Consider the following 288,358-nt stretch of genomic DNA (forward strand, 5'->3'; position numbering starts at 1 on the left):
TTAGAGATGAACCGCCATATGTATCATCAAAGTTTTTTGCATTTCCTAAATAGCGAACTTTAAGGAATAAATAGCGATTCTTTACCATTCCTAGTTTGCGATGACCTATTTGCTAATTACAAATTACCCATTCATTTCCATGCAGCAGGAGGCCCATAGGAATGAAGGTGCAATTTGCGATTAGCAATTACCTCATCGCAAATTACGAATTTTTCCGACGGTGCAGGGGTGTCTCAAGAACACCCTGCTGCACCCCTGAAAAAGAAATTTGGGGTCATATGGCGCACATAAATTTTGAAAACATTCCTTTACCTCAAAAACGATTTTCAACTCATAATTTGAAAACACTGCACATGGGGAAATGACTTAAAATGTCCTTAAGACACATAAAAGCATGTTTTGATTGCCTTTGCAGCATGTTTCAGTCACCTTTAACATGCCTATGTAACGGAAACATTCAAAATCTAAATTTGCCATGCACAGGTGGGAGCATATTTACAAGCAATTTGCTCCACAGACAAACTTCTTACATTGAAATGGGAAAAATAACATCAGAGACTCTCAATTACCTTATAAAGAAGCAGACACCATTATGTCCTTCTCATCAATATTAAAACCATTGCTTTTTCTCAAAAACGATTTACAAGTCATAATTTGAAAACACTCCACAGCTCCTATGCACATAAAAGCCCTGTCAGTACTAATACTTCACATTTTCTCCAATTACAATTTCTCAAAGAAACAAAATCTATTTGTGAAACACTTGAGACAAAGCAACATTTGAAAAACACAACTTTCTTCATAATTTTCTCCTTAAAGCACACTATTTTCTATCTAAATTAAAGAAATCTTTTCTCACCTTAGCAAATACTTTGAGTTTCAAAACAGTCTCAGAAACTGGAGAAGTGTGGCTCAGGGGTTAGAGGCGGCAGAATCGGAAGCTGAGATCGGTCCTGGACCAGGGTTCAATTCCCCGCCTCGGTGGGTCTTGGGCTCAAAAATTCCACGGACTTGATAATTCTCGTTCCGGTGCCTACTCGACTCACGGGTTCACACTCTGCGACTCTGGGCAATAGCTTGCTTAATCTCCACTATGGCCCCTCGTGGCGGGATGCCTGGCTTTCACCTTGTGGATACCCTGCTGGGGTTATCTCACAGGGGAATACCAGGACGGGTTCCCAAGGCAAGCGCCTTGATGCCTTCGGGTGATACGTGCGCTATATAAATCGCAATACATACACCAATTTGTCTTCAGCAGAGCAAAAGGTATGCACTCCAGAGTCTGCAGCTATCAAAAGCACAGAAATGCTGTAATTCCTCACACATATCTCTCATGTCACCCAATCAAAACTCTTCCCTCACTTTTTTTCAAAGCAAAACCCTTCCCCCCTCTGCCCCCTCTCTGCTTTTTCTGCATAGCAACCACCTCTTGCAAGACCTCTCACACAACAATGTTGCAATTGAACTCTGAACTCTCAGTGCACCTGCATATCCAGAGCATTCTTTCATTTAATGATTTTTTCTTCGCCACTCAAAATACATCTTTCAACGAACTCATCCATGCACACTAACTTTCTGTTTTCAGCAATCAAAATCCACCAATCACTCTTACTGCTTCATTAACACAGAAACTCCTCAGTTTTTTTCATTTTACACTCTCATTTTTTCAACTGCCATTTCATTGCCACACTTCATCTGACTGCAGCAGAACCTTCTCTCACCATGTTTTCTGTCTGGATTGTTGGACATAGTTACATCTATTGGGCTCAAAGGTACGCTGAAAACAGGAATTTACCTAACCTCAATTTACAAGATGTGGAAATTAAGTGGTTTGGCCACAGAGGATTAAAATGTCACCAATTGATACCATTGGTGAAAACCTTTATGCATTTGCCAAAACCTGACCTGTTAATTGTGCACTGTGGAGGTAATGATTTGGGCACTTTGACTGGGGTAGGTCTGGAAATGCTTTTAAAGGACACCTTTGAGCAATTGATGGCACTTTTTCCTCAGACTGCCTTGGTATATTCAAATATATGCCAAAGACAGAAATGGAGGTGGTCGAACCAATTTTGTCCACAAATTGAGAAATCGAGGAAGCATGTAAACAAATCTGTTTCAGCTTACATGAGAGACCATGGAATGGGCTCCCTGTACAACAATAACTTGCGTTACTACATGCAAGATATCTACAGAGGAGATGGAGTTCACTTCTCAGATGAGGGCAACAGAGTTTTCACTCTGAATTTAAGACTGTGCATTGGTACCTACTTATAAGTACCTAAATGTACCATAAACCCAAAAGCTCTTCTCAGAGCTACCCTACATCTGATCACTCACAATTATTATTTTACTCTAACTTTTTTCACTAATTTTCAAGAAAGTACGCTCCCCAGAACGCTTCCCGGTTCGCGAACCGGGCGCACTCCACGCAAAAAAACTAAAAAAACGGTATATTTTTTTTTTGCCCTGCGAGACCCTTTCAAAGCCTCCACATCAAACCTAGGGGGTCAGGGACGATCTACTATGCCCCCTTATGGTCATTTGCCCCTTCGCTTTGGCCTCCTCTTGTCTCTCGATCCTACCGAGAGACAAGATGGCGGCCGCTACGGACTGTTTGGAATGTTGACAGACGCCGGAGAACCAATCAGCTTCGCTTCACAAAGCTCCGTTGCGCGAAAAGTACGCGTCCTGGAGCGCTGCCCGGTCCGCTGTTACAGATATATATCTTTTTTTGAACGTTAATTTCTCAAAATCCACTGGAGCACATATATTGAGACCTAGCAAAGGCACATCGGGCTACCAGTCCCTACAATTTTGCCAAGTTTCGTGCAAATCCATTCAGCCGTTCGATTATTATTATTTTTTTTTTTTTGCCCCGCGGGGCCCTTTTAAAACCTCCACATCAAACCTAGGGGGTCAGCGACAATGTACTATGCCCCCTTATGGTCATTTGCCCCTTCGCTTTGGCCTCCTCTTGTCTCTCGATCCTACCGAGAGACAAGATGGCGGCCGCTACGGACTGTTTGGAATGTTGACAGACGCCGGAGAACCAATCAGCTTCGCTTCACAAAGCTCCGTTGCGCGAAAAGTACGCGTCCTGGAGCGCTGCCCGGTCCGCTGTTACAGATATATATCTTTTTTTAAACGTTAATTTCTCAAAATCCACTGGAGCACATATATTGAGACCTACAAAAGGCACATCGGGCTACCAGTCCCTACAATTTTGCCAAGTTTCGTGCAAATCCATTCAGCCGTTCGGGCTAAAAGTGAGGCCAACCGCCCTATGGAAATTAACATGGGAAAAACGCGTTTTGGGACCCCCCTTTTTTCTCGGCCCCCCCTTGACGAACCCCCCCAAAATTTTCAGGGGCTGCTCAGAAACAAAATGTGCCATTTTCCTGAAAATTTCAGCCAATTCCGTCCACAAACGCCAAACTTATTAGACATAGAATTTTCAAAAATCCCATAGAGAAAAAAATCCTAACTATATATACCTACTGGCGACCGCCAGTAGGTAATATATATATATATATATATATATATATATATATATATATATATATATATATATATATATATATATATATATATATATATATATATATATATATATATATATATATATATATATATATATATATATATATATATATATATTATATATTATATATTGTATAAAATTATATTATATATTATATTATATATATATATATTATATTATATTATAAATTATACATTAGACAATAAATATTGAAAAGAAAAACTTGTTTGACAACATTTAAATCCTTAAAACAACGATTATGAAAATATGTGAAAAATAATTTCCTTTCGAACATGCATATGCCATGTTACCAAAATTAATTCAATTTATTGAAAATAAATGCTCAATAACCTATTTGTGAGTCTACACGCCTGCCGCTGGCGTGTGTAAGCAGAGCGATTTTGTCTCCCAGCAGCACACATCCAGAACCTGTCAATATCTCCTCCCCCGTGACGTACGGGGGTACGCAGCTCGATGGTGGAGCAGCAGCATACAGACCGAACCTGTGATTATCTGTACCCCTATGACGTAGGGGGTACACAGCTCGATGGGAGTCCACTCCTTGATAGAACACCGGCGATCAGCTTGCTATAAGGCACATGCGTGCGTGCTCTTATGCGCGTTCTAGCAAGCAAATCGCCTGCAAAGTAGCATTTCTGAGAGCCCCAAAATGTCTCGGCCGAGGACAGAGCATGCGCTGGATCAGGCCGTGACCTAAAAAAGAGTCAATGGTTGCTACCGTATTACCCCCTGGAGGCCTTTGTTAGCCAACAGCCATTTTCCTTTTGACAATGTGTGAACTAGGGGCGCAAGTCTTATATAGGCAACAGCAAGGGCCTCTGGGGGGGTCAGGGAAAATGGGTAGCATGCTTCCTAGTCTGAGTTCTTAAGGGAGCTTAATGGAAGAATACCAAAGAGGTCAGGTATAAGAACCACGATAAACGAAATATGTGTAGTACCTCAATCTTTACCTTGATAAAAAGTTGAAGAAACCATATCCTGATAGTCCCCGAACCAAAGAATTCCAAGGAAAAACCAACAGTCCAGGCCAGACCAGCCTCTGTCGGCCAATGACGGGCGCAAACAGGTCCGCCCTTCGACCCGGGCTTTGCCCTCGCATGTCCTGCGCTGCGGGAGACCTGGCACTGAAATATGCACCCCCTGGCACTGTTACTTCACCCGCGTTGGTGGCGGTGCTGTGGTAACACTGTTCACTGGGGGATGGAGTCCCTTCTCATCCCACTCACCGACAACATGTCTCAATCATATCTATTAGTTTGTCACTTCTTCTGTAGTTTCACTTCTCCTCATGTAAGTGTTTGCTTCACGGGACTCGGGGTAGGAACACGTGGCCCTTGTTTTTAAACCAACATTTATCATCTGGGGATTACTATGAATATCGAGTGTTACATTAACATTCTGTGGGCCCCAAGGGAAGTAAGGTCGCAGACCAGGGGGGCCCCAGGGGAAGTAAGGTCGCAGACCAGTCTTCCCTTGGGGAATTCGCGCATAGACCGGAAGGACAAGGTGTGGGGGTGGGATTAGAGGGGCAAGGGGAAGGGGTGTGATCTTGGAGGGCTTAAAAGGTGTTAGGAGAAGAGAATCAGCCTCTTCTGAAGCACCACCAGGGGGACTTAAGAAAACTTTGTGGTCAGTAGGTGGGTGGTTGGGGCAGGGGCCAATTTGTCGATCGGCGGAGAGAGGTTTTTGTTTTACGGCTGCGGTTTTAGGGTAGTGCAGGAAAGTTTATCGGGGTTATGGGCTCTGGTGCCCGGCAAGGGTCAGCTGCTGTTTGCAGTGCGGAGCCGAGCGGGAGGTGGGAGAGGCTGTGGGCAGCATGCTCATCGGGCGGGTGAAGGGCCGGCCGGCAGGCATGTGCGGGCCAGTGTAGGTGCTGCTGTGGTTCGGCGCACTCGGTACTGTGGCTGTGGCAAGTTGGGGTGGGCACCCCTGTTGTGGCGTCCGGCAGGAGTTTGGGGCGGGGGGTTGCAGACCCTGTTTACTTTTGCCGCTTACGCGTTGTTCGCTTCCTTTGCTTGTGGGCGGGGGGAAGGCTTTGTGACGCGCGTGGGTCGGCCTTGTGCGGGGAGGCAGCCCCCTTGTCGGGTGGGGCTCGTGATTGTGATGCGTTATGATTGGATGGGCACGGGGGGAAGGGGAGGGGGGAGCGCGCGGGTGGCGGCGTCTGTCTGCGGGCCCTGGCGCCTTCGCCCGGTAATGTTTCGAGCTGGCTTCCCTAGAGAGGAGTGGGGGTATGTGGAGCAGGTTCCATCCATGACATAATTTTAACGATGTGAGTAAGTATATTTCCTAGTCAATTAAAGAATCATAATTATAGTGTTGCATGGAGTGCTCAGTAACAACAATAAACCACCAAGACCTATGTTAAAAAAAACAGTATATTTTTATTACATATAATGTATTCAATAAAGTGTACTATAAAAGGCTATCATAGCAATACATAAAAAATTACATTTAATTCCCTGTCCTAGGAATTCCTTGATCTAATCTTCAGGGGGCCTTTGCTATTCACAAATAAAATTTTAACGATGACATGAGGTTCGGCTGGAACACACTTGGGCCAGCGGGGGGCGCTGCTGCTGCACATATTTGACATAGAAGGGCCTCCTATTGGGGGCCTGCACCCCCTATGGGGGGAGGGGCGGAGTAGCACGTGTCAGGAGTCGGTGCAGGGGAGGGCCTAGGGGGCTTAAATGCAGTCTCTTCCCCTGCATACAGTGGATACGTAGAGGTAGTGGTTGAATTATGCCAGTTATGGCGAATGACACCTCCGGAGTGTGGCTATGCTAGTTTTTGCAGGGGCCTTGTTTTCGGGGTGCTGCGTGGGAGGGCCGTGGTAGGCGGTCGGGGATACAGGTGATGTTTGGGGCACTGTGAGTAGGGGTGAGGGACCGCCATGCACGGCGCGAGGCTCGGTGGTGCTCGGGCCTCACCTGGTAGGAGCGACCAGGTGGGGGGGGGAACCAGGACCGGTATTGTTCCGGCAGACAGGGATGCCAGTGGGGCGCACACGGGCCTCCAGACGCTGGCCAGAAGCAGTAGGGGGGTCCGCGGCGGCCTGCCCCTCCATCGTGGGATCGCGCAGCTCAAGCATTGCAGCATTATGGAATTTTTTGGGAATTATGACCACAGTGTGTGACAGTTGACATGCGGCATGGAAGTCTGCTGATGAGTGAGGGTTTGCGGACATGGATGTGGAGGTATGCCGTGAGAATAGGGAGTGGGTTGGTGGAGTGCAAGATGCAGTGCAAATGAGGGGGCGGGTGAGTGGGGTTGCCGGGGGGGGGTTCCAGTAATTAGTTTGTTTTGTGTTGCTCCAGGAGACAGGTACGGTTACAGGCGAGTGCGGGGGACGACGACAGCGGGAACATAAGCGACTGAACAGGAGAAGGAGGTCCTGGATGGACTCTCAGGTATGGGTCTATGGATGGGGCAAAGGGGGGAGTTGCACGGACAGGGGTCTATGGCTGGTTGGCCGGGGTGCATTGGGAGGTGGTGGATGGAAGGGGATGCAGGTGCTGCTACGGCAGGCTGCTGGTGTACTGTTTAGGGTCAAGGGACGGGTAGGCATGAGACTGGACTGGGGACTGACAGAGCACACCGGTTGCTGGATTGGAATGTTAGGTAACAGTGTTTGTTGATTCAGCGTGGTTGAAATTCTTTGCCAGGGGTCCCGGGGCATTCACAGAGCGAGAGGAGCGCTTGGGGGCCTGAGGTGCCGACTGCCCCACAAACAGTAATGGGTGGAATAAGCAGCATGGGGGCGTACGCGCACTGTTCTGGGCATGCTGATATTGGGTGCCATCAGGCAGGGTTGACTTGCACAGTAGAGAATTAGACAATCCACTGACATGCAGGGGATCGAAGGGGCTAGGAAGCCCATCTCTGTTGTTCGAGGCCATGGGTCCAGGGTGCTCAGTGCCGTAGGGAGAAAGCCGGGAGTCCGGCGCAGATGCAGGATTTGTTCTGGGGGGTGGGTTTGCATAGGTACAGGGATGCTGGAGTGGGAGTCTGTGGCTGCGATGGGGGCCCACCCCTGGGGGCCGTGGACATGGATGGCTGACACAAATGCTGTGGATACTGAAGACTGGTATAAGAGTGGAAGGGCTTGAGGTTTGCGCTGTAGGTGGGACGGGTTTTTCCTGATATGCTGTCCCCATTTATCAAAGTACAGTTTTATATAGCGGTTGCTGGACCCGTGGGTATCCGGGCGCTCTGCACACAGGCTGTGACAAACTGGGGTGGCCGGGGGTGTGAAGCGGGTTGGGTTTTTTGGGGGGCCTGGGGTGCAGGTGGCTTTATAGCATGTCTGGTTTGGTAGTGCTACACATGGGAGCTTTTTTTTTTTTTAGGCTGGGTGTCCGGCTGGGGAATTTTTCATGGGCGCACAGAGTGCGAGACCGAATGCTGCATCGAGAGTGTACGCGACAGGGTAGGTATAGGGATGGTTTTTGGGATGTGTGGTGCGGGGGACCTGCCCGCGGGGCAGTGGCGGGAAGACTCTGGCTCTGTGGTATTCTCATGAGTTACAGGGGACCTGGAAGTGCATTAGTTTCTCCCTGGAGGCGGGTTTACAGTGGTCAATGTTGAGCAGCAGATGAATGGGTGACCGGCATTGTGGCTGGCGTGCTTTGGGGTACATACTGGGGGCATCTGATTCTCAAGCAGGGCGACTTTGGTGCTTTGAGGCGCTTTGTGAGGATGGTTTGGCTGGGTGCCTGGAATGGGGGTGGGTTTAGGGGTTACGGTTGGAGGGCAGTCTTCACGGGCACCAAGATTATTGGCTTAAGATTGAAGGCATAGGACTGGGGGTGTTGTTTTCCGAAGGAGGAAGGTGGGTTTTCAGTTCTGCAGGCCGTTATAGGCTTCACACGCAGGGGTACTGCCTATGGAGGAGCACGGTTTGGGCGTTATGGGGGTTGTTGCAGCATTGACAGACGGAGGGCCCTGGGGGGGGAGGGAGGGAGCAGCTGCAGGATTAAGGGCTGCAGGTGTCCGACAAGGTGTTTCTGTGATGACGTGGCGCCTGGACACTTGTCGACCGGGGCTAAGGGAAGAAGGATACACTTCATGCAGGACCAATCAATCAATCAATCAATGCATTTGTATAGCGCGCTACTCACCCGGAGGGTCTCAAGGCGCTTGGGGGGGGGGGGGTCCGCTACTGCTCGAACAGCCAGGTCTTGAGTTGCTTCCTGAAGGAGAGGTGGTCTTGGGTCAGGCGGAGGTGGATGGGGAGGGAGTCCCACGTCTTGGCGCCAGGTAGGAGAAGGATCTTCCTCCCGTTGTGGCTCTTCGGATGCGGGGAGCGGCGGTGAGGGCGTGGCTGGTCGATCGTAGCTAGCGGGTTGGAGTGTAGAAGGTCAGGCGGTCATTGAGGTATCTGGGCCTTGGTTGTGGAGAGATTTGTGTGCGTGGGTGAGGAGTCGGAACGTGATTCCCTTGCTGACGGGGAGCCAGTGCAGGTCTCTCAGGTGTCCGGAGTATTGGCTGTGTCGGGGGATGTCCAGGATGAGTCGTGCTGAGGTGTTCTGAATGCGCTGGAGTCTTTTCTGAAGTTTGGCTGAGGTTCCGGCGTAGAGGGAGTTCCCGTAGTCCAGTCGGCTGGTGGCGAGCGCCTGGGTGACCGTCTTCCTGGTTTCGGTGGGGATCCACCGGAAGATCTTCCGTAGCATGCGTAGGATGTTGAAGCATGACGAGGAGACGGCGTTGACTTGTCTGGTCATCGAGAGGGAGGAGTCCAGGATGAAGCCCAGGTTGCGTGCGTGGTCCGTTGGTTTGGGTGCGCGGCCCAGGGCAAGGGGCCACCAGTAGTCGTCCCAGGTAGAGGGTGATAATCCCAGGATGAGGACTTCCGTCTTATCTGAGTTCAGTTTCAGGCGGCTGTTCATCATCCACTTGGCTACGTCTTTCATCCCTTCATGTAGGTTGGTTCTGGCGGTTGCTGAGGGAGAGGATCAGCTGGGTGTCGTCGGCGTAGGAGATGATGTTGAGGTTGTGTTGGCGTGCGATTGCCGCGAGGGGGCTCGTGTAGGTGTTGAACAGCGTGGGGCTGAGCGATGATCCTTGTGGTACGCCGCAGATGACTTCGGTGGCCTCTGATCTGAACGGGGGGAGGTGGACTCTCTGGGTTCTTCCGGCGAGGAAGGAGATGATCCACTCCAGTGCCTTCTCCTGGATTCCGATGTTGCTGAGGCGCTGCACTAGGGTGCGGTGGCAGACCGTGTCGAACGCCGCAGAGAGGTCCAGGAGGATGAGTGCCGCTTTTTCCCCGTTGTCGAGCAGGGCTCGGATGTCGTCTGTGGCTGCGATGAGGGCGGTCTCGGTGCTGTGGTTGGCTCTGAAACCGGACTGCGAGTGGTCAAGGGATCCATTTGTCTCGAGGAAGGCGGCCACCTGTCTGTTGACGGTCTTCTCGATGACTTTGGCAGGAAAAGGAAGGAGCGAGACGGGGCGGTAGTTTTTGAGGTCGGTGGGGTCCGCTGATGGTTTCTTCAGTAGGGCACTAAGTTTGGCGTGCTTCCAGCTCTCTGGGAAGGTGGCGGTGTCGAAGGAGGTGTTGATGATGTCCCGGAGATGGGGTGCGATGATGGAGTCGGCCTTGTTGAAGACGTGGTGAGGGCAGGGGTCGGTTGGTGATCCGGAGTGGATGGAGTTCATTGTGCGGATGGTGTCTTCGGTGTTGATCGGGGTCCAGGCGCGGAGGCTGGTGGTGGGGGGGCGTTGGTGTGGTCGTAGGGTGCGTCGGCTGTATGCTGAAACTGTTGTGTATATCTGCGATCTTGCTGTGGAAGAACGAGGCGAGCGAGTTGCAGAGGTCTTGCGATGGGCTGATGTTGTTGTTTCCGGCGCTAGGGTTTGAGAGCTCTTTGACGATGTTGAAGAGTTTCTTGCTGTTCTGGGCGTTGTGGTCTAGTCATTCCTTGAATGCGGTTTTCTTGGTGGTGTGGATCAGCTGGTGGTGTTTTCGAGTGGCGAGCTTGAGGGTGGTCATGTTGTCTGGTGTCGGGTCTCTGCGCCAGGCTTTCTCGAGGGCTCGGCAGTTCTTCTTAGAGCTCTTGAGTTCGTCGGTGAACCAGGATGCTTTCTTGTTGCCGGGTCTGACAGGGGGGGTCTTCAGTGGAGCGAGGTCATCTGCGCAGTTGCTGATCCACCTTGGGAGGTTGTTGGCGGCTTGGTTGGGGTTCGCTGAGCTGGCGGGAGGGTTCTGGCTCAGGGATGTGGTGAGCTGGTCGGCTGTGATCTTGTTCCAGCTTCTGCGGGGAACCTGTTGCGGGTGGTGATGGAGTGTGGTCCTTCTGAAGTTGAAGTGGACGCAGCTGTGGTCTGTCCAGTGGAGTCCGGTGGCGTGGCTGAAGGAGATGTCCTTGCTGGAGGAGAAGACGGGGTCAAGTGTGTGGCCGGCGTAGTGGGTGGGGGTGGTCACCAGTTGCTTGAGTCCGAGGTTGGCGAGGTTGTCCAGCAGGGTGGTGGTGTTGCGGTCGCTGTGGTTCTCCAGGTGGAAGTTGAGGTCCCCTAGGAGGATGTAGTCAGCGGAGGGGAGGGCGTGCGGGCTGATGAAGTCGGCGATGTCTTCGCTGAGTTGTGTGCGTGGTCCCGGGGGTCTGTAGATGAGGGTGCCTCTGAGGGTGGTCTTGGGGTCGGTGTGTATCTGGAAGTGCAGGTGTTCGGCGGCTGTGAGGGTGTCGTCGGAGTTGGTTGTGATGCGGATGGTGTTCTTGTGGACTATGGCGATGCCACCTCCTGTCTGGTTGACGCGGTCCCTCCGGGTGATCTTGTAACCGTCCGGGATGGCGAAGGCGATGTTGGGCGCTGAGGAGGCGTTCATCCAGGTTTCCGTGAGGAAGGCGACGTCTAGGGATGTGAAGTCAAGGAGGTTCCATAGTTCGACGGCGTGTCTGTGGACGGAGAGGGTGTTGAGCAGGATGGTTGCTGCTGGTGCTCGGCTTGACGGGTGCGGTGCAGTTCCGGATGCAGGAGAACTTGCAGTATTGGCAGGTGAAGGGTCCGTGGGTGCGTCCTGGGGTGGCTCGGTGGCAGCCGGGGGTCCTACCGGTGTTGAGTGCATTGAGGGTGGCTGCGTCGTAGGTCCGGCGGTGGACTGGCATCTGTGGGGGCCAGGGGTTCTGGCACTGGGCGCGGTCCAGGCGCGGACGGGAGCAGACGGGCTTGCCTTTGGAGCGCCTTCGGCGCGCCCACTGCGCGTGCATGCTGCGCGTACGTGGCATAAATGGAGAGTGGGGGGGTGGAGCGAGGGAGGAGCAGCTGGGAGGCGGGAGCGGGGTGGCAAGTGGGGAGGGGAGCGGTGATGCTAGAGGGGACGGGGGTGGGGCCGCGGGGGAGCAGCGGCAGGGAGCGGGGAGCGGGGTGGTACAGCGGGAGAGAAAACGGCAGTGGGGTCACACAAAAGCAATCAGGGGCACAACAGAGGACGAGAGATGGACAAATACTGGCACAATACAGTTACTGGCAATCCTACAAGTACTGGTACAACGAGACAGAGGGCGAGAGAAATACAAGAGCTGGCACAATACAGAGGGCGAGAGAAATACAAGAGCTGGCACAATAGAGTTACTGGCAAACTACTACTATTACGGGCACAACGAGAACAGGGGCAACAGTGAGGCAGATACTTAACGGGCAGCGGCAGCAGCAAACGGAGACCGGGCACACTGAGGGTGGGCCACGCGGCGGGTGGAGCGACCGGCACTGACCAGGTCAGGTCAGGTCACAGCTCCCCGCCTCGCGGACCCCACCTTAAGTAGCCAGTGGGAGGGAGGAGCAGCTGGGAGGCGGGAGCGGGTGGCGAGTGGGGAGGGGAGCGGTGATGCTGGAGGGGACGGGGGTGGGGCCACGGGGAGCAGCGGCAGGAAGCGGGGTGGTGCAGCAGGACTGATTATTCTTTTCTACTACAGGAGTTGGGAGTGGAGCAGGACCCCAGGCGGTCGCCTGGCGGGAGTGGCCCCCTTTCTCCTGGGCATGGACCGTCAGAAGAGGCGAACTAGCCAGTTGCACAAGGGCTGTACAATGATGAAGGAATCTGGGGGATGTATTTGTTTTTTTTTTTATCTGGACGTTTGACACTGTGTTATGTGAAATAAGGAGTCGCCCCAATCCGAGGTTTCAGGTGGGAGAAAGACGTATGCTGGGATATCGTGGGTATGGCTTTACACGATGATGCATGGAGGGGGACATGGTGCAAGGAAGCAGATACTGGTGGCAATGAGGTCGCTGTGATGACTTGGGGCCTCGCAGCAGAATGAGTCGAAGGGGGGGAGCTATTGACTGATGAAGGTACAGGTAAGGGGAGTGGGATTGCGCTGGGAAGGGGGCCACCTGCATGGACAGGGTCGGCCCCTTCCATAAAAGTTACTGGTGCCTTTGGGTGCAGGCCCTGGTGGTGGATGGTCGTTCACAGTGAGGGAGGCTCTTGTCATAGGCAACATTTTGGCCTAACTATTTCTGAGCGGTTTACACGGGATGAAGGCAGAAGGGGGGCTGGTCGTTCAAAGAGAGGGGGGCAAGTGCCACAAACAAAATTTTGATCACATCAATCTTATCTGTCTACAATGGTGGCGAGCAAGAGGGTGGATGGTCGTCCATCGTGAAGGGGACATTTGGCACTGATAAGGTTTTGGGCCCCAACATCCTGTCTATCTCCATTGAAGGCAAGCAAATGGGTGGATGGTTGTTCACCGATGAAGGGGCGCTTGTCAAAAAAGCAAAGTTTGGGCCCAGAATTTTCCGTTCTACTGGTTGCATGCAAAAAGGTGGATGGTCGTTCACCGCAAAGGGGGCGCTTGGCACAGGATAGAATTTGGCCCAAGGATCCTGTCTGTTTACACAGGATGCAACCAAGAGGGTGGATGGATCTTTCACCTAGGTGGGGGTGCTTGTCGCAAGCAGTTTTGGTCCCGCAAAAAATCTTCTGTTACGCTGAATACAAGCAAAGGGTGGATGGTCATTCACAGTGAAGGGGGCACCTGTCACAAATGAAGTTTCGGTCACATTGAATCCTATAGGTTCACAGTGGAGGCGGGCAAAAAAGGTGGATGGTCATTCATCGGAAAGGGGGTACTTGGCACCAACAAGGTTTTGGCCCGGGAACCCTATGTCTATGCTGGATGCCTGTAAAAGGGTGGATGGTCATTCACCAGCCAAGGAGGCACTTGTTGCAAGCAAAGTTTGGCCCAAAATGACTCTTATCTGTGTGCTTGGGATGCAGGCAGAGGTGGTGGATTGGTCGTTCACCACGGGGGGGCAACTTTCGCAGACGAGGAGTGGCTTGCAATAAGTGATTTGTTCACGCAGTGGGGGGGGGTCGTTCAACGCAATGCAATGACCCGGCCATGGTTTGGCCCGACGCAATGTGCTCTGTAAATTTGAGCACAGGCACAGGTGGTGGGTGGTCGTTCACCAAACAGGGGGGGGCCCTGCTGTCACTGACACGGTTTGGACCAACAAAGGTTTGGTTACACAGGCTACAAGCAAAGTGGCATGGTCTTTCACTGAGGAGGGGGCACTTTTCCCGGACATGGGATTGCCTTGTATATGTTACTTGTTTGCGCACGACGCATGGGGAAGTGGTGGCTGGTCAGCCACTGGATGCCACAAGGTGGCAGATGCATTCACTGCACAGGAACTTGGGGTTTCAAGTGGTGCTGGGAACATTAGCACCTTTCGCGACTGACGGTTGTCCCATCAACAGTGAATTATATAGCACATACATTTGGGTGGTGGATTGGTCGTCCACCGGGTGGCGCGGGGTCGGCAGACAGGAGGCGAAAGGTGCCTGGGAGCAGGGGGTGAGGCAGTGAACCGCCCTACGGGGGTTCCCTGGTTGGCGGTACTTTGGAGGGGTGGTGAGTCAGATACGGGCGATCCACCCCTCGAGGGGGAGAACGGTACACGGGTGACTGATAGCGGGGCGCGGGAGGCAATGAAGGAAATTCAACAGAGGATGCTCGGAGGGCAAGTGAAGGTGAGAATGGGGTGTGGAAGGAGGTCACCGAGTGAATGGGGAAGAATCAAACAGGTGAGATGGTTTTGAGAAGGAGGAATGGAGAATGAGTCGCTATGGGGTGGAGAAAGTACATTTATTGCATTTATGTACTATGTAATAAAGTCTAAAGGAGTGCCACCTGGTCCTAATAAAATGGCCTTTTACGCTTCAAGTAACAGCGTGGAGTGTGGTTCTTGCACGATTACCTGTTGGGACCAGTGCTTTAAAAGGAAAGATAGAAGTGCCGGCACTCACCGAATTGCTGGGCTGTGTCTTGTGGGTCTGGTAGGGGCATGTCTGGGGGTGTGTCAGTGAGGAAGGCATTTAACCTTAACATAGTATTTTCCACTTCCATGTAAAGCGCACAAGTGCCGTTGGCCAAGTTTAGCTCAAAAGTGCAGGGTGTAGTTGGTATGTTTTTGCAGCTTTATATAGCGCTAACCTGGTCAAAGGACATTATTGCGCTTTACACGAGAAGCAGAAGCTTTACATGAAATCATACTTTCTTGTTTTTATAGCACGCGAGATTAGGGGCCATATGTATCAAGCTAATTAGCATTCGCAAAGGCCGAAATTCTGCGAATTTCGGCCTTTGCGAATGATAATTTGACAAATGGTATGTATCAAACATGTTTGATGCAAAATAAGGAATAGCAAAATTTGCAATTCCTTATTTTGCGATTGCACTTAAGGAATCGCAAATTTTGCGATTCCTTAAATGCAATGTATCAAACAAAAAATATTCAAAAAATGCCATTAAGGATTCGCAAATTACCACCAACTTCTAGTTGGTGGTAATTTGCGAATTCTTTTCAAAAATCTTTTTTCCAAAAAACAAAAGGTGCCATATGATGCCCATACATGCCCTTAGGGCATGTATGTGAGCCATATGCCCCCAAATGTCTTTTTCAGGGGTGCAGCAGGGTGTTCTTGAGACACCCCTGCACCCTTGAAAAAATTCCTAATTTGGGATTAGCTAATTGCTAATCGCAAATTGCCCCTTCATTCCTATGGGCCTCCTGGCCCATAGAAATGATTGGGTAATTTGCGATTAGCAATTTGCTAATCGCAAATTAGGAATGGTAAGGAATCGCTATTAAATAGCGATTTTGTACATACATACCGTTTTGCGAATTCCAAATAGCGATTCCTTAAAATTCACTATTTGGAATTCGCAAAAAGGAAGTATGATACATATGGCCCTAAGTGATTTGCCAAGAATCATAGGATGTTGTGCCAACGCTGGGATTAGACCTCCCCGTGCCATAAAAACAAAATAGTATCCTTTCATGTAGAACGTGTGTTTCTCATATAATGCACTTAAATGCCTCGGATTGTGTTGTCGTTATATAAAACTTCAAAAATATGCCCTTCCACACTCACATATGAGTCAAACTGCTAAAACGTGCAGCACAAAAAAGTGTTATTATTCACATAGACGAAACCTAATGCATTTACCAATGCTTTTTATTGGCATTCACCCTCTGAATTCCAGTACCACTATACTGTTCCAGCTGCCTCGGTCGTTTTTGGGAGGTGGGGCGGGGGGGGGATTATTATGACCTGACCTGGCACTCAAATGCTCCCCTCCACCGACCGCCCCCTTACCCCCCTCCACTTCTGGTATGTGAAGCAAGAGACTCTAGCTTCTTAGGAACGTAACTGAGAACAAGACTTGCGCAACACAGCGTACTTCTGTTACATTTCCAGAGCATTTCATCTCAGTTCTTCTCTGGTAGCACTACAAAAATATTTGGTTTCACAACCCCAGACTACGTCAGTTGATCGTGTCCAGGTGTGCAGACCCACAAATCCCATGGGGAAAGATTTGTGCTGACAAAGCTCAAATAACACATAGTTTCTGCTTTCCCAGCAAAAACAAATCAATCTTGTGTTTTTTTAGCTACATAACTCAAGGGCTTGCTTAAAAAAACGCCAAGCCTATATAAATCACTGACCATAAGCAACAGAGGAGCACTTCGGTTAAAACAGTTCTAACTCTGGAAGAAACTTGTTTGTCTGGATCATGGTGAGTCACATTTAAATCTTTTTTCTCGCTATCTAAAAAGTAGATCTGTGACCTTAATGAGATTTTACTACGGCTCTATTCGTATCGTACCATGTTATAAGTATTAACCATGTTAAATATAGTACCAGCATGTTATGTTACTCTTTTTTGTTTGTTGCCCCTAAGTGCGGCAGCGAAAATCATTGGTTATACTCTGTCTACAGAGGCAGAATTCAATCATTGGCAAAATAGGAATTCCAGCTGCAATTAAGGAGACAAAATAAAGCATCCTTACGTTAAGTAACAAGGAGTAAACAGCACATAAGTGCACATTCGGCATAAGTGTTCTGTAATGTACTTACGTTTCAATTACTTTGCATGTGGATGTTTGGTATATGCAGATATCTGATAGGAAAGGTCCTCTCCTTAATATCCTGCGGTAGAATATATTGAATAAATGCGTATTTTTTTTAAACAACGCATTGAGAAAAGCCATTTAAGAAAAATAAGAAAGACAACCAGTATGAGGTGACTCAGTCACAAACTCATAAGCCATTTCAGTGGCATTTAAAATAGGCTACTACTAGCTGGAAGGAAAGGGAAAATATCCCTTGTTATGAAAGTGTAGGTTACAAAACACGCTCTTTTCTAGGTCTGACTAGAGACGGATTTAGCTAACTGGCCTCAGTTTGCATGCCATTCATAATGTATTTCACCTCACAGTACACAGAGAGGAGGGGGCTGGGCAGCCATCTTCATTATTAACTGTTTTCTTCACAGTCAGTTGCATTTTCTCATTAACTCAGCCATTATTTGTCTAGTTTGTCAGCAAGCGGGAGACATGGGGTTTTGCATGCTTAGTATCAGCTTTCACATGGAGAAGAACAGGCACCAAGAGGCAAACTAATGCTCTCCTGTGATGCTTGTTGCACACCCAACTCTGGGCCCTATTGCTGAGGGACATGTTTACTGCAATGACTGGTGCTGTCCCACCATGAGATGTCCTGTGTCTTTTGTTTGTAATTCAGGCTTCTTCTCTGTCCACACGTCTTTGTTATCATTTCACCTCAGCTCACGTTGGTCTAGGAACAACTACTATCTCACAATGGCCAGTACATAAGTAATACCTTCCTCATCATTACCAGCACCTTGAGTAGTACTACTCTTACAACCAAACATCTCCATTACCATGATTACCCTTACCACCACTACTTCCATTGCACAACCACTACCACCATTGCCACACCACCACCACTATCACCACCACCATCACTACCACCAGCATCATGACTAACATTATCTGCTACTACTGCTACCACCACCATTATTACCAACAAAACTCCCACCTCAAGTTTCACCACTGCTATCACCATCATGGTTACCATATCCATCACTTTCTCCATCATCACAACTACTACTGCCATCAAGTATACTCCCAGCACCATCAATACTACAACCACCACCACGTTCATGTGACTTTGTGTGTGTAATAATATTATGGGCCATATTTATCATGTTGCGGGGTGCAAAAGCGATGCAACCCCTAAGATGTAATGTATCAAGCCATGCAAGGCCCCCTGCTGTGGCCCTGAGTGGCTTGAAAAATCCAGAGTAACGCAATGCAGCGCTAATTGCTGCATTGCGTTACTTTGCCCCAGGTAAACGTTCCATGGGTGGTGCGCGGGTGTTCCTACGCAACACCCATGGATTTTGATGCAGTGCCGGAATTACCATTACCAGTAGATCTGGGAATGCGCCAAAATGCTACGCTTTCCCAGAGGAGCCATAAGAAGGAAAAATATGTTCATATCTCCTCGTTTTTCCTCTTTCTATGAGTGGTGCATTTTGAAGCACACATAGAGGAAAGGGCCTCAGGGTATTGTTTTTGTACAAAAAAGTGTTCTTTCTTGCACAAAAGCAATCCTGCTTGCAATGCAGGCACCCTTGCCCCGTGGTGCAAGATAGAGTGCCTGTGTTGACTCTAGGCAGCACAATGCGCTCCAGTGCTGGGAAAAGGAAGGAATGCGCTGTATTGTGAGAAATAGAGTGCATTCCTGCCCTTTCCCTGTAACGCAGCACAGCACGGTGCAGGCATTACATTTTGATGAATATGGCCTTGTGTGTTTGACTTTGCTATGTCATAAAAAGTCTAATATGAGCATTCAAATGACACATTTATATATGTAGTAACTCTTCTGCGAAGCTCTCTATATTCAAAAACCTTTATTCCATAAATCTGGCCAGTGATACAATGCTAGAACCCACTTATGGGTCCACAGGGCATGTGGGAGTTGAGGATTTTTACTCCTGATGTCCCGTGCCCCAACTTACTATGGATCACAAGCAACTATGCCACGTCCCCTTCAGCACTTGAGTAATATTTATTTATTGTATGGTTAATTATAAACTGTTACAATTTCAGCAAAAACGCAGTCAAGTTAAAAGCATCCAATCAAATAAAAAGCTTGGATATTCGATGACATAACTTGAATCTGAGGAACAGCGTAGTCCAAGAAGTTCAACGCTCCCTCGTGGGGGAGGTGAGGGGGGGTGAAAGGGGGAACATGGGCTAACAACACAACATGTGGGCAGCAGCAGCAATAAACTATGATTGTCTGGCTAAATACTTACTTTTGTGATAAAAGAAGTATTTTATATACCCTAACAACATTCATAAGCAATTACACAGTCCCCTCTGAGGTCGGGGCTCTAGTGTCTCTTTAGGCAGTTCCCTGGGTCCCACTCCCTCGTCGCTCCAAGCAATTCTTGCTCTAAAGCCATGGTTATGCCTAATTGACTATAGGCAGCATCCAGGGTAAGCTCCACTAGTTGTTTGAGTCTCAAGAAACCACTCTGAATCTATTTTAAAGTAAACCTCAGCACTAAGTAGCAAGCAAGTTCCCATGGCCCGCCTTGCCTGAAATCAGTCTCACTCGCACATACACGTCCACATCCAGAGTATCTCAGCATGACCCATCCATGGGCACCTGGTGCATTAGCAGCTGAATCAGGTGAATTCACTGCAAGGGGCTTAGGGGGACTGTCCTCAGCAGGTGCAGAATTCGTCACACACAGCTGAGTGACCGAAGCGTCTGGAGGTTCCTTGTGGCTCCTCCTTGCAGGGTAAGTGTCTGGCCCGTCCCACAGTTGGACCTCACTTCTCTAGCGGGCGGTGTTGATCAGGTTGCATGTCTTGTTGTGACTCCAAAGTTGAGAGCCCACTCTTACAGGTCACAGAAGTGACTATAGTTCATACCTGGATGTCAGCCACAGTGATATGTGTATCAAAGGTCATCCCCAATTCCTTCCTGAGATGAGCACAGGCACCTTCCTGGTGAATTGTCACTGAATCAAAGAGCACCCTTTGAAGTTTACATGGAAAGTCTGTCTCTTCCCTCTCCAGTGTGTATACCACCCAGCTTACAGGAATGCAGCAATATACAAATATATGTGGGGGGATTCCTCTACCTCCTCTCCTTGTTTTTCACCATTGAGGCCAGTGTCTCCAGAAATGGAACCCAGAATATTCTATGTATTGTACCATTCACAGGCACAGATACTACGGGCACATGTATACACCATACACACACTGCACAGCTCTGTATCCGACATGTACTGTACCACTCATAGGCACACATACACCCAGCACTTACATTTATCATGCAGCACTGCACAGTACTGCATTATCCCTGTATTGTATGCCCCCCCCCAGGAGTTTGCAGGTTTAGGTGCCAAAGTTTGAGGCCGAAGCAAGCTAAATTTGCAACAAAAAAACTCAAAATGCATGGTGGGTTTGCAGTGGCCAAAAAATGTGCCTGCCACAGAAATACTGCAAGGCCTTTCTCTGTCATTACTGCCCGGTGGCAGCCCATGCAGGTAAGCGTGGTGGGGTGGGGCGGGGCGGGCGGGGGTGAGGGGTGTAAGTGACAGACAACGGAATAGGGAAAATAAATAAATAAATAAATAAAACCACTTACCTTGCACTCACTGCATTGCCGGCGATGCGGCAAGTGCAAGGTAAGAGGTTTTATTTATATATGTTATTTTCCCTACTCTGTTGTTTTTCATGTCCACCCCCTCCTTGCCCTGGCTGCAACTGTTGCTGGAGACTGTGCTGTGTCACAAACTGTAACCTTTCAGAGTCTCCAGCAGCACACCACATTGAATCGGAGGATGTCTGATGCCAAAGAGAGTAGATTACAATATGAAACGTTCTCCTTTTGTCATCAGACAACCTGCTTTCCTTGATGTGTGCAGGGCAGCAGGGGCTGTGCAGCACTTAACACCAAACCGATGTAGGTCAAGGATGAGTTGAGCACAGCTGAACTTTAGAATGAATGAGCCTGCAGGCCTCACTTCAGTGACAGGTTAAAAAGCACCTGCTTACTCCTACAGATGACTAAATACTGTGCTGCCCCCACTGCATTTGTGCTGCTTAACTACTGGTGAAGGCAGTGACCTTCCACCACTATAAGGGTAGTGCTTTGGGTGCCTCTCTCGGTCCAAAAAGACAGCACAAAAAGGTGAGACAGGCTTATGTCATGGCGCACGTGCATAAACCATGTTTGCCTATGGCAACAAAAATCAGCATTAGGGATCCAGACATCAGCACAATTGGGGCAGTCGGGGATCGGTGCACGTCCATTATCATGCAAATGAATTTTTCATCCCACCAAAGCTCTTGCATTATATTTATTTGTAGTGTTTTCAGGCGTACAGACTCAGGATGTTAGTGAGCTGTACAGTAGGGTGTAGCATGGTGCGAGTGTTCATGCAGGAAATGCAGTGAAAGAGCCACGTATAACATTAATTCTCCTCTTCCTAACATTTTTGATAAATATCTAACTTTTCATTTTCAGAAATACCTTTTGGGATTTTCTCTTCTTTTAATTATCTCAGATTTGGGATGCGATGCAGCTTGCTACGGTGAATATGTGCAGCCTGGTGTTCAAGGTAGGAACTAAACACCTTATCTTACTAATTAACATATATTTGTTTTAAAATGGTGGACTTCCAACATAAACATTAATCAAACGTTGTGGTAAGCTGTCCTTTTAGCACAATCTTGCAACATCCTACCTGGACACCCTTCAGTAGATGCTGCCAGCTTTCAGAACCTCATTTTAACTTTTGCGTGTTCACTTTCTTGGAAATTACATCTTGCAGTTGTAAGATAAAATATTTGCTTGACTGCCAAATGTTGTTGCTTTTTAAGGCTGGCTTAAGACAGCTTAACATAGAGAAGGGTTTGGGTCAGAGCCATAAGACATTGAGAGTAGTGGATGTCAGTCGTGATCAATGCCATTTTATGGATTCTTCATTTCCAGCAGCACTGTTTAACACACTGCGTATCGCCGCTGATGGAGAGCAGTCAATCTGCTGGTCAGGCGCTGCAGGAAAACGAGCTGTGAATGGCTTAGGTGGCCTTATTTTTAGGTCGAGCCTAGAGTCAGCGCACAAGCGCTACTCTGGTGAAGATATGCTGTAGTTCAGTAGGTGAGGGAAGCCCCGCCCATATTTTTCATTGACTTGTGCCTTTGTCTTTCGTAAATGCTGCCGTCAGATTCGTTTATAGGCTTGTTAGTCCCTCCTTATCACAGCCATGTCATCATTGGTATCCTCCCATGGCTACTGGCCCCTTTACTTTGAGTGTTACATGGTACATGTTATTTAGACTATGAGCACTATTTTCTTTAATGAGGTTATCGTACTGCCCTCTCTACTTCCCCCTCCCTCCCGTTGTCTGTGCCTCCTCACCCCCTCCCCTGCCTGTACTCCCGCTGTCCATGCCTTCTCGCCCCCTTCTTCCCCCACCTGCATTCCCCTTGTCTGTACCTCCTCCCCTCACCCTTCCCCTCTCCTGTTGTCTGTGCCTTCTCCCGCCTCACTTCCGTTGTTCAGGCCTCCCCGACCTTCCTCCCGTTGTCCATGATGACTACAGTTTGTAATCCAAAAGGTCTCGCGTAAATGCGAGTCCTATTGCATTGCAAATGCTTGTTAGAATATATATATTACCAGTGACTACTCCCCATCCTCTCCCCTTGTTTAATACAACTGCTGCATATATAAAGCGCTGCAATGCCTGCTTGGGGGTCGAGTGAATGCTTTATAAAACTGGGACGGTGGCGAGCGGGAGAGTGCTCCTTCACAGCTATGACCGGTAGCAAGTTTGGGAGCCACCGCACCCTATTTCATTGAGCATCCCTCGCTAAGATAACAACAGAGTGTGGGGAATCCCAGCACCTGGTCTTGAGCACAGCCGACAATGTCGAGGCCCTCGCTGCCTGACTGACTGACTCCAAGATTGCGGCCTCCATGGGGACTGACATAGGGCTGACAAGCAGCGGTCCGTGTTCTCTGTCTGCACCTCAGGGTCATGTGATTGTGGGAGAGGCCCCTGCGTGCAGGCGCAGACCCTCAGGACAGGCTGAAAATGGCGGCGCAGAAGAGAGGTGGGTGAGGAGGAGGTCCCGGACGAGGAGTGGGCAGCAAGGGCTGCGAGAGCAGGAGGGTCGAACGGCCCAGACGGGAGTCATCGAGTGAGTGAAAGGTTGCAGTGACGGGCAAAGAGTGGGATGAGGGCTCCCAGTGATGGGTACATGGGTGCCCGGTCACCTGTCTAACAGGTTGAGCGGTACATAGGGCATCTCATTTCATCAACGGGGCCTGGAGTCACTTTGTGAGGGTGTCAGTAACCCGGTGAGGGATTATGGTAAGAGGCTCACATGGGGTGTCAGGGGGTTACCTTTCACCCATCATGGGGTCATTGTCATGGGCACAGAGGGGTGTGGTGCGTACTGGGGCATCACATGTTGTTAACAAGGCGTGGGGTCACTGGGTGAGGGTATCACAGAGCCAATGAGGGATTATGGTGTAGGGCACACATGGGGTGTTAAGGGGTCACCTGTCATCAGTAATGGGGTCACTGTCATGGGCACAGAGGGATGTGGGGGGTACTGGGGCATCACATGTCGTTAACAAGGTGAGTGGTCACTGGGTTAGGGTATAACAGACCCAGTGAGGGTCTATGGTGCGGGCAAAGACGGGATGTCAAGGGGTCACCTGTCATCAGTAATGGGGTCACTGTCATGGGCACAGAGGTATGTGGGGGTTACTAGGGCATCACATGTCATTAATGAGGCATGGGGTCACTGGGTGAGGGTATCACAGACCCTGGTGCGAAACAAACATGGGGTGTCAAGGGGTTCACCTGTCACCATGCATGGGGGTCTCTGTCACAGAGGGGTGTCAAGGGGGTTACCTGTCGTAGGCAGTGAATTGGGGTCATTGAATGAAGGGTGACGGGTATAGAGGGGATGTGAGAGGGATGGGGCCACTGTTCACTAACTGGCTCCCATGGGGTGTGAGGTGGGCATTGGGTCACAGGGTCAGACACTGAGCGGTAAGGCAGAGCATGGCTTCTGTACAGACTGGCTGCTAGTAGGAGTCACCTCCTCTAACAGGACTTTAAAAGCATGGCTAATCCCCCGGGAGGGTATCTAGGTGCTAAGAACCTGTCCTTGTCAATCTGGGGGGTGTATAGCTTCAAGCTGGAGCAATGTTGAGGTGTAGAAAGGCATCACGCACTGGGCTGTAGGGCTTAGCCACTGGCTGGACTGGGCAGGGTCTCTGCAGATAGACTGGGGAGGGGGTCTCTGAGGCTCTTCGGCACAGCGAAGCCAGGGGATAGAATTATATCTGACCACCGAGGGGACATTGCAGAGGCCTGCGGAGCTGTCAGGGTGGACTATGAGGGCTTGTGTCATGCATGCTCCTGACGGTCTGTTCGAGGCATCAGACTCAGCCTGTTCTGGGTATAAGTTTAGTTTGGGTAGTGAGGGATGATGTTCAGCTGAACTGGTGGGAATTAGGTACGACAGGACAGAGTTGATTCAGGCCAGTGGCCTGTTTTGTTTGCACTTCTTTGATGTATTTGTTTCAGGCATCAGTAAAATGGAATCTATCAGCAAGAATTATACTGCACCATCAGTCAACTTTGTGGGGAACAGCTCGTTTATACACTGGTTGAGTCATTCTGTTGAAGGAGTCTGTGAATTGAAACACAACTGGGTGTATGTTTGTGCTAACCTAAGGGTTAATTCATGTTTTAAAACTTTTAGATAGTTTTAACTTGAGTAATCTAAACATTACTTTGAGTCATCTAAAATAAGTCTAAATATTAGGCAGATGAAAAAAACTTCAAGAATGATTAAGTCATGGACCTTAATTGCTCCAGATTGATCTCCACCAGCTAGCGGGCAGGAGAAATTTAATTTAACCGTAATCCCAAGTTAAGAAATGTCTTGTGTGGGGTCCATAACTTTTCAGGGCCATTGTTGTTAGCTGTGTCAATAGATGCGTAATCAGGCCACTGACACATTTGGGATGTTTCTCTGGGTTGTAGTTTGCCTGTGGTGGATGGTATGGCCACAGAAGGTTAGGAGGAGATAGGTTCAAGCCTTCCTCTGGGCAGTTTGATTTGTGCTGCACTGAAGATACATTTCAGAGCATGGAATTGTTGGCCGTTTATAATATTAGTGTATATCTGACTGCCTTTAAGTTTTAGGTGGGATGTGGTCGCTGGCGGTTCAAGGTACATCAGGGCATATGGGGGTAAAGGCTTGCTTTTTGGGGGTTTCATTCAGGTCAAAATAGATTGTGAAACAGTGCTCAGTAGTAGGGTATTCTAGATTGACTTTTGATTCACACTAGCCTTTAGGGCTGATGGAGCCTGCACTATTGTGGGCAGCTTCTGGCTAGTCTGTGGGTAAGTGATGCCATGTTCAGACTGATAACGGAGGGATGGTGGACTGTGGTGGGATGAATTTGTGTGTCGGAAAGACATAGTGATGAAAATTGTTGAGGTAGATTCATGGTGGGCAGTGGGTGTCAATTTTTTTCTAGAGGAGAATGAAATCAAGCATTACATGACTCCACTAAACTAGTGGAAAATCAAGTGGCCTCTTGAAACTTATCTCAAAAGTGTAAATACAGTTTAGTTAGGGGTTCTGGAGCGAGGGAACTATTTGTCTGATTAGTAGGCAGATGTGGATGCATGCTGGACTGAGGCGGGGGCGTAGTGGCTGACTAGAGTTTTGCAGTCCTTTTTTTTCCTTCTCTCTAAAGGGAGAGGTAGAGAAGATTCTTAAGTGGAGAAGATTCAAGCTTTACTTTTCACTACTAGATTCAGGCTGGACTGTAGCTGGAGTAATCCATGCTGGTTATGAAGTTGATGAATCACGTTGATCTGAAGGGTAAGGGTAGGAGTTTGTATTGACTGTTCTAGGAGTTATCATCCTGTCTTCCAATGTTGGGTAGATTAGGCCCCAATGGGTGGATAAATTCACAGTGGACTTTGGTAGCATGATGGTTCTGCTGAGGCAGTATTTTCAGAGTGGAGAGGAGGGAGGGTAAACTGAAGCTGGACTAAGGGTGGCAGATTGAGACTGGTAAATGGATTTATTAAAACATGAGTGTCTGGGTCAATTAAGAGTGATCTGAAGTTGTGTATTAATTTTGAATTTGGATTCAGTCAGATTCCTTGAGTTAGAGTCTGGTTGGACTGAGGCGTGAGTTATTTTAGCCCTTGTATCGGGTATGTTCAGGGAGGGAAGAGGGACTTAAATGTTCGGTTTTCGCTTTAATGCAGGTGAATTTGGTCAGACTAATGTTGCACTATGTAGATTCTGGTTTTGATAAGAAATAGATTTAGAGCTGTCCGGGAGATGAAAGACAAATCCTCATCTGGAAGAGTTTGATTCTCGATGGTTCGAGAGAAAATTGTTGCTTGACTCGGGATAGATTTTGGCCTGACATACAGTAGATTACAATTAGACTGAGGGCATATTTATGTTGGATGAGAAGTTACAGATTTGAGCAGTCCAAAAAAACCAGGATGGATCCTGAAATACATTTTGGGTGGTTTTGTGTTTGAGTGGCTTGTTCAGGGTGTATTGGTCGGGGGAGCAGATGACAGGGTGGGGTTGAAAAGAAAGACACAGAACTTGATATAGAAAATGCTTAGATATTCACCTCGAAGCAAATATAAGAATAAGAATCAGATTCCTCAAGCTAGAATAACTACTATAAGACTAAAAGGCACTAATTGCACTATTTTCCTTTGTTTTGATGATCCAAAATGTTTTAAATTGAAAGTTTAATAATTAACTTGTATTTATTCATGAATTTTAAGTCACAAGTGTTCACGTGTTTTAGCGGTTAACCCCCTCTTTTTATGATTTAAACTAAATCAAATAAAGTAATTTACAGTTATAATCAATAAAATCAGATTCTCATAGGATGCGGGTAGCAAGGTTAGACTGAAGTATTGCAGATTTATGCTGGATGTTGTGGGTGTCAACAGTTGGCTGGACTGTTTGAATAGTTATATAGAGAGGACAAATTCAGGGCAGATGGATGTGTACGTTATCGCTGATGTAGAGATGAGGTTAATTAGGGCTTGAATCTTGGGTGTTCTGAATACAAACTTGTCTGGACAGGCACGTCTAGGCTGAACAGGAACAGGTGTGACTTTGGGGGGCATATTCATTGAGTCTATGCTAGAACTGTCGATTAACATTGGACAGTAATGGGTTGGTTCAGGATGGTGTGTTGGCTTGGACTGAGGCTGGACTGTGAGGGCATATATAGAGAAAAGAAGTATTCCATCAGATAGTCATACTGCGGGCCAGTAGAATATATTTAGAGTAAGGAGGACCCACTTGCTGAATACCACCACCACCAATACCACCAATGCTTCCACCACCACTACCACCAGTACCACCACTACCAATACCAATATCACCACCTCGGCACCTCTTGCTCGCTAGTAATAGAAGGGGCACTGTACGAGGCCCGAGTTGCAGCCTAAACCATCTCTCGCTCCCTCCCTCCATGCCTGCCATAAAGCACAGTCTGCCCTGCACGAGGAGGTGAAGCCAGGGCCCTCCTACAGCTGGAGTGTTTTTTATTAGGCCAAAGATAGCAATGACAATACCACATGCCACACTGCACACTCAAATCATGGAGTTGGCAGGAACTAGTCCACCCAACCTCCTGCTCTTCCTCCTGAGCCGCAACAGTATAATCACAGAGCAACAGGTGTTGCAGCGCCTTGTTAGTGTTTTTTGCTCAGATCATATGTAATTCTCACTTCCCACTTTGGGTCTGTGTAATTCACAACACTTACCCATCTTCTTCACTGCACCATTTATCACAACTTTGAAGACGTCACAGGCCGGTCTCTTCCTGTGATGTTTACAATCTAACAAGCGGTCAAGAAGGCCCTTTATTGCAATGCTATAGGTCTCGCATTTGCGAGAGTTTAAGTTATTAGTATTGCAAATGACAATGCCTTTTATTTATGTTTTAAAACCCAAAACATAAGTAAAAGGTATTGTCATTTACAATGCCAATAGCTCAAACCCACGTGAATTCAAGACCAATTGCATTGCAAATGTTTGTTCCTATAGGTATTCACATAGTGGTAACACTTACTTAACGCATCACATACGTTATCACAGGTGTGCCTTTGGGAAGGTTACCTTCTGTCAGCCACACAGCAATGCAGTAATTGTGGACTTTCAGTTTTCGCTTCTTTTTCATTTATATAATAAAAACTGATAACTTTTTAGTGAGGGAATATCTTTTTATTCAGGAAGTTACTATGGTTCTATTGTTAATGAGACAATCTCCTGATATTATGAAGTTTTGCTTTCATGAAAGCTCTTCAGAGAAGCTAAACATTGATAAAGACTCCTAATACTGCAGAGCAGGTCTAAATGGTAAAGTACACTGCTGCTTACCCACTTCAGTAAGTGACAACAAAGATGGACTTAGCACCCAGAAAAAGCATGACAGAACCTATCTCAGTTGTAGGCCTTCAGTAAGAATACCTTAAAGAAGGCCCAAAACATTCTGATAAATGTTGTCCTTTCATTTTTTATTTTGTCATTTTTATTTTAACAGTTAAATATTGATCAATTTTTGCTTAGAATAATAATCTGCATTTGGTATTTTTGTTTAGCAATTAGCATCATCCAAGCTGTTCCCTCATTTGCATGAGGGTGCGGCCACTGTCAGTGTACCCCCTGATAGAAGGCCTCCCTAGGGGAAAGGGATTCCTATGGACCCCCAGAAATCTCCTTGCAGGTGGGTGCAGTCACTCACTGCACATACTTGAGAGATAATTGAGTAATGTCTGGTGCTAGTTTTAAATCATAAAAACGCTTGGAGTGTTAATGTGCATAAAGAAGAGCGTTGCTTGTATAATATAGGTGACAGAATTTTTATTTCATATAAAATAGCCCAGCTGTTTATTGTGGCTATTGAAGAGATATATTTCTAACCATAGCTGACAAGCTATAATTCCGATAAAGTAACAAAGTGACTTTAATTGCCCCATGCAAACGACTATCCATAGTCTGCATTGGAACTCAATATTTCATAATTCTAAGGTTGCTAAAATGGACTTTGGTATTACTAACAATTATAAAGTGTGTTAAAAATGCAGTTTATAAGATTCCCTGTATCTTCAGAGGTGAAACATGCAGTGATCTTCAAGTCACAAATTCCAGATCGAGGTCTTCTGGGCTAAATAAATTAAGCAGTATTAACAGAGATCAGCCATTACTATTACCCAAATTAAAGTGGTTACTATCAACCCATTACATGGGATAATAGTAGCACATGTTATTTACAGAGCCTAGAATCAAGAGAATTGTGGTTTGAAGCACTATATAAAAAGTAATTGTGGCCTATAGAGTTAGGCATTATTCATGTAACTAGACACATAAAATGCCATACCTCACATTCCCACACAACACACAAAGATCTACTTATCTCAAAGAAAGAGCTTGAGAAAGTCAGCAAACAGTTTGAAGTCTTGGTTTATCTCTTAGCAATTTATGAAGTAAAAAGTTCTGCCTATAGTCATCTGGTGGACAGTTCTACCAAAAGATAAATTGTGAGGATCAAAATAAGCTCTGTTTGGCCACCAACACTTAGTACCAGCCTAGAAACTACTCAAACAAAATAGAATTTTAAATTTTCAGTGAACCACACCATGCGCTGGAGAGGGAAAACAAAGCCCCATATAGCCCTTGCAGGCTGCTCCTCCTCCCAACATTCAAACAAACCTGCATGTGCAAGCACCGCTGCATCTGTGGTTATGTCGGCACACTGCACAAGGACACTGAGGGGTTAATTTTCTGGGGCTTGGCCACAGTCTGGTTCCATATTACTAGTAGCTGTTGGAATCTTAATCCACCCAGTCCCCACTCACTATGAGTTCTGCATTACCATCAAGTTCATAATGTGGTAACATGGGGAGCTTGAAGGTTGCAGATTAACATCTTGTTGCCAGCCAAGGTTTTTACCAGTCTATTGTCTATAAAATTTGTACTTCTAGGTTGCTTTTTGCGCGTTGGCATGTGGGTGTGTTTATGTACACACACTTATATGGGAATCATTATGTTTGTGTAAAAGGATCATAGAAGATATTATGCCATTTCGGGACTTTTATCTCTTTGTGTAAGACTTCTCTAAAGAAGAGCATTGTGCATCCAGACTGACAACAAATAGGATCGAGTATGTCTTCACTGATGAAGGGTTTCAGGGTTTCACGGCTGTGTATCCACTTTCCTATCCAAGACCGCCAGATTACCTCCAACCGCCCCATATCATATAAAACTCCTTAAGGCAGCCCGTACAGCTGTAAACTGCCCTTTCTGCTTCCATATATGAGCCCATGCCTGGAATCCATTGTTGTTTTGTTGGCAGCTCTTGCCTACCCTAATGCATAGCAATGTCCTTCTTCGCCAGCATGAAGCCTAATTTACAGAGCAGCATTGAGGGAGTCCACATCTAGGATTTTTTCTTGTTCCCTGAAAATGGCAGCCCAGTACTGAGCAACCACAAGACATTCCCAAAGGGTATGTAGAAATGTGCCCTCCCCCACCTCAAATCACAAGCAATATGGGCCCGAAATCATGCCCATTTCGTATGAATGGCTTCCATTGTAGTAGGTCCTTTATAGGATTTTTAGCTGGAATAGTCTGAGCTTGGGCTCAATCGCTACTTCTCGGGCTGCATGAGGTCCACCTCCCACATCTTCCGTGGGGCACAAGTCTCTCTACTAGGTTGCTCTAAGTTTCACCAGGGTGTCAAGCTCGCTGTTCAATATGGTCGATATATGGGGGAAACCACAAAAAATGTTGAGAATGAATATAGAACACACTGGATTCTAAATAGTCTACCCAGCCGGATAGACAATTTTAATGCACATAAATAAGTCATCTGTCCGAGGACAATTGCAATATCCAGTCGGATACAGTCCTGTATCAAAAAAAATACACAAAGGTGTGACAAGGTGATAGGTGACAATTTAAACACATAAATCAAAAAAGGAGAACAAAACAAAATATAAAACAGTCAGGCGAAACAGAAAGGAGGTTTGCCCATAGGTATACATAATGCGACAAGCTAAATAAGTAACCACAGACGTAACACATTGAGGATGCAATTATTCGTGTGTACGCTGTTTTTGGAGGTCGACAACGTTTCGATCCCTATCTATAGATAACTGGGATCATCATCAGGACATGAATTACTGTAGGCCTGAGATATCACTATTGCATGCAAACCAACATTATTGAAGAAATGGGGGAAAAAAAGAATGGGGGAAGAAGAGAAGAAACATGGAAGAATTAACACTTGATAATTATTGTTGCACGGTTTTTAGTCATACTTTTCATATCCACACTCAACTGAGAGAATTGGAAAAATTCCAAAAAGAATCCAAATTAAATTACTGACTTGATGTACACACTTGTGTGGGGGGGGCGAGAGGGAGTCGGAAACGGGTGTGGCTATTTGCAAGTGAGTGAGCCAGGGAGCAGCAGCCCAGTATGGGGAGAATGCACTATGTGCAAGGGGGAGAGTTACAGTGTGTGATCTAACCACGGGGGGCATTGGGCACTACCAGTAGTACATAGGAACCCATGCGGTGTCTGGGGTCATAACATGCTGGACTCACATAAACCAAAGGATGCACAGTTGAACAATGAATTACACGAGTAGGATGCAGTGAGACCGGACGGACAAGCCGAGAACTAATATAAGGAGACACAAGGTCATAGTGAATTAAACAAGTGATAACCGCAAATTTACCTATTATTGTGAGGCACACTGACAAGGTATTCCGTTAATCGGAGTGAAATAACTGTAGCGGTCCCTAAGGTTGGCAGGGTTCTGGGGAATTAAAAATGATCATAAATTTGTGGACGGAACCAACGTGCGGTGAATAAGAGGGCAAGAGTAAGGAATAATACCTGATGAGGAATTTACGGGTCCTGGGGGGTTGCCGGTGACCTGAGGAGGCAAAAAACGGGGAATGTAGCAGCTTCCATAGTGAGGCAAACCTAGTATCACAGAATACAGAACCAACCACATACCTTGAATTAGACAATTGTTGGACGGCGCCAGTGGGCAGGGGATCGGGGCACTTGAATGGTGCCACGTAACAAAGGAATCGGCAGCAGGGATCGGTAAATACCATTATCCAGCTGTTCTGCGGATCATAGTAGCCTGTGCACGGTGGCTACGGATAGACTAAAGGACGTGGGGAATAGAGGGCCTATAAACCCACATATCTAAAAGGAATAGGAAGTGTTCTCGTAATGGAAGCTCCGTAGTGGCAAGTCAGGGGCCATCTTGGGTGTGGGTCGCGGTAAGGAAGGTGTGGATTACCATGCGGGGACAAGGCAACATGGATGGCTAGTGGATAGTAAATCAAAGGGATTTCTACAGTGGAGTCATGGCTGGTACTGGAAGTGTATTAGAATTGGGAAATCTTATGTAGCAAGTCGGCGGCCATCTTGGGTGTGGGTCGCACACAAGACAATGAAGTTAACACAGTGATACCTGTTGTTGCCAGTCGTAGGCTAGCAGTGGTGCGGGTCACAGTAGAGAATTTAAGACTACACAGTTACAACAACTTGGCAATTAGTGAATTATGCAAAATGTTTACAGTGAGGTTGCTAGCTAGTAGGAAACTTAGTGCATAAAACCAGATGTCATAACCCAATGGAGACAATTAATACCAACTATACATTGTCCGGGAAGGCACCAGTCATGGTTTTTCGTGGTTTTACAAAAGGGTAGTTCAGTCCTCGGTCCTGTTGAGGCCATGTTTCAATCTCTGAGTGCGCAGAGTCCACTTTAGCTCCTCTTTGTTCAATAGGCTCGCAATATCAGCGCCCCTTGGGGGTGGGTTGATCAGGTTAATGATTGTTCATTTGATGTCATTCTCATCATGTCCATGATTTGAGAAATGTTCAACCAGGGGTGCGTTCGGCGTTTTGCAGCGGACACGGCTTCGGTGTTGGCATATCCTAGTTTGTGCTTTCTGGGTTGTTTGACCTATGTAAATTTTCTTGCATGGACATTGTATCACATAAATTACATTGCAAGAAATACAATTTATGAAGCTATTTGACTTGATATGTACATCATTAAAGGTGAAATCTTGTCCCTCAATGACAAACTCACACACACTACAATTACCACACTTTTTATGTCCCATCAAAGGAGCAAAACCCCAAAGTTCAGTCAAAGTGGGTGGTGATTTGGTAATGGGGAGAGCTGCCCTGACCAGATGGTCCTTTATATTGCGTTTTTTTTTTTTAAAGCAAACAACGGGTGGTCAATGGTCAGAGTACCTGCATTAAGTACAGTCCAATGTTTTAGGATAGATTTACGTATGGCATTTGATACTGGTGAAAAGGTGGTAACACATACCATGCGTTTCTGATCGGTCTTGGATTTAGGAGTGAGTATTACTTCCCGCGGGCAGTACCACGCTCTTTTGCGAACATTCCTTACCTGTCGCTTGGGGTAGCTACGGGCATGTAGCTTAGATGAAAGTATGGATGCCTCCTGAAAGTAATCTTTCTTCTGGTAACAATTCCTCCTCAGTTGTAAGAATTGTGAGTAAGGAAGTGAGTCACAGAGTGCCCGGGGGTGATTGCTGTCGTATTTTAGTAATGTGTTTCTTTCTGTGGGTTTGCGGTATAACTTAGTGAAAAGTCTGTTGTTGTCATGGTAAATGGTGAGGTCCAAGAACGCTATGGATGATCTGTTGTGAGTAAGTGTGAAAACTGAGGCCCTGGCAGTTGTTATTAAGCCAATGAAGGAACTGGGAAAGGCTGTTTTCTGTGGAATGCCAAATTAAAAAAAATATCATCAATGTAGCGCTTCCACATAGAAATGCCAGCAAAAAATGGCTTATTATGGGTGAGAATTCTAGAAGTTTCCAGATGGTCCATATACAGAATCGCTTAGTTTGGAGCAAAAACTGCGTCCATTGAGGTGCCCTTTACCTGCTGATAAAATTCAGTTCCGAAGGAAAATACATTTCTGGTAAGACATACTTCAATAACTGTAGTATGAAAATTGTAGGGACATTATGTCGACGTGGTCTGCTGTCTAGTACTTTCTCAAAGACCAACATTGCTTCCACCTGTGGTATATTGGTGTAGAGCGATTCTACGTCTAATGTACACAAGATGTCAGATTCAGTTTCAAAAGGATGGTGCTCCACCAGATTTATCATGGGCATGCTGTCCTTCACGTAACATGCCGTGGGTGGTACAAAGTCTTTTATGAAATACTTTACAAATTGACCGAGAGGCTCCAAAATGGAGCTGCACCCTGAGACTATAGGGCGTCCAGGAGGTGTGGTTTCATTTTTATGGATTTTTGGTAGAGTATAAATGACTGGGGTACGGGGGGACTCGGTGTTAATCAATCACATGGTAGAAGGTGCACTACACTGTTCTGATTTAACTTAAGTCCATAAGGTTTAAACAGGTGGGGTGCTCTCCCAGGTGGCGTCACCGTCCGATGACGCTGTAAAGTACAATAAGGTTGTGTGCACGCATGGCCGTGAGTGCATCCCTGGTTGGAGGCACACCTTAGGGTTCCAAAATAAATTTAGACTCCAATAAAGTTCATGACATTGTTTTGTCAATTTATTCCATGAGAAGGTTGTTTGATATTAACATCATATCAAGGTGATGCGATCTTCAGAAGGCATAGTATATACAGGTAAATGAGTTCCACTCCCTATGCATTTCGGGCGGGGCCCTTTGTCAAGGGATATCTACAAAGAATGAAGGAGATTGAGTAGCCTGTTGGGGTAACGTAAGAAATAGGTGTATCATTCCTAAATAATATGTGTAGTTACTGGAAGCTATTAAGTGCCTAAGTGAGCATGCTACTATGCTACTAACATGCTACGTGGTTATTCTGATGTGCAACAAACATGCTGCGTGATGAACGTGGTGGCATATCAATGTATACAAGCAGTGGATAAAGCAACGATAGTATTGCGCAGTAGATGTGGCTAAATAGCGACAAGGTGCTTGTGTCAATCAGTGATTTAATGAGTAAAAATACTGAAATGCAGTGTGCAAAGTGACGCCAATCTACTCGAGACAGGCGGTGATCTCACGAGTGAAAAAGCTGCCATGCAGAGCGCGGTGGTAGCGCGATATCAACACTCCGTGTGGGGACTTAAATATAACAAGCTGGTGTGCTTATCGGTATTGCGTGTTGAGAAACGCCTATAAAATTCACGGCGTGGACCCTGAAAGACCAATGTTTACGTCGGTCTGTGAAAACGGTAAAAAACAACAATTAATGTCACGAAGTGAAATAATGGAGCGAAACTCCCGTTAACAAACGAACGTGATGTTCTCGCCTCACTTACTCGGGCTAGTGGAAACTGTTCGATTAACTCCAAGGGACCGTCTTCAATCAGTATATCACCCCGGTGAAAACCGCCGGCGGGCGACTGCTTACTAATATACGAATAAACGTCCAGGTGATAGGCTTTGGTGATGTATGCTAAAGATAGATGATGGACTAACGTGTGGTCTGTTAGACTAAAAGTAAAAGAAGGACAATGAAGAGAATACATACACACAAAAAAATACACGTAATGTGATGAACTGTAGAAAATGTTTCGAGCATTCACTTATAAATGTAGGCACTGAATCAAAACTACTCTGTTACTGTATGCTAGTATGTGAGGGGATAAAACTGTAAACATAAACAGGAAATGCACATAATGTAGTAAACTGGATCAAAATTAGACTGCTGCTATATGTTGATATATAGAGGGATGACCAAGGAGCATGTGTAAACATACAGTATTGTAGCATCAATACGGGAACATATTATTATGAATTCAACAAAAGGTATATAGATAACCAACAAACTGCATTACAGATAGCAAGTAAATTCAGTCCGGTCATTAAGACCATGTGGCTTCATTGACTGCAATCGATAAATCCATGACATTTCTCTCTGTAGGAGAAATTTACAATTGTCTCTACCTTCCACCTTCTGGATAATTTCCAATACAAGGAACTTGAGTTGGGCCACGTTGTGCTTTTGTTCAATGAAATGGGCGGCTACACTGGACTTATCATTTCTAGTGCGGATGTTGGATTTGTGTTCGTTAATACGCACTTTGATTTTGCGTTCAGTTTTCCCCACATATGTTTTGCCGCATGGGCATTTCAAAAGGTAAATGAGGTTGGTGGAGTCACAGGTTGCATCTAATTGAAGTTTAATAGTGTTGCCTTTCATGGGGTGCGTGATGGAATTACCTTTAATAATGCAATTACAGTTGTTGCAGTTTAAGCAAGGGCGAGTTCCTTTTTGAGTAGTTGTTGTAGCACAAGGTTTGGTCAATATTTCTTTAAGGTTTTTGTCTCGCGTGTACGCAAAGATTGGAGGAGCTTTGAAAATCTCATTAAAGTCAGATTCGACTTGTAGGATTGACCAGTGTTTTAGTATGATTTTTTTGTACATCGTGCTTGAAGTGGAGAATTTTGATACTAGCACCGTTTTATTTTCCAGAGTTTTAATAGTGGGCTTCAAGGTCTCTGCTCTCGCAGTGGATTACACGCGGTTCATGGTTTCAGTAAGGAGTGTTTCTGGGTAACCTCTTGCGGTGAACTGTTTACTCATTTCCTTAAGACGTAGTTTTGCTGAGACAAAAACCTTAAAGAAATATTGACCAAACCTTGTGCTACTACAACTACTCAAAAAGGAACTCACCCTTGCTTAAACTGCAACAACTGTAATTGCATTGTTAAAGGTAATTCCATCACGCGCCCCATGAAAGGCAACACTATTAAACTTCAAGTAGATGCAACCTGTGACTCCACCAACCTCATTTACCTTTTGAAATGCCCATGCGGCAAAACATATGTGGGGAAAACTGAACGCAAAATCAAAGTGCGTATTAACGAACACAAATCCAACATCCGCACTAGAAATGATAAGTCCAGTGTAGCCGCCCATTTCATTGAACAAAAGCACAACGTGGCCCAATTCAAGTTCCTTTTATTGGAAATTATCCAGAAGGTGGAAGGTAGAGACAATTGTAAATTTCTCCTACAGAGAGAAATGTCATGGATTTATCGATTACAGTCAATGAAGCCACATGGTCTTAATGACCGGACTGAATTTACTTGCTATCTGTAATGCAGTTTGTTGGTTATCTATATACCTATTGTTGAATTCATAATAATATGTTCCCGTATTGATGCTACAATACTGTATGTTTACACATGCTCCTTGGTCATCCCTCTATATATCAACATATAGCAGCAGTCTAATTTTGATCCAGTTTACTACATTATGTGCATTTCCTGTTTATATTTACAGTTTTATCCCCTCACATACTAGCATACAGTAACAGAGTAGTTTTGATTCAGTGCCTACATTATAAGTGAATGCTCGAAACATTTTCTACAGTTCATCACATTACGTGTATTTTTTGTGTGTATGTATTCTCTTCATTGTCCTTCTTTTACTTTTAGTCTAACAGACCACATGTTAGTCCATCATCTATCTTTAGCATACATCACCAAAGCCTATCACCTGCACGTTTATTCGTATATTAGTAAGCAGTCGCCTGCCGGCGGTTTTCACCGGGGTGATACACTGATTGAAGACGGTCCCTTGGAGTTAATCGTACAGTTTCCACTAGCCCGAGTAAGTGAGGCGAGAACATCACGTTCGTTTGTTAACAGGAGTTTCGCTCCATTATTTCACTTCGTGACATTAATTGTTGTTTTTAACCGTTTTCTCAGACCAACGTAAACATTGGTATTTCATGTTCCACGGCGTGAGTTTTATAGGCGTTTCTCAACACGCAATACCGATAAGCACACCAGCTTGTTATATTTAAGTCCCCACACGGAGTGTTGATATCGCGCTACCACCGCGCTCTGCATGGCAGCTTTTTTACTCGTGAGATCACCGCCTGTCTCGAGTAGATTGGCGTCACTTTGCACACTGCATTTCAGTATTTTTACTCATTAAATCACTGATTGGCACAAGCACCTTGTCGCTATTTAGCCACATCTACTGCGCAATACTATCGTTGCTTTATCCACTGCTTGTATACATTGATATGCCACCACGTTCATCACGCAGCATGTTTGTTGCACATCAGAATAACCACGTAGCATGTTAGTAGCATAGTAGCATGCTCACTTAGGCACTTAGTAGCTTCCAGTAACTACACATATTATTTAGGAATGATACACCTATTTCTTACGTTACCCTAACAGGCTACTCAATCTTCTTCATTCTTTGTAGATACCCCTTGACAAAGGGCCCTGCTCGAAATGCATAGGGAGTGGAACTCATTTACCTGTATATACTATGCCTTCTGAAGATCGCATCACCTTGATATGATGTTAATATCAAACAACCTTCTCATGGAATAAATTGACAAAACAATGTCATGAACTTTATTGGAGTCTAAATTTATTTTGGAACCCTAAGGTGTGCCTCCAACCAGGGATGCACTCACGTCCATGCGTGCACACAACCTTATTGGACTCGGTGTTAAGAAATATAAATTCCTTTTGGCTAAGGAAACCTTGGTCTTTACCGTCCGTGGGTATTTGTAGCATCAGTCTCTGGAGTTCAGTCGTGGGATTTGTGGGAAGCCTACAATAATGATCTGTGTTGGTGAGTTGGCGTAAGATTTCACATTTGTAGTGTCAATTTCCTGTAGGACAATTCCTCCGGCTTTGTCGGCTGGCTTAATTATAAGTGAGTTGTTGTTCTTTAATGTATCAGTGGCTTTTTCTCCTCGAGTGAGATGTGTGGAATAAAGCGTCTGGTATTCTCAAGGGAGGATACGTCTTTAAGTATCATTTTTTCAAATGTGACCACCTCACTCAGGATCATATTGGCACTTGGGAAGAAGGTGGAGGGTGGACAAAATGGTGTGTTGCCGGAGACCATGGGGGAGGGGTTTTGTTAGAAAAATGCATGCAGACATATGCGTCTGAAGAAACGGAGCAGTTCAGTTTGGAGCTTAAGAAAATTGGGTTTGACAGTGGGCACAAAGGACAATCCCTTGCTTAGTAAGGATAGTTCAGAGGAGGAAAGAATATGTTTAGAAAGTTTGAAAATGGGAATTGTTGAGGCATGTTGGAATTCCTTACCACTGGTAAAATCGCCGGTGTGTTTGACGTTTGCCTGGAGGATTGTACCATTGTCGCTTGCCATGACCTCGATTCTGATTCTGATTCACTCCTCGGCCTCTGCCTAAAAAGTTTGGTTCAAATGACTGGTCGATGGGCCAGGGGCTTCCCCCTGGTCAGAACTATCTGAGGATTCAGTAGAGGTATCGGAAAAACCCATTAAGTTGTTGCTACTGTTGAATCCATCCCAAGGCCTGGTATTTTGAGGATTTGAGTAGGTGCGGTTGCTATAGTAGTCTTTCTGTAAGTAAGGGTAAGTTCTTTCTACCACGTATGAATTAATATCCTTCTTGACTTTGACTGATGTTTTACTCTGTTCCAGCCTATAGAACTCTTCAATTGTTTTTTCTGCCTGTTCAAGTAGTGTTTTGCCCTCGGTAACTGAGCTTGTCTCTCTTATTTATTTCTCAATGTCAAGTATTTCTTGCTCTAGGATTTTCAAAGCTTCTGTGGCTGTATCAATGCCTAAGACCATCCAGTGTCTAGAACAAGTTGAACCTATACAGCTGAAGCTGTTAATATATTTGGGATTATCAGTGAAAACTCTAGTGATGTTGCGCACCTGGAGGCCCACAGGTATCACGTTTGCTTCTAAATAATCAGTGAGCATAAGTATCATGAGTTGTAATCTGACAATCTTTTTCTTGTTTTTTTCTAATTGTTCACTAAGTGGTATAGTGGCTATACCTCCAGTTTCTGTGGAATCTGTGAAAAGTGAAGGACCTTCAAGTATTTTTTTGATGTATTCATCAGTGTAGAGGGGTGCAAGATCTGACATAATACTTAGTGGGGAAAAGAAAGGTAACAGGAGGTACCCACTGGAAACCAGGTGAAAGGAGTTAGCCAACCCATGCAATCCTGTGATTGCGCTCAATATGCTTATTTAGAGACAAGGGAACCCTAAAAGGTAGGCAAGGACCTAGGGTAACCATTTTTTATATTAAACAGGTGTCCTTGTTAAAAAAAACTAATTGAGAATTAATATAGAACACACTGGATTCTATATAGTCTGCCCAGTCGGATAGACAATTATAATGCAAAAAAAAAAGTTATCTGTCCGACAACAGTTGCAATTTCCAGTCGGATACAGTCCTGTATCCAAAACAATCACACAGGTGTGACAAGGTGATAGGTGACAATTTAAACACATAAATCAAAAAAGGAGAACAAAACAAAATATGAAACAGTCAGGTTCTGTGCCACTCACTACCTGGTCATCCTGCAACAACATGAAACCACTGCACCCTTCATTACCACTATCAACTCCTTTACCACCCTGACTTTCTTCCACTCCCAGAGATGCCATACTTTGCTACTCTTCACAGGTTCCATCTCTCCTCATTGACCAAAACCACATGCTTCTGATGGACATCTCAGAAGAAGATTCTCCATGTAGTGGGATCCATGTCAGGTGTCGCCATTAGACCACGTATATTGTGAAGGCTACTGGTTCATCTCCTGTTGTTTCCCAATTGTGTGTATGGTGTTCAGCTAGTGCTTGGATGTTAACGTTGCTACAGTTAGACAAAAAAATCCCCAACTGGTTCCCCCTTCCCACATCTTCAATATGTGAGCTCACAATTACCCACTTCTCCAACTTCAGAAAGGTCTGTCGCCCACCTATTTCCCTCCCTGCTGCCAGTTTTAGTCTACACCGATGACTTGGACCAACAAGTATAGAAAAAACAACAAACAACAAGACGAATTCAAGCAACACGATTGGGGGATAGCCTCGGACCTTCTCCAAATGAAGGATACAGACTCTAGAGAAGTCTTTCGCATTCCTACTGTAGTCACTGCTATCAAATCAATATTGAGCATTGTACATAAATACACTCCACCTTGAAGCAAAGCGAGAGAGGAAGAGTCTGTCCTCAGTAAAACACTGTGCTGTAAAACAGGAAAATAACTTTCCACATAGAATTAACATCTGAAGCTGATACCATCAATGGAAAATACCTATCATAAATTGTTATTGGAAGTTACTGTGACAAAACATAACCATCCTATAGCAAAGTATAACAATATTTTCTAGGAAAATGATTCCCTGATACAGCAACTGTAAAAATCACAACTTGCACTGGCTTTGATATTGCATCCCATGTACACTATGGTAGAGCAACAGTTATTGAAGATTATTACATGACTGGACCATTGCCTTGTAAAAGTACTAAGCCATAGAATGGGTCCACCCGGATTTCGAGTATGTGTCCTCCAAATACATCAAAACTATACATTTTACATTTCGAGAAAATAACTTGCTTCACAAGTTATCATACCAAACAGTTATTTAAGCATGGGAGGAATTTGCGAATCGGCGATACGCAAATTCGCGCAAATTTGTAATTGCGATTCGCAAAAATCCACCAAATTCCGCGAGCTTGCGAATTTTGCGGGTTCATGAGTTCTATTTACTAGTTCGGGAACGAGAACTTGCGCATGCGGTCGCAACGGTCGCGAACATGTTGTTTCCACTGAACCAGCCTGCTAGCGAAGCCTTTTTCCTGTTTTGGGTCGCAATGATGTGTTCGCGTTCGCAATTTCCTGTTTCAGGTCGCAATGACGTGTTCGCGATCGCGGCATCGCTCGACCAGCTTCCAAAATCTCACTGCGCACGCAAACAGGGAGGAAAACTCATCAGCGAACGCAGAATCATGGTAAGTCAATGCCGCGCAAGGGAGATTGTATTTTTGAAGCGCGAACAAGAAAAACAAGTCCGCCAACTCGCAAATTGCGGATTTTTGGGCAATTTCGCGCATTTCGCGGATCAAAAAATTGCCAAAAATTTGCAAATTCCGCAAGCGGAATACATTTTCCACCCATACTTACAGTTATTGTCACCTGTACTTCCCGTGCTGAAGAATACTGGGTTCATCCTTTGCCGTCCACACTTCCCCAGAACTCACTGTTCACAAATTGAGGATTTTCATCAAATCACATCCCCTCTGTAAATAGAACTCAGATATATCCAGGTGGTATTGAATATCTGTGTACCACACACCACACAGTTGATGATTCTGAGTAAATGTTTAAAATGATGCTCATGTTATCAACCACTGCAAGTGTATTCACAGACCTTCACAAGAGAATACAGTTTGTAAGATCCACAAGGGTTAGGTTGTAAGTGACAATTTCAGTGGTAGTAAGGCAAGGATAGTCAATGCAATTTCTACTGTGATCTTCAAAAATATTATATATGAAGTTTGTGATGAGCACAATAGGAGTATGCATTTATGTACAATTAGGTGTCATGCAAGAATTCCAAGGTTATACAAAACCCTGATCAGGTTCTTGTAGTAGTTGTGTGAGGAGCTCATTCCAAAGTCAAATAACTAGTGGCAGGGGTGTTACATGGGTGGCATGGGTTTCTAGTACATGCAAGAGAAATAAGCCTCCCTGTCCTCCAGCTGTATAGTGAAAGACAGCCATAATTTGAGTGCAGTAGACCCATCATACACAAGTGCTCAAGTGCAACTGCACCTGATAGCCCAATGATAGCTGCACTCCTGGTATAAGCTACTGTAGATCATTGCAGAGGCACACAAGGAGGTAAGGCTGTCTTGGGATCTCAGTAGTGGACACAAATATCAGCAGGCTTTGTGGTATACCCGTGAGTGCTACTGGGCTGGGGATGCTGCTTCTCTGGAATAAGCATGTGAGATGCATAGGCAAAGCAGTATTTTTGTCTTCTGAGTTCAAACTTAAGTTATACTTATTTGGAATGAGGTGCATTTGTAGACCTAGATCCAAGTGTCAGCATTTCATTATTGGAGGACACTGCTATTCAGGAATGAGATGCAATGGCAGGACTGAACATGTTTTTTCATGAACAACAAAACTAAGGGTGCTGCCAAATAGCCAGAATTGAGGTGCATCACTTGGAATTTAGTTAGATTGTAGCAAAGATGAAATATTAAATGTTTTTTCAGGTCAAGGATGAGGTACTCTGTTAGAGGTTTACACAAATCTTATCAGTGGGATGGGATATGTTGGTGCTGGTTTGGACAGAGGTCGGTTGACAGAGCTCTAGACAGATCAAGTTCTCGAAAAGCAGCAAGTGGTGAACTATGCTGCAGTAACAAAATGAGGTACATTTGCAAGGGCTACGTGTGGATTTCAGCACTGTTATAAAAGGGGAATGATAGAGCTGTGTAACAAACGAGGATACAAAATGATCAGACTTTCAACCTAAACATGCTGGTACACTAGTATAATTAAAGTACTTTGTTGCACTCCTCATATCTATAGCATCTTTCACTTGTTTTTCTTGACAGAGTCCATTTGCTTTCTCTTTGTATGATGGGACAAGTCAGATGTGCAAAGAGACGGAGGAGCTAAAGATAGAAAAGGATGAGGAAAGGAGGAGGGAGAACATGTTGGAATGTTCCAGTTTTAATGTTGCATGTTGCCTTATTAAAAACCGCTACTTGTTGTTTACTCTCTGGGAGCTATCTCATAGAAGATAAGTTAAAGTGCTGGGAGAGTCACCAAGAGTGGCTGACCTCAAGATTTCAATGAAGATCTTTATATTCTTAGAATACCACAAACAATAAAACAAGAATGTGAGCAATGTTTAAATACATTTTCCAGTGAGGTAACATTCTGTCTCTAAATCATGGTTCTATTGAGGCCTTCCTTCAAAGGAATACAGCAGGTTAAAGTTTGCAAAGGCAACATTCCTCCCGTCTTCTTTTCCTACCTTGCAGGGTATTGTTGAAGTTGCAACACATAAACCACAAGTACAGGAATATTGTAGACAGCTTTCAAGACCTCACACCATTATCTGCGATTCTGTAACATACATTTCCCTTTTGGTGATGATTTATGGACTGCTTGATTTGGGGACCATCTCAACAGGGGGAAATATGGGTTAGTAAATCCAGAATCCTTACTCAGAGGACATCTGTCCTTCTAAAATGTAAATGTAAATGTATACTTGTAAAGCGCACTGTTACTCCATCTCGGAGTGTCCTGGCGCTGTATACCGCTGGGGAACCCGTCCTGGCTTTCCCTGTGAGATGGTCCCTCCTGGGCACCCCCAAGGTGAAGCCAGGCATCCCCGGCGCTGATAGGGCCATTGTGGAGATTAAGCAAGCTATTGCCCAGATTTGCATAGTGGGACCCATGGTTAGCTTAGGCACCTAGTCGAGAATTATCGAGTCTGCGGACATTGACCCAAGACCCTGCCATGACGGGAATTGAACCCTGGTCCCAGGCCGACCTCTGCTTCAGGGTCTGCCGCTTCTAACCTGTGTATTTACAACAAGGGGTGGTGAGGGACAGAGTCTCTGAATTAAGCAGAATACTCTCACCCAGTCAAGAGATCAGGGCTAGATCCAACACCGTTTTTTAGCTCATTGCACCATCCCAGTTTCAGAACCTGGCTGTATGCAAATTAGTCTGTCCCTGGCCCAGTGCATCATGGGAACAGGGCAGACCAGACTACAAAAGCCAATTCTTACACTGGGAAGGAAACAAGCTTCCGGGGACCGGTTTCTGGCATTACAGCCGTCTTCGGCCCGGCTTGCTTGAATCCTGATGGTGCAATGAGCAAGGGACTCATGTCTGAGTATACCCTTCCACGCTTAGGGTGGACACAAATATTTACAACAAGGGGTGGTGAGGGACAGAGTCTCTGAATTAAGCAGAATACTCTCACCCAGTCAAGAGATCAGGGCTAGATCCAACACCGTTTTTTAGCTCATTGCACCATCCCAGTTTCAGAACCTGGCTGTATGCAAATTAGTCTGTCCCTGGCCCAGTGCATCATGGGAACAGGGCAGACCAGACTACAAAAGCCAATTCTTACACTGGGAAGGAAACAAGCGTCCGGGGACCGGTTTCTGGCATTACAGCCGTCTTCGGCCCGGCTTGCTTGAATCCTGATGGTGCAATGAGCAAGGGACTCATGTCTGAGTATACCCTTCCACGCTTAGGGTGGACAAAAATATTTACAACAAGGGGTGGTGAGGGACAGAGTCTCTGAATTAATCAGAATACTCTCACCCAGTCAAGAGATCAGGGCTAGATCCAATACCGTTTTTTAGCTCATTGCACCATCCCAGTTTCAGAACCTGGCTGTATGCAAATTAGTCTGTCCCTGGCCCAGTGCATCATGGGAACAGGGCAGACCAGACTACAAAAGCCAATTCTTACACTGGGAAGGAAACAAGCTTCCGGGGACCGGTTTCTGGCATTACAGCCGTCTTCGGCCCGGCTTGCTTGAATCCTGATGGTGCAATGAGCAAGGGACTCATGTCTGAGTATACCTTTCCACGCTTAGGGTGGACAAAAATATTTACAACAAGGGGTGGTGAGGGACAGAGTCTCTGAATTAAGCAGAATACTCTCACCCAGTCAAGAGATCAGGGCTAGATCCAACACCGTTTTTTAGCTCATTGCACCATCCCAGTTTCAGAACCTGGCTGTATGCAAATTAGTCTGTCCCTGGCCCAGTGCATCATGGGAACAGGGCAGACCAGACTACAAAAGCCAATTCTTACACTGGGAAGGAAACAAGCTTCCGGGGACCGGTTTCTGGCATTACAGCCGTCTTCGGCCCGGCTTGCTTGAATCCTGATGGTGCAATGAGCAAGGGACTCATGTCTGAGTACACCCTTCCACGCTTAGGGTGGACAAAAATATTTACAACAAGGGGTGGTGAGGGACAGAGTCTCTGAATTAAGCAGAATACTCTCACCCAGTCAAGAGATCAGGGCTAGATCCAACACCGTTTTTTAGCTCATTGCACCATCCCAGTTTCAGAACCTGGCTGTATGCAAATTAGTCTGTCCCTGGCCCAGTGCATCATGGGAACAGGGCAGACCAGACTACAAAAGCCAATTCTTACACTGGGAAGGAAACAAGCTTCCGGGGACCGGTTTCTGGCATTACAGCCGTCTTCGGCCCGGCTTGCTTGAATCCTGATGGTGCAATGAGCAAGGGACTCATGTCTGAGTATACCCTTCCACGCTTAGGGTGGACAAAAATATTTACAACAAGGGGTGGTGAGGGACAGAGTCTCTGAATTAAGCAGAATACTCTCACCCAGTCAAGAGATCAGGGCTAGATCCAACACCGTTTTTTAGCTCATTGCACCATCCCAGTTTCAGAACCTGGCTGCATGCAAATTAGTCTGTCCCTGGCCCAGTGCATCATGGGAACAGGGCAGACCAGACTACAAAAGCCAATTCTTACACTGGGAAGGAAACAAGCTTCCGGGGACCGGTTTCTGGCATTACAGCCGTCTTCGGCCCGGCTTGCTTGAATCCTGATGGTGCAATGAGCAAGGGACTCATGTCTGAGTATACCCTTCCACGCTTAGGGTGGACAAAAATATTTACAACAAGGGGTGGTGAGGGACAGAGTCTCTGAATTAAGCAGAATACTCTCACCCAGTCAAGAGATCAGGGCTAGATCCAACACCGTTTTTTAGCTCATTGCACCATCCCAGTTTCAGAACCTGGCTGTATGCAAATTAGTCTGTCCCTGGCCCAGTGCATCATGGGAACAGGGCAGACCAGACTACAAAAGCCAATTCTTACACTGGGAAGGAAACAAGCTTCCGGGGACCGGTTTCTGGCATTACAGCCGTCTTCGGCCCGGCTTGCTTGAATCCTGATGGTGCAATGAGCAAGGGACTCATGTCTGAGTATACCCTTCCACGCTTAGGGTGGACAAAAATATTTACAACAAGGGGTGGTGAGGGACAGAGTCTCTGAATTAAGCAGAATACTCTCACCCAGTCAAGAGATCAGGGCTAGATCCAACACCGTTTTTTTCTAACCTGTGAGCCACACTTCTCTCTGGACTTGTTTGATAAACTCCTGTCGACATAGATCAGTTAGGTGGAATGAGCATGTTTTGCTGCATTTTATCGTATATATGATCACTCCTTTGTGATATTAGAGTTCTACTGTTGCATAGACATAATCAGCTTGAATATTTCCTGTTGGTGTTGCCTATGGTAACTGGAGTAAACATTCCACAGTTTTCTTTACAGGCCTCAGACTCCTTAATTTCTTTATATGGCTTACTAGATCTCAGCATCATAGTTGGTGATCTAATTCATGTCTGCTTGAGCAATGTACAGAATGTGCAGTCTGCCTGAGCCGAAGAAGTGGGTAAGAGGTAGGTTTCCCTAGCAAGTGTCTTCCTTAAAGCCCATCCTTGAGAGCCAAATTTAGAAAGACTTTTTGTGGTTGCAAAGGAATTTCCGACACGTAAAATTGGTTAACTGACCCATTTCAAATCACAAATCTGAAGGGGCATTTAAAGAGTGTACCTTCCTAAATGCAATTCAGAATGGCATGTGTCAATAGTTTGGGATCATAATTGTGGGTCGCAACCCATTAACAATTACTGACTTTTTAATTCATTCTTAAAGGGGAAACTGTCCCTTTGGACAATTTCTGCTTTGGGAACTGTGTCTGGAGACCTTAGGCTGAGCAGACAGTGGCTGTGTTGCCCCATGGTCTTGGTATTTACTGTGTGCACTAAATACCACCCCCCACTATAACCATCTTGTAATCATGGCATAAAATGAATATGGATATCAGATCGAGGGTTAGGATGATTAGCAATTATTCACGAGGCAATCAGAGTGTTTTAATCTTACTCTGCATTTTAGAACATTCAGAAACCTTTACAAGATAGTCAGGTTTGATGCATCTCCATTAGAAACCAGAAATCATGAGTGCTCAAATCTCTATAAGAGATTTTAACAAAAGAGGAAATCACTGGCAAAGAAAGGGCACTTATTTGGGGCCCCTCAAAACAGCTTTTTCATTAATATCTTTCCCCCGGTGGGTCCCGATAAAGACCCTGATATTGCAGTCACCACTGAGTCACCAATATTGGTAGCTACTTTTTTAAAAGACCTTGCGAACGCCTTATAAATTGAATTGGACACTGAAGCGTCCAGAAAATCAGAAAGGTTTTTCTTAAATATCTTAAATATCTAATATTCCAGCAACTTAGTGCCTTTCTACTCAAAACTCAAGCCTTGGATCCCACCCAATATGGCTTCAGAGAAGGGCATAGTACAGAGTCCCCTCTCATAAAAGCCACTGAAGAGATTAGGGAAGCCGTGGATCGGAGTGGCAAGGCCGCCCTAATCATGCTGGATCTGTCTGCAGCCTTTGATACAGTCCATCATGACCTGTTGATGGATCGTTTGAAGGCATGCGGGATCCAGGCAAAAGCATGGGAGCTTTTGAAGTCCTTTCTAACAGACAGATCACAAATTATGTCTGTGGGTGAATACTTCCCCAAACCTTTTTCTCTGGCCTGTGGAGTCCCGCAGGGGTCATCTCTAAGCCCTACACTTTTTAATGTGCATGTTTCGTCGTTGGCCCCCCTCATTAGCTCCTTTGGTTTTGGTATCACCTCCAATGCAGATGACACTCAAATTGTGGTGTCTCTGCTACCAGGACAGGAAGTGGGAATAGGCAAATGCTTCCAAGAATGTATGGAAGCAGTCTGGAGGTGGATTTTGCAAAACTACCTGAAGCTTAATTCAGGCAAAACGGAGGTCATCCTATTTGGAAACAATGACAATTTCCGCACCACAAACTGGTGGCCGGACTCTATGGGCACTCTTCCTACTCCCACCAAAAAAGTTAAAACTTAGGAGTAATAGTGGACGATAGGCTTAACGTTGGTGACCAAGTAAATGCAGTGGCATCAGTCACTGCGTACGTTCTCATAACGATCAAGGAAATACTGCAGTATCTACCATCTGATAGCCGGCGAACAGTGGTTACAGCACTTGGCCTTTCAACGCTGGATTACTGTAATAGTCTCTACTTAAACATTCAAGATCGTTTTCTGAATAAACTCCAAATATTGCAAAATGCAGCCGCCAGATTGCTTACTGGCACGTCCAAATTTACATCATTTTCCAGAGAAATCAAAAGACTGCACTGGCTCCCTGTGAGGAATCGGGTCCGTTTTAAATCCCTCTGCACGGTTTACAAGGCCCTTCAAGCAACAGGACTTGACCATCTGAAACGACTGTTTCTATGGTATACACCCAAAAGAACTCTTCACTCGCTTGGAGCCAAATTGGTGGCAGTACCACCCACAAAAAAAGGCAACGTGGGGTGGGAGAAACTTTGTTGCCTGTGCGGCAAAAGCCTGGAACGACCTCCCTTTCCACTTGAGGAATGCCACCGATCTCTTGGCATTTAGGAAGGGATTAAAAACCTGGCTCTTTGACAGATAAAATTGTGTCCATAACGTTCATTGCTCAAAGGACAAGTAACTAGCGCCAGGACGCCCTTGGGTAAATGCTGTGCTTTAGAAATATCTAAAACATAACATAACATTACATCTTTCATTGTTGTTAGCCCGAACAATATATCAATGATAGGGAATATAACCCCCACAGAATCTAAACATGTAACAGTCTTTGGGCCAGATGTATGACCATTTTTGCATATGCAAACGGGTTTGCGAACCCGCTTGCCCATGAAAAAATAGCATAGGGAATGTACAAACCCAATTTTGCAAGTTGCAATTGCTTGCGACTCGCAAAATAGGGTTTTGCGACTCGCTATTATCAAGGTCAGTTCCCTTCCTAATAGCGAGAGCAACCCTATGTAAGAATGTTTTGCGGGTGCAAAACACTGGCAAATTACCACCCTTTTCAAGAGGGTGGTAATGCACTCGCTTCCCCTTTGCAAATGCAGGGAAAAATATTTTTAAGGGCAGGCAGTGGTGGTAATGCACTCACAAAAGGGAAGGGGTCCCCAGGGGGCCCCTTCCCCTTTGCAAATACAGGGGAAAATATTTTTAAGGGCAGGCAGTGGTCCCAGGGACCACTGCCTGCCCTTAAAAAATGAAACGAAAAGGTTTCAAATGTTTTTTTTTTTTAAATGCATCCCGTTTTCCTTTAGGGAAAACAGGCCGCATTAAAAAAAACTGCTTTATTTAAAAGCAGTCCCAGACATGGTGGACTGCTGAGCCCAGCAAGCCACCATACCAGGGAGGGCCTTTCATTACCAATGGGGTCGCAAATTGCAAGGGGCTCATTAATATTCATGAGCCTCTCAATTTGCAACCCCATTGGGAATCGCTAACAGTGTGAAATACACTGTTGTACATTGGAAATAGCGCCTCACAATTTGAGAGGCGCTATTTTCTTGGTCATACATCTGGCCCTAACCCCCAAATTCATCAAAGTCATGCTTTGCGAGTCCTTAATAGCGAATTTTAAGGATTCGCTATTAAAGACTCGCAAAACGGGATGCATGTAGAAATCGCAAAATTTTTAGCGATTTCTACTGATTCCTTATTTGCGATTCGCTAATCGCAAATAAGGAATGGCTTTCCCATTCATTCCTATGGGCTTAAAGGCCCATAGGAATGAATAGGGAGTCATTCCTTATTTGCGATTAGCAATTAGCGAATCGCAAATAAGGAACCAATTTCAAGGGTGCCAGGGTGTCCAAAGGACACCCTGTTGCACCCCTGAAATGGTAATGTTCATTGGTGTTGCGCACACACATGTCCCAAGAACATGTGTGTGTGTAACATACAACTTAGAAAAATGCACTAAATTGCAATTTTCCAAGTTTTTGCTATTTACCACGTAGTTAGACTTCACGGTAAATAGCGGCCCCAGATTGCGAATTCGCAATTTTGAAATGGTTCATGCATTGCATTTAAGGAATTGCAATTTGCGATTCCTTAAATGCAATCACAATTTGAGAACTCGCAATTATTTGCGAATTCTTAAATTGCGAGTGCATGAACCCTTGATGCATCTCAAATGCCACTTGTGCGGGCGCAAACGGCCGAATTTTGCGATTCGCACCGTTTGCGCTCGCAAAAATGCTTGATGCATCTACCTGTTGGTGTTTTAAAACACATGTACTGGTATTTTTATATGCAATATTAAGTTGTATCTTGAGGTAAAAAAAACAAACACTTAAACCTTCTTTTGCTGCTATGCCTTCATTTCAGAGCAGTACTGTTATACCCTGCACAAGCTCATGAAACAACTTCAACAAAATATTGTAGTTGACAAGGCTTTAGGACAGAGACATGTGTTGCACTTACAGTAGGAAAACATTGTATCATTCAGCTGGCCTTAAAAGACTCCCTGGACCAAAGAGAAAACAGAAGTAATGAATAATCAATTGCTGGCTGATAACAGCAGGCTCAGTAGGAAACAATGGGCCACACATGCAACATTTTGGAATTGCGATATCCTAATTGCAATTCTTACTGAATCGCAATTAGGGAATTGCAATTCCTAATGTAAGAAAACCTACGTATATTAGGTAGCAATTTTCAATGGGTTGCAAATTGACCCTCCGAATGAATATGATTGAGGTAGGTTTCAGTTTGAGACCCATTAGGAATGACAGCCATCACAGTTGCCTGGTGGGGAAAGGGGGTGCGTTTAAAAAGAAAAAAATGAAACTTTGAGGTTTCATTTCTTAAGGGACCACTGCCTGCTCTTAAAAATTCTGGTCAAGTTTAAAGGGGATGGGGTCTAATTTGCGAATGGGTAAATACCTCCTTCAAGGAGTCAGTAAAGTATTAATGTTTTTCAACTCAACTAGGTCGCAAAACATTAATACAGCCCATTCTAATTCGGTATATGACGAGGACATCCAAAACACGGCGCTTCCAAATACAGATCATAAACACAAATAGTGATTCAGTAATGCGTTCATGGATTGTAATTGGTGCTTGGAGCATATATAAAATCATTTTTGCGGTCTGTAACTGCCTGATTGCCCTTTTACCTACCGCAAAGTGTTTTGCACATGTGGCCCAATGTTTCCAAATATCAAGCTCTTACAACACTTATACAAATAAAAGAATGTCACTTTTACAATTCTTTCCAGTGTAGTACCCAGCCAAAAGGCCGCCTGTGGGTAAGAGCAAATTTATGATAAAAAACAGTAAAGCCTTCCGCAACAAACCACAACGCAAGCTAAAATCCATATTCAGACCTTTCAACAAACACAATAAACAGATTGCACAAAGTGTGCTAAATTTGGATAGGTCAGAGCACAGCTTGACTAGTACTTAACTTATCAGCAAGAAAAGTCTATCATGTTATGGCCCTTTTTATTGTGTTGTGTGTATTTCTTCTTTGTTGTTACTTCCTGAGCTAGGGAGCAGGATTGAGGGAAATGTAGTATGCTGCAAATATAATACTTTAAACAGTTCTGGCAAAAAGACTGCATAATAAAGGCTTCTGTCTCATAATAAAATTGTACAGCACCATTGCAAATTGATCGAAAGGCATGCAAAAATTGTCCAGATGAGGTACAATATATAGAATACAGCACATGATCTCTCAAACAGTTATCCAAACACTGAGCATATTAGGCACCCAAACTTGTGAAATTTTCCAACCTCTCCGCATCCATCAGGACCACCCCAGCACTGCTCAAATTTAGAAGAGAGTTGAAGACCGACCTCTTTGACGAATACTGATATCAGAATGTATTACCCATCCACAACTCAGCATTCCCCTTTTCTATTGCATACTCACTTTAAGCTTGCCTTTGACAATGTGCAGCACTCTGCTGCCTTTTGGTTATGTTAGGGCTGTTGATATATACATACATAAACGGGAAGAGTTATCCGAGGCATATCCAAAAAGGTTTGCAGTGAAAATTAGAAGAGAGATCAGATTGCATACATGCATGTCTGTCTGTGGAACCTCAGCACTCATATTGTTTCTGTAATATAACCAGCTGCATGGAAAAATATTTTGTCACATCATTCTCTCCAATACATTTTGATTTACTTATTTAGGAGAAGAATGCTAAAACGCTTGTTGCAGTGCCAGAAGTACTGTGAATTTGTAAACCATTCTTTCTGTAAACAGTTTTATATTATAGTTAATGCTTTCATACAACTTACATAACCTTTAATGCAAACCTAATAATTGGCTCATTTTTATATGTAGCATACGAGAACATTATCAGATTTTATTTTGTCCAACCATTTCAAATGTGTACTGCTTTCCAAACATTTAGAGCAAACAACACAAACCTATCACCAAAGTAAAATAGAAGCTAGGTTGCATAAACTGAGTTGACCTTGTAATTTTTAACTAGAGACTTGATAAATGCCAAAATATATACCTGAAAACCTGCATGGTTTCTATCAAATGTGTTATGAATTTTTTTTTTAAATCGTCAGAAACAGTTATGAAATTGTGTACTAATCCTCTTCACTTTAAAGACGGAAGGCCGGATGTACAAAGTTCTTTCGCAGCCGCAAACGGCCTGATTTGAAGAATCAGGCTGTTTGTGACCCCAAAAAAGCTTTTTACACTGTAGGCAAATTACGATTCTGTAAAACTTGTTACCCAATCACAATTTGTGTTTGCTACCAAATACCGATTTGGTATTTGAAAGGGGCATCCTATCTCAAATGAGGAATAACAATGGTATGTATTATTTTTTTGTGACCAAATTCCAGTCACAAAACAGTAATACTTTACCACCAATTTGAAACTGGTGGTAACCCATTTGCAAAGGGGAAGGGGGACCCCTTCACCTTTGAGGATGTTTACAAATGAAACTCCAAAGTTTCATTTTTTTCTTTTTAAATGCATCAGGCTGCACTTAATCAAAAAGATTGCTTTATTCAAAAGCAATAACAGACATGGCCTGCTGACCTCAGCAGGCCACCATCACTGTGATGGCTGCAATTCCTAATGGGTTGCAAATTGCGACCTACCTCATTAATATGTATGAGTTAGGTCTATTTACGAACCACTGGGAATCGCTAGTGAAACTCAAAACAGTTTCATCCAATAGGAATATCTATTTCCTAATTGTGATTCAGAGAGAATAGCAACATAGAAAATTGGTATTCCTAATGTTTGTCAGCTTGGCCCACAAATAGCAAAACAAGCCTTTTCAAAGTGAACTCACCATAAGCATTTCCTTCAGGTTTTCACACTGTTTTGATTATTAAACAAATGATCACAATTGTCCTCTTCATGGGTGGCTCTCCTTATTCTCCCCAGGTACTGATGCAGCGTCATGCGTATCACACCTTGCACATCCCAGTGTTTATTACTCATACAGCCCCATTACCAGTTGCCCAGCAAAGTAACCCCCAACTGAAGTAAAAAGGCACCTGCAACCCTGCAGTCCCCTCCCCTTTCTCCTCACAGGCAAATATAGAGCACCCGACCATTTACCATTTACTTCAAGTAGTAAATGTCTGTGGATGTGGGGTTATTGTTTTCCTCAAGACAAGGGAAAACATACAGAATTTGGCCTAGTGTACTTGGGTTTACATGTTACATAGAGTCAATCAGTAGTAATTGTGCATTATCCTTTGTAGTACTGTTATGGACCACTGGTGTACCAGGGATACCATACTAGTGCTCTCCAAAGTGAGTAGCCATGTTACTCCCCTTAGACACATGACTCCCTTAGGATAGTGAGAGAAAGCATTCAATCGTTATTCTAGAAGATATAAAGGGTTAGAAACTCAGAATATGACACAGTAAAAAACATTCAACAGCTTCAGTGTACAATCAATGCTTGGGTTTATATAAAGAATATAATTTTATTAATAGGAAAATAAAACAGAGCTTTTAAAACTAAGCTCTACAACAAAAACATGTAATAGCATTTTATATTTTATAAAGCTTGGGTTTGGTGAAACCTGGGATCTCTAGGATCGCTCTGGAGTCTGAATCCGAGCAGAGGCTAAACTCTTGCTAAGGGGTCTAAAATATGCACAAGGGACACAAATGGTAGAACTCTAGCCGATTTTGTTATATGGGCACTACTCTGTTACAAAGAAGCGTTGAAATGTAAATATAGTTTTTTTTCCGAATGAAAGGTGACACCCAGAAATGCAAGGTCACACAACTCACCACTCAAACAAATAGGATCCCACTCAACAAAATGTTTTTAGGTGGCCACAGAGCTCCCAGTTGGTGATGTTATAGTGACCCACTGACCAGTCAATTTCCAGTGAATTAGAGTCCAATGGTCAGTTTAGGAACAACTTAGTTACTATGCTTATTGATGTGGACAGATAATAGGAGGCTAGCTCCAACTACAGTGTCCCGAGGGTGCTTTAAAATATAGAGGCCTATTTTTTTGCAGTCTACCAATCATGCTCAAGATTTTCTGGTAGCAGGGGCGATCACAGAATTGTGAGCACACCCTGTGATCACTGGTGACACCTGTACCAATAGTGATCTTGTCAGTTTAGGGTTAGACTTAACTCAATCTGGCAATGTCTCAGGAAAAGTGATGGCCAGAAAGATGGTTCAGATCGCTTTGGAGCAGAAAACAAGAACACAAGGGTGAACAAGGTTAAGGAACGCACGTGAAACTAGGGCAACAGATATCCAAAATATTACAGACTCATTTCAGTTTTTGAATTGAGTGTAGATGGGTGCTAGAATCAAAACAAGCCTTCAAGGGCACACCAGTAGTTCCTGGGTTAGCAACAACTTCAAACACCCTGTAGTAAATTCACCTTTTCTGCTTGGTTACCCCACGTTTTGTCTCCTTTTTCTGGGCACTAATTTGTCCTCTGGTAGAATTCTGTTCACTGTGCCACACTGCTTTTCAGTGCCGTGATGAATCTGTTTGGCACAAAAACATTATTGGTAAAACTGTTTTCATACAATAGGTCTAGTTACATTTATTTCAAGACCATTGTAGATGGCACAAAAAAGCACCAATAGCATGGGGGTTAAATACCATATGTGTGCTCTATATCTATAGCATCCACATAGATGACGAAACTATATGGCTGCAAGGAACACCATTGTGCTCTTTCTGAGCAGCAGTATAAAAGCACTGCAGCCAGGCAGCAAGAAAAGGTGGGGTTTTCAAGCAGTAAAACCTATTTATATCACTGACAATACCACCTGATCACTGCATATCTCAATATACCCTAGGACTGCATTGATTCCACTTTCCAAATTATATGATGCTTTTTGAAAAATACAGCAGTGTCAGATGTACAGGCACTGAGCAATCCAAATGTTACTATCTGAGAAAGGCGGAAGCTGCAACGTTGTATTGGAGAAATATTTGTATTTTTTGGGTGAGTTTATCTGTTTGAGTCATTTCTATCTTTGTTATTTCATTTCTTTCTGACTCAGTATATCCTTTAGTTTCTAGATTTTTGCTTTGGCTGGCTGCTGTTTTCTTCTGTAAATATACATATAATCATTTTTCACTATGTAGGTTCACCTACATTTTCCATAGGGCAGGCTTAAGTGGGTGTGACTAAATATTTAATTCTATATCTCCATTTGGGAACATGGTAGCAAAGCCATTCAGCTATACTTCCTATTTGAATTTCAAAATCAGATTTAATGGTAACATCTGAGTTTTGGTACCTTGAGGGGAAAAGTAGCTTTAGAAAAATGTACTGTGGGATGCCTGAGCCATAGTTGGTTTAAAACCAGGTGTGCCAATCAGCACAACTCCAGAGCTGGAATATACATCTTTGTAGGTAGAGTTAATGATCCTGGCTCGAAAGACAACGGCCTTCCTCAGAATCCAGAAAGGAGAGAGTTGTGCTAACTACCTTCCATTTAGCATGAATGAGTAGACTGGGAGTGAACCAGAACAGAAGGCAGAACAAAGGACAACCTTAGGATATCTTCTTTTAACTTGAAGCTACCAGGCATAACTTCTGCCATTCATTCCCAGAGCTTTCCTTGACAGCTAGGCTCCAGGCAGGAGCATGGCTATGCCATATTGAAACTGGGCCTTCTGGGAACATTACAGTACGACAAATAGGAAGGTCTGCAAAGGGAGGAGGGGACTGCAAGAAAAGAGACTGTGTGGCAGAATTTCTCCAATCACAAACTTGTGCACAGTATTAATCTGGCACATCAACTATAACTTCCTCAGAACATTCCTGACCTTGGGAGACTCTACCTGAAGAATAATGTCCATCTGGAAGAAGGCTCCTCACTCCTGCTGGAAGAAAATGACTATCATACGACTCAAAAATTATAGTCTCCTCCTGTCACCCATGGACTCGAACTGCTGTCCAGGAGTCAAGTGGTTGGCCTCCTGTTTGCCTGCTTCAGGGACTAAAAAAAAGTGGTTGGCCTCCTGTTTGCCTGCTACAGGGACCCCCCAAAAAACGACTTCTAACTACAGGAGTGCTCAGCTGACAATAGAAGAATGGACATTGTAGGAGCCCTGGGTAGAGAGAGGCCGAGTACCTACCAGCCAGCCTGGAGAAGCAGGGGGTACTGCACTGCCCAGAAGGATTTTCCCAGAAATTAGAGAATAATGGAACTTTGTCATTTTTATCTATCCCCAGACTGTATCAATATGCTGAGACCTGCCTATGAGAGTTGCATTTTAGGTGGGCAAAAACAACAGGTTAACCCTAATTTTAGTTTTTGCTGTGTTGAAACCATGTATAGTGGGACTTCATGGTAAGAGTGTCTATTCACACAGAGCCCTGCTTCCAACCTTGCTTTGATGAGGATTTTAATTTCCAAAAAAGTGACTCATTCTAAAGGTAAACCCTTTGACTGGTGTGAGAATGCAAATCAGTTTGGCCAGCAAATCATACTCTGTGGCCATGAAACCTAGGTTTGTCTTTCTTACAGGCACCAAAATGAATGGCTGTGGCGTGAACTCATGGATACACAAAGTGTTACATTTATTTTATGATCTACTGGCAGCAGATCATTTGAGGTGGGCAATATAGACTAATAATACTGTGACCAGTTCTGGTAGTGCTGTCCTTTAGAACCCAGCTGCTTGCTCTATAAAATACAGGTCCAGTCATCCATCTCAGAATGCAAGGCAAGCCTCAAGCAGCAGGGAAGTTCTCTGGTAGCAGCAGATCAGTCCTCTGGGGAGCTAGGCAGTCCTTCTTCTGTAATGCCCACAGGGCCAGTAGTGTTCTGATTAGTCGCTCAGAAAGTCCAATAGTCACACCTGATGCCAGCCCTTGAAGTGGTGGTATTCCTTATACTACCACCACATCTGATTCTGGAAAGCTTTCCCCTTCCCCTATCAAAGCTCCAAGACATCTAGGGTGACAAAAGGCTAGTGTCAGGTTGCTTTGTGTATGCTGGAGGCAAGCCTTTTGAAGTGTAAGTGAGGCAGGGGACAGCTTTGCACCAACCATCCTGTCATGATGGCCCATCCAGTCCACACCTATGCCCCTTTTGTGTCACTGTCAATTAACAGCGGTAGGCAAACGCCGCTTTTTAATGTTTTAATGTTTTAACCTTTGATGCTTTGAACTCTTGAAGCTTTACTAATCTATGTTGCACTAGCACTTTTGCACCCATCGATACCCGGACACGCTCCTCAGGTTCTTTTTTAAAATATACGGCATTTGTTAGAAATCTCCCTTTTAAGTCTTATGAACTGATGTAAGTGTGAATTTCACTTACCAACTTGCACCAGGACCTAAGCCCCATTCCAGCGCGGCATGTGCCGTTTGTTGTGGAGGGCTGGGTCGAACTGGAAAGACTTCTGCCTACTTCTGGGCCAAAAGGGGCAGTCACTCGCCTGCATGCCAATTCACTGCTGCATCTACATAAACAGGATGCAGTAGCGGCAAGCCCGTCTGCCCCCCAGGCCATAAAAAAATGTAAATCCAGTACTTGTATAGTGCACGAATCACCCCCCAAGGGGTATCTTGGCACGGGGGGCCGTTGGGAATATTAAGCGAGCTATTGCCAAGAGTCGCATGATGCTTGGCAGACCCCTGCCGCCAGAGCTGGGGATCGAACCATGATCCCCAGTGTCCAGCATCAGTCGCCCTTGCCGGGGCGCCACACCATGCCATAACCCCTTTTTGTCAGCCACCAGATTCAGGGGAAACGTTTATTCATTCTACAGCCAGTCTTCTGAATCTCAATAGAATTACCTCAAGACCTCTCTGCTATCAGTTCGACCTATCTAAGGAACCAGCTTACAAAGTAGAAACGGCCTTTGTCACTGAAACCTGGTCAAATAGTACCATGGATCTTGACCTGTCCCTAGCTATACCTCAAGGATTTACAATCATTAAAAATGACAAATCTGACAAACGGGGAGGAGGCATAGCGATTATAGTCAATAACTCTTTAACCATAAAAGGGTCCCCGTCAGGTAGCAGCGCTGATTGTGAACTCATTTCATTGAGAATCACCTTAAGTCCTAATTACACTTTTAATGGCACTTTGCTGTACAGATCCCCCCCCCCCGGCGCAAAAAGCAAATTTGAGGAAATTATCAGTCTAATAATAGAATCAAGTTTGGGCTCAGAAGACTACTGCGTACTAGGTGATTTTAACTACCACCTGGAAAATCCGGAAGATCATAACACAGCATCATTTATAGAGTGGATGTCCATCTCCGCGTTGAAACAGAAGGTGATGCACCCTACACACGAAGCTGGGCACACTCTGGATGGAATATTTACATCCAATCCCCATCTACTAGTACAAGAGGGTCTCCCAATTCCTTGGTCAGACCACAGGGCTATCCTATTCACAGTAACCACCACACATCATTTGCCGAGCTGGCATATTCCATATAAGATAATCAAAGTACGCAACTGGAGGATCATAGGCCCCCAGCAGATACAATCTACTCTAGCAGTCTCTAAACCTGATCTAAATTCAGATGCAAACTTGGCAACAGATAGTTTTACTAATTGGGTTCAATCAGGAGAAAAACTCACTAACACCGGAAAAAAATGCACTAGCAAGTGCACAAAGAAATCGGAGCCCTGGTTCTGTGACGCCTTGTGTAAACAGAAACAACGCTGTAGAAGAGCTGAGAGACGCTGGAGAAGCCATTCACATCAGACGTGATTTCGATTAAGAGACTGTCTTTGTCTATTGGTGGGAAATCTCACAGGTACCACTAGCTAGAGTGAGGAGACTGCACTAATAAAGGTCCTTTCTCTCCTTCCCAGAATGATTACGCACGGGGCACAGATGGTTTAATCTCGACTTTGAAGCTTGCTGTTCTAATCAAGTTACAGCAGGTGAGTGGTAGGCAGCAATGGGTATCTCTCGTGACCAAGATGAGTCACAGACGGGTCACTAATGCCATTACCTGCTTTTTCATAGAACTGCAACTTGTGGGAATCAGACCCTTGACCTTCTTTATAGACAAGTGATCCGGTCACTTCTTCTGCCCGGGAGCACCCTCCTTGGGCACCCAGAGGTGAGTCCTGGAATGTTTTTCTTGCCAAACCAAACATTTTGATTATTACATAAATCCATACCTGACTTTAAATAAATCTTGTTCAACAGGCTGCTCACTCGGCCCCACCCTTTCCCCGCCCCACAGTCCTGATGAAGACCCGCAGTGACCCATGAATAGGGCCGTACTAGGGTTGAAACATCGACGAAAAACATTTGGATCATCTTTATGGCATTCTGTGACATAGCTAACGGACGTGACCCACAGTAGCAACTATACAACGAGAATTTGACTGACCAAACACCCCCTTCCCCTCTCCCCAATGTATATGAAGTCACGAATGTACCACTGCACAATACATCACTGAGCACTTGAATCTCACTTTTTTCACAAATTGATGCGCTTTTTTCAGCAGTATATTCAAATTGTTTTCAAATGCAAATAGGGTATTAATGAATGCAAATAATTTATATAAAATATTTTGATATACCCGACATGGTTTGGATTTAATTAATTTTTTGGGCTTTTGGCTTGTTTTGATTGTCCCAATTGAACAGAATTGAAGTGCTGAGTTAATTCAGTAATTTGTGGAAGTAATTTGTTTGAACCCGACAGAACCATTGTTTACATACTTTAGTATTGCCCAGGCTCTGAGGGATACTGGGTTACCCCATTGTAGCTTAATAACCCAATCCAAAGTTATCACTTATTGAGTGTAATAAGGTAACCAAGTGTTAGTCGATGGGAGAGAGATGGGCCTTGCAACAGTGATAACAACTTTATGAGTTTTCACTGGTAGGACATAAAAAGCTCAAACACACATCCTACATGTTAAATACAATGCACCCTGCTTTATGAACCTTTTGTGCCTACCTTAACCATAGGAGTGACTTAAATGTACTAGATGCCAATAGGTCTGGCTTTAAGGGAATCTTGTACTGTAAGATGAAATGCTACTATCTGATTGGGAATGGATATGCATTTTGTTAAACCCAGCAACAACAGAATAATATTGGTTTAGGATAAAATGTCAAATGACACTTGCACTGTCAAACCAGACCTAAAAATCCATGTAGATTAATGACTAGCCTTCTCCCATCTGTTCTGCTGCCAGAAAAAACACCATAAAATGACATGGTAATATCTTTACAATCCCAAGTGTCTTGTAAAGTTCAAGCTCAGACAGCTGGATATATAAACAAAATGATCACAGCTGTGTGGAGGGCAAACATTTTTTGTGGAAGCACACAACTTCCGCCCAATCAAAGTATGTACTAGTGACAGTGCTGTCAAGCCAGACCGTAAAAAGGAACGTTTAGGCCTGGCAAATGGTTTATTTTGCCAAGTTCAGGCCTCTGACATGGTTTAAAGGTCTACTTTATTGGGTGACACAATAAGTGCTGCATGGCCACTAGTAGCTTTTCAGTTACAGACCCTGAGTACATGTGGTACCAGTTTAATAGGGTCATAAACATAAATGAAATTTGCTAATTAGGTGTGGGGCAATTTTACTATGTTTAAAGGAAGAGCTCAAGCCATTTTCCACTGGTTAGCAGTGATAAAGTGCACAGAGTACTAAAGCCAAAAAACAAACCAGCAACACAGGAGGAGAGAAGGCAAAGGTTTTTAGGAATACGACACCAAGGCTGACCAGTCTAACAGTAACGGTCAAGCCCCACTCAAGTTTTGCAAACCTGTTTCTCATCAACAACACTTTTTCTAGTTTGCTGGTACTTGTGTGTGATGTGCAGAGAAGCTGACCCATGCTCCTGTTCACTTTCTCTGTAAAAAGCAATAGCATGCTATCAGCTGCAGTTTCTTTATTTGGGTGTGGGGGCATCGTCCCCGTTTGTTTGCCCCATATTAAATCATGTTAGCTGACTGTTTTCATTTTGTTTTTTTAGCCACAGTGTGCACTGCATGACCCGGGCAAAGATATCCTTTAAAGGGATTGAGGCTGGTGTACATGGGGGCTGATTGACAGGTCAGCTTCTGGGCCTCTTTGGGATGAAGTGGTATGTCTAGTTAGACGGGTGCCTTGCTCTGCCCATCCGACATGCGCACTTCAAACCTTGCCTACACGCACAATGGATGGAACCCGGGGGATTGTTGCCATAGCCCCCAAATCTCCTTTGGAGCACTGGCAGTGCCTGACCTTGTCAATCCTCATGCTTCTCTGACGCTGTTTTCTAACATAAACAGCAACTGAGCAGCGTCTAGATTGTCCAGGAGTCGCGTGGGGTGGGGCTGGGGCTGACCTGGTGGTCTCACTCACAAGCCTAGTTCAGTGCATGCCTGGAGGTGCTGAGTAAAACCACCCTCTGCTTATGAGGAGTTTTGAGAACAGTGGACAGAAATAGTTGGATCTGATAATTCTGTTTACATCATCCTGTTGGACAACAAACATATCACGCCAGTAATGGAGCAAATGTTGCATTATATAAGTGTGAAGATGTACACAGTCCAGTTCTTAGGGATAAGGATTTAACCTGGATTATGGTTGGTAAAGACTTTGTATGTGACGGGTCAGGTGGAAAATGTGGGTGTGGCTTCCTCACTATAATCACTGGTGGCGGCCAGCCCATAGATCTTCCCCACTACCATGGTATACCCCTATACTGGGTCTCAATGGCCCTCCCTTCTTCCTTCACAAGGGCGTGCTTCGCAGTAAGGCTTGTTGGGGCTGTGTCTAAAAAGGCAGCAGTCCTCCTCCCCCATGGCCCTACAAATCCAAAAGGCCTCGCACTCATTCCGGCCTGGACGATTCAGCAGCTGTCATTTTGCCATCTTTGCTTAGCTGCTTCAGTGTCTGGGGCCCAAGGTGTTACCAGTGAAGCTTAATGCATACTGGCTGACCTTTACCCTGCTGTGCCTCCAGGCGGGTTGAGAAACCCACTGAGCCTTGTGAATCTCTAATACTGCAACAGTTTCTGAAGACAGAATCAGCTGCAGTTCATATCACAAGCTCCAGGGCTGGCGAATACTTTAGCCATTTTCTCTCTAATAAAAAACATTTTTCAGGTGCTCTGCTATGGCAGTCTAGGGATACATGATGTGATTGTATTTCTTATTAAAGAATATCGTGCAACTGTCAAACAGATTATAAAGCCTCATTTTGGTTTAATCCATGTAAAACATGAATGCAATGTGTGTGCCAATGGTGTTAATGTTTCATGTGTAGCGAATGGTCGGCCACAGGGCCAGATGTATTCAAGATTTTCAGGAGACCATCACGAGTTATCTGTAAACACATTAGGTCTGTATCTATGTAGTGTGCCACCTTCATAACAACCACATTTTGTTGAAACACTAATATCGTATGTCATAATGCTAACTAGAAAAACAAGCATTGAAAATGCAATAAGTCTCGCCTTTGATTAAGTTAAAGCCATTTGCTTTGCTAATGGTATTGTATAGCATAGCAAATGGCTTTAACTTAATGAAAAGCGAGACCTTTTGCATTTTAATGCTTGTTTCATATCCAGTATATGATTATACCAGGAAAATTATGTACCACACAAACGTAATGTTCTAACACCACCGGGAGTTTATGTGCCTCTACATCTTTACCTTCAGTGGAGCATAAATATGCATTTAGTCCACACTACAAATAATGCACTTGATGCCATTGTCAGCTCCTATATGACATACCTTCTGTGACAACGTGCATGGCTTATGTAAAATGTGTTAATATTCACCCAATTGTGTGATCACATATGCAATTTCATTTGATCTTTGTTGTTAAAACTTTCCTAAAAACCAGAGAAAACTATTTAGAATAATGTATGTGCTCTGTTGTAACAAGGATGGGATGGCACACGTCACGCACAAGCGTGAAAACCCACTCATCACTTGCAAGAACCAGAAGGATCAGAAGTAAAGGTTATTGGAGGAACACCAGAGCAGGCGATTCTCTCATGAATGTGAGGGTGAGAATGTCGTGGCGGTGGTGTCTGTCTACATCTGCCCGGGTCACATTCGAAACTAATCACAAGTTACCTATGATGTTTTTTAAGAAAAGAGAGTCCAGTACAGCAAAAGTCGTATTATTATACTAATTTATATGCAGCAGTGTAGCCAATCTGTGTCCCGGTTTATAGTTTCATCCCTTAAAAAGACCGCCCACCATATGTTCTATTTAGTTTTACAACATAGAGAACGGACTACATTGTAATCTCTTGCGGACATCATGAAATGGCAGCATTTATAAATAAAAAACAAGGGTTGCAGGGGAAGAAGGTGCATGTATGAGATGAACTTTGAATATAAATGAACACTTGACTTTAAATATTTAATGAAAACAGACATTGTTTCTGCCCCATCTTTGAGTATGCCAAAATGCTACTCTGATCGAAAGCAATTCCAAAATATACAACTTTAATTCTGTTATAACTTTGATTATTAACTGTCACTAAACAGTTGTAAATGAGAAAATCTTTACAGCAATAGAAGTGCAGCATCATGTTATCAGCACTTTTGATTTTTAACCAACGTTCATGAAAAGAAAAGACGGGCACGCTAGACAGACACTGACTGGAAATCTATACATGCAATGGGCGGTAAAATAAAATGTCAGATGTCATAGAAGTAAAGGGTGTCGTATTTTAATCGAGCAATTCAATAACACCCTCGCATGCGAGTCGCAGGGGCATATTTGAATGTTTTGTGACCAGAATGCAGTAGCAAAACATTAATGTTTTACTGACTCCATGAAGGAGGCGGTAACCCATTTGCAAACAAGTAGTGGTCTCCAAGGAACCCCTTCCCCTTTGTGAATGTGAGCGCCAAAGTTTTTAGGTCGAGCCTAGCGCAGCGCGCATGTGCTGCTCTAGGAGATGACCTCTTGGAATCGGTCTGCACTTTTCTGAAACATGTGCGTGTGGCTTTTTTTTGCAGTAATTGTATTGGCTTTTGCGTTTGTCATTCAGAAAAGAAAGCACGCATTTGGCCATGAGCTGGTACATGTCCCACCTTTTTCTCAAAATGTTGACTCCTACGCATCCACCTTGTGGGAGCAAGCAGCGGCGCGCAGAGCCATCTGTTTCTAATTAGCGTGGCCGCACTTATTTACATTTGCCTGTCTCGCGGTCACTTTCACTTTTGCACTGTGCTTGTTTCTTTCAGTTGCTCCACTTCAACCTCTGTTGCGGTATGTTATTTGTCTTTGCGTGTTGTGCAAACCTTTACCAAGCCTCGGCGATACTTTTCTTTAAGGCCAAGTTGTCAAGGAGGTAGTTTACACTGTTGCGGTAGCACATCATTTGGCTGCCACTTTTATTAGTCTCAAAAGAATGAATTTGGACGACAAAGGACAAAATAAAATACAAGCCATCGCAGTCCAAAGTCCTGTCTACATCCATCAATGTAATATCGTCGGGACATCTTTGCCTGCGGTGCGTGCATTCTTTGTGTCGGCTCCGAAGCAGCCCTTTCTCGTTTTGCAGAAGAATAACAAATCTTTTGCAATTGACCACACGCTGTTAAAAACAGACGAGTTCTGCGTAGACTGCTAAGCACCGTGTGTTGCAGACTGCAATCACACAGCGCCAGTTATGCGATTCCTCAGGTGCGCCTACAGTGACTGCTGAATCATTGTGGACAGAATGCGATTCTTCACATGAGTGTAGAAATGCGGGGCATCCTTGATTAAAATATGTTTTCAGCAAGCATATAGTCACAGGCCCTGAAAGGGATCCTGATTGATGAAAAGTTGAGTGATTGTCAAGATCAAGTTCGTACTTCAGAATGTTATTTTCTGTGTCTTTTGTCTCTGCTGATTATTACTAACTCTTGCAAATTCTAGAATTCTCTGTTGAAGCATACTCTAGTTTTTCTCTCCCTCTCTTTCAATGGCATGTCCCTTCCTCTTTCTCCCTCTTCCTCATTCAGAAAGCAAGTTCAAAATCTGGTGGGCCATCTCCACCTTTCATCTTTCTCAGGTTAATAATTGGTGTACTGTTAAACAGGGTAATAATCACATTTGTTTTATTTATATATATTTGAATGGTGCAGAAGGTGCAATGGCTCTGGGCCAAAAAGTTGTCAGAACTCCTCTAAACACCTAATGTTGCTATATTTTACTACTAAACGGGCAGTCAAATTGCAGTTACCTTGCAGTTGAAAGAGGCTTTATTTAGATGGTGCAGCAGGTGTAGTGACACTGATGCCCAAAGTGTAGGAGCCCCTCTTACCACCAACTATTGCAATATTTTACTACTAACCAGGCAGTCACAAGTGCTCTACAACATAGCTTAAACACATTAACAAAGCCAATAGCTCTGGCAAAAGACATAGAAGGTCCCAAAGGCGAGACTTTTTGGCTATGCCAATGCTTGTTTAAGAGCTGGAAGTGGTCTCACTGACCTCTGCCTACTCTTAAAAAAATGAAAAGGAATCTTTTCATATTTCTTTTTTTAATGCATCTCATTTTCCTTCAATGAAAATGGGCTGAATTAAATAAAAATGCTTTATTTAAAAAGCAATCACAGACGTGGTGGTCTGCTGACCCCACCATTCTTCACATTACAGGCCATTCCCAATGGGTCACAACCTGCCTCATGAAAATCGATGAGACAGGTCAATTGCAACCCCATTAGGAATCGCAAACAGTGTCTGAGACACTGTTGTTCAGCGCAATTTGTGAGTTCCTAATTACGAGTCGCAGAAAGTTGCAAATACAAACTTACAAAATGTTTTCTTTGTACGTGTGCCCACAAACATGTAAACAAAATATAAATGTATTATTTAAAAATTGCACAACACTAGAGCACTGTTACACTGAAGAGTGTGGCAGAGGCGTACTATGCAAAAGAAAGTCACAAGCAGTTAACATCTGGGTGTAGATTTCGTGACACCTGATCAGGTCTTTCTGCTGAATCAGTATTAGAGAAGGAAACAACAGCAGCCACTGAATTATACAGCACCCCACGCAGCCCAAATCACAGCCATTGGCTCAAAAGAGTGCTCTGTGTAGCACCTAGAGTAACTGCAGTCGTAAAACAGTACACAGCACAGCACCAAGAGCAGGCAATGCATTAAATCAGCTCCCAATATAATGCAAAGACCAACTACTGTGTTAAAACAGCACTCAATTCAGCGCCAGTAGCAGCCCCAGGCTTAATTCGGTACCCCCAATATAGCACCAAGAGCAAACAGCCAGTGTACGAAAACAGGGCCAGATACAGTGCTGGGATCAGTTGTCATACTTAAAAAGCGCCAAGGAATGTCACTGCTAAAAATCAAAATAAGAAAATAAAAGTAACCAGTGAATTTAAATAGCACAATGCAGCACCTCGACTGGCCTCTTCCAGTTCATCCCCTGAATTAGACGTACAGTGCCTAGTAGGGTTCCGCACTGCCTTTTAATATTTATTCCTTGCTATCTCATTGTGTCCAGTCCGACAAATCACAATAACTTGTATTTCCTCAGTAGATTTCATTTGTAAAGGAATGTATATAAATTCGATAATCTGTGAGGTACTCAGCATTGTTATCTCAAAGTCTGTTATGAAGTTCTCTGATTATACTGAATAAGCAGCTACCTACATCATTATCATATGAAATCTCTTCATTGATATCATAACTACAATTTCAGACTTGCCTTATTAACCTTCTTACTTTTTCAAATGTGCTTGAAAATGCACCATTTGCCCACCATTTTTTCAAAATTTACTTGGTGGTAGAACCCCCAAGAGTCCCCATATGACAAGCAGGCTTGCTCACTATGCTCGCTCGTCGCATTTCACACGTCCCAAACTTTTCCACCCACCACTTTCAAATGTCACCAGCCACCACTGCATGCCATATTATACTAGCATTACTGAACTTATGCACTCATACACATTTGCAGCATCATACATATCAAAGTTTCAGTTGGACTCATAAATGCCACAAGGAAAAGAATATTTGTACCTAGATAGCTGGAGGAGAATCTTTCATGTAAGTATTTAAATAGACTCTTTCCCCCAGATCATGGTTTAGTGGTATAAGTCTTGATTTTCTCATCCAAAGAGCAATATGGAATGCTATCTCTTCTTGATGTATGAAATAGCTGGAGTAGCTCTTAAATCCAGATTATGTTCTTGCTTACTCCTTGATATTGGGAATCTGGCAGGCTCTTGACTTCAGAGCAAGCTCCATCCATCAAGCTGACATCCTGGGAATCAGTACCTTCTCCTGGCCTACTGACAGGTGCAGTCAAGCTCCTAAACAGGCAGGTAGGTATCTTTCTTTTTGAAGTCACAACAGCATGGTGACATGCAAGACCACACCTGAGGCCTAATTTAGAGTAGGGTAGATGACCCATCCTCTGGTGAGGTCAATGGAGGGTATTGTCTCCACACTCCTGGAAGAGGACCATCCACCATATTTATTAGTCCCCAGCATACAATAATAATAATAATAACAACATTTATAAAGCAAGACAGCTACTTCAAACAGAGGTGTCCCGGCGCTATAACGGGCAGACATGAGAGGTGCAAAACCAAAAGTTCTAGCCATGGCTAAAAAGCCAGGTCTTCAAGGTGTTTCTGAATACAAGTTCAGATTGAATCAGGCTCATATTAGTCGGCAGGGAATTCTACAGACTGACCGCCACCACCGTGAAGGATCTGCCCCTAAAGCGTGACTTAGCATAGGGAGGTTCACAGATCAAGTTCTGAGAGCTGGACCTCAATGATCATTTTTTCTGGTAGAGGCATAACCTGTTTTTACGGCAGCTAGGACATCTGCCATGCAGCGCCCAAAAGGCCATGGTCAAGGCCTTGAACTTGATCCTTTTGGCAACTGGCAGCCAGTGGAGCTGTCTTATATGAGGAGAAATGTGGTGCCTATACGGAACTCGCCTAATTAATATCGCAGACGTATTTTGTACCATCTGTAATCTCTTAATCAGATAGGCGGGTAATCCCAAGTATAGACAATTTGCATAGTCCAGCCAAGATGTCACTGTGGCATGGACAATGACTCTACAACACTCCTCCGGTAGTAAATGTAGAAATATCCTAAAGCTTCTCAACTTACCGAAGCATGAGGTGGCAACATGCCATACTTGTGTTACGAATGAAAGATCCGCTTCCCATTTTACGCCCACGTGTTTTGCCGTGATTGCTGGTATAGGTGACAGGCCCATTTCCGCTGGCCACCAAACTCCGACTGCCGAAGGAGATGCCTTGCCAAAGAACAACACCTCTGTCTTCTCTGCATTAAGCTTAAGTTTGTTGTTGTTGTTTATCCAGCAGGAGATGTCCTTCAAACATCCCTTAAACCTAGTGAAGGAGTCAGCAGAATGATCCTTGAAGGAAAACACCAGCTGGGTGTCCTCTGTGTATGATATTGCCTTCACTTCCCAATTTGCTATGAGCGAAAACATGGGGGCCAGATAGGTATTGAAGAGCAGCAGGCTCATGGCCGAACCCTGTGGTACCCCACACCACAGTGGCTTAGGTTCCGACTGAAAGGGCTGGAGGGCGACCCTCTGCATACGGATTTTTAAGATAGGACTTCAGCCAGATGAGGACCATTCCTCCCAGAGCCATCGGTTTGAGTCCATCTAACAAAATTTGGTGATCCACAGTGTCGAATGCTGCGGACAGGTGCAAAAGCACAAGCATTGCTGATGCTCCTGCATCCACAGTCATTCTTACTGACTCTGCCACCTCCAACCACCTCCAACAGCGCAGTCTCAGTACTAAAAGCAGACCAAAACCCGTACTGCGTGTCATGCAAAATGTCATGCCCTTCAATAAAATTAGCCAGCTGGCTCTGTACCATCTTTTCCGACATCTTTGCTGGTGCTGGCAGTAGTGAGATCGGGCGATAGTTGTTAAGCTCTCCCGGATCCACATTGGGCTTTTTCATAAGGGGTAATAACAACGCATGTCTCCATACATCAGGGAAAATGCCCATGGATAGTGAGGTGTTCCATATATGATTCAGAGTGGGATTCATCAGGTGAGCCAGAGCCCTGCACAATTTAGGGGGGCACGGATCCTCTGGAGACCCTGGATTACTTCTCAGGATCCCTGCCAGGGATTCCTGTTGGGAGATAGAGAGAAATGTCAAGAAAGTATCTTCGGTATTTCGGATTCCCACTCCTTCTGTTTTACCTGTCTCTATCACCGTTGTGAGGGTGCTATAGACTTTCAAGATTTTACTATCAAAAAAATCTGATAGCTTTATACACAATGAGGGGGGTGGCTGTATCGTGCTTTCAAGCTCCGCTGGCTTGATAAAGGAGCTGACTATCCTAAAGATTTCCTTGCCTCAAGGATCTTGTTCTCTTCTGTCCATCTGTTGCTATGGTCGTGACTCCATTGAAAGTGGTAAAGCTTTGTTAATGTTTTATGCCAAGCAAATCTATGGATGGGTTAAGCTGACACATTCTAGAATCCATCCACTCAGAGGATAGCTCACAGTCTGAAGAAAACTGCCAATGGACACAATAGATAGATTCCACTGCACACCCTTAGGAATCTCCCTTTGAGTTGCCTCCTTCATTTTTTATGAGGCACAGTGCTCTTTTAAAAGGGGAAGTAATAAGTGAGCAAAGAGAGGAAGTATTATGCTTCTAGTCAACTTTATTTTGCTATCTCAGTATGCAATGTGGTAGCAAAATTCTCTCCACACTGCAGTCATAACTAGAGGACAATAATGAATGTACTTCTCATTAGTAGTTTTTTGTTAGCCATGTTGGACGGCCCCCTCAAATTTTGTTCTGCTTTTTCAAGAACAAACTCCCAAAAGTAGTAATTCAATATTGAGAAAAAATAAAACCTTTGAGCTAGATGTGCAGGGAGTTTTCTGCCTGTGGATGGGAGTCACTGAGTGGTTTCCCTGCCCTCATGTTGCACTTAGACGTCTAGTGGAAGGAAATTTAGTGATGGTCACACTGCTCTAAAAAGTGCAAGGCCACAATTCTATGGTAGACAACCTCACAGGTCCGAACTTTCCAACAGCGAGCGAGATGTGGTTCTTCTGGCATCAGGAAACCAGTGTTTCCCCCAACTAGGGCAGGTGAGCTATGCATTTCGTGGGGCCGGTGCACTGACATTTCCCAACAGTGCTCCGGCTCCACCAAACTCTAAACAACGTCCATGGGCACAGACTGGAGAGACAATGGCAGGCACGTTGATGTTCAACTCCTGGGCCTGTGTCTCTGTGTTCAAATGCAGTGGTGGCTCCTCCATAGGGTCGTGGGGGCATCGCCTCATTGCTTTCTCACTGCTTTCTCGCCTATCGCTAGTGTGACCAGTTCAAGTTGGAGAGACCATAATACGTATTGACGTGAGGCTTGATACTGGATCCATGAGGCCCCCCTCCAGACCTGATCCTTGATACTGTTCCAAGATGGCTCCCGTTTCCGTCCACCTTCCTGAGCTTACACCGCTCTAGTGTTCTGCTCAATCAGCCGCCCCTCCCAGGTACAGGTGCTAGTAATTATCCAATTCACTCCAGTATATAACCGCATGCTCCTCTCCTTCCTCTCACCACGGAAGCCGCAGATGAGGGAGGATGCGAGGACTGCTCATGAACTAGTAAGTACGGCATAGCCGCGTTAGGGAGCCTTATGCCTAGACTTTCAACACCTGCTACCATGACCTTACTCTAAACCATGGCATGCCCCACTTTTACTTTACCAACAGATGGAAGTTCCATGTACCCCTTTTCCAGACCGGCTCATGGGGCACTGACTCCTAATTATTCCAGTATGTATTTAGTCCTTAGTCTTTCATTTTACAGCTCACCATGGACTTGTACAGAACTTCACGACATAGAGAGTGTGTTTTATGTTAAGTGTTGGTTTTGTCTTGTAGTGTTTTTCCTTCCACCTACAGGTCACAGCACCTAAGTGTATTTTTACGGGCAATCGCAAAGTCACCATATATGTCACCATGTCTTTCCTTCCACAGGTGATATATGAACGCGCACTGGGACGCGCAGTAAATATTTACGTGCTCTTACTTTATCTTTGCAGGCCCACGACTCAGAAATACTGACAGGGCTATAACTGTTCAAAATTGAATGCCATATTGCAGTTGTATTATAATTTATATTCTATTCACTTGTATATACACATAGCACACATTGTTGCCAACCTTAGTGAGTGACAGAGGGATCTGACCCCGTCCTGACGAAGAGGCAGTCAGCCTCGAAACATGTTGACAACACCAGGAGAACTAGCCCATTGTTAAGCTAGATTGTCTCTGACACACTATTTTTAACGATACCAGCCTATGGTTGATAAAGAATTTTTTGCTTTCATCAGGCCAGGTATTTTTTTAAATCTCACTTTTCCATATCACTCCTGACCCTACTCACACTCACTCATTACACTTCACATAGCACTTACAATATCTAAGTGCTCCAGCATAGTCGCTAGTCATAGCACACCCCGTCCCGCAGCCGGGCGGGAAGACCCCGATGATGAAGCATGACACCAAGGGCCCTTTTGTTGTGTGAGGGGTATTTTAACAAATACTGTGTATGCCTGCTAGTATTGGCTGTACGTTGGTGAAGCTTGTCGAAGGGGCTACCTCCACTATGGGGTATTTGGTGTAGCTGTCAACCAGGACTACAGTCCGGTCATCAGGAAAACTTCCAAAGTCTAGGCTGACCCACGTCCATGGTGACAGCGCTGGCTCTTCAGTGATGACTGGAGCAGGGGCTTCTGAACTGCTGATTGTTGGACCTGGCCCTCTTGGCAGGGTCATCACTAAACTATTTGCCTTTCTCCAATACTCTCTCTGACCTGTTTTTGTTGGTTTAATGATTCTGGGCACTTTTCCACTGCTGACCAGTGCTAAAGTGCATATGCTCTCCCCAATGTAAAGTGTAACTGTGATTGATGTTCCTGATTGGTTCATTGGATTTACTGTCAGTCCCCGGTAAAGTGCACCAGGAGTGCCAGAGCTTGTAAATGCCAATACTGCTAGTGGGCCTGCAGCGCTGATTGCGCCACCCACATAAGCAGCCTTTTAAAATGTGTCTAGGGTCTGCCACTGCAGAACCTGCATGCAGTCTGGTACTGTCATGCTGGCTGGGCAAGTGCACACACTTGCCCGCCCCTAAACCTTCCCTTAACTTCATATTAGTCACCCCTATGGTAGGCCCAAGGGCAGGGTGCATTGTAAGTGTAAGGTAGGACATGCTCTGATGTGTGTGGCATGTCCTAATAGTGAATTACAGCCAAATTAGTGTTTCACTATTGTAAGGCTACCTGTTCTCTTTAGGCCAGATGGGCTGCTGGAATTATTACACTCTATAATCCCAGCAGGCTCAGGGAACATGGTAGAAAAAAAAGTTTTTGTATGCCTGAACTCAGAATAATAAAATACTTCTTTTAGTAAAGTTTATTTTAATATCCTGTGTTTGCAAATGCTACTTTTAAAAAGTTAGCATTTGCTTGCCTAACCATTTCAGCACGCCTCTGCTTGGATGTGGATATGACTGTCTGGGTTACGTGAGTGACAGGGCTGGGGGATGACAGGTGGTGAATGCAAGGATTACACCTTAGTGGGAGGGGGGAGTGCCCCTGGACTCTGAATAGGGCTGTGCTCTGCCACCACAATGCTGGCTCCGTCCCCTGGGGAGCGACTGATGACTCAGCCGGCAACTGGCCCAGGAAGGGCGAAGCACTGTCATCAAGGTACTCCTGGCTGCCCCTGTCCACACAATGCTGGCTCCACCTCCTGTGGAGCGTCTGATGTGCCTGCCCCTCACACTGAAAGCAGAAGCCAGAGTACACCCAACAAGGACTCAGAGACTGAAAGGAGTTATGCAAAGGCCCCCCTGGCCTGTGAGAACAAAGTAAATGCTGTATAAAAGTAGGAGCCCTGCTCCTTGTAAATCAGAATCCTGTTTCCCTCAACGAACCTCAGCCCAACTAGAGGGAGAAGAAGACGCTGGAAGGACTGGCCTGCTGCTTGCCTTGCTGAGGAAGGAGAGGAGAAGACTTATTGAAAAGACTTTGCTGACTTGTGCTTGAAACTTTTCTCCAAGGGCTTGTTTGAGCTTGCCCCCTGACCTGAACCCCAGGACTAGTGGGTTCTTGGTGCTTTTGCTAGTCTTGAACCTCGAGCCGTGTGTGCCTCCTGCCGAAGGAATACTGCGCCCCTCATCGCCCCCTCCTAGGGCTGTGGCACTCGGGAGCTTGCCTGCCTTTTCACCCGTGAGAGCCTCGCTCCGTTCGGAGTCGCTCTCTGCCCCCGGGTCAGGCTGCCTGCTCCTCTGCCCCTGCCTGTCATTAGGAGCGCGCTGAAGCGGGATCTACGCCGGGACCCGCAGCCCACACGGACTGTGCCCTGCTGTCCCCGCTTCATTGTCCCAGAGCGTTTACAGGCCGCACCGCCCCCCCTTGTGGAGACTCCCGTACCGTCGTACTGGGGATCGAGGGCCGCGCCCGCCTGTGTGACCGCACCCGCTGATGTGAAAGATCCAACGGCACCCCTGAACTGAATGAGTCGCACTGCCGTGCACGACTCGTCCCAAACCCCGAAGGAATCAAGGCACTCTTGAAGATTCTACACCGGGCTAGGGGCCCGCAACGTTTTATTTCCCCTATGCGCTCCAGCCACTCCTGCAACCGTGAGTACACTGTACGTTTCAGCCCTAGTACGCCTGCCTCCCAGTTACCCGCCTCCCTACCTGCAGTGCACCAAGGAGGTACGGGTCGACCCGCTGAGAGCCGACCGTGAGGTGTATACTGCCGTGAGAGGCCCGGTGCCGCACCCTGTACGAGTCGAATGCGTGCTCACACTAGATGCGTGAGACGCGGTAGGGTGTCGCCGTTTTGACAAGGAGAAACATACGGGAGCGCTGCAAGAGCTGGACAGAATTCCTAATGGTCCCCACGGATTGGCAAAGTGCCTAGCCCACTCAAGAAGTGCTTTAGCAGTAACAGAGACTAAGTAGAAACAAGTGAAGAGAACTGAATCTCTATTTTTGAACTGTAACTAAGAGAAGCTTGCCCAATTACAATCTTGTGGCCTATCCTAACCTAAAAAAAGTTATTGGTCTTGTGATAAGTCTTGTCTGCATATATATATATTTTTACATAAAGGAACGTATTTTTATATATTCACAGCCTGGTGTCCATTTGTGGGGGGATTGGTATATTTTACTGTGTGTGTTATTACAAATGCTTAACTCAGTTACGCCTGAAGAATAGCCCTGGCTGCTCACCCCACGCACCTAGAGGGTGAGCAAGGGTAATTCTAAGGGGTCATCCTTCGCCCTGACTTAGAGGAGAGGGTCCCTGCATGTCACAAGTGCATACTTGCGCCAACCAGAGACCCCCAATTCTAACACTGATGATCTGGCAGGATCTGCAATTGCAAACTATGGCATCCACACAAGATTGGGGAACCACACTTTCTCCCTAATTCGGGACTTCATCCTCTTCGTACCTTGGTGTCCCTCATGGGGGAGGACGGTCGCCTGTTCTTGTAAGCTTTTCGGGATCACGGTCCGTGACCCTCTCAGGATGATTCCGCATTCGGCAACGCTCAGCTCTCGGTGGACTCTCCAGACCTGCCCTAGTCGGGCCCTTTCTTCTTTGTTCCAGCCCTCATCGTTATTGAGGAATCCTTCCCACGATCCCTTTGTCAGGGCTTGGACTGCTCGGCTGAGCACCGGATCGGTGTCAGTGTTCTCCTTGAGTTCGTTGAGTGACATGGCCCGGGGGCACGACGCCTGAGCGATCATGTTGATGAATTCTTCAGTTTTTTCAATGTGCGCCACGTCTGGTTCATTCACGGGTGCCGGATGACGGGATAGGAAGTCTGCTGGGTTCTTGGCTCCAGGGCGGTACACCAGGTCCATCTGATACTGTTGAATTTGTATAGCCCACCGTTTTATCCGCGGGGCGGATGCGGGGCAGTTCCCTTGAACAGAGGGAGTAGTGGTTGATGATCAGTCACCACCCGGAAGGGGTGTCCACTCACATATAGGTGAAAGTGGTTGCAGGCCCACTACACCGCCAATGCTTCTCTTTCAATCTGTGAGTAGCGAGACTCAACAGAGGTTAGAGCTTTGCTCGCAAACGCGAGAGGGGTCCATATACCTGGCTGCGTTTCCTGGGTGAGCAGCGCCCCTAGTCCAACGGGGCTGGCATCTACCAGTATCTCAGTGGCTTTGGCAGTGTCGAAATACGCCATCGTGGTGCTTTCCAGTAGCGCTGTTTTTACTTGGGTGAAGGCTGGTTCTTCGGCAGCTGTCCATCTACAGATAGTTTCCTTTTTGGTAAGATTCCGTAGCGGCTCTGCAATGGTGGCCAGGTTCGGGATGAATCTTGCACAGTACGTCGCCATCCCTAAGAAGCTTCTGACTTCAGATGCACTTGTCGGAGCGGGAGCACCTTGGATGGCCTGTGATTTTCGGGGGGTCCACTTTAATACCTTCGGAGCTGAACACGTATCCAAAGAACCCGATTGACCTCTGGAAGAATTGGCACTTCTCTTTGTGTAGAGTTACAACGTGCTCGGCCAACCTTTGTAGCGTGTCCCTCAGCCTTCGATGATGTTCTTCGACTGTGCGGGAATGGATCAGAATGTCATCACTGACATTGAGGACGCCTTGAAGCCCTGACAAGATTTCCTTCACGGCGTTCTGGAAAATCTCGGCTGCAGACGATATTCCAAAGTTGAGCCGTTTGTACCGGCGGAGTCCGAGATGGGTGGAGAATGTCGGTATGTATCTGCTTTCCTCCGCTAGCCTTAGTTGATGGTATCCGGCCTTGAGGTCGAGTTTGGAGAACCATTGCCATCCGTTTAGGTCAGCCAGGATGTCATCAACAGTGGGTGTAAGATGTCCCTCCCGTTCGATTGCTCGATTGGGCATCCTCATGTCGATGCAAATTCTGATTTGGCTAGGTTGTTTCGGTTTCTCGGCTGTGACCATGGGCGACACCCACGGGGTGGGGCCTGATACCTTTTAAATGATGCCTTGGAGTTCCAATTTCTGTTGCTCCTGTTCCACTAGGGGCCTCAGATGAAATGGGATCCGCCGGTGTCGCAGTGCCAATGTGAAGTTTTATCGGCTCTTTCTTGAAGGTCCCGAGTCCCTGAAACAACTGTGGAAATAGATCCAAGATGTCCTCCGCCTGGAGGGTCTTCACTGCGTTTGGGAACGCTATTAGATGGAGGTCCTCCGCAGTGTGACTGCCAACCAGCAGGTCTGCCTCTTTTTCCACGACGTGGAAGGTTGTGGTCACTTCTTTGCCTTCAGCTTTGACTTGAACCACCATTTTCCCTCGGAGAGGGAGGGGCTTCTGGCTTCCATAGGTGAGAATTCGAACTCTCGATGGAGTGAGCTGCGTTCTGGGGTTTAGACTTTTGTAGTGCTGGATACCCATTACATTGATCGTCTCTCCGGTGTCTATCACTCCGGTCACTGGGGACCCGTCTATTTCGATACTGCACTTTGGTTGCCGCCTTCGCCTTCGCTTGAGGTCACTTGCGAAGGATACGAAATAACATTCTTCATCCTCGTCTGTCGAGGAATCATCCAACCGTGGTTGGTTGTGAGATGGCGCCTTGGTCGTGTGGGACGTTGTCGGTTCTTCCAACGATAGGTGACTGACAGCGCTGTTTACTGATCTTTTTCCCGCCGCGGCCTTCCCTTTGAATCCTCCTCGGCATATGCTGGCGAAGTGGTTTGGAATTCCGCACTTGGAGCAAGTCTTGCCCCGAGCTGGGCATCCGTCCTGGCAGGGCTCTTCCCTCCCACAGTACCCACACGGGGCACGTCGTGCGGGTTTAGCAGACCACCTCCCGCGTCCGCTTCGAGTAGGTGTGCAGACGGTGTCCACTCGCTCAGTCTTCACTTGCGCCGGCGAATCTGCGTGTGGGTTAAGTGCGGCCTCCATTGCTGTCGCCCTCACGTCGGACAACTCATGCGAGCGTGCGAGTAGCAGGATTTCCTCCAGGGTGATGCGTGGTTGCCGGAGTATGAGCGTCCTCAGCAGCTTGCTCCTACAGCCTTGGATGAGCTATGCTGTGACTTCCTTTGTCTGGTCGTCTTCGTTGCACGTGCTCACCAACTCCCTGAGCCTTGCCCGGAAGGCGTCCATGGTTTCTCCTTCCCTCTGTCTTGACTGCCGGAATTTGAAACGCTCATAGTGAGGGTTGAGTTGGGGGTCGAAATGAGCGTTTAGCGCCTTCACAGCGGCATCATAATCGTCTTGCGCTCCGGTGTCTGGTAGGTGTGCAAATAGTTTGTAGATTTCATCACCTCCAAAGTGCAGCAATAACAACCTTTTGACCGCCTTGTCAGTTTCACGAGTGACGATGAAATAGTTGTTCAGTCTCCCAATCCATAATGCCCATCTTGGCGTTGCAGTTGATGGCTCTATCAACTCGCTGAACGGTGGTAATGCCTGAATCTGGGAGTGGGCTGGAGGTGGGGGCGGTTGCGCCAGGTGCACCACCTGTGGTTGCTGCACTGCGGCTGGTTTGACATGCTGGTCGTTTGGAGGTCAGACCTTGATGCACTTGCCAAGGCGTTTTGAGGGTTATTGCGCCTTGCCTTTCAACCCCGGGCGTTCTGCCGCTCAGGCTGCTGCTGGCGTGTGCAGCCTTCTGTGGCGAGGCTCTGCAGCTTCAGGGGGCTGTCAGTTCTTGCCTTTGCCTGTGCTTGTTTCAATGCAGGCTTTTGGATTGGCTTTGCATTTGCCAATGCTTGTTTGCTATCGACTGGCTGCACACGGGCTTCCTACGTGTGTCCCTGCAGTTTGGGGCTATTTCATGAGGCAGTTGCGTGGTAGCTGTCTTGCAGGCACGTGGGGAGCGTAAGTGCGCTGCTCCCGTGTTCCTGGCGTTGCGTTGGGGCCTGTTACCAGAGCGCATGCGCGCACTTGATATTCATCGCGGGCCTTGCCACGCTGTCTGGGCGCCTGCAGGGTTTGCCGGTGAGTCTTGGGCGTCCGCACGCTTGTCGGCAGCGGCGCTCACCTCTTTTGTTTTCCGGTCCGCTCCGTTGTTCGGGACTCCAGGGGGGGGGGCACACACGCGGGGATGCGCGCGGCTTGAGTCCTCTCCGTGATACCCTGCGGCTTCTGTGCTTCCCTCGGCGGCACTTATCTCTCCGTGTGGTGGGGATTTAGGATGATCCCACCCTCGTCGCCAGTGTTGGGGGCCAGATCTCGAGGGGGCAAGCTGCAATTAGAGAGGTGTTATTATGCGGGGAGCAAAGAATGTACAACCACGCCAGTGCTGTGCTACTTGGGACCCGAAGCCACGAGCGACCTCGGCCCATTTATTTAAGCTCTCTGGCCACGCCTGGCCAGAGAGTGCTACATAGTATGTGGGTGCTTCCTGCAATCTGGCCGAGGGCAGAAACACTAGACCGCTACACAATCCACATGAAGTTAGCATAGCTACTGTACTGTGCACTGACTGCACACAGAACTAGCATGGCTACAGTGCACTGTGCACACTGATGGGCAGTGCACCACTCACACTTCTATGATTAGTACTATGCACCGCACACAGTGCTAGGATGGGTACTGTACAGTGCACACGTAGCCAGCATGAGTACTGTGCACTGTATACAGAGCTCAATGGATACATACTATGCAGTGCACACATGGGTACTGTGCACTGGACATAGTGCTAGGATGGCTACGGCCCACTGCAAATCCTGCTAGCATGGGTTCTGTGCACTGCACATAGTGTTAGCATGGGTACTGTGCTTGGATGTGTACTGTACATCGTGCTTGGATGGGAAAAGTCCTCTGTGTGCATTGCTAAGATGGGTACTGTGCACCACGCACACAGTGCTTGGAAGGGTATTGTGCACTACACACAGTGCTAGGACCGTTACTGTGCATTAGACGTAGTGCTTGTTTGCGCAGTGGTAACTCGGCACGCTTTATTCTCGACATTTGTAAAGGAATGCCTCATCGTGATTCATGCAACACGCAGTCCATTGAACAGCACTATCGGTGTATACTGAGCAATTAATACATCTGTTGTGGCAAATACATATTAGGTTGCTCTGTGGGTCCATTATTCTTCATTACACGTCATGCTATATAGTGTCTATTTTAAGAGACCGCCTGCTTATTTTGTTATGTGGTTCTCTACTATTCTCTTTTTTGACTCATTCCTCTTCGGACTGACACGTTAATCTAGTAGCATATGCCTGGCTGTTGAATCTGAAATTTTAATACATAAACAAATAACAAATAGAACCCATAATTTTCTTTGCACTCCGCTTGCAAAGCTTTCCATAACGTGTCTCCCGTCTCCATCTGAAGACTTACTATGCACAATAAATCCATTCTCGGACAATAGACTGTTGAAGTTTTGGTCAGAATTCATATGTTACCTTGTTAAATTGCTGTATATTAGTGCTCCCTTAACTGCTGAGATTTTTACGGTGAGGGTGAAGCTTTTTCTTATGTTAGTACATGCTCAACTTTCAATCATTTATTGCAATGAGAAATATTAAAATGTATAATCCCTCACATTTCTTGACAAACCAATTTCTTGGTGCCCCCTGCATGAGCACTCACTGGCTGGCCCCAATTAACACCATCTGATTTGCCGGCATTCCTCTGCACCTGATCAGACACCGAAAAGGGGAATACATTGCATTTAATTAATGCTTCTCAGTGACACTGATCGGAGGCTATGTTTAAGGACACGGTGGGAGAGCGCACCATGTTTGTTTTTTCCATCTTTGGTGGTGGTGCTGCCGTGATGGGATTATAATGGGGGGGCGACCGGTGTGGGAACAGCTGTGCCCCTAATTTTAGTTTAATTCATCATCACAGACTTTAATTTCAAGTGAGCCGTCATGTGCTGCAATTAAACAATACTATAGAATGTAGCTTGGGCAATGGACGCATGTACCAGAGCTTGTTTTTTAAAGTTATCCGTTTTAAATTTCCTCTGCTCCAGTGAAAGTTAAAAGGTAAAATAAACTCATTGATTCTATTCTCTTAAATCACCGGCTCATGATTTCCCAACGGTGCAGGAAGGAAAAGCCTGTATCACGTGACCTTGGAAAGGGGCTACCGGCCTCCCCTGGTAGAGAACAAGCTTGAGGGCTATTGGGAGCCCTCTGTAAGACTATTGTTGTGCAGGGACTTTGTCCCTTTCTCTTAACTATGCATTTCCGAACCAGAAAGGACCACTGCTCCCTCCACAGATCAAATTCCAAACATGGACCTGCAAGGGCCCCTGTGCTCTTCCAACTTGTTTAACGTGATTATTGAGAAACAGTACGTTCCGCGTCTTCTATGTCATTTGATCACTTACCCCACCCAGGGCTTTAAGTGGGATGAAAAAACTGGGGGGTCTCTCAAAGGGGCATGGCCATATAATTAAGGGCGTGGCTTAAAACACATAGGCTAAAAATCTATGCTTAGCATAGTGTGCCGCCCGACTTGTATTTCGCTGTTTCTGTCATTGCATCCAGATATATGATACAACAAGTAACATCATACCTACAACACGTCAAGGCCATTGGATTGTCAATGGTTGTTAGTTGCATAAGATATATAAGCAGCAGCTATGGCTTGTATGTAATATTAAAGCTTCCACTGAAAGCCCTGGTGACACCACGACGATGTTGCTGCTACTGAGTTTAATAAAGAAGGGTAATCCTGAGAGAAAATTACTCTCCTTAAAGGATTTCCCTTCCCCTATAACGATCGCCTGGCATGACATCATGCTGTAACTTCTCGACTAGTGAGAACTGAGCAGTGTGAGCAGCGCATATCGATGTGCCTGCTGTCACTGCAGCCCGCCTGTGCCAGGGCACAAAACAGAGCCTGATAGAGACCCGTTTCGATGCCCCATTTAAACAAGCTTTGGCATTCGGGACCTTATAAGTGTTTAGCCATGCAACTCTTGATGTTGTTGCACCAAGGATATTGTGCTGGATAACTAAACACTTATAAGGTCCCAAAGGCGAGACCTATTGGCTATGCCAATGCTTGTTGCTAGTAGCATCTCGTAATTACATGATGTGGCGTAATAGCATTATCTCAGGATTTTGTTGTGTAGCAAGAGTAATGCAAATTTACTGATATACACAAGATTACTTCAGTGTAATGTACATTTTGCACAGAGAATCCACTATCTCCAGTTGCTGAGATGTATCTGCATTCTTCCAAATGTTCTATTTCTTTTCTTTGTCTCACTGAGGTGCACATTAGCAACAGCTGCTTGAAATGTACAGTGGAAGCAGATTTGGTTTATGAATGTTGTTCCATATAAATAATTATTTCCAAATGTCGCGAAAACACATGCATGCAAGAAAAGAACAGAATGCCATTAAAAGCATACAACAATCCAAATGTGTATGAATGCTAGTGCACCATAGCAGACAAAATCAGAGGACCGGCTATTCGCTAACTGGATGGCAGAATTGACTGAATATTGATTCCTGCTTTGTTTTCTAGGCTGCTTCATAGAAGGCAAGTTGCGTCCATTCGGTTCAACAACTAGAACGAAGAATTGCATGAGTTGCTCCTGTTCCTCATCAGGCTCAAAATGCTGTTCCCTGTAAGTGTTATGAAAAACAAGACCAAAAAAATGCAGAGAAACATGTATGCATGTATTTCATGATGTCCAGAAGGAATGCTGTCGCTGCTTCCTAGGGCTAGATTGAATGTTTCTAGCGCGCGACATTAGGTGAGTGGATGAGTCCCCATGTGTTCCTCTAAGGCAGTCAGGCAGAAGTGTTTATACCGGAGGAGGGAGGGGCGGCACCCCCTGGGGGCATGAATTGACCTTAGAGGGGAACCAAGCACTGTTCAAGAGGAGCACCATTCTAAAAGGAGTGATGGGCTGTTAGGTAAAAAGTAGAATGTCAGTGAGGCACTCTATGTCAGAAGCATCGTTTGTCACTTATGACCTGGGGCTAGGAGTAGGTTTCAAAGGGGCGGAGGGGGTAGGGGGGGGATCGGCAAGGGGCAAGGCGCACCCCTGTTTCGGATCACACTGTGGATGATGCTTTCACACTTTAGGGAGACCAGGCAATTCTTTAGAACATTTGAAGAGCACTGTTTTTAAGTGCGTGGTATCGATGGGAACGAAGGAATCAGAAAAGAGAGTTCCCACAATAGATTTCCCCCCCAAAAAATATATCTTTCTGAAACTGTAGGAGTGAGTTCATTTAATTAAATGAGGAAAAAGTTCATCAGTCTTCTTGAATGGATGGTTAAAGGAAGGGATGACCTGAAGAGTCAGATGGCTGCTACTTAGTACCTGTGAACAGAGAATCTCTAGCCCTGAGCTGGCAGATGATGCAAGGCTAATGCATGTTATGTTGTGTTGTGTTATCCGATTTGTAAAGCGTGTGATCACCCGAAGGTGTCCTGGCGCTAATAATCTAAGAGGGGAAGGTATCAGAACAAAGACTAGTGAAACAGATGTGTTCTTAAAAATCTGCGGAATTTAAGACATTGTGGCTCAGGGAGGACGGAGTGTGGAAGGGCATTCCAGGCCTGGCTGTAATCACAGGAAAGGATTGTCCACCAGCCGGGGTTCCGCCAAACCTGGGAACTGACACAAGGTAAACAGTAGAGCAGCACAGGGCTTAGGAAGAAATATATCTCGGAAAGAGAGAGGGGATATAATTATAGAAACATTGCACAGCCAGTAGGGTTAGTTTAAAGGTAATCCTGGCGACGTCCAGGAGGAAGCCAGTGAAGACCCCCTTCTGGATTGTGATGCATGGGTTATTGTTCTGAACTAAGTGACCATCAAACTATGACCTGCTGCACCCATTGTAGGTGCTAGATAAGTGTAACTTGGAGGCAGAAACAGAATGAGTTGCAGTAATTGATTGATTCAAAAAATGATGTATGCCCCTATCACCAAGGCTTGACTTTTCAGGTAAAGAAAGGTTGTTATGGACTTTGTGTGTCCAGTGGGTGCACCGCCTTTGAACTACAGCCCCTCCTTGGGCGTAGATACTTAATAGGCATATTATGGTTAAATAGAACTCCCAGAATGATCACCCTAGGAATATCTTCGAGAGAGACAGGAAAGGGCAGAGGAGTCTGAAGAGGCTGGAAAGTAAAACTCGAGACACATCCAACCTACCTGCTTGACGCCGCAACGCCGCTACAGCCAGGAGCTTTCCTCTGGGGTCACGCAGGCACCTGGAAACAAGCCGCCACCGCCGAGAGTCATTTGCAATCAGACCACACGCGCCGCCGCTCCGGGACTTCAACTCCCGGCAGCCTACGCGGCGGCGCGCTTTCCAACGACGCGAGGGCGCCAGGAGGCGCACAAAAGCGCCTCAGACACCGGCGGAGCGGGGGAGACACATCCAACCTACCTGCTTGACGCCGCAACGCCGCTACAGCCAGGAGCTTTCCTCTGGGGTTACGCAGGCACCTGGAAACAAGCCGCCACCGCCGAGAGTCATTTGCAATCAGACCACACGCGCCGCCGCTCCGGGACTTCAACTCCCGGCAGCCTACGCGGCGGCGCGCTTTCCAACGACGCGAGGGCGCCAGGAGGCGCACAAAAGCGCCTCAGACACCCGCTTCGCGGGACGCCCGGACGAAGCCCGGACAAAGGGCGGGCTGTCTGAGGCCGTCCAAGGTTGGCCACGGTTGGGTTGGGCCAGGGATTTTGCCTTTTGCCTTTTGTTTCTATTCTTCTTCATCGCACAAGGCATATTAGGCCTGCCAAGCTCCAGGTAATCATAAACCTCATTACTTGTGTGTATTATATAACTTTGCCTTAAGCGCATTCCTGCTGTCAAATGCCTGTAAAAAAGTTACCCACAGTCTCTAATACAATGGAGAACTATCTTGTTCAAGTTGTGACAAAAATCAATACCGATAGAAGGACTTCTCTGGGATTAGAATCACCTATACAATCACCACTGGTAGATATTGAGAATGAGGATTCATTCGCTTTGCTAAATAACAGCCTCCTGGGCGGGGCACACGCCTCCCTCCAGGACTCAAATTGCATTCAGCCCAGTGGCATTGTAGCTAATATTGAAGTAAATAGTGACACTGACGCACTGACAGCGCTTTCCGCAAACAGCGAGTCTATCATTTCTACCGCTCCCCCCATCCCCGCACCTAGGGTTTCTGGGGGCAAAAGGAAAGCCATTCAAAAGCGAGGAGGCTTAAGATCTTCCAAAAACAAAGCTGCGACGCCACCAAGGAAATCTACAGATGATGAGGAGGAGGATTTGACTGGGGAAACTTATGTGACTCTTTCCGATGATCTATTACAAAAACTTTGCTGTCTGATGGATACAAACATCAAAGGGATGGTAAAACCCCTGATTAGTAAAATCGATAAATTAACTGCTGAGGTAAGCAAACTGGAAGGTCTATTGGGAAAAACTCTGGGGGAAGTGAGAAAACTACCAGAAGTCATTACAACATGTGTCCAGCCTCTGATGAGTGAAATTCAATCTAACAACTCCAATGGACCGACTCCTGTTGTTGCACCAAATCCCCCGTTGCCTTTAATGGCAAATTTATTTGATAGGCCTCCCGGAGACGTACCATCTGCCTTACCTCATGGGGAACCTAATTCCTTGAAAGGATCATCAGAGCTCGTCGTGGAAGCCTCACCATTAGTTCTTGTTCTTGCAAACGTACCCAAACTAGCTCCCGGTGATGTTGAATCAACTGCATCATTACTAAACAAATCGTTATCATGGCTAACTAATAACATGGCCATAACACCCTGGGGCAAGGAGCAACTAGCGGAAGAACTGGTGAATGCAAGAAGGGTCGAGTGGATTGGGAATAGGGCAAAAAAAATTAAGGGGGACTGTGTTGTACTTAACTTCTCTGACCCCGAGGTCTTGCCAAATATCTTGCCCAATCTCCACCCGCCTCAGAAAAGATTCACCCCTATTGTCCCATTGACTTTAGATTTCTTCTACCCCAGGAAAGGTAGAGGCCCTAATTGCAGCACTCTTAGAACAAAATGGAACGTTGTAACCAAGAGGGGCAGCAAGAACTCTGATCTTGCTGAGTGGGGTCTAGGAGTGGAAAATAGATTTGCTGCTCTTTCCAACCTAGACGCTTGTGATTGACTACCATCCACTCCCACTACCTTGTTGCAAGTTCCCACGGCTGCAAGCCCTACAGTGGTGTCGAGTTGTCCTACACTATTACAAAATGTGACAGATACTATTGTACCTAGAGCTGGTTTAGCTATCGTAAATACTAATGAAACTGGTAATGTTGATTTAATGCCAATAGGGTCAGTTCATTGTATTTGTTCTACAATGGCAAATGCCACCGGGAATTTATTGTCTTGGAACATCGCGGGGCTTTGTTCTAAAATGGATTGTGGTGAATGGTTCGGTTTTGTCAGCCAGTATGACGTCTGCATTTTTCAAGAAACCTGGGTTGTTGATCCTGTATTCGCACTCGGTTACTTGAATTTTTACCTCCCGGCCACCAAGGGTCCAAAAGGGCGACCGATGGGGGGACTTACTATATGGGTGCGCCAGGCTCTTATGATTGATGTGAGAAACATTGAGCTTTACCAAAAAGATATTCAGCTCATTCGACTAAAGGGTAACCCATCTACCTCCATAGATATTTATAATATATATGCTAGAGGAGGTAATGTAAGAAAATCTGAGGTCCTTTTGTCTTTGTACAAACTACTAGAAACTCACTCATCAGGGAATAACATACTAATAGCTGGCGACCTAAATCGCACTTTTGAACCTCTAGACATTGGCGATGTACAATTGGGCATGGAGGAAGACACGCTATGGGATATTCCCGCTCTCAATACAGTTCCAATAACCCGCTGGACTGAGGATATTCTCGGCCTAAACGCTATGTGTCTCGAACATGGGTTAAGGGCCTTGAACGGTCGGACAAAGTCTGACAGAGTACCAGCTATGACATTCAACAATGGAAGAAATAAGAGCCGTATTGACTACGTTATATGTAGCATGCCCCTATGGCCAAAGGTCACTGACATGGTTGTTTTGGAAAGGTTAGAGAGCGATCATAACCCTTTATGCGTCCTTCATAATTGGTGGATGTCTGATGTCGTTTTAAGTACTTGTGCTGAACCACTTCCGCCATTGACTATACCCACAAATGATATGCGTAGGCTGAGGTGGACCAGTGTTAGAACTGACCCGCTGGTCTTAGAAAAAATAAATATGGCAACTGATAAGGCTATAGTGGCCCTTGAGGGAGAGGTTGGGCAATCTCCTACCCAAAATACGGTTACTCAGGTCCATAATGACCTTTTCAAAGAAATAAAATGCCATTTCTTAAAACCGGCTATTAATAAAAAGCCTGGGAATCATAGGCCAGCCAAATGGTATAACCAAGATTGCAAGGGGGCCAGGGCCCGCTTATGTGCCGCGATTAAGAATAAAAACAAGGAGGCCACCAGGACAGCTAGGAAACAATATAAATCTTCCATAGCTAAAGCAAAAAAAGATTGGGACGAAGCCCACTGGAATTTGTTACAGAGTGCCAGTGACCAAAATCATTCCAGGTTATTCTGGCACATAGTCAAATGGGGTCATGACAGGATCGAAGACGCCACCACAAACAACGTCCCCCAGGATGCCTGGGTAAAATTTTTTAGCGAACAATATGCCTCAAGTGACCTGTCTACAGGTAGCGTATGTCAACTCTTTTCCATGACAGAAGCTGACACCTTTACGCAGCACGAAATATCGATGGCACTTAAAACTGTCCATCATGGTCGTGCCCCCGGCATTGACGGTGTACCAGCAGACGTTTTTTTAAACGATACTGCAAGATGGTCTAAATACATTCATCTGTTAATTAATCATATTGCCAGAGGTGCAGATATTCCTGTAACATGGAGGGGTGCTGTTATCATCCCGATATACAAGAAAGGTGACCGTGCTCTGCCTAGTAATTACCGCCCAATTAGCTTGATCGACACTGTTCAAAAAATAGTGGGGCGAGTAATCATTAATAGGCTGCTTGATTGGGTTGAGGATAATAACATCTTATCCCCCTTTCAGGCCGGCTTTCGCAGGGCAACCAGCACTGTGGACCAAGTCTTCCGTTTCCAGCTGATTCAGTGGAGGACCGTGGTGCTAGGTGGAGGCAGCCTGTATGCAGCATTTGTTGACTTGCGGGCTGCCTTCGACCTGGTACCAAGGTCAAAACTGTGGGAAGTTCTTGTGACCCTTGGGGTCCCCGGGGAATTGTTGTCCTTAATCATGCGTTTACACGAGGGCAATTATGCTAATATTCGCTGGGACGGGTATGGTAATGACACCGCCGAATTTCCAGTTGAGCGTGGGGTTAGGCAGGGTTGCTCGATGGCGCCTACTTTGTTCACCCTTTTTATTAATGGTGTGGTTTCTTCTATGCAATCTCAGGCAGTGGATGCTCCCTTTCTTGCAGGTGAAAAAGTTCCAATTTTAATGTTCGCCGATGATACCTTAATTTTATCAAAAACACCAGCTGGGTTGCAAAAAGCATTGGCAATATTTGATGATTTCTGTGTAGCTCACGGATTGGAGGTAAACGGGTCCAAGACAAAACTTATGGCCTTCAATCCCCACAGAAATTTTAAATCTAAAATTTCGCTGAGTGGTCGCACCTTGGAGGTTGTAAAATCCTTCACCTACCTAGGGATCCATATTTCTAACGATAATAGGTGGCAGTCACATCTTAATATTGCTATATTAAGGCACAAGCAACTGGCTGGCACAATTATCAAGGAGCAAAGGAAATCGCTCACTAAGCCCATCAAACCACCACTGATAATCTATGAGGCAAAAGCAATAGGGTCTGCCTTGTATGGTGCGGAGTTATGGGGGCACGAAAACCTCCAGGAGCTCCAAACCTCAGAAAATAAATTTTATAGGAATTTGATAGGCGTCCCTCAGAGCAGCCCGCAATTGCCACTAAGATATGAATTAGGTAGGAGAGCGATCTCTGATAAGGCCAAACTACGCCCGATTTTATACTGGCGTAGGCTTTGGACCACGCCAGAGCTCTCTCACTACGCGAATGGGTTTAAAGATGTTGTCACAAGTGACTGCTACAACAAAATTAAATGGTTTAAATCACTGAAGATTGCCTTGTTCGATTTAGGACTTAATGCTCTTTGGATTGATCCAGCTGGGGCCTCATTCCCTTCCAAGTCCACCATAAAAAGCATCTACTGGGAACATGTTGTCAATAAGAGTATGCTTAGTTTAAATAGTGGGTCTATGACCACTAGCTACTTAGAGACCAAGTTGTACCCAATTTATGAAATGTATTGGGACTACATATTAAAACCCATGGACAGGAAACTGCTTTTCCAACTGAGGGTAGGCTCTCTACCTCTCTCTAATTTAACATCTAAATGGAAAGCAGGGGGTGTATCAATCTGTCCTGTCTGTGGGGTAGGTAATGAGACGCTTGGTCATTTTTTGTTCTCTTGTTCAATGTATTCTGCTCCTAGGCGAGCTTGGTTGGCTCCAATGTGCAGGAACCTAGGTACAAAAAACAGCATGGTAGCATTGCGGATTTTAAGATCTACATCTGCTAACTGGATTATAATTGCTACTGCAAAGTACCTGGGGTGGGCTTGGACTATAAGACAGAGAATGATGAGAGGATAACAATCTATTGTGTTGTTTACAGGAACTGCTAGATACATGTCTATTCTCTGTAATAATTCATCATAAATCCAGAGACTGCTAGACTTCTGTTTATTCTCTGGAAAAATTGATTAGTTGGTCAGTGACTGCTAGACTTGTATCTATTTTATCTTTCATTGTAATATATTTAATTTTAACGTATCATCGGTTGAAACTTTATGACATGAATATTCTTATAAATTGTTTATTCGTGATTATCATTCTGGCACTTTTTTATATCAAACCTGCTTTCGACATTTTTAACTATGCACTGGGTTTTTAAATATTAATCGTGTGCTTAAGTCTAATTTGACTATGTAAATTTAATTGTTTTTTTAATATATGTATGTTTGTCTGCTTTTATGAGTAATACTCGAAATAAAGCACTTTTGAATTGAAAACTCGCTATTAGTCCAAAGAAGGTATGTTGAGTCGGGTAAACTTTTGCTGCAGTTAGCTATTTTTCATCCAAACGCATCCCTGCTTAAAGCAAGTGAGTACATGCAAAGGACCCAAGCATGGGGAATATTTTGATGAAAAGGTACACATCATCAGCATAGAATTCACTCAAAATGGGAAATTTAGCTGGGAAGCCCAATAGGATCGCTACAGAAATGCTAAAAACTGCTGTGAGAAAGGTGAGCACTGGAAGAGAGACACCCAAGGAGCCTGTTATGAGGGCCCATTAAAAAGAAGCAAAACTAGGAAATTATGGAGCAGGTAGTGTTTGCCCAGGAAGCCTGTTTGTCCAGCAGTATGTCTGGTCCTCAATCAAAAAGGCAGCCAAGAGTTCAAGTATAATAAATGGGACACACGTTGCTTTATCCAACTTCTTCAAAGCATCTTTGCAAAACTCCTCGCGGCTGTTATTGTTCAATAGCCTGTTTGAAACAGAGTCAACAAATTTACTCTGGGTATACAATATTCTGATTACTGATACGAGCTAAAACTATTTACGGGGTTTCAAAATTCATACGGCTCAGAGCTATAAGAGTAACAAGGGTCTGAAATAAACTATAGGGAAAAATTACTTAGAAAGGAATCCAATCCACATGTATCCCTTTCCTCAATTTTGCCTCCCATCCCAAGGGGGTTGAGAAGGAATGTAAAAGGGTAAGGGACACATTTGCTGTATTTTGTTCACTTTTAAAGACTAAGTGGCATATCTACAAGTTCCTATCACCACCGGAGCGTTACTTTTTTGATGCTCCTGTGGCGTAGCGCCATTTCTCTTATTTACAAGGTAGTGCTAAGACACTTAATGCAGCTGAACAAAACCTTGTAAATATGCCCCTTTCTGCGGCAGTCCTCTGCGGCAAGGGCGGGGGGTGCAGTTGGTGCTGTAGTGGGCATTCCACCGCAACACCCATTGCTTTTTGATGCTGCCCCAGATTTGCAAGGCTGAGGTAGCGCCAAAAACTAACACCAGGTAATACCTGGCCTATGAATGGCAATACTAGGGGAAATTATTAATTCCTCCTAGTGTTTTTTGCACTTTCTATGTGTGCTGTTGTTTATGTGCAGGAAGGCATTCTTCCTGCACATAAACAATTGCCCCTGCAGTGCAGGCACCCTTGCCAAATGGTGGCACAGTGCCTGAGTTTTCTCTAGGCAACTTTTTTTTTGCTCCATGCTAGGGGAACATAGGTTTGCGCAATATTCCTGTGACTACTGCGCATCCCTGCGCTTAAGAAATGTCAGAGTGAGGCATTGCCAAATTTGGCGTAGCACGGCGGTCTGACATTTTTTGCAAATATGACCCTAACAATCCTAACTTAATGGATCCATGTGACAGCCTGTTTTTATCATCCTGACACACCCGTTTCATTTTCTTGGGTGGGAGACCTGCGTTACGAGTCTCCTGACAAGTGGTTTAAATGATTACAGCGTGATGCTCAGCAACAGAGTGGCACATTTTCTTGGGACGATTGAGATCTATCCAAAGAAGTACTCCTTTTAACATGGGTGGATACCCCTCTCATGACGAGGGAATGACACTTAGAATGGTACGTGTCAGCTGATTACAGTTTTGGAGCACAATTCTTTTTATCTGAAACAGTGTGGGCTGTCTGCCTACTGGGCCCCCTCAGTTCTCCTGGTTGTATGTGAAGCTTATATGAGAATAATATGATACATGTGGGCCCCACCTGCATGTGTGTTGCCCCTTAGGCTGTAAAGTGGTTTACAGGAATTAGTGGAAGTTACCGTTTACTGTCTCTCCTTTCCTTGCAATCCCCCCTATACTGCAAGCTGCTCGTTAGATGTGGCCTTCCACTAGAATTCTTTGTAAAGCACATTTGTCTTGTTTGAAGGAAGGGAAACAAGAATCTTTTTGTTGACTGGGTCTGAGCCAAACCTGTCTGTTACCTTGCTAGTGCATCATCTCCAGAAAGAAATAGCCACAAGGCAATGCCTATTTTGACTCAACATCTCTTACAGTGAAAGGGACTGCCTGCCTCACCACTTATCCTGTTGTTAGCCAAAATTGAGAATAGTCATCTGAAAGACGGGACTCAATTTCAGAATGCCATTTTTCCATGAAACTGGTTGCCACGGAGCAAATGCATGCTGAAAAAAATGTGTTGTAAATTTATTAGTAGAAAAAGGTTTGGGGCTGGATTTAAATATGAGTGTACTGTTGGATTTGAGACAACTACACACCTGTGGAGGTAGAGCCAACGTTTAAAGTTCATAATCTTGCTGTGTTTGTTATTTTATGTTATGCAGATTTGTAAAGCACTCTGTCACCCAGGGGGGTATTCTGGCACTGGGCAGGTGTAAGTCTGGGCACACCTAAAGCCGAGTGTGACTAATTGAAAAGGCCAGACTTTCAGCTTCTTGCCGAATTCAAGAAGTGAGGAAGAGGCTCTTCTTTGCACAGGCAGGTCATTCCATGCTTTAGGAGTTATGTAGTAGAAGGCTCGACCACCAGATGTGGGTTTCCGTGTGCATGGGATATGTGCAAAAAGGAGCCAGGACTAACAGAAGTGTCTGGAATGTTTTTGAAAGCAGATGCAATTCCGATGTAAAAGGTGTTCCCATAGTCCAGTCTGCTTGTGACCAGAGTGTATATCATGGTTTTACAGATGCTCATTGGGAGCCATTTTAAAATCTTCAGAGTATGGGGGCATGAGGTATGGATCAGCACGTCAAAAATGCTGTGCTTGCCACAAAAGGGAACATTAAACAGTTGCCCAATCAGAGCAGCGCTGCCCCCCTAAGTTGTGACCAAAGCCAACATGTTTGGTCCTGCAGTCACTCATGGAGAACCTCTCCTCCAACAGATGGTAGTGTAAGGCACAGTTTGCCAGTTACCTTCATTGCTATACTTCGTCTGCGGTATACAATGACACTGTGGTCCACTGTGCTGCATTGCAACACTTCTCCTACCACAAATCATTGTGTGAGTCCCGTTGTGTTTGCCTCCTGCATTTGTGCCTATTCTTCTGCACCCAAGGACCATATGAGTCGCATGTTACATACTGCTTTGTAGTACATCTTGTATGACTGATGCCGTGTGACTTCATAAACTGCACACCTGACTCTGCCATTGAAGACTTTGGTACCTCAATAGCAATAAAAGGCACATTTCTTTTTACAGATTAATTATAGAGGTAAAAATGCAACCTGAACTAGACACTCCGTCAAAGTCAAAAGTCAAAATGTATTGTCATTTCAGATACAACCCATAGACAGTTAAACATTTACATATATAATACTCGTAGATAGACAACAATACATTCTGCATCAATTTTACAATAAAACAAAAGGATCAGGCTTCAGTTAAATACAAACATTGAATGGAGTAAAAGTCTAGGACTGGTAAAAATGTAAATACTATTTGATTTTTGGTAGAGAAAAAAACCCAATCTTTATTGATGTTCGCACAGTTCACACTGCTTGGGCCAACAACCCAGAGGCAGGCAGCAACTTAATGCAATAGACGTATAATACGTTGGTACACAGCCGTTCTGCCGACAACTTATACTGTCCGGCGGCAAATTATGTCAAATACGTCATACATAATATCTACTCTGTGTGATTGACAATGTGTCCAAAGATCCTTAGAAATTTGTAACTTGTGTAACTAAACCCACACCCCACCCCCTATATCTAACCCGCTGCATATCCTGTCCTGTTGCCAATGCGCTTGGTTGTCTCTCTGAAATGACAGGTCACCACCGGTACGCCTTATACCTACTTCACACATCCCGTGCTTGAACCACATAACACTCGTCCCTGTCACAATAGCTCACCCCACCACTCCCACATCCATAGCCCATACAGACACATCCATCCTCCCAGTCATTCAATGGTCACTCAGGTCTGATCCCCCTCGTCCCAACCATCCCACCAAGGGTTCCCAGATATCAACGGGTCTGGACCTTTGTGGCATAAGTTCCCAATAAGAAGTTAATTGATCCTTGCAATAAACAGCCGAGCTTATCCAACCTGCAACTGTCAGCGGGGCCACCCTCTTCCAGTATAGTGCAATCTGTCTCTTGGCAAATAACAGCAATAGTGCTACCAATTTGTGTGAGCTGCAAGGTATGCCCATAACGAAACCCAGCAGTGCCATCATAGGGTCCACTGGTAACTCAAGTTCAACAATGTGCCCGATATGCCGCAGCACTTCCACCCAGTAGTGGCCTCTAGTTCCCCACATCTCCAACACTTAGCGTCAGTTTGAAGTCCCATCCGGAACAGCTGTTTAGGCGTACAATAGGTTCTATGCAGATAATTGAAATGTATTAATCTCAACCTGTAGTTAGGTGAAAGATTTTCAAGCTGTGAGCAGCAAAACAACCATTGTTTATCAGTGATAACTATATTGGCCTCCTTCTCCCAGTCTGCCTTTGACGAACTAATTATCACCGGTGCCGTATCCTGAGTAACACCATAAATACGCGTTATAAACTTACGGGGTGATTCTTTAGATAATAGATCCTCAAGCGCAGGCAATGTGGGCGGCGCCGCTGGAAAATCCGGGTATCGAGCTTTACATGCCGATCTCAACTGATAGTACAATGATAGGTCAGAAGCAGTGGGGTCATCAGGCTTACACATCTTCTGCAACGATAAAAATGAGTCATCCGGGTACCTGTCGCCTGCGGTGTCTAGCCCTCGCTTATGTGCTCTGTCCGTCACACCCCTATCTGTTAATGGGCCCAAAAGTGGGTTCCCCCCTAGCGGCATCGATGGTGCGAAGAGCTCCGCAATGCCTGCACGATTAGCTAATTTCGACCACGCCCATCTCACAGCCTCAACCGTGTTAATATATGTTGGGGATCTTTTATATGGGTGATATACAGTTGCATTAAGTAGGGTAGGTGCAGCCACATCCATTTCAATATCCACGTGCGGTTGGAATGGAATCGGGTGATGCCAATAATGTAAGTACTGAGCCTTCTGCGCTATAGGCGTATATTTGGAAGTCAGGAGCAGCAAGTCCCCCCTGATTAAACGAAAGCATCAAGAGATTCCAGGACACCCTCAGCTGCCTCCCCACCCAGACCAGTTCCAAAATTGCAGTCCTCAGACATTAAAAAAATTGACCGGTAAGGGGAAGTGGAATGTTGACAAATAGATACAAGAATTAAGGTAAAATGACCATCTTTGTTATAGCTATTCGACCTGTTAAGGAGAGCGGCAACGTTTTCCACCTCTGTGTCTTGACTTCCAGCCAGTCCATTGCTTTGCCATAGTTGGCAAGCCATATTTCTTGTATGGACCTGCTAAACCAAACGCCCAGATATTTGACCTCGTCCGTCAACCACTTTACAGGGAATTCAGTTACGCATTGTTTAGTATCATCAGTCAACGGCAGCATCACTGATTTTGCCCAGTTGATCTGGATGCCCGTCAGGCCGCCATACCGCACAAACTCTCTCATAAGGGGGTCGTTTTTGACGGGGTTAATCATATAAATGGTCATATCATCTGCATACATAGAGATAAGCAGACCTCTCGAGGTGAAGCCTATGCTACGTTGTGTGTGATGCTTTCTTAAACGGGCTGCCAGAGGTTCCGTAGCAATGGCAAACAGAAGCGGCGACAGAGGGCACCCCTGCCTAGTGCCTCTTGTAATGTTAATTGGTCCCGGAATCTGTCCATTGACCTTCACTCTTGCCTTAGGGGCAGTGAACAATAACCTGATTTGTTGTATAAATAGTGTGCTAAATCCCATGCGCGTGAATAAGGCAAATAAAAATCTCCACTCCAGAGAGTCGAAAGCCTTGGTGGCATCCAACAATGCCGCAGCCGCCCTCACCCGGGGGTCCAGGTAGTGCAATAGACCGAACAATACTCTCAGATTGTGAGAAGTCGACCACCCCGGAACAAATCCAGACTGGTCCGACAACGCAATTTGGGGTAACATAGGCTTCAGTCTATCTGCCAATAGTTTCGCATATATCTTTGCATCTAAGTTAATTAACGAGAGGGGGCGGTAAGACTCGGGGCAAGACGGATCTTTATTTGGCTTCATGAGGGTTATAATCATGGCCTCCCGTAACGTGGGCGGCAGAATCCCCGTTTCCATAGCTTCGAGATACACCCAATGCAGCCTGGGCGCAACTATATCAATGTATTCTTTATAAAAGGCTGCTGTAAGCCCATCCGAGCATGGGGCCTTCTCAGCCGGCCTAGCCGCTATAACTACCCTAACATCCTCCAGAGTAATCGGGAGAGCAATATACTGTCTCGCCCCATCATTAAACCATGCCAAGCCGATCGTGTCCAAATAGTCCGTTATATCCGTCTCACCGGGAGTGATCTGAGATGTGTAAAGTGCTCTGTAAAATTCTGTCATGGTGTTAAGTATGTCCAAAGGCGTTCTAGCTGTCCCTCCGTCCTTATCTTGTAACTCAGTGATGTAGTCCGCCCCTCTGGGTGCGCGTAGTAGGGATGCTAGCATTTTCCCTCCACGTTCACCTTCCCCATACCGCCTAGCCTGGGCATATTTGTGAAGAAAGGCAGTCTCTCTCTCTGCCTCCTTCTGATACTGCGTAAGCGTGGCCCGGAACTCAGCCTGTGCGGAGGATGAAGGGAGCTCAGCAATTACTTTTTCCAACCTCGCAAGTTCCTTCTCCAAACGCTCAAGAGTGTCCCTAATTGACCTGAGCACACCTGTCTTGAGAGCCATACAGCTGCCTCTTGTCACAACTTTGAAAGCTTCCCATAGTGTGCCTGGAGAGTCAACCGACCCCTCATTAATTTCAAAATATTCTATTAATTTCTCGCGGAGTTCTTCCCGAAATACCTGGTCAAGCAACGCCCGCGAGGGGAACCTCCAGCTCAAAGGCTGTACATATGATGGAGGTATAGATAGCTTTACTCTCACTGGTGCATGATCAGAGAGCGATCTCGGAAGATGATCTGCCTCTACCACCCGGGAATGCATGTCCCTTGACAACAGCCAATAATCAATTCTCGACCATGCATTTCTATGTGCCGTAACACATGTACCCACCCACGTCCCCGGATGCAGGGCTCTCCATGAATCTATTAAACCAGCTTCCATCATAATGTCACTTAAGACCTCCGCTGCCTTAGGATGATGTTCACGGAGCACTCCCTGTCTATCAACTGAAGGGGATAAAACAACGTTAAAATCACCGCCCCACAATATCTCCGCACTACCACACATTTGAACCGTATGCCAAACATTCTGGAAAAAGGAAGGACAATCTAAGTTCGGGCCGTAAACATTCACTATCACCACCTGGACGTCACACAGTGTACCCATTAACAATATAAATCTACCTTCCGTGTCAATTATCTTGGTATGGGTGTTCCATTGTAAGCCTCTACGCATTAATATAGCCACTCCCCTAGCATAATTTGAATAGGGCGCTTCCACTACTTCTCCCCACCTACTATGTCTAAGAATATGTGTATTGGCACTTGCCCAATGTGTTTCCTGTAAAAGGCAAATATCCACCTGCTTATGCAACAAATAGGAATTCACCAACCTTGCTTTCCTGCGGTCATTCCAGCCCCGCACGTTCCAAGACAGACATGTGAAGGACTTCACAGGGAATCACCAACTGAAATACAACTCACAGCACATATTCTCACTTCTGCGAACAAACACCCTCTGAGTCTGAAAGGCAAACCAAATAAGCTCCTGATGGAGTACGTGTAATCCAGATCAGCACATCAGGTGGCCCATGCAGCTCTATATCAGAAATCATTGGCGGTTGAATCCACAAACAGAACAGATATATGCTAAGCGTCATCTTCTGAATTACAGCATCCCCCTCCCCAACAGTTCCCTAGAATTACCCACCTGTACGTACCCTCCCAACCCACCCACATCAACCCCCCCAATCAGGTTGTGTTGTCTCTCCCCCCACCGCCATACCCCAACATAAAACATAAACAAAATCCGGACAACAGGATTCATCCCAGAGGGTACGCAGGGTGGCCGCCATACCTCCCTGTACTTGTGACAGGGTGGCCGAGCAGCCAACGCCACACCTACATCTCCAGGACCACCCATTACAAGGCAAGCAAATGATCACAGTGTAAAAACCAGGCTCAGTAGCATACAGGGATCACCAAGAGGCGGACCCCAACACATACTCCACCGCATTGAAGTGAATAAAACTGTTACATTCGCGCCTTCAGCAGACAGTTATATCTCTATTTGACATAAACATACACATATCATTCAATATCACTTAGCCGTGCAGCGGACTCCTGCTCCTCCGGTGTCGTCTGCTGTCTCTGTTCTTTGGCCAGTTGCTTGGCATAGTTCAGTGCTGCCTTTGCATCAACAGAGAAGGTAGGCCTGCCAGGGCCCTGAACACGCAATGTAGCTGGGTATATCAAGGCATATTTCGTTCCTGTTTGCTGAAAAATCTTCTTTGCCGGTATGAACTCCCAACGGGCAGCCTGTACCTGCAGGGTGAAATCCGGATACAGCGCTATGTCGTTACCCCGATACTCTATCTTGTCTTTTTCTCTTGCAAGGCCTAGTATCGTGTCCCGATCCCTATAATTCAGCACTCTAGCTAAAATCGGTCTGGGTGGAGCGCCCGGCTTGGGTCTGGGTCCTAGGGATCTGTGGGCTCTTTTGATCAGAACCATCGGAGACAAGCCATCACCAAACAGGTCCTTCATCATTGTCTCAATGTAGTGCTCCATATTTGGAATGTCCGTGGATTCAGCAACTCCCGTTATGCGTACGTTATTACGTCTCGATCTCGCTTCTAAATCCTCATTCTTCTGCTGGATCAGAGCCAGCACTTTATCCATCCCTCTCACTTTTTTTTCGAGATCAGTTTGTCCTTCTTCTGTCTCAGTGACACGTGTTTACAGCACACCAACTCTGCCCTCCTGCTTATCCATCCGTCGCGTAATACTGTCCATGCGAGCAGCCAGTGTGTCCATCTTGGAGTCAATGCCCTGCAGGCTAGTCTTTAGTTCCTGAAACATGGATCTGCTATCCGCAGCCGGCAGCTGACTTGCGCCGTCATCCGCCACATCCCGATCCACGTTGTCTGGTTCAGGCGGCTTAGGTGTCTTCTTATCGAAATTTATTTTGAGCTGACGTGTCTCTGGCTTCCCCATCACTGCACCCAAGCAACTGCACACCCAAACAGCCCGGTCCCACAGCGAACCGCTAATGTCTCACAAGCTAGCAGCACTACAGTGGCGCTGCGCAGATATCCCAGAGCGGGTCCACGCCTACAAGGTCAGCAGTTTCCACTTGGTGCGCACCAGCAGAGAAGGTTATTTTCCTCCCCAACGCTAGAATGACTAACGGTGACAAGGCAACCCAGAAAGCAATACTGGGGCGCAGTTCTCTGGCAGCATAAAGGCACCTCCACCGCAGACAAATTGAGGGCCCAACACTATATGTAGGCGGGGGGGGGGAGGTGAACAGACAGCAACTCTTTGCACCCACCGTCTTGCACATTCATAGGAGGCACTGCCTGCATAAGCTTCTCTCCACTGCTGTGGTAGTGTTAGCGTTTAGCCAGCGCAGTTCCACACGCACTATCTGATACTAAACAGCCGCCGTAGATCATCCCATGGAGACACAGGACACCAACAGGACCGTGTACGCGTCATGCCGTGCACTTCTGACCTTCGCTTCACAGGTCCTGAATGCCACTCAAAGGTACAGACCCCACCACCAGTAGATGCCAAAAGCGTGGGCATCGTGTTAGCAGGGATCTTATGGCATGGGAAGCAAGAGTGCGGCGGGCTCGAGGCAACCCTTGCAGCAGCAGGCTAGCTCTCCACCTGCAGTTTGTAAAATTAAGCCGCCACACCCTGCCTCCCAGCACTCAGCAATACGGACACCTCGTGGACTCAACAGCGCCTTAGTGACTGGGATTTTACTCGTCCTCACTTAGTCCTCCTCAACTGTTCCGGCCGCACCAGCCCCTTATGAAGTTTCAAGTGACCTGGTCTCACGAGAACATAAAATGGCGGACTGCAGCAGTGTCTCCAATCGACAAAGTGCCAAGCAATGCACACTTCACATCAGCCCCACGTGCAACTAAATCATAGCGCGTGCCCAGGTGCTTGAAGAAATCAAAAAATCAGCCCCCGCATTAACAGATGTGTCCACACAGCTGTCCCTCAGCAGACCTCGGGTGCCAGCAGACTCGCGTACTTATCCCGGCAGCCCACAGCTATGCCGATCGGCAGCTCCGCAGTTGCAGCCTCGCCCTCCTCACTGTGTTCCTGCAGCCTATCTCCTAGGGCGGTCACCTGCGGCACCGCCCTTCACCCGTCAGATGAGCGCCGCACTTTCCACCGCCAGGTCGCAGCTCACTTTGTCCTCGAGGCACCTGCCACTCGCGTTCCCGGTCTCACTCTGGCAGGTAGGCCGCACCTCCGCTCCAGCAATCTCGCGGCCGCCGCGCCGCGGCCGTCAGCGCTCTGCCCCCAATAACTTCAACAGGTCAGAGCAGAGTATATAGGCGAGCTCTGGCTTTAAGTAGATCCGAGACACAGCGTGTGTTGGTCGGATAAATGACAGATTTTGTGCTCGGCCGGCAGAGCTGCGAAGTTAGGCAGCCATTCCGCTCAGCAGCCAAGCCACGCCCCATTTTTAGTAGAGACTTAATCATTGGTAAAGTGCATCATTACAGGACAATATATCCATAAGTTAAGCTTTCACAATGATGGTAAAATACAGTCATGCCATTATACAAGCAATATTTTCTAATCACAATCCTTTTGCGTCTCTAAATTGATTAAGTTTGTTGGGCCTGGGCGACTAATATTTTCCTTATGTACCAGATTGATTGAAGGTACTTTGCAACAGAAAAGGCTATATGTATTCCAGTTTCGTATTTGCATAGTCTTAGGGCAATTCTGTAATGGCGGACTCCCAAAACTCTGCAGAGGGGGAGTATCCAGCATTTCCTTTGCTTCATCTATGCTGGGTAAAAGAATATAAGGTATTCCTCTGTTTCAATAGCATCATTGTAGTCAAGACATTGTTTGGAATTATGTGGGGGCACTCTCCAGGTGCCAGTAAAACTAGCTGTGGACAGTGCCCCTAATCTAAACTTTAAGAAAACGGACCGAGAAAATTAAATGGGGGATTAATATAATCCAAAGAGACTTCAAATTTGGGCTCTTGTTTGGTTTCCAAGAATTGAGATGTCAATATGCTCTGCCTTCCAGGTTGGTGCATTTTACCGCATTCAGATGCCCAAAAGCGGTGGTTGACTATTTTGAATGAAAAAGGGGTCATGGTTCTAGTGTGATCCCACAGGCTGCTAAACCCTAGATCGGTCAGACATGTTTTAATACAGTTTAACCATGATAATCTAGTAGCGCTTAACAATTTAATATGTCCCTGAGGTAAATCCCGAAGGTTTCCAGCTGTTCTGTTTACTTTAGCCGGAGCCAGTAAAGGATACGCTTTAATTTGATCTGGGCTCCTGTAGGCTTCAGATTGAGATTTATTCTTATTGGGACAATTGAAGTACTTTGTGGTAGTCTGAGAATGGATCTCATGAAATCGTTTTCGGCCACCTCCAATGAGTCAACATTTATGTTGCCCCATAGTTTACAGGCATAGGTAGCAACTGCTACTGCCTGTGCCCTGTTGATCTCAATTACCAAGGGAAATCTGGCAAAAATATGTTGTATCATTAAATATAGAAATGGCATCCAATTTGTGTATCAACAACAATGTACTCTTGGATATTTGGGATACCCAGGTATTCGAATTTGACAACCAAAACCCTAGACAGTGGAATTTGCTTACACTCTCTAGGCTTGCACTGCCCAAAGAAAGGGAACTAATACAATGTTTATGGGGTTAATTGTCATAAATGTTATCTTGCTTAAGTTCACACTTAGACTCTGAAGTAAACAGAATAAATGAAACTTTTTAAATAAAATGTGTTTCCATTTGAGGTTTTACACTAAGAGGGTGTCGTCAGCTAACAGAAGCACAGGGGTTTTAAAGCCACCCAAAGCAGGAGAGTCATTTTCACATTGCAACAAAAATTCAGAACAGCTGTTAATATAGTAAAGAGTTGGGGCAAAGATACAACCTTGTTTCACCTCCTTTTCCACAGGTATAAGCTTAGTAAATTCTCTGTTTGGGCGCGGCATATTTGTGCAAATTTCCTATTATGAAGACGTACAATGACATTAAGTAATGGGAGTGGAAGCCCCATTTCCGTCAAAATCTCCCAAAGTTTATCCCTGGGAATCCTCTCAAAGGCAGCCTTTAGGTCTGCAAAAGCTAAATAAAGTCTACCATTTCTGACGTTTGCAATTTTTCATCCAATCATCAAGAAACGGAAAACCTGATCAATTGTGTCAGTTTACAGTCTGGAACTAGCTTGAAATTGAGTTCAAATGTTTTTATTCTCTACCCATTAAATTAATGTATCCAACATCTGTTTACAGAATATTCTTTGAATATTGTTAGTTAATGTTATATAGTGTGATAGTTAGTTGGATCAAACCTGGCACCCTTCTTGTAATTTTGAATTATCTCTGACCCTTCCCATGATGGGGGGGACAAGAGCTCCAGTTGCAATAGCATTGCTAATAACATTAATATAAGGGGCTCAAACAATGGGTTCTGATCATAACAAATCGCCATGTATCTTATCCAATCCAGACGCCTTTCCGGTTTCTGCGCTATAATACCTCTAAGTTTGTCTCACAGGGAGAACGTCACTGTTGGAAAGAGTTCTTTATCTGCGAAATCTGGTTCTGTTCTTATGGATACCTGAGACATTGTATTATTTTCATCACTATGAAGTGATGGAAAAGTTTCTTCTTCATCTTCGTCATAGACACTGTAGAGTGATCAGAAATGAATGGGCAAGATATTAGTCTCTGATTACATCTTTTGCATGTGGCCTCTGGTGCATATGAAGCGCCAGAAAACAGTCTGATTTCTAGTTTGGGATGCACAGGGATGTTTCCCATGCCAGTTCTGCTCTGTTAAGGGCCTTCTTATAAGTTGCCCTAGCAAGGCGTAGATCAGGTTGCCTCCAGGATTTGATTGATACTATCAGTGTATATTTGTCCGATCTACAGTCAGCATTAAACCATGGACACCCTCCTAGTTTATTAGTCCTTATAGGACCTACATTGTTGAAAAAAAGTTGTTATTTAGGTTTGTGAAGCATTTTGTGTGAATGTTAATGATTGATTCATGTTGCGGATCAGCTTTCCTTTTCTTGTTGTATTCAAACCATCTTTTCAGCGACACGCACGCTTTTGGGGGAAGAATTTATGTTTCACCTTTGGAATTAATCCTGCGTGTCATTTATTAGTATTATTGTTCTGTTTTTGCCACTCACTCATATTTTTTATTAGTATTGTTGCTTTATTACTACATTCTTCTAGGTGTTTTTCTTTTATTTTGCTGGCTCATTTTATTGTTTCATTGTTATTTAAAGGGTATTTTGTGCTGTTTATTTAACTATGGCTAATTTACATTTACAGCAAATCACTCAACCCCCTCCTTTTTTGAGTAAACCTGGAAGCCCTGAAATAATTTGGAAGGAGTGGTTTGCTTTGTTTGAAAATCACCTTATTGCTATAGATGCTGTGGCTTATTCCTCTGAACGCAAATTTGCAATCCTTTTTGGTTGTCTTGGTCAGGCGGCACAACGTATTTTTAAAAGTATTCCGCCTATTCCTCCACCACCTGCACAAAGTGGTGACCGTCATTGGAACGTATACCTTGAGGCGGTGGCTCGCTTGAAGAAACAGTTTGCTGAAGAGCCGAACATTATGTTAGAGAGACATAATTTTTACGCTAGGAAACACAGAGAGGATGAAAAGGTTGAAGAATACATTTCTGCTTTTAGAGTTTTGGCAACCACATGTGATTTTGGTCCTTTATGCGATAATTACATCAGGGATTAATTTGTCTTCTACTGTTCTTCCCGGAAGATCAAAGAGAGGATTTTAGGTTGCAAAACCCTTCTCTGAACGAAGTAATCAATCTCTCCTTGAGCATTGAGCGTTCTACGCTTATGAGTAAAGTGATGGCTGATGCTTCAAAAGGTGGAGTCAATTCAGTTAACGTTGTTGAATTATGTCAAGACAGTTCTGTGTGCTCCGTGAACGTTAAAAACAAGAATGTGAAATTTGTGCAGAAGAAACAATCTAATTTTTGTTATAGATGCGGGTCAAAGAACCATATTGGGAACTTCCAGGGGTGTCCTGCCATCAACAGGCATTGTGTCATTTGTAAAAAGATGGGTCATTTCCAAGGTGTTTTTAGAAATGTGAAGAAGGCACCTACGGTTAACTATGTGGATTCTGATGTTGATTATTGTGCCAATGCTTTTAATAACATTGTCGTCACATTAGATTATAATGGTGAAATTAGTGACATAAAGGGTCCATTATGTTCTGCAATAATTGATGGTATTCCTTTACAGGTAATGGCAGACTCAGGTTCTCCATTCACTATTTTGGGAGATTCTACCTTCTATGACTTATGGGAAAAGAAGGTGGATTTGTTGCCTTCGGGCGTAAACCCGAGAGCCTTTGGGGAAAAAGACATCGTGGGTTTGGTCCAATGCTTGGGTAGAGAAACTGTAACCAAGATTTATGTTGCTGAAAAAGGCAAAAATATAGTTGACTGGAAGGATCTTGCCCGTATGGGTCTATATTTGGTTACCGGGGATGACAATCCAATTAATGTTGGGGATCTTCCTGTGTCTAGTGTGGAGTGCATGCCCAACTCTCAAACCTTTGATTTGAAACAGATTATGGAGGAGTTAAACCAGTTTTCAGTGACAAAGTGGGGAGTGTAGAGAGTTTTGAACATAGGATTAGGTTGGTCGCAGGAGCACAGCCTGTAGCTCATAAAGTATGATCTGTTCCCTTGAGTGTGCGCGCAGAGTTGGAAAGTTCTTTAAAAGAATTGTGTGAGCAGGGGATCATTCAGCCAGTGGATTCTTCTCAGTGGGTGGCTCCAATCGTTGTCGCTCGCAAGAAGAATGGCGAAATTAGGCTCTGCACGGATTTACACGGTTTAAACAAGAATATTATTTTCGATTGCCACCCCCTACCGAAGATCCATGAACTGCTCGCTAATCTTGGGGGTGCTAAGTGGTTCTCACTGATCGATTTAAAATCGGCTTATCATCAGGTCGCATTGTCAAAAGAATCTCAGGAGTTAACTACTTTTATCACTCCGTTTGTGGCGTATACATTTTTGCGTCTTCCCTTTGGTTTAGCTTTGGCTGGAAGTGTCTTCCAGAAGCTCATGGATTCTCTTTTTCGTGAGGTGGTTGGGGTTCAGGCATACCTGGATGACATTTTGATTTATGCTAAGTCTTTGGAAGAGCATAATGCGATCTTGAGACGTGTTCTCACCATCCTAATGTCTAACAAAATGACTGTCCGTGGTGACAAATGCAACTTTGCCGTTAGGGAGCTAGATTATCTGGGTCATACCGTATCCCATGAGGGGATTAAACCCAAGTTCTCAGTGATTAGAGCCATCAAAGATGCCAAACCTCTGTCCGATAACGATTCTCTCAGGTCTTTCCTCGGTCTGGCAGAATATTACGCTAGATTTGTACCTTCCTATTCTCAATTAGTTGAACCCCTTCGCAGTTTATTGAGGAAAGGTTGCAACTTCGCTTGGTCCCCTGATTTGGATAGAGTTTTTGGTGAGGCTAAGAAATTGATTGTATCCGCTAAAGCCCTTCATGCTTTTAGGGGTGATTTTCTTTCCGTCATAACAGTCGAAGCTAGTATTACGGGCTTGGGCGCAGTGTTAACTCAGCGGGTAGGAGGCAACGAGCAGACAGTGGCTTTTGCTTCGCGTTAACTTAAGACATTCAAGACCAGGTATAGTACCATTGAGAGGGAGGTGTTGGCCTGCGTATGGGCAGTCCAGAAGTTTTGAACGTATATTTGGGGTCAGAAATTTGAACTGGTTACCGACCATAAGCCCCTTATCTATATTTTTGATAAGGTCAATTCTTCATGTATGTCGGCTAGATTGATGAGGTTGGTTTCTAAGTTACAGGAATTCCATTTTGATGTCAAGCACTTTAGTGGTGGTAAAAATTTTAGGGCCGACTGTCTTTCGAGGCTTTCCATGGTGAAGGATGATGATGAAGATATCTCTGCTGAAGATATTGAATGTGTTACCATGGTGGATGCAGTTTGTGAGTTAAGTCCTGTTTTATCTGAGAGTGATTGGAAGTCAGCAAGCGAGGGTGATCCTGTGCTTCAAAAGGTTTTTCACTATTCAACTCGTTGGTGGCCGGAACCTAGGTGTTTGGAGGGGGAGCTACGTATGTTTGCGCAGGTTTCTGATGAGCTCTCGGTTGAGAATAATGTTGTTCGTAGATGCAACAAGTTTATTACCCCGTTCAAGTTACGCCCTATGATCATTAGCGAAGCTCACAAAGGTCATTTAGGGATTACCAAGACCATTATGAGGATCAAGGTACACTACTGGTGGCCCTCCTTGGATGAACAGGTCAGGAAATTGATTGATTCTTGTCCAGAATGCCTTGTCTCTGATAAGCATTGGCATACAATGAAAGTTCCCTTATCCCCATCTGAATTTCCGCATGCAGCTTGGGAAAAAATTGGTATAGATTTTTTCGGGCCGTATTCAGTTTTAGGCCAGGAGTGCAGGTATGTTATTTTATTGGTCGATTATTATTCAAAGTAGATGTATCATGAATTTGTTAAAACACCCGATTCTGATTCTACGATTTCATTCTTGAAAAGAATTTTTGATGTGGAAGGTACACCTAAGGTGCTTGTTAGCGATAATGGCACACATTTCGTTTCCGATAAGATGAGGAAGTTCCTTAGCGATTTGGACATTAAACAACTTAAGGTTGCCTTATATTCCCTATCATCTAATGGTTTGGTTGAAAGGGGGAATAAAGTGATTAAGGAGGGCATACAAACGGTTTTGGCTTGCAAAATGAATGTGAATAATTTCATCAGGGAAAAGGTGTGGCATTATAACACTTCTCCACACTGTACTGCAGGGGTCTCTCTTTTTACTTTATTGAGGAACAGAGGTTCTCATTCTAATTTGTTTCCTTCTTGGCTTCAGGATTTGTCTGGGAACAAGGAAATTGATCTGGGCGCTATTCGCAAAAGAGTGGATGCCAAGCGAATGCAAATGAAAAAGAGTTTTGATTCAAAATGTAATTCTGTTCCTGTTGATATTTTTGTGGGGTACTGGGTTTTGATTAAGAAGCCTGATAGGGTTAAAAAGGGGGAGTCTAAGTTCTTTCAACCTTTAAAGGTACTTAAAGTTAGTAAAGGGGCTGCATTTATTGATGGGAAGGGTTGGTGGAAAAAACGTCATCTTGTAAAAATTTCTCATCATCAGGCGGGCATCATTAGAGACAAAAGGTGTGAGCCTGTTGAGGATCTTGATTGAAGCCATTGGTTGAATGTTCCTGTTAATATGAACCAAACTGTTGATGCTCATGTTCAACCTCTCAATGCTTCCGCTTCACAGTTTGTTTCTTCTCACGGCAGAACCATCAGAGCCCCTAAGAGGTTTCATGGTTTTGTCAGATATTGAGGTTTGATGGATTTGTCGGATATTGATCATTTGTATTTTATGTTTCTTTTCTTTTTCTATTTGCTGTTGTAAGGGGGGAAGGTGGAGTAGTGGGAACTAGCTCGTGCTCATCGTGCGGTGTGTCGCGCGATGTGCACGCGTTTAATGTCCTCTTGTGTTGTTGGTCAAATATGCCATCCACGCGCGATGTGGCCGTTCAGTGGTTGCCTTCAACATGTGGTCAGTCACCGTTGGGGTTTGCCTCTGGACAGTAGCATCGCGCATCGGGTGGAGTTTGCCTATGAGAATAAAACCTTCTTAATACGACCCTACGTTTCTGTGGATTCTTCAATGCTACAGGCCTCCCTCAACACTGTGAAATGAATGTTCCACCTTCCTTAGCGCCAGGAGGCTCACTTGCAGGCTGTTATCCAGAGGGGGCAGGGTCTCTTGGACACACCGAAAAGCGCTTGTGTCAGCCCTCTATGTGGGAGTGTCTGGCTGAATCTACTGGGGTGCTTGATCCCCTTGAACCTTACTCACCACTGTGACTGCATCATCCACCTTCCTTAATGCCAGGAGGCTCACTTGCAGGCTGTTGACCAGAGGTGGCAGGGCCTTCTCCGACAAGCAGAGAAGCCCTTGTGCAATCCCGCTCTGCTGGAGTTTCTCGCGGAAACTGCTGGGTGCCTAACCCCCTTGGACCTAATTTACCACTGTTGACTGCATCCTCCAACTCCCTTAGCTGAAAAGTGCTTTTGCAATCCTGCTCCGCAGGAGCTTCTGGATGAAACTACTTGAGTGCTTGACCCCCTTGAACCTCCTTCACCATTGGAGACTGCATTATCCACCTCCCATTGCACCAGGAGGCTCCCTTGCAGGCTGGTGTCAGGAGGGCGTGCAGAAAGCATGTGTTCAATCCTGCTCCACAGAAGTATGTCATTGAAACTCCTAGGTTGCTTGACCCCCTGAGCCCCCCCTTACCACTGTGGACTGCAGCATCCACTTCCCTTAGTGCTAGGAGGCTCACTTGCAGGCTGTAGTCCAGAGTGGGCGGGACCTCCTCCAATGTGCTGAAAAGCGCTTGTGCAATTCTGCTCTGCAGAAGATTCTGGCTGAAACTACTGGAGTGCTTGACCCCCTTGAACTTCCCTCGTCACTGTGATCTGCATCATCCACCTCCCTTAGCACCAGTAGCCTCGCTTGAGGCTGTTGTCCAGAGGGGGTTGGGCCTCCTTGGCTTGATGAAATGTACTTGTGCAAAGCCGCTCTGCAGGAGTTTGTTGCAGAAACTCCTGGGGTGCTTGACCCACTGTGGACTGCATCATCCACTTCCCTTAGCTCCAGGAGGTTCACTTGCAGGCTGTTCTCCAGCGTGGACGCGGCCTCCGCTGACACTCTGAAAAGCTCTTGTTCAATCCTGTTCCATGGGTTCCCCAGGCAAAGCCTGGGCCAAGGGCGGGCCTAGCCTGCACCCATCAGCATCTGGGGGAGCCAGGTGGGGCCACAGACTTTTGGCTTTTGGGTTCGGCCATTGAACAGCTGAAGTTTGCCCTCTAGTAAGACTCTCTAACTCATACTAAATATATCAGTTAGATTTTTTTCTGGATTGGCGAGACTTGTTTCTCATTGCAGCTCACTTACGGTTTCCTGTGATGACCCTCCCTGCATCATCTAGCAATGACCCCTTTTGTTGGGCCTTATAGTGGCTGAGTACTGCAAGTGCACAGGATAACTGCTTGGTTCTCTAGGGGCTTATTGATGGTATAGTGTAAGTTTGGCCCGAGCCAGGAAGCGGCAACTGCCCAAAAAATCAGCACCCTTGATGGATACATATAAAAGGTGATGGGCACTCTTGAGAAGTGAATATTGCTTGTGGAGAAAGGTTTATCATCAGTTTTGTCTCAATATGATTTGGACACTTCTTCTGCATGCGTTGCAGCTCAATCGTTATCTTCTCAGGAGAAGAATAAAATCATTGTCTGGAAAAAGGCCATAAAGACACCTAAGAACCTTAAAAAGGCCACACCTACTGCTCTGGATCATTTAAAACCTAGCTCTTATCTTCATCAAGAGGGTATTGAGGATCTACTCCGACAATTTTGACAAACAACTCCAAAATGTCTGGGTACTTGATCGTCTGGGGCAAATTGAGGCTAAGTTGCCTGTAAAGGACTTTGGGCAGGCTGAAAGAAAGGAGGAAGAGACTAGGAGGGGTGCCTATGTTTATCCTAATGATAATGATGGTGATGATGCCTTGAAACCCTCTAGTTCTGTTTGACACATAGGTTGGGCGATCTGCACCGGAGCAGAGATCTCCTTTCCCGGTTAATGGGTCTAGTAAGGCTCTCCAGCCTGATTCTACAGTTTCGTCCTCATCGGTCCCTAGAGAATTTGTACCATTGATTGCTCCAGCAAAGGATATGCTCGTCCCAGGCTCTGCCCTACAGGAAATCCCGCTAATCTAGCTAAGGTTGCTGGGTTGGCCCGGGGGGCTCCTCTAGAAGTGATCTATCCCTAGCAGCTTGCCTATGCAAGGAACTCCATTGTTTTCTCCCCAGTGGCTCGACAAGAAGAGAATCCCAAAAACGTTGGTGTCTCTGGATAGGGCGATGACTCGAAGTTTGTATGAGTGAGTAAAGGAAAGAGATGGTCCCCCTCAAGGAGCGAGTTTTTCAATTGGGAGTAAGTCCCTGGTTGCTGCTGACCAGCTCTGAGGTTGTTGAACCCAGTGTTTGAGTTGAATATAATGGAATTTTTCAGAAGAATGGAGCTTTGGTTCATTCCTCAATGGTCAACAACCTCCCGTTTTTAAAAAGATCTGATATCCTAAGGCAATCCCCCTCCCTCCAAGCTTTAAATGACCCCTCTTGGTGAGCCGGTTGAAACGCGAGATTGAAGTGAATTGGGGTATAGGGAGACGGGAAGGTGGTCAGGGGCAGCGATCTGTTAAGGTCGTTCTACACCTGTAAAATGGTGGTCATGGGGATGCTAAGGTATACATTTAATGGCCGATTCTGTTTTGGTTTCCAGAGGCGATCCCAGATTGCCCTAACCACTATTTGTCGGTCCATATGTAGCCAGAGTTTTTCAGATTCATGTAGGGACCAATCTGTAATCACCCGAAGTTGCGCCGCTCTAACCCAAGAAGTCTGGAAGTGTCAATCTAACCCCCCCTCTCGCACTCTTTAGCAGGCGATAGGATAGACGTGCCCTCTGCCCCTGCCAAACAAATTTAGTGATCATCAATTTTAGGTCTACAAGGAGAGCCCTTTCCACCAGTATCTGTACACCCTGAAAGAGATAAAGTAACCTGGGAAGCACATTGATTTTAAGGGCATTAATGAGTCCTATCCAGGAGGTATAGGAAGTTCTCCACCTGGTCATATCTGCTTTGATCTGTCGCAACAGGGGAGGATAGATCGCCCCATAAAGGTTTGATAGCTTAGTGTTAGTTTAACACCCAGAAAAGTAATATCTTTATACCTGTCTTGGAAAGGGGACACCTCCATCACAGCATCCATGGTTTCCCTGGGTGGTGTCAGATTGAGGAGGAAGGACTTTGATAAGTTTACTTTAAATCCCGAAGCCTTCTCAAAGGGGATGAGTTCCCTCTGGATGGCCATGAGAGAGGATGATGGCTTTGTGAATGGGAGAAGCATGTCATCTGCAAAGAGGGCAATCTTGTTTGTCCTGCCCAAAGAGCACCCCACCCATGTCTGGATTAACCCTAATTCCTTCCCTGAAGGGTTCAATACTGAGGGCAAAAAGGTGGGGGGAAAGCGGGCACCCCTGTCTGGTTCCCCGCGAGAGTCCAAAGGAGTCCACGGCCACCCCATTCACCAGCATCCGCGACAGCAGAGAGGTGTAGTTCACCCGCACCATGCCTATAAAGGTCTAGTTGAATCCAAATTTCCTCAATGATCGTGTTAGGAAGGCCCAATCAACTCAGTCAAAAGCCTACTCTGCATCCAGTGAGGGAAGAGCTGCGGGAATACCTTTTTTCTGCAATTTTTCGATGATGTGTACCACCTTCCTCAGGTTGTCATGTGTTTGCACCCCGTTAATGAACCCTGCCTGGTCTGCCTAGATAAGATACAGCATGACATTTTCTAAACACATGACCAGAATTTTAGAGTATAATTTGTCGTCTAGGTTCAGGAGCGCTACTGCGATATCGTTATATATGGACACCAAATTGGGCACCAATTCGGGAGCAAAAGTATGATAGAAGTGAGCGTTTAGCCCATCAGGACCTGGAGCTTTTTGTAGTTTGAGTCTATTGCTATCTGTACCTCCTCACTGGAAATGGGTCTACTTAGGTCCTCATTTGTGGAAGCTGGGATCTGTGGTAATTTGAGCGCTTCTAAGTACGTCCCTTTGTCACTGACACCCAAAGGGTCTGCAGTGCCTAGGGAACAGTAGAAGTCTCCAAAGGCTCTGGCCTCCCCCTCCTCACTTCTATGAGATATCCCTTTTTTATCCACAATCTGTAAGACATATTCGTTTTCCTGCTTCGCCTTAAGCTGTCTCGCCAAGTGGGAACCCACCTTATTCCCCCCTTTATAGCCTCAGGCTTGTAATCGCAAGATCATTTTATCCATTCCATTGATGTAAATAGCGTGTAACTTCCCTTTTAGTTGTGTAACTTTTCTTAGATTCTGGACCGAGGAGATGGACTTATGGGCCTGTTCAGCATTTAGTAGCTCCCCTTCTATAAGCAATCTCTCCCCCTTACATTGGTTTTTTAAAGTAGTTGCTAGTTCAATGCACTTTCCCCGTAATATTGCCTTAAAAGCATCCCAATTGTTGGCCAGAGAAGTTAGTGCTGGGTCACTAAAATCGAAGAATTCTGAAATTCCTTTTCTTAGCTCGTCCCTAAGAAGACGATCCCTGCATAGAAAGTCGGGGAAGTATCATCGGGCAGGTCTAGCATGGGGGGGCAATCTAGAACGAACTCTAGAGGGGTGTGATCCGAGAGACAAATCGGGTAGAACTGTCAACTTGAGAGCACATGAAGCAGGGACTGGCTAATGAATACATGATCAATTCTAGAGTAAGTCCTATGAGAGTTAGAGAAAAAGGAAAAGTCCTGTGTCGTAGGCTGAAGACCCATCCAAGCTTCCTTAAGACCCAAGCCCTGTAATGTTGTTTTAAGTGGTTTGCTAAATACCCCCCAGTTGCTCTATGTGTGTGAGTAGTATCTAGGGACGGACCCCAAACAGAGTTAAAATCCCCCATCAACAGAATATCTCCCGTGGCGAATCCCTCCAGCGTGGCTAGAAATGCTTTTAGGAAATCTTGTTGCCCCACATTGGGCGCATATGCCTTTGCAATAGCACCAGACCTACCTCTCAGCTTATCCCTGACCATCAGGAATCTCCCTGCCTTGTCTGACTTGGAATCTTGAAGGAAAAATGGATCAGAGGAGTGAAAGATGATAGCCACCCCATTGTGTTTTGTGTGTGTGGAGGAACAAACAATCTGTGGGAAAGCCCTATGTTTCAGTCGCTGTTCATCTTTTCTTGGAAGCTGGGTTTCTTGCAGAGCAGCAATTTTTACATGATGATCTAACAGAAACTTTCATATGCTATGCATCTTGTTGGGGGTGTTAAGGCTTCTCACATTCCAAGATAAACAATTAAGCAACATGATTCAGAATGAGAATGACACAGCTGCTTGTCAAAGTTTGCCTATGAAGACTGTATCCTTCCCCCCACCTCAAGCGCGATCCCGGCCAAAACCACATAGATCGATTGGACAGGTCTGTGATATTAAAACATGTTTAACAACAACAGATATGAACTTGAACTTTGAGCTCCGAGGCAGTCCGTCTCAGAAGAGAACCTCAATTTGAGCATCCCTTGGGGCGAACCATTACCGCCGGCCAGGCCCATCTTCAGGCTAATTAGGATGATTTTAGAATTAGCTATTGCCCGATGTCAGTTTAAAAGTCTAAAATACTATGAGACATTTCTTATCCCCTTACTTCTCAAACAACCCTCCACGTCTCTGTGGAGGCTGAATGAATCAGTATCTACTTCAGACAGAGCCTAGTCACCTTTACAACTCACCACCAAAGTTTTTCACTAGACTGTTTGTAAATTTCAAAATGTTACCAGACCAAAGAGACTCTTCCCGCATCATCTCAACGTCTTCTTGGCGCTTCTTTTCTGCTGAAGCCATGGACCCCCACCACGTCCGTCCATTTGTGCTGTCGATCCTGTGTCTTCTGTTACTTTTGTTTGCTTTTGGGTGGGGACCTCAATGCTCAGGATGGAGGTTGCTTTCTCGAGTTCTGTGTAGTGTAGACTCTTGTTGTCGAGCATAAAAGCCAGGACAAAGGGGTATGTCATTGGTATTTTATTTTGCGCTCCCTCAGGACTTCTGTGACCGGCTGAAACTGCTGACAACGGGCAAGTGTAGCTTGGGCCACATCTTGGAACAGGCAGCAGGAAACATTCTGGAGTTGTATATTTTCAAGAGCACATGCTTTCTGGTGGAATAGTTCTTTGATTTTGAAGGAGCTGAATTTCGCCAATACATCCCTAGGTTTCCTCTAATCTCCCGGTGGCCGTGGCCCTACTCTAAGGACCCTCACTATCCTCACCTCTGGGCCCTTCTCTCCCAGCACTGTTGCGAACAACCCCACCATGAAGGACTCCAGGTCAGGGCCCTCGCAGCCTTCTTCCAGGCCCCTCACCCGAATGTTGTCACAACGAGAACGGTTCTCGAGGTCCTCGCATTTGAGTATTGTGGCATTGAGTTGGTCACGTAGGTTATCGGTGCCTTCTGAAAGAGGCTGTACACAGTCAACCAGTTCCTGGCACTTCGCCTCCAAGTCTAAGGTACGGGCCCCAATCAAATTCACTTCTGCCTGTAGGGCCACAAACGTTACTCCCATATCTACCTTAAAAGCATCAAACGAGGCCCCCATGTCCCTTAGCCATGCCACTAGGTCTTGTCTTGTCAGCGCCATGGCGGCGCCATTTTTGGACCTCCCTTCTTTAGCCACCACCAAGGTGGCTGGGGTGAAGTAGTTAGAGACCTTAGTGATGTATGTGAGGTGCAGAGATCTTGCTGAACAACGCTGATGTCTAGGGCCCCTAACTCACGACATTTGAGCATCCCGTATCTCATCTGTGCTCTGCAGTCTGGCGCTGGACGGCTCTTGGGACTTTTGGGTGGGCTGCCTAGGTAGGGACAGGCGGGGACACACCAGAAATCTGTCCTGCAGCCCAGACACGAGGCTGCAAGCCTAATCCTGAAACCGCCCGACCGATGTTTATCTTAAAGTCAGGCAGTCCAGTCCCAGGGCATCTTCAATCATTGTGAGCAAAGCAGGGTGACCTCCCCACTCCCCCAGAGGTATTGTGCGGGCTAGTGCAGCCCCTGGGGTCCCCTTCCCTAAATTATGGGCCTCCTCTGCCCACCTTGGGGGCCATACAGGGAAGGCTGGATTGACCTGTGGGCTGCGGCTGTCTCAAAGCATGTCAAAACAGCCGTTCGGGATTGTACAGTGCTTTCTGCTCCTGTGCGCCTGTCACGATCCCTGTCTGAGCCTCTCGGCGTTTGCAAATTTCCCCAACGGCCTCAGCTGCACCAGGAATCGCCACTGCTGGATTTTGCTGCAGCCGCTATCTTAGCTAATTGCTTGAAGCACTGGCGCTTCCCAACAGAGACTTGCAGGCGACCTCAGGCGACAATTCCTCCAGAATGGGGGACCCCCGGCATCTGGGTGTCCCGGTAGGTAGCTTCTGTGGGGGACAAGATGACTCTGGACGGGCTATAGTTACTGGGCCTGGCACGGAGCCATCACGTCTGTTCGGCCATGATGGCTGGCCACGCCCTGAATATTTATCTTTTAATATGCTCCTTATATCATTGTTTAAAGGCACCAAGGTTCATCCAAAGCTGTTCTAAGACGAATGCATAGGGCAGAGATTTTACATACCTTAGCCAAGGGGTAGTGCAAGCATTATTGGTTTCCAACAGATCAACCGATTAGGTCCGTAAACATTCCAACTCTTCAACCCCCATACCCTTATCCAATATAGCAGAGGTCTTAATTTGGTGACAAAAGCCATTTAATTTAAAGATAGATCGAGATATAATAGAAGTGGGGCATCATTTGGTAGACCGCAAAAGACCGTCAGAAATCAATTTCAGATTTAATTAACAGTTGTACATTCCCTAGTCCCCAAAATGCTGCACCATATAATGCCAAGCTCAGCCCAATTTGCCGGGTAGACCTTCAATGCAGGTGAAACCACCCTTACTATTCTGGCTCTAAACATTTTTGATACCATATTGTCATTATGCTTTAGTGTCAATTGACTTTCAGTGATTTGAGGATACCACAATAGTGTATCGGTGAGGTTTACCCCGAGATAATCAACATTTCAGACCCTTTCTATTATTGCTCCTTCTACTGTAAAGAAATCCCCCAACACACAGTGAGAATTTATGGCTATGTATTTTGTTTTGTGAACATTTATCTCAAGCAAATAGTTGCAAACATAGCCAGTAGATTTTGCAGGCCCATGGATGATTGGGGGATTATTAGGATATCAGCTGCAAACATCAATGCAGAAATTGTCTGTCCTGCTATCTGTGGTGTGTCATTCTGGCACTTTGCTAGATACTCCAATACTTCATTAATATACAGACTGAATGGAGTAGGAATAAGAATGCAACCTTGCCACACTCCTCTCCTAACAGGGATCCTAATTGTTAGCTCACTGTGAGCACTCCATCTCCCTTGTGCATAAGTATTTGAGTGTGCCTGCATTAAGAGAATTAAGAGTGGGTGCAGTATACCATAGTCATTAAGTACATCCAAAAGTACGCCCCACAATACCAAGTCAAAGGCTGCTCTCATGTCGACAAAAGCAATAAAGAACTGATTTTTTAAACAAGAGATATTTCCAGCATAGGATTTGGAACTTTAAGACCTGGTTAATAGTACTAATTTTCCATGTAAAGCCGGTTTGTAAATCAGTCAGGACATGCTGTTTGTCTATGCAATGCTGCAATTTAGATTGGAGACCTGATTACATACATTTTTTTGCAAGTTGTCAATTAGGCCATAGTTGGCTGTGTCTTCTTTTCTCCCTTTCACATACATGGGAACAAGTTCTCCTCCTTTACATAGGCAGGGAATTTTTGCTCTTTTGTCAATAGCATTTGTCAATATGTTGAAAAATGTAACCCAGATCCAGGGTTCAGATAAGTTGAGGTCTATAGGCATTTTGGCTGGGTTAGGGGCTTTCTCTATCTTAGCAGTTGTTAAAGCTTCACGTGTTTCCTGTAGAGGAAAAACTAGAGACTTAAACTTAGGATGCAGTGTCGGATAATCTGTGGGATGTCCTGCCCCAATGTTTGATATGTTGGTCCCTCCATTATATTCAGCATACAACTCAGTAAAGTGACTCTCCCATGCTTGTTGGCTGACATACATTTCCACAAGAGTGTTTGATTTTAAGCTCCTGTGACAAGTTAAATGCCAAAAAACCTGTGTACCATTTCTTCTAAGGATGTCTTGTATATCCAGGCAATTTTACATTTTTCCAGGCTCTTTTTAATTTGTGTTTATGTACATTTACAAGTTTGCAACGTTATAATCTACACCAATTGCATCTTTGTCTTTCTGCATGCTTTTGTATAGCATAATGGTGTCTAGTCTTTTATAGTCCCTTTAATATAGTCAGTAGTAAATCGCTTTGTGGTAGCTCAAAAAAGTCATCATGACCTAAAGGTTTTGGGATTCCTCCTGTGTTTATGTTTTCATCTGGCTCTAGAGATGCAATTGTATGTAAATATTCCATTAATGTTTTACAATTCTTCACTATGTTTGGCAATTTAATACTTCTATGATTTTTTATCATTTGCAATGGGAGTACTAAATCAGAGCATGCACTACCAGTGAGCCCCATATGCTTGCCTAAATCTAGGACATGATAATCGTTATCAGCCCACTCTATCACTTTCATATCTATCATCAAAGCCAGAGATGAAGGTTTGACAGTAGGTTTTAGACTGCTGCTTTAAGGCTACACCTGGTAGGGTTGAAAAATTGTTTCGCAGACAAACTCTGTAGATTGCACAAAAGGTGCTGCAATCCACAGGTAGCATTTAACTTCCAGGACCTGGATGCATTTTCTACACCCTATACTAGGAACTTCTTTTATTTTGTTTAAGAGGTTTTTTTTTATTGAAGTTTTACATGAAATAATATAAAACAATATAAAATACAAGATATAAGTGAAAAATATAGTATATACAGAGAGTAGTAAACAAAGTATAACTAAGTAGATTAATAACATAATGAAAAAGTTTTAAAATGAAAGAGAAGAAAGGAAGAAGAGAAAAAGAAGACAGAGAAGAGGGGAAAGGTGAAAATAGAGGAAAAAGGAAAAGAGGGGAAAGGGAAGGAAAACTTAAAAAATTCATGCAAAAAGAAAATGTCTAAGGGAGGGAGAGAAGGAAAGCTAGAAAGCAGGAGTAGAAGTAGAAAGATACGTAGTAAAAGGTAACCATAGAAGGTCAGATTGAACTTTTTGAGAAAGGGAAACAGAAGAAACAGTAGAAATCCTATGTTCATCACAAACAAAATTCCACCAAGTTACTAAAGATATTTTAGAGGTATCTTTCCATGAAGATAAAATGACTTTAAAAGCAAGTGCAAAAAAAAGGTCAAATAACAGGGGAATAGGGGATGTGACAACAATATCAGGAGATGAAGAGCCTAAAAAACATTTTGTAATGACAATGGAAGAGCACATTGAAAAACTTTCATGCAAATATTCCAAACCGATTTCCAAAACGAGAGAACATTAGAACATTCATTTAGTTGATGAACCAGTGTACCCATAACAGTAGAACAGGACCAGCACATTGGAGATGAAGATGGGGAAAATCTAGAAATACAAACGGGAGTAATAACGGCTCTATTATAAATAAAATACAAGGATTGTGTAATACGAGCAGTAACAGAAACTTTAAACAGTTTAGATCACAGACTATCCCAATTTGCAATAGAAAGAGAAACAGATAAATCAGCTTCCCAGGCAGTTTCAATGTGGGATTTGGGTCTTTCCGCAACAAAAGACAACAATAACTTATATACAAGAGCAGCTTTAGGTCTATGTGTAGGAAAAAGCGAAAATAAAGGAGAGGAAGGGGTGAGGGAGGGTGTATCAACAGGTAGGACAAGAGTAGTTTGGTGAGATTGTAGAGCAGTGAAAATAATGGTATATTGTGTGAGGCTAGAATCAGGCAAATGATATTGAGCTTGTAGGATATGAAAAGGGAGAACAGAACCAAGGTGTACCAGCTGGTGTACATAGAGGATACCCTTCTCTTTCCAGCATTTAAAGTAGAAAGATTTACCTTTATATTTAAGGAATTTAATAAACCATAAGGAGGAGTATAGAAAACATTGGAGCGGTGTAAAACCAGTAGAAAAGGTAGTGAATAACAGGTTTCAGGAATATTTTAATATAGGGTTAGCAGATAAAAAGTGCTGTTGGACATAAAAATAACATCCTGAAAGGAAAAATCTTTAAGGAATGAGCGCTCAAAAACAATGCAAGTGGGAGGGGGAGTATCACCAAAGTCATAAGCTAATGAAAAGGATTGTTTGAGTAAAAAAGCAGAGTGATACAATTTGAAATTAGGAAAACGCACCCCACCTTCTCCCTTAGGGCGTACGAGTTTGGAGAGGGCAATACGAGGATGTTTCTTGTTCCACAAGAATTTTGAACAGGTAGAATTGAGTTGGGAAAAATAGGAAAGGGGAATTTTAACAGGAAGCATAGAAAGTGTGTATAGAACATGAGGTGCAAATATCATTTTTATGGTGTCCAACCTGCCCCACCATGATAAAAACTAGAGGCGACCAAGTAAGTAAGAGTGACTGAAGTTTGGATATTAAAGCATTAAATGTAAGGTTAATAGTGGTATGTAAGGAGGAGGAAAACCAGATTCCAAGATATTTAATTTTAGAAGGACACCAAGCAAATTCAGTATTAGCAAACATGAATTGGTATCAAATAGAATTTAGTGGAAGGACTTCTGTTTTAGAAAGATTCAATTTATAACCAGAAATGCTGGAATATAATCGTACTTCATCCAAAAAAGGAAGAAGAGAGTCAGTGGGGTTGGACATATAGAGTAATATATCGTCTGTATATGCAGAAATTTTCGTTTCCATAGAGCTATGCTGAAAACCCTTAATCCGTGTGTTAACACGGATACGTTCTAAAAAAGGTTCAAGGCAAAGGATAAAAAGTAAGGGGGAAAGAGGGCAACCCTGTCGAGTACCTCTAGACAAAGAAAAATATTTGGAAAAATGATTATTAACAAAAATACTAGCTCTGGGACATGAGTATAATAAATTAACAAAGGAAATAAAAGAGGGCCCAAAACCAAACCATTGGAGAGTTGTAAACATAAACTGCCAATTGATACGGTCAAAGGCCTTCTCGGCATCCAAAGAAAGAGCGGCAAGGGGAGATTTATATTTTTTGGCATAAGAGATGATATTGGCAAACATTCTTGCATTATCTGATGCCAATCTACCTTTGACAAATCCCAATTGATTGGTTTTAATTAATAAAGGAATTATATTTTCAAGACGGGTTGCAAGAATTTTTGCGAACATTTTACAATCATAATTTATTAAAGATATGGGATGATAATTTTTGCAGTAGGAGTGATCTTTGTCAGGTTTAGGAATGATAATAATCAATGCATCCATAAAGGATCCAGAAGCTTTGGCATCTGAAATGAAAGAATTAAAAAGCATCAGGAGCTTAGGCACAAAAATGGGAGTAAAAGTGGTATAAAACTCAGCGGTAAGGCCATCAGGTCCTGGGGCCTTGGACTTTTTTAGTGATATTATAGCATGAATTATCTCTTGAGAAGAGATATCTTCTTCTAGTGCATTGAATTCGTCTGGCAGGGAGGGTGGAGAAGGAAGACCAGAAAAGAAAGTATCTAAATTCTGAGTGGAGGGAGAGGTGTCATCAGAGTAGAGAGATTGGTAATAATGATGAAAAACATCAGCAATATCTGCATCTGAGGATACCATTTTATTAGAAGATTCGTTCATGATAGGACCAATGGTTTTACGTTCTGATTTAATCTTCAGATAATTAGCTAACCTTCGACCGGCTTTGTTTTGACCTCCATGGTATTTGGATTTAATTTTAAGTAGAATATTACAGGCCTCAGTCATTGCCAATTTATTAAGATCTGATTTGGCTTTAATAAATTGATGGAGGGCAGAAGAAGATTAAGAGGTAAAATAACTATGTTCCAAATCTTTAAGGTGACGTAGTTGATCTTCATATTTGTTCCTTGTCATTTTCTTTTTGATAGAGACATAGGAGATAGTAAATGCACGAAAAGAAGCCTTGAAGGCATCCCAATTATTAGGAATAGTATTATCTATAGGATTGTTAATAGTAAAATATTTGTTAATATACGTAGTAGCCTCTTTAACAAAAACAGGGTCAGAATATAGAAAATTGTTCAATTTCCAGCAACTAAATTAGGAGGAAGTAAGGGAAAGATCTAATGCAGCATGAACTGGGGCATGATCAGAAATAAAAATGGAGCCGATAGCAGAAGCTTGAATGGACGGTAACAAGGATTTACTAACTAGAATATAATCAATTCTAGACCTCGTGTGGTGTGCATTGAAATAAAAGGTGTATTCAAGCAAATCAGGGTTACAAGTCTTCCAAACATCATACATAGGTCGAGAGGTGATGGCAGATTGAAAGGCCTTGTGCGTTTTATCTGGGTTAAATTTACATTTTGATAACCTGTCAAAAAAGGGATCTAACCATTGATTAAAATCACCAGCAACGATAACATTGGGACAATCAAGTGATGAAAGTAAAATTTTGATATCATTCCAAAATTGAGGATCAGGTTTAACCGGGCCATAAATATTCAATAAGATTAAAGTTTTGTTATGAACCACTATCTTTGCCATCACCCAACGGCCGACTTCATCAGACTGAGTTGATAAAATTTGTACAGATAAAGATTTATGAAACAATATGGCAACACCACCTTTTTTGTTGGACGTAGAGGAGTGAACAACCTGACCAACCCATTGTTTCTTTAACTTAAGAGATTCAACTTCAGTACAATGCGTTTCTTGAAGGAAAACAATATGAGAGTTAAGTTTGGAAAGATGAGACAGTACCTTTTGACGTTTAATTGGATTCCCGATACCACGGACATTCCACGTAACAAATTTACACATAATGGGGGGTAAGGAAGGTAGTACACGGAGGGATGAGAAACACTTCAGGAGAACAACTGAAAGAAAAAACAAACCACGTAAGTAAAAAATACACAGAAAATGTTACAAAGGATATCAAAGCATTCAAAAAAGCCAGGTAACAGCCAAATAAGAGCATCATTGCAAAACAGGAAAAAATATATTTGGGAAAAGACCAACTAATAAAGATACAATCCATATTAGGTGAAGAACAAATAATGAAAGTGAGAATATTAGGGAAGGAAGAGAGGAGAGGGAAGTAGAAAAGATGGGAGGAAGAAGAAAAAAAGGAAAGGAAGACAAAGGAAGAGTACAGATCAAGGCAAAAATTGCATGAAAAACATATTATGTAAGATGAACATATATGAAAAGCGGAAAAGGGAAGAGAGAGGGGGGACAGGATGAGGAAAGGAAAACAAACAAACAGATCAGAGCATAACAGCCAGATCTGAAAGAGACAAAGAAAACAACGAAGAGGAGGCATAGTGGCGTGAAGCAAGGCGGAGCACCAAAAGACAACTGAGAAATGCGACAAAGAGAGCCAGAAAAGAAACTAAGTGTAGAAAAGAGAAACAAGAAAAAGATAGACCATTAGAACAAAGTCAAAGACAGGAAGCTAAAAGTTGTATGAGCAGAGGATGAGGCAACAAAATTAAGAGAAGAACTCTAAGCAAGACAAGTAGATGAATACAAGGAGAAACAGATGAAAGGGGAAATCAATTATTAGTGTCCATTCCAGTAGTAGAGAAGGACTGAAGAAAGAGTCTGAGTTTTCCCGGATCATCAAAGGAACGGGACTGTCCATCATGAGTGATCTTGCAGTGACATGGATGAAGTATGCCATATTGAATATTGAGATGACGCATCTGAGGACGTAGAGCAAGGAATTCTTTCCGACGAGCGTTGGTTGCATTGGAGACGTCCTGGGATATGAAGATGTTGTGACCCGACCAGATGAGACGGCGTTTGAGTTTAACAGCCTTCAGAACAGTCATAAGTTCAGTGAATTCTAAAAAGAGCATGATGATACCACGAGGTTTAGCTGGATTAAGAGCGAGACGACCCAATTGGTGAGCTCTTTGTATGTTGAGAGGAGATCCAGCAGTAGGAAGATTAAGAAGCTCAGGAAGAAATTTCTGGAGGAACAAGACCATATTAGGACCCTCAACATTTTCTGGAAGGCCAAAAAGGCGCAGGTTATTGCGACGATTTCGATTTTCCAAGTCCTCAGTGTGAAGTTTCAGATTGTGAATTTCCTGTTCAAGCATAGGAATCTTAGTAGAAGCATCTTGTAAATCACTGATACGTTGTTCCAGCTCCACAACTTTATTCTCCATTACTATCCATCTATCTTCTATTTGTTTTAGCTTTTCATTTGTGGCCATCATGAAGGGTTGAAGGCCTCGCACCTCATCCAAAATAGAATCTAGTACAGGATTATGTGCGGATTGAATAGGCGACGGAGGATCATTCTTGGGCCTCTTTGGTGTAATCCCTTTGGTAGAGGACCTAACAGAGTGGGGGTCCGTAGCCATATTTAGAAATAAGATAGGGACCAGCAAAATATGAGCAAAATATGTTCCTCAGAAGAAATAAATATTATGTTCAGTCAATGAGGACAATGAAACACGTAGGCATAAAAACTTAAGAATCCCAGAGTAGCAACTAGCTGCAGACAGATAAATATGGGAGAGTGAACTCAGCGGCCAGTAAAGGCAGCCTCCAACATCCCTTGTACAGCGAGAAACAAAAACTATGACTACTCAGAGAAGATTTGAAAATAGTGCAGCCCAAATCGTTGCGCATAAATCAGGTCATCCACAGGCATCATAAAATTAGAAGGAGATCGTGAAGAAAAGGAATGTCCACAAAAGGGGTGATCACATATCCCAAAAAAAAACCCAATGCACTCAAATGCCAGCAAATAGTGACAAGCAGTCACAGAAGTCAGCACAATTCATTCTGGAGGTGCGCTGCATGCGTACATAGAAATGAAGAACATGTGAGGAGGCAAAATAATAGGCAGCGCGCATATAAAAGGCTGCTTCCTACATTGCCTGAGAAGCACAGCAGTTAGATATTATGGCACATGCTGGCAGCAAAACAAGTAGCAGAAAAAAGAAAACAAAAATAGATACCGGCATCTAAGAAAGGAAATCGCGACGGCCCAAAATGGCGACCGTTCACGATGTCAGGAGATAAAACGGAGCTGTCCGGAAGATAATCAAGGTGAGAAAGTGTCCAGAAATGAGCCCCGACAGTCACGGCATCCTCCGGTGAGATTTCCCCGCGTTGCAAGTCCTGACGTGAGGGAAATGCGGCTCAAAAGTAGATGAGAGCTCCGCAATCGAGCGGAGCTTAGACGGGATCCGCCATGTTGCGACGGCGCCGAGCCCACGCCCCCTATACTAGGAACCTCTAGGCATGTTAAATGTGTTAATTGGCATAAGCCAATTTAACCATAATTAAAAGGGGGGCACAGGTACCTTACTCTTGGTTTGCAGGGGTAAAGTGCACAGTGATAGAATCCCAGCAAAACAAATAAGAAAAAAATTAGGGGTAAATCACACAAAAGATGGTTATTTCCTACAATGATCAAATACAACTACTGCATGGTGTTAATAGATAACCCTCCAGAGTCAGACCCAAAAGACAACATTACCAGCTTAGAGGGTAAGACTGTCCAATTACACTAAATTCTATGAATGCTGAAAACAATATGTTAATTATGTTGCTTTTCCTGAAAGATACATGTTGTTACCTGGAATAAAAATGTAATGTGAGGACATACCATTCATGCAAGAAATCCAGCAGAGGACTGAGAAGAAAATGTTTCTCAGTTTTGGTTTTACCTGTCTCACACAGCATTTTCTGCTTGAACTATTCTCCTGCAAGCAAAAGTACCACAGAATCTTTCATTCATGAATTCTCAGCAACATTCACCAATATTGCTTACTGCAAAATTCACTAATTTCATGAGATTTATTCAGTAAATTGGCATCAAGAATAATGGCAAAATGTCTGACTGAAATGTCTTCACATCTAAGGTGTGAGAAAAAGCATGTTGATCAGTATCTACATGACTGGCTAGTGAAGGTTAGCTTGTTCCAATGTCTCTAAAGCATCATAAAGCTAGTGATGCTACTCCTCAATTGGGACTCACAATGATCATGGACACATTTTCTCTCATACTATCAAAACAGAAATTGTTTTTGGGGACAGAGATGACTATGGTAACAGTTAGGGCAGTACCATTTTCAAAGAGAGACCAGCCATTCCAGGAACAGGTTCCCCGTTAGCAAAAATCACTGTCTGACAGTGAGAACAATAAAAAAAATAGTTGGGAGTGATGGCATCATGTATTCTTTTGATACCTTATGCATGAATGTACTTGCATCTTGACAGAAATATAAGCTAATACAGCATACCCCTCATCAGTTAAATATAGTCCCAGACAGTAAGCCAAATAATGGACAAATGTCTATCACGATTATTTAAGTCAATTCCAATAATCCTATAATTCCAAGGGTCTCCAATAATGCACAGGATACTTCACAGGACTTCCGTAGACATCATTCATTTTATTGATTTTCATTATTTGCTTTCTGTCTGGGACTATATTTAACTGATGAGGGGTGTGCTATATTGGCTTATATTTCTGTCATTGTGGGGCATGATTATTTCGACGTGCCAATAGCACTTTTGGGTGGTGGGTGTTTCAAGCTAGCTAAGCACCCCACTGTACTTACATCAATTTGTTTACTAGTCACGCCATTTGACTGAGAATTTGTACAGTATTGAATTATTTTGATGTGTGGTATCTCCCTTTTCAGGGAACACTACTACCCTTGTTTGTGATTGTACTTGCATCTTGTACAAGTGTGGCTAATGTGATGTGATTGGGTTCTTATATAGCGCACTACCACTCCAAGGAGTATCTTGGCGCTTCAACTCCTAGTTGTCAGATATATGCTGAGAGATCATGATGGTGAAAGATCAAAACACAGAGAGGGTCATAGCAACGCTTTATAACCTGATTCCGACAGAGGGTATATCCAGTTTTTTTTAGGCTTTCCTAAAGCTGAGTTCAGTTGTACTTTGACGCAGGGACAAGGGAAGATTATTCCAGGCTTTCGACCCGATGACTGCAATGGATTTCCCTCCCTTGGTCGTTAGCCTAAATCTGGGGACGTGAAGTAGATTAGTTGTGGATCACCTAAGGGTTCGTTTCGGCTGGTAGGGTTTAAAATACTTCCTCAGGTACAGCGGGCCTTGTTGGTTGTAGGCTCTGTACGTGATGGTGAGTACCTTAAAAAGAATGCGCTTATGCACCGGAAGCCAGTGCAGTGTATCCAGTGCTGCCGATGCCGAGGACTTTCTGGGCAGTTTCAGGACAAGCCTGGCGGCTGCATGCTGGACCATTTGCAGTCTGTGCAGGACCGATTTATTCAGCCCTGCATACAGACTGTTACAATAGTCCAGCCTGGAAGTTATGAGTGCTACAGCCACTGTCCGCCTAGCGCTCAAAGGGAGAAAATCGAAGCATTTTCTAAGGCTTTTAATAGTTCTAAAACAAGCCCCTGCTACTTCTTTGGCTTGTAGATTGAAAGACAAAGTGTTGTCGAACTTGATACCCAAGTTACGAACAGCATTAATTATCTTGGGAGGGGCTTCCACCATTTCCGGCCACCAGTCCTGTGGTGAGAAACAGTTATTGAGGCCAAAAGGGACAATCTCCGTTTTTGCTGAATTACATTTTAAGTGATTTTGAGTCATCCACTCAAATGTTGCTGATAGGCACTCTTTCAGCGTTTGTTCGGCATTAGTTTGGCTCTTATCGAGGGTCAGCACCAGTTGGGTGTCATCAGCATAGGCAATTGTACTGATGTTAAATGTGGAAATCAGTTCCAACAGGGGTACCATATAAAGGTTGAAAAGGGTTGGGCTCAAGCTTGAGCCCTGCGGTACCCCAGAGGTCAGGAACTTTTCCTCAGAATGAAAATTGCCTAGCATGACAACCTGCCGCCTCTGCTCCAGATAGTTCTTAAGCCATTCGAACACAGTTCCTACTATGCCAGCATTGGTCAGGCGATGTAAAAGGATAGCATGGGACACCGTGTCGAAGGCTGCAGATAGATCTAATAGGATCAGGACAGCCATTTTGCCCTGATCCAAGGCAGCACGAATGGTTTCAGCTGATGATAGTAGAGCTGACTCGGTAGAATGGTGAGCCCTGAAACCAGCTTGACACGGATGTAATATATTATTACTTTCCATGTGTGCCATCAGTTGTTTATTTACAAGGGATGCAGTGATTTTACAAACTACAGGGATGAGGGAAATGGGGCGCAAGTTGGATAATGTCGAGGGGTCAGGTATTGATTTCTTCTGTAGCGGCCTGACAGCGGCCAACTTCCATTGTGGAGGAATAGCCCCTGATTGCGGGGACGCATTAATGATGGAGTTGATGCAGGGATTAACCTCCTGTATTATGGTTGTCAGAAGCGTGGGGGGGCAGGGATCAAAGGGGAACCAGATTTTGTGGCCAATATCCTCTGATGTGATTCTTCCAAACTAATATGGCTAAAAGTTGTCCACCTTGGATGGACTGAATTTATGCCGGATTTGGCCTCAGAGTCTTTTAAGTCCGGTTGAGGGAAATCTTTAGTCAGGGTGTCAATTTTGAGGGCAAAGTAATTGGCAATGTCATTACATAGGATCTGGGACGGTGGTATTTCTCGTGATAAGGCTTTAGGTTTAGTGAAACTGTTGACTATTTTAAAAATGTCCTTATATTTATTTTTTGACGCTTCAATGCAGGAGGTAAAATAGGTTTTCTTTGCGTTTCTAATCATTGCATGATAAAGTCTCCTGGCGTTCTTATAGTCCTCTTTCGCTCCACTCTCATATGTCTGGCGCCATTTACGTTTCAAGTGTCTAACACCGACTAGATGCTCTTTAAGTCTGTCGGAGAACCAGGGGGCAGACAGTCTCTTTTTATTCACAGTGCCTTTAGTACCTGGGTTCCTGATCTTATTTCCAATAGTGGCCATCCATCCCTCAAACTTCTGATTGTCTTCTAGAGTATCCCCATATAAGGTGGGTTTGCTCTCTTTGGTCCAATTGTCAAGGTCAGGATGTACCAAGATTTTTCCCCAGCAAGGGAGATTTATCCCTTTCTTTACCGCTACCTTTGTGTTTGTTCTATTTCCCTTAAGGGGGATAGAAAATTCAATAAAATGATGGTCCGTCCAGATTTGAGGCTTCGGGGGTTTAACTAGTATCTGAGTTAAATTCGAACATATGCAATCAAGAGTGTGCCCTGCATTATGTGTAGCAGCGAGCATTTGAAGTTTTAGCCCTATAACCTGTAATGTTTCTTCAAAGCTCGAAGCATAGCAGTCAGTGGAATCATCAAGGTGGAGATTAAAATCTCCCAGCAGGGTGAAATTAGCGTATCTGAGAGTCAGGTCGCCTAACACCTCCCCCACGTTTTCAAGAAACTGGATAGGATGTCCAGGAGGGCGGTACACCAGTATCCCTGCAAAAGTAAAGGTGTCCAGCACTTGTATGCCGAAACTTAGGCTCTCAGCGCCTCTTATATCAGGCGGTTCTTTCATAACACATTTTATAGAATCCCTCTAAATAATAGCTAAGCCGCCCCCACGCTGTTCTATCGAACTTGCCTGCATATGGAAAAACCCGAGGGAAGGGCGTGAACTATGTCAGGGTTTGACCACTCACGGAGCCAGGTTTCAGTAATGAAAAGGCAGTCCAAATCATTTTCCGTGATGAGGTCAAGTATATGTGAGGAGTTATTGACCATTGATCGTGCATTAATTAAGCCACATCTTAGATTGATTGTTAGGGCTTTCTTCCTCAGTGGTAATGTGGTAGGGTTCTAATATATGTTTACATACATGGCAACAGATAGGACCCACCCATTTATCTACATTAAGAGAGTGCGTGCATCTGGTATATGCATGATTATTGAGCTCTAAGATATCCTGTTTGGATAGATGTGTCACCTGAGTGTCCTGGCTGGCCCCTAGCCCGTTCTCCAGCCCGTCCTCGGCGCGGACGAGTGCAGACGGGCTAGACTCAGGCTCGACTCCGGCACGACGAGGGCGCGCCGCTGTTCCCCTCCGCTGCGCGAAGCGCCGGCCATCTCCTTTTGTAGTCCCTTCTGGCGCGCTATGCCACAGGGAGTTGTAGTTTTCAGGGCAAAGTCGTGAGGGGGCTGCAAGCGCGTCTCCGGCCACAGCACCTAGTCGTCTGTGAGGCACGGAGGGGAGCGTGAAAGCAATGCGGTAGGTGTACGTGTCAGGGGCTCAGTACATTTTTAAAAATCGTCGCAAAGTAACACAGAATAAAATAAACAATTTTAAAATACTAGCTAGCTATCACCCGGCTCGGCCAATGTGCTCACATTCACTAATCTAGATTTCGGCACAGAATTAGCGTTTCACCAAGCAAACAACTCTGGTAGCAATGGAGTCTCGCGAGGGATAGAATCTCCCTCCTTTTGTAGTCCCTTCTGGCGCGCTATGCCACAGGGAGTTGTAGTTTTCAGGGCAAAGTCGTGAGGGGGGCAGCAAGCACGTCTCTGGCCACAGCACCTAGTCGTCTGTGAGGCACGGAGGGGAGCGCGAAAGCAATGCGGTAGGTGTAAGTGTCAGGGGCTCAGTAAATTTTTTAAAATCGCCGCAAAGTAACACAGAATAAAATAAACAATTTAAAAATACTAGCTAGCTATCACCCGGCTCGGCCAAGGTGCTCACATTTACTAATCTAGATTTTGGCACAGAATTAGCGTTTCACCAAGCAAACAACTCTGGTAGCAATGGAGTCTGACGAAACAATACTCAGGTATTGAGTAGTGATGGATGGAAATCACAGAGTTTCACTACATGGGATTCAGCTGAGTTACATAAAAAGATTCCTCAGTGTTCCACCATCAGTTAGAAAACATGCAGCTGCGCTGGCTGGCTCTGCAATATAGAACCAGTAGTGTGAGCAATGTGGAAAAATCATGCAAGAGGCACCATGCTTTGCACAAGAGCGTGCGGCCATTCAAGCTGATTTTGCTGCTGCTCCAGAAGAAAATCTACTTAAGTGACAGCAAATCTGCTCGAGGGGCAGCCCTGTGACCCTGAATGCTCGCGACTGCCTTTGACTGCCTGCATTATAAAATATCCCTAGGGGTCGCCAAATCTCACTTGTGCTCACCAGCTCTTATTTTCTGAGAAAAAATCCACCACTTAGCAATTGGTGGACTTTGCCCTGAACAGCAGGATAAAGAGTAGCGCAGAGTAACCAAAATTCCACCAATTGAAACATTCAACCTGCCCCTAGCCTTGAGGGAGAGGAAAGATCTAGTGGTTGTCACAATAAAGGTGCAAAGAGGGCTACAATGGTGGACATGGAAGAACATAAGAGGAAGAACTTCGAACAATCAGTTCCCACACTAACTGCCAAAAGCTAACATGGCAGGAGGAAGGGCAGTGAGCAATCTGCACTTAGATAGACTATCCACCAGAAAGATCATTACTGAAGGTAAGCAACTTATTCTTTTGATAGATACTTCTAGCAGATTCTTCACCTTTAGAATAGAAGCTACAGTAGTACCTCCCAAAGGTAGAGGTCTGAGAAGTGGACTCAGATAAGGAAGTCTTACAGGACCAAGCTGACAAAATGGTCCTTCCTTTGGCCGTGACTGTCAAAGCAATAATGTTTTGTGAATGTCTGTACTCATGCCCACACTCATGCCCATACTCTAGACTGGCAGCTATCTAGAACCGACATCCCCCTTACAAAGGTAGTTGTAGAGGCCTTGACCCCAGTGAAATAAGTCCACAGGCCTACTGAAGCGTGCAGATTTAAATGCAGGTGACTAGCCACCTGGACCGAGTCCTCTTTTGTATTGCCTTGCTTTTCTTGTCTTCGAGTGAACCCCACAAAAATCAGTTAATTCAGGTAACAGTCTCTTGCACAGTCAATGTAGAAATGCTAAGCTCTCAGAGGTACAAGATGGAGGAGCCTCTCCTTTTCTTTCGAACTGTGCAGTGGAGCAGAAATGATGGCAGGGTGATTAATTGACTAGCATGGATGGGTAGTACTAGCTTAGGCAGGACGGCAGGCAAAAGGCCTCAGCACCAATTTGTCTGGAAAAAAGTGGTGTCTGAAGCTTACATGGCAAGTGCCTGTAGTTCACTTGGTACAAAGAAGTGATGGCGATTAGCAACACTCTATTGATCATTAAAAGACATAGTAACCCACTGTGCATAGGCTCACATGCTTGCACAAAACAAAAGTCAGAACTAGATTATGCCTCACTAAGGCATGATAAAAAAATAATTTCGTTCGAGCATATGCAGCAGGCTCTTTAGAAAACAGATCAGAGCCGGTGATTTCAAGAGAGAATGTAGATAAAGAAAATATAAAAGGCCAGCAAATAACCCCTAATTTTGCCCACTGCAAGGCCATTCTGGGCCATTAAAAAAAAACAATTTAATTCATGAGAATATAGCCTGCAAAGAATCTAGATTACGTGCCCCACACCAGGGGACAAATGTTTCCCTTCCCCTTGCACGAATGAGCTTCATAAATAGACGTTTGGCTACAAAAATGACATCTACCACTACAGTAGGCAAATTAAAAAAAATCAAGTGTATCCACTCAATAGCCATGCATTGAGGTGCAGGTTGTGGAGATTCGGGTGCAGGGTCCTCCCCTGTTGCTGAGACAGTATGTTCTCCTTAAAGGGTGGATCGATCGACATGTAAATGTGAAGGCTCATGAGCTCTGGGTACCACACCCGACCGGCAGATTCCACTGCTATTGAGATGACTTGGGCATTGTCTTTTCCTGTGCTGTCTTTCTCAGAACTCAGGGCAGGAGAAGCAGTGGCGGGAACGTGTACAGGAGACAGGTTATAGTGATGGCCATCACAGACAGAATTCTTCTCTCAATTACCTTTGTGGATGAAACTCTAGTGTGCAGATGCTGCACTGCACATTCTCAATGGTGGTTGTTAGAAATGGGATTTCCGGTTGGCTAAGGCTTGCGCCAAAGCCAGACAGAAACCACCACTGTAGTCAGGGCAAGGGAGTTACACGCTAAAGATAACCCCTGCTCACCCTCTAGGCAACGTGACACAAGAAGTAAGGCTTATCCCGGAGGCAATGTAAGTAAATTATTTGGGCACGCACCCCCAGCAACAACACCCCAGGCCCCCCACAAAAGGAACTCCACACAAGGTTATATATAAAATAGCCTTTGTATTATACCAAACACATTAGATAGGAAACAGCCAAAGAAGATTGCACAAGGTTCCTAAATGGAGCAGCTGCCCACTAAGTGCTGGGCAGCTGGAGAACTGAGCCGGGCACCAGCGTGCCTCCTGGCTCTCTTCTGGGGGTCTCACACAAGCAATAGGCCCAAAATAACGTGAGAGTCTGGGAGCCTCGTGGGCTCTAATCAAAATGCCCCCTGGAGCCTCGTGGGCTCGATGGAACTGCTGCCCACTGGGGGAGCGGCCAGCTGCCAACCGGGGTCGCTCTACCCTCAGGGATGCCCCCGGAATATAGAAGCCTCTCTGACTCGAAACAAATGCCCCCGCTTCATTGGAATCCCTCGTATACTCTGAGGAAATGCTGGCCACACGTTGGAGTCCCTCTTCTGGGGACTCGGAAAGATAATGGCCTTGGAGCCTCGTGGGCTCGGACAGAACTGTGCCCCTTGATGTCAGAACAGCCCGCTATCAAGTGGGGCCGCTTGAGGTAGAGGTACCGGCAGGGTGCGACCTCACTCCTCCTCCCCCCAGTCGACTTCTACTCACCGGCTTCCTTCCGGGGGGGGGGATCTTCTCTCCACACTCTGGTCTCGTGGAGATGGCGCGCTGGGGGGAGACACAAGCAGGGCTCACACCGCCGATGCAGGGGGACAAACTCAGCAAAATCACGGGGTGGCACCCGCTAGGATAAGCAAGGTCCCGGGGAATACCCATGCCGGGGAAACCCTCGTAAAGTGATTGCAGCTCCATGCTGCTGGGGGAATTCAGAAGCTCTGCCCCTGTCAGGATGCAACGAAAGCACCCCAGGCACTACAAAATGCCCAGAGTCTCAAGTCCAGGACAAGTTCCTTTTAGAATGCAGGCAGGAGGGCAAAGGCTAGTCCCAGGGGCCAGCTCACAGGGCCCTCCAGGCAGGGAGGCAGTCCCAGTGGCGGTCCTCCTGGCGCCCAGCAGCAGCAGGCCCCCTTCAAGTCAGGATCAGCAAGAGAGAACCTCTTCTAAGGGGTTAGAGCCCCTTTTTATACACCAAATTCCTTTGTCTGTGTCTGCAGGGTGGGGGAAAACCAGTCGCAGCTGGTTTTGGAGCGCTCTGTTGTGCTCCACCACTCTTCCCATTCACTAGTAAGGCTAGGGTCTTCAGTCGCACCACAGAGGGCGGAGCCAGCTTTGTGTGGTGATAGCCCAGCCCTGTTCAGGTCCCAGGTGCACCCCTCCCTCACATTAACATGCGGATCTCCCATTCACCACCGGGGCAGACCCATCCTGACTCCTGGAGCCAGGCTCACCAGCCAGCTCCAGCCAATTCCATGCCAGACAGCCAATTCACATAAATTATACAGACATGCAAACTTCTAGAAGTGGCACTTCCATACTAGACACAGTAACGCCGAACACATCATCGCGCAGCATTTAATCACACGAGTCCGCACATACCAAACTCGCACCCGCACTCCCCACACATCAGGAACTACCAGGGACACATACATTACCCGTGCATTCCTATGGGAGGGCAGGCCAACCTCACCACACGTACACACTTTTACCCTGGGACACAGTGGTAAAGTGCGCAGAAGCCAAAAATCACTAACACCAGGTCAGAATTAAAAGCAAAAGGTTTAGGGGTGAACCTGCCAGAAGGGCCAAGTCCAGCAGTGATCGAAGATGCCCTGCCCCACCTGGGGGTGGAAATGCCATTCATGGTCCACCATCAGATGTCTAGTAAGCTCCTCTGCCCTGGCATTCACTGACCCCTCTATGTGGTTGGCCACCAAAAAGATTTTCTGCTGGTTAGGTCACCTCAAGCCGCACAGAGCCTCCTGGCAATGGTCCAAGGCCTCTAAAGCACCTTGTTTGTATGATATGGGCCTGCCAATTGTTTGGTTGATGCTTGAGTATCACCTCATGAGGTCCTGAACCATCTCTGGTGAAATCTTGACGCTGTTAGGGAGACCGTCGTGCTAAAGACATTGAAACTGTAGGCTCCATTGCAGAGACCACATCTTCCTTCTGGCTTAAGATAAGCAAGGATGCATGATGACAGTAGCTCAAGAAACCCTAGAACTTTCTTCACCAAGACCCAGAACAAAGCTGGAAATGTTTACATCATATCCGGAATGCCCTGGCCTCATTGCAGCAGTGGAAAGGCCTTACACACCACTGTATCCAGTATAACACTTATGAAGGGAATTGTTTGCATAGATCTCAGGTGAGACTGCAGCTCACTGATGCACAACCCGAAGGAGATCAAGAGCCCAGTTGTTGTCATCAGTATATGAACGACTGTAGTGAACCCACCTAGAACACTTAGACTTTCAGGTATGGAAATACATGTATCCCTGACCTCTGAAGGTACGGCCTGACCACCGCCTCTGCAAGGGGCATTCACATTCAAGCTAGCCCGGATGGGGGGGTTGATCGTTCTCTTCCCTTTGTCCTTCGCTCTGAAATTCAATGCCCCCAGCACTCCGAAATGAGATGAACTATACTCAGTTTCATAAGTCTTTAAAAACCTGGCTATTCAACAGATAAACTGTGTTGCTTTGTTCTTTTCCTCTGAGCACAGATTTATCCTTTGCGCTGGGAAACCCTTTTTGGGTAGCTGTTGCACACTATGAATTTAAAAACTAAACTAAGCTAAACTAAACACCTGGATGGACAAGGTAAGGCCAAAGGTCAGCACAGTAAGTTTGTTGTCATTCTGACCACACCATGAACCACATTTAAGCTTGTGGGACTGTAGGGCAGGTATGAAAATACACGTCCTGCAATTACGGGGACACCATCCAGGCCCTTGGATCCAGAGCAGAGAGTACCTGAGCCAGAGTAAGAATTTTGAATTTGTCCTTCAAAGGAAAGGTATTCAATGGCCAGCAGTTGAGTATTGGCCTGAGGCCTCCGTCCTTATTCTGCATGGTGAAGTAGAGTCAATAGCACCCTTGCTCCTCTTGGAATCTGAAAACCACTTAAATGTGCCTTTGGCCTGCAGGAGATTGACATTTGGCATCAAAATAGGGACATGATATGCCACAAATCGCTCTGTTGAAGGTGGAATAAAAGGTAGAAATAAAAAAATCTGTAAGCCCATCGTTCTGATGTGATGGATTTCCATATGAGGTTCATACCCTGAAAGAGGAAGGGCCCTAATTAGGGACTGCTGCAACAGGGGAGAAAGAGTTGGAGAATTGCTGTCTCTCATGAATAGGCCATGTTACACTACATGCTTTTACAACGCATGTCATTACAACACGTTCATTACAACAACTGTGTTGTTACATTACAGACCATTACAACACAAATTATTATAAAGACTTGCTGTGGGGTGGGGGTGGGGCGGTGCTGGATTATGGAATAGTATTATTTACTATTCCAACTCCAGTCTGTGCCGTTGTAACAGCTTGCATTGTAATGGCATGCAAATGTGTAAATATCTTTGTAAACGATGTTTACCGTCTGTCGTGGAGTGAATGTCCTCAGGTGTCACTAGTCAGTAAAGTGGCTTTGGCTTTCAGAATAAGTAATTGTAGTTTAGCACTTCTGTTGCTTTTCACACTTCTACTTCAAAAAAAGGCTTTTTTCCCATTGGTGGACCACGTGGCGTGTGCCTCTTAGTCTCTTGTGAGGTATCTAGACCACTGGCATTTTGCAAGTCTTAATAGAGTCCTTCATCAGTTTAATGAGGGGGCGCATGTAGTCCACCTTGGCATCATTATCAATGTTGTGAGAGGCATTAAGCAAGCCCTAGTACTGGCTTCAGGTGAGAGGTTGAGGCCAAGAGTCTGGCTGTTATTTCATAGCGTGACAGAGGCCTGACGACTGCTGACGTCAGTTTTCCGGATCAGAGACCAGAGCCGGCAGAGTCAGCATCATCAAAGACATAGAAGGAGCTGGTTTGGACTGTAGGGCTGGAGTCAATGTCCAGAACATCCTCGTTGTGCCATAGGCAAGGGGCTTTAGAAAGCAGTCCAGTGAGAAATGGGTGGGAAAAGTTCAACAGGGGACTTTTGTGTCTCCTTTGGGCCCAAAGGTATGTCAGTGGGACCAGGTAGCATATGGAAATTTGTAGCATGTCATCCTTGATAATTGCTACTTGCAGCAGGTTCCACTGCAGCCTGGGAAATTTGAGGCATGCCCGGGCCAAATGTGTGACCGGTTCAGAGTCCAAAGACACTTGATCCTTTGAGTGACACCCAAGCGCATTCTCGCCAGACTGCGTGGGACTATAGGGATGAGTTTGGCTTCATTTTCTTGTATATTTTTGACTTTGACTTAGTGGAAGACTTTGAGCAGGAAGGGGGCTACAAACAGAACCAACCCCGAGATGTCAACCGAGCATGGCCCTGTGAGTTGAAGCAGGAGCTGGACTTCTGTTTTAAACACAACATCTTCTTATGCTCGATGACATTAAACTTCACCTTTGTCTGCCTGTTGCCTTCAGCTGCAGATTGGAACACTTATTGCACAACTTCAAGTGGTGAACAGAGCCAAGCAGTGCAGAGAAGACATTGCTTGACTCCAGTTGTTTTCAGTAAAGACATCGTACCTGGCACACTGCCTGTGCAGAATTTGAAATCTTTGGATCACCAACAAATTTGGGTGGCAAGCTCCAGATTTACATTGATGGGCACAGAAAAAAGGAACTGATATCATTGCGGAATGAGGGTACTTATATACACCTGCACTCCTTCAATTCCAGGGAGGTATGGAGTCAGTGCAGTGCCATATTGTGCCATACCGACTAGTGGGGAGCAGTGCTTGTAAAAATCACTGAATCCAGTGTGGCACCTGGGAATATTCTTGGTGAGGAATCTGTGCTCACAACTACCCATCAAAAACCTATGTGGGCCTCACACTTCACACCCTCATTCGAAGGAGAAAATAAGGTGTATAATCAATGCACATCATGTGAATCTAGAGTCGTTTGACCAACAAGATACTGCGCTGTTCCTAGTGGAAGTGAGTGTATGGGTCACACAGGTGTTATGGAGCTGTAGGGTCTCAGTGGAGTCCTACAGTTGGGCATCCATTTTGGTTGGATATAATGGCCTCACACACCCTTGCAGGTGTCATGCTTCATCATTGGCAATGCTCCTCGTTGGGTCAGCGGTGCAATACCCAACGGGCGGCACCTCAAAGAGGGGCTCTTTGGTGGAGATCTTCAATCCAACAGCCGTTTAGGTGAAGTGTGGATGTGGGGCCAGTGTGGTATAGACGCATTAGTGATTTAAAATGGGGCTAGGGGTACCACGATCAGGTTTATTCTGGGGGTTCCCTTCTCAAAATAAAATAAAAATACTAGCCTGTACTCGATGGGAAATTATGTTCCCTTATTCAAGACTCGACTAGTTTGTGCAGGAATTGGTCGACATGTTTCTAGCAAACGTACAGTGACAAGCGATTCGTCATGACCTATGTCAGAAGATTATTCTAATAGGGAAACTGTCTACACTAAGTGTTCTCCTTAGTTACGTACTCATGTTTAACCATAAAGTGAAAACAATGTTATACCTGTTTTGCGCTGTATCTGCCTGTGTTGGGAGACAAACGAAAGCAATTCACAACAGATATCAAGAATCACAAAACCAACGGTGACTTCATACACTCAAAGTGGCATGCTAGTGTGGGTGTAGGCTAGCATGTGAGTTAAAAACGAGGGGAAGTATGGTCCCCGGTGAGCGCGGAGGTGAACATGCCCCTGTGGAAAAATACAGTTCAAAATACAGTTTAAAAAATCTTCAACAGCAGCATTCTTATAGTGTTTAGGGAGCGTCTCACTCCCCTAAATGGTCAGGAATATGCACAACAACAGTACCCGGAGGGTAGTACATCGGGTAACGACCTCTGTAGTCTCAAGGCTGGATGTAACAAGATAGTGGTAGTGAATTATATGCCTAGTGTCCCTCCTTATGATCTTGCACTCCTACTGGTAATATCAGGCTGGGCGCAATTAGCAAGGTTAATCGGGCCAACATCTCTCACCCTAGCTGCATGCTTGCTAATGGTGAGTCAATGTAAGGGAAACCCACAAGAGTGCGTCTGCCCGGGGACAGGATTATCAACTAATAGGTTCATAACGGCAGGAAATGTGTCAACCACGCTGTATACCTAATTAGTGGGGGATTAGAACAACTCCACATTCCTATTACGTGCCACAGGCAGTATAAGGCTGTCTAAAAATTGACTGAAATATTCAAGTGGAAAAATCTCTGTCAGTTAATACAACGTTGTGTATTAACGCAAGCCAGTATGCCTCTGTAAGAATACCGGGTGTCAAAGAACTTGTATTGAGCTGCTGCATTTGGCGAGTAACGGAAGTCTGTATGACCTCGTGAACTAGTCGCTATCTCCTATTGTTAGTGACGCTCAATCAGTAACCTGGTCGGGCCCACCCTGGTTAAGCCTCCTAGTGGACGGGCAATCGTAAGTGGCCCAGCAGTGGTGGTGGTCCGGGTTAAAACCCCTCTATCTCTCTTATAAAGTTACGCGGTATGCAAGGTAACCGCTAGAGTCCCTCGGGCGCGGTTACCATGGCGGGCACTTACTTGTTTGTTCCCGTGTCCTCACCGTTCGACCTACCCCTCTTCCGTCGGCTCCGGGTGGTAAATTCGCCTTTCCCAATTGGAACCCCTCCCTCATTTGTATACAATCTAGAGTTGTCTCATACTGCAAAGAAAACTAGTTACCTACCAGTAAAAGTAGTTCTGTAGCTTGAAACTGTTTGAGAGTTGCCTGTCAGTGCAAGCACATTGTTTGCAATTCAGTAAAATATACTCAGTACATGCTTGGCCAATAAAGTCCTGAGCAAAAAGAATCTGGAGGTGGTGGCTACTTCTCAGGCAATGTGGGCCTACTGTTCATATTCTTGAGACTCATATTCGCTACAGGTAAGATTGGTGCCCACAAATAAAAGGTATATTCATTTCAAAGCTATGTCCAAAACCGATTACTGGATGGTATAAATGTAGAGGATGTGGCTCAAGAAGAGATCTAATCCACAAAACAATTGTTACAGGCAAGTAATTACTTTCTTTCCACTGCATCATCACACCACAGCAATAACAATCTGTCCCCATCATATTCACCCCATATCAAAACATGATCAAATTTACCCACATAACCCCACACAGTGAAATGCTCATATAACCCCGAAACATATATTTCTCCTCCAACACCCCACACACCTATACTTAATAAACCCTACACTGTTGCTGCATATCGTTTCCGTGTTTTATGGGTGTGAGGAAGCATCTTCCTCAAATGCATGTTTTGAACCAGTAACATGTGTGTGAGGGAACCTAGCAATGTCCCTTCTTCCTCCTACCCATGTCCAGTGCTTCCCTCTGAGTAAGTTTATACTACTACAGCTGCCAAAGCCATGCCTGTGTGTTTTGTTGGTGCAAATTGTTAAAAGCCATATCACTACACAATAGGAAAATGACTGACATTATGGATGCTTATTTTATGTTTTTACTTGCCAGAAGATGTAAGAATGAATGGAGGGATAAAAGACATGGGTATTTTAAATGGAATACATAAGTACAATATATTCATATTACAAAATTACTAAAAATAGCAAAAATGTGACGGAGAAGTGCTAGAATTATTTGCACTAGAGAATGTGTATAATTCTGAAAAAAAGTGTCTAGTCTTGCTCCTAATCATTAGCCTGCCACTGTACTCAGGATATTAAGTTTTCCACTGACACTTAGGGGTGTGTAAGAAAGAAAAGACCAGTGGGCAAGTGCTATATAAATATCCTGTCGTCACCAAACAACTGTTGTCTTTGGCACTAACAGCCTTGATGTGTTTTGAGCACTCAAGCCTCCATATGTCCAAGCCCTTCACTAACCCCACTCAGTCTTACGTCTCTATGCAAAATCCGCTATACAAACCACCTCTGGGTGTACCTTATGCACTGAAAATTATTTGAGGTCCATTCCAACCCATTCTAATTTTGCTTTCTTTTCCATTGACTAAACATAAGCAAATCAGACTTGGCACTGGCCTTGACTGAAGAGGGATCCGCCAACCAAGCTTGCAGGAAGCATTTTACCCCATCCCTCTTTTCTTGACGTTGACTGCGAGGATTAAAAGCATATCCAACCGTACCAAGATCTAAGATCTAAGCAGCTTTGGCAAAGCCAGTGGGTCTCACTTACTATATAGCTATTGCAGAACAGTGTGGCTACTGCACAGTAGGGCTGATAGTAAAATAAATAGCACTATATAAGGACATTATTTTTACCTTTTGAATCCATAGTGCTTTTTTTTTCAACTTTTACAGCATTTCCTTTATAACGTTTAGCTGTGTGCAGGTTTGTACATGCAAACCAGAATGGCTTGGTAACTGATGGCACTCAAGAGACATGATGAAGATGAAGATGTATTTTTTCACCATATGATGGTACACTCACATTTCTTCTTTTATTGTAGATATGTCACACCTGTGAAATACGATAGGAAGAACTGTAGGACTTTTTTGGACTACAAGGCATGTGAAACCAGAGTTGTCAGAAAAGATGACCCTACTGTTGAGTGCGAAGTCCAGGCTGCGGTCGGCAGATAAAATATACAGCCTCCAAAAGTAATAAAAAATAATATTGTTGACTGTTTAAAATGAATAATCGTTATTCTATCCATTTCCAATAATGTCTACACATTTGTAAAATAAAATATAGCTGCACCTATTTGTTGTTCTCTTTCATTTGTACTCCATCAAACTCTTTTTGGATATCGTACCACTGAGGTGCCAGATTAGGAAGATAGCCATCGGTGAGGGCTCAAGATTTGTTTTCTCTCCAATGGATATAGTTTAATCTGCGTACCGGATAGGGATTTTTACACAACATGTTAATAATGTCGATAACATATTTTCCCTCCTGTGGGTGAGTATTTGTTATGGCACAAAGTTGGTGGGTTGATTGTGCACAAAGCTACTGTAAGGTTTGTGTGTAAGTACTCACAGGTATTTTATAACAACTTAGGTTTACCCATACTTGAGAAATAAACAATATCCAAGTAAAGTCAAATCAAAAGTACAGATAAGGTAATATGTACAATATAAAATGTTTACCTTGTTCACAAAGATCTGTAATCACAATATGCTGCATGTTTACAGTTTGTGTTTTTAAAAATGTTGGCATGTATCGTGTTGCACAAGTACAGCTGTACATTTATTTATTTAAGGGTGTTTGTGTTTGCTCTATACGTCACTAAGGCCACTTCAGAGCACTGCACTGTAAGAGTAAAAAACACAGACAGGGTAAGGAACAAAGTACATGAGAGTTAGAGCACAACCAGTATCTACGAAGAACTTAGATCTGGCGTTCTTTCATTTTTCATTCCCTGCCATGTAGCCATTGGTCTTATTTGGAGGCCTGCTGAAAAGTTTGGTTATAAGGAGTGCTTGAAAAGGAGGTGACCAGCATCGTTTGGAGATGGGGATAAATGATGTTAGATCATTTCGGGCTCTGAACCTTCAAGGATCTTCTACCGGTTGTCTAGAAAGGGTGTTGTTTTATCAGGTGGGGCATTAATAAACAGGTTCTGGCTGGAACATACTGGCATGCCAGGTAAGTAAGTACTGCACGATTACGTACCGATAATTTTAATTACTCTTAGTCCTATTCATTCTTGAACTAGTCCTTACCTATCAGGCAGGTTCAGTTGCCCCATCCCAGGACAGGATACAAAACAGTAAATACTATCTAACTCCACCCACCCTCAGCAAGGTACTACAAGAATGTAGACCTCCGCCAGCACTCCCCGTAACACCAAGCCTCGTATCGAAGGCCAAAATACCATGGATGGCGAGCGGGCGGTAACAAATGGCTGGGTCAAGAATGAGTAAGATTAAGAGTAAGGTAGATTACCGGTAAGTAATCCCACTTCCCCGACCCAGCCAATACCTATGAGGTATAACAAAGTATCAGCCTTTGATAAGATAATTCCCAGGAGACCAAAAAATAAAGCAATACTAAGAGATTTTATGCCAAAATCTCTTAAACATTTGTACAACCAATAAAGGTGTGTAAAGGCCCATGTTCCGAATCTTAAAAATCTCCTCTATTGTCACACCTTTAAATTCCACCTAAGAGGTAGCTACACCTCTTGTGGAGGGACCTTGCAGGCCAGAAAGTCTTGGAAGATTCGAGCAGGCATAAGCCAAGGAAATAGTCTCTTTGATCAAGAGGCTTAGTGTGATCTTGGGTACTTACTTCTCTTTCCCTGTGATACCAAAAGTGACAAACAGAGAATTGGATGTTCTGTATTCCTTGGATCTGTCAACATAAATTGAGAGAGCATGTTTAACGTCCAACAAATACAACTACATTCCTCTTCAGAAGAAGGATCAGGACAGAAAGTAGGAAGGATAAGCTCTGGAGAAAAATGGAACTGTGACAGCACTTTAGGAAGAAAAGAAGAGTCTGTTCGAAGCACTGCTGACTCATCCAGAAAAGTGATAAAAGAGGATGACACAGGAGAGCATAACCTCCCCCAACCGATGTCCAAAAGTGATGGCCAGGAGAAAAAATACCTTAAAGGAAGAAATTTGAGATCCACCGTGGTCAAAGGCTCAAAGGGGGCACTCTTCAATGCCTTTAACAGCAAAGGAAGATCCCAATATAGGAGCGTAGATTTGAGCAAAGGTTTAGGAGTAACACAGCTTTTAAACAATGTAGACACCAAGGAAATCTTAACATTGACTACGCCACCTTTCACATGAAATGCCTTAATAGCATACCATTATAATCTCAAAGTAAAAAGAGAAAGATTTTTGTAAAAAAACATCTAAGAGAAATAGCAGAATAGAAGATACAGACAGTCCACTGAAGAAAATCCCTGTTCAGAACACTACGAATCAAAGACTTTCCAGTGCTTAGTACAGGCAGCAAGAGTAGATGATCTCCTATCTTTTGATTTTAATATGGGTGGGTAAACCTTGTTCTTCAAAACTCTTCCATTCAACCTCCAGAATGAGAAAGACAAAGAATTTGCAACTGAGCTCAAAACCTCAATGGTGTAAGAGAATGAGGGAGGGTCAACGTGCAAAACCTCAATGGTGCAAGAGAATGAGGGAGGGTCCATGTGCTCCAGGAGCGGAAAACAACTCTGTGTGGGCCAGTTAGGGACCACCACAATTACTTTTTTTTTTAAGTACATTTTTATTTATGATTTTCCATAGAGTATCATAAAATACATAAAGACAATAATGCAAAATAATAACAGTATGGATGAACAAGGAAAGAAAGGAACAATGTCATCAAACAAAAAGAAAAATGCCCATATAATACATACATAAAGGGTAGATTCCAATTTCCACAGTTTAGTTGCAGTCATAATACATCGTAGAGATTGATAGTAATAGCAGTTACACAGTCTCAGTATCAGAGTCATCATGTGGAACAATTGAACGTAAGTATATCAACAGAGGCTCCCAGATATCATTTGGGCGAGAGGCCACAGGTAGCTCCTCTGCATATAACACCAAATTTTCCCTGCAATATGTCAAATCTTTGAGCCATTGTGTAACTGTGGGGCTCCGTTTGCTGTCCCATACCATCGCTACTCGTCCCTTTGCAATAAGTAGTGCTACTCTAGCTAGTTTACCTGTACCACCTTTTAGAAAGGGGAGCAGTCCCAATAAACACACCTGAGGCGAACAAATGAAGGCAACTCCAACAATTTTGGACATTCTAGCCACCACTTTTGTCCAGCAATTCCTCACCTTGCTGCAGGACCAGGCTAGGTGCAAAAAATCCGCACCCAGAGCACCGTATTGTGCACACTCATCTGACTCTCTGAGACCATATCTAAAAAGCTGGTGAGGTGTATGGTAGGTCTGGTGAAGGAATTTAAAATGTATAATGCGTAAGTTCCAGTTGGATGTGAGAGCACCAGTTAATGCACAGCAGTGTTCCCAATCTTCTCGGGTGAGCAGCGGATCTAGACACTCGATGCATTTATTCAGGCTCTTATCCTCGGGGATTGTTCTATATGCCCTGGCAGCTCGATATAATTTAGTAACAAGCTTGTGCCTAGTGGGGCTAGTGAGTAAGGTGTGTAAGGCCAAGGACGACGGAGGTTCCGTAGGAAACGTAGGGAAGTGAACCTGAGACGCTCCTCTAAATCTATGAAGTGAGAATGTCAACAGCAGGGTTTTATGTTGGATATAATCTGTATCAGCAAATGTCAAAAGAAAATGTTAGGGAATAAATCATGCAATTTTTCAATGCCCACCTGAGCCAAGATACGCATGATTCCCTCTTCATGTGTCACTGAAATGTCCCCATGGCAAGCGATGAGGAGCAGTGGAGAATATATAGGCAGTTTCCCAGCTAAGCGGCCCAATGCCTGCCACACAGCAATCATCGAATTGATGGTATTGATTGTGTCGCGGGACATAAGCTGACGGCTGTGTGTAAGGATGAGCTTAGCGGAATGGCGTGTGTGTGTCCCAGTGCTCCACTGCCACATGGGGAATGAAGTCATGAGATGTGAACCAGAAATGTGTGTGATGTGCCTGTTCACATAAATAGTGCAAATAGATATCCAGCACATTAAAGCCCCCATGCTTATAATCAAGAAGAAGAGTTCGCCAACCCACTCTGGCCTGCTTTCCACCCCAGATTAAACGAAGAAGTAGCGTACGTCGTGTCTTTAAAAAGTGTTGGGAGAGAGGGATAGGCACGTTATTAAAAAGATATAGAAATTTCGACAGTACCACCATCTTTATGAGTGCGATGCGATCCACAAGACAGAGTGGAAGATGAGTCCATCTGTCTATTTGATGTTCCAGCCACCTTGTAGCGGTGCCATAATTCTCCCGGAGTACTGTATCAGGATCACAGTGAATCCAAACTTCCAAATACCTAACCAACTCTGTCGCCCATACGAGGGGGAATTCTAGCTCATGTGGATGGGTAAATATTGTTAGTGGCATTACCACTGATTTAGATCAGTTTATAGATAATCCAGAGAAGCGAGCAAACCGGATATATTCCCACAGAACTGGCATCGAAAAGCAGCATGTCATTCGCGTAAAGCGAAATGATGAGCGGGTGATGATGCAGATTAATAGCCGCTTGTTTGTGACATTGTTGAATGAGACAGGCCAAGGGTTCCAGTGTTAGGGCAAACAGCAGTGGCGACAGTGGCCACCCCTGCGGAGTGCCTCTAGTTATGGAAATTGAGTCTGAGGTATGACCTCCCCACTCAGACCCGCGCCGTACGTCGTGTATAAAGTACTTTGACCCAGTTAACAAAGAAGGGAGAGAAGCCCATTCGCTGAAGTATAAAGAATAAATAGCCCCATTCAATTGAATCAAACGCCTTGGCAGCGTCAAGCATGACAGCTACAGCCGGCAGTTCAGGAGAGAGAGTGTGGAACAAAGCAAATAAAGTGCGAAGGCTATAAGATGTAGATCGCGTGCGTATGAATCCAGATTGGTCTGGTAGGTCCAAATTCTGCATCAACGGTTGAAGGCGAGTGCCCAATAGTTTTGCTAAAATCTTCACATCAGTATTAATGAGCGATAGTGGTCTATATGAGTCGCAATGAACAGGTGATTTGTCCTCTGTTAATAGGGTAATAATTAAGGTCTTGCGAAGGGGCGGGGGAGGACATCAGAGTCATATGCCTCCGCATACATCTCCAGCAAAAAGGGGGCAAGCTCCTCAGTGTAGGCCTTGCAAAATTCAGATGTAAAGTCGTCCGGGCCAGGAGCCTTTTTGTTAGGGAGAGAGGCTATTGCCGCGCGGACCTCCTCCACCGTGATAGGTTGATCCAAATAATCCCTCAGCCCTTCTGACAGCCACGCAATGGCCACCTGTGACAAACAGGCATTAAGTTTTGCAAAGTCAGTCTCGCCTTGGGACATGTACAGCGCTTCAAATGTCTGTCTGAACTGTTCTGTTATATCAGTGACGCTATAGTGATCATGTCCTGATGTGTCTGTAAACTTAGTGAATATGTCTTGGTTCATGCGATGCTTGATTTTCATTGCTAAGTGGTGTCCCGGCCGTCCACCCTTGCTGTAAGAGTGGGCCACAAAGCGCTTGGAGATATGTCGCATTTCTTCCTCTGCCAGTTTCGCATGTTCGAGCATGGCTTCTTGAAGGGACGCCAGAGCCAACTCACTGGGTGCATATTCATAGTCGCATTCAAGTTGGGTTAGCGTAGCTTATACCTTGGCTATTTGGCCCCGTATATCTTTTAATATACCAGCTGTTGTACTGATGCACGTGCCCCAAATAGTGGCCATGAAGCCCTCCCACAGTACTCCAGCACGATCTACAGACCCCGTATTATTGGCAAAGTATTGTGGAATGGCCTCGCAAATGGTTTCCAAATAGAGAGGATCCAGTAATGACTCAGAGAGGAAACGCCAAGTGAAGGGTCTAGCGGTCATCATGGGAATGCAGAGAGTGAGTTGCACAGGTCAGTGATCAGAGAGAGTGCGTGACAGATTCTCCACCCCTGTCACCCAGCCTGCCACCCTCCCAGTTATCGAGGCGAGACCAGCTGCCATGCACTGATGAAATATGCATGCCTGCCAGTGTTTCCACATGTCTATGTCTCCATATATCCAGCAGGCCAAACTCCACCAGCCCGGAATGTATTACCTGAGCCGCCCCTGGCGAGTGACCATCCCTACCGCTAGAGTTGTCTTTGCTGGGGTACACGTGTGTGTTTAGGTCCCTCCCCAGAGGATTGCTGCATCAGGCCAGTCTCATAGGCCCGCCAAAAGACTCTCATACAGACCAGGGTCATCTACATTTTGACCATAGCAGTTGACGATGATGACCAGTTTACCTGCCAGTGTACCATGCACTATAGCATAACGCCCTTCTGAGTCAGTGTGTGTACGGTGAGCTGTAAAAGAGAGACCCTTCTTTATTGATGTCAGGACCCCTGGCTGTAAGAGGAATAGGAGGAGGCAAGGCGAAAGTTGGCCCAGCGAGCCCCCACCAGCTGGTCAGTATATCGTGTCAGATGAGTTTCTTGCAAAAGGGCGATGCTAATATAATGGTGATCTAATTGAGCTAGCACCTGACAGATCTTTTTTGGCGAGTTTAGTCCCCTTACACTCCATGTTAAGCAAAAGATGGATATACTATTACTGTGCATATTGAAAGCAAAGCATATTGATTATGGAATCTACCACTTGTCCAAAATGCAAACAGAAAGCATGAGCAATATCCAATGCAACAAATAATCGTCTGGCCACATGAACAACCCTTAAACTCCTCCCTCCCACCACAGTACCCCCACCCACTTCAGCAACCCCAACACGCTAAAGCCACCCTGAACACCCTGGAACCAATCCTCAGTATAGTACAGAGGGAGTAACCAATGAGGGGACCACCCATATAGGGGGGGGCACTGAGCGCAAACTCCCTCCCGGTGTAGGTAGGAGGTGGCCGAGCTATTGTGTCTGTCCAGTCTCAGCCCCTAAGTCACACATTCGGTTTGAACGTTAAAGGAGGACCCTCCCAATATTATGGCAATAGCAATTCATAGAGAAGGCAATGTGGCTTTGGTGTAATCAGAATCACATTAGCAATATACACAAGCAAGCCGCTGACTAGTACATTTTGCAGCACACCAGAGACCCCTCCAAGCAGAGTGCAGAACAATATACAATGAGGAACTAATAGCATTGCTTCATTCCCGGACGGGAGAGTTATAGACCGTGCCAACATTATGATAAAAGACAGTACATTAAAAATACAAAACGGGTTGGTGGTAGCAAAGAACATTAGCAATCAAGATAATCATACCTCAATCCAGAACATCCTGCAACCCCCCAAAGGCTCTACCAGGCATGAGCTCGTACAGTGTGACATGAAACAAAACCAGGGGCATTGTGCTGCTTCAACACAGAGAAGTTAAAGTCACCTTGTCCATCCGCCGAGCTGTTGTTGTCCACAGTTTTGTCTCCTCCCGCGTATCTGGGGGACCGATTGCGGTGGGATACAGTCCTAGCAAAATCCAAAGCCGCTTTTCGGCAAGTGAAGAATTTGTGTTTCCCATTGTCCTCCACACGCAACTTTGCCGGCTACAGCGTACGGCATATGTGCAGCAAGGAATAGTTTTTTGGCAGGCTGTTACTCTCTGTGGGCCTCCTGCACCGCCAGCGTGGAATTGTGGTAGAATACAAGGGTGTTACCTTCATGCGTGATAGTGCCCTTCTCCCGGGCAAGGTGGAGAATCACATCCCGGTCTCTATAATTTAAAACTAAGCAAATTGGAACATCCCTGGAGAAAAATCTTACATACTTTTGCGCAGTCGTTAGCAAGAATCTCCTCAGTAACCTCACCATACAACTAATTCACACCACTGCACTAAATGTGCAGATCCAGATTCCAAATATACTCTCAGACTGAAATGTAATGCTTACACTGTTTTATTAATGATTATTTTCTCTTTTTCCTCAGTTAATTAAAATCTCAGAATATCCCGAAAGTGTGTACACAGTCAATAAAATAAAAACATTTTTCACAGTTTGTACATTCCAATATCATTGAACCAAATAATACAATACAGAGCAAACAATAAAAAAAAAAAAAAAAAAAAAGTACTAGAACCCCGGTTTAAAAAAACTGTCATAATTGTCTGTTTATACACCTATTCGATCCAATTGCCATACAGGATCAATATGGAACTTTTAGTAAAAAGATTTCTTTTTTATTTAAATGTCCCTAGGCTCTTTTGGATTCTTTACAATGAGAAGCGAAGCTCTGAGCGTTGATTACAGACATGCAATGTGTAATACTCTGTCGGGGGACAATAGTTAGCAAATAAGTAACAAACGTTCTGCGCTGTGATGGAAGTTAGGCTCCGAGCATTAATTACAGGTATGCAATGTGCAATACTGTGAAGGGGGACAATGGTCAGCAAATAATTAACCCCCGTTTTGTACCGAGATGGGAGCGAGGTTTTGACATCTTCCGAGGCTCCGAGTTTCAATTACAGGCATATAATATGCAATATTGTGAAAGGGGACAGTGGCTAGTGAACCAATAACCTCCGCCATTTACTGAGTAATCCCACTAACCGCTAGAGCAAGAGAGATATGACAACCGATGCGGCAATGCAGAAAAGAGAGCAAGGGCAACGTAAAAGAAATCAGGTAACACCAAAAATATCTTGTAGAAGCTTCTCCACATAGGTCTCGAGGCGGCCCCTGTTGGTGGATTCTGGCAGGCCCGTAATGTGCACGTTGTTGCGACACAATCTGGCTTCCAATTCTTCATTACGGGTCTGGATGATGGCAAGGACTTTCTCCATAGAGGCCGCCTTTTGTGTGACCTGCTGCAACCCATCTTCAGCATCCGAGATTCGCGTCTCGGCCTCCCCCAGGCGCTGTGCATGCTTGTCCAATTTGGATGACATGTGATCCATGCGGAGATTTAGGTGGTATGTCTTACCGTCGATGGATTGCAGGCTGGCCTGCTCCGCAATGAGCATTTTATCAATATTGGTTAAGTGATCATTAGGAGTGTCAGCCTTCGAGGCCGAGGTTGTATGTAGGGCCGACCAGCTAGTTTTCCAGGGTTTAACTTGAGGCGTGGTTGGCTCTTCCTCATGGCGTACACGCAGGCCAGTATGCCTAATACGCTGGCGGAGCAGGTGAGCACAGGCCTCCACAATGTTCTGGGTATGCGGCAGCTCCAACAAATGTGATTAATGCAATGTCTCCAGCAAGGACCACTGGAAGGGGGTCAGATAGGCTACAGCAATTGCAGCGTGGGTAAGGTGCAGCACCCCCAACAACACCAGCATAAAGCAGACCCCAAATTAGTGGCCTCACAGTGTCAACAGGCAACCGTCAACGAGACCAGTGCAGGATCAGGCTGCTGGATGCATCAGGCTGGCACTAGGTCCAAAGGGGGTGGTATCACGCAACAAGGGCTCGGCAGGGTCTTACTTCTGTTGGACACCAGCGTCGTAGAGGCCGGGGCAGGGGAATAACAAAACATACCCAGACACTTTAGTGGTCCACACAGGCAGGAGAGGCACTGTCAGGGCTATCCAGAGTAGACAGAGGCAGTCAGCGCTGGTAACCGGCAGGTGACACAACAGTGTGTAGCGCAGCGGGCAGCTCCGCAAATTTCAACAAGACTGGGCCTGAGATCGTGACGATGTTCTCTCAAAGCGTCCTCACCCCACTCCGCCAGGTGGACCCAAGGCCGGCGGTAGTAAGAAGGCCTCCTGTATGACAAGGAAACCCCAGGCAGGAGCTCGCAGCAGTGCACAATCAGCCAGGTAAGGAGCGCTTGGCGGGCAGCATACAGGCAAAACGAACGGCACACTGAAGCGACCCAAGTCAGGCCCGTGGTCGTGTACCCGTCGGCCGAGAGGTCAGGAGATACAACGCGGACCCCTGCCAAACCCAGTGCCGAGAGGCCAAGCGGACGGGGACCCAGAAGCTGCGCAGCTCTCCGGCAGATGCGGTATTCATTGGCCGAATGCCCACCTGCCCGTCAGGATCCGCCACACAGTACACCCCACACCAGACCCCGGGAGCCGAGCACACCCCTAGCGCCCCCAGTCCACCCCCAGCACCAGCCATAGCCTACCTCGAGTGCCCGGTCTGAGCGTGTCCCAAGCTGGCACGCCGTCAGCGCTGGCCCAGAGGCACACACGCTGCAATGGTGAGGTTTCCACCCGGGATAGTCCACCCAAGTGTTCCTCAGTCGTTCAGGAAGCTGTGGCAGACGTTTATTGCAAGAGGCGAGTCCGGATTACAAGGATTGTTGATGGATTGTGAGCTCAGCCAGCAGAGCAGCTCTACAGAGCGGCCATCTTGCAGTGCGCCCTCTAGCACCCCGACCACCACAATTACTTCAGCATTCCCCTGCTGAATCTTGCATAATTGTCTCTGAATCATAGGGATAGGAGGAAAGGCAAAAAGGAGTCTCCAAAGCAATTCCAGGGTCAAGGCATCCACACCTCAACCTCCTGTTCTGGAAACCTGGATCAAAACCTTGGAAGAAGAGCACTGTTAATGTAGGCAAAGAAGTCCAGAAAGGGTGAGCTGAACCTCCTGTAAATGGTCTTGAATACTGACTTTGTCTCAAGTCCTGAGATGTGGGAAATATCCGAATCCGCTGTCTGCTACCACATTGTCCAGACTCCTGATGTGCACAGCTGACACATATAGGACTCAAGTTTCTGCCCACAGACTCAAACTGCAAGACAACTCGTTCAAGGCTTGGCACAAGGTATTTCCCTGATGATTTATGTACTCCCCTGTCATTGTATTGTCTGATTTTATTAACACATTACGGTTGGATAAATGTTTGCTGAAGTGCTGTAGGGCATGGAAGGCTGCCATCAATTCTCTCCAATTCGTTGACCTCCATCCCTCTGTTCCAGACCACATTTGCATGGGCTGTCAAGGTCCCTAGTGAAGCTCCCAGCCCAATGAACTTGCATCTGTTGTCAATGTTATCGAAGGGTCTAGATGCATCACTACTCCCTTGCAGAGGTTGTCCATGTTCATCCACCAATGCAAAGCGTGCTTGATGTCTAGGAAGACAAGATCCACATAGTTATTATTCCTGACTGATAGGGCACCGTGGTGTTGCAGATGTATACAGCAGTGATCTTATACGTGATCTCACCTCCTGAAACTGTGAAAACTACTTCTGGCATATTGCTCTTCTCCTCCATCCATTTGAATAAGAAGGCTTCTTTTTTTTATGTTTAATAAAAAACAAAATATCTATACTATAATCTATCTATATATATAAAAACGAATGTCTGTCTGTCTGTCTGTTTGTCTGTTTGTCCTTGATGCATTACTAGACCATTCATCCAATCACCATGAAACTTTGGGAAGTTGTTGAGTACACTCCCGCGAAGGTTTCTGGCATAACATTTTTTTAAATAGCGGACCCCCAGGCCCCTCAAAATCTTTCGAATACTGATGTACGCACCAGACGGAAAAACAACAAATCGCGTATCCGATCGCCATGAAACTTTGGGAAGTTGTTGAGTACACTCCCGCAAAGGTTTCTGGCATACATTTTTTTTAAAATATCGGCCCCCCAGGGCCCTCATATTCTTTCAAATACTGATGTACGCATAAGACGAAAAAAAAAAAAACGTGTATCCACAAGCACTCGAATAAATAAATAGAATTAAAACACCATTCATCCGATCGCCATGAAACTCTGGGAAGCTGTTGAGTACACTCCCGCGAAGGTTTCTGGCATAAAAATTTGATGTACGCACAAGACGGAAAAACAAAAAATCGTGTATCCACCAGCACTCCAATAAATAAATAGAATTAAAACACCATTCATCCGATCGCCAGGAAACTTTGGGAAGTTGTTGAGTACACTCCCGTGAAGGTTTCTGGCATAATTTTTTTTAAAATATCGACCCCCCAGGGCCCTCATAATCTTTCGAATAATGATGTACACACCAGACGGAAAAACAAAAAATTGTTTATCCACAAGCACTCGAATAAATAAATAGAATTAAAACGACACTTTTGAAATGTTTTCCATATTAAAATGAATACGTTTCAATAAAAATGACACAATGTAAATTGAATGTTATCATGACGAGCTTCCTTGAATTTCCTTTCTTTGGAGATCGCAGCAACGCGCGACGGGTAAGCTAGTAGAAATATAAAAACAGACAATAACGCAGAGTAGAAAGCTGTTTACATTTTAGCAATAATAAAGGAAAAGGGGGGACGGGAAGAAAGGAAAAGAGGGGATATATAATACAATTCTATAATTGATTATAATGAGAGTAAATTATAAACGCAATAAATCAATCAATCAATCAGTACATTTGTAGAGCGCACAACTCACCCGTGAGGTTCTCAAGGTGCTGAGGGGGGGGGGGGGGTGCTACTGCTCCAACAGCCAGGTCTTGAGAAGTCTCATGAAGGTCAGTAGGTCCTGGGTCTGTCGCATGCGGATGGGGAGGGTGTTCCAGGTCTTAGCGGCGAGGTGGGAGAATGATCTGCCGCCGGCGGTCGGTCGTCGGGTGAGGGGGACGGTGGCGAGGGCGAGGTCAGCAGAGCAAAGCTGGCAGTTCGGGGTGTAGAAGGTGAGTCGTTCGTTGAGGTACGCTGGTCCGGTGTTGTGGAGTGCTTTGTGAGCATGGGTGAGGAGCATATTCAACTTATTAAACGTATCCAAGAGGCAGGCAAACACTCAAAACATAAGAAATTAAATACAAAAGGGGAAAAGTAGTGTAGGGGAGAAAACAGTGACCAAATGATCTATGGAGGCTGGAAATTCTCAGAACGATTACGTGATACATGAATTGAAATCTTGGGGGTCTGGCCAAGCCGGCGACTAAGATGGCCACCTGATGTTGAAGCGCCATTGGTCATCCCAGCTCATCAACATTTTCCCCAGATTCCAGTTGGTAAAATGCCCTGTGGCAGACAGCAGCGGGCGCTGAACATATCCGGATCAGGATGGTCTGAGTCCGAGATGAAGAGAAGCCCCCGACATCGAGTTGCGGCTCCGGGAGTGCGGAGAGGCGGGCCTTGAGTGGCGCTATCCTGCCCCATTACCACTCTGGCCAGACGGAGAACTTAGAAGTGAGGCAGAGTACTGGGAGCAGGACCGAGTCCATGATTGTGGTGAGTTTACTGGATGTGGACAGGAGGTGGCGTATTTCCCCCTGACCCCGTTGTGATTGGTGTAGGAGTGGCTGCATCTGGCTGCTCCTGATCTTGGACGCTCGTGCCCATAAGAGTACCAAACACAGGCGGGGACAAGACCCGCCTGTGAGTTTAAGTGGTGCCCACCCGGTCGCGTACGGGTACGAGATAGGGGGGACAGGCTGGTGTTGGCCCCCCGCCCACTGTGTTCAGCGGTCTCGCGAAGCGGAGCCATGACCATTGGGTCCATAAGTTCCATACAAAACGGGGAATCAGCCTGACTCCTTGGGCCCAGTAAAGACACATGGCCAAGGGCGATATCCCCTCAACCCCATGGACATGCATTCTGCATAACTGCTGGGCCCCCGCAGAATCTGCTAGTACTGGTCCACCATACGCAGCTGAGAATCCACACACTGATTTGCGGGGCTCCCTCCTCCCAGCGCCCTGTGCCTAGGTCAGGACAACACATGCCAGGACGTCACCGAGCCAGTTAATGGGTCTAGTGGAAAGCGCAAACATCTACCCTGGGCTCCCACTACATATTGTGATCCTCGGCTCTACAGAGAGGCCGCAACAGCCTGGTTGGCGTGGGTCGGTCCTGACGGCCTCGCCTGATCAGGACACTGGATTTAGTCACATGCTACCTAAAAACACAAAATAGTGCACTCCCGTTGGTCCGATTACAGACATCGCTCCTGCCCTGGGAGCCCTATACCCTTGCTCTGCTTCCTTCACTCTTTGGTAGCTGTTTATTGGCCTGGACCAGCACTCCCGTAGTGCTCACTGGAGAACTGCTGTCCCGCTTCATTATCTGATCTGCTGCTCCGCGGCATGGGCTGCAAAGATTCAAAACAAAAGACTCTCCCCTTTGAAAAAATTTCAGACAGGGCCCCAGTGGAAAGTACCAGCATGGCAGAGAGTGCACAAGGCACGGAACAAACTGCTGACTCTCCCACTGTGTCCATCTCCATACTACAGGGGATGAGGGATGGCTTCAAGGCACTAGACAGTCGATTTGATTTACTTGACAAAAATCTTGCAAGCTTAGGTGCCAAAATCTAAGTGCATGACAGAAGACTGGATGTGGCGGAGGCACGCATTTCAGACATTGAGGATGGTACTGCACAGCCCATAAAAAGATTGGAAAACGTCAAGGGTATTCTCAAAGAAGTGGCAATCAAAAAAAGACCTTGAAGCGCGTAGTCGGCGCAATAACATCCGCATCCTGGGGGTTCCAGAGACTGCCTCCACTGGTTGCATGGACCTTTTTGTTGAGACTCTGTTATCAGATCTGTTTGGTAGGTAGTCCTTCACCTCTGGCTTTGTTATAGCGAGAGCGCACAGACCTTTGGGGCTTCGGCCCAATCCTGGACTCCCGCCCAGACCAATCATTGCACGTCTCATGAACTTTTGTGACCGAGACTCTGCCCTGCGACTTGATAGGGAGCATGGGGACATTGTGTGGCAGGGCTCTAAATTATCCTTTTACCCGGACTTCACTGTCATGGTGCAAGATGCCCGTTACAAATACAATGGGATTAAAGCCACCCTCAGGAACCTGTGTTTGAAATATGGTCTGCTTTACCCTGCCAGATTGAGAGTGGATATGGGAGGCAGGGCTTGTATTTTTGATACTCCTACTGAAGTCCAGAATTGTTGTCATGTTTACAAACAAAATACCAATCAGTACTTGACGGGTGGAGGGGGCCCTCTCCCCCACATAGTGGGTCGGGCACTGGCTCCGGCACTGGTTAGCATTGCTGCGCTGCCCCTCCTTTACTGTTGTAGGACTTCTGAGGGATAATGTTATTCATCCTTTTATGCTGTTTCAAATAGCTGGTTGACTGCCTTTGTGTTACCACCCCTCATGGTGTATCCCTTGGGTTTGTTCTTGATCGTACTGGGGTACAGTTCTTGGGGATCATCATTTAAGTATAAAGTGAAATGGTACTTCATGTTCTGCCTTTCATTTGGGATTGGCCTCGCTCTGGCTGAGGTGAGGCTGGGTGGGGGGGGGTTGGTCACTTTTAACCTATACGTTCATTGTTGTTTGCAGAAATGTTCACTGTCGCAGATGCTTTCTATTTGTCGCTGCTTATATATGACGTGTTAGCCACGTTCTTCTGATGGCTCGGCGGGGTAATTTAGAAGGCCTCTCTGGCCTGTCCTTGGCATCCTGGAACGTAAGAGGTCTCATTGACAATCGCAAGAGAAGGCAGGTGGTCATTACCTACTCAGGCATAATGTGGACATCGCCTATTTACAGGAGATGCACTTGCTCAAATCAGATGCGGCACGCTTTGCCACTAGCTGGGGAGCACATAGATATTTTGCCAATTATAGCAACTATGCCAGGGGCACGGCCATTCTTATCCATATAAGGGTCCCTTTTAGTCTTGGTTCTGTGGTATGAGACGGTGAGGGCAGGTACATCATTGTCACTGGGTCTCTGATGGGTTACAGCGCTGCCCTGGTGTGTGTGAATGCCCCAATCACTGATTCCCCTGACTTTTTTTCACACTTTACACACCCAGCTGGCGAAGTTAGAGCAGCAATTGCTATTGGTAGTAAGGGACTTTAATTTGCTCATTTACCCCAGGTTGGACAGCACTGTCACATCTCCTGGCACTAAACCATGTGCGTGTCTCACCCTTTTAGAACTCTGTGAGCAGTTATCGCTTCTAGATATTTGGCGTCAGCACAATCCCACCCTTATAGATTACACTTGTTACTCCTACCAGCACCACACCAGGACTAGAATCGGTTTTTGGCTAGTTTCCCCAGATGTTTCCAGCTGGTTCCGGACTCTTCCACAGACGTACTCCGATCAATCCCCTGTACTGCTACACCTGAAAATCCCTCGCCCGAGGGGTTTGAACGGCAATGGTGCTTCCCGAGTCGCGCCCTTAAAGATTACCTTTTTAAGACAGAAACACGCGAAGCCATTGAGGATTACTTCATCATTAACTCCAGCTCAGTTGACTCCTGGGCAGTCCTATGGGATGGTTTTAAGGCAGTCATCAGGGGTGTTTGTATTGCCAAACATGCCAAAGTACTTAAGGATCTCCGTAACTCGTTATCACGCATTGAGCGAGACCTCGCGGCCCTTGATAATACTACTACTTCATTCCTTAGATTTGGCAGCGGAGGGACAACGTTTGGCCCTTCTTGCTGAATACAGGGAGACTGCAGACCGGGAGATATTGTACTTAGGCAAATACCTGACAGCTCAGCGATACAGAGAGGGTGAACAGCCTGGCAGGGTACTGGTGCAGGTTCAGTGGCTACCGTACAGCAAGGCCTACATCACTGAGGTGCACTCTGCTACTAATCAAACTCTCACCTCTACATCAGAAATTCTTAATTCATTTTTGGATTATTTCTCGGCGCTATACACCACTAAACTAGGGAGTGACCCCTCGGCACAGGAAGACTATCTGTTCGAGATTGCACTAGTATACCTCGAAAAACACATGCAGGATTTGTTGGCAGAACCCATATCCGTGGCCAACGTACTTGGAGCCATCGATACACTCCGCAGCTCTTCAACCTCTGGGTTAGACTGTTTTACAAGAGACTTTTACAAGGAATACAAGGACGTGCTTGCACCGCAGTTGATCGAGGTTTATGCTGAGGCCCTCGAGAAACAAATACTCCCCCCCACACTTTGCGAGGCATTTAGTATCCTGCTCCCCAAACCTGGTAAAGACCCAACCATGTGCTGCTACTACAGGCCTTTGTCCCTACTAAAGTTGGACTATAAAATCTTAGTCAAGGTCATCGCCAATCGCCTGTCTCAATTAATGGAGTTCATAATATCTCCAGCCCAATCAGGCTTCGTCTTCTACCTGTCCAACTCGCTTAATCTCAGGACACTTTTTGCAGTCCTCCACAGGATTAATCCTGAGGTCCCTGTGGCTGCAATCCTTTTAGACGCAGAGAAGGCCTTCGACTCCTTGGATGGGTCCTTTTTTATTTTAGTGATGTGCCGTTTGGGCATGCCCATGGGATTTATTGCTACCACCACATTATTATACGGCAGACCCACGGCGAGACTTCACTTGAACGGCACGCTCTCCCGACCCTTCAAGCTCTCCTGCGGCACACGTCGGGGCTGTCCCCTATCCCCGCTATTGTTCATCCTGGCCATGGATCCCTTCATTCACCATTTTCAGGAGCGACATTTACAGCGGGGTTTACAATTGAACACCGGCCCTCACCTTGTCTCGCTCTACTGGGACGACACAATCCTCTATGTTAGTAACTCCAGGTAAATTTAGAACCGCTCATTAGAGAAATTGTCAGATTCAGCCTTTTCTCTGGCGTAGGCATCAATTGGCACAAATCAGTGATTTTTTCTTTAACTTCGAGTATGATGCCATGGGAATGGAAATTCCCACTTGAATGGTGCACGGACTCGGTCAAGTATCTGGGGATCCATATCCACCTAGACATTGCCCAGATCATCTGCTTAAACTATGGGCAGGCCATTGGCACACTTGAGACTCAGATGGTATCCCCCAAATTCTTATACCTTTTTAACAATATCCCCATGCCCCACTTTTTTTTGGGACATTGTGCACACACTTTACACGATTGGTCTGGGAAGGGAAGACGGCATGTGTTAGATGGCAAGTGCTCTCCCTGCCATATGACAGAGGGGGGTATGGTGTCCCAGATCTACAATTGTACTATCTGGTGGCCCAATGCTGCTATGCCCATGCATGGTTTCATCCAGACGCCAGTATCCCATTCCCTTGCCCTGAAACAGACTTTGTACTGCCGGAGTGGTTATTCACTGTCCTGCCCAAGGGCATCCCTAGGGACACCTATGACAAACAAACTGTCAGCCACTACAAGTTGGGCATGGGATAAATTGAGGCAGTTGACCGGCGCCACAGCATTATATTCTTCTGCCTTACCCATTCCCAATGCTCGCTGGCTGCCGATAACTGGTGAACGGCTGGTACAGCGCACCTTGACCACATATCTCCAAACTGGGCGATTTATATCCAGAGGGCCAGATCTTCTCACTTGTGGCCCGTTTCAAAGACAGCAGCTTTATGGATAGCTTTGTCCTAGGTAGCATCTGTTCAGCTTTGTGCGCCATATTGCCTAATTTCCCGATAGAACTAGAGTTGTTACCCCTTCTTACGTTGATAATTTAGAGCACAAGTAGTGCACATCTAATTTCTAAATTGTATAAAGCTTGTGCTAGTATGAGGCTGGTAGAACAAGGTCCGCAATGACTGGGAGACAGACTTGGGCCACCCGATCACAGATGAACAGTGGGCCAAGTGTTGTGCAGTAACAAAAGAAGTCTCACTCAACAGCAGGTACAAACCTCTTCATTTCAAATTTTTTCGCCAAATTTACTTCACCTCTGCTAAAGCACACAGACTAGATCCATCCAGACCACATAACTGCCAGATATGCGCTGCACCTCATGTAGACTTTACACATCTTACATGGACATGTCCTAAGCTGCACAGCACTTTAGGGAAAATGATTACCTTGCACTTATTCCAACTCCGGAAGTGGCCTTACTGGGATACACGGAAAAGTTACCAAAAGGGGTTAGATGGTTAGCATCACTGGGTCTGTTACTGTAATTTCAACAGCGAGGTCAATGCCAGCATATTGCCTAGCTCTTCACATCATAAAGACATATGGGGCCCATATCGTTCCTATATGGAGGGTCTGCGGCAGGCCTCCAACTCTCAACTAGACCATGTTATTGTCCCGGAGGGAGTGGGGTAACAGGCTTCAATCTTTTTGGCTTACTCATACTCCAGTACCTCTCGACAGGCATGGCAGGTATTGAATGTTTGGCCATTTGTGTTCACTATTTCTACTATTTTGGGGTCCCTGCAATGCCGGGGGACAGAGTGGTTGTGGGCGGAGGGGGCTTTCGGGGTGACGACTTTATTATATTACAGAGTTCTTCATACCAGCCATAACAGTCATGTCAATATTGCAATGCTAAAAGACAATGTTTTCTTAATGAGACCATAATACTAATTGAGGGTGAACTGATTTGCATGTATGTATCCTTTGATATGTTGCAAACTGGAAATTAAAGTAAAAAAAAACAGTTACTGCACCCATCCCACTACTTTTCCTGAAGTTTATAGCTGAGCTGACCAGAAGCAACTAGAACAGGACAGGCTCTTACTTAAATCACATTCTGCTAGAGTGTTTTCCGGCCACTAAGTACTGTCCATGTGGTCCTAGAAGCCTGAGAAGTGACCAAATGAAGCTAGTCTGGAAACTCTGAAAAGTTGTAACTTTGAAAATGAAGGTCTGACTAGACATCCAGAGTATCAGAGCGACTTTTCAGGAAAGATGTTAGATTCAGAAGTGACATTGTCACACACAGTTTTAGTCTTTCCCTGCTGAAGGATGTTAAGTCTGAGTGAAAGACTAGGGGCCTGATGGCAACTTTGGCGGTGTGGTTGCAGGGCTGCCACATTGGCGCCCAGCTCCCACACCGCTAAAGCTGTATGAGCACCACCTGCCAGATTACGAGTTTTCTCATGTGCAGCTGGCATTTTGTTTGGTGGTCCCAATTGCGGTGCCTCTGAAAAAGGGCATCGCGGTGGGAGCGTAAAAGGCAGTTCCTACATGGCATGGACTCTGCAGTCCATGCCGTTCAGGAACTGGGGTGTATGTACACAGAGAGGCACACCATGTGCCCCCTGCATGCTCAAGATGGGCCTCAGGCAACAAGGTTTTCATGGCAGCTCAAAACCGTGGGGGCTGTGGCGGAGAGGAAACCTGTAGTATGCTTGCCGTTGCAGCAGTGGCACCGCCAGGCATATTGCAGGCCCAGGACCGTTGCAACACCACCAGGGATTTCTGATCCCTGCCGGCTGTGGCGGTCCCATGTCGGTCATGCTGCCCACCATGTAATAGCGTGGTTGGACCGCCGGTTCTGCGGTGCCTACATCGCCACCATAGCTATGGCGGTACATCGGTCCGACAAAGTCATAATCAGGCCCTAAGTTTGAGGGAGAAATCTTGATTGGGCGAAAGCACAAAAAGCACCCTCCCAACCCAAGCACTTTGTCAGCTGTAAATTTTGAATTTTACCCACCCAGAGCTTTTCCAGCCAAAACCAACAGCTTCAGTTGGATTTTGTCCAGCGGCTATCTGGCTTTGAGAGGATTTCAGCAGATACAGCCTTCAACCTTACTGCAGTGTAGGATTTTCTGGATTCGTGTAATTATTCTGGACTCGAGAATTAAAACTTCGTTGAAACATGACGAGTTTGGTATCGAAAGACCGAGAATGACGAGTACATCATGTACATATATTTTCAGCATATTCGAGTGACGATTTCACCTCGAAATCGTCATTTGCGTTCTGAACCCTTGGCTTCCATTTATGTGTTGCCCTTTACATAGTTGAATTCAATCCCACAAGGACACATACTCCTTAATCGACTTTTCCATGACCTGTACAAGTTGGAACCATTGCCCCAGGCCGAACTCGTTAAGTCAGTTCCCCTCCCAGTGGCCGAGCAAGATAACATCTAGGCTCAACAAACCATAAAACCATTTCAGCGCGCACACCTGCCATATCTCGCTCACATCTATCTCCACTCTTTTGCTTCACTTACTTTATGGTGGGGAGGTGCCCTTTTTTATTAGGGGTCCAGTGATATCTGATGAAATGTTGGGCCTTGCCAAATGATTTGTTGTAGGCAGCACGAAGTGAAATATGGGCATGTCATCATGACTCTGCTTTCTCTTTGTACTAGAAATATGTTAACGATTTACTTTACAACCAAGAATGTTTTGCCTGAAGCCCAAAATTGTGTATAAGAAGAGAAGCCTGACTTTGTAAGGGCGAGCAGTCTCCTGAGAATATACTTCCCCGTGTTGTACTTCTAGGACACTTGTTACCTTGGTTGCAGCCAATAAATTAATCTTTGACTTCACCTAGAAGACTCTGAGTTTCTGTGATCTGAATCAGGAAGAACCCGAGGTCTCTGGGTGTACCCTGATACCGCTGGGTTACCGGTTCTGTGCCGGTTCTTAAAAACCCAGTACCTCAGCTGGCGCCCAACGTTTGGGGCGATTCCAGTGGTACCAGTCAGCCAGAAGATCGTGAGGAGCTTCGTGTGGAAATTCCGGAGGACGGCCAACCACCTCATCGACCCCTGCATGTCGACGTGGTCCGAAGGTCTTTGCTGCGAGGTTCCCCGCTTCCCGACGGCTACAAGGACTGCTGCCCTGGCTATCGCCCTGATTTGGACCCTTGAAGTTTGGTAGAGCGAAACACTAAGACGAGTCTTCTGGTGACGTCATCGATATTTCAGTTAAGCATAAGTGGAGCGTCTCCCAGTCCTTAGTTGGTCTTTAGTCTTGGGTATCCTTTGGCATAATTTGTTGGTACTTGCAAGCACCAAAACCGAAGGACTCGTGTATTCACGAGAAATATCGTAATCGATAATCCTTTGAAGTTTGGAACTAGACTAGAGAGCAAAAGATGCCTAGTCTTAGACTTGGAAATTTGTTTTGTCTTGGTTATAATAATAGGGACTCCCGATTGGAGGACTCATGTCCGGGTTCTCCAGTTGGAACTCCGACTTACGAGCTATATGTGAAACATGGGGTAGGTCCCATCACCTACAACGAAGTATGGATTAAATACACCAGGAAAGATGGTGTTCTAAAATGGCCCCAATATGGTAGCTTTGATTCTGAAATCTTAGACAACCTCGAAGTTAAACTCTTTAAAAAGAAAGCCCGGCCGGCGATGTTTGACTCTTTTCGCCTATGGCGTAAGGAGGCCAAACAGAAGGAAATTAAATTAGCTAAGAAAAATAAGAGAGAAGGGGGACTTTCAGTAATGCAAGCTGCTGTGCAGTTTAAAGACAATGAAGAAGAGCAGATGAATGAGCAGTTGCACAGGCAACGTAAAATGGCAGTAGATAAATGCTATCCGGTTTTGCCGTCTCTTCAGCAAGAGGCAGCAAAAGAGCATGAAAAAGACCCATTAACGTCGCATTTACTAAATTCACCACCCCCCTATGCGCAGAATGCCACAGCACCCCCGCAACCTTTAGTTGCGCAAACTACGCCTCCTGCTCCTCCACAGCACCCACCAGCTGTTCTTCAGCTGGCTCCTACTTCTTTGGTGCAGCCTTGTTCTGCTCGATTTTCCCGGCCCTCTTTGGAGGAAAGGTGATTGATGGTGACTTCAGTCTCTTATCATTCCAGTGCAAGGGTTAGAGTAGTGGATAGAGCCTATTTACAAGGCACTTGGATATGATTCTGTATTCTCCTCCCTAGATTAGGGCTTATACATATAGGCTAGGGGATAGATTCGCTAGTATTAGGGATAATTTGTCCTTTAGTTAGGGTATTAGTATACTTTCCATGGAGTTATGCTGAATTCGGGCCTGGTAGGCCTCAAACGGGAGAGACTCCATCTTTCTTTCTGCCCCGGCAGCTTGGGATGCTTCTAGGTCAAGTGTAATGTTTTAGTTACGAGGTGTTGTTCGCTTGGAGAGAACTGGTTCAGGCCGGCCCTTGTCGAAGGATTGTATTTTTCTTCATACCGAAGACACAACATCAGGCCGGCCGGCTGGGAACGTGTCCTTGGTACGGGGAGGTACAAGAATTTGGTGGGCGGCAGGTTACTGGCTGGAATTTTCCATGAAGAAACACGCTTCTATATTAGTGAAAACCCGAGATAGTTGCGCAGTCAGTTTGTAGGCGGCATCTAGCCGTTAGTAGAAAGCCTATCACTTATTCCAGGGAAGACAGACGCCATTCTAAAGGCGGAGAAGAATCGAGAAACATATACTCTCCTAGCAGAACAGCCAGGGAAGGAGAGTAGCTGATGAGAGGAAGGTCCCAGGGGCTTGGAGAAGGGTGAAGGGAACAGCGCATAGCGGTGCTGCCGTGTATCCGTGATTGTGGAGGTGTGACTTCAAGACGAGCCAAAGCCCAGACGAGAAGGGAACCTAGATGACTGCTGACTGTGGACTTCATATTAATAAGGTGATGTCGACCCTTTCTTATTAGAGTGTACAGCCTAATCTTTTACTTTTCTTTGCAGGCTATGTGTTGTAGTGTGGTGTTATATGTTTGTTTGTAATGATGAGAAATAAAGTACCCCAGTTCTTAGTGAACCGACATGTGCCGTATGTTCTTGTATGAGAGGGTAACCTATTCTTCTAGTCAGATGCTGCTATGTGAACAGATGCTAATCCTGATCAGGTAAGTGGTAACTGAATAAGGGAGAGAGGAGCCCCTTGAATTAACGACCATACTGCACATTATCTAAATTGGCAACCGTTGTGCGATCGGGAATACTATGGTTCGATACCCCTGATGAATAGTAAGATCGACCCCTTTGTATAATGGTAATCATAGGATAAGCTGCCACCTGGGTAGGTTGTCTGGGTCCGTATGGGACCGCGAGATCGCCGATTCTGATACTGCCGTCTGGGTAGAGAGGTCTGGGTTCGAATGGGACCGCGAGGCCGCCGATTCTGATACTGCCGTCTGGGTAGAGAGGTCTGGGTTCGAATGGGACCGCGAGGCCGCCGATTCTGATACTGCCGTCTGGGTAGAGAGGTCTGGGTTCGAATGGGACCGCGAGGCCGCCGATTCTGATACTGCCGTCTGGGTAGAGAGGTCTGGGTTCGAATGGGACCGCGAGGCCGCCGATTCTGATACTGCCGTCTGGGTAGAGAGGTCTGGGTTCGAATGGGACCGCGAGGCCGCCGATTCTGATACTGCCGTCTGGGTAGAGAGATCTGGGTTCGTATGGGACCACGAGATCGCCGACTCTGATACTGCCGTCTGGGTAGAGAGGTCTGGGTTCGAATGGGACCGCGAGGCCGCCGATTCTGATACTGCCATCTGGGTAGAGAGATCTGGGTTCGTATGGGACCGCGAGATCGCCGACTCTGATACTGCCGTCTGGGTAGAGAGGTCTGGGTTCGAATGGGACCGCGAGGCCGCCGATTCTGATACTGCCGTCTGGGTAGAGAGGTCTGGGTTCGAATGGGACCGCGAGGCCGCCGATTCTGATACTGCCGTCTGGGTAGAGAGATCTGGGTTCGTATGGGACCGCGAGATCGCCGACTCTGATACTGCCGTCTGGGTAGAGAGGTCTGGGTTCGAATGGGACCGCGAGGCCGCCGATTCTGATACTGCCGTCTGGGTAGAGAGGTCTGGGTTCGTATGGGACCGCGAGATCGCCGATTATAGGAGGTATATGGTATGTATCTTAGGAATTCCCTGTCCTTAGGGGGTAGATACCTGTTGTGAATAGGTCCTAGGGAGGGGCAGAGGGTAACATTCTGGCTGGGGTAGTGAGGCTCTGATGAGCTGGTTCTATCTAGGCTGAGAACCCAAGCAGAACATTTGGCGTCACAAACCGTTTACGAAACCTGTGTGCGTTGTTGTCTTTTTATTTGTCCTCGGCGTATACGTGCTTTCGTTTGTGTTTTCTTTTTCTATTTTGTGTGTGTAGTTTTGTTTTCTCAGAATGTTTTTAAGAAAGTCGAGATCTGTTTTTAAGTTGCCTGTTGATATTCCCGGCTGGGATTCCACGCCTTATGAGGCCTTGGCCCGCGAGTGGGCTGATTCTACTGGTTTGAGTGAGAGTTGGAATTCTTGTCTGGGCCTGGCGGAGCCGGATGATGTGATTTCCTGTTTGCAGAAGGCGCCGGTGGCGAAGGGTGATGAGCTTCCTATTTTGGGCGCAGGGGTTGGATTGTCTTGTCTGCGTACAGACTTGTACATGAGAGGTTGTTGAAATTACAGAAGGAGCATGTTGACATGGAACGTAGGTTTGTTGAAATTCAAAATGATCACACTTTGTTGCGGTGTCAAAATAAATTGCTTGCCGACAAGCTTGAGACGTATCAGACTATCGCCGAAAGGGCGGCTGTGCGGATTGCACGTTATAAATACAAGAATCGTCGGGGTCACGTTTCTAAACGGAAAGTGCGACTGGTCGTGGCGAAAGCCGGACTGGATTGGAATCCTGATGAATGGGATGGTAATATCTGGAATTCGAGTGATTCTCGTTCCTCGGATGAGGAGTCTACTAATCGCGAGTCTTCTCGCTCTAGACGGGCTTTTAAATCTGCTTCTTGTGCTACGGATGTTGAGTCCCGCGACTATGATCGCTCTCTGCATTCTGTTGATACTTCTCATACGGATTGTTCTCCTAGGTTTGCTGATCAGGCTCCTTCTGGTGCCCTTCCTGCGGTCTCTGCACATCCTGTTTTTCGTAGGAAGTTGCAGCAGGCTCCCGGTAATCCGAACGGTATTCCTTTAGATTCTTTGGAGGATTTTACTCAACAGGAAATTAGTGATATTTTGCAGCGCTTTCGACAGCGCGCTGGTGAGACCTAGCTTACGTGGATGGTGCGCCTTTACGAACTGGGCGCTGCTGGCATTATGTTGGATGCTGGCGATTCTTTGAAATTCTGTTCTTTGAGTTCGGACTCTACTGTACAAGATCATTTTCGTAATTATAATGGTGGTGGTCAAATCAGTTTGCTTCAGTTGGCAACTGAGGGGTGTAATCAGAAGTACCCTACTGAATCTGACTGGCCTGTGAATGACAAGCCGTGGTATACATTGCGCGATGCTGCACAACGTCTCAAAGAGGAGGTGATGAAAACTGCGATTTTTCTGAGTACTGCTGACAGATTGCTTGATGGTTTGTTAACGTCTTCTGTGCGGAATCGTATTATTCGTTCTTCCCCGGTTGCTTATAAGCAGGTCATGATGACCTTATTGATCAATCAGACTGGTAATGCATTATCTATGGTGCTGGAATCTGTGCGCCAACTCGGTGAGTTGGGTGATTGGTTTAAACCTGAGCGACAGTCTCGACCTGACACTCCTACTCCTGGTGACAATAAGATTACTAGACGTGACATGTTTATGGCGCTTTTGGCTGATGGTATGCGGAAGGAGGATATTGATGGTGAAACTACTTCTCGTTTGTGGGACTTGTTTCGCAAGCGTGGTTTGGACCGGAAGGAGGGTGCCCGGCGTGTGCGGACGAATGAGTGTGATCGTGAGTGTTCTGATGAAAGCGGTGATGACGCCCATCGTGTGCGTTCTGATCGTCGTGATGATCGACGGTATGTACGTGATGTGTCCCCTCGTCGTGGAAGAGAGAGGGAGAGAGAGGGGGAGAGAGAAAGGGGGAGAGATGATTATGGTAACAACCGACGTAGAGATGAAAGGGATCAGTCCCCTGAGTTGAGGAGGAGGGAGGATCGACACAGATTTTCCGATCGAAATTCACAGTACAATACGGAGGATAGGAATCCATTTCGTAAGGGAGATGGATATGAACATGATATATTGATACCTGAGAAACGTGAGAACCTTTATCCTGATTTGTCCTGGCTGACAGAACGCAGTAAAAATGACTAGGAAGTAGGTCAAGCTCCCGTACACAGATGGGCTCATCGAGATAATAGACCCTATGTAGATATTGAAATTTTTTGGAGACATCGTAATATTCAAAGGGCCCGAGCATTGGTAGATACAGGAGCGGAGGCCACTCTTATTCATGGAAAATCAAAGAAATTTAAAGGCCAATTTTTTACAATTACTGGTTTAGGTGGAAAGGAAACTCCCGCAGTACAAACTACAATTGAAATGAGAATAGGCAGGATTCCTAGAAAAGAATACTCTGTATTAGTCGTACCCCTTGTAGAGTACATCATTGGAATTGACATTTTGAAAGGAATGACTTTACATTTGGATGATGGATGTTATCAATTTGGAACTAAACATTATATATCATCCAGACCCGTACGGGTTGGTCATTTAAGAATGCCCCCCGTAAAGATTCCCCAGGCGACAAAAGTGGTTTGCCAGAAGCAGTATCGTATCCCAGGTGGCCATGAAGAAATTAGTACCACTATTCAGGATTTGGTGGATGCAGGGGTTATAACTCCGGTTACCTCTGCCTGGAATAATCCTGTTTGGCCGGTGCGTAAGAGTGATAACTCCTGGCGCATGACTGTTGATTATCGAGAATTGAATAAACATACGCCCCCTTTGACTGTCGCAGTACCGGATATTGTTACTTTAATTGAAAGAATTCAAAAGCATCCAGGTACATGGTATGCGTCCATTGATATTGCTAATGCTTTCTTTTCAATCCCGATTGCCCTTGAATGCCAGGAACAATTCAGTTTTACATGGAACGGACGTCAAATGACGTTTAGAAGTCTTCCCCAGGGCTATGTGCATAGTCCCACGATATGTCACCGGCTGGTGGCAGAGCATTTGGCTGAGGTACCTGTACATTCGAAAATTCAGATATGTCATTATATTGATGATGTTCTAATTCAAGGTGAAACACAAGATGAAGTTCAGACCCCATTAGATAAAATCCTTGAATGTTTACGTGAGAAAGGTTGGGAAATCAACCCGGATAAATTACAAGGTCCATCCCAGACTGTAAAATTTTTGGGTATTAATTGGCATGAAGGTCACAGAGAAGTGATCCCACAAGTAAAACAAAAGATTCTTGATTTTGCAGTTCCGAGGAATAGGAAAGAAGCCCAAAGCTTCATTGGCTTATTTGGTTTTTGGCGCCAGCATATTCCTCACTTGAGTCAGATATTGGCCCCCTTGTATCGAGTCACTCGTAAAAAGAATGCGTTTGAATGGGGTAAACCACAGCAAGATGCGTTTAGTTTGGCGAAAGAAGCGATTCAGTATGCCTTGGATTTATGGCCTGTGTGCGATGGTGATGTGGATTTGAATGTGTCTGTGCAAGGCCTTTATGCAAACTGGAGTTTGTGGCAAAAACAAGGCAGGAGTAAAGTACCATTAGGTTTTTGGACTAAAAAGTTACCTGATGCTGGTGAGCGTTATACACCTTTTGAGAAACAGTTGCTTGCATGTTATTGGGCTCTGGTGGATACCGAGCAATTAACTTTGGGACATGATGTGGTCCTGCGACCTGAAATTCCTATCATGCAGTGGGTTTTGAGTTCGCCGAAAACTCACAGAATTGGACATGCTCAGGAGGCGAGTGTGATTAAATGGGAATGGTACATAAAGGACAGGGCACGTGTGGGACCAAAGGGAGTTGCATCCTTGCATGAGCAAGTGGCGCGGGCACCGTTGGTTGAGACAGAGAGTGAATGCACTGTACCTTTAGTACAGGAATCCCCTGTCAAGTGGGGTAAGCCATTTGATGATTTGTCCCTGGAGGACAGAAACCACGTTTGGTTTACTGATGGTTCGGCAAGGTTCATAGGGACAAAAAGACATTGGAAGGCAGTGTCCTATAACCCGATCACACAAAAGTTGCTGAGTACAACTGGTGAGGGAAAGAGTAGCCAATTTGCTGAGCTTTATGCTGTTTATCAAGTTCTGAAGCAAGAGTTACCTGGCACATGTCATATTTTTACTGATTCCTGGTCTACTGCCAATGGATTGGCAGTTTGGTTACCGACTTGGCATTCCCATAATTGGGAATTGCATTCAAAAGAACTGTGGGGGAAAGAATTATGGCAAGAGATTTGGGACATGCTCCCGCAGAGTACTGTTACAATCTTTCACGTGGATGCTCATACCCCAATAGACTCCCTTGACAAATTTTTTCATAATATTGCAGATGAACAATCTAAAATTGCTGAGGCAATGGTGGACATGCAGGATTCTGATATGGAAGGATTGGCGAAATGGGCCCACCAGAAAGCAGGACATTATGGAGAGAAAGCCACTAGCAGGTGGGCTGCTGATCGAGGAATTTATATTCCTTTAGATTTAATCAAAGACATTATTTTGCATTGTCCCATTTGTCAGCATGCTAGGCAGCGAAAAGTGCCTCAGATTGTTAAAGGTCATTTACATCGTGGGAAACTGCCCGCTCAAATCTGGCAAATTGATTATATTGGTCCACTTCCTATGAGTAAAAACTGTCAATACATTTGCACCATTGTGGATACATACAGTGGCCTGTTAGTGGCCCTCCCCTGTAAACAAGCTACCCAAGTGAATACAATTAAGACATTGGAATTGATTATGCTCTATTATGGTGTCCCCTTCCAAATTCAATCTGATAATGCATCCCATTTTCGTGGAAGATTGGTACAGGAATTTTGTGTGGAGAATAATATTGAATGGGTGTTTCATATACCATATTATCCTCAGGCCTCGGGACTTATTGAAAGGATGAACGGTTTGCTGAAACATCAACTGTGTAAGCTAACCGGCGACCGTTATAGGAATTGGAGGGACTGTCTATTTCAGGCCTTGTTAATTTTGAATAATCGTCCCTTCCTAAATGCTGAATCTCCATTGATGCGTTTGTTTCCTCCAAATGTCGATGCAAAGCCCAATCAAATTAGTGACCCTGTGATATACTGGGAAATTACCCCCGGATCACTGGCTCCATGCAGAGCGACCCCGGGGTTGGCAGGTCTAGACCTGCATGCCATGAATGATACTATTATAAAGAGTAAAGATCGAGTCATCATTGAAACCGGTGTTGGTGTCTGTATACCCACTGGAAATTTTGGATTAATAGCCCCTAGATCGGGGCTGGCTGTAAAAGGTATTCAAGTGCTCGGAGGAGTCATTGACAGTGACTATCAGGGAGAGATTAAGGTGCTCCTGCTGAATAGCAGTGAGGTTGATTTACCGATTCATAAAACTGACCGAATTGCTCAATTGTTGATAATGCCTGTTTTCAGTGGTGAGATCACAAAAGGCACTGCCCCAACGTTGCTAACTGTACGAGGACAAAAAGGTTTCGGCTCCACGGATAATCCTGGAGCTAGAGTTTGGGTGCAATCGCCTAGGAATCCCCCTGAACAAGCTGAAATCATTGCAACCGGTCACGACAATACGGTTCTAGTCATGAGACCAGGGAAAGATAGCTGGGAAGCTGTCCCAGCTGACAAATGTTACCTACGAGAATGAATAATGCCTGTTTTTGATTCTCTTTCAGATCATTCTCTGGACTGTTGCTGCAGGATGTGTCGGCGTTGGACTCCTTTTGGACTGCTACGACGGGAGAGGAGGGAACCCATCGACCCGGGCTGATTTGAGAACCCGGATACCGCGTTCCTTTGCTGCGTGGGATTCATCATCGAACTTTTGGACTACTTTAGCCAAGCGGGTGACCAATGCCCCTCATTTTTGCTTAACGCCGATGCGGTCGGTGACTGACATTCTAGCGACTTGTTTAGTTGCTGTCCCTGCTTCATTGGAGACCTTGGCCCATATTTTCAATGTATCGAATGCCCGTCCTAATGTCCTTTTGGGAGACGTTGCTACACATGAATACTGCCCTTTATGTACTGAGTTGTCCGATTCAACACCCTTGATCCAGTCCCAGATAATAACTTATAATATCACGCAGGGTGATTTATGCTTCTTTCTTACTTGTGACCCTAATGCTATTTCTGAGTGTGTGCGTTTAAAATTGAAAGGTGCTACATCATTCGCAGCTCATGAAAGGACTCTATGCTTCCGAAGATCACCGAAATCATGTACCTCTGTTCAAAATAATATGACTTGTAAGAGTTTAGTGGTGACCCCTAGTCATTACCGTACAATGCTGCTACCCTCTGGTTGGCTCTTCTCTTGTGGTAATACATCCTGGCCATATATTCCCGCGAACATTTCCGGAGGCCCTTGTGCCATTACTAGACTGAGTTTGTTGATGTTTTCCTCACATCCCCATGCTAATTCCCGTGTGATCCGAGATGCTGTAATGCTACAAGAGGACTGTGATTCGTCTATGCATTTATATTCCAAATCTGAATACCTTAGCTTAGCTTTCTCAATTGTTGGTGTTCCTGCCTTGGCGAACTGGGCGGCTATTGATTATCTTTTGCTTAAACATGGACATGATTGTTCTGATTTTGAGGGTCTTTGTTGTTTTAACCTGTCTGACCATACGAAATCCATTCAGGCTCACATCGATAAACTTCACGACTTGACGGAAGAGGTTAGAAAACACATTGACCAGGGCTGGTTTGACTGGCTCTTTAATTGGCTACCTGATCTACATATGTTGCGTCAAATATTAGGGGGGATTTTGATTACTATTAGCATTCTAATTGCTATCTGTTGCTTTATTCAGTGTATTCCTTCTCTACTTCAATACTGCAAACCCGGTACTAGACATAGATCAGTTAGTTTTGTTTCATATTACTCGTCCACAGATGTTAGTTCTGTTTGATGAATGTATAATAGACTGAAGTCAAGGGTGAAATGTTCTGCTCGATTTTCCCGGCCCTCTTTGGAGGAAAGGTGATTGATGGTGACTTCAGTCTCTTATCATTCCAGTGCAAGGGTTAGAGTAGTGGATAGAGCCTATTTACAAGGCACTTGGATATGATTCTGTATTCTCCTCCCTAGATTAGGGCTTATACATATAGGCTAGGGGATAGATTCGCTAGTATTAGGGATAATTCGTCCTTTAGTTAGGGTATTAGTATACTTTCCATGGAGTTATGCTGAATTCGGGCCTGGTAGGCCTCAAACGGGAGAGACTCCATCTTTCTTTCTGCCCCGGCAGCTTGGGATGCTTCTAGGTCAAGTGTAATGTTTTAGTTACGAGGTGTTGTTCGCTTGGAGAGAACTGGTTCAGGCCGGCCCTTGTCGAAGGATTGTATTTTTCTTCATACCGAAGACACAACATCAGGCCGGCCGGCTGGGAACGTGTCCTTGGTACGGGGAGGTACAAGAATTTGGTGGGCGGCAGGTTACTGGCTGGAATTTTCCATGAAGAAACACGCTTCTATATTAGTGAAAACCCGAGATAGTTGCACAGTCAGTTTGTAGGCGGCATCTAGCCGTTAGTAGAAAGCCTATCACTTATTCCAGGGAAGACAGACGCCATTCTAAAGGCGGAGAAGAATCGAGAAACATATACTCTCCTAGCAGAACAGCCAGGGAAGGAGAGTAGCTGATGAGAGGAAGGTCCCAGGGGCTTGGAGAAGGGTGAAGGGAACAGCGCATAGCGGTGCAGCCGTGTATCCGTGATTGTGGAGGTGTGACTTCAAGACGAGCCAAAGCCCAGACGAGAAGGGAACCTAGATGACTGCTGACTGTGGACTTCATATTAATAAGGTGATGTCGATCCTTTCTTATTAGAGTGTACAGCCTAATCTTTTACTTTTCTTTGCAGGCTATGTGTTGTAGTGTGGTGTTATATGTTTGTTTGTAATGATGAGAAATAAAGTACCCCAGTTCTTAGTGAACCGACATGTGCCGTATGTTCTTGTATGAGAGGGTAACCTATTCTTCTAGTCAGATGCTGCTATGTGAACAGATGCTAATCCTGATCAGGTAAGTGGTAACTGAATAAGGGAGAGAGGAGCCCCTTGAATTAACGACCATACTGCACATTATCTAAATTGGCAACCGTTGTGTGATCGGGAATACTATGGTTCTATACCCCTGATGAATAGTAAGATCGACCCCTTTGTATAATGGTAATCATAGGATAAGCTGCCGCCTGGGTAGGTTGTCTGGGTCCGTATGGGACCGCGAGATCGCCGATTCTGATACTGCCGTCTGGGTAGAGAGGTCTGGGTTCGAATGAGACCGCGAGGCCGCCGATTCTGATACTGCCGTCTGGGTAGAGAGGTCTGGGTTCGAATGGGACCGCGAGGCCGCCGATTCTGATACTGCCGTCTGGGTAGAGAGGTCTGGGTTCGAATGGGACCGCAAGGCCGCCGATTCTGATACTGCAGTCTGGGTAGAGAGGTCTGGGTTCGAATGGGACCGCGAGGCCGCCGATTCTGATACTGCCGTCTGGGTAGAGAGGTCTGGGTTCGAATGGGACCGCGAGGCCGCAGATTCTGATACTGCCGTCTGGGTAGAGAGATCTGGGTTCGTATGGGACCGCGAGATCGCCGACTCTGATACTGCCGTCTGGGTAGAGAGGTCTGGGTTCGAATGGGACCGCGAGGCCGCCGATTCTGATACTGCCGTCTGGGTAGAGAGATCTGGGTTCGTATGGGACCGCGAGATCGCCGACTCTGATACTGCCGTCTGGTTAGAGAGGTCTGGGTTCGAATGGGACCGCGAGGCCGCCGATTCTGATACTGCCGTCTGGGTAGAGAGGTCTGGGTTCGAATGGGACCGCGAGGCCGCCGATTCTGATACTGCCGTCTGGGTAGAGAGATCTGGGTTCGTATGGGACCGCGAGATCGCCGACTCTGATACTGCCGTCTGGGTAGAGAGGTCTGGGTTCGAATGGGACCGCGAGGCCGCCGATTCTGATACTGCCGTCTGGGTAGAGAGGTCTGGGTTCGTATGGGACCGCGAGATCGCCGATTATAGGAGGTATATGGTATGTATCTTAGGAATTCCCTGTCCTTAGGGGGTAGATACCTGTTGTGAAGAGGTCCTAGGGAGGGGCAGAGGGTAACGTTCTGGCTGGGGTAGTGAGGCTCTGATGAGCTGGTTCTATCTAGGCTGAGAACCCAAGCAGAACAAGCCTCCTCCAGGCCCACCGACCACCTCTGTTTCACCTGTGTTTTCTACGATTTTGCCTACTGTATTTTTCACGTCTCCTAATGCCCCCTCTACGATTTTGCCTAGTGCCCCCTCTATTTCCCCTGATACCTCTTCTGCTATCTCTGCCCCTGTCTTATCTCACCCCGTTTTTCCATCCGTTCTTCCTTCAGTTTCACCTTCCATTCGGCAGAAAATGGCCAGCACTGTTACTAACCTTCTTTTACATCTTTTCGGGTCGCATACCACGACCCCTAACATGGGAAGAAGACAGTTGCGAAGTCGACTGCCTGATTATCAAGAGAGAGACTCACTGAATAGTTTAGCGCGGAAATGGGTCATGGACACTGTAAAATATGATGTACAGTCTGTCATGGAAGTCTTCCATCAATGGGAAGCAGCGACACAGAGATATGTTTTCGAACAGATGTGTGTTTTCCTTTGCGAGGATTTAGAAGACAATGATCAGGAATGCATCCCACAAGAGATGTGTCGTGTACGGTTTAAGTTCAGAGAGGGTATGATTGTAGGTCCAGATGTGGAGAAAGCAGTTGAAATGTTGTTATCACATCGGAGTAAGGGGAGCAGTTCTGAGTCACAATCTGAGCATAATACATGCAGTAGGAAAAAGGCGCGACAATACCCTATGAGAGAAGTTCCCCCACAATGGAGAGAGGGTGACACGACTGCTGTCCCACCTGTTCTGCCACACTTTCAGCGTGTATGGGTACATGTCCCATGGAAGCGAGCTGAAGTTTTAGCACTCAAACAAACATTACCCGATCCATGTAAAGATCCTGCAGGGTACTATAAAGAGTTGGCGCAAACTGCTGGGTCATGTATAATGAATTTAGCCGACATCGATATGTTATTTGGAAATGTTGTTCCACAGCCTTTATGGGGTAAAATTCGTCATATAGATCATGACCAGGAATTAGGTGACACATGGGCTAATATTACTGCTGCAGATGCCCGACAAGTTGGTGGTGCCAAGCCTGAGCCTTTGATAGAAGAACTCCCTGGTAAAATAGTAGATTACATGAAAACGATAATGCCTGCAATACGCGTACATTGGGATAAGTTGTCTGCATGCAAGCAGAAGAAAGAAGAAACAGTCTCAGACTTCTTCACCAGATTTGAAGAAACATTCGTTGACCACAGCGGTCAAGATATGACCACAGAAGGTGGTCAGAGATTGTTTGTCGATAAATTCGTGCACAATCTGCTTCCAGAATTGTGTAAAAAATTCAAAGATTCAGAAAGTTCTTGGGCAGCCTCATCTTCAGCCCAGATTTTGCCTACTGCACAATATTATGAGAATAGAGACAAAGATGAGAAAGATAGAGTAGAAAAGAAAACTAGAGAACTGAAAACAAAGGTTTTGCTACAGCAAGCCTATCCGCCACGTGGTGGTGGTAATCAAAATAATAATGGTCAGAATCACTACCAAAATACTTTTCAGCAGCCTCAACAGTATCAGAGAAACTCGCAAAGAGTCGAGTATACTCAACCCCGTGTATCTGTAGGCCCCAACCAGTGTTTATATTGCAAACAAGAGGGTCATTTCAAGTATAATTGTCCTATTCTATTACAACGTGCAAATGGAGTTTCTGGTGTGAAAGGTCGTGGCAGTCAGCAAGCACCTAGAGGTAGAGGGTGTGGAAACGCCCCTCAGAACACACGTCCCCTTCCACCACAAAACTCTATGAACAGGTTTGATCAGCAAAATAACGTATCTGACAGGACAGCTCAATACTACGTTGATGATTACTATACCGAAGATGAGTATTTGGAGAATAATGATTGCTAGGACAGCCATAGACAAAGAGAGGGAGTTGTTTCAGTTCCAGTAGATCAGAGTGGACTTTACGTTGAGGTGATTACATCAGGTGTGTCAGAGCCTTTTCTGTTGGATACTGGTGCTACAAAGAGTTCTATTATGCACTCCAAACTCCCTGGCGCACCTTTGTCCGGCGAAATGAACGTTTCTGTAGGTTTCTCTGGCGCCCCAGTTAGAAATCCAATTTCTGACCCTTTGTCTCTTTCTGTTGGTCCCTGCGAATTCGAAGCACCCCTCATTCTGACAACAGGTTGTGGTGAAAACTTGCTAGGATTGGATTTTGATAAAAAGATTGTATGCGACTTTGTACTGTTCTCCTTCAGGAGTACAACTTACTTTAGGTAAGAAAGTAGTTTCTCCCATGTATTTGTCGAGAGATGCACTTCCAGCAGAATTGTCGGTTCTCCCAGATATTCTTTGGGCCACTGGTCCTAATGATGTAGGTCTTTTAGAAATTCCACCATATGTTGTAACATTGAAAGCCAACGTCAAAATGCCACGAATTCCCCAATACAAAATATCTAATGAGGGTGAAAAAGCTTTGCTAGCGATCGTTTACGAATTGATTGAAAAGGATGTGATTGAAGAGACGCGAGGCAACGTTTGCAATAGTCCTGTTCTGCCTGTTTTAAAACAAACTGACCCTTCTCAGCCACCTGTGTACAGATTCGTGATTGATCTTCGAGAAGTGAATAAAATAGTTGTGCCACAATTCCCAGTTGTCCCCGACATTACCACATTATTGACTATGATTCCAGCTTCTGCTTCGTGGTTTTCGGTGATTGACCTAAAGAATGCTTTCTTCAGCATCGCAATTGCTGAGGAGAGCAGGGATATTTTTTCCTTCAGTTTAGGAGGTCGCAGTTTCCGCTTTAAACGCGCTCCTCAAGGCTACTGTGAAAGCCCATCAATATACAGTCAAGCTCTGAAAACACAGCTTGACACGATTGTTTTACCTAAAGGTGCTACTCTTGTACAATATGTGGATGATTTGCTCATTGCTGCAGATACTAAGAAAATTTGTAAAAAGGCCACGTTGACATTATTGCGTCATCTGTGTGATCTGCATCACAAGGTGTCACTTTCCAAACTGCAATATTGCCGCCAAGAAGTGACCTACTTAGGTCACCTCTTATCGAAGGAGGGAAGGAAACTGACCCCAGAAAGAATTCAGGCAATAGCGAAATTGAGTGTGCCAAGAACACAGAGAGAAGTGCGTGCTTTCTTGGGCATTACATCGTACTGTAGACAGTGGATTCCAAACTTTTTGTTATTGGCCAAACCCTTGGTGGCATTAACGTGTAAAAATACACCCAATCCCATTCCTTGGTCTGAAGAGTGTCAGAAAAGTTTTCTCGAATTACGCACAGCATTATGTTCGGCTCCTGTGTTAGGTACCCCCAACTACAGTAAGCCTTTCACATTGTATGTCCACGAGAAGGAGGGCTGTGCATTGTCTGTGTTGACTCAGTTATTTGGAGGTAGACAGCGGCCATGCGCCTATTTTTCGTCAACTTTGGATCTGGTAGCTAAAGCATTGCCAAGTTGTTTAAGGGCCACAGCAGCAGCAGCTGTTTCTATTCGACAGTCTGCTGGTCTAGTAATGAGTAATACACTAATCGTGATGGTCCCGCATGCAGTAGACACATTGTTAAATAGGACCAAGACACAGCACTTAACTAGTGCTCGACTGTCCAGTTACGAATTGACACTGCTAGCGGGCCATGTGCACATAAAAAGGTGCAGTACCTTAAATCTAGCCACTTTGTTACCAATTGCAGAGGAATCAGATGCTTTAGAACAGCACGATTGTTTCCTCACAACAGAGGAAGAGACAAAAGGGAGAGTGGATTTATTTGACACTCCTCTTGCTGAATGTGATGGTACGTTATGGGTGGATGGTTCATGCTTTAAGCTCCCAAATGGGAACGTGACTGCAGCATATGCTGTCACAACTTTGCACACAGTTGTTGAAACTGCACGAGTACCGCATGGTTCAGCTCAAGCTGCAGAATTAGTTGCACGCACGAGAGCATGTGTATTGTCCAAAGGAATGAAAGTGAATGTCTACACCGACAGCCAGTATGCTTTTGGCGTGGCTCACAGTTTCGGACGATTGTGGAGAGAACGTGGGTTCCTGACTTCGCATGGAGCTAAGATTCAGCATGGTCAGTTGGTGAATGAGCTTCTTGAATCACTGACCTTGCCTCTGCAAATGGCGATTGTGAAATGTAGTGCTCACAAGAAGGTGACTGATGATGTAGGTCGTGGAAATGCATTTGCTGATGAGATCGCGAAAGAAACGGCAAAGAATGTGATGAGCCGAATGAATGTTGCAGGCCCTGAAAGATGGACTGGTGATGTTGGAATATGTGAGGACACGATAGAAAGTGTGAAGTCCATCCAAGCTGAGGCCACAGAGAAAGAGTTGAGCACGTGGAGAGAGAGTACAGGGAGAATGGATACAAATGGTTGTTGGATTGAATTGACAGAGCATCAGAGATGGTTGTTACCCGATGCATATGTGCTCGCAGTGGTTACAATGGCTCATGGAATGGCTCATATCAGCGTGAAAGGGATTTGCGAGTTGTTGGCCCCAGTGTGGAAGAATTCAGGGATTCCCAAGTGTGCAGAGAATGTTGTCAAGAATTGCATGGTATGTCTGAAGCACAATCCTGGTAGGGGAACCCCAACTCGAGCTGGTCATTTTGCACCTCCTACGTATCCGTTCGAGGTTTTGCAGCTAGATTTCATACACATGGAGAGGTGCAACAACTTAAAATACGTGCTCGTTGTTGTTTGTGCCTTCTCAAGATGGGTAGAAGCCTATCCCCTAAAAGACAATACTGCCTTGTCCACAGCAAAAGCCCTTGTGAAAGAGTACTTCCCCAGGTTTGGAATGCCTAGAATGGTCTGGTCCGACAACGGAAGTGAATTTGTGGGTCGTGTGATGAAAAGAGTGTGTGAAGGGCTAGGCATTAGGCAGAAGTTCCACGCTGCAAATCACCCCCAATCAGCTGGATTAGTAGAATGTTACAATGGCACTTTAAAACTTAAATAGGCCAAAATCCAAGCGAGCACAGATCTTAAATGGCCTGACGCTCTACCCTTAGCACTCCTATCCACCAGAATGACTGTGCATTCGTGAGTGAAACTCAGCCCTTATGAAATTGTCTTTGGCCGGCCAGCCAACATATGGGGAGTGCCTAGGCCCACGAAGTTCAGCGAGCTAGAACACCCTATTTTGCTTGATTACCTGTATGAATTGACGGCTAAATTGCGTGTTTTGCATCAACAGGTCCACAACACCCTGCCTCCGGTCTCTGAGACTCCAGGTCATTCCATTGTCCCTGGCTCCTGGATCCTCGTGAAAAACTTCCAGAGAACAAAGAACGACCAGCCCAGGTGGACCGGCCACACCTCGTCCTTCTTTCCACGAGGTCAGCCGTTCGAGTGGAGGGGAAGGCCAACTGGATCCACGGGGTCCACTGCAAAAGAATCCCTTCACCTCCGCCACATGACCAGTGGGTCCAGAAGGGTGTCACTGACCCAGAGCTTACAACTGTGCCACGTGTCATACCTTTCAGCGATGACCGTGTAAAAGAAACTAACCCTGAATGTGAAAGCGAGAACATTTTTCAAGAGACTGTGCCACCATCAGAACGATTGAACTTTTTGGAGCCTGAACTCCTGTTTCAGGCCCAGACAGTACCAGGAAAAAGACGCTACAATTTGAGACCGAGAAAAACGAACTAACAAAAGTGATTCCTTTTTATGATTTGAGACCAAGACCTATGGACAAATAAATATATCTTTTTTCCTCCCAAGTACTCTTTTTGAAAGTGCAGCTCTCCCATTTAGGAAACTTGCTTATTTTTGTTTTTCGAACCGCCATCCGGGTTCCGCTGCTAGGGCCGCGGTTGATTAAAGTCTTTGGGGTGCAGCTGACGACGTTAGGTCAGTAGTTCTGGTTGGTCCAAGGGAGTTGCCCTAGACTGATAGAAGTGTCCCTTAGCAGAGGCAACCTACCACCGCGGGCAGCACCTTAGAGAGGATGGAGTTTCCTGATGTGGAGAGACCTGCCAAACAAATGAACTTTAAGCAGAGACTGTGTAACACGATGACAAAGAAAAGTTTTATAATATTGTGTATTTTTATGCTATCCAGCGTAATGATCTTTTTGATAAGTTATGTTTTATTCTCTTTCCATGTAACATTTGCGCCCACTGCATCACCCATACCTCCTCCTACTGTTTCCTCTCATTCTTTCAACCCTCTGCCTGACCACGAATCAAATAGGAGATTAGAGTTTGTTAATAACTCCTTTGTTCAGTTATTACACCAACACCAACTTGTAATTAACACAACTAACTGTTGGGTGTGCGGTCTCATGCCTCACACAACGGACAAAGGTATCCCCTATTTGGTCCTGCCATTTAGTCACAATGGTTCCGTATGGGCATATAGGACAATGTTCATATATGCACGAGAAGTCCAACCCCTGCGTTCTGTAAAAGACAACCTCAAGACTAGCGCTCTAGTCAAAGGTATAGTTGACATGATTAAGGAAGTAACTTCTTATGAAGATACTCCGGATGATGAGATACTTGCATATGTAGGTTGGAACGTGACCGGATATGGCACTACTTTAAGTGAGAAACAGCAAGCCAAAAGATCCTCCCCTATCTGGATCGTACCCCATCAGGGTCACCTGTGTCTGCAAGGTATTGGCAAGAATCCCAGAGCTCAGCTAGGGAAGAGTATCTGTACAGAAACGTATGTTTTTGGATCTCAGACTTCCCCTGCGTTTTTAGCCGCTAAGGGTACTTATTTCATCTGCCATGATAGAGCCTATACATGGTTGTCCCCTGACTTCTCGGGCTCATGTTTTGTTTCATTCCTGTTACCTCCCACCTACACAGCAGCGGCGGATTACCACCGGACAAGGGTAGCTAGAGGTGTCTTGAGTAAAGAAGACACTGCAGGTCAAGAATTTGGGGACTTTGCAAAGGGTTTTCTGCCGTTCTGGGGATCCATGGCTAACAGCAGAAACATAAGGCAATTAACTAGGGTAGTTGAATTCACCGTGACTGAAACTGCTGGTGCCCTTAGTAACTTGACTGCTGAGCTCCAGTCGGATCGACTTATGACCCTTCAGAACCGGGTCGCTTTGGATGTTATACTTGCAGACCGAGGTGGAGTATGCAAATTGATCCAGTCTAGTTGTTGCATTTTTATCCCAGATAATGCTCGAACCGTGTACAGGGCCATCTCCAAACTACATAAGATTTCCGAATCTATTCATGTGGATAAAGGAGATTGGTTGTTAATGGGATGGTTCTGGGAACTGATATCTGCCTGGGGATGGAAAATTCTGATGTTCATTGGGATGGTCTTAGCCATTCTTTTCCTGTTCTGTCTGTGCATACAGTGTGCTCCTGCAATACGTGGCCTCTGTGTTACATCATGTGTAAGGAAGCCTGTGTCAAGAGATGAACTAAGTACTAGAATGATGTTACAGCAACATCTCAATGACTTTAGGAATATAGACCTGGACTCAAACTAACATGAGGATAGATTAATTGCCTATGTAAGGGCAAAAGGAGGGATTGTGGTTCTGAAAATCTGGATTAGTGTAATTATTCTGGACTCGAGAATTAAAACTTCGTCGAAACATGACGAGTTTGGTATCGAAAGACCGAGAATGACGAGTACATCATGTACATATATTTTCAGCATATTCGAGTGACGATTTCACCTCGAAATCGTCATTTGCGTTCTGAACCCTTGGCTTCCATTTATGTGTTGCCCTTTACATAGGCCTTAATCCAGTTGAATTCAATCCCACAAGGACACATACTCCTTAATCGACTTTTCCATGACCTGTACAAGTTGGAACCATTGCCGCAGGCCGAACTCGTTAAGTCAGTTCCCCTCCCAGTGGCCGAGCAAGATAACATCTAGGCTCAACAAACCATAAAACCATTTCAGCGCGCACACCTGCCATATCTCGCTCACATCTATCTCCACTCTTTTGCTTCACTTACTTTATGGTGGGGAGGTGCCCGTTTTTATTAGGGGTCCAGTGATATCTGATGAAATGTTGGGCCTTGCCAAATGATTTGTTGTAGGCAGCACGAAGTGAAATATGGACATGTCATCATGACTCTGCTTTCTCTTTGTACTAGAAATATGTTAACGATTTACTTTACAACCAAGAATGTTTTGCCTGAAGCCCAAAATTGTGTATAAGAAGAGAAGCCTGACTTTGTAAGGGCGAGCAGTCTCCTGAGAATATACTTCCCCGTGTTGTACTTCTAGGACACTTGTTACCTTGGTTGCAGCCAATAAATTAATCTTTGACTTCACCTAGAAGACTCTGAGTTTTCTGTGGTCTGGATCAGGAAGAACCCGAGGTCTCTGGGTGTACCCTGACACCGCTGGGTTACCGGTTCTGTGCCGGTTCTTAAAAACCCAGTACCTCACTACATGGCATGGACTCTGCAGTCCATGCCGTTCAGGAACTGGGTGTATATACACAGAGAGGCACACCATGTGCCCCCTGCATGCTCAAGATGGGCCTCAGGCAACAAGGTTTTCATGGCAGCTCAAAACCGTGGGGGCTGTGGCGGAGATGAAACCTGTAGTATGCTTGCCGTTCAGCAGTGGCACCGCCAGGCATATTGCAGGCCCAGGACCGTTGCAACACCACCAGGGATTTCTGATCCCTGCCGGCTGTGGCGGTCCCATGTCGGTAATGCTGCCCACCATGTAATAGCGTGGTTGGACCGCCGGTTCTGCGGTGCCTACATCGCCACCATAGCTATGGCGGTACATCGGTCCGACAAAGTCATAATCAGGCCCTAAGTTTGAAGGGAGAAATCTTGATTGGGCGAAAGCACAAAAAGCACCCTCCCAACCCAAGCACTTTGTCAGCTGTAAATTTTGAATTTTACCCACCCAGAGCTTTTCCAGCCAAAACCAACAGCTTCAGTTGGATTTTGTCCAGCGGCTATCTGGCTTTGAGAGGATTTCAGCAGATACAGCCTTCAACCTTACTGCAGTGTAGGATTTTTACTTCTATTTCCAAGATTGTCAAAAGATAAAAACTTTAACTGGGATGATCTTGCTTGGTGCATCCAACCTGCACTAATTTGTAGTCAGCCTGAAATTGCACATAAGTCCTGTTTAACTGCAAACAGTGACTAGTAATTGGTGTTTTATTTTTTCTTTGTGGAGCTTTGCTTAAATATTCTAAAAGTCATATTTTCGATTCCCCTTATTGCTTTTTTTTTGTCATTTTGGGGTCATTTTATACAATACATGTTTTCTCTTTTTCTAAAAAAAAAAAGAAATATACATGACTTGAAATCTTAGTTAAAAAATTGGTTAATGATAACCAAAATAAATCCCTATTTACATATGGTTTAACAGAAGAAGCAAATGCAATGTCTAATCTATGGTAATGACAAACGTTGTTCCACCAGGATTTAACTGAAAGTTTAGTTGAACATTTCCAATTAAGTGAGATCTGCTGGAAAGCTAAGGCCAACATCAAATCAAATAAACCATGTAAAGATCATCCCAATAAATCTGATAAACTACCTATAAAGAGATTAATGTTTGATAAAGTAGTCAATCAAACAATTATTCAATCCACTTTATTCGATTAATTAAAATCATAAAAGTACAAAATACATTTAGACAAAATAGACTAATCCACATTTAAAAACATTTTCAATATATTCATAAAACTTTATCCTAAATCCATAAAATTACCCAAATAGTTCAAAATTTAAAACCTTACTGTATTCCTGCACTTATGACCGAGTCGGGAGCAAGGGTCACGGAATCAGACCCTATAGCCGGGGAATTTGCGGCATACTACACTGAAGTGTATAGGTCGTGGTCGTCTTTCGGAGGGGCGGACTCGGCTGACCTCCTCAGAGATATTGGACTCCCATCTCTCTCGGATGATGACCGAACTTATTTGGACAGCAGGTGACCACTGATGAAATTGCGCAAACAATTAGAGCTCTTAAGCCGGGCAAGGCGATGGGCCCCAACGGGTTGCCAATTGTGCTTTACAAAATGTGCCCTGGCAAGTTGGCCTCGCATTTGCGTGCCATGTTCAAAGATTGTAAAGAGACGGGAGAACTGCCACAAGACCAATGGCTGGCATCAATTGTAGTCATCCCCAAGGAAGGCAAGCCGAGGGACAAGTGCTCATCCTACCGACCTATCTCTTTGATAAACGCTGAACCTAAGATATTAGCTAAACTTCTAGCCATCCGTCTTACACAAGTGCGCGGTTCCCTTGTACATCCAGATAATCAGGCGTTATGCCCCACTGCAACACTGCTCTCAACCTGAGACGGGTGAATGGGTTGATAGAGAGAGCTGGAACGATACAGGAGGATGCAGTCATTCTGTCTCTTGACACAGCAATGGCCTTTGACACGATTGAGTGGCCCTATCTGTTTGCAGTACTCTTGAAATTCGGATTTGGCCCTCAATTCATCTCATGGGTCAGGTTCCTTTACTCTGCTCCTCTTGTGCAGTTTGTGGTCAATGACAAGCGATCGGGAGCCTTCATTCTTGGTCGGGGAAAAATACAGGAATTCCCATTATCGCCCCTGCTCTTTGCCCTGTCTCTAGAACCTCTGGCCTCATGGATTCAATGAGACTTGTCGATTAGGGTCTTGCGATGGTCGGCGGAATGAGAAGACGGGAACTCCCTCTATACGGACGACATTCTGCTCTGCCTTGCTTCTCCCGCAAAGTCACTCAGATGTGTCTTGGATATCTTTACATCCTTTGGGAGGTTCTCGGGCTACCCCATCAACTGAGGAAAATCTCTCCTGTATGTATTATCTGGGGTACCTCCATCTCTTCCCAGAGATTGTCCGATACAGGTGGTCTCTGAGGGCTTCAAGTATTTAGGGATTATTGTCATGGCTGACGCCAGGCTCAGATATGAAAGAAATCTCCTTCTACCCCTGCAGCATTAGCGGAGGGATGTTGCGACTTGGGGAGCGCTTCCACTCTCGATGCTTTGGCGTGCTGCTCTCCTTAAAATGATGTAACTCCCCCGCTTCCTTTATGCCCTTCAGAATTACCCCGTCCCAGTCCCAGCACGTTACTTTAGGGACATTGCAGGCCTGCAGAGGCAGCTACTGTGGAATGGGAGACCAAGGATTGCACTCCGCAAGTTGACTCTCAACTGGTATGATGGGGGTATCAGTTTCCCTGATTTAAAAAAATATTTCTGGGTGGCCCATCTGGCAGCCATCAATCAGGGTACATATTGGACCCCCGGAGACCCGGGTTATGCCATGGACAAGTGGCAATTACGGGTCAACTCCTACAACCGGGACCTATACGGTAATCCTAAAACCCTAAGCCGGACCGGACCCACATCCCACTTGGTCCAAGTGTGGCATGCGGTCAACAAAATCCTAGGATGGGATCGTAGATTATCGCTTGTGACCCCTCTGTGGGACGTGGCTCAGTTGGGTGGGCTTCATTCCTCTAAGAGTTTCGACAAGTGGGACCTTATGGGCCTATCCAGAGTGGGCGACCTATGGGTGAAGGGGCAGATGCTCAGTTTTGCCCAAACAGAAATATGAACTCGCAGATACGGAGTTCTTCCGCTATCTTCAAATCCGCCATGCCTTGACAACTGCCATCAGTGGAGGGCCCCCTCTCCCCGACTGTTCCCCACTGGAAGTTAGATTGCTGGATGGGCTCCTCCCTCAGAAGGCCATCTCCCTGACCTACAAGAAACAAGTCAACAAAGAGCCAGATCCCCTAACCAAACTACGGGAGGCGTGGGATGCTGACGGCATCCTGGTGGACGACGAGGAATGGTATGACGCGGTAGCCTTTCCCCGAGAAGTGGCACTTTCTGCGTGCCTCCGTCTGGTGCAACTGAAAATGCTCCACAGAATCTCCATTACGGGGCCGCAGCTGGCTCGCATGGGCCGAGGAGACTATAAAGACTGTAGACGTAACTGTAGGCAGGTAGCCACTTTTATGCATATTCTATGGGAATGTTGGCACCAGGCATGGGCGGATTTTGCGAATTGGCAATGCGCGAAATTGCGTATTTACGGATTCGCAATCCGCAAAATCCGCGAACTCTCGCGAATTTTGCGGATTCCTTTTTTTTTGTGTTCGCAAGTGTTTCTGCCATTTCGCAAGGGTTTTTTACCAGTTCGCAAACGCAAACTTACTTGTCGGGTAGCAACGGTCGCGACCATGTTGTTTCTATGTCTACTTCATCACAGCACCCTCTGTTTCACCACTGCCACCCTCTGGCTCACCCATGCCACCCTCTGGCTCACCCATGCCACCCTCTAGTTCATCACTGTAGATTATGGGGGGAAAAGCACACCTGCCCTGCCTCAACTGACCTGAATGAATTAGGGGCTGATTAATGGTTCACTGAATTTGAACTTCCAGGCTGGCACCTGCTCCCTTATCTGTAATTGCTTTCTGTTGCAGTGTCATTTATTTAACAGGACCTTTGTTGTATACTTGTAGCTACTCTCTGAGCCTGCTGTGAGGGTCAGAGCAGGGTCATAGAATAGTTGCAAGTAGGCAACTGAACTCTGAAGGGGCCCCTCAGGAAGCACTTCAGGGAATGGTTACTAATGATAAGATTGAACGTTTGCACCTGCTGAGTGCTTTCAGTTTTGCAAAAATCCAAATATCCAGCGGCATCCATAAAAAGTAATCCTTCCAGGTCAAGATCCAAATCAAAGTGACCAGCACATGAAGAAAGCACTGGGAGGAGCCTGCTGGACAGGAACAGGAAGTTGGAGACTGTGGGGCACTTCCTTCCTCCCACCCCCCCCCCACAAAATGGACTCCTTGCAAAAAAAAGTGCAGGCAAATGTCAACCTGAGGAGTTATTCTGATAAAAATCATAATTTTCAAGGTTTATGCTGCCTGCTGGTGGATTTCTTGTGCGAAAATGCAAATTTTGCAAACTCGCAATTGTGAGATTGTCGCTGCCCGCCTCATCTATGTGTTCGCAAGTGTTTACTCCCGCGAAATTGTATAGTATTCTAGTTGGCAAGTGCGACCAAGCAAAAAATCCTCTTCGCACGGATTTCCGAATTTTCGGCAAGTTCGCGAGAGTTCGCGGATTGCGAATTTGCCGAAAATCCGCAAAATCCGCGTGCGGAACGGATTTTACGCCCATGCTTAGTTGGCACTTTTAGAGATTTTAGGGAGGAATTCACAGGGTAATGAGCAAAGTCCTGTACAAAACGATACACCCGGAGGCCAAAAGATGCCTACTAAATGTGTGGGAACCCACAGACCTGGTAGAGGCAGAGAAACTATGGGCCACACTGGGTAACATGGTCACCAAAAGGGACATTGCGCAGTTGTGGGGAGGGACTGTAGCCCCTAATGTCATGAGCTGGAAACGTAATATGTAGCACGGGGTGCCCTCGGAAATGGTCGCGAGTGTGGGCGAGATGGAATTCATACTATGGAGATATTTGTATTGCACCAACTATCCCTGCAGATGATGACCCAGCATCACCAATGAGTATATAGTATGTATTAGTCTGGATTCACTTTCCCTTGCCGTATATTCAATGTAATTACCATATTCAATCATGTATGTGAAGAAAATGTCAATGCCAGTGAAAAGATATGAAAAAAAAAACATACTGTAATAAGCTGAATAGTTTTACAATTGTTAATCTGGCACATCTTTTTTGTTTAATTCGCATAGCGGCTACAAGAAAGCTAGCAATCACAAACATTTCCCTAGGGTTACTCAGCATTTGAAGGTAGAGTAAGGCAGGTCTGATTTGCAGAAAACCCTTGCCATAGGAATTAAAAACTTCCTACGGATTACATTTAAAAAGTCACAAAATATCATAAAGTGCATAGTATCTTGTGCAGAATAGTTGTCACATTGGCAGGGAACTGCATCCTCAGGTTTACACCACACAGGGAACTCCCCCAGAGTGAAGTGGATCAGATTAAAATGGAACCCGGTCAATAACCAGCGATGGAAGGCCCTGTTCACCAATTTCAAGTAGGGTTCAATTAACAGAGGTTTTGGCTAAAACATTAGCCCTAACTAAGGGCTTCTTCATCTCCTGTTCCAGCATCAATAAATTCATAAATTTCATAAACTTCACATCTTCCTTGCCGTGTCTGTCTGGTGTTTCAAACAGTTCCGTCGCTCCAATTTAGATAGCATGTGCTTAACATAAAACAACCACTTAATTTTACTAGCTTTATCCAGTTTGACATAATCCCGTAGGATTTGATGATTCAGGGTCAATTCTGGGTTAAGCCAGGTTTTAAGCCAGCACAATAATGGGGCGGTGCTCAAACTATCCGAAACATAGCCCTGCCATAATTCCTGATGTATGGAAAAAGTTAGGGTTGACTGGGGTACATACAAGAGACTACGCAATAATTTATTTTCAGCGGTCTGCAACCCCTCCTGCTGTTTAAAACCCCATAGAGAAGAGCCATAGGCAGCAATGGCAAGGCACTTTGAGCTATATACCTTAAGAATAGCTTCCACCTGCTTAGCCCCCAATCGCTGGGCAAACCCTAACAAAGACGATGTAGATCTGGAAACTGCATTTTTTAAAATTTTCTCTTGGGGGACACATGAGCCTCCCTCATCAAATAATACCCCTAGGTATGTGTAAGAAGACACCCTAGTCACTTCCACCCCATTGCAGTAGAAGGCCTTAGTGTTCCGGTAGCTTTTACCGGTAGTCATAATATGGGATTTCCCAGTATTAATAATCAGGTCTAATGACCTCATGTAAGCACCGAATGCATCCAATAGCCTCTGAAGGCCTACTGCGGTCCGTGCTAAGAGTATGGCGTCATCCGCGTATAGGAGAACCGGAACAAGACATTCTCCTACACGCGGAATATCCGGGCTCACCTCTGCTAGGGATTTATCCAAAGCGTTAATATAAAGAGTAAAAAGCAAGGGCGCCAATATGCATCCTTGACGGACGCCCCTCTCTGATTTAAAAGGCCTACTGTGTTTGCCATCCTGGGAGGTCCTAACTGAGGCTAGAAGGTCCCAGTGGCGATTCGCCAAAAAATAGACTAAACACGGATCGATCCCCATTTCTAGTAACCCTGGGTGAAGGACTTCGCTACGCCCACAGAGTGGGCGTAGTGTTGCATACTTCGCCCTTTGCAAAGTAGGCGTAGCAGGCAACACTACGCCCACTCCGTGGGCGTAGCGAAGTTGAGAAATGCGCTTGCGCGGGTGGCCGCGCATGCGCATTGATATCCAAGACGGCGGCGCGAACGAGAAGAGGGAGCCCCGGGACGCAGCGGACAAGGTAAGTGCTTTTTATTTACTTTTCTTTTACTATTTACACAAATTAGGTATGATGGGGAGGGGGGCAGGCGGCACGTAGTGGGGCTATGCGAAGTGCGTGGGTGGGCGTATTTTTTCGCCCACTTTGCGTAGCTTCACGTAGCCCCACTACGCATACTACGCCCACCCTTAATTTCTAGAAGGATACTCCACAGCTTCGACCTGTTAACCAGGTCAAAAGCTGAGGGTAAATCCATAAACGCCAGATTTAGGGATTCTTCTTTAGCTATTGTATATTTATTAATTATTAAATGTAGGTTAAGATATTGATCCATGGTGCTTCTACATTTCCTAAATCCATATTGTAAATTGGATAGGATCTTATTATCATTGGCCCAGTCGGAGACTTTAGCTAAGACCACCATACCTAGGATTTTTACAGCTGAATCAATCAGTGATATGGATCTATAGCACTGCGGATCCCCTCTCTGGCCTTTTTTAAAAACAGGAATAATAGTTGAGTGGCACCAGGATTCGGAAAACCCTTGCAACCCAGAGGCATTAAAACGTTTAACAATACTTTCGCCCAATATTTGGGGTTGGATTTATATAGATCTGCTGGCACACCTTCAGGACCCGGGGCTTTGTTACTGGAGGTCTCCTGTATGGCTCTCTCAATATCCGCCTCAATAAAGACAAATGGTGCTACTTCCAATCGGGGTGATAGCCTGGGGGAGGAATACGCTGTCTCGTCAAAACCATATATTCCTTCAAAATGAGCTAACCACTGTGCTTACTTTTCTTTTACTATTTACACAAATTAGGTATGATGGGGAGGGGGGGAGGCGGCACGTAGTGGGGCTATGCGAAGTGCGTGGGTGGGCGTATTTTTTCGCCCACTTTGCGTAGCTTCGCGTAGCCCCACTACGCATACTACGCCCACCCTTAATTTCTAGAAGGATACTCCACAGCTTCGACCTGTTAACCAGGTCGAAAGCTGAGGGTAAATCCATAAACGCCAGATTTAGGGATTCTTCTTTAGCTATTGTATATTTATTAATTATTAAATGTAGGTTAAGATATTGATCCATGGTGCTTCTACATTTCCTAAATCCATATTGTAAATTGGATAGGATCTTATTATCATTGGCCCAGTCGGAGACTTTAGCTAAGACCACCATACCTAGGATTTTTACAGCTGAATCAATCAGTGATATGGATCTATAGCACTGCGGATCCCCTATCTGGCCTTTTTTAAAAACAGGAATAATAGTTGAGTGGCACCAGGATTCGGAAAACCCTTGCAACCCAGAGGCATTAAAACGTTTAACAATACTTTCGCCCAATATTTGGGGTTGGATTTATATAGATCTGCTGGCACACCTTCAGGACCCGGGGCTTTGTTACTGGAGGTCTCCTGTATGACTCTCTCAATATCCGCCTCAATAAAGACAAATGGTGCTACTTCCAATCGGGGTGATAGCCTGGGGGAGGAATACGCTGTCTCGTCAAAACCATATATTCCTTCAAAATGAGCTAACCACTGTGCTTCAATGATGTTGTTATTATTGATTGTCATTTTCCAATTCCGAAAAAAAAGGAGTATTAACAATGGCCCAAAATATGGAGCTATCCTTCAAAACCTCAACGGATAAAAGAGCGTTCCATGTCTTAATCTCAGTCTTTCGAGTGTGAACAGCTAACTTGTATTGCTTCCGTAGACTCACTATCCGTACCTTATCATGAGGTATACTTTTCAAGGCTAAAATAAGGGAGCGATGAGCCCGAGAGCACTTTGCATCAAACCACCTTTTCCCGCACGTTCCTTTGGGTCTGCTGGCAATGGACAGATCTGCTGCAATTTGTCTAATTGTGCCCCCAAAGGCAGTAAGAACCTCATTCTTGGGATTTGAGGAATCTGCACATATTGCAAGCTCCCCTTTCACCTTAGAACACAAGACTTTAAAAAAGGAGTCTGGAGTGACTTGAACCCATTTAAGCCTCCTCCCGTGATCACAAGAAACTAATGAATTTCCACCCCGTTTTCGCCCTACCATATACATAAAACCACAGCTAGTATCCAATACTAATAAGACAGGGTTATGGTCACTGAAGGGAGACACTCTAGCATTACAAAACTCTACTTTATCTACAAACTCTACTTTATCTAGTTACTGGGGGACAAGAATATATAATCGATAATAGTATCACTACTCCTTGACTTGAATGTTGGGCAACGATCTGAATGAGTAAAAAAAAACAGGTTCGAAGAGATCGGCTTCTGCCAAAAGTGATTCCAGTGGAACGGGGTGTGAGACAAGGGTGTGCGATGGCCCCTTTGCTTTTTTCATTGTTCATCAATGGGGTAGTAGCAGGAATGTTATCCGCTAATGTGGACGCACCCGCGTTGGCGGGCATCAAGATTCCGATCTTGATGTTCGCCGACGGCACACTGATTCTGTCAAAGACTCCTAGTGGTCTGCAAAGTGCCCTCTGTATTTTTGACAACTTCTGTAAAAATAATGGCTTGGAAGTCAATGTAGCAAAGACGAAACTTATGTTTTTTAACCCTCATCGTAGTGTTAGAGCCAAGCTGTATTTAAACCAAAGACCCTTAGACACAGTTAGAGCCTTTACCTATCTTGGCATATATATATAACTGAAGATCTAAGATGGGCTCAGCACATTGACCTGGCTGTTCTCAAGCATAGGCAAGTAACTGGAGTCATTGGGCTTGAGCACAGAAAATCCCAGTCAAAACCTATCGCACCAGCTTTACGGGTGTATGAAGCAAAAGTGCGGAGGTCCGCACTGTACGGTGCAGAACTGTGGGGATTCGGTAACCTTAATTCAATGCAGATATCAGAGAACAAGTTTTTTTAGGACATTAGTAGGCCTCCCCAAAAGCACACCCTTACTCCCCCTTAGATTTGATTTGGGAAGGAAGGCAGTAGGTGACTTAGCCAGGTTGCGCCTGATTTTATACTGGAGGCGGCTTTGGACTACGCCTGAACTAAAGCACTATGTAGCGGGCTTTGTAGCAGTGATCAATGCTGATGTCTTTCATAAGATCCAATGGCTGAGTAAGCTTAGAACATTGCTATGCATGCTTGGGCTGAAGCCGTTATGGGATGCCCCTACAGAAACATCCTTCCCAAGCAAACAAGCAATTAAGGAGTTGTATTGGGCCTATGTGCATGAGCAGGCATGGAGAAAATCGGACGCTGATTCTATGACAGGTCTTTTCCTGGAAATCAAGCCCCTCCCTACGCTAGAACTGTTCTGGGACACTATAACTAAGCCAAGGGACAGGAAACTTTTCTTTCAATTGAGGATAGGTGCCCTCCCTTTACGATCATTAACAGGGAGGTGGAGGGGCTTGTCCAACACTTCCTGCCCTGCCTGTGGTGAAATAAAGGAATCTTTTGGGCACTTCTTATTTTCCTGTAAAGCCTATGCGGCCCCTCGGCGCTTTTGGCTAGCACCTGCCTGTAAAAACTTAGGCACTCCCAGCAGCTCTGTAGCTATGAGAATTATTTGCACTAGCTTCTGCCTCCAACTAAGTGTAGCTACAGCTAAATTCTTGGGGTGGGCATGGTCCATTAGACAGCGTTCCATTTTTTAGGATATATTTAATTATTACACTTTTAGAATTGTTTTTCACCAATGTATTGGGTATTATGTTTTTATCTATTTCTTTTGGATTTTTAACTGTTTGTATATTTCATGAGGTATGAATTTAATAATGTTTTAAATTATTTATTTATGTACATGCTTTTATGAGAATTCTCGAATAAAGCCTCTTGAACTGAACTGATTCCAAAGCCTACACCTGAGAGGAGTGTTCAAAGTGAGGAGTCACCAGATTATTGTGCCCTAGATCATCATCGATAAAACAATTCAAACCACACAAATGTATATTAAAATCACCCATGAGTACTATATAATAAGAAGTGGATTGATTTAATTTATAATCTTCTAAAAATAAGTTCAGGAAACACAAATGTTGGTTCCTAAAATCAGATTCTCCGGAATTATAGACATTTACGAGTAATAGCTTGGAATGATAAGGGGAACTAACTTCAACTGCCAAGCAGTTGGGATAGTCTACCTCAACCCTTTTTAGGGAGCCCTTTAATTTAACAGAAAGTAGAAGGACCAAGCCACCTATTGCTCTACCTGCAGATGCTGGCAGAGCTGATTGAAAATGAGAACTAAAATCATCCAACTAGAAGTTTTCCCCAGTGTCACATTTCTCCTGAAGCGCTATTATATCGTATGATCTAATAAAGTCTAGCCGAACGGGGTCATCTTTTTTCAATCTAAGGCCCACAATATTCCAGCTTATAGTAGTACATTTAAGGGGAATTTATACTCCCATAACTCCGGTCCCAGGGCTATAAGGTGGCAGTTCAAGAATACACTGATTCTTCCCCTCCAGTCAATCATTACCATCCAGCAGTGTAAGTGGCGAAAATCTATTTGAGAGGGGTAAGGGTCCCACAACAGGACTGGACACTTATGTGGCCTGGTTTAAAGATGCTATGCCACTAATTAAATCAGATTGTCTTACAGGACCATTACTGGGTAGGGGAAATTGTGGGGGCGGGCAGAGGTTTCTTGGTTCAGCCACCCTTTCTACTACATGAGCTTGCGATATGCTTATTGGGGGATAAAAGACCTAGAGGTAATGCCCTGTTATCACCCCTCTCTAACCAAGAAGCATCCCATAGCAGCCTGTCTTCCATGTCCCTCCTATTGAAATTAAGTACAATGCAATCACCTTGAACTTGTTTGGGTCCATTACCCACCCAGGCCACCCGTAGAGCCATTATAATATGAGAAGACAATTTAGATTGGCCACTACAATAATTGTTGCACCAATGTTTTGTCTTACGTAGCAGTGCCGCTGTAGATTCACTATCTGGATCGCTAAGCGGTGGTACCCCTACAACGACCGCAACCAAAGGGGTAGCTTCTGGTGGAAGATTTATCCTGCATCCGTTGTGACTTAAATTACTGTCATGGGGGGGGCCAGTTCCTGATGTTTGACAGGTAGAGTCAGGGGGTGGAACATTAGCTATGGTTGTAGCACTTTGGGTGAGATTCACCCCTACTGGGACCCACCAAAGCTAGTCCCCCTACTTCTGACAGGATTAGGATTTACCTGTTCCCTTAAAAGACGTAACAGTTGCGTTTCAAGGATCACCCCTTCAGAATTAGACATACTTTTTATACATGGGATACGGAGAGAAACTGGGTTATGATTAGGAATAACTTGCGACGAGACATTTGAATTACTTAAAAAGGAGCCCAACTTCTCAAATTTTTTCTTCAGGTCCGCCACAAAGAAGTTCAAGGTGTCTATATTATCTTTAGCTATACCGGTTAGTATGGATTCAAAACTTGCACTAAAGATATCCTCTTTCAGGTTCCGCAGTAGCAATTGGGTTGTTTCATCCACCTTAGCCGTCACCTTGGAGGAATTTCTTTTTACAGCTTTCCGCCGCGTACTGGAGTTTCCAATACCACCTTTTCCCTCCAGAGACATCCCCTTAACAGCCCCTAGAGATCTCTTCTTGTCCACAATAGAAATTACAAGAGAAGCACCTTTATTCACTGAAAACTTAAGATTCTAGGCCTCACTACTTGTTTTAGGAGTATTAATCAAAACCAGCGGATCCAATGGTACAGGAATGTGTACCTGTTGAGCGATTGCCACAGTCCCTTCGTCTGAATTTTGACTAGTAGCCAGTCCCAGCTCTTGTTCAGCGTTTGCTATCCCTTCATTCAAGGCTCCCACAGCCGAAGTCAAATAGGAGATAATGGATGGAGTCTTCCTAGATATTTAGGATTTTAACCCACCCTGGTCTTGACTGCCCATATGTTTGCGCTTACCTATAGCTGGTTGTTAGAGGGGTGGCCCAGCCCAGCCTCCTCCGGGTGCCGCCGGATGGATAAGGTAGTCTGTAGGTTAAAAATAACTGAGAGGTGCTTCCAAACATCTTTCCAAAAGGAAGCAACAGTGGGGCAAGAAAAAAGAAGGTGAATCAGATCAGCAAAGGAGATTGACAGGACCAACAAATCTCATCATTATAGTGTGTAAAATTAGCTATAGATGAGGGTGTATAGTATAATCTGTGATTAAAAAAGAACATGGACTGAGTAGTGTAGGCAGATCTAGAGATCTTCAAAAAGCATCCCATAGTTTGTTCCAAAAATCTATGCTCCAATCACAGCCCAAATCCACCTCCCATGTAGCCTCTATTTTAAATTTAAAGAAGTTTATAGATCAAGGAAGCTTTGGGAAAAATAGTTAATACTTTGAGTAGGGGTTGTGCTATGGGAATGGGTTCAGCAGAGGGTAGAGAATAAAAAACATCTAGGATTATTGCCATAAGAGTAGAACATTTGTGTCAGAACGAGCGAGGGCATTAAAAGGTGTCTTGAAATTCAGGGAAAGAGCATGGAGATAAGCTATCAAACATATCCTGAACCCATATAATCCCTTTAAGTCTCCAGGATTTCCAAAAAAGACGTCTGTTTTTGAAGGTAATGAGACGATTGTACCAAAGGGGAGAGTGATGGAAGATATTCCTAGAGATAATTTCGAATCGATAATGAAGCTTTAATAATGAACAAATGTGTTTAATTACCAAAAGAGAGGTAATATTGTCCTTTGTTGAGAAAGCAAGGATTTCTTTAAAAGAAAAGGGTGCAAGTAAGGATCTTTCAGTTGTGACTCATAAAGGTGAAAAGGGGAAGACTTTGGAAAGGAACCATTTAGAAGCTAATCGAAGACAAAAGGGCTTAAGATACAGTCGAAAATCAGGAGAATTCACTCCTCCCATAGATTTAGGTTTACGAAGATGTGTGAAGGAAAGCCTAGATTTTTTATTGTTCCATAAAAATTTAGAGAGGAGGGAGTCAAATTTTTAAAATAAATATTTGGGATGTGAATGGGAATCATATACAAAATATTTAATAAAATAGGAGTTATCATCATTTTATTAGAATCAAGCCGTCCCCACCAAGAAAGAAAGAGAGGGTTCCAGGAGGAGAGAAGTTTAGAGATATGATCTACCACACCCTTAATGTTAATTTTAACTGAATCTAATATGGAGTTGTTAAACTAAATGCCTAAGTATTTGATTTTAGAGCTGTTCCAATGGAAACCAGTGGCAACAAAGTGCTGTTTAAAACAAAATTTGGTGATGGGGAGAATTTCTGTCAGAGTTCATTTTATAACCTGAAACAAGGGGAGAGGAGTTGACTAGGGCGGTCGTCCTCGAATCTGGGGAACTGGGTTCGAGTCTCGGCAACAACGCTGAACATCCTGTGATTCTGGGGAAATCACTTAATCTCTCCGTGCCTAAAAAATGAATGTAATTTACAACAAGGGGTGGTGATGGACAGAGTCTCTGAATTAAGCAGAATACTCTCACCCAGTCAAGAGATCAGGGCTAGATCCAACACCGTTTTTTAGCTCATTGCACCATCCCAGTTTCAGAACCTGGCTGTATGCAAATTAGTCTGTCCCTGGCCCAGTGCATCATGGGAACAGGGCAGACCAGACTACAAAAGCCAATTCTTACACTGGGAAGGAAACAAGCTTCCGGGGACCGCTTTCTGGCATTTCAGCCGTCTTCGGCCCGGCTTGCTTGAATCCTGATGGTGCAATGAGCAAGGGACTCACATCTGAGTATACCCTTCCACGCTTAGGGTGGACAAAATAATTTACAACATGGGGTGGTGATGGACAGAGTCTCTGAATTAAGCAGAATACTCTCACCCAGTCAAGAGATCAGGGCTAGATCCAACACCGTTTTTTAGCTCATTGCACATCCCAGTTTCAGAACCTGGCTGTATGCAAATTAGTCTGTCCCTGGCCCAGTGCATCATGGGAACAGGGCAGACCAGACTGCAAAAGCCAATTCTTACACTGGGAAGGAAACAAGCTTCCGGGGACCGGTTTCTGGCATTTCAGCCGTCTTCGGCCCGGCTTGCTTGAATCCTGATGGTGCAATGAGCAAGGGACTCACATCTGAGTATACCCTTCCACGCTTAGGGTGGACAAAATAATTTACAACAGGGGGTGGTGATGGACAGAGTCTCTGAATTAAGCAGAATACTCTCACCGAGTCAAGAGATCAGGGCTAGATCCAACACCGTTTTTTAGCTCATTGCACCATCCCAGTTTCAGAACCTGGCTGTATGCAAATTAGTCTGTCCCTGGCCCAGTGCATCATGGGAACAGGGCAGACCAGACTACAAAAGCCAATTCTTACACTGGGCAGGAAACAAGCTTCCGGGGACCGGTTTCTGGCATTTCAGCGGTCTTCGGCCCGGCTTGCTTGAATCCTGATGGTGCAATGAGCAAGGGACTCACATCTGAGTATACCCTTCCACGCTTAGGGTGGACAAAATAATTTATAACAAGGGGTGGTGATGGACAGAGTCTCTGAATTAAGCAGAATACTCTCACCCAGTCAAGAGATCAGGGCTAGATCCAACACCGTTTTTTAGCTCATTGCACCATCCCAGTTTCAGAACCTGGCTGTATGCAAATTAGTCTGTCCCTGGCCCAGTGCATCATGGGAACAGGGCAGACCAGACTACAAAAGCCAATTCTTACACTGGGAAGGAAACAAGCTTCCGGGGACCGGTTTCTGGCATTTCAGCCGTCTTCGGCCCGGCTTGCTTGAATCCTGATGGTGCAATGAGCAAGGGACTCACATCTGAGTATACCCTTCCACGCTTAGGGTGGACAAAATAATTTACAACAAGGGGTGGTGATGGACAGAGTCTCTGAATTAAGCAGAATATTCTCACCCAGTCAAGAGATCAGGGCTAGATCCAACACCGTTTTTTAGCTCATTGCACCATCCCAGTTTCAGAACCTGGCTGTATGCAAATTAGTCTGTCCCTGGCCCAGTGCATCATGGGAACAGGGCAGACCAGACTACAAAAGCCAATTCTTACACTGGAAAGGAAACAAGCTTCCGGGGACCGGTTTCTGGCATTTCAGCCGTCTTCGGCCCGGCTTGCTTGAATCCTGATGGTGCAATGAGCAAGGGACTCACATCTGAGTATACCCTTCCACGCTTAGGGTGGACAAAATAATTTACAACAAGGGGTGGTGATGGACAGAGTCTCTGAATTAAGCAGAATACTCTCACCCAGTCAAGAGATCAGGGCTAGATCCAACACCGTTTTTTAGCTCAATGCACCATCCCAGTTTCAGAACCTGGCTGTATGCAAATTAGTCTGTCCCTGGCCCAGTGCATCATGGCAACAGGGCAGACCAGACTACAAAAGCCAATTCTTACACTGGGAAGGAAACAAGCTTCCGGGGACCGGTTTCTGGCATTTCAGCCGTCTTCGGCCCGGCTTGCTTGAATCCTGATGGTGCAATGAGCAAGGGACTCACATCTGAGTATACCCTTCCACGCTTAGGGTGGACAAAATAATTTACAACAAGGGGTGGTGATGGACAGAGTCTCTGAATTAAGCAGAATACTCTCACCCAGTCAAGAGATCAGGGCTAGATCCAACACCGTTTTTTAGCTCATTGCACCATCCCAGTTTCAGAACCTGGCTGTATGCAAATTAGTCTGTCCCTGGCCCAGTGCATCATGGGAACAGGGCAGACCAGACTACAAAAGCCAATTCTTACACTGGGAAGGAAACAAGCTTCCGGGGACCGGTTTCTGGCATTTCAGCCGTCTTCGGCCCGGCTTGCTTGAATCCTGATGGTGCAATGAGCAAGGGACTCACATCTGTGTATACCCTTCCACGCTTAGGGTGGACAAAATAATTTACAACAAGGGGTGGTGATGGACAGAGTCTCTGAATTAAGCAGAATACTCTCACCCAGTCAAGAGATCAGGGCTAGATCCAACACCGTTTTTTAGCTCATTGCACCATCCCAGTTTCAGAACCTGGCTGTATGCAAATTAGTCTGTCCCTGGCCCAGTGCATCATGGGAACAGGGCAGACCAGACTACAAAAGCCAATTCTTACACTGGGAAGGAAACTAGCTTCCGGGGACCGGTTTCTAGCATTTCAGCCGTCTTCGGCCCGGCTTGCTTGAATCCTGATGGTGCAATGAGCAAGGGACTCACATCTGAGTATACCCTTCCACGCTTAGGGTGGACAAAATAATTTACAACAAGGGGTGGTGATGGACAGAGTCTCTGAATTAAGCAGAATACTCTCACCCAGTCAAGAGATCAGGGCTAGATCCAACACCGTTTTTTAGCTCATTGCACAATTTCCAGTGAAGAATTGGCTTGGTAATTTGGTCTGCCCTGTTCCCATGATGCACTGGGCCAGGGACAGACTAATTTGCATATAGCCAGGTTCTGAACTGGGATGGTGCAGTGAGCTAAAAAACGGTGATGGATCAAGCCCTGATCTGTTGACTGGGTAGGAGTGTTCTGATTAACTCAGATACTGTGTCCATCACCACCCCCTTTTTTAAATTAAAAAATGAATGTGTCCTCATGTAATGCAACTTGTGCTATGTACAGCGCTCTGATACCCGATTCGGGTAAAGTTCGCACTATATAAAACTCCGTAAAAAATGTTATTAAAAAAAAAGGGAGAAATCTGAACTTTCTTGCAAAAGAGGAGGGATAGAAGTTTGGGCATCAGATATGAAGAGTAAGATATCATCCGCAGAGGCAGATAATTTCAAATGTTGATCAGCATATATAAAACCAGTAATGGACGAGTTCTGACGAATATGTGATAAAAAGGGTCCAAGTGATAAAATAAAAAGGAGGGGCAAAAGATGGCAACCTTGATGTACACCACGGTGTAAGTTAAAAGATTGGGAAACAAGACCATTAAGCGCCGCGGAAGCTTTAGGAGCTGAATGTAATAAAGATATCAAAGAAAATAATTTAGGACCAAAACCATGCCAAAGGAGGGCTTTAAATAAAAAAGACCAATTAACTCTATCAAAAGCCTTCTCTGCATTGATGGAGACTGCAGCAAGAGATGAGGCCTTATTTAAAACATTAAAAAGTAAACAAGAGTTGTCAGATGTTAATCTACCTTTAACAAAACCACATCGCTCTAAACTAATTCGTTTCAGTAAAAGAGGCTCAAGACATAGTGCGAGCAGTTTGGCAAAGATTTACAAGGGAAATATGACGCTAATTGTTGCACTGTTTGGGATTAGGGCCATCTTTATAGATTAAACAGTTTGTAGCATCTAAGAAAGTACCCTGTGCCTTACCATTAGTGTGGAAAAATTGAAAAAGTTGTAGAAGTTTTAGAAAGAGATGTGAGAAATGTAGAAACAATTCTACTGTAAAGCCATTAGGACCTGGGTTTTATTTTTCTCAAGAAGATTTAAGGATTGAGATATTTCTTAGATATACAGATCAGAATCTAGAGAGCTAATTTCAAGGTCCCTATGAGATGAAGGTGGAACATGAGTAAGACATGAGTCAATAGAAGAGGGAGGTAAGGAGGATTCTGGGGTATATGAAGTTTTGTAAAATTCCCTTAATTCATTTAAGATGTCTCGGTAATTCGCCAGGAGATTGCCAACTTTATTACGTCTGCCATAATACTGAGCGATCGATCGGATTGGAACAGATGAGGCGCTATCAGTAGTTGTTTTATTAAAGTCGAGTTTAGCACGAACAAGCTCCTGTAAGAAAGAATCAGATGAGGATGTATAGAAATTATGCTCTAGACGTATATATTATTGTTTGTGAGTCTTTTGGGGGATGAAACAGACTTGGGATTGTCGCTCACTAAAAAGGTCCATAACTTGCTTACAATCACCACCCAAAATAAAAATGTTGTCTTTATGTTGAATGCATTTTTTTGTGATATTAGGCCAAAAGGAAGAATCCGGTTGAGTTGGATCATAAATATTAAAAACTGTAAGAGAAATATTCTTAATGAGCAACTTAACTAATAACCATCTCCCTTCTGAATCAGTTGCCTTATAAATAACAGAACATTTCAAAATGTTTAAGAACTAGAATAATTACCCCATTTTTAGGGTCAATGCAAGACCTCTTGTACGGGGTTCTGAAAGCTGAACACACGCTTGTGCATGTGGATTTGGTTTCGCTGGCTGCCATTGGCTTTAGCATGTTTTTAAAAAAAATGAGGCACACAATTGGGCAAAGGCGGGCGCATGTCCCGCCGTTTGCCTCGCCCATTTCCATCAGTGTCTATTACGCGCAGGAGTGCGCGTTCACCTCATTGCCGCGCCACCTCACCCCCTCTCCTTTGTGGTGCGCACATTTACTGGTTTCTATTCTGTGCTTTCTGTTGTTCATTATTCAGGTTGCATGACGACAGCCACACTGCGAAACAATATTGCAGTTTGTTTGGAGGAATGCTTGAAACCCTAATTTCTAAAGTATGCTAATGATAATGATTTTATTAGCCAGTGCAGCTATAGTGGCTGCTTTATTTGAACAGTTTGTAGGCTAGAGCATAGACATGCGCCTTATTTTTCTCCCTCTATTCTATACCTTTCTCCATAGTACTTTGTAATAGGTCCATTTACATAGTATCTATATACTCAGCTATACGCTGTTAGTGGCATCATATTTAATACGGGATGAAAACAATTCACTAATTTCCACAGCACTAAACATTGTTAATCCCTTCGACGCTCAAGACGAGCTTAGCTCGTCATGAGGTACGCCCATGACGAGCTGAGCTCGTCATGTAACGCGTTTTTAAAAAAAACTCAGCGTACGGCGGGAAAATGCGCCGCATGTATGAGGTTAACAGGGTAAAAGGAAAGAAAAAACAGTGCAATTAGCCTTGCTGCAAAAACTTCTCTCTTTTGTCCATCTGTGTCTTGTTTTTCTCTCTTTCTTTCTTGAGTGTGTGTTCCAGACCTTTCTGTGGCCATACTCCTATTCCGCCTTTTTATTATTAGTATTTATTTAGATACTTTCGAAAGTGCAGTGGCTGCATAATAAGGTATGTAATGCAAAATACGTACTAGAATGCATTAAAGTATTACTTATATATAAAGTTTATAAGCTAGAGAATAGACATGCACCTTACCCCTCTCCCTTTATTTTATTCCTTTCCTCATAGTTCTATGTAATAGGTGTATTTACATAATATACATTTTCTCAACTATACGCTGCTAGTGGCATCTTGTTTAATACAGGAATACAAACAATTGAATAATTCCTACAGTACTAAACATTTTTAACAGGCTAAAACCAAAGCAATGCTAGGACAATGAGCCTTGCTGCAAAAACTTCACTCTCTCACCCGTTCGTGTCTCGTCTTTCTCTCTTTCCTTCTCGCATGTGTGTCCGTGACCTTTCTGTTCCTACAATCCTATTCCGCCCTCCTACTATTAGTTGTTATTTAGATACTTTATAAAGGCCTGTGTTTTGTTTTCATACTTGCGAAAGCTATGAAAATGAAGCAGACTAGTGGCTCTAGAGTAACAATCTGCAAACACTTGCCCTGCTGGCGGTGGCCTTACAAGTTACAAAGTACACTGCAGGTGCTTCATGATAATGTATAAACTCAAACTATCTAATTAAAGGCATGAAATTATTGCTTACATATACTGGTTACAACGTATAACATACACTTCCGGGTTTAACTGAATAAAGTGTATTTTTAAAATACCCCTCACACACCAAATGTTCATTTATGTCATGCTTCATCATTGGGGTCTTCCCGTTCTTGCTACAGAACGGGGCGTGCTGCAACCTACAGAGACGTGGGAGCACTTTTTATGTGAAACACTATGTGTCCTGTGGTTGTGGTAATTATACTATTGTAACAGGCTTCTTTAAAAGTTGCTGTTTTCTAAAATGTAATCCCTCATATTTATAGTACACTTATAAAATGTTCGAGTTTTCGAGTTTTTGCTTACTTCCATCCAGAAAAAAGTTGTGCACACAAATACACATACTCCCTACGCTGCAAACCCATAAGAAATACATAAAAGACACATTACACCTGCCTTCTTACAAAAAAACAAGCAACACTATGATTTACAGTCAATCTGCTCCAATGAACATTTTTGTATGCAACATCATTTACATAGCTTTTACTGTTTTTTTGTTTGAAGTCTTCCACAAGTGTTCCGCACACAAAGAAACACACTAGTTACGGTGCAAATGCATACATGATAGACACTAAAAGTAAACAAAAAGTAGGGAGAAAATCGGCAAAAGTGGACAAACAAAACACGTGTAAGAGGGCCCAGCTTGCTCATTGTAAAAATAGTTGTACTATTGGTTTCATTGTTTTCACTTTTCTTATCTCCTCTGTGCTCCAGATGACTCCTATTACCATCCTCCCACCCGCCCTCCTTCTATTAGTTGTTATTTACATACTTTAAACAAGGCCTGGGGCTTTTTTAGCACTTACATAACTTGTTTACAGGAAACAAACGAACGGCTTTATAGAAATAGTATGCAAACAGGTACACTGGTGCTATTTGCCTTACAAGTTACAAAATACATGGCAGGAGATGAATAATAATGTTTAAACTACAAAATATCTAATTAAACGCATACAAGCATTGCTTATATACACTGTGTCTGTGTGTACATCATTGTCTCTGTATGTACATCACTGTGTTTGTGTGTGCATCTATATATGTGCATCATTGTTTCTGAGTGTGCAGCTCTAGTGCATCACTGTCTCTATGTGTGCCTCATTGTCTCTTTCTGTGCCTCTCTAGTGCGTCTCTGTCTATGTGTGTGCATCACTGTCTCTATATGTGCATCACTATCTCTGTGGGTACGTAATTGTCTCTGTATGTGCGCTCTACCTCTGTGTGTACATAATTGTCTCTGTGTGTGCATCACTGTCTCTGTGTGTGGATTTCTGTCTCAGTGTGTACATCTCTTTCTCTGTATGTTCATCACTGCTCTGTGTGCATCACTGTTTCTAATTGTGCATTACGATTTCTGTCTGTGCATCACTGTCTCTGTATGTGCTTTACTATCTCTGTCTGTGTAGCACTCTCTGTCGGTGCATCACTGTCTCTGTATGTACAATATTATCTCTGTCTGTGCATCATTGTCTCTGTTTGTGCATCACTGTTCTGTGTCCATCACTGTCTCTGTATCTGCATTACTATCTATGCTTCTGCATCATTGTCTCTGTATGTGCATTACTGTCTGTCTATGCATCATTGTTTTTGTACATGCATCACTCCTCTCTGTGCATCATTGTTTCGTTGTGTGCATCACAGTGTCTGTATGTGTATCACTGTCTCTATATGTGCATCACTATCTCTGTGGGTAGGTAATTGTCTCTGTATGTGCGCTCTACCTCTGTGTGTACATAATTGTCTCTGTGTGTGCATCACTGTCTCTGTGTGTGGATTTCTGTCTCGGTGTGTACATCTCTTTCTCTGTATGTTCATCACTGCTCTGTGTGCATCACTGTTTCTAATTGTGCATTACGATTTCTGTCTGTGCATCACTGTCTCTGTATGTGCTTTACTATCTCTGTCTGTGTAGCACTCTCTGTCGGTGCATCACTGTCTCTGTATGTACAATATTATCTCTGTCTGTGCATCATTGTCTCTGTATGTGCATCACTGTTCTGTGTCCATCACTGTCTCTGTATCTGCATTACTATCTATGCCTGTGCATCATTGTCTCTGTATGTGCATTACTGTCTGTCTGTGCATCATTGTTTTTGTACATGCATCACTCCTCTCTGTGCATCATTGTTTCGTTGTGTGCATCACAGTGTCTGTATGTGTATCACTGTCTCTATATGTGCATCAATGTCTCTGTATGTGTATTACTGTTTCTGTATGTGCATCACTGTCTCTGTAAGTGCATGATTGTGTTTGTGTCTCTGTATGTGCATCACTGTTTCTGTGTGTACTTCTCTTGTGCATCACTGTCTCTGTGTGTGCATCATTGTTTCAGTCTGTGCATCTCTTGTGTGTCACTGTCTCTGAGTGTGTGTCTCTACCTCTGTGTGTACATCACTGTCACTGTGTGTGCATCACTGTCTCTGTGTGTGCGATTCTGACTCAGTGTGTACGTCTCTGTCTCTGTATGTGCATCACTGCTCTGTGTACATCACTATCGCTGTATGTGCATCACTGTCTCTGTATGTGCATGATTGTGTTTGTGTGTGTGTCTCTGTATGTGCATCACTGTTTCTCTGTGTGCATCATTGTCTCTGTTTGTACATCTCTGGTGTGTCACTGTCTGTTAGATTTGGGGGTCTCTGGTTGGCACAGGTAAGTACTTGTGACAAGCAGGGACCCTCTCCTCAAGTCAGGGCAAGGGACTTACTCTAGAAAATAACCCCTGCTCACCCTCTAGGTTGCGTGGCGCGAGCAGACAAGGCTAATCCCCGAGCGTTATAGGTTAAGCATTTATGACAGTACACAGTAATCAGATGACCCACCACAAATGGACACCAGTCTAGAGTTTGTATAAAAAATAGCTTGTTTTATATGTATAGATCAAGAGGACTTAAGACAAGACTCAAATAACGTTTCTAATGAGGCAACAATACTTTTTATGCAAGGATATGATTATTTAAAAGAAAATCATCTCTTTTAGGCTCATGCGCGTCGTGCTGACTGTGCGGGACGTTGCGGGATCAATCGTACCATAAACACAAAGGGTTAAGCAACGGGGGGACTCTCGGGTCCGGTGCGCACGAGTCAGAATATGATTCTCACAGTACCTTTGTTGTGTAGAATTGCGGACGCTAATGAGGTGTGCTTAGGGGAGGCGTCCTAGGGGCAATCTGGTGTCCCCTCTCCCAATGGTGCGTGTCCGTCTCGTGCAGGCGTCTCCGAATGAGACGTACAAGCGGGAAGCCCCCAAGGAGTGAAGCGGGTGATCGTAGGCGTGGAGCCTTCGGTGTACCGGACGTTTGTTCATGTGGTGCCTTCCGAGCGGGGGATGCCTTTCCTTGTTGTCCAAGGTAAGGAATGGCTACAAGGGATTTTGTTCATGAACTTAGTAACTATAGTTTAACACATATCTTTCTGGGGTTGTTTAAGCAATGGTACCCAATTGTATCCACAGGATAACTAAATCATTTTTCAGTTATTCAGAAATCGAACAAATAAAGTGAACTAAAGAAGAGTGTGCAGCACTGTCTCTGTGTGCATCTTTGTCTCTGTGTGTGCATTATTGAGCGTGTGTGTGCATCACTGTCTAGGTGTGTATGTCACTGTTGCTTTGTGTGCATCACTGTGTCTGTTTGTTTGCTTTTTTTGTGTATGCATCACTGTCTCTTTGTGTGTCTCTCTGACTTGGTATGTGTGTCTTTGTCTTGGTGAGTGAGTTTCTGTCTTTGTGTGTGCATTTGTTTCTGTTTGGCATCTGTGTCTGTGTGTGCATCTGTCTTTGTATGTGCGATTCTCTCTGTGTGTGCATGTGTTTCTGTGTGTGCATCTGCTTCAATTATCTGTGTCTGTATGTGTGCATATCTCTCTTTCTGTGCATGTGTGTCTATCTCTGTGTGTATCCGTCTCTATAATATATGTGTCTCTGCTTCTGTGTGTGCATTTGTGTTTTTGTAAATGCATCTCTGTGTCTTTGTTTGTGTGCGTGTCTTTCTCTGTATGTGGTGTCTCTCTGTGTGTACTCTCTGTCTCTATGTGTTTTCTGTATCTGTATGTGTTCTCTGTCTCTGTGTGTACTTTTGTATATTTTTTTTACACTAGTGAAAGCTTTTGATGTGAAGTAAAACATTGTGTGTTTGTCAAATACCCCTCACACACCAAATGGTCATTTGATGTCATGCTTCATCATTGGGGTCTTCCCGTTCTTGCACGATGTTTACAAGAAATGAACGAGCAGCTTTATAGCAAAAGTATGCAAACACGTACACTGCTGCCACTCGCCTTAGAAGCTACAAAATACACTGCAGGAGATGAATACTAATGTATAAAATACAAAATATCTAACGAAATACATACAAGCATTGCTTACACTGGTTAGAAGTTAAAAAATACACTGCAGGGTGCACATTTTAATGAGGAAAATACTTTACTAAGTGTTAGTAATAATGAACAAAAAGTAACACGCTATTTTTTTTTGTTTTTGTCTAGCGCCTTTGTTTTTGTGTGTGCATCTCTGTGTGTGTCTCTGTTTGTGCCCCTTTGTCTCTGTGTTACACCACTGTCTGTGTGTGTGTTCTGTCTGTGCGTCTCTGTCTCTGCATGTGTGTCTATGTTTCTGTGTGTACGTGTCTTTCTGTGTATCCCTGTCTTTGTATGTGTCTCTGTCTCAGTTTGTACATCACTGTCATGTAAGTGCATTCCTGTTTCTGTGTGTGCATCTCTGTCTTTGCATGTGCACCATTCTTTCTGTGTGTGCGTCTCTGTCTCTGTGTTTGTACAGCATTCCCTCTGTGTGTGCATCTTTGTCTCTGTTTGTATATAATTGTCTGTATGTTTGTGTACATCTCTAGCGTGTCACTGACTCTGTCTGTGCATCGCTGTCTTTGTGTGTGCATCTCTGGTGTGGCACTGTCTCTGTGTGTGCATCTTTCTCTTTGTGTGTACATCTGACATGTGTCTCTGTCTTTGTGTGTGCATCACTGTCTGTGTGTGTGTGTGTATCTACGCTCTATATCTCTGTCTCTGTGTGTTCGTCTCTGTATGTGTGTTTCTGTCTTTGTATCAGCATCACTGTCTCTGTGTGCATCTATGTTTTTGTGTATGTATTTTTGTATGTGTCTCTGTCTCTGTGTGTGCGCCTCTGTTTCTGTGTGTACATCTGTGTGTGTGTGTGTTCAATCTATGCATCTCTGTTTCTGCATGTGCACTTCTGTTTCTGTGTGTGTGTCTGTCTGTGCATCACTGTCTGTGTATGTGTCTGTGTCTCTGGTTGTACATCACTGTCTCTGTGTGTGCATCATTGTCTCTGTGTGTGCATCTCTGTCTTTGTATGTGCATCATTGTATCTGTGTGTGCGTCTTTCTCTCAGTGTGTGCAGCATTGTCTCTATGTGTGCATCTTTGTCCCTGAGTGTATATAATTGCTTTTGTGTGTGCATTACTGCCGTTGTGTGTGTGTCTCTGTCTCTGTGTGTGCATCATTGTCTCTGTATGAGCATCACTGATCTGTGTGCATCACTGTCTCTGTATGTGCATTACTATCTTTGCCTGTGCATCATTGTCTCTGTCTGTGCATCACCTCTCTGTGTGCATCACTGTCCCTGTATGTGCATTACTATCTCTGCCTTGCATCATTGTCTCTGTATGTGCATTACTGTCTCTGTCTGTGTATCATTGTTTTTGTACGTGTATCACTCCTCTGTGTGCATCATTGTCTCGGTGTGTACATCACTGTGTCTGTATACGTATCACTGTCTCTGTATGTGCATCAATGTCTCTGTATGTGTATTACTGTCTCTGTATGTGCATCACTATCTCTGTATGTGCATGATTGTGTTTGTGTGTGTGTCTCTGTTTGTGCATCACTGTTTCTGTGTATACGTCTCTAGTGTGTCACTGTCTCTGTGTGCATCATTGTTTCTGGCTGTGCATCTCTGGTGTGTCACTGTCTCTGAGTGAGAGTCTCTACCTCTGTGTGTACATCACTGTCTCTGTGTGTGCATCACTGTCTCTGTGAGTGCGTTTCTGTCTCAGTGTGTATGTCTCTGTCTCTGTATGTGCATCACTGCTGTGTGTGCATCACTGTCTCTGTATGTGCATTACTATCTCTCTCTGTGCATCACTGCCTCTGTATGTGCATTACTGTCTCTGTGTGTGCATCATTGTTTTTGTATGTACATCACTCCTCTTTGTGCATCATTGTCTTGTTGTGTGCATCACTGTGTCTGCATGCATACCATTGTCTCTGTATGTGCATCAATGTCTCTGTATGTGTATTACTGTCTCTGTATGTGCATCATTGTCTCTGTCTGTGCATCTCTGGTGTGTCACTGTCTCTGAGTGTGTGTCTCTGCCTTGGTGTGTACATCACTGTCTGTGTCTGTGCATCACTGTCTCTGTGTGTACATTATTATCTCTGCCTGTGCACCACTTTCTCTTTATGCGTGTCACTGTTCTGTGTGCATCACTGTATCTGTATGTGCATTACTATCTCTGCCTGTGCACCACTTTCTCTGTATGTGCATCACTGCTCTGTGTGCATCAATGTGTCTGTATGTGCATTACTATCTCTGTCTGTGCATCACTGTCTGTGTCTGTGCATCACTGTCTCTGTGTGTACATTATTATCTCTGTCTGTGCATCACTGTCTCTTTATGTGCATCACTGTTCTGTGTGCATCACTGTCTCTGTAGGTGCATTACTATCTCTGCCTGTGCATCACTGTCTCTGTATGTGCAGTACTGTCTCTGTCTGTGCATTATTGTTTTTGTACGTGCATCACTCATCTGTGTGCATCATTGTCTCATTGTGTGCATCACTGTGTCTGTATGTGTATCACTGTCTCTTTATGTGCATCAATGTCTCTGGATGTGTACTACTGTCTCTGTATGCATGATTGTGTTTGTGTGTGTGTCTCTGTATGTGTATCACTGTTTCTGTGTGTGCGTCTCTGGTGCCTCACTGTCTCTGTGTGTGCATCATTGTCTCTGTCTGTGCATCTCTAGTGTGTCACTGTCTCTGAGTGTGCATCACTGTCTTTGTGTGTGCATCACTGTCTCTGTATGAGCGTGTATGTTTTTGTGTGTACATCACTGTCTCTGTGTGTGCATCATTGTCTCTGTGTGTGCATCATTATCTTTGTGTGTGCAGGACTGCCTCTGTGTGTGCAGCATTGTGTCTGCGTGTGCATCACTGTGTCTGTGTGTATATCACTATCTCTGTGTGTGCAGCACTGTCTCTATATGTGCATCTTTGTCTCTGTGTGTGCATTATTGAGCGTGTGTGTGCATCACTGTCTCGGTGTGTATGTCCCTGTTGCTGTGTGTGTATCACTGTGTCTGTGTGTTTGCTTTATTTGTGAATGCATCACTGTCTCTATGTGTGTCTCTCTTTCTAGGTATGTGTGTCTTTGTCTTGCTGAGTGAGTTTCTGTCTTTGTGTGTGCATTTGTTTCTGTTTGGCATCTGTGTTTGTGTGTGCATCTGTCTTTGTATGTGCGTCTGTCTCTGTGTGTGCATTTGTTTCTGTGTGTGCATCTGCTTCTATGTATCTGTGTCTGTATGTGTGCATGTCTCTCTTTCTGTGTGTGCGTGTCTGTCTCTGTGTGTGGTGTCTCACTGTGTGTACTCTCTGTCTCTATGTGTTTTCTGTCTCTGCATGTGTTCTCCGTCTCTGTGTGTAGTTTTGTATATTTGTTTTTACACTAGTGAAAGCTATTGATGTGAGGTAAAACACTGTGTTAGAAATGGGATTTCTGGTTTGCTAAGGCTTGCGCCAGAGCCAGGCAGAAACCACCACTCTAGTCAGGGCAAGGAAGACACCCGCCAAGATAACCCCTGCTCACCCCCTTGGTAGCTTGGCACGAGCAGTCAGGCTTATCCCGGAGGCAATGTGTAAAGCGTTTGCGCACTCACCCAGCAACAACACCCAAGGCCCACCACAAAGGAAACTCCACACAAGGTTATATATAAAAATAGCCTTTGTATTATACCAAACACATTTGATAATAACCACACAATTTACACTGAGCCACTGGCACGGGCGGAATTTACAAGGGATTATGTACATAGGACAGGGCCACATTGACCACTGTCTGGAATACGCACTTGGTAGAACTTAGCACTTAGAACATAGGATAATTTGTAGCATAAAATAGCAAATGTAGCACACAACCAGTAACCACTGGTAACAGGTAAGTACCTCCTACACAATCCCAACCACCTTAGGCATATATCACGCAGGGAACCATGTACACACTAGCATAACCTATACTAGATAAAACAACCTCCTAAGCATAAACATATGCCTGGAGGTATCAGAACACAGGGTGCGCAAAACATACTACACACAGTACATTTCCTAACACCCAAAGCATTAGCACATAAATCACCATAGCACATAAATCACATTAGGGTCCAGGTTGCGCCACTGCGCCAAAACGCTGCAGCTGGCACTAAGTGCTGCGCATCTGGGGAAGGCCAAAGTATGGGCAAAGGAGTGCGACTCACTCCTGAGTCCAAAGACATGTACCTAGAAAGGAAACCTAAATGGTGCAACTGCCCACTACTTGCTGGGCAGCTGTGAAGCAATCAGCGACAGGGGCCCTCACTGGCCCTTAGGAGCAAAACTGCACCAACTGTTTGAGCCCTCTGGCTCTAGAAACACAGGTTGCACATACGGTGGAGCCCTCTGGCTCTGAACACACATGTGCCCCATCATTGGAGCCCTCTGGCTCTGAAGTCAGCTATGTCCAATTGTGGAGCGCACTAGCGCTCTGAAACAACACGTGTCCCCACGCACTGGGGCTTTAAAAGGAACTGTGCCCCCTAAGCACCATCTAGGCTCTGGAAATCACTGGGGCCCTCTGGGGCGGTAACACAGGTCCCCCTGGCACTCAGAACCCCCACTGGGGTCCTCTTGAACATCCTCGCCATTGCTGGAGCCACGCATGGCTTGGTACAACGGTGGGGCGACCCACTGCCATCCAGGGCCACACTAACTCTAGGCTGCCTGTGGGAGCGGAACAGGTGTGTCCTCAAGGGAGGCACCAGCGTGGTGCTTCCCTACTGCCCTCCCCCTGCCGGCTTCACTTACCGGCTCAGCGCGGGAGAGGCTCTCTTCCTTCCTCGGGCGGCGGTAGAACTTTGTGGGGCTCTCTCTCCACACGAGAGCCCCACCTTCAGAATGCGCCCGCTTCACCCGGTCTTCACCCGGTCCTCCATCTCGGGACCGGAACTTAGTGTGTGGAGCCTTCGTGGCTCAGGGCAACTCCTTCCTCTCGGGGCTCCCCCAATCAGAGTGCGGCTGCGGGCGGGACTTCCTGGAAGCAAGCGGAAGTCCCGCCCCACTCCAGGCACCCAGCCGCCTGATTTCCGGTGTTCGGGCCGGTCACGGCGGTGACACTGAACGGGGGCCAAATGAGGGGTGGGCCCCGCCGGTTATAAAAAATAACTATCAGGAGGTGGCCATCAGCGGGGTGGGCACCGGAAATTGGACGCTAACATGAAAACGGGGTGGGCACCCGTAATTAACCCCACACCACCACGGGCATAATGCAGGGGTAGGCACCTGCTATAAACACGAGCAGGACAGAGAGCAGCTCCTCGCTGCAAAGCTCAAATAAAGCGCTCCCAGAGGGGGACAAAGTGCAGGGAGAGCTAGGGGCATGGAAAATGAAAGCCAGCACACCAAAGGTGCTGGGGCAGCCTCCAGAGTCTCTTCAAGGTCCTGGAAATACTCCAGCAAGGCAGAAGGGTCCAAAATAAGTCCTCTAATATCCAGGGCATCCAGGGCCCAGGGAGGCAAGCCTTCCCCTGGGCCCCAGCAGCAGCACGCCCCTGGTAGATTCAAGTCAGGAAACAAGAACATTTTCAATGGGTCACAGCCCCTCTTTTATACAGACATTTCCTTTGTCTCCAAAGGTACAGGCAAGGGGCGAACCAGATGCAACTGGTTCCTGAGCACTTTGTTCTGCTCAGCCCCTCTCCCTATTCACAGGACAGGCCAGGGACATCAGTCGCACCACAGGGGGTGGGGCCATCATTGTATAAGGAAAGCCCAGCCCTATTCAGGTCCCAGGTGCACCCCTCCCTCACATCAACATGCAGATCTCTCCATTCACCACTGGGGCAAACCGATCCTGACTCCTGGAGCCAGGCACACCAGCCAATCACAAGCCAGACAGTCATTTCACCTTTATTACACAGAGATGCCAACTTCAAGAAGTGGCACTTCCACACTAGACACATTGATGCCGCACACATCATCGCGCAGCATTTAATCTCACGAGTTCGTACATACCAAACTCGACCTTGCACTCCCCGTGCATCAGGAACTACCATGGACACACATATTCCCCATTCATTCCTATGGGAGGGCAGACCACTCTCACACACGCACTCAGAGAGCACACACACTTTACACTGCGCTAAAGTGCGCAAAGCCCAGAAATCACTATAATGATGTAACATTAAAAAGGCAAAAAGTTCAGGGGTGAACCTGCCAGAAGGGCCAAGTCCAACACTGTGTGTTTGTAAAATACCCCTCACACACCAAATGCTCATTTGATGTCATGCTTCATCATTGGGGTCTTCCCGTTCTTGCTACAGAACGGGGCGTGCTGCAACCTACAGAGACGTGGGAGCATTTTCTCTGTGAAACACTATGTGTCCTGTAGTTGTGGTAATTGTAGGGTGAATAGAAACAGTGCTGTCATTTAAAAAAGAAAGTTATTGTGTAAAGTATATAATATTGTTGCTTAATGTAGATGGTGAAATTTAACATATGAGCGGACAGAATATACTATTGTAACAGGCTCCTTTAAATCTTGCTGTTTTCTAAAATGTAATCCCTCGTATTTATAGTACACTTTTAAAGTTTTAGAGTTTTAGAGTTCTTGCTTAGTCCCATCCAGAAAAAAGTTGTGCACACAAATACACATATTCCCTATGCTGCAAACCCACAAGAAATACATAAAAGACACATTACACCTGCCTACGATTTACAGTCAATCTGCTCCAATGAACATTTTTGTATGCACCAGCATTTACCTATCTTTCACAGTATTTTGTTTGGAGTTTTCCACAAGTGTTCAGCACACAAAGAAATACATTACTTACGGTGCAAATGCATACAAGATAGGCATTAATAGTAAACAAAAAGTAGGGGAAAAAATTGGCAAAAGTGGACAAACAAAACACGTGTAAGAGGGCCCAGCATACTCATTGAAAAAGTAGTTGAACTATCGGTTTTGTTGTTTCTCACTTTTCTTATCTCCTCTGTGCTCCAGATGTCCATCCTTCCACCCCACCCTCCTACTATTAGTTGTTATCTACATACTTTAAACAAGGCCTGGGGCTTTTTTAGCACTTGCAGAACTTGTTTACAGGAAACAAATGAGTGGCTGTATAGCAATAGTATGCAAACACGTACACTGCTGCCACTCGCCCTACAAGCTACAAATTATACTGCAGGAGATGAATACTAACGTATAACTTAGAAAATATCTAACTAAATACATACAAGCATTGCTTCTATACACTGGTTAGAAGTAAAAAAATACACTGCAGGGTCTACATTGTAATCAAAAAAGTACTTTACTAAGTGTTATTAATAACGAACAAAAAGTAACACGCTTTTTTTGTTTTGTTTTTGCCTAGTGTCTTTCTTTTTTGTGTGTGCACCTCTGTGTGTGTCTCTGTCTCTGTGTGAGCCCCTTTATCTCTGTACACCCCTGTCTGTGTGTGTGTGTTCTGTCTGTGCGTCTCTGTCTCTTCATGAGTGTCTATATTTCTCTGTGTATCTGTCTGTCTGTGTATCACTGTCTTTGTATGTGTCTCTGTCTCAGTTTGTACATCACTGTCATGTATGTGCATTCCTGTTTCTGTGGGTGCATCTCTGTCTTTGTATGTTCATCATTGTCTGTGTGTGTGTGTGTGTCTGTCTCTGTGTGTGCAGCATTCTTTCTGTGTGTGCATCTTTGTCTCTGTTTGTATATATTTGTCTCTGTGTGTGCATTATTGTCTGTGTGTGTGTCGCTGTCTCTGTATGTGCATCACGGTCTCTGTGTGTGCATTACTATATCTGTGTGTGTATCACTGTCTTTGTGTATACAACACTGTCTCTGTGTGTGCATCATGTCTCTGTATGTACATAACTGTGTTTGTGTGTGTGTCTCGGTATGTGCATCACTGTTTTTTTGTGTACATCTCTAGTGTGTCACTGACTCTGTGTGTGCATCACTGGCTCTGTGTGTGCATCTCTGGTGTGGCACTGTCTCTGTGTGTGCATCTTTCTCTTTCTGTGTACATCTGACGTGCGTGTCTGTCTCTGTGTGTGCATCACTGTCTGTGTGTTTGCATCTACACTCTATATCTCTGTCTCTGTGTGTTTGTCTCTGTATGTGCGTTTTTGTCTCTGTATGAGCATCACTATCTCTTTGTGCATCTATGTTTTTGTGTGTGTATTTCTGTTTGTGTCTCTGTCTCTGTGTGTGCGCCTTTGTTTCTGTGTGTACATCTCTGTTTGTGTGTGTGTGTTCTATCTGTTCATCTCTGTTTCTGCATGTGCGCTTCTGTTTCTGTGTGTGCATGTCTGTCTGTGCATCCCTGTCTTTGGATGTGTTTCTGTCTCTGGTTGTACATCACTGTCTGTGTGTTCATTATTGTCTCTGTGTGTGCATCTTTGACTTTGTATGTGCGCCATTGTGTCTGTCTGTGCGTCTTTCTCTCAGTGTGTGCAACATTGTCTCTGTGTGTGCATTTTTTTCCCTGAGTGTATATAATAGTTTTTGTGTGTGCATTACTGCCTTTGTGTGTGTATCTCTGTCTCTGTGTGTGCATCATTGTCTCTGTGAATGCATCACTGTATCTGTGTGTGTATCACTGTCTCTGTGTGTACAGACTGTCTCTGTATGTGCATCATTGTCTCTGTATGTGCATCACTGTATTTGTGTGTTTGTTTCTGTATGTACATCGCTGTTTCTGTTTGTGCATCGCTGGTGCGTCACTGTATCTATGTGTGCATCACTGTCTCTGTGTGTGCATTTCTGGTGCGTCACTGTCTCTGTGTACATTTTTATTTCTGTGTGTACATCTAAGGTGCATCTCTGTCTCTGTGTGTGCATCACTATCTCTGTGTGTGCATCACTGTCTCTGTGTGTGCATCACTGTATCTGTGTGTGCTTTTGTATCTGTGTCGGCGTCACTATAACTGTATGTGCATCATTGTCTCTGTGTGTGCATCTCTGCCTCTGTGTGTGCAGCACTATTTCTGTGTGTGCATCTTTATCTCTGTATATGCATTCTTGTCTCTGTGTGTGTGTCTTTGTCTCTGTGTGTGCATCACTGCTTCTGTGTATGTCTCTGTTTCTGTCTCTGATCAGTTGACTGGGGGTGAGTGTTTGATTTGCTCAAACGCTCCGTCCATCATCCCCTTTTGTATCGCTTTGTTCGCCCTAAGTTGGCAGGGTATGCTCAGACGTGAGTCCCTTGTTCACTTGGCCACTGGATTCAAGATAGCCTGGCTGATGAGGATTATGAATCCGAAACCGGTCCTAGGATGCTTGTTTCCGGTCCAGGGAATACATGGCTTGGCAGTTCGGGCTGGACTGTTCCCATGAGGCACAGGGTCAGACTGATTTGCATATAGCCATGTCTGAACTGGGGTGGCTGAGTGAACTAAAGAATGGTGATGGATTAAACCCAGATCAGTTGACTGGGGGTGAGTGTTTGATTTGCTCAAACGCTCCGTCCATCATCCCCTTTTGTATCGCTTTGTTCGCCCTAAGTTGGCAGGGTATGCTCAGACGTGAGTCCCTTGTTCACTTGGCCACTGGATTCAAGATAGCCTGGCTGATGAGGATTATGAATCCGAAACTGGTCCCAGGATGCTTGTTTCCGGTCCATGGAAGACACATAAAGAAGAGGCAACATAAAAGAACAACAATTACCTTTCTCTTCGCTCGCTGCTCTGTCTTCCCGGCTCCTGTTGGTCGGGTGGGGCATCATGAAAATAGCATCAACAATAAGAATTAGTGTAAATTACACATGCGTTTTAACAAACAGAACACAGCAGATACGCAACATGCTAAAATACACAAAATTGATAAATAATTGCACATAATATCTTTTTGAAACAATAACATTTACAATAGAAAAACATTTAACATCTAAAGTAGAGGCAACATAAAAGAACAACACTTACCTTTCTCTCCGCTAGTTGCTTCATCTTCCCGGCTCTGGCCGGTGGGGTGGCGCATCATGAAAATAGCATCAACCATAAGAATTACTGTAAAATACACGCGCGTATTAACAAACAGAACACAACAGATTCACAACATATTAAAATACACACAATATATTAATAATTGCACATAATATCTTTTTTAAACAATACCATTTACAATAGTAAGACATTTAACACATAAAGTAGAGGCAACATAAAAGACCAAAACTTACCTTTCTCTTCCCTAGCTGCTCCGTGTTCTAGGCTCCGGTGAGTGGGGCATCACAAAAATGGCACCAACATTGTTAGTTACAGTAAATTCCCCCTGGTCACTTATGTCCTCGTCCCATTCATAAATACGTGGAGATAACCATCTCCCAACAGAAAAAAAGATCAGAAGAATGCTGGGACACTAACTCCGCCCCTCCCACCGGGAGTACATAAGGTGTACTTACCCAGCATTCCAACTGTTCTTTTTTTCTGTGTGTCGACAGTATGTTCTTGGATGCTGGTGCTGCTCCTGCTGGGCTGGGGTGGCGTGCGCTTCTCTTCTCCCCCTGCCCGGCTGCCTTGCTTCGTGGGCAGGGGGGGTTTGTGTTGGTCTGCCTCCTGGCCTGCTGGGCTTGCTGGGTGGTGCGGCCCTTCCTGGCTGGAAATCCTGCATTTTACTATCCCTTTGCGGCTGGTGCACCGCTTCCCGGTTACTTCCGGGTCGCTGTGGGCATCTTGCTGTGGCCTGGCCGGGTGGAAGACGCCCTGCGCTTGCTGTTTGCCGTGGATTTCCGGAGCCGGATGTTGGAGTGGGGGCCTGGGTCCTCTTGGTGTTCTGGCCTCCGCTCCGGGTGAGTCCCGCATAGCGGTGTTTTCTTCTCTCCCTGATGTTGCTCTCTGCGCTGTTGCTGGTGTTGGAGCCGCTCTTGGGCAATGTGTGGCTTGCTGTAGGTTCCTTCATCATGCTGCCTGCGCTTGCTCCTACGGGAATGCTCCTCCGGCGCTGCCACAGTTTCTGTTCCCTGTGACTCGCTCTCCTCCTGCCATGCTGGCTGGCTGTTTGCTGGTCTCGCGATGGTGCTGCCTGAGCTCGGAGCTTTGTTCTGGCCTTGGGTTGCTGGGCATTGGCCCGCTTAGGCACTCTGAGTGGTGGCTTGATGGGCTATTGCCTCGCCTGTTTTGGCCGGCGTTGTCCTCCTGTTCGGATTCCTGTGGGTCCGCGCTGCCTTTCATCCTTCTAGGGTCGATGATAAGAAATTCAGGTCGGAGGATTGGCGCCCGGTTGGGTTCCCTGTTTTCTGGTCCCTGGGGGCTGGAGTGGCTGCTGTTCCGCTGTGCGTCGGCCGTGTGCAGTGTTCAAGAGGAGTGTGGCTCGGTGCGCTGGGCGTTTCACTGAGCGGCTTTCTTTTTCGCCTTTGGGGTTTTCTGCTCCTGTTGCCCTTTTCTGTCCTTGCTGTACTGGCGGGGGTGGTTGTGGGTCGGCCTCGGGACTGGTGTTCCGGGTTCCTGCTGCGGCGGGGGCGCTCCTGTGCTGTGCTCTGATTCCTCCGGGTCTGCTTGGCGCTATGTTCCCCTCCCCTACGGGGGTTCCTGTGTGTTTTTCTTTTGCATGGCGCCTCTACTTTCCGCCTGTTGGCAGGCTAGCCTTCTGGTTGCGGCCAGGTTGCGCTGCGGAGTCTTCTGGGGTTGCCGGGATTTGGTCTCAGGTCCTCGTGCCTGCGTGGCATGGGCTTTGCCTCTGAGCTTCTTCTCCTCTTCTGCCCTCTGATATGCTGTCGCCTTTTCTGGGGTGGGGCTGCTATGCTGCCTCCTGTTCTGTTCCGTGCTGTTTGGTGTGCTGTGGTTCCTTGGCTCCTTTTGGGTGCGTGTTTCGTCCTCTTGGGGCACGCTGGGCTGCATACTGAGGGCCTGCGCTCCTGCCTTTGAGCCTTGACACGTTTGCGTGCTTTTGGCGCGCTTTGCTTCTCCTGCGCCTTTGGTGTTGGGGTTTTCTGTCGCTGTGGCTGTGGCCTGGCACTGTTTTTTGCTTCCTGTTCTTTGGGCTGCCTTTCCTCCCATTGGGCTGGCTCGTCCTGGCTGGGCTGGGGCCTGTTGTTGGGCTCTGCTCGGGTCCTGGGTTCTCCCTCCGTTCTGGGGACTGCGCTCTTTCTTCTCGGCTCTGGCGTTGCCTTCGTGGCTTCCTTGGGCTGTCTGTCGGGGGGTGGCCCTTGTTCCCTGTGGTGTCCTGGCTCTCCTCCTGGTCTGCGGAGACTGTGGCCTTAGGGTTCCTTTGGGTGCTCTGTTTCTTTCCCTGATTTGGTGGGGGGGAATGTGTTTGTGGCTCCCTCTCCTTCTTTGTGCTGCGGTCGTTCTCTGGGTTTTCTCAGCCCGGGTCTGGCCTTGGCCTTTCCTGTGTCTCTGGGGTGGTGCTCTGGGCTTCGGTGCCTCTGTGGGTCTCTGCCCGAGGCTTTACTGGATGGTGAGCCTGTGGCTGCGGTGCCGGGTTGTGGTCTCGGTCTTCCTGCTGCTGTTCTGCCTCGTTTTGGTCCCTTTCCGTGTTGCCTTTGCTTGTGCTTCTCTGTGGTTCTTTCTGTCCCACTTGTGGTGCAAATGCCTTTGGCCCTGTTGGTCTGCTGGCCCGGAAATAGGGCTTGGTGATGGCACTCCTTGGCTGTGTCCTGGCCTGGTTGTTGCGGTCCTGGCCTCTGTGGCTTTTTGCCTGTGTTCTTTCCTCCCTGGGGTTGGCTCCTGTTTTGAGTGAGGTCGCCCTATTGGGGTTTCGGGTTGATTTCCGTGGGCTCCTGGTTCTTGGCTGGCGCTGTGGTCCTGGTCTGGCCTCCTTTATGGGTCTGTCGCCCTTGCCGGTGTGCTTGGGTTACTCTGGTCGGGCCTCTCTGCTCCTCTCTGCTGCGTGGTGTTCTGGTCGCCTCGTCTGCTCTGGATGCCTTGGTAGTGTTTGGCTTCCCCTTTGGTGTCTTGTGTTTGGCCTCTGGGGGGTTGGCTTTGCTTCTTCCTTCGGTTTTTCCTCCTTGCCTCTTCTGCTTTTTGTGGCGGTGCTGGGTGGCCGTTGTTGTTGCCTCTCCTGGCCTGTGGTGTTCTTCTCTGCCCTTGTTTCCTGAGGGGGGGGGGGTGCTGGCCACACCCTTTCTGGCGGTTCTGTCGCTGGAGTTGTGCCTCGGCTTTCCCTGTTCTCCTGTTGGTCGCTCCTGGTCTGCTGGCTTGTGGTTGCTTCTGCTTGTCCTTTGGTGGTGGCTTTCTGTGGTTGCCTGTTGCCTTGGGCTTCCTCCCTGTTGGCTCCTATGCTTGGCTGGTCTGCTGGTTTCTGTTTGGTACGTCCAGCTCTGGGTTGCCTGGTTGAGCTCTTTCTGCAGTCCTGGGCTGCCTGATTGGAGTTACTGTAAATCACACATGCGTATTAACGAACAGAACGCAGTAGATTCGCAACTTACTAAAATACACAAAATTAATCAATAATTGCACATAATATCTTTTTTCAACAATAACATTTACAATTAAAACATTTACCACATGAAGTAGAGGCAACATTAAAGAACAAAACGTACCTTTCTCTTCGCTCACTGCTCCGTCTTCTTGGCTCTGGGCGGTGAGGTTGGGAATCATGAAAATAGCATCAACAATAAGAATTACTGTAAATTATACATCGTGTATTAACAAAGAGAACACAGCAGATTTGCAACATACTAAAATACACAAAATTGATAAATAGTTGCACATAATATCTTTTTGAAACAATAGCATTTACAATAGTAAAATATTTAACACATAAAGAAGAGGCAATATAAAAGAACAACAATTACCTTTCTCTTCGCTCGCTGCTCCTTCTGCCCGGCTCCAGTTAGTCGGGTGGGGCATCATGAAAATAGCATCAACAGTAAGAATTAGTGTAAATTACACATGCGTATTAACAAACAGAACACGGCAGATTTGCAACATGCTAAAATACACAAAATTGATAAATAATTGCACATAACATCTTTTTGAAACAATAACATTTACAATAGGAAAACATTTAACACCTAAAGTAGAGGCAACATAAAAGAACAACACTTACCTTTCTCTCCGCTCGCTGCTCCGTCTTCCCGGCTCTGGTCGGTGGGGTGGCGCATCATGAAAATAGCATCAACCAGAAGTATTACTGTAAATTACACATGCATATTAACAAAAAGAACATAGCAGATTCGCAACATGCTAAAATACACAATATTGATACATAATTGCACATAATATCGTTTTTAAACAATAACATTTACAATAGTAATACATTTAACACATAAAGTAGAGCTAACACGATAGAATAAAACATACCTTTCACGTCCCTCGCTGTCCCATCTTCTCGGGTACAGTCGGTGGGGTGGGGCAGCACAAAAATAGCATAAACATTGTCAGTTTCAGTACATTGCATACACGCATTAACAAAGATTATACAACAAATAAACAACTTAAAAAATACATCATATTAAAAAATAGTTACTAATAAAAAACACATTCACTTACAATACAAATACATAAAACACATTGAGTAGAGACAACATTAAACAACAAAACATACCTTACACTTTCCTCGCTACTCGGTCTTCTAGGGTCTGGTCAGTGGGGTGGGCCTTCATAAAAAACAGCATCAACAATAGGAGTTACTGTAAATTACACATTCGTATTAACAAACAGAACATAGTAGATTCACAACATACTAAAATACACAAAATTAATCAATAATTGCACATAATATCTTTTTGAAACAATAGGATTTACAATAGTATAAATATTTAACACATAAAGAAGAGGCAACATAAAAGAACAACAATTACCTTTCTCTTCGCTCGCTGCTCCGTCTTCCCGGCTCCGGTTGGTCGGGTGGGGCATCATAAAAATAGCATCAACAATAAGAATTAGTGTAAATTACACATGCGTATTAACAAACAGAACACAGCAGATTCGCAACATGCTAATATACACAAAATTGATAAATAATTGCACATAATATCTTTTTGAAACAATAACATTTACAATAGATAAACATTTAACACCTAAAGTAGAGGCAACATAAAAGAACAACACTTACCTTTCTCTCCGCTCGCTGCTCCGTCTTCCCGGCTCTGGTCAGTGGGGTGGCGCATCATGAAAATAGCATCAACCATAAGAATTACTGTAAATTACACACGCATATTAACAAAAAGAACAGAGCAGATTCGCAACATGCTAATATACACAAAATTGACAAATAATTGCACATAATATCCTTTTTAAACAATACCATTTACAATAGTAAGAAATTTAACACATAAAGTAGAGGCAACATAAAAGAACAAAATGTACCTTTCCCTTCCCTCGCTGCTCCGTGTTATAGGCTCTGGTCATTCGGGCATCACAAAAATGGCATCAACATTGTCAGTTACCGTAAATTACACGCGTGTATTAATAAACAGAACACAGCAGATTCGCAACTTACTAAAATACACAATATTGATACATAGTTGCACATAATATCATTTTTAAACAATAACATTTACAATAGTAATACATTTAACACATAAAGTAGAGGTAACATGAAAGAACAAAACATTCCTTTCACGTCCCTTGCTGTCCCATCTTCCCGGGTCCAGTCGGTGGGATGGGCTGCACAAAAATAGCATCAACATTGTCAGTTTCAGTACATTACATACGCACATTAACAAACATTATACAGCAAATTAGCAAATTAAATATACATCATATTAAAAAATAGTTACTAATAAAAAAAATTCTGACAATAACATTTACAATACAAATACATAAAACACATCGAATAGAGCCAACATTAAACAACAAAACATACCTTACCTTTCCCTCGCTACTCGCTCTTCTAGGGTCTGGTCGGAAGGATGGGCCATCATAAAAACAGCATCAACAATAGGAGTTACTGTAAATCACACATGCGTATTAACGAACAGAATGCAGTAGATTCGCAACTTACTAAAATACACAAAATTAATCAATAATTGCACATAATATCGTTTTTCAACAATAACATTTACAATTAAAACATTTACCACATGAAGTAGAGGCAACATTAAAGAACAAAACTTACCTTTCTCTTCGCTCACTGCTCCGTCTTCTTGGCTCTGGGCGGTGAGGTGGGGCATCATGAAAATAGCATCAACAATAAGAATTACTGTAAATTACAAATCGTGTATTAACAAAGAAAACACAGCAAATTTGCAACATACTAAAATACACAAAATTGATAAATAATTGCACATAATATCTTTTTGAAACAATAGAATTTACAATAGTAAAATATTTAACACAAAAAGAAAAGGCAACATAAAAGAACAACAATTACCTTTCTCTTTGCTCGCTGCTCGGTCTTCCCGGCTCCGGTTGGTCGGGTGGGGCATCATGAAAATAGCGTCAACAATAAGAATTAGTGTAAATTACACATGCGTATTAACAAACAGAACACAGCAGATTTGCAAAATGCTAAAATACACAAAATTGATAAATAATTGCAGATAATATCTTTTTTCAACAATAACATTTACAATTAAAACATTTACCACATGAAGTAGAGACAACGTTAAAGAACAAAACTTACCTTTCTCTTTGCTCACTGCTCCGTCTTCTTGGCTCAGGGCAGTGAGGTGGGGCATCATGAAAATAGCATCAACAATAAGAATTACTGTATATTACACACGTGTATTAACAAAGAGAACACAGCAGATTTGCAACATGCTAATATACACAAAATTGATAAATAATTGCACATAATATCTTTTTGAAACAATAGCATTTACAATAGTAAAATATTTAACACATAAAGAAGAGGCAACATAAAAGAACAACAATTACCTTTCTCTTCGCTTGCTGCTCCGTTTTCCCGGCTCCGGTTGGTCGGGTGGGGCATCATGAAAATAGCATCAACAATAAGAATTAGTGTAAATTACACATGCGTATTAACAAACAGAACACAGCAGATTCGCAACATGCTAAAATACACAAAATTGATAGCTAATTGCACATAATATCTTTTTGAAACAATAACATTTACAATAGAAAAACATTTAACACCTAAAGTAGAGGCAACATAAAAGAACAACACTAACCTTTCTCTCCGCTCGCTGCGTCGTCTTCCCGGTTCCGGTCGGTGGGTTGGCGCATCATGAAAATAGCATCAACCATAAGAATTACTGTAAATTACACTCGCGTATTAACAAACAGAACACAACAGATTCACAACATATTAAAATACACACAATTTATTAATAATTGCACATAATATCTTTTTTAAACAATACCATTTACAATAGTAAGACATTTAACACATAAAGTAGAGGCAGCATAAAAGGAAAAAAACTTACCTTTCTCTTCCCTAGCTGCTCCGTGTTCTAGGCTCCTGTGAGTGGGGCATCACAAAAATGGCATCAACATTGTCAGTTTCCGTAAATTACACGCATGTATTAACAAACAGAAAGCAGCAGATTCGCAACATGCTAAAATACACAAAATTGACAAATAATTGCACATAATATCTTTTTTAAACAATACTATTTACAATAGTAAGACATTTAACACATAAAGTAGAGGCAACATAAAGAAACAAAACGTACCTTTCTCTTCCCTCGCTGCTCCTTGTTCTAGGCTCCTGTCGTTGGGACATCACAAAAATGGCATCAACATTGTCAGTTACCGTAAAATATACGCCTGTATTAATAAACAGAACACAGCAGATTTGCAACTAACTAAAACACACAATATTGATACATAGTTGCACATAATATCATTTTTAAACAATAACATTTACAATAGTAATACATTTAACACATAAAGTAGAGGTAACATGAAAGAACAAAACATACCTTTCATGTCCCTCGCTGTCCCATCCCATGCTGTGCCCTAGTTTGCCTTATCTTCTGCTGCCTTTGTTTTTTTCAGCTGTGCCTTCGTTTTTTGTTTTTCATTCGTTTTTCCACAGGGCGACCCAGCCGCCGCTGTCCCGCCCTCTGACCTCCTTTCCCGCCACTGCCTCCCTGCGGCCCCACCCCCCTCCTGCCCATTCGCCGCCCCGCTCCTGCCACCCAGCTGCTCCTCCCTCCCGGCTCCTTCTTAAGGGGACCGCTCAGAGATGCAGGAAGCGACCCCTGAGCCTGTAACCAGGCGAGGTCGCCCCCACACACCCCTGCTACTGCCTCGTTGCCTATCTTTTGTTGCCTTTGTTTTTACTCCTGCTGTGCCCTAGTTTGCCTTATCTTCTGCTGCCTTCGTTTTTTTCAGCTGTGCCTTCGTTTTTCGTTTTTCATTCGTTTTTCCACAGGGCGACCCAACCGCCGCTGAGCCGCCCTCTGACCTCCTTTCCCACCGCTGCCTCCCTGCGGCCCGCGCCCCTCTTGCCCATTTGCCGCCCCGCTCCCGCCACCCAGCTGCTCCTCCCTCCCGGCTCCTTCTTAAGGGACCGCTCAGAGGTGCAGGGAGCGACCACTGAGCCTGTAACCAGGCGAGGTCGCCCCCACACACCCCTTCTACTGCCTCGTTGCCTATATTTTGTTGCCTTTATTTTTACTCCTGATGTGCCCTAGTTTGCCTTATCTTCTGCTGCCTTTGTTTTTTTCAGCTGTGCCTTCGTTTTTCGTTTTTCATTTGTTTTTCCACAGTGCGACCCAGCCGCCGCTGAGCCGCCCTCTGACCTCCTTTTCCGCCGCTGCCTCCCTGCGGCCCCTCCCCCCTCCTGCCCATTCACGGCCTCGCTCCTGCCACCCAGCTGCTCCTCCCTCCCGGCTCCTTCTTATGACGCCCATGCATACGCGCAGCGTTCACGCGCAGCGGGCGTGCCGATTGTGCACAGAAGGCGCGCCAAAGGCAAGCCCGTCTGCGCCCGTCCGTGCCTGGACCGCGCCCAGCGCCAGGACCCCTGGCCCCCGCCGTTGCAAGACCACCCGACAGACCTACGACGACGACGCCCTCAACGCACTCAATGCCGGCCGGAACCCCGCCTGCTGCCGGGCCACCCTGAAACGCATCCACGGACCCTTCACCTGCAAAACCTACAAGTTCACCTGCCTCCGAACCTGCACCGCACCCGCCAAGCCAAGCACCAGCAGAAACCACCTCAAGTGCATCCTGCTCAACACCCGCTCCGTCCACAGACACGCTGTGGAACTCTGTAACCTCCTCGACACAACATCACCCGACGTCGCCTTCCTCGCGGAAACCTGGATGAACGTCTCCTCAGCCCCCGACATCGCCAGACGGGTACAAGATCATCAGGAGGGACCGCGTCAACCAGACTGGAGGAGGCATCGCCATCGTCCACAAGTACACCATCCGCATCACGACCGACTCCGACGACACCTTCTCCACCGCCGAGCACCTTCACTTCCAGATACACACCGACCCAAAGATGACCCTCAGAGGCACCCTTGTCTACAGACCCCCGGCACCACGCACACAATTCAGCGAAGACATCACGGACTTCATCAGCCCGCACGCCCTCCCCTCCGCTGACTACATCCTCCTAGGGGACCTCAACTTCCACCTGGAGAACAACAAGGACCACAACACCGCCGCCCTGCTGGACAACCTCGCCAACCTAGGACTCAAGCAACTGGTGACAACCCCCACCCACTACGCCGGCCACACGCTTGATCCCGTCTTCTCATCCAGCAAGCACATCACCTTCAGCCACTCCACCAGACTCCACTGGACCGACCACAGCTGCGTCCACTTCAGAACCACGACCCACCACCACCCGCAACAGGTTCCTCACAGGAGCTGGAGCAAGATCACCGCCGGGGAGCTCACCACCTCCCTCAGCCAGAACCCACCCACCAGCACAACGGACCACAACGAAGCAGACCGCAACTTCACGCAATGGCGGACCGCCTGCGCCGACGACCTCACGCCACTGAAGAACGCCCCCAGCAGACCAAGAAGCAAGAAAGTCTCCTTGTTCACCGACGAACTCAAGGACTCCAAGAAGAACTGCCGCACCCTCGAGAAAGGCCAGGTTCTGAGCTGGGATGGGGCAGTGAGATAAATAACGGTGATGGATCAAGCCCTGATCTTTGGACTGGGTAAGAGTGGTCTGCTTAATTCAGACACTCTGTTCATCACCACCCCCTTTTCTGCACCCTCGAGAAAGCCTGGCTCCTCGACCAGACCACCGACAACATGACCGCCCTCAAACACACCACCCGCAAGAACCACCAGCTTATCCGCACCACCAAGAAGAAATCACTGAAGGAACGACTGGACAACAATGCCCACGACAGCAAGGAACTCTTCAGCATCGTCAAGGAGTTCTCCAACCCCAGCACCGGCAACACCGACATCACTCCCTCACAAGATCCCTGCGTCTCTCGCCTCGTTCTTCCACCACAAGATCACCGACATCCACAACAGCTTCGGCGCACCATCCACGCACCCAGCCGTCGAACCAACGCCCCCCACCGTCACCCTCCGCACCAGGACCACGGTGACCACCGAAGACACAGCCCGCACGATGAACACCATCCACTCCGGATCTCCAACCGACCCCTGCCCCCACCACATCTTCAACAAGGCCGACTCCACCATCGCACCCCAACTCCGGAACATCATCAACACCTCCTTCAACACCGCCACCTTCCCGGAGAGCTGGAAGCATGCCGAGCTCAGCGCCCTACTGAAGAAACCAACAGCGGACGCCACCGACCTCAAGAACTTCCGCCCCATCTCGCTCCTCCCTTTTCCTGCCAAAGTCATCGAGAAGATCGTCAACAGACAGCTTGCCGCCTTCCTCGAGACGAACGGATCCCTCGACCCCTCGCAGTCCGGTTTCAGAGCCAACCCCAGCACCGAGACCGCCCTCATCGCAGCCACAGACGACATCCGAGCCCTGCTCGACAACGGGGATACAGCGGCACTCATCCTCCTGGACCTCTCTGCAGCGTTCAACACTGTCTGCCACCGCACCCTAGTTCAACGCCTAAGCAGCATCAGTATCCAAGAGAAGGCACTGGAGTGGATCATCTCGTTCCTCGCCGGAAGAACACAGAGAGTCCGCCTCCCCCCATTCCGAGCCGAGGCCACCGAAGTCATCTGCGGCGTACCGCAAGGATCATCACTCAGCCCCACCCTCTTCAACGTCTACATGAGACCTCTTGCAGCCATCGCACGCCAACACAACCTCAACATCATCTCCTACGCTGACGACACCCAGCTGATCCTCTCTCTCACCAGAGACCCCGACACCCCCAGAACCAGCCTACACGAAGGGATGAAAGACGTAGTCGAGTGGATGAAGAACAGCCGCCTGCAACTGAACTCAGACAAGATGGAAGTCCTCATCCTGGGACCATCACCCTCCGCCTGGGACCACTCCTGGTGGCCCCCCGCCCTGGGCACCACTCCCAAGCCAACAAACCACGCACACAACCTGGGCTTCATCCTGGACTCCTCCCTCTCAATGACCAGACAAGTCAACACCGTCTACTCATCATGCTTCCACACCCTACGCATGCTCCGCAAGATCTTCCGATGGATACCGACCGAAACCAGGAAGATGGTCACCCAGGCACTCGTCACCAGCCGACTGGACTACGGAAACACCCTCTACGCTGGAACCACAGCCAAGCTACAGAAAAGACTCCAACGCATCCAGAACACCTCCGCCCGACTCATCCTGGACATTCACCAACGCAGCCACATCTCCGGCCACCTGAGAGACCTGCACTGGCTCCCCGTCAGCAAAAGGATCACGTTCAGGCTCCTCACCCACGCACACAAGTCTCTCCACGACCTGGGCCCCAAGTACTCAATGACCGCCTGACCTTCTACACGCCCACCCGCCAGCTACGTTCTACAAGCCTCGCCCTCGCCTCCGTACCACGCATCCGAAGAGCCACCGCCGGAGGCAGATCCTTCTCCTACCTGGCGGCCAAGACATGGAACTCCCTCCCCGTCCACCTTCGGCTGACCCAGGACCATCTCGCCTTCAGGAGACAACTCAAGACCTGGCTGTTCGAGCAATAGCGGACCCCTTTCCCCAAGCACCTTGAGACCCTTCCGGGTGAGTAGTGTGCTATACAAATGATATGATTGATTGATTGATTGATACTAAAATACACAAAATTGATAAATAGTTCACATATAATCTTTTTTAAACAATACCATTTACAATTAAAACATTTAACACATAAAGTAGAGACAACATAAAAGAACAACACTTACCTTTCTCTTCGCTCCCTACTTCGTCTTCTCGGCTCTGGGCAGTGAGTGGGGCATCATAAAAATAGCATCAAAAACAAGAATTATTGTAAATTACACACGCGTATTAACAAACAGAACAGCTGAATCACAACATACTAACGGACACAAAATTTATACATAATTGCACATAATATCTTTTTTAAACAGTAACATTTACAATAGTAAGACATTTAACACATAAAGTAGAGGAAACATAAAGAACAATACTTGCCTTTCTCTTTGCTCGCTACTCCGTCTTCTTGGCTCCGGTTGGTAGGGACGTCATAAAAATAGCATCAACAATAGGAATTACTGTAAATTACAAGCGCATATTAACAAAGAAAACACAACAGATTTGCAACATACTAAAATACACTAAATTGATAAATAGTTCACATATTATCTTTTTTAAACAATACCATTTACAATTAAAACATTTAACACATAAAGTAGAGGCAACATAAAAGAACAACACTTACCTTTCTCTTCGCTGGCTGCTCCGTCATCCCAGCTCCGGTCGGTGGGGTGGGGCATCAGAAAATAACATCAACAATAAGAATTACTGTAAATTACATGCGCATATTAACAAACAAAACACAGCAGATTCTCAACATACTAAAATACACAACATTTATACATAATTGCACATAATATCTTATTTAAACAGTAACATTTACAATAGTAAGACATTTAACACATAAAGTAGAGGTAACATGAAAGAATAAAACTTACCTTTCATGTCTTTCACTGTCCCATCTTCTCGGGTCCGGTCATTGGGGTGGGGCAGCACAAAAATAGCATAAACATTGTCAGTTTCAATACATTACATATGCACATTAACAAACATTATACAACAAATTAGCAACTTAAAAAATAAATCATATTAAAAAATAGCAACTAATAAATAAAAATTCTGACAATAACATTTACAATACAAATACATAAAACACATCGAGTGGAGCCAACATTAAACAACAAAACATACCTTACACTTCCCTTGATACTCGGTCTTCTAGGGTCTGGTCGGTAGGACGGGCCATCATAAAAACAGCATCAACAATAGGAGTTACTGTAAATCACACATGCGTATTAACAAACAGAACACAGTATATTCCAACATACTAAAATACACAAAATTAATCAATACTTGCACATTATATGTTTTTTCAACAATAACATTTACAATTAAAACATTTACCACATAAAGTAGATGCAACATTAAAGAACAACAATTACCTTTCTCTTTGCTCGCTGCTCCGTCTTCCCGGCTCCGGTCGGTGGGGTGGCGCATCATGAAAATAGCATCAACCATAAGAATTACTGTAAACTACACATGCATATTAACAAAAAGAACAGAGCAGATTCGCAACATGCTAAAATACACAAAATTGACAAATAATTGCACATAATATCTTTTTTAAACAATACCATTTACAATAATAAGACATTTAACACATAAAGTAGAGGCAACATAAAAGAACAAAACTTACTTTTCTCTTCTCTCGCTGCTCCGTGTTCTAGTCTCCGGTCGTTGGGGCATCACAAAGATGGCATCAACATTGTCAGTTACCGTAAATTACACGAGTGTATTAATAAACAGAACACAGCAGATTCGCAACTTACTAAAATACACAATATTGAAACATAGTTGCACATAATATCGTTTTTAAACAATAACATTTACAATAGTAATACATTTAACACATAAAGTAGAGGTAACATGAAAGAACAAAACATACCTTACATGTCCCTCGCTGTCCCATCTTCTCGGGTCCAGTCGGTGGGGTGGGGCAGCACAAAAATAGCATAAACATTGTCAGTTTCAGTACATTACATACGCACATTAACAAACATTATACAACAAATTAGCAACTTAAAATATACATCATATTAAAAAATAGCTACTAATATCTTTTTTAAACAGTAACATTTACAATAGTAAGACATTTAACACATAAAGTAGAGACAACATAAAGAACAACACTTACCTTTCTCTTTGCTCGCTACTCCGTCTTCTTGGCTCCTTTCAGTAGGGGCATCATAAAAATAGCATCAACAACAAGAATTATTGTAAATTACACACGCGTATTAACAAACAGAACACAGCAGATTCACAATATACTAAAATACACAAAATTGATACATAATTGCATATAATATCTTTTTTAAAAAGTAACATTTACAATAGTAAGACATTTAACACATAAAGTAGAGGCAACATAAAGAACAACACTTATTTTTCTCTTCGCTCGCTGCTCCGTCTTCCCGGCTCCGGTCGGTGGGGTGAGGCATCATGAAAATAGCATCAACAATAAGAATTACTGTAAATTACACACGCATATTAACAAACACAACACAGCAGATTCGCAACATACTAAAATACACAAAATTGATAAATAATTGCACAAAATATATTTTTGAAACAAGAACATTTACAATAGTAAAACATTTAACACCGAAAGTAGAGGCAACATAAAATAACAATACTTACCTTTCTCTTCGCTTAGTGCTCTGTCTTTCCGGCTCCGGTCGGTGGGGTGGGGCATCATTAAAATTGCATCAACAATAAGAATTACTGTAAATTACATGCCCCTATCAAGAATTAGTACACAGTAGATTCACAACATACTAAAATACACATTATTAATAAATAGTCACAAATATATTTGGGGTAAAATAAACATGTACAATAGAAAGACATTAAACACATCGAAAAAAATCAACATTAAAGAACAAAGCTTACTTTTCTCATCGCTCGCTGCTCCGTCCCCTTGGCTCCGGTCAATACGGTGGGCAATCACAAGAATGGCATCAACATTTGCAGTTACAATAAATTACACACACGTGTTAACAAACAGAACACAGCAGATTCGCAGCTTACTAAAATACACAATATTGCTAAATAGTTGCACATAATATCGTTTTTAAACAATAACATTTACAATAGTAATACATTTAACACGTAAAAAAACAAGTAACATGAAAGAACAAAATGTACCCTTCACGTCCGTCGCTGCCCTGTCTTCTCCGGTCCGGTCTGTTGGGTGGGGCAGCACACAAACAGCATAAACATTGTCAGTTTCAGTACATTACATACGCGCATTAACAAAGATTATGCAACAAATTAACAACTTAAAAAATACATCATATTAAAAAATAGTTACTAATAAAAAACAAATTCTGACAATAACACTTACAATACAAATACATAAAGCACATCGAGTAGAGACAATATTAAACAACGAAACATACCTTACACTTCCCTCGCTACTCTGTCTTCCAGGGTCTGGTCGGTGGGGTGGGCCTTCATAAAAACAGCATCAACAATAGGAGTTACTGTAAATCACACATTCGTATTAACAAACAGAACACAGTAGATTCACAACATATTAAAATACACAAAATTAATCAATAATTGCACATAATATCTTTTTTCAACAATAACGTTAACAATGAAAACATTTACCACATAAAGAAGAAGCAACATTAAAGAACAACACTTACCTTTCTCTTCGCTTGCTGCACCGTCTTCCCAGCTCCGGTCGGTGGGGTGGGGCATCATCAAAATAGCATAAACAATAAGAATTACTGTAAATTACACATGCGTATTAACAAACAGAACAAAGCAGATTCGCAACATGATAAAATACACAAAATTGACAAATAATTGCACATAATATCTTTTTAAACCAATGACATTTACAATAGAAAAACATTTAACACCTAAAGTAGAGGTAACATAAAAGAACAAAACTTACTTTTCTCTTCCCTCGCTGCTCCGCGTTCTAGGCTCTGGTCGGTGGGGCATCACAAAAATGGCATCAACATTGTCATTTACCGTAAATTACACGTGTGTATTAACAAACAGAACACAGCGGATTCGCAACCCACTAAAATACACAAAATTGACAAATAATTGCAGATAATATCTTTTCTAAACAATAACATTTACAATAGTAAGACATTTAGCACATAAAGTAGAGGCAAAATAAAAGAAAAACACTTACCTTTCTATTAGCTCCCTGCTCCGTCTTCTCGGCTCCAGTCGGTGGGGTGGGGCATCATAAAAAAGCATCAACAATAACAATTACTCTAAATTACACGTGTGTATTAACAAAAAAAACACAGCAGATTTGCAACATACTAAAAAACACAAAATAGGTAAATAATTGCACATAACATCTTTTTTAAACAATAACATTTACAATAGTAAAACATTTAACACATAAAGTAGAGGCAACATAAAAGAACAACACTTACCTTTATCTTCGCTTTCTGCTCCATCTACTCGGCTCCGGTTGGTGGTGTGGGGCATCATAAAAATAGCATCAACAATAAGTATTACTGTAAATTACACACGCGTATTAACAAACAGAACAGCTGAATCACAACATACTAAAATACACAAAATTGATACATAATTGCACATAATATCTTTTTTAAAGAGTAACATTTACCATAGTAAGACATTTAACACATAAAGTAGAGGAAACATAAAGAACAACACTTACCTTTCTCTTTGCTCGCTACTCCGTCTTCTTGGCTCCGGTTGGTAGGGACGTCATAAAAATAGCATCAACAATAGGAATTACTGTAAATTACATTTGCATATTAACAAAGAAAACACAGCAGAATTGCAACATACTAAAATACACTAAATTGATATATAGTTCATATATTATCTTTTTTATACAATACCATTTACAATTAAAACATTTAACACATAAAGTAGAGGTAACATAAAAAAACAACACACACCTTTCTCTTCGCTCGCTGTTCCGTCTTCCCGGCTCCGGTCGGTGGGGTGGGGCATCAGAAAATAACATCAACAATAAGAATTACTGTAAATTACATGTGCATATTAACAAACAAAACACAGCAGATTTGCAACATACTAAAATACACAAAATTGATAAATAGTTCACATATTATCTTTTTAAACAATACCATTTACAATTAAAACATTTAACACATAAAGTAGAGGCAACATAAAAGAACAACACTTACCTTTCTCTTTGTTCGCTACTTCGTCTTCTCGGCTCCGGGCAGTGAGTGGGGCATCATAAAAATAGCACTAACAACAAGAATTATTGTAAATTACACACTTGTAATAACAAACAGAACACAGCAGATTCACAACATACTAAAATACACAAAATTGATACATAATTGCACATAATATCTTATTTAAACATTAACATTTACAATAGTAAGACATTTAACACATAAAGTAGAGGAAACATAAAGAACAACACTTACCTTTCTCTTCGCTCGCTACTCCGTCTTCTTGGCTCCGGTCGGTAGGGACATCATGAAAATAGCATCAACAATAGGAATTACTTTAAATTACATGCGCATATTAACAAAGAAAACACAGCAGATTTGCAACATACTAAAATACACAAAATTGATAAATAGTTCACGTATTATCTTTTTTAAACAATACCATTTACAATTAAAACATTTAACCAATAAAGTAGAGGCAACATAAAAGATTAACACTTATCTTTCTGTTCGCTCGTTGCTCCGTCTTCCCGGCTCCGGTCGGTGGGGTGGGGCATCATGAAAATAACATCAACAATAAGCATTACTGTAAATTACACACGCCTATTAGGAAATAGTACACAGTAGTTTCACAACATACTAAAATACACATTATTAATAAATAGTTACGAATATTTTTGGGGTAAAACAATAACATGTACAATAGAAATACATTAAACACATCGAATAGAATCAACATTAAAGAACAAAGCTTACATTTCTCATCGCTCGCTGCTCCGTCCCCTCAGCTCCGTTCAATAAGGTGGCCCATTACAAGAATAGCATCAAGCTTGGCAGTTACAATAAATTACACGCGATGTTAACAAACAGAACACAGCAGATTGGCAACTTACTAAAATACACAATATTGATACATAGTTCCACATGATATCGTTTTTAAACAATGACATTAACAATAGTAATACATTTAACACAAGTAGAGGTAACATGAAAGAACAAAACTTACCTTTCACGTCCCTCGCTGTCCCATCTTCTCGGGTCTGGTCGGAGGGGTGGGGCAGCACAAAAATAGCATAAACATTGTCAGTTTCAGTACATGACATACGCACATTAACCACTTCAGCGCTAATGACAAGGGTAACTCGTCATGGACTTTCCATTGATTTCAATGGAAAGTCAATGGAAGATCATCAGGTGCCTTAGCAGCCAAGTGGTTAACAAACATTATACAGCAAATTAGCAACTTAAAAAATACATCATATTAAAAAATAGCTACTAATCAAAAAAAGATTCTGACAATAACATTTACAATACAAATACATAAAGCACATCGAGTAGAGCCAACAGTAAACAACAAAACATACCTTATACTTCCCTCGCTACTCGGTCTTCTAGGGTCTGGTCGGTAGGACGGGCCATCATAAAAACAGCATCAACAATTGGAGTTACTGTAAATCACACGTGCGTATTAACAAACAGAACACAGTAGATTCGCACCATACTAAAATACACAAAATTAATCAATAATTGCACATAATATCTTTTTTCAACAAAAACATTTACAATTAAAACATTTACCACATAAAGTAGAGGCAACATTAAAGAACAACACTTACCTTTCTCTTCGCTCACTGCTCTGTCTTCTCGTCTCTGGGTGGTGAGGTGGGGCATCATGAAAATAGCATCAACAACAAGAATTACTGTAAATTACACACGTGTATTAACAAACAGAACACAGCAGATTGGCAACATACTAAAATACACAAAATTGATAAATAATTGCACATAATATCGTTTTGAAACAATAGCATTTACAATAGTGAAATATTTAACACATAAAGTAGAGGCAACATGAAAAAGAACAACAATTACCTTTCTCTTCGCTCGCTGCTCCATCTTCCCGGCTCCGGTTGATGGGGTGGGGCATCATGACAATATCATCAACAATAAGAATTACGGTAAATTACACACTCGTATTAACAAACAGAACACAGCAGATTCGCAACATGCTAAAATACACAAAATTGACAAAATAATTGCACATAATATCTTTTTTAAACAATACCATTTACAATAGTAAGACATTTATTACATAAAGTAGAGGCAACATAAAAGAACAACAATTACCTTTCTCTTCGCTCGCTGCTCCATCTTCCCGGCTCCGGTTGATGGGGTGGGGCATCATGACAATAGCATCAACAATAAGAATTACGGTAAATTACACACGCGTATTAACAAATAGAACACAGCAGATTCACAACATACTAAAATACACAAAATTGATACATAATTGCACATATTATCTTATTTAAACAGTAACATTTACAGTAGTAAGACATTTAACACATAAAGTAAATGTAAATGTGGAATACTTGTAAAGCACACTGTTAATCTACCCGAGTGTCCTGGCGCTGTAGACCGCTGGGGAACCCGTCCTGGTTTTCCCTGTGAGATGGTCCCTTTCTGGGTATCTCCAGGGTGAAACCAGGAATCCCTGGCGTCTGTGGGGGGCCGTTGTAGAGATGAGGCAAGCTTAATGCCCAGAGTTACCGACTGTGTTCCCTGGTTAGAGTAGGCACTGAGGCGAGAATTATCGAGTCCGTTGACCCTGGTCCAAGACCCTGCAGCATCGGGAATTGAACCCTGGTCCCGGGCCACTCTCTGCTTACAGGTCTGCCGCCTCTAACCAGTGAGCCACACCTCTCCAAAATAAAAGAACAACACTTACCTTTCTATTAGCTCGCTGCTCCGTCTTCTCGGCTCCAGTCGGTGGGGTGGGGCATCATCAAAAAAGCGTCAACAATACGAATTACTCTAAATTACACGTGTGTATTAACAAACAGAACACAGCAGATTCGCAACATACTAAAAAACACAAAATAGGTAAATATTTGCACATAACATCTTTTTTAAACAATAACATTTACAATAGTAACACATTTAACACATAAAGTAGAGTCAACATAAAAGAACAACACTTACCTTTCTCTTCGCTCGCTACTTCGTCTTCTCGGCTCCGGGCAGTGAGTGGGGCATCATGAAAATAGCATCAACAACAAGAATTATTGTAAATTACACACGCGTATTAACAAACAGAACAGCTGAATCACAACATACTAAAATACTCAAAATTGATACATAATTGCACATAATATCTTTTTTAAACAGTAACATTTACAATAGTAAGACATTTAACACATAAAGTAGAGGAAATATAAAGAACAACACTTACCTTTCTCTTCGCTCGCTACTCCGTCTTCTTGGCTCCGGTTGGTAGGGACGTCATAAAAATAGCATCAACAATAGGAATTACTGTAAATTACATGTGCATATTAACAAAGAAAACACAGCAGATTTGCAACATACTAAAATACACTAAAATGATAAATAGTTCACATATTATCCTTTTTAAACAATACTGTTTACAATTAAAACATTTAACACATAAAGTAGAGGCAACATAAAAGAACAACGCTTACCTTTCATTCCGCTCTCTGCTCCGTCTTCCCGGCTCCGGTCGGTGGGGTGGGGCATCAGAAAATAACATCAACAATAAGAACTACTGTAAATTACATGCACATATTAACAAACAAAACACAGCAGATTTGCAACATACTAAAATACACCAAATTGATAAATAGTTCACATATTATCTTTTTTAAACAATACCATTTACAATTAAAGCATTTAACACATAAAGTAGAGGCAACATAAAAGAACAACACTTACCTTCCTCTTCGCTCGCTACTTCGTCTTCTCGGCTCCGGGCAGTGAGTGGGGCATCATAAAAATAGCATCAACAACAAGAATTATTGTAAAAAACACACTTGTATTAACAAACAGAACACTGCAGATTCACAACATACTAAAATACACAAAATTGATACATAATTGCACATAATATCTTATTTAAACAGTAACATTTAGAATAGTAAGACATTTAACACATAAAGTAGAGGCAAAATAAAAGAACAACCCTTACCTTTCTATTAGCTCGCTGCTCCGTCTTCTCGGCTCCAGTCGGTGGGGTGGGGCATCATCAAAAAAGCATCAACAATAAGAATTACTCTAAATTACACATGTGTATTAACAAACAGAACACAGCAGATTCGCAACATACTAAAAAACACAAAATAGGTAAATAATTGCACATAACATCTTTTTTAAACACTAACATTTACAATAGTAACAGATTTAACACATAAAGTAGAGGCAACATAATAGAACAACACTTACCTTTCTCTTCACTCGCTACTTCGTCTTCTCGGCTCCGGGCAGTGAGTGGGGCATCATAAAAATAGAATCAACAAAAATTATTGTAAATTACACACGCGTATTAACAAACAGAACAGCTGAATCACAACATACTAAAATACACAAAATTGATACATAATTGCACATTATATATTTTTTTTAAAGAGTAACATTTACAATAGTAAGACATTTAACACATACAGTAGAGGAAACATAAAGAACAACACTTACCTTTCTCTTTGCTAACTACTCTGTCTTCTTGGCTCCGGTTGGTAGGGACGTCATAAAAATAGCATCAACAATAGGAATTACTGTAAATTACATGCGCATATTAACAAAGAAAACACAGCAGATTTGCAACATACTAAAATACACTAAATTGATAAATAGTTCACATATTATCTTTTTTATACAATACCATTTACAATTAAAACATTTAACACATAAAGTAGAGGCAACATAAAAAAACAACACCTACCTTTCTCTTCGCTCGCTGCTCCCTCTTCCCGGCTCCGGTCGGTGGGGTGGGGCATTAGAAAATAACATCAACAATAAGAATTACTGTAAATTACATGCGCATATTAACAAACTAAGCATGGGCGTAAAATCCGCTCCGATCGCGGATTTTTCGGATTTTCGGAAAATTCGCAATCCGCGACCTCTCGCGAATTTGTCGAAAATCCGTGAATCCGTTCGCGGCGGATTTTTTGCTTGGTTGCGGCGCGCGGCGTGGTGCACGGCGTTCACTTTCCGTCATTTAGCGTTTGCTGAGTTGTTTTTCTTTGCGAGTGCCGCGCCATTTTGGATCTTGCTGCGTGATCCCGCGGGAGTTTGGCGCCCGCGAATACGTAATCGCGGCTTGCCACCTTGCACAGCACACCTCGCGAGAGTTCGCAATTGCGAACACATAGTTGCGGCGGAAAGGAACAATCTCGCACTCGCGAAATAGAGCTTTTGCAATTCTGCACAAGAAAATCACCAGCAAACAGGATAAACCTTCAGAAAATTATGATTTTTATCAGAATCACTCCTCAGGTTGACATTTGCATGGCCTTTTTTTTTTTGCAAGGAGTCCATTTTTGGGGGGGGGGGGAGGAAGGAAGTGCCCCACAGTCTCCAACTTCCTGTTCCTGTCCAGCAGGCTCCTCCCAGTGCTTTGTCCATCTCCTGGTCACTTTCATTTGGATCTGGAGCTGGAAGGATTACTTTTTGTGGGTGCTGCTGGATATTTGGATTTGAGGCCTTTTTGACTGTCTTTGGATCACTTTTGGATTAGAAATCAACTTTCACAAGTAAGTTTGTTTGGGGCATTACAGTTGCTGCAAGTAAAATTTTGGAACTTTTTCAGAACATTAAATAAATTATATTGTGGGTAGCCACAGTATCCAGTAGGACCAGGGTTGGTTAGGGGTGCATGATACAACTGTTTTGTTGAATTTAAACACCATTGAGGCCATGGATGGGCTGGGATTGTGCTGATTTTTGTCCTTTTTTTGGGCCTGCTGGTGTGGCCCTTTGCCCAGGGGTGGTGAGTGTTGCATGGGCCTAGTCTTTCTGTGGGGTGTCTTCTTGAATTTAAACATAATTGAGGCCATGGATGGGCTGGGATTGTGCTTATTTTATTGTTTTTTGTCGTTTTTGGGGGGCTGCTGGTGTGGCCTTTTGCCCAGGGGTGGTGGTGCATGGACTGAGTGTGCCTGTGGTGTGGTCTCACTCTCTTTAATGTAAACATCATGGATGGCATTGGATTGTGGTGATTTCTGGCTGTTTTTCTGTTTTTTGGGGGTGTACTGTTGATGTGGACTGGCCATGTGGGTGGTGGTGGTGGCCATCTTGAGTGCTGGCTGGTACAGGCAACATGTGCTTGGGGTGTAAGGGGCCATTTTGAGGAGAGGCAGTGTCTGAGGCCTGCACTTATTTTGCCTACTTTTCATCCATTATGCCCAGGGGTAGTGAGTGTTGCATGGGCCTAGTGTTTCTGAGGGGTGTCTTCTTGAATTTAAACACCATTGAGGCCATGGATGGGCTGGGATTGTGCTGATTTTATTGTTTTTTGTCGTTTTTTTGGGCCTGCTGGTGGGGCCCTTTGCCCAGGGGTGGTGAGTGTTGCATGGGCCTAGTCTTTCTGTGGGGTGTCTTCTTGAATTTAAACATAATTGAGGCCATGGATGGGCTGGGATTGTGCTTATTTTATTGTTTTTTGTCGTTTTTGGGGGGCTGCTGGTGTGGCCTTTTGCCCAGGGGTGGTGGTGCATGGACTGAGTGTGCCTGTGGTGTGGTCTCACTCTCTTTAATGTAAACATCATGGATGGCATTGGATTGTGGTGATTTCTGGCTGTTTTTCTGTTTTTTGGGGGTGTACTGTTGATGTGGACTGGCCATGTGGGTGGTGGTGGTGGCCATCTTGAGTGCTGGCTGGTACAGGCAACATGTGCTTGGGGTGTAAGGGGCCATTTTGAGGAGAGGCAGTGTCTGAGGCCTGCACTTATTTTGCCTACTTTTCATCCATTATGCCCAGGGGTAGTGAGTGTTGCATGGGCCTAGTGTTTCTGAGGGGTGTCTTCTTGAATTTAAACACCATTGAGGCCATGGATGGGCTGGGATTGTGCTGATTTTATTGTTTTTTGTCGTTTTTTTGGGCCTGCTGGTGGGGCCCTTTGCCCAGGGGTGGTGAGTGTTGCATGGGCCTAGTCTTTCTGTGGGGTGTCTTCTTGAATTTAAACATAATTGAGGCCATGGATGGGCTGGGATTGTGCTTATTTTATTGTTTTTTGTCATTTTTGGGGGGCTGCTGGTGTGGCCTTTTGCCCAGGGGTGGTGGTGCATGGACTGAGTTGCCTGTGGTGTGGTCTCACTCTCTTTAATGTAAACATCATGGATGGCATTGGATTGTGGTGATTTCTGGCTGTTTTTCTGTTTTTTGGGGGTGTACTGTTGATGTGGACTGGCCATGTGGGTGGTGGTGGTGGTGGCCATCTTGAGTGCTGGCTGGTACAGGCAACATGTGCTTGGGGTGTAAGGGGCCATTTTGAGGAGAGGCAGTGTCTGAGGCCTGCACTTATTTTGCCTACTTTTCATCCATTATGCCCATGGGTAGTGAGTGTTGCATGGGCCTAGTCTTTCTGTGGGGTGTCTTCTTGAATTTAAACATAATTGAGGCCATGGATGGGCTGGGATTGTGCTTATTTTATTGTTTTTTGTTGTTTTTTGGGGGCTGCTGGTGTGGCCTTTTGCCCAGGGGTGGTGGTGCATGGACTGAGTGTGCCTGTGGTGTGGTCTCACTCTCTTTAATGTAAACATCATGGATGGCATTGGATTGTGGTGATTTCTGGCTGTTTTTCTGTTTTTTGGGGGTGTACTGTTGATGTGGACTGGCTATGTGGGTGGTGGTGGTGGCCATCTTGAGTGCTGGCTGGTACAGGTAACATGTGCTTGGGGTGTAAGGGGCCATTTTGAGGAGAGGCAGTGTCTGAGGCCTGCACTTATTTTGCCTACTTTTCATCCATTATGCCCAGGGGTAGTGAGTGTTGCATGGGCCTAGTGTTTCTGAGGGGTGTCTTCTTGAATTTAAACACCATTGAGGCCATGGATGGGCTGGGATTGTGCTGAATTTATTGTTTTTTGTCATTTTTTTGGGCCTGCTGGTGGGGCCCTTTGCCCAGGGGTGGTGAGTGTTGCATGGGCCTAGTCTTTCTGTGGGGTGTCTTCAATGTAAACATCATGGATGGCATGGGATTGTGCTCATTTTTCTGTGTTTTGTCGATTTTTTGGGGTGTTTAACTGAACTGATGTTCCTCTGTCTTCCATTGCTTTTAGGTGCACAAGAAGACTCAAGAGAACCACCAGTGCCAGGAAGAAGTCCTGCAGCGGTGTGTGTGTGCAGCATAACGTCAGGCGACGTCACGTCTGGACACAGAACCCTCTGCAACTCGTGCAACTGCTGCCTGCTGACCTGCTCTGAAGAAGATGGCCCCAAAAAAAGTAACCCGTAGCTCCTCTAGCAAGAAAGGTGCCAGTAAGGAGCAGAAGAAGCAAGTTACCAAGGACACTGGTGTGCCGCCCGCCCCTTTTTTTGGGAGTAAAAAAAAAAGTATGCCTGCAGCAGCAGCGGGATCTGCTGGGGACCAAGCTGGCAGCAGCACCCCCGCTCCATTGGGCTCAGTGCCACCACCATCACCACGCCAACTTAAGTCCAAGCCCTTGAGTGCTGCAGAGGCAGCCAGTATAGTTCTTCGATCACCATCGACCAGTGATGTTGGCTCATCGCAAGAAAGCAGCAGCAATGTCCCTCAATCAACACAGGTTGTTGTAGCTCATCTGACGAGTGTTGAACAACCACAGCCGCAACAACAATCACATGTGCAAGTGCAAGCCCAAGTACATGTGGAAGGAGAGGCAGCGCAAGGAGATGCGCAAGCAGAGGTGCATGGAGGGTCACAAGTGCCCACAATAGTTGTTCCTCCCGAAGTAGGGGCACATCAGGAAATCGACAATCAAGGCGAGCTATCATTTGAGGAAGCCACTCCTCCTGATGATCCTTCATTGTCTTCCACACCCCTAGCAAGGAAGAGATCAAGGGTGGTGTCTACATCTTCTTCAAGCACACCTCCTTCTGATGATACGGATCAAACTTGGGAACCAGCACCACAGCCGTCTGAGAGTGAGGCACACCATGATCCGACAAAGGTAGTTAAGCGTAGAAGGAAGCTCGTCCAAAGTCTCAGAGTTATGGAGTGTGATGAGGCTCAACAAGAAGTGGCGGATACTGCTGCTGATGAAGACTCTGCCAACGACGACCCAGTCATCATAAAGGTCACTGCAGCCCCAGTGGGCATGCAGCAAACAGACATTTTGACCCTAGCCCGAAGAGCTGCTGAGCGTGATGATGATGATGATGTTGTCGATGAGGAGGCAGTGGAAACACCACAATCATTGGAGTTAAGTAGTACACCAACTCCTCCCGCTTCCATATTTCTTTCTGGCAAGAAGAGACCTCCGTCAACCTCGACCTTAATTAGTGGCGGTGAAAGTGCAAAACGTACAAAAGTTGGGCAATCCAGATCCTCCACTTCATCTGGCATTAGCTTCATGACCACCACCACCAGTATCGCCGCCTCCTCCAGGTCCCACAGACACTTCAAGTCCCCAGTTTGGGACTTCTTTACTGTTTGTCAAAAAAATCCAAAGTTTGCCATTTGTACCCTTTGTAAGGATGCAGTTAGTCATGGTAAGCCAGGTACCAACTATGCTACCGGAGGCCAGAGAGGTCATCTTAGGAGACAGCACACTGTCAAATGGTTTGCGCACCTAGATGCGATCAAGAAAGGCCGAATTCAAGGAAACGTTGATGTTTCATCTGATGATGACGAGGAGGAACAAGACGTGTCAAACACTTCCCTTACACCCAGTACCCCTGTCAGCAGCACACCCAATGTGAGGCACACTAAGAGTGTTGGAGCGAGTGAGACACCAACGCACAAAAGTTCACCAGCGAGCAAAATTGGGTCAACGAAGTCATTATCAGCCCGTAAATGCTTGGTCCAGGGCAACATTAGAACAATGCTTACTTCAGACGTGCCATATGAACGCAACCACCCACTGACGCGTCTGTATAACACTAAGCTGGCTAAAATGCTAGCTGTGGACCTTCTCCCTTTTTCTTTTGTAGAAGCAGTAGGTTTTCTAGAATTAGTGGCAACGCTCTGCCCTAAATGGAAGGTTCCTAGCCGGTTCTATTTTGCCAGAGTTGCGGTTCCAGCACTACATGAAGATGTGCTGGAGGCGATTGGGGCAGCTTTGCAGAAGAGTGCTGTTCACACAATACATCTGACAACAGACATGTGGACCAGTGGCGCAGGCGCTGATTACATGTGCATCACTGCACACTGGGTCTCTTTTTCAGGTGTTAAAGCAAAGCTAAACGCAAGTGTTGACCCGGACAAAGTTTTCAAAGCTGCTCGGAAACATGCAACACTAGCCATGTTTGGCTTGGAGAAAAGTCACACAGCAGAAAACCTTTTGGAAGAGTTTGACAAAAAGGTCTTGAAAATGCTATCCCCCCAAAAACGCAAGATTGGTTATGTTTCCACGGATAATGGCGCCAATGTAGTTAAGGCCATGTGGAAGGGTGACTATTTTAGAGTGCCGTGTTTGGCGCACTGTATCAACCTGGTAGTTAAAAAATTCTTGAGTGATAAACACAGTCCAGCGTTCGAGGTAATGGCCACCTGCCGCAAAATGTGCAACCATTTCAGCCATTCTTTTAAGGCCCGGAAGCATCTGAGGAGACTGCTACTTGAACGTCAAATGCCAGTGAAAGCACTCATCCAGGAGGTGGCAACACGTTGGAACTCAACCTTCTACATGCTTGAGCGTCTGTATGAGCAGTATACGGTACTCGATCACTATTTCTTCACAGAGGGTACATCTCAGAAGGAGGACATGCGGTTGGGTGCGGCGCAATGGGACATAGTTAAAAGCCTGACAGACATGCTTCGTCCTTTTGAGTTCTTCACGCGTGCAGTCAGCCAGGAGGACTGTAATTTGGGAAAAGCTATCCCATTGTTGTGCATGCTGGAGCACCAACTGATGGCGGTGTCTTCTGAGTTTGAAAAAGATGAAAAAAAAAGACCATTTTATTTTGTCTGAGAAATTATTAGAGCGCCTACGTGGTGATGAACGTCTTCAAAAAATCAAGTCAGAACAGCATTACATTTGTGCTACTATTCTGGATCCACGCTACAAAAAGGCGCTGGCAGGCGAAGCATTCTTTCCTTTTGCTGATGCAGATGTTCAAAAGTACAAACATTGGTTATCCTTGTCAGCCAAGAGGTTTGAAAAAGAACGGCAGGTTATTGAAGGAGAAGACAGTACATCAGCATCAGCATCAGCAGGCCATCCCCAGTCACAAGAATCCACTTCTGCACCTGTGGCTGGGGCACAAGTGACCTCTCAGCCGTTAAAGGCAACTGGATCATCTGCACCACACACAACAGTAACAGTGGCTGTTGTAGAGGATTGGCTAAGTTTGCTTGGGTATGGTTCTCGAAAAAATGTCAAAGGCACAGCAAAAAGTAAGCAAAGTGGAGGAACCGTTGATGACCTTGAGTCGATGGTGCAGGACTATATGAATGACTCAACAGAGGTCTTTCTTAATGATGAGCCATTGCAGTATTGGCATGGCAAAAAACAATTGTGGCCACAGCTCTCCAACCTGGCTATAAACTATTTGTCTTGCCCACTCGCAAGTGTGTCTTCTGAACGTGTTTTCAGTGCTGCTGGTGGCATTGTAACTCCCAAACGGAGCCGCCTCTCGCCCAAAAATGTGGAGCGGCTGACAATGATCAAGATGAATCAGCACCTCATACCACCAGATTACAAAGTACGAGAAAGCACGCCGCATGAAGACGAGGAGGACGGCAACGTAGATGAGGGGATTTGTTCTCTGTTCGGTGGCACTGACCTCATCCTGCCTGAATTCGCAGAGTATGATGACGAAATCTTCTTCTTATTCCCTGACACCGAGCCCTGAAAATGAGACAATGAATCAAGAACTTTCTTTTTCATCCTTATTCACTTTTATTCCTGTTTGTCTCTCTTTCTTTGGTTTGCACAGTTAATTTAATTCAAACTTTAATCACCTAATCCCAAAAACAAGACCATCAGCAGAACTGTCTTCACTTGTTTGCTTATTGATTTGAAGGTGCCGCAGTCTACATTCCTCAGGTTCACAAGTTCTGAAGAACATGCTCCTCTATCCTCCTCCTCCAGACTGCGATTTCCCTCAAAGCAGAGTGCTGGATTACGCCCAATGAAGAAAGACTCAGCACTTGTGGGGGTGTTGTACTTCTTTGCGGGTGAGTTGACGGATTTGGGCCCATTGCTGTGAAGCTCTAATAATGGACAAAAGTGTTTTGGACCAAATATGAGGTGGAAATTTCTTGCCGTTTTTGCTGACTTGCTTGCCTTTGGGGTGCTCTTTGGCGGGGTTCCGGGTGTTTGTGGGTGATTTTTGGTGTCTGGGAGCACTGCTGCGACAGTCTAATCTTGATTGCATTTGCTTTTCAGGAAATCCGTGGTGGAAAACAGGAGTTATGATGATTGATGATGATGACCTAGCTGCACAGCGGCGCGTTTGGACCGAAGGCCGAGAGATATTGTAAGTATGAGATTTAGCTTTTTCGCTGTTTGGGGGTGTTGTCGGGTGGTTTTTTCCGGGTGGGTTGGCGGGTCTTGCCTGGGGCATTCCTGGGAAGGTCTAATACCGGATAGAAGTGTTTTGGACAAAATCCTTAAGGAACAGCCTTTTTTTTGCTATTTCTTCTGTCATCTTGCTCAATGTAGCGTTTTGGGGGGCTTCCTGCTGTTCGTGGGTGGGTTGCGGCCGGGGTCTCTGTCGAAGCACTGCTGCGACAATCTAATCTTGATTGCATTTGCTTTTCAGGAAATCCGTGGTGGAAAACAGGAGTTATGATGATTGATGATGATGACCTAGCTGCACAGCGGCGCGTTTGGACCGAAGGCCGAGAGATATTGTAAGTATGAGATTTAGCTTTTTCGCTGTTTGGGGGTGTTGTCGGGTGGTTTTTTCCGGGTGGGTTGGCGGGTCTTGCCTGGGGCATTCCTGGGAAGGTCTAATACCGGATAGAAGTGTTTTGGACAAAATCCATAAGGAAACACCAGTTTTGGCACTTTTTGTAAGTTAGGGTTCGTTAGGGTTAGCCCTAGCAGCAGGATTGCATGTGTTTCGGGGGGTTCTATTGCAACGCAGTTCTGGTGTTGTAGAGCACTGTTGGAGCGATGCTGGCTATGGATACTTTTGCTTGCTTGCAAGTGGTTTGAATACAATCCACGGTCTGTATTTGGGCCTACTGTTACTTTCAAAGTACGTTTTGTAACCATTTTTCTGCTAGGCATCGTTTTTGGAGATCTGATTGGGGTTCTTCTACATTTTTGCGACTGGCTTTAGTAAGGGTCTTGGTGGGAGCATTGCTGGGAAGGTCAAATTTTGTTCTAAAACACAGTTTACAGTACACCTACCTTGAGGGGAAAGATCCGCTATAATATTTTGGCCATACTTATTTATCCTTAAAAAGGTGACTCAGACAGAGCACGCAATTTCAAAAATATTGTACTGTCTATTAGGGAAATCAAAGTGTCACTTTTTGAACCACCCAGCGTACATACCTTTTATTTATTTATCAGTGGTATTGTAATAGCACTTCCTGTTTTCCGTTCAATAATTACAGGCCGGGTTTCAGTCAACATCCGCCAGGCAGGCAGTGGACAGGGTGTCTTCTGTCAGTGGTCACCAACATTGATGGACGAAGCGTCAGCTGGAATGGAGGAGTGCCGCCAATAAGAGGAATTGTTTGCTGCATGCAACTTACTTACCAAATTCAACAGGACAACTCCAACAACATACGCAATACAGATACAGTATCCATTGTTTTATTCTATGAGTGTGACTGCATGTGCTTAGCTTTAGTTTGTAACCAAAGATTGTCTTTATCTTCAATTATTGTTTGTCCACGCTCTGCTTTTTTTTTCTTCTCTCAACAAAACCTACCCAAAAAGAAACCCCCATTCCCATCCATTTTACAAACCCTAACCCTCTTCCCCCGGGCTGTGTTGTTTTGCTTGATGTCTGACTAAAATGACATCAATAATTCCACACACTTGCTGGGGAGGATAAGGTCATAGCAACAGGCTGGTGAAGGAATACGAGGATATCTTCTAGACTTACTCAGCTTCAGTACTATATCTTCTAGTAGTAGTAGCCAATGTCAAATAAATTCAACGCAAGTACTAGTTATACTTGCAAGCAAATACTTTACCATTTGTTAGGCTACATTATGGCACTGTTCTAGTGTACTGTCACCTGCTATATTCTCGATCGTACCGTAACCGTTGTAATGCTACAGTAAGGACAAACAAGGTTTCGTTTTCTTTTTTTCCATAGGCATGCAACTGCCACTGTGTCACACCACTAGTACCACCGCAATGAGGAAATGTCACCCGCCCAGGATTGACAACGTTAATCCCCATTTCACGTGGAGCCAACCCTGGGCCTAGCCCTAATTTCTAACACTAATTACAGGTAAGATAAGCGTTTGGTGGGAGGTAGTATAATGGAGTATTATTTCGGAGTAGACAAGAGATTGACGGTTGTACTACTAAAGTCCTACGACTGTTCAGGAAAACAAAGTTACTGTTACACCCCCGTCCCCCACCCACCAGACTGAAAAGCAGTAAAAAACAGGTATGGTCAGATAAAGTTTAAAAATGTATATTTATGTAGCCCTAACAAAATAATCTCCCTCAAGACCCACCCTAACCCCAACGATTGTCTTTGAAACGTCCCAAAACGATCCCAACTCCCAAATCCCACCCCCCAAAAGTCTATAAAAAAAGGGCAAGGGACACTCCACAACTGGATGGTGCTGGTGCTGGTGCATTTTGCGGCATGGGCATCATACTCCTTGCGGAGGGTGGCAAGCTCGGAGCGGAGGCCCTTCACCAAGTTCTTATACTTCTGGACCTCCTGCTCCAGGTTGGACATTCGGACTCGTAGGCGGTGTTGGCGTTCCTTGCAGCTCCTGTGGGGGGCAGCTGGTTTTTCTGTTGCTTGGCGGTGGCGGTTGGCTTTGTTAGCCCGGCTCGGTCCCGCTGGAGCACTGCGCATGCTGGCGTCCCGTGGGGTCACTGAGGAGGATGCAGCGGTCCCAGCCGAGGATGTTGTTGTTGCACCGCTCGACTGCGTGTCCTCCTCCTCCTCCAGGGCCACCAGCCGCCGATATTCGGCGACAGTGGCCTCCAGCCTCCGTTGCCGGGCCATTCTAGCCTGCTCCCTCCGTGTTGTTGATTTGGATGGAGCAACTATATGAAGAAAGAAAGACATAGTCTGTAACCAATGCTCCTTAGCATTAATAACACAAAGTGATTGAGCCGAAAGTTGGGTCACAGTACAAGTAGCAAATTGAAAGCACAGTACATAACTATTGAGGACAGTATCTATGTAACCTCCCACTTCTGCATCCTTGCTCTAACATTAGTGGTAGTTTAATGAACAAATTCTACGACCACTATGGACTTCCATTACAGTCGACTATGACAGTACACCAGTCTTATTCTTCTTCTTCTCTCTTGTTTAGGAAAATTGGTACGTTATCTTATGCAAGCCGGCAGAATGACATGGACAGCAAAGTGAACTTGCACCCGAGAAAAAAAGTTGCACACCATGATGAGTGAGACAGACTTGCGTTACTGTACCGGTCCAGTACATGCAGGTGGTGAAGCTATTACTTTTCTATTACGGGTGGCACTGAGAATACTCTGTTACAAGGGCTACAGCTTAATTAATTTACCTTTCACCCTACAGTGCAAATGAGTACTAGAAAAGGAAAATGAAGAAGCTAACTAATTTGATTATCTATCACTTCACATGGGACGTATTTGATGACATATGGGATGACTTTAGGTGCTTTGCTTAATATTGAGTGAACAGTGATACACCCCCACATGAATGACGTACTACAAGCAAACTAAAGTTATTAAGAGAGGTACGGAGTGTCCACCGTAATAACCAGATATATGCTGTGATTGCAGACGCAATACAAAGTACTGCTACTATTCATGGTAGTATTGGACACATTTACAATTCCTTTTCCTTTCCTTCCCTGCACTGGAACGGACGTGCGGGTGCGGTGGTACATGCTCTTCAAGGTAACACTTAGTTCATCTGGCGACCATCTACTCTCTCTAGATACACATGTGCTATCTAAGAGTCAGAGAATACCATGCTCCAGGCATCCATTCAGTCAAAGTATACGCACACATACAGTTTCTGTTTCACCCACCCAGGCTGCTGTCCTTCCACCCATCCTTGCTTCATCATTGACCCAGCCATGCACCATACCATATTCTTTCCTTCCAAGCCACCTCGGGGGCCAAGCAAACACATATCGTTCTTCTTTGCCAGCCATCATACAATTTCGTGTCCCACTTACTTACACCCTTCTTTCGCTTTTCGTTCATCCCATCCATCACGTTCGTCTAAGAACTTATTGGGATTCTTCTCACCAAAAACTTCACAGCTAAGTCGAAGTACATTTCGAGGAGGCTACTACCTGGTTGATTTGTAATACACCCGTGCAGAAAGCACACTATGCAGTCTTCAATCTCAATAAGTAAGGAATATATAGCTTACCTGTTTCCGCCACCACCGTTTGAACCCCCACAGGACCGTCCGCCGGCTCTTGCACCGCCTCCTCCCCAGAGTCCTCCGAGTCCTCGCCCAACACAGCCACCTCCGCGCTGGCCCCGTCACCAGATGTTACACCTACAAAGTACATTTACACCACTCACTACTATATAATATTTGGTCTAGGAGAAATGTTAAAAAAACTGAATACAATGTAATAATTTGTGATTGTCTACTCCAAAGTAAAAATGTCCCTTTTTCCAGGGAAGGCTGTTGTCTTGCTGCACTTTTATGCACAACTGATGAATTCTTGCTTTTTATTTTTAACACGCACCACTTTTTCTCCTAAAAGACAGAAGCTTGACTCCTAAGAACACGACCAGGATCAAGTTCAAACCAGGTGAGAGCTCGGCTCGACCACAAGAAATGTGTCCAATTAATCGTCAGCACTAACCACTTTTCCGTTTTCAGTTAAATAGTTTTATGACAAAGTAGATTTTAATAAATGTGTTTACTTTTAATAAAGCTTTTAAACTTAAATAGACTCTGTGGTTTTTGGTCCTCCAGACTAGAGTGGATAAGCTAAAGGTTTTGGAATTTTTGCAAGCATGAGTGCCTCTGACACTTCTTGACTGTGCTGTGACTCCGTACTCTCTTGTCCTGCGTACGATAATCTAGAGATCATTGGGGATCAATAATCGGTGACTTCGGGAGCTGAATGACTCTGCCACACTATCTAGTCAGTAAGGAGACAGTGCATAGAGCTATTGCTGAATAGAATGGGAGTCCAATGGAATTGCCAAATGTCCAATCTTAGTTAGCTACACAGACAGACTAATAAGAATAATCTAGTAATACCAAAGGGAGTCATATTAGAGCCAGGATAAGAATTTATATCCAGTCTACAAGAAGATCAAAGACGATTTAGAAAAAATCGAATGAGGAACGCTAGGAAAAAATAGGTACTCTTTATTACAATTAAAACTTACTGGGGCCAGCAAAGGAGCCCTCGCCTGCCCGATCCTGGCCTGCATCCTGAGCACCCTCCTCCTCCTGTGTCCTCTTGCCCTTGGGGGGAGCTGATGTACAACATGAAAGAAAGAAAGACCAGAAAACATGGATGAGATTTGTCAACCAAATCAACCATTTCAAAAGAACAATAACAACATTTTTTTGAGAAATAGCAAATAGATAGACAACTATTCCACGGGATCTATCTCATGTGGTATACTACGTTATTCGTATTGCCTGATTTGCGGAACGTTGACTTAGAAAGTTCCTTTGTAACTCAATAAACAGACTACTAAAGAGGTTTGCCTAGGCCTGGCACTGCAGGCAGCAGTCCGCAGCACGCGAAGTGACAGACAAAGTCCATCCTGCTTGCAGATCAGTGAATACTCAAACTATCAATCCACCCACCACCACCACTATTTCTTCTTATAGCCATGTGTCTAAAGGAAGGAGTGGACTTCAGTCTGTTGGGGCTGATTTAGAAGTCCCTTGCGGCTCATTTTCCTCCATTGTTGCGTGACTTTTGTGACGCTGCGGCAGAACAAAAGACTCGCCATGGTGTTGGTGCGGCGTATATATTAAAAAAAAAGAAATTATGGGCGATGCATCATGTTGTAAAGCCCTGCGCCATCAGGGGGCGTTCCGGCGCAAGGGAGGGCGTACCTGCGCAGGGACGAATCCTAAAAGTGGCTGAGGGAAATCTACAAGATGTCAATCAGTCACTTTTAAGACAATGATGCATGAGTCAAACCCTGCGCGCTTGAAGCCGACGTACGGCTTGATGCAGCATTGGGGAGATAGGGTACCCCAGAGCATTGCTGGAGCTGCGCCATCGTTGGCACGCAACTCCAGCAATGCGCCGCCTTTACGGCACAGATGCGTAAGGCTTGTGTGACGTTTTGGGCCAATGGGTGGTGGTGGTGGCATGGCACACAATTACTGCCGCATCCCTGCTACTTTGCAGGGATGCGCCGTTAATTGAAAATATGACCCTTAGTGTCTAGCATTACGCAGTTCTTATCTTTACACTACACTCATACATAATTTCTCAGGCCAATGAAATGAACACAATGTACAAAACAAATAAGCATAGTAGCAAGCAAGGCTACTGAGAAGGAGAGCAGTGCACCTGAAATGCATAGAAGATTTTGAAATATAATTTACCTACAATGTAATCGGCAGCATTATTGCTCTTGGTAAAGAACAAAGATTTGCAAATAACAGAGCCGGATAAAACAGAGTAGTGATGAATAGCTACTACTACTCACCAAGCCCGGGGACCTCTACGCCGAGCGCGTCCAGCAAGTCCCGTTCCCGGTCCATGACATCGGTCCAGCGGTGGGTGGCCTGGTTATATGTGCGCCGGACCCCAGAGAGCTTATACATGGCCCGGCACACCTTCTCCCACCGCTTCCGGCGCTCCCGGATGCCATAGCCAGTCGCGATCTTGCCGCCTCCCAGGATCGTCTTGGGGAGGCGGCGCTGGACGTGGAAGATGAGTGCCGCCACTTCCTCCGCGCTGAAGATCTCCCGCGGCACCACTTGCTCCCCCCTCAAACGCCCGCACGGGAGCCGGGCACGGGGTGCGGGACCCTTCCCCTTCTCAGGGTGCTTCCCGGCTCCCTTTACCATGGTCTGGGCAGAAATAAACTTAAATGATAAAGAAGAAATAGAATAGTGAAGAAGAAAAGAAAAGAGTTTAAAAAAGTAGTTTAAAAGTAACTAAAAGTAGCAGAAAACACAAAAATATACAGCTAGAAAAATAGAGGGATAGATAATAAGTAAAATAGATTAAATAAACTTCAAACAAGCAAAGGATGGCAGAGATTCAGAGAGGATACAGAAAGCATGCCCAGAACCATAGCAATGAATGAGAAACAAGATGGCCGCGCCCGTTCACAACCGCGTGGGTAAGTTCGCGCGAGATTTTCCTCGCGAGCACGCGCGAAATTGTACTAGCGAGCAGCACAGTTTGCGAGATTACACATAGCGGCCGGAAACGGAATTACGTCACGCAAACAAGATGGCCGCGCCCGTGTACGACCGCTAGGGTAACTTGGCAAACGTATAGCTACAAGCGCCTCGCGAACACGCTCAAAAGCCCGCGAACATACACGTCGCAAAAAAAAAAAAGTGTATTCGCAAGCATTCGCGGCTCCCGAAATCGATCTCGCACGGATTCGCGCCCCAAAAAACGCGCGAAATTGCAGAAAAAACGTTTTTTGCTAAACTGAAAGCAATGAGCAGGTGCAAAAGTTCAAACTTAACATTTGTAACATTCACTGTAGTGCTTCCTGAGGGGCCCCTCCAGAGTTTGCAACTATTCTATGACCCTGCTATGACCCAAACAGCAGGCTCATAGAATAGCTACAAGTAGACCATAAAGGTCCTGTGAAAAAAAATTTCACTGCAACAGAAAGCAAATTACAGATAAGGAAGGAAGCAGGTGCCAGCCAGACTGGAACTTTCTAAATAACTGACACATTAATCAACCCCCAATTAATTCATGGCAGTTGAAGTAGGGGAGGTGTGCTTGCTTTTTTCACCCCCCATAAACTACAGTGATAAACAAACCTAATGGGTGGCAGTGAGGATGTACCAGAGGGTGGCATGGGTGTCCCAGAGGGTGGCAGTGGTGAAGCAGAGGGTGCTGTGAACCTGTGATGATAAACCAGACGTAGAAACAACATAGTCGCGGCCGTTGCGTGCCGAAAAGTAAGTTCGCAATTGCGAAATTGTCCCAAAATCGTCGCGAACGCGCGCCAACACAAAAAACGGGAAAATCCGCAAATCCGCTAGAGTTCGCGTATCTTCGCGGATTGCGAATCCGTAAATCCGCAATTTCGCGTACGTGAGATCCGCTAGATCCGCCCATGTATATAACAAACAAAACACAGCAGATTTGCAACATACTAAAATACACAAAATTGATAAATAGTTCACATACTATCTTTTTTTAAACAATACCATTTACAATTAAAACATTTAACACATAAAGTAGAGGCAATATAAAAGAACAACACTTACCTTTCTCTTTGCTCGCTACTTCGTCTTCCCGGCTCCGGTCGGTGGGGTGGGGCATCAGAAAATAACATCAACAATAAGAATTACTGTAAATTACATGCGCATATTAACAAACAAAACACAGCAGATTTGCAACATACTAAAATACACAAAATTGATAAATAGTTCACATATTATCTTTTTTAAACAATACCATTTACAATTAAAACATTTAACACATAAAGTAGAGGCAACATTAAAAAACAACACTTACCTTTCTCTTCGCTCGCTGCTTCGTCTTCTCGGCTCCGGGCAGTGAGTGGGGCATCATAAAAATAGCACTAACAACAAGAATTATTGTAAATTACACACTTGTATTAACAAACAGAACACAGCAGATTCACAACATACTAAAATATACAAAATTGATACATAATTGCACATAATATCTTATTTAAACATTAACATTTACAATAGTAAGACATTTAACACAGAAAGTAGAGGAAACATAAAGAACAACACTTACCTTTCTCTTCGCTCGCTACTCCGTCTTCTTGGCTCCGGTCGGTAGGGACATCATGAAAATAGCATCAACAATAGGAATTACTGTAAATTACATGCGCATATTAACAAAGAAAACACAGCAGATTTGCAACATACTAAAATACACAAAATTGATAAATAGTTCACGTATTATCTTTTTTAAACAATACCATTTACAATTAAATCATTTAACCCATAAAGTAGAGGCAACATAAAAGATTAACACTTACCTTTCTGTTCGCTCGTTGCTCCGTCTTCCCGGCTCCGGTCGGTGGGGTGGGGCATCATGAAAATAACATCAACAATAAGCATTACTGTAAATTACACGCGCCTATTAAGAAATAGTACACAGTAGATTCACAACATACTAACATACACATTATTAATAACTAGTTACGAATATTTTTGGGGTAAAACAATAACATGTACAATAGAAATACATTAAACACATCGAATAGAATCAACATTAAAGAACAAAGCTTACATTTCTCATCGCTCGCTGCTCCATCCCCTCAGCTCCGTTCAATAAGGTGGGCCATTACAAGATTTGCATCAGGCTTGGCAGTTACAATAAATTACACGCGATGTTAACAAACAGAACACAGCAGATTGGCAACTTACTAAAATACACAATATTGATACATAGTTCCACATGATATCGTTTTTAAACAATGACATTAACAATAGTAATAAATTTAACACAAGTAGAGGTAACATGAAAGAACAAAACTTACCTTTCACGTCCCTCGCTGTCCCATCTTCTCGGGTCTGGTCGGAGGGGTGGGGCAGCACAAAAATAGCATAAACATTGTCAGTTTCAGTACATCACATACGCACATTAACAAACATTATACAACAAATTAGCAACTTAAAAAATACATCATATTAAAAAAAACTACTAATCAAAAAAAGATTCTGACAATAACATTTACAATACAAATACATAAAGCACATCGAGTAGAGCCAACATTAAACAACAAAACATACCTTATACTTCCCTCGCTACTCGGTCTTCTAGGGTCTGGTCGGTAGGACGGGCCATCATAAAAACAGCATCAACAATTGGAGTTACTGTAAATCACACATGCGTATTAACAAACAGAACACAGTAGATTCACAACATACTAAAATACACAAAATTAATCAATAATTGCACATAATATCTTTTTTCAACAAAAACATTTACAATTAAAACATTTACCACATAAAGTAGAGGCAACATTAAAGAACAACACTTACCTTTCTCTTCGCTCACTGCTCTGTCTTCTCGGCTCTGGGCGGTGAGGTGGGGCATCATGAAAATAGCATCAACAACAAGAATTACTGTAAATTACACACGTGTATTAACAAACAGAACACAGCAGATTGGCAACATACTAAAATACACAAAATTGATAAATAATTGCACATAATATCGTTTTAAAACAATAGCATTTACAATAGTAAAATATTTCACACATAAAGTAGAGGCAACATGAAAAAGAACAACAAATACCTTTCTCTTCGCTCGCTGCTCCATCTTCCCGGCTCCGGTTGATGGGGTGGGGCATCATGACAATAGCATCAACAATAAGAATTACAGTAAATTACACACGCGTATTAACACACAGAATACAGCAGATTCGCAACATGCTAAAATACACAAAATTGACAAAATAATTGCACATAATATCTTTTTTAAACAATACCATTTACAATAGTAAGACATTTAATACATAAAGTAGAGGCAACATAAAAGAACAAAACTTACCTTTCTCTTCCCTCGCTGCTCCAGTTACTAGGCTCCTGTCGTTGGGGCATGACAAAATTGGCATCAACATTGTCAGTTACCGTAAATTATACGCCTGTATTAATAAACAGAACACAGCAGATTTGCAACTTACTAAAATACACAATATTGATACATAGTTGCACATAATATCGTTTTTAAACAATAACATTTACAATAGTAATACATTTAACACATGAAGTAGAGGTAACATGAAAGAACAAAACATACCTTACCTTTCCCTCGCTACTCGGTCTTACAGGGTCTTTTCAGTAGGATGGGCCATCATAAAAACAGCATCAACAATAGGAGTTACTGTAAATCACATGTTAGAAATTAAGGAACAGAACGCAGTAGATTCGCAACATACTAAAATACACAAACTTAATCAATAATTGCACATAATATCTTTTTTCAACAATACCATTTACAATTAAAACATTTACCACGTAAAGTAGAGGCAACATTAAAGAGCAACAATTACCTTTCTCTTCGCTCGCTGCTCCGTCTTCCCAGCTCCGGGCGGTGAGGTGGGGCATCATGAAAATAGCATCAACAATAAGAATTACAGTAAATTACACATGCGTATTAACAAACAGAACACAGCGGATTCCCAACCCACTAAAATTCACAAAATTTACAAATAATTGCACATAATATCTTTTCTAAACAATAACATTTACAATAGTAAGACATTTAACACATAAAGTAGAGGCAAAATAAAAGAAAAACACTTACCTTTCTATTAGCTCGCTGCTCCGTCTTCTCGGCTCCAGTCGGTGGGGTGGGGCATCATAAAAAAAGCATCAACAATAAGAATTACTCTAAATTACATATGTGTATTAACAAACAGAACACAGAAGATTCGCAACATACTAAAAAACACAAAATAGGCAAATAATTGCACATAACATCTTTTTTAAACAATAACATTTACAATAGTAACACATTTAACACATAAAGTAGAGGCAACATAAAAGAACAACCCTTACCTTTCATTCCACTCTCTGCTCTGTCTTCCTGGCTCCGGTCGGTGGGGTGGGGCATCAGAAAAAACCATCAACAATAAGAATTACTGTAAATTACATGCGCATATTAACAAAAAAAACACAGCAGATTTGCAACATACTAAAATACACAAAATTGATAAATAGATCACATATTATCTTTTTTAAACAATACCATTTACAATTAAAACATTTAACACATAAAGTAGAGGCAACATAAAAGAACAACACTTACCTTTCTCTTCGCTCGCTACTTCGTCTTCTCGGCTCCGGGCAGTGAGTGGGGCATCATAAAAATAGCATCAACAACAAGAATTATTGTAAATTACACACTTGTGTTTACAAACAGAACACAGCAGATTTACAGCATACTAAAATACACAAAATTGATACATAATTGCACATAATATCTTATTTAAACAGTAACATTTACAATAGTAAGACATTTAACACATAAAGTAGAGGCAAAATAAAAGAACAACACTTACCTTTCTATTAGCTCGCTGCTCCGTCTTCTCGGCTCCAGTCGGTGGGGTGGGGCATCAACAATAAGAATTACTCTAAATTACACGTGTGTATTAACAAACAGAACACAGCAGATTCACAGCATACTAAAATACACAAAATTGATACATAATTGCACATAACATCTTTTTTAAACAATAACATTTACAATAGTAACACATTTAACACATAAAGTAGAGGCAACATAAAAGAACAACACTTACCTTTCTCTTCGCTCACTACTTCGTCTCCTCGGCTCCGGGCAGTGAGTGGGGCATCATAAAAATAGCATCAACAACAAGAATTATTGTAAATTACACACGCGTATTAACAAACAGAACAGCTGAATCACAACATACTAAAATACACAAAATTGATACATAATTGCACATAATATCTTTTTTAAAGAGTAACATTTACAATAGTAAGACATTTACCACATAAAGTAGAGGAAACATAAAGAACAACACTTACCTTTCTCTTTGCTCGCTACTCCGTCTTCTTGGCTCCGGTTGGTAGGGACGTCATAAAAATAGCATCAACAATAGGAATTACTGTAAATTACATGAGCATATTAACAAAGAAAACACAGCAGATTTGCAACATACTAAAATACACTAAATTGATAAATAGTTCAGATATTATCTTTTTTATACAATACCATTTACAATTAAAACATTTAACACATAAAGTAGAGGCAACATAAAAGAACAACACTTACCCTTCTCTTCGCTCGCTGCTCCGTCTTCCCGGCTCCGGTCGTTGGGGTGGGGCATCAGAAAATAACATCAACAATAAGAATTACTGTAAAGTACATGCGCATATAAACAAACAAAACACAGCAGATTTGCAACATACTAAAATACACAAAATTGATAAATAGGTCACATATTATCTTTTTTAAACAACACCATTTACAATTAAAACATTTAACACATAAATTAGAGGCAACATAAAAGAACAACACTTACCTTTCTCTTTGCTCGCTACTTCGTCTTCTCGGCTCCGGGCAGTGAGTGGGGCATCATAAAAATAGCACTAACAACAAGAATTATTGTAAATTACACACGCGTATTAACAAACAGAACACAGCAGATTCACAACATACTAAAATACAAAAAATTGATACATAGTTGCACATAATATCTTATTTAAACAGTAACATTTACAATAGTAAGACATTTAACACATAAAGTAGAGGAAACATAAAGAACAACACTTACCTTTCTCTTCGCTAGCTACTCCTTCTTCTTGGCTCCGGTCGGTAGGGACATCATGAAAATAGCATCAACAATAGGAATAACTGTAAATTACATGCGCATATTAACAAAGAAAACACAGCAGATTTGCAACATACTAAAATACACTAAATTGATAAATAGTTCACATATTATCTTTTTTAAACAATACCATTTACAATTAAAACATTTAACACATAAAGTAGAGGCAACATAAAAGAACAACACTTACCTTTCTCTTGCTCGCTGCTCCGTCTTCCCTGCTCCGTTCGGTGGGGTGAGGCATCAGAAAATAACATCAAAAATAAGAATTACTGTAAATTACATGCGCATATTAACAATCAAAACACAGCATATTTGCAACATACTAAAATACACAAAATTGATAAATACTTCACATATTATCTTTTTTAAACAATACCATTTACAATTAAAACATTTAACACGTAAAGTAGAGGCAACATAAAAGAACAACACTTACCTTTCTCTTTGCTCGCTACTTCGTCTGCTCGGCTCCGGGCAGTGAGTGGGGCATCATAAAAATAGCATCAACAACAAGAATTATTGTAAATTACACACTTGTATTAACAAACAGAACACATCAGATTCACAACATACTAAAATACACAACATTTATACATAATTGCACATAATCTCTTATTTAAACAGTAACATTTACAATAGTAAGACATTTAACACATAAAGTAGAGGTAACATGAAAGAATAAAACTTACCTTTCATGTCCTTCACTGTCCCATCTTCTCGGGTCCGGTCATTGGGGTGGGGCAGCACAAAAATAGCATAAACATTGTCAGTTTCAATACATTACATACGCACATTAACAAACATTATACAACAAATTAGCAACTTAAAAAATAAATCATACTAAAAAATAGCTACTAATAAATAAAAATTCTGACAATAACATTTACAATACAAATACATAAAACACATCGAGTAGAGCCAACATTAAACAACAAAACATACCTTACACTTCCCTTGATACTCGGTCTTCTAGGGTCTGGTCGGTAGGACGGGCCATCATAAAAACAGCATCAACAATAGGAGTTACTGTAAATCACACATGCGTATTAACAAACAGAACACAGTATATTCCAACATACTAAAATACACAAAATTAATCAATACTTGCACATTATATGTTTTTTCAACAATAACATTTACAATTAAAACATTTACCACATAAAGTAGATGCAACATTAAAGAACAACAATTACCTTTCTCTTTGCTCGCTGCTCCGTCTTCCCGGCTCCGGTCGGTGGGGTGGCGCATCATGAAAATAGCATCAACCATAAGAATTACTGTAAACTACACATGCATATTAACAAAAAGAACAGAGCAGATTCGCAACATGCTAAAATACACAAAATTGACAAATAATTGCACATAATATCTTTTTTAAACAATACCATTTACAATAATAAGACATTTAACACATAAAGTAGAGGCAACATAAAAGAACAAAACTTACTTTTCTCTTCTCTCGCTGCTCCGTGTTCTAGTCTCTGGTCGTTGGGGCATCACAAAAATGGCATCAACATTGTCAGTTACCGTAAATTACACAAGTGTATTAATAAACAGAACACAGCAGATTCGCAACTTACTAAAATACACGATATTGAAACATAGTTGCACATAATATCATTTTTAAACAATAACATTTACAATAGTAATACATTTAACACGTAAAAAAACAAGTAACATGAAAGAACAAAATGTACCCTTCACGTCCGTCGCTGCCCTGTCTTCTCCGGTCCGGTCTGTTGGGTGGGGCAGCACACAAACAGCATAAACATTGTCAGTTTCAGTACATTACATACGCGCATTAACAAAGATTATACAACAAATTAACAACTTAAAAAATACATCATATTAAAAAATAGTTACTAATAAAAAACAAATTCTGACAATAACACTTACAATACAAATACATAAAGCACATCGAGTAGAGACAATATTAAACAACGAAACATACCTTACACTTCCCTCGCTACTCTGTCTTCCAGGGTCTGGTCGGTGGGGTGGGCCTTCATAAAAACAGCATCAACAATAGGAGTTACTGTAAATCACACGTGCGTATTAACAAACAGAACACAGTATATTCGCAACATACTAAAATACACAAAATTAATCAATACTTGCACATTATATGTTTTTTCAACAATAACATTTACAATTAAACATTTACCACATAAAGTAGATGCAACATTAAAGAACAACACTTACTTTTCTCTTCGCTCACTGCTCCTTCTTCTCGGCTCTGGGCGGTGAGGTGGGGTATCATGAAAATACATAACATCAACCATAAGAATTACTGTAAATTATGCATGTGTATTAACAAACAGAACACAGCAGATTTGCAACATACTAAAATGCACAAAATTGATAAATATTTGCACAAAATATCTTTTTAAAACAATAGCATTTACAATAGTAAAATATTAACACATAAAGTAGAGGCATCATAAAAGAACAACAATTACCTTTCTCTTCGCTCGCTGCTCCGTCTTCCCGGATCCGGTCGGTGGGGTGGCGCATCATGAAAATAGCATCAACCATAAGAATTACTGTAAATTACACACGCATATTAACAAAAAGAACAGAGCAGATTCGCAACATGCTAAAATACACAAAATTGACAAATAATTGCTCATAATATCTTTTTTAAACAATACCATTTACAATAGTAACACATTTAACACATAAAGTAGAGGCAACATAAAAGAACAAAACTTACTTTTCTCTTCTCTCGCTGCTCCTTGTTCTAGGCTCCAGTCGTTGGGGCATCACAAAAATGGCATCAACATTGTCAGTTACCGTAAATTACACAAGTGTATTAATAAACAGAACACAGCAGATTCGCAACTTACTAAAATACACGCTATTGAAACATAGTTGCACATAATATCGTTTTTAAACAATAACATTTACAATAGTAATACATTTAACACGTAAAAAAAGTAACATGAAAGAACAAAATATACCCTTCACGTCCGTCGCTGCCCTGTCTTCTCCGGTCCAGTCGATTGGGTGGGGCAGCACAAAAATAGCATAAACATTGTCAGTTTCAGTACATTACATACGCGCATTAACAGAGATTATACAACAAATTAACAACTTAAAAAATACACCATATTAAAAAATAGTTACTGTGAGAAGTTGGCCTGATGTGCAGTGTTCACTATTCTAGTGATCACTATATATCAGTCCAAACAACCCTTATTGATGATTGGTTGTAAGTCAACCTTATAGACCAGCTATCCTAGTAGCATGGATACGAGCAGTCTAAGGCTAAGACTCTAGAGGGCGTGTTCAGCCAGCTGTTTTACCATCACATTACCCCTTGAACACCCAGTGAAAATGACACCACACAAGTGTTATGAAAATAAACAATGTATTTATTAGAATCACAACAGCCCTGTACTCTTTATGAGGACAGGGTGCTAGGCACACAACAAAACTCTTACGAAAATACTTAAGTTAGCACGGTATACACAAATGCCCGAGGGGCACGAAAAACCATATACTCTAAAAGTGGAATGCGAAATTACTAGCAGGTAAGTACAGTACTAATAGGCTTTGGAATCGCTAGGACTTGACTAGGGAATCGTTAGATTACTTCTAGGAGGCCTAGGGGACTCGGGTGCAGAGTGTGCACTCTCACGCGGGATGCGGGACAAAGTCTATGATAGCTAGTAAAGTTAAAGTTAGTGTTCACGGGCGAACCCGACCTGGTAGGGAGAAAATGACAGTGGATCCTGACCCTTGGATAGTGAGGCTATGCTGGGGCACCGAAATACCGAAGTTACCTAGCCCAGGGGCTGCAGCTGCATATGTCTCAAAAGACGTTGGGAATCCTCGTTGCCGGACCAGGAGCCTGGAAGAAAGATGCTGGCAGGCAACCAGTGAAGAAAGTTCGAAGTGATCCAAGCCTGGATCTGGAAGATGGATGACACCTGAAAGCAGAGGGGACCAAGTTCGTGACTACTAGCCAGTAGTCAGTGGGCACCAGGAGGGCACCGGATGGTAGCCACCTCGACTAGGTGAGTGGGCGATGCTGGGCTCTGCAGATCTCACGGACCAGGAGGCGTTGTCGGCGACCAGGATGGAGAGGCGAGCTGTCCCACGTTGGAGGAAGCTGTCGGCGTCGAAGAACCCAGGATTGGGCAACAAAGCCTTGGCTAATTCAAGCCCACGCGGTGGACTCAAAATGGCGTCTTGAGTGGACCAGGAGGGTCCGGGGTGCTCCTCTTCTGGAAGGGAGCAAGAGCCAGTCTGGAGCAACCAGACCAGCAGCAGTGATGTCGTCGGGCGTCGTTCAGAAGGCCACAAGCCAGCGGGCTAGTAGCCAAACAACGCGGGGAGCAGCAAAAAGCAGAAGGGCCCCACGCCAATCGTGGAGATGCTGGGGGGCTGCTCTTCGGTGTTGGAGCTGCTCAGGGTCGGGGCTTCTCGGACCCCAAAGCACTAGCCAGGAGATTACTCGGCCGGCTTGCTGTGCAGAAGTCGTGCAGTCTTGGCAATAGTCGGTCCCTTGAGGTCTCGTCGCACTCACGGTTCTCAGCTTGGCTGTAGAGGTGAGTAGAGGTCGGAGGTGCCAGGGAAGCCGGGTCTTGTCGAGCTGGGCAGTCGGATTCTGGAGGAAGGACTTACAGCAGACCGCAGTGTTCTTGCGATGGTGCCTGCGGATGCAGGGTGACTACTCCTTAGCCACAAGGGAGAATCTTGAAGAAGGAAATCTTGAAGTCCTTTCGCAGAAAGTCGTGTCTTGATTCCAAAGATGATCTAATTTGGAAGGGGCCTGCTCCTACCTTTATCTGGGAAAAGGGGGCTGGCACGCGACTAGGTCCTGCACTATGGGTGGGACCAGGAGGGGGGTGGTTACACCCCCTTCCTTGGCGGGCTTTTCCCCAGCTCAGGGTCTGGAGTGTCCCTGGAACTGGTTCAAGCCGGCCTATGCACAGTGAGCACCAGGGTGCCACTTGCAGTCACCTTCCTCTGAAGCCCTGCCTACCTAGGATACACAAAATCCTGTCTGGGACGGTGCTGGCACCGCCCTGGCAGGAAACCCTTTGTCCTTATCTCCTGCTCTGGGAGGACTCCCAGCAGCAGGAGGGCAGACTTGTGTCTCGGTGGCAGCATCCATTTTGTGGAGCTGAGGCTCTGTTTGACTTTAACCGGGGTTAGGGGTTACATACATGTCGTGTCCCTCTAGAAGGGTGGAATGCTAACCCCGTCGCCAGAATTGGCGAGGGGTTAGTATTCCAATTCGTATGACACCTTACTCGACATGTTTTGATAAAGCGATACCAGAGTTGGCATATAACCGCGAGGATTATAATGCACTTAAGCGTATATGGTATGCGATATCATGGAAATGGCTAAGGGATAGATCCCGAAAGCCGCAGACAGGCTCAGCTCATGCCAGAGCACCATCTCACACGATTCCCAGCACTCTGCCTTCAGGATTGTTAAGGCCTGCCATAGGAGTGACTGATAGGAGATCTGTGTGTCCATTTTAGGGTTAGATATAGGTATACTATATCTAAAGCAAAGGGTGATTACACCACCTTGCCCCAGCTGTCAAGCAGCCAGTTGTGTCAGATTTGGATGGCCAGCCAGGGGTGGCATAATACATGCTGCAGCCCCTGGTAGGCCCTGGGTACACCTATGCCCTGGGTACCTAAGGTACACTGTACAGGGACTGATAAGGTGACTCAGTATCCAATTGGATATGTACCTAGGGTACATGGAATCCATTTTACAGAGAGAGCAGTAGGCCTGGGGTCCTGAATAGCAGGGCCCCAGGTCAACTAAGTCAGAAAACCAGCAAAACACCAGGCAAAAAGTTGGGGGCAACCATAGTCAGGGATCTACCTTCCTACATAACCCCCCCCCAAACGAAAGGAGATAAGGCTATCCTTGCCAGGTAAGCCTATATTGCCTGAGTGGCCATATAAGGAAGTACCAGCACTGGCATGGTTACCCCCTATGTCATGGTCCACTAAGCAATCCCTCACCCTAAGGGCATCTGAGGGTCTCCACCATAGGGAATCTCTACCTGTGGAGTGTTTTGTCAAATTAAAAGGCTGGTGCTGAAATGGAGTACTGAAGTGAGGCTCCACTAATTTTGGGCTCAGCTTCCTCCAATCATTTTCCACCATAGAGGCCTTTCTTTCTAAGACTGAGTTGGTTTGGGCTCTCAGGGTCAACCTCTGGCTACCTACAGCTGGAGGTTGGGTCCCTCTGTTTGGCTTACTGGAGGGACAGGTCAGGTCTGGGGCCCTCAGGTCCCAAGTTTGGCTGTGCCCAACAGTGTCCATCTGTGGGAGGTCCCTAACTAATTTTAAGGGGGATCCCTCAGGAGTGTGTTTTATTTTCACTTGGCTAGGACTACTAGCTTCAGTGCCCTTAATCTGCTGATTGGGGAATTCTTTTGGACAGGGGGCCCCTGGGGGTCCAACACTGGCCTCCCTGACCTCTACAGCCCTGGGCTGACTGAGGCAGGGTAGAGAGGGGCAGGTTACCTGCTCCAGACTGGGTCCCACCTTGGAAGGGTCCACTGACATCAGGGGTTCTGCCAGGCTATGCCTGGCTACCTCTGTGGCAGTTTCTTCACAAGGGGTCAGATCAGTTCCCTGAGGAGGCTGATCCTTTCCTAAAGTCTGGTGGGAGGGAGGTTTCTTTCCTCCTCAATGCTCTCTGTTTGAGTGGAGTGATCCATAATTTCAGGCTTCACAACACTATTATCTGTCTGAGTTTGAGCTGTGGCCATCACAACTCTCCCAACCTTTTCAGGAGGGGGCTCAGTTTGGGTGTGGGCTGTTACCATTACAGCCTTGACAACCTGTTCTGGGAAGGAAGTTGTCTGAGATTGGGTTGTGACTGGCACAACCCTCCTGACCTGTTCAGGGAGGACATCTTTGACTGGGGCTGTGGCTAACACTGCCCCACTAACCTTACCATGGGGGTTTACCATTCTAGAATGGGTTTCTTGCTCTACCTCAGCCCAGGCTGAGGTCTCTAAATCATTCCCCAGTAGGCAATCTACAGGCAAGTTGGATGACACTGCCACTCTCTTGGGGCCAGTGACACTTCCCCAGCTGAGATTTACTACTGCCATGGGATGAGTTTTCTTCACTCCATCAATGTTTACCACCTGGTATGTGGCACCAGGTAAAAGTTGCCTTGAGGGGACTAGACTCTCAGTCACCATAGTGATGCTAGCCCCAGTATCTCTATAGGCCTCAACTTTTATACCATTGATGAGGGGCTCCTGTCTGTACTTGCCCAAAGTGTTGGGACAAGTTGTGAAGTTGGCAAACCCCATGCCAGTCTCACAGACAAGAGTATCTAAGTCCGGCGCAAGGGAGGGCGTACCTGCGCAGGGACGAATCCTAAAAGTGGCTGAGGGAAATCTACAAGATGTCAATCAGTCACTTTTAAGACAATGATGCATGAGTCAAACCCTGCGCGCTTGAAGCCGACGTACGGCTTGATGCAGCATTGGGGAGATAGGGTACCCCAGAGCATTGCTGGAGCTGCGCCATCGTTGGCACGCAACTCCAGCAATGCGCTGCCTTTACGGCACAGATGCGTAAGGCTTCTGTGACGTTTTGGGCCAATGGGTGGTGGTGGTGGCATGGCACACAATTACTGCCGCATCCCTGCTACTTTGCAGGGATGCGCCGTTAATTGAAAATATGACCCTTAGTGTCTAGCATTACGCAGTTCTTATCTTTACACTACACTCATACATAATTTCTCAGGCCAATGAAATGAACACAATGTACAAAACAAATAAGCATAGTAGCAAGCAAGGCTACTGAGAAGGAGAGCAGTGCACCTGAAATGCATAGAAGATTTTGAAATATAATTTACCTACAATGTAATCGGCAGCATTATTGCTCTTGGTAAAGAACAAAGATTTGCAAATAACAGAGCCGGATAAAACAGAGTAGTGATGAATAGCTACTACTACTCACCAAGCCCGGGGACCTCTACGCCGAGCGCGTCCAGCAAGTCCCGTTCCCGGTCCATGACATCGGTCCAGCGGTGGGTGGCCTGGTTATATGTGCGCCGGACCCCAGAGAGCTTATACATGGCCCGGCACACCTTCTCCCACCGCTTCCGGCGCTCCCGGATGCCATAGCCAGTCGCGATCTTGCCGCCTCCCAGGATCGTCTTGGGGAGGCGGCGCTGGACGTGGAAGATGAGTGCCGCCACTTCCTCCGCGCTGAAGATCTCCCGCGGCACCACTTGCTCCCCCCTCAAACGCCCGCACGGGAGCCGGGCACGGGGTGCGGGACCCTTCCCCTTCTCAGGGTGCTTCCCGGCTCCCTTTACCATGGTCTGGGCAGAAATAAACTTAAATGATAAAGAAGAAATAGAATAGTGAAGAAGAAAAGAAAAGAGTTTAAAAAAGTAGTTTAAAAGTAACTAAAAGTAGCAGAAAACACAAAAATATACAGCTAGAAAAATAGAGGGATAGATAATAAGTAAAATAGATTAAATAAACTTCAAACAAGCAAAGGATGGCAGAGATTCAGAGAGGATACAGAAAGCATGCCCAGAACCATAGCAATGAATGAGAAACAAGATGGCCGCGCCCGTTCACAACCGCGTGGGTAAGTTCGCGCGAGATTTTCCTCGCGAGCACGCGCGAAATTGTACTAGCGAGCAGCACAGTTTGCGAGATTACACATAGCGGCCGGAAACGGAATTACGTCACGCAAACAAGATGGCCGCGCCCGTGTACGACCGCTAGGGTAACTTGGCAAACGTATAGCTACAAGCGCCTCGCGAACACGCGCAAAAGCCCGCGAACATACACGTCGCAAAAAAAAAAAGTGTATTCGCAAGCATTCGCGGCTCCCGAAATCGATCTCGCACGGATTCGCGCCCCAAAAAACGCGCGAAATTGCAGAAAAAACGGTTTTTGCTAAACTGAAAGCAATGAGCAGGTGCAAAAGTTCAAACTTAACATTCGTAACATTCACTGTAGTGCTTCCTGAGGGGCCCCTCCAGAGTTTGCAACTATTCTATGACCCTGCTATGACCCAAACAGCAGGCTCATAGAATAGCTACAAGTAGACCATAAAGGTCCTGTGAAAAAAATTTTCACTGCAACAGAAAGCAAATTACAGATAAGGAAGGAAGCAGGTGCCAGCCAGACTGGAACTTTCTAAATAACTGACACATTAATCAACCCCCAATTAATTCATGGCAGTTGAAGTAGGGGAGGTGTGCTTGCTTTTTTCACCCCCCATAAACTACAGTGATAAACAAACCTAATGGGTGGCAGTGAGGATGTACCAGAGGGTGGCATGGGTGTCCCAGAGGGTGGCAGTGGTGAAGCAGAGGGTGCTGTGAACCTGTGATGATAAACCAGACGTAGAAACAACATAGTCGCGGCCGTTGCGTGCCGAAAAGTAAGTTCGCAATTGCGAAATTGTCCCAAAATCGTCGCGAACGCGCGCCAACACAAAAAACGGGAAAATCCGCAAATCCGCTAGAGTTCGCGTATCTTCGCGGATTGCGAATCCGTAAATCCGCAATTTCGCGTACGCGAGATCCGCTAGATCCGCCCATGTATATAACAAACAAAACACAGCAGATTTGCAACATACTAAAATACACAAAATTGATAAATAGTTCACATACTATCTTTTTTTAAACAATACCATTTACAATTAAAACATTTAACACATAAAGTAGAGGCAATATAAAAGAACAACACTTACCTTTCTCTTTGCTCGCTACTTCGTCTTCCCGGCTCCGGTCGGTGGGGTGGGGCATCAGAAAATAACATCAACAATAAGAATTACTGTAAATTACATGCGCATATTAACAAACAAAACACAGCAGATTTGCAACATACTAAAATACACAAAATTGATAAATAGTTCACATATTATCTTTTTTAAACAATACCATTTACAATTAAAACATTTAACACATAAAGTAGAGGCAACATAAAAAAACAACACTTACCTTTCTCTTCGCTCGCTGCTTCGTCTTCTCGGCTCCGGGCAGTGAGTGGGGCATCATAAAAATAGCACTAACAACAAGAATTATTGTAAATTACACACTTGTATTAACAAACAGAACACAGCAGATTCACAACATACTAAAATATACAAAATTGATACATAATTGCACATAATATCTTATTTAAACATTAACATTTACAATAGTAAGACATTTAACACATAAAGTAGAGGAAACATAAAGAACAACACTTACCTTTCTCTTCGCTCGCTACTCCGTCTTCTTGGCTCCGGTCGGTAGGGACATCATGAAAATAGCATCAACAATAGGAATTACTGTAAATTACATGCGCATATTAACAAAGAAAACACAGCAGATTTGCAACATACTAAAATACACAAAATTGATAAATAGTTCACGTATTATCTTTTTTAAACAATACCATTTACAATTAAATCATTTAACCCATAAAGTAGAGGCAACATAAAAGATTAACACTTACCTTTCTGTTCGCTCGTTGCTCCGTCTTCCCGGCTCCGGTCGGTGGGGTGGGGCATCATGAAAATAACATCAACAATAAGCATTACTGTAAATTACACGCGCCTATTAAGAAATAGTACACAGTAGATTCACAACATACTAACATACACATTATTAATAACTAGTTACGAATATTTTTGGGGTAAAACAATAACATGTACAATAGAAATACATTAAACACATCGAATAGAATCAACATTAAAGAACAAAGCTTACATTTCTCATCGCTCGCTGCTCCATCCCCTCAGCTCCGTTCAATAAGGTGGGCCATTACAAGAATAGCATCAGGCTTGGCAGTTACAATAAATTACACGCGATGTTAACAAACAGAACACAGCAGATTGGCAACTTACTAAAATACACAATATTGATACATAGTTCCACATGATATCGTTTTTAAACAATGACATTAACAATAGTAATACATTTAACACAAGTAGAGGTAACATGAAAGAACAAAACTTACCTTTCACGTCCCTCGCTGTCCCATCTTCTCGGGTCTGGTCGGAGGGGTGGGGCAGCACAAAAATAGCATAAACACTGTCAGTTTCAGTATATCACATACGCACATTAACAAACATTATACAACAAATTAGCAACTTAAAAAATACATCATATTAAAAAAAAACTACTAATCAAAAAAAGATTCTGACAATAACATTTACAATACAAATACATAAAGCACATCGAGTAGAGCCAACATTAAACAACAAAACATACCTTATACTTCCCTCGCTACTCGGTCTTCTAGGGTCTGGTCGGTAGGACGGGCCATCATAAAAACAGCATCAACAATTGGAGTTACTGTAAATCACACGTGCGTATTAACAAACAGAACACAGTAGATTCACAACATACTAAAATACACAAAATTAATCAATAATTGCACATAATATCTTTTTTCAACAAAAACATTTACAATTAAAACATTTACCACATAAAGTAGAGGCAACATTAAAGAACAACACTTACCTTTCTCTTCGCTCACTGCTCTGTCTTCTCGGCTCTGGGCGGTGAGGTGGGGCATCATGAAAATAGCATCAACAACAAGAATTACTGTAAATTACACATGTGTATTAACAAACAGAACACAGCTGATTGGCAACATACTAAAATACACAAAATTGATAAATAATTGCACATAATATCGTTTTGAAACAATAGCATTTACAATAGTAAAATATTTAACACATAAAGTAGAGGCAACATGAAAAAGAACAACAAATACCTTTCTCTTCGCTCGCTGCTCCATCTTCCCGGCTCCGGTTGATGGGGTGGGGCATCATGACAATAGCATCAACAATAAGAATTACAGTAAATTACACACGCGTATTAACACACAGAATACAGCAGATTCGCAACATGCTAAAATACACAAAATTGACAAAATAATTGCACATAATATCTTTTTTAAACAATACCATTTACAATAGTAAGACATTTAATACATAAAGTAGAGGCAACATAAAAGAACAAAACTTACCTTTCTCTTCCCTCGCTACTCCAGTTACTAGGCTCCTGTCGTTGGGGCATGACAAAATTGGCATCAACATTGTCAGTTACCGTAAATTATACGCCTGTATTAATAAACAGAACACAGCAGATTTGCAACTTACTAAAATACACAATATTGATACATAGTTGCACATAATATCGTTTTTAAACAATAACATTTACAATAGTAATACATTTAACACATGAAGTAGAGGTAACATGAAAGAACAAAACATACCTTACCTTTCCCTCGCTACTCGGTCTTCTAGGGTCTTTTCAGTAGGATGGGCCATCATAAAAACAGCATCAACAATAGGAGTTACTGTAAATCACATGTTAGAAATTAAGGAACAGAACGCAGTAGATTCGCAACATACTAAAATACACAAACTTAATCAATAATTGCACATAATATCTTTTTTCAACAATAACATTTACAATTAAAACATTTACCACGTAAAGTAGAGGCAACGTTAAAGAGCAACAATTACCTTTCTCTTCGCTCGCTGCTCCGTCTTCCCAGCTCCGGGCGGTGAGGTGGGGCATCATGAAAATAGCATCAACAATAAGAATTACAGTAAATTACACATGCGTATTAACAAACAGAACACAGCAGATTCACAACATGCTAAAATACACAAAATTGATAAATAATTGCACATAATATTTTTTTCAACCAATAACATTTTCAATAGAAAAACATTTTACACCTAAAGTAGAGGTAACATAAAAGAACAAAACTTACCTTTCTCTTCCCTCGCTGCTCCGTGTTCTAGGCTCTGGTCGGTGGGGCATCACAAAAATGGCATCAACATTGTCAGTTACCGTAAATTACACGCGTGTATTAACAAACAGAACACAGCGGATTCACAACCCACTAAAATACACAAAATTTACAAATAATTGCACATAATATCTTTTCTAAACAATAACATTTACAATAGTAAGACATTTAACACATAAAGTAGAGGCAAAATAAAAGAAAAACACTTACCTTTCTATTAGCTCGCTGCTCCGTCTTCTCGGCTCCAGTCGGTGGGGTGGGGCATCATAAAAAAAGCATCAACAATAAGAATTACTCTAAATTACACATGTGTATTAACAAACAGAACACAGAAGATTCGCAACATACTAAAAAACACACAATAGGCAAATAATTGCACATAACATCTTTTTTAAACAATAACATTTACAATAGTAACACATTTAACACATAAAGTAGAGGCAACATAAAAGAACAACCCTTACCTTTCATTCCACTCTCTGCTCCGTCTTCCTGGCTCCGGTCGGTGGGGTGGGGCATCAGAAAAAACCATCAACAATAAGAATTACTGTAAATTACATGCGCATATTAACAAAAAAAACACAGCAGATTTGCAACATACTAAAATACACAAAATTGATAAATAGATCACATATTATCTTTTTTAAACAATACCATTTACAATTAAAACATTTAACACATAAAGTAGAGGCAACATAAAAGAACAACACTTACCTTTCTCTTCGCTCGCTACTTCGTCTTCTCGGCTCCGGGCAGTGAGTGGGGCATCATAAAAATAGCATCAACAACAAGAATTATTGTAAATTACACACTTGTATTTACAAACAGAACACAGCAGATTTACAGCATACTAAAATACACAAAATTGATACATAATTGCACATAATATCTTATTTAAACAGTAACATTTACAATAGTAAGACATTTAACACATAAAGTAGAGGCAAAATAAAAGAACAACACTTACCTTTGTATTAGCTCGCTGCTCCGTCTTCTCGGCTCCAGTCGGTGGGGTGGGGCATCAACAATAAGAATTACTCTAAATTACACGTGTGTATTAACAAACAGAACACAGCAGATTCACAGCATACTAAAATACACAAAATTGATACATAATTGCACATAACATCTTTTTTAAACAATAACATTTACAATAGTAACACATTTAACACATAAAGTAGAGGCAACATAAAAGAACAATACTTACCTTTCTCTTCGCTCGCTACTTCGTCTCCTCGGCTCCGGGCAGTGAGTGGGGCATCATAAAAATAGCATCAACAACAAGAATTATTGTAAATTACACACGCGTATTAACAAACAGAACAGCTGAATCACAACATACTAAAATACACAAAATTGATACATAATTGCACATAATATCTTTTTTAAAGAGTAACATTTACAATAGTAAGACATTTACCACATAAAGTAGAGGAAACATAAAGAACAACACTTACCTTTCTCTTTGCTCGCTACTCCGTCTTCTTGGCTCCGGTTGGTAGGGACGTCATAACAATCATCAACAATAGGAATTACTTTAAATTACATGCGCATATTAACAAAGAAAACACAGCAGATTTGCAACATACTAAAATACACTAAATTGATAAATAGTTCAGATATTATCTTTTTTATACAATACCATTTACAATTAAAACATTTAACACATAAAGTAGAGGCAACATAAAAGAACAACACTTACCCTTCTCTTCGCTCGCTGCTCCGTCTTCCCGGCTCCGGTCGTTGGGGTGGGGCATCAGAAAATAACATCAACAATAAGAATTACTGTAAAGTACATGCGCATATAAACAAACAAAACACAGCAGATTTGCAACATACTAAAATACACAAAATTGATAAATAGGTCACATATTATCTTTTTTAAACAACACCATTTACAATTAAAACATTTAACACATAAATTAGAGGCAACATAAAAGAACAACACTTACCTTTCTCTTTGCTCGCTACTTCGTCTTCTCGGCTCCGGGCAGTGAGTGGGGCATCATAAAAATAGCACTAACAACAAGAATTATTGTAAATTACACACGCGTATTAACAAACAGAACACAGCAGATTCACAACATACTAAAATACACAAAATTGATACATAGTTGCACATAATATCTTATTTAAACAGTAACATTTACAATAGTAAGACATTTAACACATAAAGTAGAGGAAACATAAAGAACAACACTTACCTTTCTCTTCGCTAGCTACTCCTTCTTCTTGGCTCCGGTCGGTAGGGACATCATGAAAATAGCATCAACAATAGGAATAACTGTAAATTACATGCGCATATTAACAAAGAAAACACAGCAGATTTGCAACATACTAAAATACACTAAATTGATAAATAGTTCACATATTATCTTTTTTAAACAATACCATTTACAATTAAAACATTTAACACATAAAGTAGAGGCAACATAAAAGAACAACACTTACCTTTCTCTTGCTCGCTGCTCCGTCTTCCCTGCTCCGTTCGGTGGGGTGAGGCATCAGAAAATAACATCAACAATAAGAATTACTGTAAATTACATGCGCATATTAACAATCAAAACACAGCATATTTGCAACATACTAAAATACACAAAATTGATAAATAGTTCACATATTATCTTTTTTAAACAATACCATTTACAATTAAAACATTTAACACATAAAGTAGAGGCAACATAAAAGAACAACACTTACCTTTCTCTTTGCTCGCTACTTCGTCTGCTCGGCTCCGGGCAGTGAGTGGGGCATCATAAAAATAGCATCAACAACAAGAATTATTGTAAATTACACACTTGTATTAACAAACAGAACACATCAGATTCACAACATACTAAAATACACAACATTTATACATAATTGCACATAATCTCTTATTTAAACAGTAACATTTACAATAGTAAGACATTTAACACATAAAGTAGAGGTAACATGAAAGAATAAAACTTACCTTTCATGTCCTTCACTGTCCCATCTTCTCGGGTCCGGTCATTGGGGTGGGGCAGCACAAAAATAGCATAAACATTGTCAGTTTCAATACATTACATACGCACATTAACAAACATTATACAACAAATTAGCAACTTAAAAAATAAATCATACTAAAAAATAGCTACTAATAAATAAAAATTCTGACAATAACATTTACAATACAAATACATAAAACACATCGAGTAGAGCCAACATTAAACAACAAAACATACCTTACACTTCCCTTGATACTCGGTCTTCTAGGGTCTGGTCGGTAGGACGGGCCATCATAAAAACAGCATCAACAATAGGAGTTACTGTAAATCACACGTGCGTATTAACAAACAGAACACAGTATATTCGCAACATACTAAAATACACAAAATTAATCAATACTTGCACATTATATGTTTTTTCAACAATAACATTTACAATTAAACATTTACCACATAAAGTAGATGCAACATTAAAGAACAACACTTACTTTTCTCTTCGCTCACTGCTCCTTCTTCTCGGCTCTGGGCGGTGAGGTGGGGTATCATGAAAATACATAACATCAACAATAAGAATTACTGTAAATTATGCATGTGTATTAACAAACAGAACACAGCAGATTTGCAACATACTAAAATGCACAAAATTGATAAATATTTGCACAAAATATCTTTTTAAAACAATAGCATTTACAATAGTAAAATATTAACACATAAAGTAGAGGCAACATAAAAGAACAACACTTACCTTTCTCTTCGCTCGCTACTTCGTCTTCTCGGCTCCGGGCAGTGAGTGGGGCATCATAAAAATAGCATCAACAACAAGAATTATTGTAAATTACACACTTGTATTTACAAACAGAACACAGCAGATTTACAGCATACTAAAATACACAAAATTGATACATAATTGCACATAATATCTTATTTAAACAGTAACATTTACAATAGTAAGACATTTAACACATAAAGTAGAGGCAAAATAAAAGAACAACACTTACCTTTCTATTAGCTCGCTGCTCCGTCTTCTCGGCTCCAGTCGGTGGGGTGGGGCATCAACAATAAGAATTACTCTAAATTACACGTGTGTATTAACAAACAGAACACAGCAGATTCACAGCATACTAAAATACACAAAATTGATACATAATTGCACATAACATCTTTTTTAAACAATAACATTTACAATAGTAACACATTTAACACATAAAGTAGAGGCAACATAAAAGAACAACACTTACCTTTCTCTTCGCTCGCTACTTCGTCTCCTCGGCTCCGGGCAGTGAGTGGGGCATCATAAAAATAGCATCAACAACAAGAATTATTGTAAATTACACACGCGTATTAACAAACAGAACAGCTGAATCACAACATACTAAAATACACAAAATTGATACATAATTGCACATAATATCTTTTTTAAAGAGTAACATTTACAATAGTAAGACATTTACCACATAAAGTAGAGGAAACATAAAGAACAACACTTACCTTTCTCTTTGCTCGCTACTCCGTCTTCTTGGCTCCGGTTGGTAGGGACGTCATAACAATCATCAACAATAGGAATTACTGTAAATTACATGCGCATATTAACAAAGAAAACACAGCAGATTTGCAACATACTAAAATACACTAAATTGATAAATAGTTCAGATATTATCTTTTTTATACAATACCATTTACAATTAAAACATTTAACACATAAAGTAGAGGCAACATAAAAGAACAACACTTACCCTTCTCTTCGCTCGCTGCTCCGTCTTCCCGGCTCCGGTCGTTGGGGTGGGGCATCAGAAAATAACATCAACAATAAGAATTACTGTAAAGTACATGCGCATATAAACAAACAAAACACAGCAGATTTGCAACATACTAAAATACACAAAATTGATAAATAGGTCACATATTATCTTTTTTAAACAACACCATTTACAATTAAAACATTTAACACATAAATTAGAGGCAACATAAAAGAACAACACTTACCTTTCTCTTTGCTCGCTACTTCGTCTTCTCGGCTCCGGGCAGTGAGTGGGGCATCATAAAAATAGCACTAACAACAAGAATTATTGTAAATTACACACGCGTATTAACAAACAGAACACAGCAGATTCACAACATACTAAAATACACAAAATTGATACATAGTTGCACATAATATCTTATTTAAACAGTAACATTTACAATAGTAAGACATTTAACACATAAAGTAGAGGAAACATAAAGAACAACACTTACCTTTCTCTTCGCTAGCTACTCCTTCTTCTTGGCTCCGGTCGGTAGGGACATCATGAAAATAGCATCAACAATAGGAATAACTGTAAATTACATGCGCATATTAACAAAGAAAACACAGCAGATTTGCAACATACTAAAATACACTAAATTGATAAATAGTTCACATATTATCTTTTTTAAACAATACCATTTACAATTAAAACATTTAACACATAAAGTAGAGGCAACATAAAAGAACAACACTTACCTTTCTCTTGCTCGCTGCTCCGTCTTCCCTGCTCCGTTTGGTGGGGTGAGGCATCAGAAAATAACATCAACAATAAGAATTACTGTAAATTACATGCGCATATTAACAATCAAAACACAGCATATTTGCAACATACTAAAATACACAAAATTGATAAATAGTTCACATATTATCTTTTTTAAACAATACCATTTACAATTAAAACATTTAACACATAAAGTAGAGGCAACATAAAAGAACAACACTTACCTTTCTCTTTGCTCGCTACTTCGTCTGCTCGGCTCCGGGCAGTGAGTGGGGCATCATAAAAATAGCATCAACAACAAGAATTATTGTAAATTACACACTTGTATTAACAAACAGAACACATCAGATTCACAACATACTAAAATACACAACATTTATACATAATTGCACATAATCTCTTATTTAAACAGTAACATTTACAATAGTAAGACATTTAACACATAAAGTAGAGGTAACATGAAAGAATAAAACTTACCTTTCATGTCCTTCACTGTCCCATCTTCTCGGGTCCGGTCATTGGGGTGGGGCAGCACAAAAATAGCATAAACATTGTCAGTTTCAATACATTACATACGCACATTAACAAACATTATACAACAAATTAGCAACTTAAAAAATAAATCATACTAAAAAATAGCTACTAATAAATAAAAATTCTGACAATAACATTTACAATACAAATACATAAAACACATCGAGTAGAGCCAACATTAAACAACAAAACATACCTTACACTTCCCTTGATACTCGGTCTTCTAGGGTCTGGTCGGTAGGACGGGCCATCATAAAAACAGCATCAACAATAGGAGTTACTGTAAATCACACGTGCGTATTAACAAACAGAACACAGTATATTCGCAACATACTAAAATACACAAAATTAATCAATACTTGCACATTATATGTTTTTTCAACAATAACATTTACAATTAAACATTTACCACATAAAGTAGATGCAACATTAAAGAACAACACTTACTTTTCTCTTCGCTCACTGCTCCTTCTTCTCGGCTCTGGGCGGTGAGGTGGGGTATCATGAAAATACATAACATCAACAATAAGAATTACTGTAAATTATGCATGTGTATTAACAAACAGAACACAGCAGATTTGCAACATACTAAAATGCACAAAATTGATAAATATTTGCACAAAATATCTTTTTAAAACAATAGCATTTACAATAGTAAAATATTAACACATAAAGTAGAGGCAACATAAAAGAACAACAATTACCTTTCTCTTCGCTCGCTGCTCCGTCTTCCCGGATCCGGTCGGTGGGGTGGCGCATCATGAAAATAGCATCAACCATAAGAATTACTGTAAATTACACACGCATATTAACAAAAAGAACAGAGCAGATTCGCAACATGCTAAAATACACAAAATTGACAAATAATTGCTCATAATATCTTTTTTAAACAATACCATTTACAATAGTAACACATTTAACACATAAAGTAGAGGCAACATAAAAGAACAAAACTTACTTTTCTCTTCTCTCGCTGCTCCTTGTTCTAGGCTCCGGTCGTTGGGGCATCACAAAAATGGCATCAACATTGTCAGTTACTGTAAATTACACAAGTGTTTTAATAAACAGAACACAGCAGATTCGCAACTTACTAAAATACACGCTATTGAAACATAGTTGCACATAATATCGTTTTTAAACAATAACATTTACAATAGTAATACATTTAACACGTAAAAAAAGTAACATGAAAGAACAAAATATACCCTTCACGTCCGTCGCTGCCCTGTCTTCTCCGGTCCAGTCGGTTGGGTGGGGCAGCACAAAAATAGCATAAACATTGTCAGTTTCAGTACATTACATACGCGCATTAACAGAGATTATACAACAAATTAACAACTTAAAAAATACACCATATTAAAAAATAGTTACTGTGAGAAGTTGGCCTGATGTGCAGTGTTCACTATTCTAGTGATCACTATATATCAGTCCAAACAACCCTTATTGATGATTGGTTGTAAGTCAACCTTATAGACCAGCTATCCTAGTAGCATGGATACGAGCAGTCTAAGGCTAAGACTCTAGAGGGCGTGTTCAGCCAGCTGTTTTACCATCACATTACCCCTTGAACACCCAGTGAAAATGACACCACACAAGTGTTATGAAAATAAACAATGTATTTATTAGAATCACAACAGCCCTGTACTCTTTATGAGGACAGGGTGCTAGGCACACAACAAAACTCTTACGAAAATACTTAAGTTAGCACGGTATACACAAATGCCCGAGGGGCACGAAAAACCATATACTCTAAAAGTGGAATGCAAAATTACTAGCAGGTAAGTACAGTACTAATAGGCTTTGGAATCGCTAGGACTTGACTAGGGAATCGTTAGATTACTTCTAGGAGGCGTAGGGGACTCGGGTGCAGAGTGTGCACTCTCACGCGGGATGCGGGACAAAGTCTATGATAGCTAGTAAAGTTAAAGTTAGTGTTCACGGGCGAACCCGACCTGGTAGGGAGAAAACGACAGTGGATCCTGACCCTTGGATAGAGAGGCTATGCTGGGGCACCGAAATACCGAAGTTACCTAGCCCAGGGGCTGCAGCTGCATATGTCTCAAAAGACGTCAGGAATCCTCGTTGCCGGACCAGGAGCCTGGAAGAAAGATGCTGGCAGGCAACCAGTGAAGAAAGTTCGAAGTGATCCAAGCCTGGATCTGGAAGATGGATGACACCTGAAAGCAGAGGGGACCAAGTTCGTGACTACTAGCCAGTAGTCAGTGGGCACCAGGAGGGCACCGGATGGTAGCCACCTCGACTAGGTGAGTGGGCGATGCTGGGCTCTGCAGATCTCACGGACCAGGAGGCGTTGTCGGCGACCAGGATGGAGAGGCGAGCTGTCCCACGTTGGAGGAAGCTGTCGGCGTCGAAGAACCCAGGATTGGGCAACAAAGCCTTGGCTAATTCAAGCCCACGCGGTGGACTCAAAATGGCGTCTTGAGTGGACCAGGAGGGTCCGGGGTGCTCCTCTTCTGGAAGGGAGCAAGAGCCAGTCTGGAGCAACCAGACCAGCAGCAGTGATGTCGTTGGGCGTCGTTCAGAAGGCCACAAGCCAGCGGGCTAGTAGCCAAACAACGCGGGGAGCAGCAAAAAGCAGAAGGGCCCCACGCCGATCGTGGAGATGCTGGGTGGCTGCTCTTCGGTGCTGGAGCTGCTCAGGGTCGGGGCTTCTCGGACCCCAAAGCACTCGCCAGGAGATTACTCGGCCGGCTTGCTGTGCAGAAGTCGTGCAGTCTTGGCAATAGTCGGTCCCTTGAGGTCTCGTCGCACTCACGGTTCTCAGCTTGGCTGTAGAGGTGAGTAGAGGTCGGAGGTGCCAGGGAAGCCGGGTCTTGTCGAGCTGGGCAGTCGGATTCTGGAGGAAGGACTTACAGCAGACCGCAGTGTTCTTGCGATGGTGCCTGCGGATGCAGGGTGACTACTCCTTAGCCACAAGGGAGAATCTTGAAGAAGGAAATCTTGAAGTCCTTTCGCAGAAAGTCGTGTCTTGATTCCAAAGATGATCTAATTTGGAAGGGGCCTGCTCCTACCTTTATCTGGGAAAAGGGGGCTGGCACGCGACTAGGTCCTGCCCTATGGGTGGGACCAGGAGGGGGGTGGTTACACCCCCTTCCTTGGCGGGCTTTTCCCCAGCTCAGGGTCTGGAGTGTCCCTGGAACTGGTTCAAGCCGGCCTATGCACAGTGAGCACCGGGGTGCCACTTGCAGTCACCTTCCTCTGAAGCCCTGCCTACCTAGGATACACAAAATCCTGTCTGGGACGGTGCTGGCACCGCCCTGGCAGGAAACCCTTTGTCCTTATCTCCTGCTCTGGGAGGACTCCCAGCAGCAGGAGGGCAGACTTGTGTCTCGGTGGCAGCATCCATTTTGTGGAGCTGAGGCTCTGTTTGACTTTAACCGGGGTTAGGGGTTACATACATGTCGTGTCCCTCTAGAAGGGTGGAATGCTAACCCCGTCGCCAGAATTGGCGAGGGGTTAGTATTCCAATTCGTATGACACTTTACTCGACATGTTTTGATAAAGCGATACCAGAGTTGGCATATAACCGCGAGGATTATAATGCACTTAAGTGTATATGGTATGCGATATCATGGAAATGGCTAAGGGATAGATCCCGAAAGCCGCAGACAGGCTCAGCTCATGCCAGAGCACCATCTCACACGATTCCCAGCACTCTGCCTTCAGGATTGTTAAGGCCTGCCATAGGAGTGACTGATAGGAGATCTGTGTGTCCATTTTAGGGTTAGATATAGGTATACTATATCTAAAGCAAAGGGTGATTACACCACCTTGCCCCAGCTGTCAAGCAGCCAGTTGTGTCAGATTTGGATGGCCAGCCAGGGGTGGCATAATACATGCTGCAGCCCCTGGTAGGCCCTGGGTACACCTATGCCCTGGGTACCTAAGGTACACTGTACAGGGACTGATAAGGTGACTCAGTATCCAATTGGATATGTACCTAGGGTACATGGAATCCATTTTACAGAGAGAGCAGTAGGCCTGGGGTCCTGAATAGCAGGGCCCCAGGTCAACTAAGTCAGAAAACCAGCAAAACACCAGGCAAAAAGTTGGGGGCAACCATAGTCAGGGATCTACCTTCCTACATAACCCCCCCCAAACGAAAGGAGATAAGGCTATCCTTGCCAGGTAAGCCTATATTGCCTGAGTGGCCATATAAGGAAGTACCAGCACTGGCATGGTTACCCCCTATGTCATGGTCCACTAAGCAATCCCTCACCCTAAGGGTATCTGAGGGTCCCCACCATAGGGAATCTCTACCTGTGGAGTGTTTTGTCAAATTAAAAGGCTGGTGCTGAAATGGAGTACTGAAGTGAGGCTCCACTAATTTTGGGCTCAGCTTCCTCCAATCATTTTCCACCATAGAGGCCTTTCTTTCTAAGACTGAGTTGTTTTGGGCTCTCAGGGTCAACCTCTGGCTACCTACAGCTGGAGGTTGGGTCCCTCTGTTTGGCTTACTGGAGGGACAGGTCAGGTCTGGGGCCCTCAGGTCCCAAGTTTGGCTGTGCCCAACAGTGTCCATCTGTGGGAGGTCCCTAACTAATTTTAAGGGGGATCCCTCAGGAGTGTGTTTTATTTTCACTTGGCTAGGACTACTAGCTTCAGTGCCCTTAATCTGCTGATTGGGGAATTCTTTTGGACAGGGGGCCCCTGGGGGTCCAACACTGGCCTCCCTGACCTCTACAGCCCTGGGCTGACTGAGGCAGGGTAGAGAGGGGCAGGTTACCTGCTCCAGACTGGGTCCCACCTTCGAAGGGTCCACTGACATCAGGGGTTCTGCCAGGCTAGGCCTGGCTACCTCTGTGGCAGTTTCTTCACAAGGGGTCAGATCAGTTCCCTGAGGAGGCTGATCCTTTCCTAAAGTCTGGTGGGAGGGAGGTTTCTCTTCCTCCTCAATGCTCTCTGTTTGAGTGGAGTGATCCATAATTTCAGGCTTCACAACACTATTATCTGTCTGAGTTTGAGCTGTGGCCATCACAACTCTCCCAACCTTTTCAGGAGGGGGCTCAGTTTGGGTGTGGGCTGTTACCATTACAGCCTTGACAACCTGTTCTGGGAAGGAAGTTGTCTGAGATTGGGTTGTGACTGGCACAACCCTCCTGACCTGTTCAGGGAGGACATCTTTGACTGGGGCTGTGGCTAACACTGCCCCACTAACCTTACCATGGGGGTTTACCATTCTAGAATGGGTTTCTTGCTCTACCTCAGCCCAGGCTGAGGTCTCTAAATCATTCCCCAGTAGGCAATCTACAGGCAAGTTGGATGACACTGCCACTCTCTTGGGGCCAGTGACACTTCCCCAGCTGAGATTTACTACTGCCATGGGATGAGTTTTCTTCACTCCATCAATGTTTACCACCTGGTATGTGGCACCAGGTAAAAGTTGCCTTGAGGGGACTAGACTCTCAGTCACCATAGTGATGCTAGCCCCAGTATCTCTATAGGCCTCAACTTTTATACCATTGATGAGGGGCTCCTGTCTGTACTTGCCCAAAGTGTTGGGACAAGTTGTGAAGTTGGCAAACCCCATGCCAGTCTCACAGACAAGAGTATCTAAGTTTGGGGACCTGGTTAGGCCAGAGTCCCCAGGAACTCCCAAAGTAAATGCACCCAAATTCTTGGGGGCACTCCACCCACCTGGGGGATTACTACTAGTAGTAACAGGAGGTTTGGGAATGTTACTTGGGGGTATGTTTTCCTTATGGTTATTCTTTGGGCAACTGCTGTCAGTTTTCAAATGACCCACCTGTTTACAGGGATAACAATAAGGTTTCTTCTGGTTATTAGAAGGATTCTGGGACCCACCCCCCTCAGAGGATTTTTGGGGCCCTGATGTGGTTTGATCTGGAGATTTATTTCCACCCTTCTCTTGAGGCTTGGTTGATTCCTTTTTCTGGTCGACACCTTGGTTCTTGGGCCTAATCCTGGTTCTGACCCATTTGTCTGCCCTCTTACCCAATTCTTGTGGAGAGGTCAGATCAGAGTCTACCAGGTGCTGGTGTAATAACTGGTTCTGACAATTTTTTAAGACTTGCTCTCTCATGATTATACAATCCTGTGAAGTCAGTAACCTTGCTACCCAGTAGCCAGCCTTCCAAAGCCTTAGTGGCACAATCAACAAAGTCAGACCAGTCCTGAGACTGAGTTTTCTGGGTGTCTCTGAACAGCAACCTGTACTGCTCAGTGGTTAAACCAAACCCATCAACCAGTGCATTTTTCAGGACCTGGTAATCATTAGCATCCTCCACTCTTGTAGTGAGGCGCTTATCTCTACCTTTACCATCAAAGGAGAGCCACAGTATAGCTGCCCACTGACTTCGGGGAATGCACTGCACAGTGCAGGCCCTCTCCAAAGCAGCCATCCATTTCTGGATATCATCCCCTTGCTTAAAGGGGGGCACTATCTTAGTCAGGTGTTTAGTATCTAAACCCTTCTCTCTATCTCTTGGGAGATTGCTGCCACCAGTGGGAGCTAGCCCACTCATCTGCTGCTCTCTAGCAAAGGCAAGCTTTTCTTTGGCCAGGGCAAGTTCTTCCCTTTCAATCCTCAGAGCAGCCTGTCTCATTCTAGCTTCATGCTCTATTCTCTGAGGGGAAGTCACTCTCCTCTGTGGAGAGTTCCTCCTCCTCTGGGAAGAGGCATTAGAGTGCAGAGATCTATTGGAGTCCCTAGAAAGAGATCTATCTCTCCTAACTCCAAGGTTAGGCCCACTTCGGGTTAGTACTGGGGGTCCCCCAGATCCTAGCCCAAGTAAGTCTAAGTTGGCCCTAGTTAGCCTTCTGACTACCTCAAGACCTTTGTCTACCTCATCCCCAGAGAGTTCCTCCTGATCCTCCTCCTCCTCAACTGCAGTAGCAGTGTTGGGGAGGTCTGGATCCCCAGAGGTTCCCTCTAAGGCTGGCATATTCTCATGTAACTGAGAAATCTTTCTGGCATCATATGTCTCTAAGAGACCTATCAGAAAGGGAATGGTGGGGTTAGACCCCTGCTTCAGTTTCCTGGAGGTACAGACTTGTCTCATCTCCTGGAAACTGAGAGCTGCATATCTTGAAGTGACCTGTGGAGGGTCAACACTTACCAGGGGAGTCTCAGTAGATTCTCCTTGGGTCGACATGCTTTTCTAGTGAGGTGTAAGTGGTGCACTTACCTACACTATATGTTTGCCTACTGATCCCTTGCTAGAGTTGTAGTTTAGGGCGTGCTAGGCCCTAGGAGCTACAACAGCTGGTTCAGTAGAACTCAGAGTATTCTAAGCTAAGTTATATGTACCTTTAGTACTTATGTGATCTTTCACAAGATATTCTTAGGATATGTGTGGTAAAACAACAGCAAGCTCAAATCCCAACCGCTGCTCACCAATGTGAGAAGTTGGCCTGATGTGCAGTGTTCACTATTCTAGTGATCACTATATATCAGTCCAAACAACCCTTATTGATGATTGGTTGTAAGTCAACCTTATAGACCAGCTATCCTAGTAGCATGGATACGAGCAGTCTAAGGCTAAGACTCTAGAGGGCGTGTTAAGCCAGCTGTTTTACCATCACATTACCCCTTGAACACCCAGTGAAAGGACACCACACAAGTGTTATGAATATAAACAATGTATTTATTAGAATCACAACAGCCCTGTACTCTTTATGAGGACAGGGTGCTAGGCACACAACAAAACTCCTACGAAAATACTTAAGTTAGCACGGTATACACAAATGCCCGAGGGGCACGAAAAACCATATACTCTAAAAGTGGAATGCGAAATTACTAGCAGGTAAGTACAGTACTAATAGGCGTTGGAATCGCTAGGACTTGACTAGGGAATCGTTAGATTACTTCTAGGAGGCCTAGGGGACTCGGGTGCAGAGTGTGCACTCTCACGCGTGATGCGGGACAAAGTCTATGATAGCTAGTAAAGTTAAAGTTAGTGTTCACGGGCGAACCCGACCTGGTAGGGAGAAAACGACAGTGGATCCTGACCCTTGGATAGTGAGGCTATGCTGGGGCACCGAAATACCGAAGTTACCTAGCCCAGGGGCTGCAGCTGCATATGTCTCAAAAGACGTCGGGAATCCTCGTTGCCGGACCAGGAGCCTGGAAGAAAGATGCTGGCAGGCGACCAGTGAAGAAAGTTCGAAGTGATCCAAGCCTGGATCTGGAAGATGGATGACACCTGAAAGCAGAGGGGACCAAGTTCGTGACTACTAGCCAGTAGTCAGTGGGCACCAGGAGGGCACCGGATGGTAGCCACCTCAACTAGGTGAGTGGGCGACGCTGGGCTCTGCAGATCTCACGGTCCAGGAGGCGTTGTCGGTGACCAGGATGGAGAGGCGAGCTGTCCCACGATGGAGGAAGCTGTCGGCGTCGAAGAACCCAGGATTGGGCAACAAAGCCTTGGCTAATTCAAGCCCACGCGGTGGACTCAAAATGGCGTCTTGAGTGGACCAGGAGGGTCCGGGGTGCTCCTCTTCTGGAAGGGAGCGAGAGCCAGTCTGGAGCAACAAGACCAGCAGCAGTGATGTCGTCGGGCGTCGTTCAGAAGGCCACAAGCCAGCGGGCTAGTAGCCAAACAACGCGGGGAGCAGCAAAAAGCAGAAGGGCCCCACGCCGATCGTGGAGATGCTGGGGGGCTGCTCTTCGGTGCTGGAGCTGCTCAGGGTCGGGGCTTCTCGGACCCCAAAGCACTCGCCAGGAGATTACTCGGCCGGCTTGCTGTGCAGAAGTCGTGCAGTCTTGGCAATAGTCGGTCCCTTGAGGTCTCGTCGCACTCACGGTTCTCAGCTTGGCTGTAGAGGTGAGTAGAGGTCGGAGGTGCCAGGGAAGCCGGGTCTTGTCGAGCTGGGCAGTCGGATTCCGGAGGAAGGACTTACAGCAGACCGCAGTGTTCTTGCGATGGTGCCTGCGGATGCAGGGTGACTACTCCTTAGCCACAAGGGAGAATCTTGAAGAAGGAAATCTTGAAGTCCTTTCGCAGAAAGTCGTGTCTTGATTCCAAAGATGATCTAATTTGGAAGGGGCCTGCTCCTACCTTTATCTGGGAAAAGGGGGCTGGCACGCGACTAGGTCCTGCCCTATGGGTGGGACCAGGAGGGGGGTGGTTACACCCCCTTCCTTGGCGGGCTTTTCCCCAGCTCAGGGTCTGGAGTGTCCCTGGAACTGGTTCAAGCCGGCCTATGCACAGTGAGCACCGGGGTGCCACTTGC

General features: G+C 44.6%; 1 protein-coding gene and 1 non-coding gene across 2 annotated transcripts; one reads left to right on the top strand and one right to left on the bottom strand.

The window, feature by feature from the left end:
• Positions 1-16,556: 16,556 nt before the first annotated feature.
• On the top strand, positions 16,557-141,165 carry LOC144754849 (beta-microseminoprotein-like). The gene is made up of 4 exons (XM_078643104.1): positions 16,557-16,596; positions 21,435-21,528; positions 82,701-82,803; positions 140,912-141,165. Exons 1-4 carry the CDS (start codon positions 16,594-16,596, stop codon positions 141,042-141,044), a joined length of 333 nt encoding a protein of 110 aa, XP_078499230.1. The 5' UTR covers positions 16,557-16,593; the 3' UTR covers positions 141,045-141,165.
• LOC144756995 (small nucleolar RNA U13) lies at positions 64,064-64,163 on the bottom strand. The gene has a single exon (XR_013595463.1). It is a non-coding gene; the product is annotated as a small nucleolar RNA U13 (small nucleolar RNA).
• Positions 141,166-288,358: the final 147,193 nt, after the last annotated feature.

Source organism: Lissotriton helveticus, chromosome 5_1, assembly GCF_964261635.1.
Source record: "Lissotriton helveticus chromosome 5_1, aLisHel1.1, whole genome shotgun sequence".
In the NCBI taxonomy this organism is placed as follows: Eukaryota; Metazoa; Chordata; class Amphibia; order Caudata; family Salamandridae; genus Lissotriton; species Lissotriton helveticus.

What these genes read in the sequence shown, in the direction of transcription:
- LOC144754849 (XM_078643104.1), top strand. An exon ending in TGTGCAGCCTGGTGTTCAAG is followed by an intron (nt 21,529 to 82,700) that starts GTAGGAACTAAA and finishes TTTGTTTTCTAG; the next exon opens with GCTGCTTCATAGAAGGCAAG. An exon ending in GGCTCAAAATGCTGTTCCCT is followed by an intron (nt 82,804 to 140,911) that starts GTAAGTGTTATG and finishes CTTTTATTGTAG; the next exon opens with ATATGTCACACCTGTGAAAT.